We start from the raw sequence: 288,358 nt of genomic DNA, 5'->3' as shown, positions 1-288,358 counted from the left end.
TCCAGGCACTCCCTCGCGTCCCTCGCGGCCATGTCCTGGCTCCGGTCTCCCAGGCGCTGCGGGCGGCAGATGAGGGGGCAGAGGCTGCGGCCGCCGCCTGGCGGTCTGGGGGCCGGCGTTGTCTCCGGCACAGCCCAGAAGGCTGCGGAGCCCTGTCCCCGCCGCCTGGGCCCTCCACGGCCTCCGCGGCTGCCCTCGCCGCCTCTGACCCCGTCTGCCACCCTGCGGCCATCGGCGGGGACAGCAGGGTGGCCGCGCCCTGGCCCGGATCATCCTGCGCTGCTGCCCTATAGGCATGGACTTCTTAGGGGACAGCTCTGACTCTGGGGGTCGAGACCCTCCGAGGCCTTCGAGAAGGTTCGGACAACTCCTAGCAGTCCTCCATCCTCCACCGCCCGTCTAAGGCAGTTTACCCGGCACAGCCAGGGCGGCCAAGACCCTTTCAGGGCGGGCATCACCTCGTGCGCACAACCGCCTGGTTGTCCTGGAGGCAGCCAGGGTGCTCGGTGCTGAGTCTGGGGCCGGGGGGCCGTTGCGGGCTGGGGCTGAAGGCCCCAGGACTAACCAGCGGGTCAGCCACCTTTGCAGAACCCGACGTCGCCTGCATTTGAGGTTCCCCTTTCGCCGGCGCTACCCTGCCCAAAAGGGATTGCGAAGACTGCCACATCCCATCGGGTCGCCGGTGCGTGGCCTCCCCGAACCGAGCCAGCCGGCAAGAGTTCTGCGGCCAGAAAATGTATTTCCCATCCAACCAGCCTTGCTCACAGGAGCACAAAACAGAATGCGTCCAAAACTGGCGAGCGCCGTGCCTGGCCTCGGTCTCCGCCGCTGGCCGTCCGCCTAGGGATAAGGCTGGTGCACCAGGGCTAGGGCAGAAGGCTGTGCACATTCAGATTGCTGGTTCAGGGGTCTCATGGCAGGTGACAGATGACTCAGGGGGCCCTGAACAGTGTAGGTGAGTTTTCCTCCTCCTCCCTAGAAATTCCAGCTGGGTCTAAATCACTCTCTGGTTGCTGCACGGGGGCCTGTGTTTTATGGGAATTCTCCGGTGGACTTTGAAGTATTTGCTTACCAAGTCTGTTTCTCAGCTTCCAGCTCCTGAACAGATTCCCCCCTCCCCTCTGTGAGTGCGTGCTGGCGATGTTTTCTGGGCTATAGCTAGGAGTGAGAACCTGGGGAATTCCTGGTGGCCGTGCTGGCACACCCCTTTGCTGTGTGATCCACGGAGATTGTCAACGCCTCAAGGAATCAGCAGGCCCTCGGGACCTGGGGACCTTGACGCTGGTTGTAGGTGTGACCTTCCGTCCCTGGGTGGCTTCAGCTGTGGCACTGTTTGCCTTATCAGGAGAGTGGTCAGTGGGACACACATTCAGAGAATGCTAGGGGTTGGCGCTGTGGCACAGCACGTTAATCTGCCATCTGCAGCACCAGCATCCCCCATGGGCATTAGTTCAAGTCCCGGGCTGTTCCATTTCCAATCCAGCGCTCTGCTAATGTAATGTGCCTGGGAAAGCAGCAGAAGATGGCCCAAGTGCTTGGGCCCCTGCACCCACATGGGAGACCTGGAAGAAGCTCCTGGCTCCTGGCTCCTGCCTGGCCCAGCCTTGGCCATTGCAGTCATTTGGGGAGTGAACCAGCAGATGCAAAATCGTTCTCTCCCCGTCTCTCCCTCCCTCTCTCTCTGTAACTCTGACTTTCCAATAAATAAATAAATGATTCGTGTGTTGAGAACAGCTTGGAGCTTTTTTGAGACTTACTGCTTGCCAGGGGTTGGCAGCTCTGGAGCCTGAGGACTTGTAGTTATTCTGTTCTTGTTAGAGGGCTGGAGAGGGCATAGGGGGCTGGGCCACAGAGGGCCATGGCTGAACCAGGAGGCCTGTGGCAGCGCCCACCAAACCCCGCAACAGTGCCGGTCCCCGGGCCTTGTGTTTGTCCGAAAGGATGCTTCCCTGTCGGTCCCCAGTCCCCAAAATGCCACTGGAAGCGCCATCTCCCTCCTTCCTGCAAGGCGTTGAAGAGGGAGAGTGGAGAGCGGCCACTCTGGGCCCCGATTTGTCACACCCCGGAGATGCTTCCGCCCCACCGGGACCCCTTGCTCCTGGGGCTGGGCCTCGCAGGCAAGGACGAGGACCCCGCTACCCTCCCCTTACTTACAGTTTTACTGAAATAACAACACTCACAACAACAAACTGTAAAACAAACACATAATTAAAATATACAAAAGCGCAGACAGCTGGCGGGTTTACAAAGCGCATATTTCTTACCCTGAAGTCATTAAGCCTGTCCCACTCTCGGCTGATCCCGCCTCGGGCTGGACTCATGGCTTCAGATTCCCGGTCGCCCTGGTCATTGCTGCTTCTGTGGAGAAGTCCTCGTTCTGATCGTCATCTTCTGGGGTCTTCCGGCGGCGTGGCTGGCTCCCTCCCCATGTCCTGTGGGCCTGAGCAAGGGGGCCCCCCAGGAAGCAAAGCATTTCCCTGGCAGCTCCAGGCCCTGGGCAGCCCAGGCACACTCAGGGAGGATCGGATCCCTCACCTGCCACTCAGCTCCCAGGCGGCAGGCCCAGGCTTCGGGGACACCACCCTCCCGGAGCTGTCCCCTCCCCACCGCTCCCAGCCAGCACCGCTGAAAGCCGCCTGTTTTGTGTTGTGAAAGCCTGCAAGTGCCCCCATCCCCCAGGCTCACAGACCTCCCACTGAGTTCCAGTTTCCTGTCCAAACTCCAGACTTGAGTTCTTGACTCATTCCAAGAACATAAAAAAAGTCACAGACGTTGAACATGCTGCACATTCGTGTCTTTTTCTTCCTGGCTCTAGCTGCTAGCCAGTCCCTGTCTGGGGGAGAGGGGTGATCTTCTAAAGCTCTAGCCTGGCTGCACCCCCACCTCCACCCCTTCACCCCCATGGGGGGGGGGAAGTCCTTGGTCAGAGACCGGAGTTCTGCACCTGCAATGCCAAAGTCATCCCTATAGGGCGCCACAGAGCCCATTACTCCCCCTCAGACGTGCTAGGAACAATTTCACGAGCCAAAACTGTGACCCTGTTATGTCATGTACTATAAAATCACAGCCCTAACCAAACAGGCTCTCACACACATAACACCCACGAAGAAAACTACTGAATTCCCTGATTGGCAGTTACTCAATGTTGTGGCGGCGCTAATTTGTCCAATATTTTTTTTTCAGCCTTCTGCCAGCATATACCGCCAGGCAATCGCGAGCAAGTGTCAAAGGTTGCAGAGGTCCACCTGCACAATAAGAAGTTAGGAATGGGGGCCCACACTGCAGCGCTGGCATCCCATATGGACGCCGGTTCGAGTCCCAGCTGCTCCTCTTCCAATCCAGCTTACTGCTATGGCCTGGGAAAGCAGTGGAAGATGGCCTAAGTCCTTGGGCCCCTGCACCCTCATGGGAGACCAGGAAGAAGCTCCTGGCTCCTGGCTTCTGATTGGCACAGCTCCGACTGTTGCGGTCATTTGGAGAGTGAACCCGTGGATGGAAGACCTTTCTCTCTGTCTCTCTCTCTCACTGTCTGTAACTCTACCTCTCAAATAAATAAATAATCTTTAAAAAAAAAAAAAGAAGTTAGGAATGGGCAGAGCTCTCCCACAGGCCCGCCTCCCAGTCCACGCAATTCGTGAATGCCCTACTCGATGTGGCGAGGAGGGCCTTGCAGATGCCACTGAGGGAAGATCTTGACAGGGTGAGGTTATCCGGGTCCATCTGGGTCTGCCCAGTGCAATCACAGGGGTCTGAGTGGGAGACAGGGGAAGCAAAGAGTTAGGGGAAGATTGGAAGATTGGGGGCCGGCTCTGTGGCATAGAAGGTTAAGCTTCCTCCTGCAGTGCCGGCATCCTATAAGGGAGCCAGTTCAAGACCCAGCTGCTCTACTTCCCATCCAGCTCCCTGCTAGTGCACCTGGGAGGCAATGGAGGATGGCCCAAGTGCTTGGGCCTCTGCACCCATGTGGGAGACCCAGAAGAAGCTCCTGGCTCCTGGCTTCAGCCTGGCCCGGTCCTGGTAGTTGCTGCCATTTGGGGGAGTGAACCAATGGATGGAAGATTCCTCTCACTGTCTCTCATTCTCTCTGTATCTCTGCCTTTCAAATGAATAAATACATATATCTCACAGAAGATGGAGAAAGAGGAGGAAGGGGAGGAGAAGAAGGAGGAAGAGGAGGAAGGGGAGGAGGAGGAGGAGGAGAATGGAAGACGAGACACTGCCGGCTCAGCGGGTGAAGACGGGAAGCTCTGGAAGCTGGAAAGGTCGTGGGGAAAGATGCGTCCCTAGACCTCCAGGAGCACGACCCCTGCCAGATCTTGCTCTCAGTCCAGTAAAGACCATGTCAGGCTCCGGGCTCCACAGGTGCCAGGCAGTGAGGGTGGGGGCCGTGCTAAGCCTCAGGGGTGTGGGGAGTTCCTGTGGCAGCAGCAATGGCCACGGGCACCTCTCACCAACTCACTGCTTCTCTGCCTTGCCCGAGGAATGCTGCTTTGGGGTTTAATGGGAGCACTGGTGGGGCAGGCAGAGAAAAACAGCGTCCCCAAGCACGTGGTCTTAGCAGCTGTCGCTTGTCCTGTCACTACCCCCACTGGGCAGACACTTGCGCTCATCTCCCTGGGAGCCTTCCATCAAGACCATCTCGAGGCTCCGCGTTAGGGGGGAAACCGAGGCTCAGAATAGTTAAGAGACTTCCTCACCACTACAGCTTTGTGCCGACAGGTGGAGATAGTGCCACTTCCACCGACCTTCCCGCCGTGTCGTGTCGGGGCAGCATGGAGAAGCAGAGTCGCAGTCAGAGGGGCTCCCCCCCCCGCCCCCGTGCCAGGGCCAGCCACAGTCCAAGCAGCTGTAGGAAAGTGCCTTGTGGCTGCAGGCTTCCCAGTCAGTGGCATAATCGGAAATTCAGTTTGCAAACTGGACTTGGGTTCCGTGAAGGCACAGGTCCTCGTGTTGGTTTATGGGTAAAAGTGTGCATGTTGAAGCCCAGGGTGGGGAGACTCAGGGCACCTCTGACCTGGCAGGGCTGCCACCCCGTGCCTGCCACCCTGCAGCCCTGTTTGCTGTCCTGTGGGTTAGGAAGGCACAGGGAGGCACGTGGTTGAGCTCCCGCTCCCTGGATCCGGTGACTGCAGCCTTGGCTGCCCAGGTGCCAGCTGTCAGGGCCAGGCGCCACAGCAGCCAGTTAAGCCACACCCTAGGCAGGTGAGGCTTGTCAGCATGGGCCAGCAGGGCCCTTTCCAGAAATCGTGGGAGAGCCTCAGTCGCAGGGAAGGGCTGCCACTGGGGGAGGGACTGTCTCCAAGATGGGGGCTCATGTGCCAAAACCAGGAAAGAACCAGGCATCTGACAAACACCAGCAGCTCTGAGACCCCCAGGATACACCCAACTGGCTGGGGCAGCACTCGGACATTGGAGGAGGGGTGTGTGTGAGAGAGAGAGAGTGTGGGAGTGTGTGCAAGTTGCACAAATGTGTGTGTGTGCCTGACAGTATGAGAGCGAGTGTGCAGTGTTGCATAAATGTGTCAGAGTTGAGCGCTGGTGCGTGGCAATGTGTATGCGCACCTGTGGAAGCGGTATGGGAGGCATTATGGCACAGCAGCTACATCACCACCTGGGATGCCTGCATCCCAGATTGCAGTGCTGCTTTGTTGCCCTACTCCTCGGCTTCTGGTCCAGCTTCTTGAGCTAATGCACCTGGGAAGCAGCAGGTGAAGTTCAAGTAGTTGAATCCCTTCCGTCCACATGGGAGACCTGGATGGAGTTCTGGCTCCTGGCTTCAGCCTGGCCCAGCTCTGGCTGTAGCAGGCATTTGGGGAGTGAACTTGTGGGTGGAAGATCTCTCTCTGTGTGCCGTTGTGTTTGTCTCTCTTTTGAGTAAAGATGAACATAACTGGTTTTATAGTGAATAAGACAGTATGGGAGAGCGTGTGAGTTTCTAAGACTGTTGTGTAAATGACTAGGAGAGCTGTTCATGTGTGGGAGTGTGCACAGGTATGAGAGTGGTGGGTGTGTATAGGAGTGTAAGAGAGTATGCGAGCATTTATGTGTGAGTTTGTAAGATTGGAGCATTTGTGTGTGTGAGAGTGAGCATGTGTGTGAGTGCAGGTGAGTGTGTGAGTGGTGGGTGCCTGTGAGTGTGAGTGTGTGAGAGTGAGCGTGTACGTGAGTGGCTGGTGAGTGTGTGGGGGTGGATGAGTGTGAGTGTGGTGGATAAGTGTAAGTGGATGAGTGTGAGTGTATGTGAGTGGCAGGTATGTGTGAGAGTGGTGGATAAGTGTGAGTGTGTGTGTATGTGAGTGGCAGGTGAGTGTGTGTGAATGTGAGCATGTGGGTGAGAGTGGTTGTGTGTGTGAGTGTAAGTGCATGTGAGTATGTGTGTGAGTGGCAGGTGAGTGTGTGTGAGTGATGGATAAGTGTGAGTATGTGTGAGTGTGGAAGGTGTTGAGTGGGTGAGTGTGTATGAGTGGGTGAGTGTGAGTGTGTGTGTGGCAGGTGAGTGTGAGTGGGTGTGAGTCAGTGAGTGAGAGTGGTGGGTCTATGAGTCTGGTGGGTATGTGAGTGTGAGTGGGCGAGTGTGTGAGAGTGTGTGGGGTGGGTGTGTGAGTATATGAGTGGCAGGTGTGTGAGAGTGGTGAATAAGTGTATGTGTGAGAGTGTGGTAAGTGAGTGGGTGTGTGTGTGAGTAGTGGATGAGTGACTGTGTGAGTGGGTGTCTATGAATGTGTGTGAGTGGTGGTGTGTGTGAGTGTGTGTGAGAGACTGCAGGCATTCTGGGGGCAGCAGGCCGAACCCCACTTCAGTGGCCTCCCAGCCAGCCCAGGCACCTGCTAGAGAGCAGCCCCGGGGGACAGGGGGGTCACTGGAGAGGCTCCCTGAGCGTGGGGGCGGGAATCGCGCATTTGTTTTGCTCTGTGACGGTGTAATTAGCTTTCCCTCTTGTGAGGAATGAAAGGGCAGTGTGCTCCTGACAGCTGTGGGAGCTGCCTTTCCTGCCCGGAGAACCGGGGCTCCACCGATACGGCCACACCTGTTTAAACAAGGGACAGAACAGGCATTTATTTGAAGTTCAAGGGCCACGTGAGCTGCGACCTACACATAGGCCTGGATATAATTATAAAGATACTTCGTTCTCTGTTCTGGAAGCTCTCGCAGCTCAAAGGCCAGGGCAGCTTCCTTCCACTGCGCACCTCCCAGAAGGAGTGCAAGCAAGGATGAGAAGGCTCTTAGAGTGCAGAGAACCAGCAGGGGGAGTCCCGGAGCCCCCCACCCCCACCTTGGCCCAAGACCTGGCTGCTCAGTGGGCAGAGCCCTGACAGAGATACAGCGCCGGGACCTCCCCCAGTGTCAGAGCTTCGCTCTTGGAACAGAGCCCAGGAATCTGGCTCCAAAAGCTCCCCAGGTGATGCCAATGGTTATTCAGGTTTGGGACCTTCTTAGCCAGCTACGGTTGGGGCAGGGGAGAGCAGTTCCTGCCCGGGATTTCCGGGGCCCTGTGTCACAGTTCCTGCTTTGCCCGGGGGGGGGGGGTAGCTGAGTGCCCCCCTTTACTCCTCCGCCACATGCAGAGCAGGAGTTTGTGGTTTTGAGGTCACAGGCCTCAAATGCAAACGAGAAACCCCACCACCACAGACCAGCGTAGGCAGGGGAGATTTTATCCAAGTTCAAAGGATTCATGGAGGTCCCTGAAGCCTGTCCAAGGACCTCCAATTAACAGTGACCATGCTGGGGCCAGCACTGTAGCAGAGTGAGTTAAGACACCACCTGCGGTGCTGGCATCCCATATGGGCATGGGTTCAAGTCCTGGCTGCTCCACTTCCAATCCAGCTCTCTGCTATGACCTGGGAAAGCAGTAAATGATGGCCCTAGTCCTTGGGCCCCTGCACCTGCGTGGGAGATCTGGAAGAAGCTCCTGGCTCCTGGTTTCAGATCAAACCAACTCGGGCCATTGTGGCCATTTTGGGAGTGAACCAGCAGATGGAAGACTTCTCTCTCTCTCTGCCTCTGCCTCTGCCTCTCTATAACTCTGCTTTTCAAATAAATAGATAAATCTTTTTTAAAAAAAATGATCATGCTGGGGCGTATCAAGTTAAGCCAACCGCATGCAGTGCCAGCATCCCATATGGGTTTGAATCCTGGCTGCTCCCCTTCTGATCCAGGTCCCTGCTAATGCAGCTGGGAAAGCAGCAGAAGATGGCCCAAGTGCTTGGGCCACTGCCACCCATGTGGGAGATCCAGATAAAGTTCCTGGCTCCTGGCTTCAGGCAGCAGCTTTACCCAATATGCCACAGCACCAGCCCCAATAAATAAATCTTAAAAAAAAAAAGAATGATGATGCTGGGGGTGGGCGTTGGTCTCACAGTTAAGAAGCCCTGTGAGACACCTGCTTCCCATATCAAGTGCCTGCATTGAATGTCCCCCTCTTACTCCTGACTCGAGTGTCCTGCAAGCGGGCACCCTGGGAGGCAGCAGGTGATGGCTCAAGGGCCTGGGTCCTTGCCACACACACGGGAGACTTGGAATGGGGTCCTGGCTTCGACTTGGCCCTGCCTTGGCAATGAGAGATCTATTCCTTCCTCACCCCCTTCCTTACCCCTCCCCTCTCCTCTCTTCTCTCTCTCAAAAAGAAGAACAAAGAATGGCCGCCCTGAAGGACATTGCCCCAGGGGGTCCACAAACCAGGCAGCTTGCTCTTCAGCAGGTTTGTTGAACACCCGCGATGTACAGAACATCGCAAGGGGTGGGATGGATACAGCAAGTGAGGATGAGAGGTGATGAGCTGGACCGAGCCAACCGAGCAGAGCAGAGATAATGCGAAGTCCCCAGGTCTCAGCCAGCAGGGGCTGACAGCACCAGGAAGCCCTGCAGCCCGCTGTGCTGAGGGCCCAGGGCTTGGCTGGGAGGGTGAAGCCTTGGGGGAGCCCCTCCTGAGCTCCCTGGGAAGCAGGGGATTCTGGGCGGGAGGAAACTGGCCAACATCTCAGAGCCGGGAGCCAGCCAAGCGCAGGACAGAGATGGGAAACAAGCCTGGTCACTTTTTCAGTGAAATATTCTTTCTACTAAGAAATAAAGAAAAAAAACTTGAAGGAAGACAAGGACACGAAAAATAACACCGCAGTGCCGCGGCAGGGTGATGAGCTTTGCAGATCTTTACAAGTATTTTCACCCTGAACAATTACATTACTTTAACACAAAACACAGCGCTGTGCAATGGCGATGTTCACAAAAAACAAACAACCGGCAGACTTTGTGGGAAATGCGAGTTTCTGGTTCCCCACCATCAGTGTGCTTCAAGGCGCAGGGCTGAAGGTCACGCTGCCAGGGGGCCTGGGCAGGTTCAACGGCACCGGCATGCTGATGACGTCAGCTTTCTAGAATTGGAGCTCTTCGTGAAGACCCAGCCCTCCATCTCCTGCTCGGACCCGGAATTAGCGCGCTGTGGCCTGGAATCCATCCCTCGTTTCCGCCCATGCCCTGTAGGGGGCGCTGCTGCAGCTCCGCGAGAAATCCCTCTGGCCCCAGCGGCTGGGAGACTGTCAGAGAAAGGCTGGTGCACGTCCAGTTCGAGGAGAGTGTGGACCAGGTCCGGGGACGCGCAGACGCCGACGGAGGAGGATTATCCAGCCCTCGGGGTCCCTGGTTTAGCCGGACGGAGCGTCTCAGCCGTGCGTGCCGCGGGGAGGGCGTCCCGGAGCCGTCTTGGTGGCGCAGGCCCGGGGCTGCGGTGAAGGGCGTGCCCGCAAGGCCGAGGTAACTCGGCAGGGCGGGGCGGTGCCTGTGCCCTGTGCAGCACAGGTGCACCGCCGTGTGGGCCTCGGGGTCTGGAAACGGGCAAGGGAACTCCTGGGCAGGACGCCCTGCAGACACGTGCAGACGGCTCCCATAACCCCAGCACGCGCTAAACTTAGTAATAATAATAATAATATAATAAGGTAGGCCAGGAGTGCATCCGCGATGTTAGCGGCGGGCAGGAGTCGGGAAAGTATGCTGCTGGGATGCCCTTCTCCTGGGGAGTAGCAGAAGTGAGCACAGGAAGACCCGCGGGGACGTGGGCAGGCGGGGACCTCAGTGGTGGCCCGGCTCGGCGAGTGTCTGAGCGCCAGGCCACTGCCTGGGACTGGGAGGCGACTTCCTAGGTAGTTGCTGCTTCCACATGGAATGTCTCTGCATAACAAAGAGCTTCCTAACCAGACCCTGAAATTATTACAAGAGCCTGTAACCCAATTTTAAAAGCAACCGAAAACACAAGTCTGATTTTTCATGTTTAGACAAAACTGCATATGATCACATTTAAGGAACATTTGCAGCACAGAGATACGTCCAACTGCATTCTCGTTTAGAGGGTCACTGTTATTTTAATAAAGAAAACTTCACTGCTGGATTTCATTCTCTGTTTTGCATGGAGCTCCCTTAATCCACAGAAGATGGCATTTAGTGGCATGCTTTTCCGTTCACTGGTGAGAAGGCCCCAGCTCCATCCTGTCTGCTTTAGACCAGCGCACAAAAATAATGTGGTCGCCTGCACTTCTCTGTTGGAAGTTTTGCTCAGAAATAGGACATGTGCTGGATTCTGCTGCCATTTTGCGACAGTGACACTGAGCGGTTCTTAAAAAAAAAATTTATTTAGTTGAAAGGCAGAGTGTCAGAGAGAGAGAGCAAAACACAGACACCGAGAGATCTTCCATCTGCTGGTTCACCCCTCAAATGCTCACAACAGTCAGGTCTGGGTCAAGGCAGGAGCCAACAACTCTATCCAGGTCTCCACAGGGGTGGCAGGAGCCAAAGTGCTCAGGCCATCTTCCGCCGCTTTCCCAGGCTCATAGCAGGGAACTGAATCGTAGGCCGATTAGCCAGGATTCAAACCAGTGCTCTGATACGGGGTACAGTGTTGGAGCAGTGGCTGAGCCCACTACACCACAGCGCTGGCCCCCAACACAGCATTTCTGACAAGTCTACTGGGCTCTGCCCTACACCCTGCATTAACTCACTGAATCCTCCGAAGCTAGCTCTGAGTGGATGTGTGGTACTCAGAGAGGAAGCTGAGGCAGGAGGACACTGCCTAACGTCATACATACGTGCACACACACACGCACACACACACACCATGGCTTGTACTTCTTTTTTTTTTTTTTTTTGACAGGCAGAGTGGACAGTGAGAGAGAGACAGAGAGAAAGGTCTTCCCTTTGCCGTTGGTTCACCCTCCAATGGCCGCCGCAGTAGGCGCGCTGCGGCCGGCGCACCGCGCTGATCCGAAGGCAGGAGCCAGGTGCTTCTCCTGGTCTCCCATGGGGTGCAGGGCCCGAGCACTTGGGCCATCCTCCACTGCACTCCCTGGCCACAGCAGAGAGCTGGCCTGGAAGAGGGGCAACCGGGACAGGATTGGTGCCCCGACCAGGACTAGAACCTGGTGTGCCAGCGCCGCAAGGCGGAGGATTAGCTGGCTTGCACTTCTAATCTGGGTAAGCAACCTGGACTTGATCGTTGACCTAGAATTGAGTGTTGAGATTTGCCACAGTGATATATATGAATAGACTTCACTTTGAGAAGGCCGTCAAAGAGCATAGCACATTTTACCATCCATGTGCCTCTAGCTGGGCGTGGGGATTGCTTCCGGTGTCTGCTGTCAGGTTCAATGCCAGTCTGATGTTCTTTCACATACCTCCTGAGCCCGTGCACCAGAGCTTCCCTGGGAACCTGAGAGGTGGAATCCCTGGGCCCCACAAGTATGGATTTGCAGGTTTACTTAAGTCTGCCAACTGATTCCTGAAGAGGCCAGATCCATTTATATTGAGAGCAGCAGCGAGTATTTCTTTTATTTTTATCATTTTTTAAAGATTTATTTATTTGAAAGGCAGAGTTATAGAGAGGCAGACACAGAAGGAGAGAGAGAGAGAGTGAGAGAGAGAGAGAGAGAGAGAGAGAGGTTTTCCATCTGCTGGTTCACTCCACAGATGGCCACAATGGCCAGAGTTACACCCATCCGAAGTCAGGAGCCAGGAGCTTGTTCCGGTTCTCCCACATGGATGCAGGGACTCAAGGACTTGGGCCATCTTCCACTGCTTTCCCAGGCCATAGAAGAGAGCTGGATCAGAGGTGGAGCAGCTGGAACTTGAACCAGTGCCCATACGGGATGCCAGCATTGCAAGCAACAGCTTTACCCGCTACACCACAGCGCTGGCCCCAACAACAAGTTTTTTGTTTTTGTTTTTGTTTTTTTTTTGACAGGCAGAGTGGACAGTGAGAGACAGAGAGACAAAGAGAAAGGTCTTCCTTTGCCATTGGTTCACCCTCCAATGGCCACTATGGCCGGCACATCTCGCTGATCCGAAGCCAGGAGCCAGGTGCTTTTCCTGGTCTCCCATGCGGGTGCAGGACCCAAGGACTTGGGCCATCCTCCACTGCACTCCCGGGCCACAGCAGAGAGCTGAACTGGAAGAGGGGCAACCGGGACAGAATCCGGTGCCCCACCGGGACTAGAACCTGGTGTGCCGGCACCTCAAGGCGGAGGATTAGCCTGTTGAGCCACAGCGCCGGCAACAAGTATTTCTAGAGCTTGCATCACACACTCACATTTTTGCCTTGTGACCCATCACAGATAGAATTACATAGTTCACCATTTCAACTGGCCATTCATCCTAGAAAATTGCATTTTCCAACATTTTAAATATTTACATTTTACTAGGTGAGTTATAGTCTAAAAACACCTCTGTACTTGGTGTTAATTGGGAAAACTATTAAAAATTATTAAGCCATGCAAAAAAAGGGGGCCATATTCATTGTAAAGAAAAAAAAGCCTAAAACAATTCACAAAGGTGCCAAGAACAAGGCACCTGAAATCTAGTCATTTTGGAAAAACCACTGTTAACATTTTGGCAAGTACCCCTCCAAATATCCAGATATTCCGGTTGGACACGGGAGTGTGGGCAGCATCAGCCCAGTCAGCTGTGCGAGGCTTTGGCCAGCCCCTTGACCCAGCAGTATTTTCCAGAACTGCGAGCCACTCTCTTGGATCTCTTTTGGCTTGGAGCTGATGCCAGGTGAGAAGAAGAGAGGAGGGGAGGGAGGGAGCGAGCGGTGCTGATGGCTCAAACCTGACCTCCTCATCCCGGCTGTCCTGGAGACTGGCAAGGACGGCCATAGGGACTGAGGCCGCTGGGCTGCACTGAGCAAGGGCTCCGGCTGACTGGGCAGCGGGTACCTCCCCGCCACTGCCCGCCTCCGCTGGGCTCCCCACAACCTTGGTGCAGCCCATAGCGGCAGCACAAATCCTGCCCTCCCATCTCCCATCTCAGCTCAAAGAGCCCAGGGGCCTTTCTGAAGGACATCTGAGCTGGTAACAAGGAGACCTGGTAGGAGGGAGGGGAATGGACCGACCCAAGTGGTGGGAGCTGCCGCATCCACAGGAAGATGCCAGACCTGCAGTCAACTGGGGAGCAGAGCCAGGAGGGCCTCTCTGAGCCCCTCCCAAATAAAACACCGGGCAGGGGCTGGGGCCACCTGCAGCTCCCTCCCGCAGAGAAGCCCTGGTGAAGAGAGCTGTGGCCAGGCCAGATGCACCTCCCTGCCCGCCTCCCTCAGCCCAGGATTCTTAGCGCTTCCCCAGTGGGGAGAGAGCACCCTACATTTGTGGAGGCCAGATTTTGTTTTGGAGCAATGGAGATATGTGACATTTCTTGAATTTGATGTCATGCTTAAAATGCAGGATTGACAGTGCAGTGATGGGAGCCATGCCGGCACCCAGGACACTGTGCTTGGAAGAGTCCTCCTCCCCCGCCCCCGCCATGTGGTTTCGTGCTCACTGTTGCCATGGGGAAAAGTCTGCGTTGTTTTTGAGCCCCGGGAGCCCCACATTGTCCTTCAGCACTGATGTGCAAATTATGTGGCCAGTCCCACCAAAATGCATGCTTCCTGCATCCTAGCACATCAGAAGTCTCCAGAGCCCTGGATCTTTAGGGGAAATCCTCCCTGAGAACCCTTGAGCATCAGTGAGCCTGCTGGCCACTAGCCATGCTCACTACGCCAATGTGTGCACCCAACAACCCAGTGTTTGCTCCTGCTCTTGTATTTCTTTTTTTTTTTTTTTTAAGATTTATTTATTTATTTGAAAGGCAGAGTTACAGAGAGGCAGACACACACACACACACACACACTAGTCCACTCCCTAGATGGCCACAACTGCTGGAGCTGGGCTGATCCAAAACCAGGAGCTTCTTCCAAGTCTCCCATGTGGGTGCAGGGGCCCAAGCACTTGGGCCATCTTCTACTGCTTTCCCAGGCCATAGCAGAGAGCTGGATCAGAAGTGGAACAGCCAGGTCTTGAACCGGGGCGCACTTATGGGATGCTGGCACTGCAGGCAATGGCTTTACCCACTATGCCACAGCACCGGCCCCTGCTGTTGTGTTTCTAGAGTGCTGGTTACGAATGTGTTCCAGGAAAGCCGAGCCCAGTAGGCCTGTAATAAGTACTAACCTGAATTGAGGGAGGGGCACCGAACTGGCTCATAGAAAGCGAAAGCAGAGCTGTTGGGGGATTGGAGACGGGTGAGTTTCAGCAGAGAGGGCTTGGGTATGTGTCCCAGTATCCCCGGCCTCCCTGCCTGGCACCGGCAGCGTGGAGAGCTGCTCTCTGTAGAGCAATTATCAAGTCTGGGCTCTGTGTTTGTCTGTCACTGAACAGTTTGCTTCTGAAGCTGTCAGACTCTGGTGTTTACGATGTCTCTGCAGGACGTGCCCAGGTTCTTGGGGCTTAAAAATGCTCCTTTGTGGAGGGTGGACCATTTCTGCCAAGGTTTTTTTTTTTATATATAAGATTTATTTATTGATTTATTCGAAAGGCAGAGTTACAGAAAAAGAGAGAGACACACACACACATAGAGAGAGAGAGACAGAGACAGAGAGAGATCTTCTGTCTGCTGGTTCACTCCCTGAATGGTCACAATAGCCAAGGCTGGGCCAGTCTAAGCCAGCAGCTTCTTCCAGGTCTCCCACATGGGTGCAGGGGCCCAAGCACTTGGGCCATCTTCGGCTGCTTTCCCAGGTGCATTAGCAGGGAGCCAGCTCAGAAGCGGAGCAGCTGGGACTTGAACCGGTGCTCCCATAGGGTGGATGTGTGGCAGGCAGTGGCTTAACCTGCACCAGCCCCATTCTGCAAGGCTCTGAAGCTCACCCTGTGAGTGTCTGATTGCAGACCTGTTCCAACACAGCATGTGCATCCAGGGACAACGGGTTGTCCCCGTACAGGAGTGAGTTGGGGCACAGCCTCCCTCATCCACATCCCACCCCCCGCCCACCTGCAGTCTCCATTCTTTGTTTTTATTTTATTTATTTATTTTTTGACAGGCAGAGTGGACAGTGAGAGAGAGAGAGAGAGAGAGAGACAGAGAGAAAGGTCTTCCTTTGCCGTTGGTTCACCCTCCAATGGCTGCCGCGCCCGGCGCACCGTGCTGATCCGATGGCAGGAGCCAGGTGCTTCTCCTGGTCTCCCATGGGGTGCAGGGCCCAAGCACTTGGGCCATCCTCCACTGCACTCCTGGGCCACAGCAGAGAGCTGGCCTGGAAGAGGGGCAACCGGGACAGAATCCGGCGCCCCGACCGGGACTAGAACCCAGTGTGCCGGCGCCGCAAGGTGGAGGATTAGCCTATTGAGCCGCGGTGCTGGCAGTCTCCATTCTTTGTAATTCAGAGTCCCCTGTCCATTGCTCCCCAAGCACACAGAGCAGAGGCTGCCACTGGCAGCTTCCAGAGCCCCTCCCCCCAGGGCCTCCCCAGCAACAGCAGCTGGGTTTTATGAAGTGCTTTCCGCATACTGGGCTCTGCTCTCCTGGCTGCTCACCGTCATCCCCAGAACAGCCTCAGGACGCAGGCCCTCTTGCTATCTCCTTTCAACTGATGAAAAAGATGAACCACTGAGAAGCTGGACACTGGCTCCAGTCATCCAGTAGTGGAGCCAGAATTCAAAACCAGGCCAAGCCTGGCGTAGTGGGCTAAGGCTCTGCCTGCAATGCCAGCAACCCATATGGCCACCGGTTTGAGACCCAGCCGCTCCTCTTCCAATAAAGCTCTCTGCTCTAGCCTGGGGAAGCAGTGGAAGATGGTCCTAAGTGCTTGGGCCCTGCACCTGGCCTCATCCTGGCCATTGTGGGCATTTGGGGAGTGAACCACAGATGGGGGCGCTGTCTCTCTCTTCCTCTCTCTTTGCTTCTCAAATAAATTTTTAAAAAATTTTAAAAAGGCCGGCACTGCGGCTCAATTGGTTACTCCTCCGCCTGCAACGCTGGCACCCCAGGTTCTAGTCCCGGTTGGGGCACCGGATTCTGTCCTGGCTGCTCCTCTTCCAGCCCAGCTCTCTGCTGTGGCCTGGGAGTGCAGTGGAGGATGGCCCAAATCCTTGGGCCCTGCACCCACATGGGAGACCAGGAGAAGCACCTGGCTCCTGGCTTCAGGACCGGTTTACCGGTCACAGCGCGCTGGCCACAGCGGCCACTAGGGGATGAGCCAACGGAAAAGGAAGACCTTTCTCTCTGTCTCTCTCTCTCTCACTGTCCACTCTGCCTGTCAAAAAAAATTTTTTTTTAAAAAAACCTATAAGCTTCTAAGTTTCTCTTACCTTCATCTTCTCCTGTCTACACTTGTTTTAATTTCCACCAAACCCTGAAGGCTTAACCAAAGGTCTTTCTCCTCCAAGAAGCCTCCCCGATTGCCCAGCCCATGGATGCTGATGTCGCTGGCTGCCTCTGCCTGCGTGTCAGGGTAGCTTCCATTTCCCTGGTATTTCAGCTCAGAACAGGGTCCAAGCAATGTGCACAGCTCCAAGCTCCTGCTTAGGAAAATGCTGCAGCCACAGGAAGTTCTTTCATCTGGATTCAAGGCTACCAGGCATCCCAGGCACTGTGTGTTTCATATGGGCACCAGTTCAAGTCCTGGCTGTTCCACTTCTGATCTGGCTCCCTGTTGATGTGCCTGCGAAAGAAAGCAGCAGAGGATGGCCCAAGTGCTCAGGCCCCTGAGCCCACGTGGGAGACCTAGATGAAGCTCCTGGCTGCTGGCTTTGGCCTGGCCCAGTCCTGCCCATTGCAGCCATTTGGGAAGTTAACCAGCAGATGGAAGATCTCTCTCACTTTCTGTATCTTCCTCTATATATAATTTTTGACTTTCAAATAAAGAAGTTTAAAAAAAAAAAGAAGAAGAATCTACTTGTGTGTAAGACTCTGTGCTGGCTTCTGGGAAGTCAATGCCCTTCTTACAGCACTGAACCCCTGGATATAGTTAGGGACTTGCCGGTGATGCACCAGCATACAAACGCGGGCCCCAAGAGAGAGACCTGTGGACAAGGAGCGGCAGCAGGAGTGCAGGGCCGCATGTAAGGGCTGCAGAGGACCAGAGCCCGAGTGCTCACTGTGACGCGCTGGAGATGAACCTGCGCTCCGGACGCAGGATCGCCTTGGAGAAGGCGTAACTTCCCACGTGGGGCTCACATCCCTCTCTGTGAACACCCGCTCCCCTGGGAGACGCCACGTCCCAGTGCATCGTCAAGCTTTCAGGCTTGCAAGTGTTCCTCATTCCTCCTGAGCAGAGGAGAGCCCAGGGCTGAGATATGGCCTGCTCCAGGGATACAGATGCACAGGCTTGCGGATAGGGACCTGCTCCAGGGATACAGATCCACAGGCTTGCGGATAGGGACCTGCTCCAGGGATACAGATCCACAGGCTTGCGGATAGGGACCTGCTCCAGGGATACAGATCCACAGGCTTGCGGCCGCACGGCGGCGCCATCGCAGCCATTGTTTAAGGAACACGTTCATCTCATTTGGCTGCGTGTTGTGGGGCTTGCAACTCCTCTTTATTTTATTCCATTTGCTGAGTCTTATTCACTATGGAAACGGGGATGTCAGATTGATGTGGGTTGGGCTCTGGCTGTGAATAAGCACACAATTGTTCACCAAAGAGGGTGTGAGCTCTTCCTGGTTTAGGGCTCACCAACCTGTTTAAGTCAGCATCCCCCCACACACCCCAGCCCTGTGTTTGGCGCTGTCTGGCAGGCTGAGGGGTGGCGCACTTGGGAGACAGCACTGGTTCCACACAGCACAAGTGCCTTGGAGATATTGGTCATGCACAGGAGAGGCAATGTGCATGCGGGGACAGTGGGAGAACGCGAGAGAAGGAACTTGGAGTGGTACGCTAAGATCAACAAGCAAATTCTTTTTTTTTTTTTTTTTGACAGGCAGAGTGGACAGTGAGAGAGAGACAGAGAGAAAGGTCTTCCTTTTCCATTGGTTCACCCCCCCAATGGCCGCTGCGCTGATCCGAAGCCAGGAGCCAGGTGCTTCTCCTGGTCTCCCATGCAGGTGCAGGGCCCAAGCACCTGGGCCATCCTCCACTGCCTTCCCGGGCCACAGCAGAGAGCTGAACTGGTAGAGGAGCAACTGGGACAGAATCCGGTGCCCCAATTGGGTCTAGAACCTGGGGTGCTGGCGCCGCAGGCGGAGGATTAGCCTATTGAGCCGCAACACCGGCCAACAAGCAAATTCTTTAGTAATCTCGTGAGTGGCCATCGCCCTAGGAATCGAGCACTCCTTTTGGAGGTGAGGAATTTCGGGCCAGTGGGGTCGCTTTGGAGTGAGAACTCTGGGAAAGTGGGGCTCTCTGGGGGTCCTTGGAGCTGAGTGGAACTGAAGTTGGCCAAGATTGCTGTGGGAAGCCTAGGCTGAGTGAGTGAGTGAGAGAGAGAGAGAGAGAGAGAGTCTTTAGGCACAGGGGGAGGTGTAGACAGGGCAGCCCCGTGTTATTCGCTGGTGCTTGTCGTGTGCTGGAATACATCCTGTGATTCTCCGGAATGGAGACCCTGAAGAGTGGTGTTGACTCCGTCTCACAGACCTGGAAGCTGAGACCTTAAGAAAGACAAGGGGCCGGCGCCGTGGCTCAACAGGCTAATCCTCTGCCTTGCGGCGCCAGCACACCGGGTTCTAGTCCCGGTCGGGGCACCGATCCTGTCCCGGTTGCCCCTCTTCCAGGCCAGCTCTCTGCTGTGGCCAGGGAGTGCAGTGGAGGATGGCCCAAGTCCTTGGGCCCTGCACCCCATGGGAGACCAGGAGAAGCACCTGGCTCCTGCCATTGGATCAGCACGGTGCGCCGGCCACAGCGCGCCTACCGCGGCGGCCATTGGAGGGTGAACCAACGGCAAAAGGAAGACCTTTCTCTCTGTCTCTCTCTCACTGTCCACTCTTCCTGTCAAAAAGAAAGAAAGAAAGAAAGAAAGAAAGAAAGAAAGAAAGAAAGAAAGAAAGAAAGAAAGAAAGAAAGACAACGACCATGTCCAAGGCCACAACGACGTGGTGGAGCGAGAGTCTGAGTCCCTCTGACTCCGCCATTCCATGCCCTTGAAGGAAGAAGGTGGACTGGAAACTTAGACTTCGAATGTCTTTTGCTAAAAGTGTGCGCCGTCATGGTCCCAGCAGAGCAGGGCCAGGGAGCAGGAGAGCAACTGCTGGTTTCCCCTGGGGACAGAAGCTCCTGCTGGGGCTCCAGGCCCCTGGGAGCATTAATTAGAAGGCTGTGGCCTTAGTCCCTCTTAGCAGAGATGGCTGTTTCCAGGGACCTGCTCCAGGTCCCTCAGCCAGCCAGGGGCCTTGTTCTGTGGCCACAAGAGGTCAGCGCCTGGGGCCAGCGCTGTGGCGCAGTGGGTTAACGTCCTGGCCTGAAGCACTGGCATCCCACATGGGCGCCAGTTCGAGTCCCAGCTGCTCCTCTTCCAATCCAGCTCTCTGCAATGGCCTGGGAAAGCAGTAGAAGATAGGCCAAGTCCTTGGGCCCCTGCACCCACATGGGAGACCCAGAAGAAGCTCCTGGCTCCTGACTTCAGATTGGCGCAGCTCCAGCTGTTGCAGCCATCTGGGGAGTGAACCAGTGGATGGAAGACCTCTCTCTCTGTCTCTGCCTCTCTCTGTAACTCTGTCTTTCAAATAAATAAAATAAATCTTTAAGAAATAAAAAGCTCCTAAAGCTCTCTGCTCTGCTGCCTGCCTAAGGGCCACAGGTGCCCGGGACCTCAGCCTGCATTCTGGGTTCCTGCCTGGTGCTGGGGAGACGCCTTTGAGGGCTGCTGTGGGCAAGGCTGAGGCCAGGGAACTCTCCCTAAGCACAGCACATTCTGTTCTGTGTGGCTGTCGTCTCCCGCTCAGCCCCAGAACCTTCCTTCTGCCCGGGGCCTCGCTCCCCTCTGGGTTTATTCCATGAAGGGTCTCCCGCACTTCCAACTCTGGGTCTGGGGCGTGCAGTCCCACTTAGAGGGTCGAGGTTCCCAGGGATGAGGCCCCTTCACAAACACTGATCCCACCTTAAACTCATCCTCCATGTCTTGCCGTAGGAAATAAAAATTCGAAGAAGAAATATTGCAGCCGACCCCGTGGATGGAAACCTTCTCTGCAGGAACTCGAGGGAAGCCAGGCCTGAGGCCTGGCAAACCTGGATCTGCCAGAGAAGGGGCATTGCCCTTCCCGGAGGGGGAGAGCATTTACCATTGTGCAACTGATGAGCAGAAAAGTGCTTTTCACACTCTGCAGTGTGGCTGCTACCTTAACTCCACAAGGTGCATTTTACAAAACATCAGTAAGTGAAGCAAAATTTTGTAAAATATTTACTTATTTGAGAGGTAGCGTTACAGACAGAGGGGGAGACAGAGAGAGAGAGAAAGGTCTTCTGGCCTCTGGTTCACTCCCCAACTAGCTGCAATGGCCAGAGCTGGGCTGATCAGAAGCCAGGAGCCAGGAGCTTCTTCCAGGTCTCCCACGTGAGTGCAGGGGCCCAAGCACTTGGGCCATCTTCCACTGCTTTCCCAGGCCATAGCAGAGAGCTGGATTGGAAGAGGAGCAGCTGGGACTCAAACTGGCGCCCATATGGGATGCCGGCACTGCAGGCAGAGACTTAGCCTTCTACGCCACAGCACCAGACCAGAAGAGAGGAATTTGGGATCATGCGAACCTTTCAGGAGCCTCAAGTCATCCAGCACCTTTATTCTTCTCTCTAGCATCAGGCAACCCTAGTCATGGGAGCCTGGCTCAAAGTCCAATTTCTAGATTCTTTTTGAACTCATTTTCTTTCTAGAAGGCACACCAGTCCCCCTATTGTCTGTCCTCTACCATCTCGGCTCCTCCATTCAGCACTGTGACGATCTGTGTGTGCAGGTTGTACCCAGCACGACTCCAGGGGGAGCCATTCACATCAAACACCAGAGTATCAGACCACAGGTTCTTGTATGCAGTTGGAGACAACCTGTGGGAGGTGGGCATGGACTTGAAACACCACTCTTGTCCTGGGCCTTCTATCTGACCATCTGATGTCATTGCTCTGAGTTGTGGTCTGGTTTGGAATTTGGCTAAGCTGCCCAGGTGACGCTAATGTGAGGCCATGTTGGGAACCACTGAATCAGACTTTCCTGTGGCTCACGCCCATGGGTGGTGGGTGTGGGCTTGCAGCTGGCCCTGCCCTCCGCAGTTGTCCTTACACAGGTCCAGAGACCTGAACTGGCCAGCAGGGGAGATCACAGACTGAGCCCACACTTCTCTGCCTTTTGTGTCATGTTTTCGTGGTGACTGAGCCCAGATCCTTTGCAGGGACTCCTTTGCCTCCCCCGTCTTTCGGGGGCAAGAGGGAAGGCAAGGATCTAATCCTGCTGAAAACTGGGAGCTTTTCCAACACCAGTTTGGGAGGCTGCCCAGCTCTGGTGCTCTGCCCGGGGTGAGCCTGCTGTTTCGGTCGCCTGCCCGAGAGAGTGATTTAGGCTCTCGGCAGAATCTCGCTCAGCTCTCCTGGTACCCAGGTCATCCCCTGGCTGTAACTCAGTCACCTGTAGCAGCTGCATTGGACTCTCTGGGGATACAAGGGAACTGTGTGTTTTTTACTGAATTAGCAACTTCATTGCACCAAATACAGCTCTATCGCCCCAAAGAAATACGGCAGCCCCCTGAGTTGCCTGGCTTCCCACTCCCCCCTCCCCTTACCCTCCCAGACTCAGGGAGCAAGTTACATTCTGGAAAATTCCAGCTTTTATTAAATCATAGCCTCTGGAATGAACTTACTTTATTCCGCTCATGCCAATACTATCAAATCCTGTCATAAGAATTTAACATCACTGTTTCCATAACAACTAACGTCCCTGAAATGGGAAGATGGGGGAGACCAAAATCCCACAAAAATCCAGGAAAGTGGGACAAATATGTGACATAAACAAGTTCTCCATGTCATGGTTTAGTCAGAAATTCTCCTATTTTACAACTTAGATGCTTTGAACCTCATCGATGCCCTCCTGTCGTTCTGAAATTACAAATCAAACTGCTCTGACCAAGCCCTAGCCTCTGGCATGTATATTTAATGTGTGTTTATACTTGGCATTTCCAAGTTAATATTTTTGGTTCAGCAAAGGGATTCAAAACAAACATTTTTTTAAGTTTCAAACTGTTGAGCAGATATTTGAGTCCAGACAAGAGTTGAGAGAGAGAGAGAGAGAGAATCAGTAAGGAAGAAGCTAATAGTTGGATGCCCATTGCCTATTCTACCCTTTGTAAGAGCAGTAACAAAAGACTACATTCCCCAGACACCTTTGCAGCTTCCTGTGGCCACGTGACCAGCTTCTGGTCAATGAGTTGGAAGCAGAAGCACAGTTCTCCCTCAGTATCCAAGAGTGAGTTGGTTCCAGGACCCCTGCAGTTGTCAAAATCCAAGGCTGCTCAAGTCCCATGTAGAAAACAGTGTCATATTCTCCTACAACTTATGCAAAATAACTTTGCATATAGCTTATTCGCATATAACCTCCCATATACGTTAAGCCATCTCTAGGTGACTTACAATACCCGAAGCAAGGTAAGTGTTGTGTAAACATTTGTATTGATTGGACGAGAATGACAAGGACAGATCTGCACAAGTTCAGGACAGATGCGTTTTTTTTTTTCTAGTGTCTTTGATCTTGCTTGGTTGGATCCGTGGGTGTGGATCCCCCAGCAGAGAGGGCCGTCTCTGCAACCTAGGGCTCCCAGCAAGGCTTGCTTGGTGTGGACTTAGCTGTTTCTCCTTCCTCTTGTTTAGAATGTGAGGTGCTGTGGCTCGGTGGGTTAAAGCCCCGACCTGCAGCGCCAGCATCCCATATGGGCACCAGTTCGAGTCCTGGCTGCTCCACTTCCAATTCAGCTCTCTGCTGTAGCCTGGGAAGGCAGTGGAGGATGGCCCAGATCCTTGGGCCCCTGCACCTGAGCTGCGTGGGAGACCTGGAAGAAGCTCTTGGCTCCTGGCTTCAAATCAGCTCAGCTCTGGCCGTTTCGGTCATTTGGGGAGTAAACCAGCAGATAGAGAACCTTTCTCTCTCTCTCTCTCTCTCTCTCTCTCTCTCTGGCTCTACCTCTCTGTGTAACTCTGTCTTTTAAACACATAAAATAACTCTTTAAAAAAAAAAAGAATGTGGGTATCAGCAGCTGTCTTGGACCAGGAATGACCTTGAAGAGAAAGGCCAGGAGCTGCATGGGAGCGGCAAACAGAAACAAGAGCTGGGCTCCCCGGGACCAAAGGGACAGCCCGGTGACACCTACCTCTGGGCTTCTTACAAGTGACAGAGAGTTAAACTCAGCTGATTCAAGTTGAAGTTATTTGGGTTTTAGTTTGTATGAAAAAGAATCTAATCCTAAATTATGTATTATGTTGAGCTAAAGCAGATTTTTAAAACTTTGTCAGCACGTTTTGCCCACCATAGCTCACCTGTTACTGTGAAAGAATGACTTGAAGAGTACACATGGTTACTTTTAAAAACATTAAGATGGATTTGTTTTCACTTTATTTGAAGGGCAGAGACAGAGAGGCCTCCCCTCTGCTGGTTCCCTCCCCAAACAGCAGCTGGGCCAGGCTGTACCAAAGCCGGGGACCCAGATCTCAATCTGCATGTGGCATGGGGTGGCGTAAGTGCTGGAGCCATCAGCTGCTGTCTCCCAGGGTGCATATCAGCAGGAAGCCGAGCTGGGACTCCAACCCAAGCACTCACTCCATTGTGGAATGAAGACATCCCAAATGGCATTTTAACGGCTGTGCCAAACACCCTTTCTAGTGCTCAGAAAGGTTGGGCAACTTGTGTAAAGTCACCCAGCTGGCTCATGGCAAAGCCAATACTGTAATTGGCCTGTACTGCCATGTGGATCTTCTCCCACTGTCAGGAGAGTGTGCATTGATAACTACAGCCCGGCAGAGTTTGCAGAGTTTTTGATCAACACATGTTTTCATGTGCCATCCTCTGAGCCTATGTAACGGTCAGATCTGGCGACAGGTCTGCTTACTCCAAGATGTTGCCACTTCTAGAATCTTCTGGACTTGTGTGAGTGAGGCTCTTGCCTTAGGACAGCCCCAGGAAGCTGTACTAGATTCTGATGTTCCACAGACAGTTGCATTTTCTTGGTGTGTTGACTTTCTACAACAGTACTTTCTCTTAAAAAATAAAGATTTTATTTATTTATTTGAAAGACAGAGAGGGAAAGACCAAAAGAGAGATCTTCCATCTGCTTCTTCACTCCCCACATGGCTACCACAGCCAGGAGCCTGGAAATCCATCCAGGTCTCCTATGTAAGTGGCAGGGGCCCAAGTAATTGGCCCATTGTCCAATGCCTTGCCATGCACATTAGTGGAAAGCTGAAAGAGAAGTGGAACAACCAGGACTCCAATTGGCACTGTGTTATGGACTGCCACTGTCACAAGTGGCGGCTTACCCCATCGTACCACAGTGCCAGCCCCCAAACACTTTCCAGTTCAGCTGGCTGCCCCTGATGACGGCAGCATAAGAAAGCATGCAACAAGCGACATGACTGATCCGGGAGATTAGGTGTGCCAACCCTTCAACATTCAGAAGAGAGAAGCCTCCTGGTTTACTTGGGCCATTCTGGTCAAGGAATTTGGGTGGCAATGAGATTTACTCAGATATTTAAGAAATACCAATGAAGTGACTCTCTGCTTCTCTCTGCATGCTGGGACCAGTCTGTCTTTCCAGAAGGTAGCAGAGCAGGTCTGTGAGGATGATGCCAGGCTCTGGAGCAAGGTGAGTCCTTCCATGGACCTCAGGGCTCCAGGGCGCATGTGCTCAAGCCTGGCCCCTGCCTGCCTATGGCATGGCACCTGCAATGCCTTTGTTCAAGCAGCCGAAGGCATTTCCGGGAACCTCCAATGGTGATCATGGAGAACATGCCTTTCTCAGCATCACGCATGATGACAGTGGTTGGTGCGGGAATAACATACGATCCTAGAAACATGCAAGAGTTACTTACAGCATCTGTGTAAAGCTAAGTCCTGTGTGGTTGGATTTTGCACAGTGCTACATTTAAAGCAAACAGTAGAATTATGTTCGGCTACATGGAAGAGAAAAATCAAGTTAATAATGTCATAAACACCATCTATAACTTCTCTCTGATTTAAAAGATTCCTGGAGTAGACAATCAGGTGCCAGCACAGTCAGTGGGTATCTAGCCTTGTCCCTTTCTTTTCTGAATCTTTGTGATCCATCGTGGTCACAGGTATCCTCCACCCCCAAGGCTACCTCATGGTTCAAGGTGGCTGCAGAGGCTTCTGCAATCACATACAAGTTGCTCCCCCACGCCAAGAATGTGGAGAATCAGGAAGTTTAAGAAAGGATTCCCCAGCTATTGGTTCTCTAGGTAGGATTTCAGGAGGCCCCTTTCCAAAACTTTTCTTACATCTACGAAGCCAGGTTTAATTCCTAAACCTGAAAAAGATGCAGCAGAGAAAGAGAATTACAGACCAATATCCCCGATGAACATAGATGCAAAAATCCTCAGTAAAATTCTGGCCAATAGAATGCAACAACACGTCAGAAAGATCATCCATCCAGACCAAGTGGGATTTATCCCTGGTATGCAGGGATGGTTCGACATTAGCAAATCAATCAATGTGATACATCACATTAACCCACTGCAGAAGAAAAACCATATGATTATCTCAATAGATGCAGAGAAAGCATTTGATAAAATACAACACCCTTTCATGAAGAAAACTCTAAGCAAATTGGATATAGAAGGAACATTCCTCAACACAATCAAGGCAATTTATGATAAACTTACAGCCAGCATCCTATTGAATGGGGAAAAGTTGGAAGCATTTCCACTGAGATCTGGTACCAGACAGGGATGTCCACTCTCACCACTGCTATTCAATATAGTTCTAGAAGTTTTAGCCAGAGCCATTAGGCAAGAAAAAGAAATTAAAGGGATACAAATTGGGAAGGAAGAAGTCAAACTATCCCTCTTTGCAGACGATATGATTCTTTATTTAGGGGATCCAAAGAACTCTACTAAGAGACTACTGGAACTCATCGAAGAGTTTGGCAAAGTAGCAGGATATAAAATCAATGCACAAAAATCAGCAGCCTTTGTATACACAGGCAATGCCACGGCTGAGGAAGAACTTCTAAGATCAATCCCATTCACAATAGCTACAAAAAAAAAAATCAAATACCTTGGAATAAACTTAACCAAGGACGTTAAAGATCTCTACGAAGAAAACTACAAAACCTTAAAGAAAGAAATAGAAGAGGATACCAAAAAATGGAAAAATCTTCCATGTTCATGGATTGGAAGTATCAATATCATCAAAATGTCCATTCTTTCAAAAGTAACTTAGATATTCAATGTGATACCAATCAAAATACCAAAGACATTCTTCTCAGATCTGGAAAAAATGATGCTGAAATTCATATGGAGGCACAGGGGACCTGGAATAGCTAAAGCAATCTTGTACAACGAAAACAAAGCCGGAGGAATCACAATACCAGATTTCAGGACATACTACAGGGCAGTTGTAATCAAAACAGCATGGTACTGGTACAGAAACAGATGGATAGACCAATGGAACAGAATAGAAACACCAGAGATCAATCCAAACATCTACAACCAACTTATATTTGATTAAGGAGCTAAAACCAATTCCTGGAGCAAGGACAGTCTATTCAACAAATGGTCCTGGGAAAACTGGATTTCCACATGCAGAAGTATGAAGCAAGACCCCTACCTTACACCTTACACAAAAATCCACTCAGCATGGATTAAAGATCTAAATCTATGACCCGACACCATCAAATTATTAGAGAACATTGGAGAAACCTTGAAAGATATAGGCACAGGCAAAGACTTCTTGGAAACGACCCCAGAGGCACAGGCAGTCAAAGCCAAAATTAACCAAATTGAGAAGTTTCTGTACTGCAAAAAAATACAGTCAGGAAAGCGAAGAGACAACCGACAGAATGGGAGAAAATATTTGCAAATTATGCAACTGATAAAGGATTAATAACCAGAATCTGCAAAGAGATCAAGAAACTCCAACCCACTTAAGAGATGGGCCAAGGACTGGAACAGACATTTTTTTTTTTTTTTTTTTTTGGACAGGCAGAGTGGACAGTGAGAGAGAGAGACAGAGAGAAAGGTCTTCCTTTTGCCGTTGGTTCACCCTCCAATGGCAGCTGCGGTTGGCGCGCTGCGGCCAGCGCACAGCGCTGATCCGATGGCAGGAGCCAGGTGCTTCTCCTGGTCTCCCATGGGGTGCAGGGCCCAAGGACTTGGGCCATCCTCCACTGCACTCCCTGGCCACAGCAGAGAGCTGGCCTGGAAGAGGGGCAACTGGGACAGAATCCGGAGCCCCGACCGGGACTAGAACCCGGTGTGCCAGCGCCGCAAGGCGGAGGATTAGCCTACTGAGCCGCGGCGCCGGCCTGGAACAGACATTTTTCAAAAGAGGAAATCCAAACGGCCAACAGACACATGAAAAAGTGTTCAGGATCACTAGCCATCAGGGAAATGCAAATCAAAACCACAATGCAGTTTCACCTGTGGGTCAAGCCGCCTGCGGCGCCAGCATTCCATATAGGCACTGGTTTGAGTCCTAGCTGCTCCACTTCCAATCCAGCTCTCTGCTATGGCCTTGGAAAGCCGTAGAAGATGGCCCAAGTGCTTGGGCCCCTGCACCCATGTGGGAGACCTGGAAGAAGTTCCTGGTTCCTGACTTTGGATTGGCTCAGCTCCGGCCATGGCAGCCATTTGGGGTGTGAACCAACAAATGGAAGACCTCTCTCTCTCTCTCTCTCTCTACCTCTCTCTGTAACTCTTTCAAATAAAAAAATCAATCTTTAAAATAAAAAAGACCTAGCCTATATATTAACACAAATGAATATATGCATGGACATGCCTAGTATCTATCTATAGCCCCTTAAAATGTATTCCTCTAAATTGGAGGTGGGGAACATTTAGCCTGCAGCCACTAAGGCTCCTGAGACCATCTGGTCTGACTCCTGCAGAGTCAACCACAGACGCTGAACGTGAAGTTAATGAAATTGCGGCGGGATAATTTTTAAGGTGATAATTTTGGGTGACCCGCAAGCAATGTCATAAAAGTCCAAATAGCCCTTGGCGTGAACAGGGGCGTCTGTCTCTACCTTCTCACCTGGATGGCCTCAGCCTCCAGAAACACACACGGGTTGGTTCGGCTCTGTGATTTATATGCGGGTAGGTTTTGTGACAGAGGGCAAATTCTTTGTGATGGGAAAACTTCTGCAACCTAGAAAAGTGATTTCCTTACCAGTTCATCTGGTAATTCATCTTCTTAAAAGCTCCAGGCAGACAAAATTCCCTACGTGGGACCTGTGAGATTCCCCTGGGGTGGGTGAGAATCGTTGCTGTGGAGTTATCTTTCGTCTTTGCTTTCTGACTTCTCATCAATTCTTTGGAGCAGTGCAGCCACGGTTGATTTAGTGCAGCTCTCTGTTGATTTTATAACCAAGTGCTGACTGCTTGGGACCTAAAACTCTTGATGATTTACAGGTAGTGAGTGACAAGAAATCTGTAAATCATCTTCCAGAGTATGAGCGAGGAGGTGGGCACACACACCCGCTCACCACATCCACCTGCAAGGCACAATCCCAGGCCTGCCAGAAAGTACATTCTGTTTTTATGTCAAGAAGAATTGAGAAGCCATTGGTAATGGGCCCACAATCAATAACCTTGGGGAGTGCAGCTGAACCAAGTAATATTTTAATGGAGAATACGAGGCTTTGCTCCTTTACTGCTTAATGAAGACTCCGATTCCTGCTTTTGAATGGTCAAAGGATTTTTTTAAGTTCCTTGAAGGTAAAACACACACACAAATGTTTTATTTTATTTTATTTTTTAAAAAGGCCTTTATTGCCCCAGCCCAAAATGCTGAAGTTTGTCGAGCGCTTCTGATACTCATGAAGCTATTCTGCAACAGAAAATTCTCAACTAAGCATTCAAAGATCTCTCTTTTTGTATGTTATTTTTTTCCTAGATCTGTATTTAGAAAAATCTCCAATAACATGCTGAGAGTAGAAAAGTAGTGTAAGAATTCTAGGGGAGTCCTAGAGTTTCAGGGAGCTGACAGAAAAGGGGCTGTGAGGTAAAAAAAAATCTTGAAAAACACTTATTTTTGGAAGTTGAAACTTAGTATGAAGCTCTTACCATAAATAGTTTGCCAAATGCCGCCCCAGTTGTAGAGTAAGACAGCTAGAAACTTAGGACGTATTTAGCAAAAAGCTAATCTTCTTGGGGTCTTAAAAAAAGATTTACTTAATTATTTGAAAGGCAGAACTACAGAAAGGCAGAGGTAGAGAGAGGGAGAGGCCTTCCATCTGCTGGTTCACTCCCCAGATGGCCACAACAGCCGGAGCTGAGCCGATCTGAAGTCAGCAGCCAGGAGTTTCATCCAGGTCTCCCATGAGGGTTCAGGGGTCCAAGGACTGTGGCACAGCTGGTTAAAGCCTGTAGCATCGGCATCTCATATGGGCGCTGGTTCGAGTTCCAGCTGCTCCACTTCCGATCCAGCTCCCTGCCTAGTGAGCCTGGGAAAGGGACCCCTAAACTCATGGGAGACCTAGAAGAATCTCCTCGCTCCTGGCTTTGGATCAGCTCAGCTCCAGACATTGCAGCCATTTGGGGAGACCACTCGCTCCCCCCACCGTCTCTACCTCTCTCTGTAACTCTGTCTTTCAAATAAATAAAATACATCTTAAAGAGAGAGAGAGAGAGAGAGAGAGAGAGAGAGAGAGAGAGAGAGAAATAAAACTGGGAAAGTTGAATGCTGAATGTTTGATGACATTAGGGAATTATTGAAAATTTTTAGATGTAATAATGATATATTTTGAGGATTTATCTCTTAAAGATGTAAATAAAATTTTTTAAGATGAACTAATTTCATGATTTGGACGTGCTTTTTTAAAAATCCAGTTGGCCAGCGCTGTGAAGCATCGGGTTAAGTGCAGTGCCAGCACCCCTTATGGTTGCCGGTTCAGGTCCTGGCTGCTCCTTTTCTGATCCAGCTCTCTACTATAGCCTAGGAAAGCAGTTCCAGAGGATGGCCCAAGCCCTTGGGCCCCTGCACCCACATGGGAGACCTCGAAGAAGCTCCTGGCTCCTGGCCTCAGATCAGCATAGCCCCAGCCGTTGTGACCATTTGGGGAGTGAACCAATGGATGGAAGACATCTCCCTCTCTCTCTCTGCCTCTCCTCCTCTCTCTATGTAACTCTGACTTTCAAATAAATAAAATAAATCCTTAAAAAAATAAATCCTGTTAGTGGTTTATGGGTGGGGACAGCAATGAAGCAGGATTGGCCATTGATGGTTGACACTGGATCATTGTTGAAGTTGAGTGACAGCCATCTAGGTGGTCATACACTCCCTCTGCTCTTGCATTGGGCTGACACATTTGCTTCTCAACAGCCTTGTGCCTCCACAGGGGCTTGGCAGGGCTCAGAGTGAGGCCCTCACAGTGAGCATCATGTGCAGAAGATGTGTGGGTTGTGACAGCAGGGATGCTACTAACAACCAGACCACTCCAGCCTCGGATGCGTGTACGACCCCCTCTCCTCTCGGTGGATCAGAGGGTGTGCACTCCCTGGGAGTGTGGGGAATTTCTGTTGGTGGGGGGAAGAGGCCACTGAGCCCCGAGCATCCTCCTCTGCTGAACTCACAGTGAACAAGGTCCCCGGGGGCCCTCCAGCCCCTCACACACAAGAGGCCTCCTTCTTACACTCTCCCAACAAAACCAGCAGGCGAGCACCGGGAGGGCTGGTTTTGTGGCTGAGAAGCCTCCTGGTGGATTTGAACCTCGCCCCTAGGTCCCAGAGGGCAGTAAAATGCAGATCCCCACTGCACAGATTTCCCTCTCTGCTCTCCCCAGGGGCGAAAGGCCAGAGCTCTGTGGAAGTTGCTTGCCCCTGGCGGCTGGGCCTTATTTCTCAAACTCAGAGCATCGCTCTCCTGGCTCATCCTCATCCTTAGCTGTTATCAGTCTCTCCGACCAGAAAGCCCAGCCCAAACAGGCTCCCGGGAGCCCTTCAGGAAACTATCCCTCAGATGCCTGGCTGAGGGCCGTGGCTCCCGGGGAGGAAGCATGGCGACAAGGGCAGGCGGGCATCACAGACAGCCGCCGACTGGCACGCGACACCTCCTGGGGCCCTGTACACCTGCTGCTGCCTCCTCCCCCTCCCCCTCCTCACCCACTTCACAATTTTATACGAGCGGGTTCAGTGACGACGAACATTCAAGAGGGAAAGAGGTGACAGGCAAGGGCCCTCAGTGTGGCAGCTGGGAGGGCTGTGCAGACAATTCGTCCTGGCGATGCCAAGGGATACCCAGGGAAGCGGCCTCGGGCAGATTGATTTAGCATAGAAGCTAAGGAAAAGTAGGAAACATGCTACCATAGCGATCACGTGGGCTTCCAACATCGGGGGGCCAGGGTGTGAGTGTGGCCTGCCGACCTGGTCCCCCGTTCATGTGTCTCTGTGTCGGGGCTGGGGCAGTCACCCAGGAACCTGACTCTGAAAGTCAGATCTCCAGAGAGCAGCCGTGGCTCCGCCCCCGCGGGGCCCACAGGGCTCACCTGTATTAGCCACCTGCCAGTAACCCCAGGGAGGACTGTTCACGGGGCGCTGCGAAGACAGTGCTGGGACCCGGAGGAATAGTAGCCAGCCCCAGACAGAGAGGCGGGAGCACCTCGGAAAGCTGCGGACGGAGGCAGTGTTAGCATCTTGCGGGCTCGCTCAAATCTAAGCCTGATTTCTCTGCCGCTGTAGCGTCAGAGCTGCCTTCCACACACTCACACCTGCCACCTCCCTGCTGTGGGACGATCCCACAGTGTTCCCTTTATTTCTTCACTGGGGAGCTGCAGAGGCCGACGTGACAGGAGGCCCCTGAGCGGCTCGGGGACTGAGACCCCCAGGTCTCTCTGACGGGCCAGGACACGTTCCTGGCCGTTTCTGGCTTGTCCTCCATATGGTCGCCTTATACCCTTGTTCTCTCGGATTCTTATCAGCAGCAAAGCACAGGGGACTGGGACCTGGGATCCTGCACTGGAGCAGGCTCCTGGGCTGCCCGCAGGGAGAGGAGCCCTGGGTCTGGGCAGGTGTCTGGAGGGGTCCAGTGTCTGGGCTGGAACCCACAGGGCCTTGTCAGCCTGGTCAGTCTTGTCGAGTATTTTAGGCACTGTCTGAGGGCAGTTGGGAAGCCATGGGATCATTTGGATGAGCAGGGAGCTCGAATCAGATTCTGGACGCTTCCTGGATAGTGCACCACCCAGAAGGCAGGTAAGGACACAACATTGACCTTGCCAGCGAGCTCAGGGCTAAATGATCAGAACACTGAGGGCCATCCGGCCCTCCCCGCCAGCCTCAGCCCCCAGGGCACCACATGGGTGTGCTTGTTAACCAAATGAAACAGTTTCCTGGGCCTGTGAACTGAATCGTGTTTTTCCACCAGCTTCTATCACCGATCACGGGAATGAATACAAAAAGGACTTGTCCCTCCAATATGGTAGAAATCACACAATATAGCAAGTCCATTTTACCCCGACCCTTGCAAAACAGATACGATAAAAGTACAAATCATCGTGCCCACAAACATGGTACCAAAACCTTGAAGAATTGCTAAATCCTGGGTCTTCTTTTGGAATGATTCACCCCTACCTGGAGTCCCTTACTTCCGTAGCCTAAGAAAACACTATCTTTTAAAACCTATGGTTTTAAATTGTCTCTTTTTAAAAATTTATTTCTGAGACAAAGAGAGTGACCAATATAGAGATCTCCTATGCGCTGGTTCACTCCCCAGAGCCTAGGGCTGGGAACTCAGTCTGGGTCTCCCACGAGGGGGGCAGGGACCCAAGTACATGAGCCATCACCTGCTGCCTCCCAGGACGCCCACTGGCAGGGAAGCTGGAATCAAGAGCAGAGCTGGGATGGTAATCCGGGCACTTTACTATGGGATGCAAGCCTCCCCAAGGGCATCTTCGCCCGCTGGGTCAAACGCCTGCCCCTACTTCCTCTGGATATTTAGTACATAATTCATAGTCAAGGAGCTGAAGAACATCTAAGTATTTTTTTTATTAAGAAAGTAAGCTTGACCTTAGCACAAAGGCTGCTTCCGCAATTCATGATTTTCCAGCGGTTGAGATCTCCGAGTGCCTAGACAGGTGCGTGTGTTCTGTGCTGCCCTGGGCATGGTGAGCTCATGCCCAGCCCCGCCCCTGGCCTGGGTGGGCTAAGAGCCCCTCATGCACATCACACTTCAAGGTTAGAGAACAGCAGCAGCCAGGAGTCACTGGGAGCAGTGACACCTCCAGGATTTATTCACCTCATATCCTAGTATTATTCCTTTCATATGGGTTAGCCAGCCATCCAATACTCTTCTTCCAGAAGACGGTATTTTATTTTATTCCATTGTATTTACTTATTTTGCAGCCTTTAACATGCCCAGAGTCTCCAGGAGAGACCAGATGGCAGCAGTGTCATTTGGGCCACCAAGTCTGCCTTGGGACCAGTGAAGGGCACCAGAAACCTGAGCTGTCCTCCTGTCACCCCCTCCCCCATCCCAGCCCATGCTCGCCGCTGTGGAAATTCCCCAGATCTCAGAGGTAGCGATTTCTCCCGTGGCCGCCGAAGCTTACATGGAGACCCAAAGGTCTTCAAATAGGGAAGAGACTGGGTGACAGACAAGCAGGTGGAACAGCTGATCCTGAGCCTTCGGTGGGCGATTCTTTTACCCGAGGGGATCTCCCCAGCCCAGCCTAATTTTTACTGCTCTGTGACCTCTGTTGGGCCGCTCTGCCATCTGACTTCTGAAGGCTGCATAGAACACTTCAGCTGCCAGGTAGCAAGGACCCACGTGTGGCCCCGGTCCCCATGCACAGCGTCTCTAGCGTGGGAGGGAGTATATCTCCTCATAGGGCGGGGGAGAGAAGCAGGCACAGTCCCCCTCGGGCAGCTGGGACTCCTCTGGCCGCGGAGCGTCACGGCTGGACCTAAAACAGGAACAGGAAGCACGATGCATCGCAGCCCGAAGCCTATGCCCAAAACAAAGCCACCCTCCTGGGCAGCAGGCTGCAGGGTCAACCACAAGCCCTCCCGATCCGAGAGCAACGCAGCCAGAGGCCACCACCGTGCCAGCTGCAAAGGGGAACGTCCCCGGCCCACACGCCGTACCTGTCACCGCTACCATCCACGCCACACGGCCAGTCTTCCTCACCCACAAACGCGGCGTTGCCTTGCGGGTAGATGCTATAGTACTGGGGAGGACTCGGCGCCGCGGCCACTACCCCAGCAGTGGATAGGAGACCGCAGGGGCTCACCCCGGGCTGCAGGTACGGGGCGGTCATCCCCAGGGGCTCCTGAGGTGCATAAGGAGGAGGGATGTACTGCACCACGGTGGCCCCGTGGAAGGTGATGGGTTGGTTGATGCCAGTGAAGACAAACGATTGTCCTCCTGGAGTCGGTTCCGAGTCCAGGGCCCTTTCTTCGTTTTCTTTGCACAGCTGGCAGGAGAGCATCTTGAACTTGCACACAGCGATCAGGATGAACGTGACCCCGACTGACAGCAGGATGGGCCCCAGGAGCTGGGTCCATTCAAAGTGCGAGACGCCTTGGTATTTGATCCAACCCATGACGGTGAACGTGATGCCCACCAGTCCCAGGAAGATGCCCGAGAAGAGCAAGGTGGCCCCCGCCTTGTCGTCGTCGGACACCTGGATGTCGGCAGTACTGGGGGTGTAAGGGGTGACGGCAAACACGTTGAGAGGGAAGTCCTCCAGGCGGCCGCCGCCCGGCTCCATGACTCCGGTCTCAAGGGCCGCTCCTTAGGGGGACGGGGCCGTGAGAGCCCGCGAGTCCCAGGTCCAGAATGAGGCTGGAAGAACTTTGGGCTGCTGTGGTTAACAGAGTATGACACGTCCAGGGCTGGACTTCGTTTGGAAGGATAAAGGTCTGGGAAGCGGAGCCTGAAGTCTTCTCATAAATCGCCCACAAGCAGAGGTCTGTGATGGGAGGTCAGGGACAAGCCATGTCTCCGATTCACTTCATTCGCTCACTCATGTTAAAAAATGCATGGTCAGGTGCCCTGCCAACAACCTTGCAAACACTGCTCCCGCTGGCTCCGTACTACCGGAACCAGGCCTGTGGGAGTGCCTGAGCTAACTCGGCCACGTTCTGTTTGTCCTGCTGGCCAGCCCAGGAGTCGGGGCGGACAGCCGTGTGGGCTCGGACCGCGTATGAGTTCCTAAGGCAGCTAGGACGATGGTGACGATGGCGCTTGTCTTCGTCTGTTTCCAGTGCTGGAACAGAAGACCGCTAACTGTATGATTTCTAGGGCAGATAAATTCATTGTTCACCGATCTGGAGGCTGGGAACTCCAGTACCCCGCAGCAGAGAGCATGCCCCGGGGAGACAGGCTGAGTGGGCCAGCTCAGGTCTCTTCCTCTTCTTGGATGGCCGCTAAGGTCATCAGGGCCCAGCCTCTTGACCTCATCTGACCCTAATGACCTCCAACATACGACTCTGGGGATACAGTGTTCAGTACTTGACCTTTAGGGGAGCACACTCAAACCGCAGCAATACTTCAACGTTAGCAACTATTCTCACACAGCTCTGGGGTCCTGCTCCTTCTTCACCTGCCTTTTGTTTTCTGAACTTGGGGAGTCATTTCAGCCCTGGGAAAGGAAGGATGCTGTTGGAAACCTGTCCGTGCTGCACATCCCTGGCAGAGACTGAGTCGCCAGCAGCAGGAGGGACGTGACATGGCAGGGACAGGCGCTGCAGACGCTCCCCTCGGGGTGGCCGCGTAGTTCCCGGCATCTGTAGCAAATCCAACAGCTATGACTTTGAGCCTGCTGTGTTTTGCAACCAAACCCAAGCTGATTTAGAGAAGTAGCTTGATCCATGACTATGCCTAATGTTGAACGCCAAAAGTTCCAAAGAGCCTGCGTTTCCTCCTCTCCCTGGTGGTGACTGTAGCCCCCTCCCTTTCCTCATCTGTCCACACAGACATCTCTCTTCCGGGATTAAACAGCAGCTTCTTTCAGCAGAGTTGAGAAAGCTGCCCTCTTGCCCCAAGGCAGGGCTTCTTAAGTGTCCCTTGACAATAAATATCACCTGGGCCACTTTTTCCCCCCAAAATCAAAGTTTTCTACTATATTTAATAATTTTATTTTTCTTTGAAAGGCAGATAAACAGAGAAAGCTCTTCTATCCGCCAGTTTACTCCTCAATGCCTGCAATAGCCAGGTCTGGGCTATGCCAAATCAGACAGCCCAGTACTCCATCTGGGTCTCCCATGTGGGTGGCAGGGTACAAGTACTCGGGCCATCATCTGCTGCCATCCAGCATGCACATCAGCAAGACGTTGGGTGGAAAGCAGGGGAGCCAGGACTCAAACCAGGCACCCCACAATGGAACACTGACACCCCAAGTAGAGGCTTAACCCACTGTACCCCACAGTTGCTGTTTTTTTAGAGGCAAAATCCAAGTTCCCAATTCAGGCCAATAGAACCAAAATATACAAGGAACATCAGCAGGCAACCTTGGGAATCCCTACCCACGGTTAATCCCAAGTGCTCCAGATCAGATGTTTTTCCCCAGCAAAATGTCACTCCTTGCTTAAGGACAAACCTTGAAGTCTCCAACTTCACTGCCAAACAGAAGGAAAAGCAAGCAAGGGGCCCGTCAGGTGTCTTCCTGTTGGACCCTCGAGTATCCTGGCTTGAGCGAACTGCCCCTATCCCCTCTATGCTAGATCAGAGATCAAGGAGAACCAGCTTTTCTCTTCAACCATAAGATTCTCATCAGCTGCCCAGACATTCTTCCGAGGCCCAAATAGCCCCTGACGTTGAGATAAAAGCTAGACTCTCGGAATTGTTCCTCTAAACCATGTAGCTTGTGCTTCCATTTGTCTTTAGCTGCCTCCACTCACAATGAAGAGAATAACTAGGAACACGGAGAGAGTGGGAGAGAGAGCTCAGCTGCCTGTACACAGCCCATGGATGCGAACTGGGAAGACTTTCCGAACAAGAAGGCCATGGCATTCCCTGGTTCTTTCAAGATCATCTTGGGCGGCGCTGCGGCTCACTTGGCTAATCCTCCTGCCTGCGGCGCTGGCATCCCATATGGGCACTGGGTTCTGGTCCCGGTTGCTCCTCTTCTAGTCCAGCTCTCTGGTGTGGCCCAGGAAGGCAGTGGAGGATGGCCCAAGTGCTTGGGCCCTGCACCCACATGGGAGACCAGGAGGAAGCACCTGGCTCCTGGCTTCGGATCGGAGCAACACACCGGATATGGCGGCCATTTTGGGGGTGAACCAATGGAAGGAAGACCTTTCTCTCTGTCTCTCTCTCTCACTGTCTAACTCTGCCTGTCAAAAAATAAAAAGAAAAAAATAAAAAAAAAAACATGGCATGTAGTGTCACCTGTGGCCAGTGACCATGAAAGTGACCAGTGGGGCAAGGACACAGTGTCTCTTGGGACAGCAGCCAAATAACTGTCGACTTCTCAATTACACTGGATTTCTTCCATCCAGGAGGGGCAACACTTGGTCCTTGCTGGAAGAAACACGTAGTTTGCTTTCCCTGCCGTTAATGCTTTGGTCAACAGCATCCTCCCTGAACCTAACAGATGCCTTATATACTGTGATGGTGTTCATACGTTCCTTTTGATCAGTGATTTGACTTCACAGCGAAGGAAGTGTAGCCATGGTCCCACGTTCGTAACATTCACAGATCTAGCGGTGCACCTGTCATCCAGCCTGCTAGAACGCTGAGATGGCTGCTTTGAAGACTCGGCTGCAGCACCAGTAGAGAGGAACCATCCTGAATGGATAATGTCCTGGTTCCTTAGAAATCTCCGAGTAGGCGTATTGAGCGCGGGATGCTCTGGGCACTGCTGCAAAAGGCAGTCAGAGCAGCAGAAGGGGGAAAAGGGAGAAGGAACTCACGAGGCAGTGAGGAGAGGCCTCGGGTCATTGACTGCTCAGCGTGTTCTTGAGTCTTGCTGCTGCTCCAAAGTTCTTCCAAATGAGGCTTTGCCAACCCCTATTTTATTCTCATTCCTTGAGATCAACATTTTCAGTGTCCACAGATAAGTGAGAGTGTATGGTATCTGTCCTTCTGTGCCTGATTTATTGCACCTAACGTAAGATCCTCAGCTTCTATCCACGCAACTTCAAATGACAGAATGTCACTTTTTTTTTTTTTTTGGGCGGGGGAAGGATAATAGTCCATTGTGCAATACCACACATTCTTCATTCAATCATCCATCAGTGTACACAGAAGTTGTGTCCCTGTCTTGGCTATCAAGGATAATGCTGCATTAAACATGGTGTGCAGGTATCTCTTTGGTGTACTAACTTCAATTTCTTTGGGAATATACACATCAGAGGTACACCTGAGTCACAAGGTATTTATAGCCTTTGAGGACATGTGCTACCATTCGCCATAATGGTTGTACTAATTCACATTCCCACCAACAGTGCTAAGATCTTTGGTAGCATTGGATGTTTTTGTCTTTTTTAAAAATATTTATTTGTTTATTTGAAAATCAGAGTTGGAGAGAGAGAGAGAGATAGAGAGAAAGAGAGAGAGAGAGACCTTCCATCTACTGGTTCACTCTCCTCAAATGGCCACAATGGCTGGGGCTGGGCCAGGCCAAAGCCAGAAGTCAGGAGCCTCCTCCTGGTCTCCTACTTAGATAGCGGGGATCAAGCACTTGGGCCATCTTCCATTGCTTTTCCCAGGCCATTAGCAGGGAGCTGGATCAGAAGTGGAGCAGCAGGTTTTGAACCGGTGCCCTATGGTACGGCTGCACTGCAGGCGGAGGCTTAACCCATTACACGGTAAGGGCAGCATCCTTTCCCCTGTTTGTTTGTTTGTTTGTTTGTTTGTTTGTTTTTACTTTATAGAGATTTATTTCAGATCACAGGAATATGCTACTTGACACATACTGACTCCATTGACAGCTACCTACTGTTGAAAATACATTTGACTACATTAAGTTATGAGTTGTTTGGGGGAAGGCATCCAGTATTTATCTGAACACATTAGAAAAAAAAAACAGTACAAGGGATACATTATTAATCCACAAGTGGTTTAGAAATATGCAGTTAGGGTTTGTTTTGGATAGAAGACAATAGTCACACACACATTTTTATTTAATTATTTCGTGGGGATATAGTACAGAAAAATCTCTCAGCATAGTACAGGAAAGTTGGTATGGAAAGGCACCTGCAAGCGAGGATACGTGGAAGTGCATTTTCCACCAGGACAGATACAGCTGGAGTGACTTCTAATACTGCAAGGATGGGAAGCTGGGCAGAAGCGAAGGCATGTCTGTCAGGGAAGCCGGAGGGAGACTCTGGAAAGCCTCCATGGAAGACCACCGTAAGCAGAGATTGAAGGGAGAGGTGTGGTTTTCTAGGTGTTTCTGGAGGGAGTTCACTTTGCTGCTTACGACTATGTATTATCACGTTGTCAGTCGAGTTTTGCACTGTGTTTTTGCTATTGTTTTTATTTTCCTTTTCCTAACCTATGCTGATAGTTGTAGAGCATAACGTGTAAAATATCCCCGTGGATGAAAACTCTAAAATTGTCAGGAGTAATGATTACTCAAGCTAGATCTTAAGTTGGATTAGCACTGGGAAGTTTGGGTTGATGGAATACAACTTGTGAACAGTGGCTGTAGTTTTTAAAAGTATTTTAATGTTTATTTCATTTTCTTTTCATCTACTTGAAAAGCAAAGTGAAAGTGTGTGTTTGTGTGTGTGCGAGAGAGAGTGAGACAGAGAGCGAGCTCTTCTGTCTGCTGCTACAGTCCCTAAATGCCCACAACAGCGAGGGCTTGGCCAGGCCGAAGTCAGAAAGGAGCCCTGAACTCTGGCTAGGTCTCTCACGTAGGTGGCAGAGGGCCAAGCAGTTGGGCCATCATTCATTGCCTTCCAGGATATGTTATCAGGGAGCTGGATCTGAAGCGGAGCAGCCAGGACGCAAATGGGCACTCCAAGATGAGAAGCAGGCATCCTACGCAGTGGCTTGGAATTTGATAGACGGGGCAATTGTAGTGATGAGATAAAAATAATCACTGAGGGAGGTTAGCTGTGCTCAGTTCCTCATGATTCTATGGAGGAAGTTCGATTTGAAGAAGGAAAAGATGAAATAATGAGAACACGGATGTGCTATTTCAACACTGTGTTTCTAAACCAGCTAAGCAAAAGACCAATCTCAGAAGCTATAGTTTGTCAGCATCACCAATTATTAGGGAAACGCAAATCAAAACTGCAGTGAGATATCATTTCACTCCAGGTAGAATAGCTGTTATCAAAAAGACAAAAGCATCTTTAAAAAAAAAATTTTTAAGGGGCTGGCATTGCCATGTAAGGGCAAAAACAAATTAAATTAAATTTGGGCAAAAATAGGATAAGAAAGAGATAATCCTTTTATTAATGTCTTGTTCATTTTGCTATATGGCATTCATAGGTCACATAATTTATCTATGGTGACGCTGAACATTTTTTTCATACACTGGTTTGCAGTTTGAGTATCCTCTTTTGAGAAATGTCTATTCAATTCCTTTGCCAGTTTTCAGTTGGATTTGTTTTTCTGTTGCATTGTCGGAGTTATTGCAGTATTCTGGATGCAACATTCATCCCTTGTTGGATGAATAGTTCACAAAAATCTCTACACTCCATTGATTGTTCACTTTGCTGTTCAGAGATTTTAAATTTGATGTAATCTCATTTGCCTTTTTTTATTTTGCTGCTTGTACTTTGGGGATGACACTTAGAAATCTTTATCCAGATCAATGTCCTCAATCATTTCCCCTGTTTCATTCTAGTAACTTCACTGCTTTAGGTCTTAATTTAAGTCTTTGATCAACTGGATTTTGAGTTGATTTTTGCCTATGGAAAGGAATGGGGTCTAGTTTCTTTTGCATGTTGACATATAGTTTTCCCAACACCATTTATTGAGGAGACCCCTTTTCTCCAACGCATGTTCTTGCTGTCTTTGTTGAAAATCAACTGGATGGAAATTTCATTTCCGGGTTTTCTATTCTGTTTCACTGATCTTTTTTTTTTTAAGATTTATTTTTTGATTTGAAAGTCAAAGAGAGGAGAGGTAGAGAGCTAGGTCCTCCATCTGCTGGTTCACTCCCCAAAATAGCTGCAATGGCCGGAGTTGCACCAATCTGAAGCTAGGAGCCAGGAGCCTCCTCCAGGTCTCCCATGTGGGTACAGGTGCCCAAGGACTTGAACCATCCTCTACTGCTTTCCCAGGCCACAGCAGAGAGCTGGATTGGAAGTGGAGCAGCTGGGACTAGAACCGGCGCCCACATGGGATGCTCATACTCCAGACAGTGGCTTTACCTGCTAAGCCACAGTGCCAGCCCCCTATTGATCTTTGTGTCTGTTTTTATGCCAGAACCATGCCCTTTTGGCTACTCTAACTTTGTAGCATGTGTTTAAGTCAGATGGTGTAATAGCTCTAGCTTTGTTTGGAGTGCTTTGGCTTTTTGGGTCTTTTGTGGTTCCATGCAAATGTTAGGTGTTTACCTCTACTTCTGTGCAGAATGACAGTTGTATCTTGGTGAGAAATGCAATGAATCTGTAGGTGATTTGGGGTAGTGCCATTACTAACTCTTTCAACCCACAAACACTGGTGTCTTTCCGTTTTTCCATATGTCATTCAATTTCTTTCAGCAGTGTCTTGTAATTTTCATTTTACAGGTCATTCACTTCCTCTGGTTATTAAATTTATATATATTTTTGTAGCTATGGTGAATGAGATTACTTTCTTGATTTCTGTCTCAGTAATTTCATTATTGGTATATAAAAAAAGTTACTGATTTTTGCATGAGAACTCGGTATACTGCAACCTTACTGAATTCACTTAGCTTTGTCCAGAGTTTGACCCTTTGTACCAATGAGTATTTCTTCTTCAATCAATAAAAGTAATAATTCAACCCTAAGTTCAAGAAAATCTGGAGGGTAAGTTGTAAAAGTTACGGTCTTTCAGTGTACATTTGGTGAAATGTATGTGTGTACATTCAACACACAACTTGCTCTTTGACAAAACTTACTGCTATGCAATTCCCCTCAACAAGAAAACGCAGAGGCAAACTCTCTGGGGTGATGAGCTTGAAGAAGGCAGTCCCATCTTCTTGAAAAGGCCTGTGTCATTATCCCTGGAGCAAGCACTGGGCGTGACCCGAGAGCGCAGGAAATGGACGCTGCTTCCCTGAGGGCCGCCCTGCTCTGCGCCGCAGTCTACAGCTCCAGCAGATGTGGAACTAACAGAATTGGTGACAAAATGACATTCTTTAAGATGCAGGTACAAGGGCAGATGAAAACAAGTCAACTAAAGCTAACTACTTAAAGAAACAACTAAGGCCAATAAATTGATCACCGAACAAATGAGTCGTTCAGCAGCTCAATCTGGATCGATTTGACACAAATAAAACAAACACCTATGAGATGGTCGCATCACTGACGGCTGCGCCTTTATCAAAATGTTAAAACTCAACCTCAGGGGCCGGTGCTGTGGCACAGCATGTAAAGCCACCACCTGCAGTGCCAGCATCCTATATGGGTGCCCTTTTGAGTCCCAGCTGCTCCATTTTTGATCCAGCTCTCTGCCATGGCCTGGGAAAGCAGTAGAAGACGGCCAAGTCCTTGGGCCCCTGCACCCATATGGGAAGACCTGGAAGTCGCTCCTGGCTCCTGGCTTTGGATGGGTGCAGCTCTGGACATTGCGACCAATTGGGGAGTGAACCAAGGGAAGGAAGACCTCTCTCTCTCTCCCTGCCTCTCCTTCTCTCTCTGTGTAACTCTTTCAAATAAATAAATATTTTTAAAAAATACTCAACCTTAGCCTATTACTAAGTGTTCAATGTGGCTTTGGGGGACATTAAAATATATATTTTAATAAGCAGACACTTTTTGGTTTGGCTGCCTATTTTTTTTAAAGATTTATTTACTTATTTAAAGGCAGAGTTACAGAGAGGCAGGGAAAGAGAGAGAGGGAGAGAGAGAGGGGGGAGAGAGAGCTCTTCCATCTGCTGGTTCACTCCCCAGAGCTGCACAGATCCAAAGTCAGGAGCCAGGTGCTTCTTTCAGGCCTCCCACATGGGTACAAGGGCCCAAGGACTTGGGCCATCTTCTACTGCCTTCCCAGGCCATAGCAGAGAGCTGGATCAGAAGTGGTGCAGCTGGGACTTGAACTGGTACCCATACGGGATGCTGGCACTGCAGGCGGCGGCTTTTCCCACTATGTCACAGCGCCAGCCCCTGGCTGCCCATTTTGACCTAAGTGTTTCTCCAGCCACATCTTGGAGAGCAGGCCCGGCTCCTTCTGAAGCAACCACAATGCTAGACTCCCAGGAATCTGCAGAGAGCGTCCTCTGAGCTGGATTGACTGTGGTTTAAACTCAGAATGGACCTGATTTGTTATTAACACTTTGGATGTCAACCTCTGGATTTTTTTTTTTATTGTGGCAGTTTATACCTTTCATAAAAATGGAATCGCATTGAACTTTATGTCACTTCAACTCTCTTTTTACCTCATGTCATCTTACCCAAATCCATTCAATTTCGTTTTTAGTATTCTACCAAGAACACTCGATGAAGCTGATGCAATTATAGGTCAGAATCCCTCAGCTATCGAGATACCAAAAGCATACCCAGCCTTAAGCCCACTCACTTTCCCTAACGACCAAATCCATAATTTGAATAAGCAGCCAGGGTAGGCAATTTTTTAAACATTGGAAGGCATTGTTTGTCAAGTGTGTGGGAAAACAACTAGTCTTAAATTTCACCGGGGGGAGGATATAACTTTGAGAATATAGCTTCTTTTGGGGCCAGCATGGCAGGTAAAGCTGCTGCCTGCAGCGCTGGCATCCCATATGGGCACCAGTTCGAGTCCCAGCTGCCCCTCTTCCAATTCAGCTCTCTGCTATGGCCTAGGAAAGCAGTAGAAGATGGCCAAGTCCTTGGGTCCCTGCACCAACATAAGAGACCTGGAAGAAGCACCTGGCTCCTGGCTTCAGATTGGCTCAGCTCCAGCTGCTGCGGCCATTTTGGGAGTGAACCAGTGGATGGAAGACCTCTCTCTCTCTCTTCCTCTCTTTCTCTCTCTGCCTCTATCTCTCTGTAACTCTGCCTTCCAAATAAATAAATACATCCTTTATAAAAAAAGAGAGAGAGAGAGAGAATATAACTTATTTTGAGAGACGGGTCAATTTGGCAAAATCTATGAAAATTTAAAGTTCACATACATTTGAATTATAGAAGAATCAAATATCTTCTAGGATGTTTTAGATGTGATATATATATATAAATATATAAATAATATATACATGTACTGTATATAATAAAAATATATAAATAATATAAATATATATCACATCTAAAGCATCCTAGAAGATATTTTATATATAATATATAAAATATATATAATAAAATATATAAATAAATATCACATCTAAAACATCCTAGAAGATATTTATATATATATATATATATATATATATATATAAAATCTTCAAGATGTCATGGTAGGGGCCAGCACTGTGGTGCAGTGGGTTAACGCCCTGACCTGAAGAGCCAGCATCTCATATGGGCGCCGGTTCTAGTCCTGGCTGCTCCACTTCTGATCCAGCTCTCTGCTATGGCCTGGGAAAGCAGTAGAAGATGGCCCAAGCCCTTGGGCCCCTGAACTTCTATGGAAGACCCGGAAGAAGCTCCTGGCTCCTGGCTTCAGATTGGTGCATCTCCAACCATTGCAGTCATCTGGGGAGTGAACCAGCAGATGGAAGACCTTTCTCTCTGTCTCTACCTCTCTCTGTAACTCTGTTTCAAATAAATAAAATAATATTTTTTAAAAAAAGATATCATGGTAGAGCTATGCATGGATTTCAAATTTTTCTACACAAGAATAAAGTATACTAACTTATTATAACATACATGAACATGGTCTAGTTTGTAGCACCAAGGACAAAAAGCCATCAGTTTTGAAAACAGCCTGCATTGGGGCAACACACAATCTACCAAAACTGAAGCAAGAGCAAACATGGAATTTATGGTGAATCTTGGGAGGAAGGATGGGGAAATCACTGATGCTACGAAAAATGTATGAGGATAAAGCCTCACAGAGATCAGGTGTTGACAGACGGATAACTCGTCTTCAGAAGGGATGAACGTGACGTTGAAGATGAAGCTCAGAAGCAGAACAGCCACATCAATTTGCAAGGAAAAATTAATCTTGTTCATGCCAAATTGAAGAGGACCAAAATCAATGATACATTATATATACTTAACACGAGTAACAGCGGGAACATCACACCGTCTGAAATGGTCCAGCTCACACAGTGATGACGGAAAGCTCAGCGGAGCCGGTTTTCTGCTCAGTATGTGTCAAAGCTGCCGCCCCCGGAGCAGCTGCCGACAAGAACAGCGCTTCAAACGGAAATTTTAAATAAGTGGAATCAAGATCCTAAAGCATTTTTTAAAGAATTGGGATAGAACGTGAAACGTGGCTTTACGAGCACGATCCTGCCGACAAGCAGTCAAAGCTGCAGCTACCAAGCGGTGGAAGTGGTCCACTCAAAGCCAGAGCAGACCGGTCAACAGCAAGGTCAAGGGACAGCTTGTAGACATGCTTGAAGCATCTTGCCTGTTGTCTTTCTGGAAGAACAAAGAATGGTCGCCTCCTCTGCTTCTGCGGAGAGTGTTTGGAGGGAGGCAGCCAAAGCCGTAGCAGAAAAGCAGCCAGGAACACCTCCTTCCCCAGCACAGCACGGCTCCCGCTCGTTCCCTGCATCAAGCAAGGGCGACCTTGTCCGAGTCCTGATGGGAAGGCATTAGGCATCCGCCTTCCAGGCCTCACTTGGCCCCTTCTGACTTCTTTTTGTTCCCTAATCTTAAATGTTTTAAAGCACCCATTTTTCTTCAGTTACTAATGCAAAAGAGGCTGCATGGGCATAGTTAAAGTCCCATTGCGGGGCCGGCACTGTGGCATAGCAGGTAAAGCCACCACCTGCAGTGCCAGCATCCCATATTGACGGAGGTTCGAGTCCTGGTTGTTCCACTTCTGACCCAGCTCTCTGCTATGGCCTGGGAAAGCAGTGGAAGATGGCCCAAGTCCTTGGGCCCCTGCACCTGCGTGGGAGATCCAGAGGAAGCTCCTGGCTCCTAGCTTTGGACCAGTGCAGCTCCAGCCCTTGTGGCCAATTAGGGAAGTGAACCAGCTGATGGAAGACCTCTCTTTTCCTCTTTGCCTCTCCTTCTCTCTCTATGTAACTCTAATTTTCAAATAAATAAATAAATCTTAAAAAAAAAAAGTCCCGCTAGGGATGGACCAAATGGCTAGTGTCAAGTCTTAAAAAAGTGACTTGACTTTGATGAAGCTTACGGTAAATTAAGTTTTTAAATCTTTTACTTATTTTAAATTTATTTATTTATTTATTTATTTGAAAGGCAGAGTGACAGAGAGAGACCTTCCAAATGCCCACAACAGCCAGGGCTGAGCTAGGATGAAGCCAGGAGGCAGGAATCTATTCAGGCATCCCATGTGAATGGCAAAGGCTCAAGTACTTGAACCATCATCTTCTGCCTAACAAGTGCATTAGCAGGAAGCCGGATCAAAAGCATGGAGGGAAACAGGCACTGCGATGCAGGATGCCAGAGTCCCAAGCAATGGCTTAGCCCACTGTGTCTCAATGCCCGTTTCTTGTATTTTTATCTTCCAATTCCATTTTCCATGATCTTTGAAGTCCCCTCGTGTGTGTGTGTTTGTGTGTGTGTGTTGTGTAACTCATGCCAGATACTTGCACAGGATTATTTATTTATTTATTTATTTATTTAACAGAGTTAGACAGTGAGAGAGAGAGAGACAGAGAGAAAGATCTTCCTTCCATTGGTTCAACCCCCAAATGGTGGCAACGGCCAGAGCTGCGCCAATCTGAAGCCAGGAGCCAGGTGCTTCCTCCTGGTCTCCCATGTGGGTGCAGGGGCCCAAGCACCTGGGCCATCCTCCACTGCCTTCCCGGGCCACAGCAGAGAGCTGGACTGGAAGAGGAGCAACTGGGACTAGAACCTGGTGCCCAAATGGGATGCTGGCGCCACAGGCAGAGGATTAACCAAGTGAGCCATGGTGCCGGCCCCGTACAAGATAATTTTAGCAGAATAGATAACAAATCACAGTCTGTGGGACCAAAGTATGGGGAGAGGGTGCTGGAAAACTCTGAACTTTGGTCACTAGTGGACTGGTTGAATCAATGATGACAATTAACAATGAGTCCCCTGCCACCTTTACAGAGAAACCCATCTCTATATAAACAGGCATGGACTAATCTGTGAGATGTGTTGTTGGTTGAAAAACAAGCCAAGTGAGATGAGGGCTTAGTACCGTGCCATTTGTCAGGAGGAAAATGATACCTGTTAAATTCTGTGCCTAAGGTATCACTGAGAGAACACACAATATATTAGGAAAGAGAACTAGGAGGGTGTTCCAGGTATCTATTCCCATCGGCCAAACTGCCTAAGATGTCATGGCTCAAACACTGGTTCCACAACTGGGATTGACCGGACAGACAGCCAGGGCTGCAGTTACCTGCACGCTCAATGGAGCTGGCCACGCAAGATGGCTTCATTCATGCGGCTGACGCCTACGGCCGGCAGCTCAGGCCTGGCATCTTCGCAGGTGGCTTCTCCCAGCATGGAGACTGAGTTTCAAGAAGGTGCAACCTTAGAGCAAGTGCTCCAGGAAGCTGCAATATATCTTCTTGGAAAGTCTCAGAATATCACTTTCAGTCCATTCTACCACCCAAGCAAATCACTAACCCAGGCTGGATACAAAGGGGAGGGAATGAGTTCCTCTCTGTGGAGGAAAGGCAAGGTCCTATCGCAGGTGAACATAGGGGCCGGCAGGGGTTAGCACCTCTCTCTTTGGAAATGACAGTTTCCTGCAGAGGGACATGGACTTCTCTCTCTTTATTCCGATAGTGGCTGATTTTCTCCATGTAGACATCCAAGTACATCCCAAGATGCTGGACTGACCATGTTTGTGCAACTCATTCACTTGCGGTTGGCTCGTCACCTCACTCTCCTTTAGTGGCAAGCTCTCTGCGGTCCCAGGGGAGAACACTCCATCACGATCAGCAATGTCAGGTTCTCAGTTTTCCCAAGTTTCTTGCATATTTTCGCTGCTTCTCAGCCTTACACATTAAGCTTCCTGTTTTTAACCACCAATCCGCATTCCTGGTTGCAAACTGTAATTTTGCAATGATTATACTTCAAAGAGACGAATAAGGAATGACAGTAAAACCATAAAAACAGGCTTTCCAGGGGTTATCGGAGAGCTACAGTGAAAAGTGAAACTTAGTATGGTCATGTATTTCTGAGCAAAATATTTGATTGGACACATTGTGGTGTGAAGTAAATTGCTTTGTGGAAGTTGTGTGTGTGTATGCATGTGTGTGTGTGCTTTGAACGCCTTTAAGAAAAGTTTGGTCAAGTGACAAATTCATGTTTCAATCATCTAGCTGCTCAGGCATCATCCTGCCGTGTCATCTGTTTTCTTTAAAAAAAAAAAAAATTTATTTATTTGACAGGCAGAGTTAGAGAAGAGGTGGAGCGAGAGTGGGAGAGAGAAAGGTCTTCCAGCCACTGGTTCACTTCCCAAATGGCTGCATCAGCTAGAACTGAGCCGATCCAAAGCGAGGAGCCAGGAGCTTCCTCCAGGCCTCCCACGTGGGTGCAGGGGCCTTGGGCCATCTTCCACTGCTTTCCCAGGAGCATTAGCAGGGAACAGGATAGGAAGTGGAGCAGCTGGAATTCGAACCAGCGCCCCTACGGGATGACGGCACTGCAGAGGCAGCTTGACCCTCTACGCCACAGCGCCAGCCCCTGCCCGCCAGCGACCATTGTTTTATCTGCTGGGCGTCACGGATCCTTCTGCTGGGTCCTCGGGCCCAGGAACACCCAGGTCCTTGGCAGGAGACCCTGATGGTGGCCCTGCCAGAGTGTGGGGGCAGCCTGCTCCCGGGTCTGAAGGCAGAGGTGACCCGCTCTGATTCTTGGGGTCAGAGACTTTTCAGAAAACTGCGTGCGTGCTCCAGCGCACTGGCCTCCCCCGGAGCACTCCCCACACTGTACAAGCTGAAATCGCCAGGCCTGTGCACCTGAGTCAGCCGCGAGGTCAGGAGGGCGCCTCTGCTGGGACCGTGCCCTTGCTTGAGGGTTTCTTCGCGGGGCATAGCCACAGCGTCCGGGGAACCGGTGCCACGTCGCGGCGAGGCGTTGTGCTTGGAGGAACCGCAAGCCCCGCACCCCCGTGCCATTCCCCAGGCTTTGCAGGGGAGCTGCTGAGGGCTTCCCGGGGCTCGCTGGACAGCGCGGGAGAGCTCCCGACTGCGGGGCCTCCAGCCCTGGAGGGGAGGCGCAGGCCACCCAGCGCGGCGCGGCTGCGGGACCGGAATCCTCCTCCCGGCGTCGGTTGTCAGCAGGCGGTGACACCAGGGGCTGCTCCCACAGCTGCGCCCCACCCGCGTGCGGTCCCAGGCCCCACACGGTTCCTGCAGCCTCAATGCCACCAAGGGAGCCGCTCAGCAGAGACCCTGCTCCGCGAACCACCGCAGGAGCTCTCTGGGCGGGCCGGCCCGGGGGCTCCCGGGCCTTGCCAGAGCCGCACGTCCCTCCCTCCCCAACCCCCCCGCCAGGAGGAGAAGGCTGGTGCCGTGCGCACGCACGCACCGTCCCAGGCCACCTCCGGCCGGGGCCCCAGAGGATGACTGAGCCCGAGCCTGGGCGCCCTCGCTTGAGAACGCTATCCCGGGAAGAGCGCCCGCAGGTGCACACACCGCCCGCCCTGCTGTCCCACCCTCAGGGAAGGCCCCTCTGATGCCCTCTCTGGGGTGATCTGGGGGAACCAGAAGACACACAGCTTCGGGGCAATCCCTTCTCGTCCCCTCGGTAACTCTAGCAAACTCGGGGATAATTTGATTAAAACAGGCAGGAACTGAGTTACAGAGCACTCTGCAATCGTAAACAAGGTTCACAAAGGGTCCTGGGGAAGCAGCCTTGGAGGCCACAGCCAGCAGCCTGGAGATGTTTGCAAATAAAATGCTGGGAACCCAGCAAGGGCTGTAGCGTAATATAATGTATGTAAATGTAAAACACACACACACAATAAATCTTATAAAACTGCAGATATGCTCAAGGATAAATATCTTCCACATTGATGTCAGAGAGACAGGGGTGTGTGCTGGGAGTGAGGAGGGGGCGGGGAGGGTGAGGAGAAGGGGAAGAGGGAGGGGGAAGAGAGAGGGGGGAGAGAAGGGAGGGGAGGAACCAATTCACTCTACTAATGACGACAGCAGATTACGACTTGAAGAACATGATGGCTCCCTGGACCCAAAGTTCCAGAACAAAATTAGAACAGGGAAACAAACCCTGGTGTAGTCCTCCCATTTCGCAGATGGAGAACCTGAGGCTCAAGAGGAGCTGTTTGCCACAGCTTGAAGTGGAGGGGTGGATCCCTGCCCGCCCAACTCCTCCCCTCCTCAGAGCAGCTCCCTACCCCTGCTGGAGAACCGTGGCCTTGCCGGAGGCCAGCTGACCGGCTCACCCTCCCTCTCCCAGCTGCCTGGCTCCTGGCAAGGCGTGGGGTGGCCACGCATCCTGGCTTTCTTGGGACCAAGGGGGTTCCTTGGAGGTAAGACTTGCAGCGCTGAAACTGGACCAGTCTCGAGCCAGCTGGGATGAATAAAAGCTTTTATCCTGTGTGGTCAGGTTCAAAATTGCTAAAATTGCTGCAGAGGGAGACGCACCTTGAGGCTTTTGGCTGGCATAGGAGGGCCGTGATGAGAGGAAGACAGGAGCGTGAAGGGGCTGCACAAAACCCAGAGCAGAAACTGCGGAAGTGGAAGACTGGTGCCAGAGGAAGGAAAACGCAGTTCTGTCCCCAAGAGAATGGCACGCGGCTGACAGGATAAACCGCTCAGTCTCCCTGAGCTGTCACTGTCGCCTCCCTCAATGGCTGCACACACAGTAACCTACACCCCACCCCAGCCCCCTCTTCCCTGGAACGACCCTCGCTGGCTTTCCGTTCCTTGTGACCCGAAATGAGTCTGACCGGCATGATCGTATTTTAGGAAAACCAGCTCTCGGTAGCTTCCTCCTTACAAACCACCGTGGCCGATTTCAGAGCCTGCGGAGACCGCTTCCAGATGCCTCGCCGTGCCGCCGCTGCTGCCGTGCTTTCACTTCCAAGGAGAAGGTCACAGCCCAAGACTTCTCCTCTCCCATGATGAGGCCAGTTCTCTCCAGACCGCGGCCTCTTCATTTCCAAATTTAAGAGGTGAGCAGGGGCCCGCACTGTGGTGTAGCGGGTTAAGCCCCCGCCTGCGGTGCCGGCATCCCATATGGGCACCAGTTCGTGACCCGGCTGCTCCACTTCCAATCCAGCTCTCTGCTGTGACCTGGGAAAGCAGTTGAAGATGGCCCGAGTGCTTGGGCCCCTGTACCCACGTAGGAGACCTGGAGGAAGCTCCTGGCTCCTGGCTTTGGATCAGCCCAGCTCTGGCCATTTGGGGAGGGAGCCAGCAGATGGAAGACCTCTCTCTCTGTTTCTCCCTCTCTCTCTCTGTAACTTTGCCTCTCTCAAATAAATAAATCTTAAAAAGAGAGAGAGAGAGAGAGAGGCTGGCTCCATGGTTCAATAGGCTAATCCTCCACCTGTGGCGCTGGCACACCGGATTCTGTCCCGGTTGCCCCTCTTCCAGGCCAGCTCTCTGCTGTGGCCCAGGAAGGCAGTGGAGGATGGCCCAAGTGCTTGAGCCCTGCACCCCATGGGAGACTAGGAGAAGCACCTGGCTCCTGCCTTCGGATCAGTGCAGTGCGCCAGCCGCAGCGGCCATTGGAGGGTGAACCAATGGCAAAGGAAGACCTTTCTGTCTCTCTCTCACTGTCCATTCTGCCTGTCAAAAAGAGAGAGAGAGAGAGAGAGAGAGAGAGAGAGAGAGATGAGCAAGAGCTAGCACGCTTAGAAACTTTAAGTTACTGTATGGGTTCCCCCTCATGTTTTCTGGAGCTTATGAGGCTCCCCCTAGGTCAAAGCTGGTGTAGACGACCTGTCCCCAAGACAGCTGTGACAGAGCACTGTCCGGTCCACAGCCTCTGCTGGCATTGTTGCCTTGACACAGCTCTTACAAGGAGGTGGGGAGGCGGGAGTGAGTTCCCTGCCCTTGAACCTGGTGGGCTTTTGTGACTGCCTCTTAGAGCAGCCTGGAAACCCCAGGCGAGCCTACGTCACACAGCACAGCTTGCACACTGTTCTGGGTCACTCATTCTGGAGGCCTTTGGTTGCCAGGTGAGCCAGCTGCCTGCCCCGCTGTGAGGAAGCCCAAAGTAGCCTACATGGGGAGGCCACACGGCGAGGGCCAAGGGCCACACAGAGGAGCGCGTGGCTGGACCCTGCTCTAGCTCCAGCCAGCACGGAATCACAAGGGCATTTCAGAGCCTTCCCTGCAGGGGACCAGCCAAGGCCTCTCTTCATCCCTGACCCACAGAGCCATCATTTATGAGAGATAATAGAATAATTAGGTTGCTGCAAGCTGCTGACTTTGGAGGTGATTTCTATATTATATATAGTAATAGAATCAGGAAGAGCCAGCCTGGGAGACGCGATCAGAACTCTGGCCTGGCCCCTCCTTAGAACTGTGGCTTCAGCAGTAAGAGCAGAGATACCTGGTTAAATGTCCCTGACAGCCAGCCCCATGCCAAGCTGAGAGTGTGAGTCCATGATCGCGTGACAGACAGATTGAGGAGTGGCCAATGTCTTGAAAATAATTATTTCACCAAAATATTCATTAAAATATTCCTTTATATATGCAGGTGTTTCTAATGAGGTAAAGAAAATTATTTTTTGTTTAAAGAAATTGACCCATACTCCATCTTCCCAGAAGATGGGCTAAGATCATGTGCTAAGATCTCACACTGACCCATGCTCAGCAATTTATTTGTTTTTTGTTTCTTAAAGATTTATTTGAAAGAGTGACAGAGAGGGAGATATATATGTAGACAGAGAGATCTTCCATCTGCTGGTTCACTCCCTAAATGGCCCCAACAGCCAGGGTTGGACCAAGCTGAAGGCAGGAGCCAGGAACTCCATCCAGGTCTCCCACGCTGGTGGCAGGGGATCAAGCCCTTGGGCCTTCCTGGGGAGTTGGATTAGAAGTGGAGCAGCTAGAGCTGGAACCAGCACTCACCTATGGGATGCCAGTGTTGCAGGCGGCAGCTGAACCACAGTGCAGTCCCACATCCTTGGCAATTTAAAGGGCTGTGTGCTGTGTGTCTTCCAGGCACCTGGAACAGCTGGCAGGTGCAGAAAGGGCACAGTGACAAGAGAACAAATGAAATGCTGTGCAAATGGGCAACAGAGCAGAGCTGCTTCTGGACGGAGTGAGGAGAGGGGTGTTGGGGACGCCTTTTTTTTTCCTTGACGAGGGAAGAAGCTTCACATTTTAGCTGGGTATGTAATTGAGTAGAGAGTGCATTTTTCTTAATTGTTTTTATTTGAGGAGCAGAGAGAGACCCAGAGAAAGACAGTGTCTATCCCTGGTTCACTCCCTAAATGCCCATACAGCTGGAGGGCTGAACCCAGGAGCCAGGAACTCATCCACGTAGGCGCCAGGGACACAATTACTAGAGCCATCACTGTGGCCTCTCAGGGTCTGCCTTAAGCAGGGAGCTGGAGTCGAGCAAGGCTGCAGGTGGGCATTGAACCCAGGCACTCCAGTGTAGGCTATGGCCTTTCTAACTAGTAGCTGAGCTACCAGGCTAAATGCCTCCCATAAGAGAACAGATTTCATCTCCATATCCCTTCCAGCTAGATGTGGCCAAGTGACTAATCCCTGGTTAGTGGGGTATGAGTGGCAGTGACCTGAGTAAAGTTCTGGCCATGGCTGGTGGTGGTGGCAGCACAGCCTTGTGGGTGTCCTTGATGGCACTGAGCTGCCCACTAAAAACAATTACAATGGTGAATTCGGGGTTATGTGAGTGTTCCAAGTAGATAATGAAATGAGAAGAGGGACTCTTGCCCATCTCTTGGACGGTTCTCCTGTGTTCTCTGTGTCTTTCTCTGCCTTGTGACTTTTGCTACATCTCTCCATCACTCCGTGGCTCGGCTCTTACGTCTTCCCTTCCCTCCCTCTGGTTCTCTCCCAAAATGAACTGTAACTAGAAGTCGGCCTAGACTCACACCCATGCGTAAATTGAGGCTTGTGTTTTGGGTTCTCATCTCCCGGGGTGTATGTGCAGAAAGTCCATTGGAGAAGCCTTCCGTGTGGCCCTGGAGTCCTCCCTGGGGGTCTCAAAACACCTCCGTGTGGTCGACGCTCAGGAGTCTCTTCTTGGGTTATGAGCTCACCCCTCTGCCTCGATCTCCTCACTGCCCCCCTGCCGCCACGTCTCCGCTCCACCTCAAGCACATTCGTGTCTCCAGACACTGCGATGCCTGCCGAGCGTCTCCTCCAATCCCCGTACCTGGAAGCTTCCTGCAGCCGGCACAGCACAGCACCGCCCCAGCCTTCTCCACAGCACTCCGGACCTCTGCCTCCACCACCTCCACTCCCCGACCCGCCCACCCCTACCCCCGCCCAGGAGGCTGCTCTGGCCCCAAGCCCCAAGGCCCACGAAGCAGCCAGAACTGGAGAACTTCTTCCTGCCCTTAGTGTCCAGGACATCTCTGTAACAGCTACACCATCTGCCTCGCGTTCTGCTTGGGCTCAGCTCCCTCCCCTATCCAGGTGCAGACCAGTCTGCTTCTCCTCTCCTCCCCCTGCCAGATTCTAGCTCCCGCCCCTTTACAGCTCCACCTCCCTACTTGCTAGAGGTGCACCTGCCTAAGGCAACCCTGCCAGGTTTCTTACCTTTCTTTCATCATCTCCAAGACCTCACCAGCCCGAGGCTCTGGGCCATGTGTCTCTGGCGGCAAGGAGTATGAACACACCCCTGCATATGTGTACATACTTAGGAGCCCGTGTGGACTTGGTTTTCATGTTTAGCAATCCGGGTCACTTGGGCCTTCTGTCCCATGACTCGGCTATGAGACTTTCAGCCTGACTTACAGAACTCAGCTGGGGAGTGCTCTGTGCAGGTGCAGTGATGGGCTGAAGAATGCCAGGGGTGGGTGACTGGTTAACCATTCACCTCCCTCCCACAAAGGACAGGGGAAAAGTGGAGCCAGCCACTGCCCACAGGCCTGTGGTCCTGACTCAACCTATGGAGACTTTGCCTGCCCTAGAGAGAAGCCCAGGAAGCTGGGAGGTCAGCCGTGCTCCAGCAAGGGTGTCCCACAGCAGCCCGCCTTTCCACCAAACTTTTTTTTTTTATGTTATAGTTTATTTAACTCCCTCTGATATATACAAAATGTTATCATTAAAAAAGTAATCAATATCAAAAATGCCATTGAGATATTTCACTTTCTGTCTATGAGGCTTTGAAATTCAATGTGATTGTATGCTTACATTTCTCCACTCAGCCACCACATCACCACAGACAGTGAGGGACCACATTGTAGTACAGAGGAGATCTATACCATCTTGCCTATCCTCCTCATTTTAAGAAAAAGTCAGAGACTCATAGAAGTTTTATGCATTGCTGGCGCCACAGCTCACTTGGCTAATCCTCCGCCTTGCGGCGCCGGCACTCCAGGTTCTAGACCCGGTCGGGGCACCGGATTCTGTCCCGGTTGCCCCTCTTCCAGTCCAGCTCTCTACTGTGGCCCGGGAAGGCAGTGGAGGATGGCCCAAGTCCTTGGGCCCTGCACCCCATGGGAGACCAGGAGAAGCACCTGGCTCCTGGCTTCGGAACGGTGCAGCGCACTGGCCGTAGCGGCCATTTGGAGGGTAAACCAACAGAAGGAAGACCTTTCTCTCTGTCTCTCTCTCTCTTACTTTCTAACTCTGCCTGTCAAAAGAAAAAAAAGAAGAAGAAGAAGAAGAAGAGGAAGAAGTTTATGTGTTGCCCTTCCTAAGTCACACAGTCAGACAATGGTAAAATCAAGACCAGCCTCTAAGGCCTCCTGAGATTTTGCTTAGACTTGAAACCAACCCTGCCCCTTACTCTAACGCAGGGAAAGTTTCCATATCTCTCTGACTTTTCTCTTTTTCTATAAAACAGAAATAATAATATTTCCCGGCCGGTGCCACGGCTCATTTGGCTAATCCTCTGCCTGCGACGCCAGCACCCCAGGTTCTAGTCCTGGTTGGGGCACCGGATTCTGTCCCGGTTACTCCTCTTCCAGTCTAGCTCTCTGCTGTGGCCTGGGAGGGCAGTGGAGGATGGCCCAAGTGCTTGGGCCCTGCACCTGCATGGGAGACCAGGAGGAAATGCCTGGCTCCTGGCTTCGGATCGGCGCAGCATGCCAGCCGCGGAGGCCATTGAGGGGTGAACCAACGGAAAAGGAAGACCTTTCTCTCTCTCTCTCTCTATCACTGTCTAACTCTGCCTATCAAAAAAAAAATTTTATGTAATAATATTTCCCCAAGAGTTGTGTCAAGGATTAGGTACAGCGATAAGGTAAGTGCCTAGCCCACAGCAAGCCTGGCAAAGTAGAGTCAATAGATGACCAGAGCTGGCCAACCACAGTGCTGTTCGGCAGAGAAGGGCCAGCCTCCCACTGCACACACGTGGCTTCCCACCAAACTTCTATAATGTGTTTGCTCCTGGGATTCTGTTCAAAAACAAGCACAGAGCAGAACCTAGAGGACATATGGCCCTAGCCACGACTTCCTAAGTGTCATCCTCTAAGGAAGAATGTGCAGACTTCTGGGCAACCCCTAACACCCCAGCATGAGCTACTTCCCCCGATTATTACTATTCTTTTCTGGAACGTGGTCTTGAAATGTTGAGAAGTCAGAAAAGTTGAAAGTACAATGAAAATCTCCATCACCCCCATCTTCCTCAACAATCTTAACATTTGCCAGGTTTGCTTCAGCAGTAGGGATGAAAACACTTCAGCATGGATGGCCTAAGCTTTAGAAGTGAGATGCTTCTGTCTAGCCACATCATGCCTAAGAGTAGAAGCCACACACCATCCACTAGGCAAGCCTTGTTCAACATTTCCCAGTCATACTAAAAATATCTTTTATGGTTTTGTTTTTGCCAAATCAGCATACATTTGGGAATCACACGTTACATTTGGTTATTATTTCCCTGTGGTCTATTTTTTTTAAAAAAAAATCTTTGCTGAAGTAAAATTTAATTAACATTTAATGCAATGCATGTATTGTAAGTATACAGTCTGATGAGTTTTCAAAAAAATTTATAACCCTTATAACCAGCATCTCAATCAAAACACAGAAAAAGCTTGCTCACTCCCCATTCGCAACATATTACTCTGGGAGTCATCCCCAACCCCACCCCAGACTACTGCTGACCTGATTTCCATTACTATAGAGAGTTTTGTCTGGCCAAAAGCTTTCTAATTCAAGCTGGTTCCCTTTAGTATGTTTTCGCAATTCATCCATGTTGCTGCACATGTGAGCATCTGATCCTTTTTATGGCTGAGCAGTGTTCTATTATGTGACTAGACCACAGCTTGCGTATCCATCCATCCATTGATGAACATTTGGATCATTTCCAGTTTTAGGCTATTATGATTAAAACATCAATGAAATTCTTGCACAATTCTTTCTTGCAGCCATATGCTTTCATTTCTCTTGTGTAAAAATCTGGAACACGTACGTGTGCATTTAACTTTATCAGAAGCTGCCAAGTTGTCTCCACAGTGTTGATAACATTTTGAACTCCCAACAGCAATGCAGAGTTTCCGTTTCCCCACATCCTCACCGATGCTTGCCGTCCTCCATCCTTTACTTTTCGCCATTTTTGTGGGTGAATAGTGGTATATGTATGAAGTTTTAATCTGCCTTTCCCAGACACCTAGAGATGGTTCATGTGCTTATCATCTGCTCATTCTTTCAGTAGGCTGTCTTCTCAAGTGTTCTGCCTTTTCAAAAAGTAGGTTGAGTTTTTATCATTAGCACATACATATGAGTCCTTTGCCAGGTTTGCATATTACCAATATTTTCTTGAAGTCAGCACCTTGAGTTTTCATTTTCTTTTTTAAGATTTATTTATTTCTTTGAAAGGCAGAGAGGCAGAGAGAAAGAGAGAGAGATCTTCCATCCGCTGGTTCACTCTCCTCAGATGGCCTCAATGGCTGGAGCTGGGCTAATCTGAAGCCAGAAACCAGGAGCTTCTGCCCAGTCTTCCACACAGGTGCAGGGGCCCAAGCACTTGGGTCATCTTCCACTGTTATCCCAGGTGCATTAGCAGGGAGCTGGATCGGAACTGGAGCAGCCAGGACTCGAACCAGCGCCCACAAGTGATTCTGACACTGCAGGTGGTAGTTTTATGCGCTATGCCACAGTGCAGGCCCGACATGCTGCATAGGTAAGGCAGATAGTTCTGGGGATCTGGTCAACCGGCAGAAAGCAAGCACTTCCAGTCCTCACCACCGATCTTTCACTTATCTCCTATCGCTGTGTGTTGTTTACGTCTTCTTGTTGGGTGACTAATCCGGGTGATGGCAGAGGTGGCTGCAGGCATTTCCTCAGTGGCGCCCTGCTCAGGGATTTTCAGCAGGTGGATCGGCTGCGGCTGGCCTGGGGTCTCACCTCCTTGGTTGTCCTCGCCCTGTACTGGGGAGGAGGACCTCTGGGGGAGCGAGGCCTATACCCCCAGGAAACACTCTGTATCACAGATCTGCAGTGTTCCCCTGCACCCCGTCGGCGGCAGCCCTCTGCACCCTGCACTGGCGGGCTGGATGCTGAGGTCCACGCCCATGGGGTCTCTCCTTGCGACAAGGCGGGAGGCTGGGCTTGGTCTTCTTTCCCCCATTCTCGATCTTTGAGGCAGTCTGCTGTACAAATACCTCTTCCCTGGAGTCCTTCCTGTTGAAGAAGCCACAGCTGTTTCTTACATTGCGCCATTTTACTATTCCCAACACCTTCGATGCCCTGACCTTGTCCCCCCACACTGCAGCGAGGACACCTGGCCACTGCTGCCTGGTGCTGCGCTGGTTGCAGGGGCTCTGGGGCGACCCTGGGCTTGAGAGTACCCAGGCCAGCAGGGCGGTGGCTGCTCAGAGACCTCTCTGCACTGGCACCTACCAATGGAACCCCCAACAAACTTCTAAAAATATCCTTAAGTGTTGTGTGTATCTATTTTATCCTAAAACATTCATCCTTGACATTGTAAGTAGTTCCGTTTTGATTTCATTTTCTAATTGTACTGATTGTGTATTTTGACAGGTGTTCTGTGTCCTTGCTAGGGTCGCTTTTTGGGTTTGGTTTTAGTAGCTCTTTTTACAGAATCCTTGAGATTTTCCATTGTCAAGGTGCTGTTTTACTTCTTCCTCTCCAGTACGTGCCCTTTTTTTCTTTTCTTTTCCTTGACTTTTTGCCCTGGCTAAGACCACAGACATGCGCTGAATAGAAGCAGTGGTACAAGGCTCCTTTTCCCTGTCCCCGATCCCTGGGGAAAACATTTAGTCTTTCACCAAAAAGTGTGGTGCTTGATAAAGGTTAGTAGATCCAGAAGAAGCAACTGATAAAATGAAAAATCCACGTGGGATCAGATGTTGGAGGCATCTACGTTTCCTTTAAAGACAGCTGAGTTTGGCTTTGGCAGGCAGCTAATGGATCTGTGGGTTGACTTTTTTCCTGTTTGGCAGATCTATAGTAGCTTTTATTTCAGACTAGTTGAGTCCTAAAACTGAGGCGTGAGCTTCCGGGTCCTTAACTGTAACACATGGTGTTCACTGAGGCCTTTGCGTGGTGGCTGGTGGGAAAAATCGTGTCCCTCCCAGCTCTGCGTGAGCTCCAGGAGCCAGGTAGCGGCCAGCTCCCTTCCAGCCTAACTTTGCTTGGTGGTTACATTGTGAACCACATACGGTTTCTCCCTTGCTCGTGCAGGGGGTGGCATTTAGCCAAGACTCTCCAGGGGAACTCTGCAGCCTGGAACTCTTTATGTGACAGCCCTCGTGTCTCTACCCCCCAGCTCCAGCATCTGTGCTTCTGCTGTTCGGGGAGACCTCTGCATGTTGCTTGGGTTCCCCTTCCCTGGGGTAGGGATCCAGCAAATGGCTCTGCCAGAAGAGCCTGGATGATTTGTCTCCTTTCTCCCTTGTAGTACAGCCCTGTGCTGTCAGTTTTCTCGTGTCCAAAACCAGTTATTTCCTTTATTTATTTTTTTCAGTTGGGTACAGCGGGATGGCTTGCCAGCGCTAGCTACCCTATCATGGCTGGAAGCAGAAGAGTTAGTCATCTCTTTCCATCTAGATCGGGGTCAACAAGCTTCCTGTTAGGGGACAGAGAGCAAATGTTTTTGGTTTGCAGAAGAAAACTTGTTTCCATTGCACTCACTCAAATGTGTCATAATAGCACAACAGCTGTCCCAGGCAACACCCAAGCTAATAAGCATGACTATGTTCAAACAAACTCTATTTACAAAAGCAGGCAACTGACCTGAAGACCCCAGGTCACCAGTCCTTTGACATTGACTTTGTCGGGACTCCAGCCCAGTCACTGATTGCCCCACATTCTGGAATCATCTAAGTGTTTTCTTAGGTCTCTTAACATGTTACTTTATCATCTATATTTTCAATTTTTTTTAAAAAAAATTTATTTTATTTATTTAAAAGACACAGTTACAGAGAGAGGGGGAGAGAGAGAGGTCTTCCATCCTCTGGTTCACTCCCCAAACAGCCACAACAGCCAGAGCTGAGCCGATCCGGAGCCAGGAGCCAGGAGCTTCCTCTGGGTCTCCCATGTGGGAGCAGGGGCCCAAGGACTCTGGCTGTTTTCCACTGGTTTCCCAGGTGCATTAGCAGGAAGCTGGATGGCAAGTGGAGCCCATATGGGATGCCGGCACTGCAGGTGGAGGTTTAACCTACTACACCACAGCACTGGCCCCTCCATGGACCTTTGGGAAGTACCCTTGTATGTGTCTATTGTCAGCGTAAATCCTTCATTCGGGGGTCGTTTGTTGTGCCCCAGTCAGTGAGTAATACAGGGACTTCACACGTGGTTTTAGGGCTGCTCTTGGGATCGATTGGCGAGCCTCAGCTCCCTCGCCCCCGCCACACACACACACTGAGGGCAGCCAGCTTGAGGGCAATGCAGTGCGGAGCGCCGCAGGCTCCAGCTCGGCCTGTGAGTCTCCTCGCCGGCTGCTGACCTCCCAATGAAATTGCAGGCTCCAAAGAGCCCAGAGCAGGGGCATCCGCCCTGGGTGAACTGCCTTTGTGGATGACGCATTGCCTGTCCGTCCCCACGTGTGTCTCGGTGTGAGGCAGCTGGGCAGCCCCCACTGCTGCCTGGGGGACAGCTTTCTCAGTGCAGAGCCGGCGGCACATATGGGTATCAACACTGCAACCTCTGTTTCATAAACACCGCGTTCTGACAAAATCGGCGGACTGGCCGAGAGTTTGAAAAAAAAAAAAGGATGAATTGATGGACTGGTGCCAAAATGTTCCGGTAGGCTCCAGAGGGCCTTGGAAGGAAGCTTAGAATGCAAAGGGTCAGGGGACCTCCCTTCTACCAGGGGTCACTGGGATATTTATAGCGTCTTCTGTGGGCCGTACACAAGCGCCGACTTAAAAATTAGCTTGCTGTAGATTGACTGGATCTCAAGCTCCACCTGCAGTTCCCCAACAGGGCCACCCAGACGCAGACCCTGTGGGCCAGATGCCCTTCAGCCCTGGTCACAAGGCAAGTTGAGAGGTAAGGGAGCCATCACGGTGTCGCCATGTGTCCTTGTTGGTTTGATCTTTTATTTTACATCTCTCTGATAGATGCAAGTAAAAAGCGATTGCTTGTATCAAGAAAGAGTTGCATTACATTTAAAAAAAAAAAAAAACTAGACTAGAATCTGGTAAATCATGGGCAAAGAACAGAAGAGATGATTCAAAAGGGCTTTAAAAGGTGCTGTGTCTTATTCACAGTCAGAGCTGTGGGTTAAGACCACCCTGACATTTCAGGTATGGAAAGCCAAGACACTGTGGCAAAAAAGGATCTACACGAAGGATCTCTGTGAGTGAAACCCCAATGGAAAGGAGGGGCCATCAGAGAAGGAGGTACCTTTCTCTGAAGGGAGGAGAGAACTTCCACTTTGATTATGGCCCTGTCTAAATGCTGACAGAGTTTGTGTACTCAGGAGGCTTCCATAGCCTTGGCAGCTCATGATAAGAGCCTGGGGTGATCACTGATGTCATGCATAAGAGTGTCAGCTCTTAAATCAACAACAGGAGTCACTGTGCACTTGTTCTTCATGTAGGACCTTTGTCCTTAATGAGTTGTACTAAGAGAATTAATAGTAAAACTAATCTTCAAACAGTACTTTATACTTTGTGTGTCTGTGTGGGTGCAAAATGTGGAAATCTTTACTTAGTATAGAGTTGGTCTTCTGTATATAAAGTTAATTAAAATGAATCTTAATGAAGAATGGGATGGGAGAGGGGGTAGGAAGTGGGACAGGAATGAGGGTGGGTTGGTTGAACTCTGTAATTAACACACAATTATTCTTAGGCATTTAAAATTAACTGAAAAGTGATCTTTGTTAAATATAAGAGTGGGAATAAGAGAGGGAGGAGATGTACAGTTTGGCACATGCTCACTTGGACTTATCTCCAATGGTAATTCAATCTCATCAAGGAGGCATGTACCAATGCCATCTCACTTGTTAAAGTGATCAGTTTAAGTTCATAATTGATCAAAAAGATAGATTAAGTGTCTAAGAGATTTCACAAATAAGACCAGTGTCTGGAAATGATGAAGGATAGAATTAAAAGGGAGAGAATCATCCTGCAGGGGAAGCAGGATACACAGCAGACTCATAGAATGGCAAATGCCCTAAACAGCACTCCGGCCTCAGAATCAACCCTTGGGGCATTCGGATCTGGCCCATGAGAGTCTCGCAGGCACGGAAAGCCAAGACACGGTGGCAAAAACGACCTTAATGAAAGATCTTGGTGAATGAGATCCCAGCAGAAAGAACGGGCCATCAAAGAAGGAGGCACCTTTCTCTGAAGGGAGGAAGGAATCTCCACTGTGATATGGCGATATGGCCTTGACTAAATAAGTTCAGGCTTCCATAGCCTTGGCAGCTCATGGCAAGAGCCTCAGGTGATTACTGACTTCATAAATAAGAGTGTCAATTGTTAAATCAACAACGAGAGTCACTGTGCACCTGCTCCCCACATAGGATATCTGTCCTTAATGTGTTTTACTATGAGAATTAACAGTAAAACTACTAGTCAGACAGTACTCTATATCTTGTGCGGTTGTGTGGGTGCAGTCTGTTGAAATCTTTGCTTAGTATATACTAAGTTGATCTTCTGTATATAAAGATAATTGAAAATGAATCTTGATGAAGAGTGGGATGGGAGAGGGAGTGGGAGATGGGATGGCTTCGGGTGGGAGGGAGGTTGGGGGGGAAGCCACAACAATGCAAAAGTTGTACTTTGTAAATTTACAAATTTTATTAAATAAAAAAAAAAGGAATGGGGGTGGGGCAGCTGGTATGGGGGGAAGAACTGCTATATTCCTAAAGCTGTACCTATGAAATCTGTATTCATTAAATAAAAGCTTTCTTTAAAAAGAAAAAAAAAAAAAGACTGCCCTGAAATCCAACCTCTCACCTATCAGATTGGCAATGGTCCAGACGCTGCATTTGGATGCCACACTCTCTTGGTGGAGCTGTAAAGAAAGGAGCCCTTTGATATGTTGCTTATGGGAGGCAAAGTGGCACTTAGAGAGGAGAACTGGCAATACCTAAGAAATCACCAGAGCGCGTGCCTTTTACAGCAGCAATGACACATCCTGGAACCTGCGCTGCAGCCACACCCTCACGAATCAAACGCAATGTAAAGCTATTCATTCTGACATCACCTGTAGCATTCAAAGGTTAGCAAGAGCCTCAGTGCTCCTTGAGGTACTGGTTGAATGAACTACGGTCCATTCACACGGTAGGGTACTACCCAGCTACACAAAGCAATGGGGTGATTCCTAGGAGGTATCATTAGAGCAGATCACATGGTGTGTGTGTGTGTGTGTGTGTGTGTGAGGTGGGGGGGCATGAAAGTCTCGTCTGCCCTTGCTAGAAGATTTTCACACAGCCCCTGCTCCTGTGCTGTGGACTGAATTATGCCCTGCCTCGGAAGACTGTAGGTAGAAGTCCTAACCCCCTGTGGCTGTGTTTGGAGACAGGGCCTTTTCCAAATTTGTTTGTTTGTTTGGAAGGCAGAGAGAGCAACAGAAAGAGGGAGAGGGAGAGAGAGAAAAAAATAATCTTCCATCCCCTGGTTTGTTCCCTAAATGGCCACAACAACCAGGGCCCCAGCCAGGCTGAAGCCAGGAGCCAAGAGCTCGAATGGGTGCTGGTGTCCCAAGCAGGGGCTCAAGCCACTGGGCCACAGCGCCGGCCCTGGAGACAGCGCCTTTAGGAAGGCAATGAGATGAGGTGGCAGGAGTGAGGCCCTCGTGCAGCAAAGCTGGCACCCTTCCTAAATGGAAAGAGACAGCAGGATTGTGCACAGAGAGGCGAGGCCTTGCAGGCACCCAGTGAGAGCACAGCTGGCTGCAAGCCCAAGACCTGCTTCCCCAGAAATTGGCCCTGCCAGCACCTTGACCTTGCACTTCCTGCCTCCAGCATGGTGAGACACGCATTTCTGCAGTGTCCACCCAGTGTCTGGTGGTCAGTCATGGCAGCCTTTGTACACCAATGCACCCAGGAAACCCATAACAAAAGGGAAAAAACACAGTCCCCTGTTCTGCTTTTCTCGGAGCAGCTGTAGCGCAGCCCTGGGTGATGAGAGAAAGCTTGTTCGTCTCTACAGAAGGATGTCGTGGAATCAGGAAAGTGGGGATCATCAGTGGATGCCAGAGCCAGGAGGAAAAGCTCTGCTGAGGAACAGAGAGAGATTCCCACTGAGCCACACTTTGCTCCATGACATGGTGGCTACCACGCTGGGGTGCGAGCCGAGCATCCCTAAATACAGCCTCCCAACGAGACAGCAGATCAAGCGGGCTTTGCACACACCCTGCTCCCTCCACTATGGTGTCAGCGTGTCCCCCAAGGTCCACGTGTGGAAACTCAGCCCCAAAGTTGCGTGGTGACCATGTTTGGAGGTGGAGCCTCTGGGCTGCACTGGGATGACATGAGGTCACAGGGATGGGGCCCCAAGCTGGTGTTAGTGGTAGAGAGACTGGGGCTTGTCTGCTTGCCCTGTCTCACCCGCTGAGCAGACGCTGGCTCCGTGCTTATGGGCTTCCCAAGCTCCAGAACCAGGAGCTCCACCAGCCTCTACTTCTTATAAATTACCAAGCCCTGGGCGCCGGCACTATGGGGTAGCGACTAAAGCTGCAGCCTGCAGTGCCAGCATCCAATATGGGCACCGGTTCCATTCCCAGCTGCTCCACTTCCAATACAGCTCTCTGCTATGGCCTGGAAAAGCAGTAGAAGATGGCCTAAATGCTTGACCCCTGTACCCACGTGGGAGACCCCAAGGGGGTTCCTGGCTGCTGGCTTTTGCCTGGCCTAGCTCCAGCCACTTGGGGAGCGAACCAGCGGATGGAAGACCTCTCTCCCTCTCTCTGCCTTTGCCTCTCCGTAACCCTGTCTTTGTTTTGTTTGTTTGTTTGTTTTTGTTTTTGTTTTTAATTTGACAGATAGAGTTAGACAATGAGACAAATAGAGAGAAAGGTCTTCCTTCCGTTGGTTCACCTCCCAAATGGCTGCTACAGTCAGAACTGCGCTGATCCGAAGCCAGGAGCCAGGTACTTCCTCCTGGTCTCCCACATGGGTGCAGGGGCCCAAGGACTTGTGCCATCCTCCACTGCCTCCCCAGGCCACAGCAGAGAGCTGGACTGGAAGAGGAGCAACATGGACTAGAACCCGGTGCCCATATGGGATGCCAGTGCCGTAGGTAGAGGATTAACCAAGTGAGCCATAGCGCCGGCCCCAGCCCTGTCTTTCCAATAAATAAAATAAATTTTAAATAAATAAATTACCCAGCTTGTGGCATTCAGCTAGAGCAACAGAAAATGGACTAAGACACCACGAAAATGTTCTTGGCCAAAACGTTTATGATCCATGCGAGCTTTGAGTTGTAGCAGTAGTCTTACTAATGAAATGCAACTGGCATTTACAAAAAAGAATGCTTTGAGCATGGACTGCATATGAGATACTATTGTATCAGTGTTAGGTTCCTTGAACTTGGTGATTATACAATTGTACATTGGTTCCTTTTTTTTAAAAGATTTATTTTATTTATTTGAAAGTCAGAGTTACACAGAGAGAGGAGAGGCAGAGAGAGAGAGAGAGAACCATCTGCTGGTTCACTCCCCAGATGACTGCAATAGCCACAGCTGAGCTGATCTGAAGCCAGGAGCAAGGAGCTTTTTCTGGGTCTCCCATGCAGGTGCAGGGGTCCAAAGACTTGGGCCATCTTCTACTGCTATCCCAGGCCATAGCAGAGAGCTGGATCAGAAGTGGAGCAGCTGGGACTCAAACCGGCACCCATATGGGTTGCCAGCGCTGCTGGCTAGGACTTTAATGTACTGTACCACAGCACTGGCCCCTGTATATTGGCTTTTTAGAGAATGTGTTTTATTTCTAAGAGATGAATGCTGCAGTATGCAAAGAATTGTGGTGCCAGCAGTTTATTCTCAAATGGCTCAACATTCAAACAATAAGACTGAGTTAGTCAGTGCTCTGAGAATCAGAACCAAAGGGCAGAACATACACAGGCTGAGTATCCTTCATCCAAAATGGTGGAACCAGAAGTGTTTTGGATTTTTTAAAGATTGACTCGTGTATGCATAATGAGATATCTTAAGGATAGCACTCAACTGTAGCATGAACTTTATTTATGTTTCCTATCTACCTTATCCAAGCCTGAAAGTAATTTTTAAAAAGATTAGGTTTTATTTGAAAGGCAGAATTACAGAGAGAGGGAGAGGGAGAGAGAGAGAGAGAGAAAAGAGAGCAATTTTCCATCTGCTGATTCACTCCTCCAATGGCTGCAATGGCCAGAGCTGAGCCAGACTGAAGCCTAGACCCTGGAACTCCATCCAGGTCTCCCATGTGGGTTGCAGGGGCCCAAGCTCTTGGGCCACCTTCTGCTGCTTTCCCAGGTTCATTAGTAGGGAACTGGATAGGCAATGGAGCAGCTGGGACTTAACACTGGCACTCATAACAACTGACACAGCCATGGTGCTGACTCCAGAGGGTAAGTTTATATAATATTTGTAGTGCACTTGACTACAACCTCCCACATGAAGTCAAGCGTGGAATTTCCTGCCTGTGGTGTCATGTCACTGCTCAAAACGTTCTGGATTTTGCAGCATTTAGAAAATTGGGTTTTGGGCTTACAAAAGCTCTCTGCTTGTAAATATACAGAGACAGACAGAGACAGAGATGTATGTGAGCAGTGACTCGGGCAGTTGCAGAGGCTGTGAAGTCCCGGTATCTGCTGCTGCAGGCTGGAGACCCAGGAGCACTGGTGGCATCACTCACACTGAGTCTGAGCCTGTGAACCCTGGACGGGGGAGGGGCTCCTGGGCGATGCTGGACCCTGAAGGCCCGGTGTGCGGGCATGACCCATACTATATATTATATGTGCACCTGCGTACATACATTCATGAGAAATAGTTGAGAAAATAAAAGCTTTCAGACAAAGGCACAAGCATTAATTTTAGCATTTTCACCCACCTTAAAGCAAAAAATTGGAAACAACCCAAATATCTGATAGTAGAGGGGCTGGTGTGGTGGCTCCATGGGAGAAGCCGCCCCCAGCATCCCATATGGATGCCGGTTCAAGTCTCGGCTGCTCCTCTTCTGAGCCAGCTCCCTGCTAATATGACTGAGAAAGCAGCAGAAGATGGCCAAGTGCTTGGGCCCCTGCCACCAAAAAGGGAGACCCAGATGGAGTTCCAGGCTCCTGGCTTTGGCCCAACCAAGTGCTGATTGCTGCGATAGGCCTTTGGGGACTGAACCAGTGGATGAACGATATCTCTACCCTCCCCTCCTCCCTTTCTCTCTCTCCCTCTCTCTCTCCCTCCCTCCTTTTCTCTTTCCCCTCCTTCCTGCTCCCCAACTCTCCATAATCCTGCCTTTCAAATAAGTAAATAACTGTGTACGGTAGAACCTGGGGTCAGGGACAGGTGCGCTGACTTGGTGCCAGCAGGTGCCTCGTTTCTGGGCAGCCTCCTCTGAGGACGTCCCACCCTGATGGTCACAATGCTGATGTCCTCTGCGTGCTCCTTGTGGATCTTCCTGAATCCTCATGTGAGCTCTGCTGAGCTCTTTGTCTTCATGCTACAACACGTTCTCTAACATGCAACAGCAAGAACAGGTACAAGGTCAAGAGCGAAGGCATAGGCTGGTTGACTTCTGGTAGCCGAAGGACACAGCAGATCAGCTGTGCAGGCAGCTGTGGAAGCTCGCAGCATCTCTCCTCTCCCTTTGCCGACTTAAATGTTCATAAAAGGGAGAGTGGCTAAATAAGTTATTGGTTATTACACATAAGTGTGAGTTTTTAAATTTGAGCGTCATTTTGAGAAGCAATATTCTTAGTTGAATGACATTTCCACAGAGTACTGATTCTGGGGGCAGTCACTCCCACAAAGCCCAGCACTGACCAGCAGGGGAAGAGGGTGCTCCTGGCCAGGACTCCACCCTGCCCACCCAGCCCCTCCCCTGCTATTGCCAGGCTTGGTGTGCAGCCCTGCCTAGGCCCTTCACGTGGTCTCTGCTCCCCTGTGCATCTGACCACAGGGGCGTCTGGTAGCATCACTCCGCAGGGGGGTCTTCCTCATCGGCAACGCCCCTCCAGCCCCAGGCCATCGCGCCCAGGCCACCTGCCCCACAGAGAAGAGCCCATGTCGCAGCCACTGATGGCCTCGGCTCTCCCTCTCTGCTCTCCCCAGCAGCCGGTGCTAAGCTTCTCCCAGCTCAGGAACCTAACACTGCTTGCTTCATCCCAGGGCTTTGGATTGAACTTGAAGTCTCCCTTAGATACCTTGACCTTCCCTCCTGGCAGGATTCCAGAGCCAGCAGCTGACTGTGATTAAGGGTAGGGGACACTCTTACAGGAGCTGAGCCACAATCTTAGTGCCTTTCCAAGGCCAAAGGGCACACCCCAGAAGTGGGCCAGGACCGGGAAAGAGCAGGTGCCTGCCTGCAGTGTCATATACCCGCGTGAGCGCCGAGGTCCCTTCCAGTGCTCAGATGTGAAGACCACAGGCCTTGTAGCCAGGCAGACCTGGGCAGTCTGGCTCTGCTAGGCCTATCATAAGTTCTCACCCTTCCCAGAGCAGCACAGGGGCATCCACAAGATGCCACCAGGAAGCTGCCCGTGGGGTGGGAGGGCTGGCGCCGGGGAGAGCTGAGCTTCGGCCCCCAGCCTGCAGCTGGACAGAGAAGGTAGGGGTGGCGGCAGGGAGGGGCCCTAGCCCCTGCATTACCCTGCATGCCCAGAGCACCCTGGGAGGGGGTGGAGGAGGCTATGCAGGCAGGGGAATGGCTGCTTCGTGGATGGGGTCTGGGCGCGAGGAAGACCCTAAGCCACTGCAGGGGCTGGCCCAAGTCTCCCCAAGCCTCTCCACCCTGCTGGCTCCCAGCCTTCAGTGGTTTTCCCAGGAAAAGAGCTAGACCCTCCAGTACAACAACCCTAATAACTAAGCCATTGGACCCACCTGTCGCAGCAGGTGGCTTCACTCGCAGGTTCAAAGGTCACCAAGGAGTTGCCCTGCCCACGGCCTGCTCTCCAGCCCCCAGCAGCGGGCGGGGCGCAGCAGTATTACAAACTCCCGGGCGGGCCAGCGCCCCGCCCTGGGCGAGGTCACTGCGCTGGGACCCACAGCATTTTTCAGCAGTCACATGCTCCACCCGGCCTGCAGGAATCTCTCCCACAAAGCACGTCGCCCAGGGAGAAGCTGCAGCGGCACAGAGTCCTCCCCTGGTCCCTCCAGGGGTGCCTGGGCCGGTGGCAGCCTGCACAGTACTCGGGAATCCCAGGTATGCAGGAGCCCGGGAGGGCCGAGCAGCCAGGCGTGGCTCCCTCGCCTGAGAGGCGTCGGTCCCCTAGGGCCCACGGCCTCCTCGCGGTGCCTCCTGGTCTCTCTCCCCTTTGGAGAAACGTCTACACCAGAGGCCACGGAGGAGGACTTCCTGGGTGCAGGGTGCAGCGCGGTGGCCGGGGAAGGTCACTGTGTCCTGACTCCCCGGGCCTGGCAGGCGCCCTGGCGGGGGCCACTTCCAGAACATTCTCCACTTGTACAATCTCAGGCATGTCCATTCCAAGCCAGGCAGCCCGCGAGATCCGGCATCCATGCCCTTGTACACCGCCAACCGCCCATCGGGCAGTCGTGGCCTCTGGCGATGTGAAGACAGCCAGAAGCCCGCCTTCCTGAAGGAGGATGTCCGGATACCCCCAGCCTGACACAGAGGGGACCGCCCACCTGGGAGAATGACCCCTACCCCTGGCTCCCAGCTCCCCAGGGCCCTCTTATCTGTCATTGACAGAGCTGCCCGGGGTCTGGCAGGCCATCTTCTGAGCATGAGCCCACAGCTGTCTCTCCCGACCCCCAGCACAGGTTGGGACCTCAGGATGGTACTGTGCAGCAGGCCGTGGCCACAGGGAGTGGGGTGCCCGGGCACCCTGCCCTGCACTACTGCCCTGTTCCCCTCCCCCAGTGCCATCCCAGGGGCACTGGCATCCCTGGATGCCAGGATAAGGAACATCGCCACCTCGGAGAGCTGAACACCATCACCAACTCTCCCACACAGTCCTGACCCTCTGGGAAGTGTAGGGGCCACCTCCACCTGACAAAGGCCTCAGCGGAGCATGGAGGGCAGTGAGCACCCAAGGGCAGAGCCTGGCACCTGCAGCCAAATGCCAGTTTCCTCCTCCACCAGGCAGGGACCATGGTCTGATGCCCTGCTCCTGCCCCTGGACCCAACTGCTTTCCTGCTGCTGCCCTTGAGGAGAGACCCAGCACCAATGTCACCTCAGTCCTCCAGCACCCACAGCGCCTTGGTTCTCCAGAACCCACAGTGCTTTGGTCCTCCAGTACCCACTGGACCTCAGTTCTCCAGTACCCACTGGATCTCAGTCCTCCAGTGCCCACAGCACCTCAGTCCTCCAGCACCCATAGGACCTCAGTCCTCCAGCACCCATAGCGTCTCAGTCCTCCAGCACCCACAGGACCTCAGTCTGCCAGTACCCACTGGATCTCAGTCCTCCAGCACCCACTGGACCTCAGTCCTCCAGCACCTACAGTGCCTTGGTCCTCCAGCACCCACAGGGCCTCAGTCCTCCAGCACCCACAGGGCCTCAGTCACACCCACTCCGTGGCTCCTCCCGCCTCTTAGGTAGAAATCGGCACCCATACACTTGCCTTCGCCCCAGCGCCCATCCTCTGAACACCTGCGTTTCCCCCCGCTTCCCTGCGATGAGGAAATCCCAGTGACCCGTACTGCTCAGGAACTGCTTTCTGCAGCAGAGGTGGTTAGTTGGGTTCTCCCACTTAACGGATTCCAGGGAGGACAAAAAGAATTCCCAAGGAGGATTTTTAAAAATTATTTTATTAACTTATTTGAAAGGCAGAGCTACAGAGAGAGAGGGAGAGAGAGAGCTCTTCCATCTGCTGGTTCACTCCCCAGATGGCCATAATGGCCAGGGCTGGGCCAGGCCAAAGCCAGGAGCCAGGAGCTTCCTCCGGGTCTCCCAAGAGGATACAGCAGCCCAAGGACTTGGGCCATCTTCCACTGCTTCCCCAGGCGCGGTAGCGGAGAGCGGGATAGAAGAGGAGCAGCAGGGATTCGAAACAGCACCCATATGGTATGCTGGCGCTGCAGGTGGTGGCTTAACCCACTATACCACAGCACGAGCCCTTCACAAGAATGGTTTTCACCTTGTCCAGAGACACTCTGGGTAGACCTCATTGCGTTCTGTGTAAGGTGGGAGCCATAGGGAAAGACTGATGTAAGATCTGTAGGACTGTGTGTGCTGATGCTAGTGTTCGGTGCTCAGTAACAGGTAACACACTCACCTGTGGAAGACACTCACCACCATTAGTTCTTAGGGAAAGGTGAACCAAACCCACAGAAAAATGCTACTTTATACCAACTGGGATAGCTATAGTCAATTCTTCATAATCTAGAAACTAAAAACCAGAGCTCACAGGACACGCTGGTAGGAACGGGAAACGGTGCTCCACCACAGACGGTTCCTCAGCAGCTTCCATATAAGGCTGGCGTAGAATCCAGCCGTCTTATCACCGAGGGGGGAAGGCATCTTCCAAAAGGTCATAGAAAACGCGTGCCATGAAGAAATTTCACTTGGCTGTCAAAACTTTCGTACCAAAAGAAACATTCTCATTGCATTTTCCCATGCACTTTTTGAAGTGTCTTCGTATTCCCCAAATAGATAAAAACAAATAGGATAACAAATCCCCAAAGGTGGACACAACTCAGAGGTCCTCCAGTGGATGAATGCAAACACAAGCCGTGGCCTGTGCGTGCCATGGAGAACCGCTTGGCCATCCAAAGGGATCTGGGCTACAACATACAGTTTGAAAGAAGCCAGACACTGAGGGTCACAGGTTGTATGATGTCACTTAGGTGGAAGACCCAGAACAGGTGAACCCACAGAGACAGAAGGCACACTGGTGACTGCAGGGGCGGTGAGATGAGTGAGGAGTACTGCTCATGAGGTTTTACTTTGGAAAGAAGGAAAACTTTGCAGTCACCTCAATTAAAATAAAAGCTTAACCCATTTAAGAAAAGCACGAGTCGTGTCCAGCCGGTGGGTTCAGGACGTCGCCCCAACTGGGGTGCCGGCGATTTCAGCACCACAGGGCCCCTGGCTTCTGCCCCCAGTTTGCTGACTCCCACAAAGGGCTGTGGAGGTGGAAGAGACTTCCCCCGCCAGGAGGTCAGAGTCAGCCGGAAGTACTTGTAACTGCGTGGTGACATTTATCAACGTGGGCAGATGGGATTCCCAGCGACTAACCCCAGCTTCCACTCATGAGAACCAGTGTTTAAACGACTTCCAGGGTCCGGCACTGTAGCACAGCAGGTCGAACAGCCACTTGGAACAACAGCATCCCATATTGGAGCTCCAGTTTGAGTCCTGGCTGCTCCGCTTCCGATCCAGCTCCCTGCTAACACGCCTGGAAAGTAGCAACGATGGCCCAAGTACTTGGGCCCCTGCCACCCATGTGGGAGACCCAGCTGAAACTCATGGCTTCAGCCTGCCCCAGCCGTGTGGCAGAGTGAACAAGCACATGGAAGATTCTCTTTCTGTCCCTCCCTCTCTGCCACTTTGCCTTTCAAATACATAAAATAAATCTAAAAAAAAAAAAAAATCCTACCTAGAAGTTCCAGCTTAGTCACTTTAAATAAGTAACAGGAGAAGGAAGTGGTGAAACCTACCCTTTGCTCTGATTTTCAAATGTGAATAATCAACCTTCCTGGGGGAGAAAAGCAGAAGTCTCAGAGCAGCACAGTCCAGTGAGTGTCCAATTTAGAAGTAGATCAGTGCGGCCCGCCTGCCCTGATTCACCGCGGTGGCCACTCGGGGAAGCCGCCGTAGCAGCTGACCTGGCACAGCAGGCGTGCCCTTTGCTTCTGCTTCCAGGCCCGTCAATATTGGGCAATGCTGATGGTTACGGGGAGTATGGCTTGTGCAACAGTCATCAAAAAGTTCCCATCTTGGCTACATCCAATTTTGTTACCAAAACAAAGGGGGGGACTGACTCTGTGGAGTAGCAGGTAAAGCTGCCACCTGTAGTGTCAGCATCCCATATGGGCGCCAGTTCGAGTCCCAGCTGTTCCACTTCTGATTCAGCTCTCTGCTATGGCCTGGGAAAGTAGTAGAAGATGATCCAAGTCCTTGGGCCCCTGCACACACATGGGAGACTGAGAAGAAGCTCCTGGCTCCTGGCTTTGGATCAGAGCAGTTCTGGCCATTGTGGCTAGGTGGGGAGTGAACCAGTGGATAGAAGACCTGTGTGTGTGTGTGTGTGTGTAACTCTGATTTTCAAATGAATAAATAAATCTTAAAAAAAAAAGAGAGAGACATGACTTCACGTTTCATATTCTAAAACTCAGTTCCTGAGTGGCACAGAGGCTTAAACCTGCATTCCATATCAGAGCACCCGGGAAGGAGGCCTGCCCCTGCTTCTGATCCGGCTCCCTGCTAATGCGCACCTGGGAGGCAGCAGGTGAGGGCTCAAGTGCGTGAGTCCCTGCCACCTACGAGGGAGACCCGGAGGGAGTTCCTGGATCCTGGCTGTTGCGGATATTTGGGGGAATGCAACAGCAGATGGAAGATCTCTCTCTCTCTCTCTCTCTCACTCTTGAGTTTTGCCAAAAGAAAGCAAGCAAACTTTAAAATAAAAAATCATAAAAATTCCTAGAGAATATTAATAGCTACTATCGCTTAGGGTTTATATCTGGAATTAAATAAACACGTTACTGTACCCAGCTATATAAACTTTCACTTAGCAGTGTTGTTCACATGACTAAAAGCCAATGACTCAGACCATGCTCACCAGCATATTACTGCACAGAGAGTCAAGTCTCTCCTGGCCCTCGGGAGGGCTCTGCTGGCCCAAGAACCCCAAGAAGCTTCCACTCGAAGGAGACTCTGTGGTATCCACAGGGATGAAGGAAAAGGAGGAATGGGAAGAGGAGGAAGGAGGGAGGAAGGCGGGGGGAAGGAGGGAGGGAAGAGAGGAGAAATCCTAAAGAAGTTAGGGAAGTAATCTCATTTCTCGGTTCCATAAGCAACTTACAGTAGGGGCAGAGAGAACCACGCTGAGCACCAAGGGGCACTTCTGGCTGCGCTGACCCCACAGGGTGCAGATAGGGGGCGCTGCTTTGAGAAGCCAGCCACATAGGTTCAAAACCCAACCTCAGGCCGGCGCCGCGGCTCAACAGGCTAATCCTCCGCCTTGCGGCGCCAGCACACCGGGTTCTAGTCCCGGTCGGGGCACCGATTCTGTCCCAGTTGCCCCTCTTCCAGGCCAGCTCTCTGCTATGGCCAGGGAGTGCAGTGGAGGATGGTCCAAGTGCTTGGGCCCTGCACCCCATGGGAGACCAGGAGAAGCACCTGGCTCCTGCCATCGGATCAGCGCGGTGTGCCGGCCGCAGCACGCCAGCCGCGGCGGCCACTGGAGGGTGAACCAACGGCAAAGGAAGACCTTTCTCTCTGTCTCTCTCTCTCACTGTCCACTGTCAAAAAAAAAAAAAAAAAGCCTCTCTCAGCCTTTGTTTAGCCACCAATAAACATAATCCCTCCTACGTCCCAGGGTTGCAGGTATCATTGAGGAACTTTGTTGCGTGCCTGGCCATGTGCACTGTGCCTTTCCCATGGGCTGAAGCACTAGCAGCCGGCAGCTAAGAGGGAAGATTTGCTTATTCTTGATGCTGTACCATAAAAATCAGAACATAATGCTATTGCACTTTTTATTAAAAAAAAAATTAAATAAAATAGTGGTGCAGTATATATAAAACGGAACTGGGGTCCACAGCTCATGGTGGGGTAGACTCAGAGGCAGGGGCACTGCTCTCTTTTTCTTCATATCTAGGAGGTAATTCATATGGAAGGTACGGAGTGTGTGAGACCTCCGGGGATGAGTCAGTCCCAGAAATAGTATATACGAATCCACAGTCTCTGTCCGAGGGCTCACCCTGGCTCTCAGGTGCTGGGGTCCTGCAAAAAGAGAGAAAAGGTAGAACGCTTAATGCATGCATCTCAGGAGTAAGGTCTTCCACATCCTACCTTCATACACCTGTTTGGATGCCTTTCCTCTTACTTTTCTTAGAGCAGATTGGAACAGTGACAACGTCACTTTCATTGTCATTCCCTTGTCATTGAAGACATCGGATACTTCTGCACAGAAGCCACACACACAGAGTTACAGTCTCTGGGATTTCTCCTTCTGAGGCAGCTACCATGAGGTAGACAAACCTATGCGAATAGAAACTGAAAGCCCGAGGGCTGGATGTTGTGACGGAGTGGGCTGAACCGCTGCTGGGACCCTGGTACCCCCGGTTGGTCCACCACAGGTTTGAGTCCCAGCTACTCCGCTTCAAATGCAGCTTCCTGCTAAACACCCTGGAGGCAGCAGATGCTGGTTCCAGTATTTGGAGCCTGAGACGCGGATCGAGTTCCTGGCTCCTGGCTTTGGACTGGCCCAGTCCCAGCCATTGCGGCCACTTGGGGAGTGAACCAGGGGATGGAAGACCTCCCTTTCTTTCTCTTCCTCTCTCTCTCTGTCACTCTGCCTTTACAATAATACTCCTCTTTTTTGAAAAAAAAAAAAAAAGAAAGAAAGAAAATTAAAACACTAACCCCCAACATGGAAGGGAAGGGGGGAGACGTACTGGTCAGCAGAGTGAGCTCCAACCACGGACCGACATCTGCACTCCACGCTGCTATTTTTCCGCTGGGGGATCTTGGGCAAGTTATTTATCCTGTCTGTGCCTCAGTGGCCTCATCTGTCGAATGGGGCTGCTACCAGTGCCTTCCTCTCTGAGTCAGTCCCACCGAGAGGGTGCCAAGGACTAAGGAGCAACTGGGCTGGTCCGGGTTAGCCTATGTCCCCCAGGCACAGCCACCAGAACCGGGGAATCCTTCCAGATCCTCTAGGGAGCCCCAGGGCCACGCCCACGCTCCCAGTGCAAAGCAGAGGCCGCCCCAGCACCGGGGTACACCTCAGGTTGCGGAGGGCGCCCCGCCCGGATAGGAGTCCACCAAGGTGCCCGGCCTCGCACTTTCATCACCTCACCCGACTCGGGCACTGAGGCCGGCCCTCCTACCGCGGTCTGGAGCCATGCACCGGCCGGAAGCGCAAACGCAGAAGCTTACCCAGGGTTGAAAATACTGCAGTACGGAGGCGGGTTCTCCCCAGGAAGCACAGCACCGGCGCCAGGAGCTGGCGTGTCTGCCGCCTCGGAAGAGCCGGGGAAGTAAGGCGGGGGCGGCGGCGGGAATATTATCACCGAATCACCTGCGGACACAAAGCAGCGCGCTTGGAAACTGATGGGCGACACACGGGCGCAAGTTAAGAGGAGCAAAAGAAACAAGCTCTATGTTTGAGTCAGATGCCTGCTACAAGCCCCAGAATGGAAACGTGGATAACGTGGATAACGTGGATAAACGTGGATAAGCTGCAGCACATCCCATAAGAGCGCCAGTTCGAGTCCCGGCTGCGCCACTTCTAATCCAGCTCTCTGCTGGTGCACCTGGGAGAGCAGCAGAGGATGGCCCAAGTATTTGGGCCCCTGCCACCCACACAGGAGACCCAGATGGAGTTCCTGGCTACTGGTGTTGGCCATTTAGGGAGCAGAAGTGAATGAAAGAGTTCTCTCTCTCTCTCTGCCACTCCCTCTTCGTCTCTCGCTGTCACCTTGCCTTTCAGATAACTAAATCAACTTTCAGAAAAAGTCAGCTGTTGGGGAAAGTCAAATGTCATTTGAGCCATGGAACAGCCTGTTACTGTTAATCTATCAAAAAGCCACACAGCCTGTGGAGATGAAGGTCAGACTCTGAGAAGTTTGTTTTGGGGGTGGGTATTGGGTGCAGGGCCCTTGGGACACTCCACACTGGAGTGTCTCCTTAGAGTCCAGTCTCTGCTTCCAATCCAGCTTCCTGCCAATCCACCCTGGGAAGCACCAGGTGATGGTGCAAGCACTTGGTCCCCCACCACCCATGTGGAAGACCCAGGCTGAGTTCTGGTTTCTGACTTTGGCCTGGCCAGGCTCAGCTGTTGCAGGCATTTGGGGAGTGAACCACAGTCTCTCTCTCTCTGCCTTTCAAATGAAACGAAAATATATTACAGTATTAAAAAAAGACACATTAGTAAAAAAAAGAGCTTGATTTTGTACTTCTCTGGCTACTGTTCACTGCAGAACACAGCCCCATGCTTTGAGGAAGAGAAACTAAGTGAGCAGATACAAGCACCAATTTGCGCCCTGGTTGTAACCCACGAGAATTCCCATGCATTGCACCACACAGGTTTCCTGGAACATTCTGGAAAACCACTGCACCACTACTGTGGGTCTCAGCAAGCCCTGTGTTAAAGTGGCAACACCAAATGACAGTCCAGGAAAGACACAGGAGGGCACAGGACTTCGCTTCCCTGAAGGAAGGAGACATTCGTTGGGACACCAGAACTGATGCTTGCCTAGGCTGGCACAGGCTTCTTTATAGCTACAGGGCTTCCATTGGCCAATCACCAACCCGGCATGGCCCTGGACAAGTTCTCTGGCTACCCTCTTGATCTCAGAGGGCAGATAGGAGGGCTGGACAGGTGACCCGTGCCCAACAGTTCCAGCATCACAGAGTCCAGAGCAAACCCCCAGCGGGCACACACCAGCGAAGGTGTTCCCCGCACACCGTACCAGCCCGGGGCACAAAGGTGCACGATGGAGAAACACTCCCAGCTGGCAGGCTGGCCAGGGGGTCCTCTCTGCCCCTGACACCTCAGTCACTTCCTCTTCTAGAACAGACCTTCACTCCATCTCTCTCTCTCTCTCCCCACAAGAAGGCAGCTAGGGCTTAACATGTATCTCGCAAATCTCAACTTGGCCAAAATTCTCACTGAATTTTTTTAGAAGGTCTGGGTAGGCTGGAGGAATTGAGGTTGAGTGCGGCCTTAATTACACATGGAGTAAAGGAGTTGTGAAGCAAGCCCGCAGGGCAGGCCGTCACCTGTCAAAAGCAAACACGGAAATGCTCAGAGTGACCCTGTTATCTCCAAGGGCGTCCACCCCTCTGCCCAATCTGCTGGGCCTCCCACGCCTGGCCACCTGCTCCCTGCTCCCCCCTCCCCCCTGCTGCTCCCCCCAGGGACTGCCTCCAGCACCTGCAGTCCTCTGTGAGCTGACAGGTACCTTTCTGGAGGCAGGGAGGGCTGCCTCTTGCACCTGCTCGAACCCGGGACCCAACACTGTGCCTATACCCACTCCTAGCCTCTAAAAACAGACCAAGGGTCAAAAGAGAGGAACTCAAAGAGTTTAGATGCTAGCGTTTCCCAGGTTACGGGGCCTGGAGAGTGAAGTGGAAGACTTTGTCAACTGTGCAGTGCCCGGAGCAGCAGCGCTGGGCTCCCTGCCTCCACCCTGTTTCCAGAACTCCCCGGCTGATAAACCCAAAGAGCACACCTGCAGATGCTCGCAACCAGGTGGAAGGTCGGGAGCAGCCAATGCATGCATTTGCGTGGACCCGCTGTGTGCGCCAAGAGGGTTGAGAGCACCTGTAAGCTTCGGGAGCCCTTCGCTGGCCCAGCAGCGCTCCGCCCGGGATGACATGCAATGACGCCACGCGCCCTGGGGAGGCGCTACGCAAGGGCCGGCCTCCGAGTAGTCCCACCCACCAGGATTCGGGCCCTGCTCTGCCGCTTGCCCGTTTGTCACCGAGGTCACGTCCCTGGGTATTTCTGTGCCTCGGTCTCTTCATATGTGACATGGGGACAGTGAGAGTATCTGTCTTCCTGAGTGAACGTCTCACGTGGGCCCCTTAAGAGCGCGTGTGGAAACACCTGCGTAGCCGCCACCTAAGCGTTAGCTATTACTCATAATTCACACAGAAATACGAGTGCCTCCACACCTAACCCGGGAGCATCAACGCCAGCTCAGCACACAGCGGGTGACCCGCGAGGCCTGCAGCCCGGGACACGAGAACCCAGCAGTGTCCCACTCCTCTGCTCCCCTCTGCACGCTCTCTGCCCTGACTTACCAACCAGCAGCCAGTGGGGCTTTCCCTTGGGAAAAGCTGGCACTGGGGCTCTGCGGGGGTGACCCTGGGAAATGGTAACCTTGCTCTCCTGTAGAGAGAGTCACCCTGGGAGAACGGGGTGACAGGCAGTGTCACATTTCATCTCAGTCTGCGCCACTGTTCCCAAACCTTACCCAGCCCTGCAGCCAAGGAGGAAGTTACACAAAATGAAGAACAGGGCAGAAAACACTGCCCAGATCCCCTCCCCCACAAACAATGTCTGCAGCCCAAGAGGTTTGGGATAGAGAATTCTAGAACATGCAGGCTGGAGGGACTCTTAGAAATGCAATACTCCGGAGCTGGCACTGTGGCATAGCGGGTAAAGCCACCGCCTGCAGTGTCAGCATCCCATATGGACACCGGTTCAAGTCCCGGCTGCTCCACTTCTGATCCAGCTCTCTGCTATGGCCTGAGAAAGCAGTGGAAGATGGCCCAAGTCCTTGGCCCCTGCACCTGTGTGGGAGACCTGAAGAAGCTCCTGGCTCCTGGCTTCAGATAGGCTCAGCTCTGACCATTGCATCCATTTGAGGAGTGAACCAGCAGATGGAAGATACCTCTCTCTCTCTCTCTCTCTCCTGCCTCTGCCTCTCTGTAATTCTGCCTTTCAAATAAAAGAAATATATCTTTAAGGAAAAAAAAAAAAGAAATAAATGCAATGGTCCTTTTAGAAAAAGAGAAACTAAGGCAAGAGAAGTTAAGGACTGACCAAGGACAGCCAGGCTGTGCCGGCTGGGAAGCATAGCCCTCGTGGCCCACAGCTGAAAGTGCTGAGTGGCTTGCCTGGGAGTGTAATGGGGGCACAGGGTCCCCAGGGTGACAGAAGGCTCCGGGGCTGGGGCTGGCATCATGGTGCAGAGGGTTACATCCCAGTGTCTCCCATGGGAGCACTGATTCATGATCTGCGGCTCCACTTCCAGCCCAGCTCCCTGCTAATGCGCCCGGGAAAAGTAGCGGAGGATGGCCCACGTGCTTGGGTCCCTGCACCCACATGGGAAACTCAGACTGCCTTCCTGGCTCCTGCCTTCACCCTGGCCGAGACCCCGCTGGTGTGGCCATTTGGGGAGTGAAACAGCTAATGGAAGATCTCTGTATGCGTGTGTTTCTCCCTTTCTGCTGCTCTGCCTTTCAAATAAATAAATACATCTAAAAATCAAAAAGAAGACCCCAAGGCTGTCCTCACGGCTCTGCTCCCTTACCTCTTAGTTCGCTTCCTGACCTCAGCCAAAGTCACACTTAATATTCCTATGCTTCTGCTAAATAGTGCAGTCACTAGGAGCAAATGGCATGCGTGGGAATTCTTTGTGGGGCCCGCTACAACAGCGGCAAGGCGCACAGGTGCACGGGCACGCATGCGCATGTGTGCGAGAGGGAAGCGGCAGCGACCAGGTGATATGAGCAGGGCCGCGAACGACAGCCACTCACCTACTGTGACCGGGATGGGCTCCATGCTCTGGGTCTGTCCCTCTTCACCTTCAGGGGCCTCCTGGCTCACATTCAGGTTGTTCCTCTTCTTAACGTGGGCGATGACAAAGAAACACAGTCCCACGAGCACAATCAAGGGCCCCATGATCTGCAGGGAAAGAAATCCGCAGATCGGGGGCTCGGCGCCCGCTGAGTCTGTCTCATTCAGCGAGTCCTGCACCCAGTTCATGCCGCACCCAGGCACCCAAATGCCCAGCACACTGATGAGCATGCCGCCCGTCAAGAAGAGAAACCCGAAGATGAGGCACTGGGCAAACTGGCGGCTCTCTCCGCAGATGAACGCTTGGTCCGGATCGGCCTGGCTGCCTCGCCTCCGCCCCTCCAGCAGCTGAAGTCGGGCTCGGGAGCGGGCCAGGATCACAGCTCCAAGGCCCATGACGGCGCACGAGGGGCCGGCGATCTTCAGTACCAAGCTGCAGTCTGAGACGGTCCCGTACTGGCAGGCTTGGAACCCGAAGATGGAGAGCAGGACTCCCACGCACAGGAGGACGGCGCCGAAGACAAAGAAGAAGAAGATGATCCTGCTGACACGCCTGCTCCGCTGCTCCCCATCCTGCTCGGTGGCGGCCTCTGGAGACATGGCCAGGAGAGGCCCCTGCGTGGGGCGCGCCCAGCTTCCTTCTCTGGGCCAGATCAGCAGCTCTGCGAACACGAGCAGACACCGAATTAGAGTGGGCACAGGTGCGCCGGCCCCGGGCTGCTCTTTTGCCGCCCGTCGGACACCACGCCAGGAGGAAATCATACGTGGTAGCGTTTTGTGCAGCCGATGCCCTACAGAAAAACGAACGGGGCTGCGACTCAGAAGCAGTGGCTTTCAGGAACTCCTGAATGTGTCATTTTATGCAGAGATTCAGAAAAGAGGAAATTCAATGGCCATGCATCTTTAAAAAACAATAAAATAACTGGGTGTGGCGCTTCCTGTTCTGGGTCTTACCTTCACTCCCCCAGGTGAAGACCCAAACCAAGGGCAAGGGCAAGCCAAGGCAGGACCGAGGGCTCCCCTGGATCTCCAGCGGCCTCCCACTTCCCCAGCTGCTGCCTCCCACTTCATCCCAGCTGCACTGAACACTCCCAAGTCTGTTTATTTCTGCTCAGTAACTAACTTTCTATTTCCTGTGTTAAGCTTGGGCAGCTCTGCATTTCATGCACTTTTTTAAGGATGCCATGGCACAGAAGTTCAAGTTCAACAGTTTCAGCAGGATGGGAAAGTGGTTCAGGGACCGGTCAGATGGGTGTGGACTTCAGATGAGCCCTGAGAGTCTGAGAGACCAGGTCAGGGGCAACCCTGTCTTCGGGTGGGCAGCACACAGAGGCAGGGAGGCTTGGCACCGCCTGCCTCTGGGGCCCCATTCACTTCTACAATGAGGTTTAGACTCAGGGGAAAAGAAGCAGCCAATCAAATGGCCAGTTACAAAGCACTCAGTGCTGAGAGAGCTTGACTTTGAAAGAAGGCAGTGCCTAGAATTGAGGTGGAGAGCACCTTCCAGAAAATCATTGAGGCCCTACACTTCCAGGGTACTATCTATCTACTCCAGTGAGCAATTGCTGGAGAGCCGTCCCGGGCGTGCAGGGCTGGCCTTATCACCCTGATCGGGCTCACCCCAGTGCGGGAGCTCTTTCACCAGGAAGACCTTGGCAAAGTCAAGCCAACTATTTTCACCTGCTTCGGGAAAGAAAACGCTGTATGTTCCGTTCTGGTCACATGAAGACCCTAAGCCAAAGACCACCCTGACCAACCCAAATCAAGGTGAAGGAGGGTCAGTTTTGGTAGAGAAAGCAAAATGCTGATCCACTAGGAAGTCCTTTTCCAGGAAAAAAAAAATGGAACAGTATAAGAAGGAAATGAGAGAGAGGAGGAAATACAGGAGAGAAAGAAGCTTTCGCGCCACGCTTAGAAAAACCAAGCTTGACCAAGATGCAATTCAGCGGCGAGGAAACCTTAAGGAAGGCATTGTACTAACTTAAAAGCAATTCTGTTTCTGGATCATCTCATCGCTGCTGCTCATTGTGAGATAAGGGTGACTCCTGGCGACAAAGAACCACGAGGAATTCCTTGTATTCCTGGTATCGTCAGTTTTGCGGTGAGTCACAAGTCGCCAATTGTCTTAAGGAAAATTCCAAAGCAGCATCAAAACTACACAGAAGCAGCCCCAAACTGGATGTGCAACTTCTTGATCCCCCTCCCCCTACCCAGCACCCGATCCAAAGTACTGTTGGATAGTCTCAGACTCCTGCCCCCATAGGGCGCCCACAAACCGACACACAGACAACCCCACTCACAGAAAATCACACCGGCTCCAAACAGCAACCTAAACTTCCTCCAAGCCACAGTCGCCGTCCTAATGCCAAATTCCCATGCCCAACACTCCCCCTGGTTTTCCGAAAGACTTCCCAAACCAGCAACCTCTGTCCAGTCCCAAGCCCTGGTGAGTCTGGGGAGCGGAGCGAGGCAAAGAAAGGCACGGGTCTTTCATGGGAAACGGGCTCGGGGAGCCCGAGCGCACGCGGCAGCCCAGGGCGCACACACCGCGGGCGCACACCGCGGCGCGCGGTGCCCAGGCGCGCAGCTTTAGCGCTCGGTCCCGCGCGTCTCTGGGCTGCCTCAGTTCCTCGCACCCAGCCCGGCCGCCACAGCGCAGCGCCCCGTGCGCTGCCTTCGAGCGAAGGCGCCGCGGGCCGGGAACCGCTTACCTGAGGCTGGGTCCTGGCTGCGCTCAGCACGGGCAACGCCGCTCTGCGCACCGGCCCCCGATGCGCCTGCCGCCCGCACAGCACTGCGCGGCCGGGCGCCGAGGGCGGGCCGCCGCTGTGTTTAGAAAAGGAGGCGGTGCCGAGCGGGCGCCGCGGCCCAGGCAGGGCCGGGCCGGACCGGGCAGACCGGCGGGAGCTGGCCGCCACCGGGTGCTGCCCCGCGTGGGAGCGGCGCAGAGGCTGCGGGCTGGCGCACCTGGCCGCTTCGGCGTCCGTGACCCGGTACGCGGGAAGTCCGAGGACAAGGGCACCCTCAGGGTCTCTCTGGCCCGCAGGCCGGTTAGCGGGGACTGGCGAGCTGAGATTCTCCGCTGGCTGCTCCACGTGCGCGCGCGCAGCGGGAAGGGGAGTCACTCCCCTTAGAATCCTAGGGTCCAGCACTCCGGGGAGGCGGGAGAGAGCGGCGAGAGGGGGCAGTCGGTGCACGCGTGGCCGGCAGAGTCCCTGCGTCTCTGCCCCCGGGTCATGGGCACCGCGTGATCTGGAGTGGACACACACACAGTGGCCTTGTGCCTCCCCCAAAGTCCTTGCTGCTCCGGAGACCTCGCTGGGGCGCCTGGAGCAAGTGCCTAATGGCGCGGTCCAGGATGAGCGAGACCAGGAGCGAACCACGGCTCCCTTACAAAGAGAGGCGCGAGAGTCCCTGTGGGGTCCCCACTGTCCCTCGGGCACTCACACGTAGGCACACGACCCTCCTTTGCCATGGATTCCTGCTTCCTGGAGCTGGTCCCCTGATGATCTGCTGGAAGTCCCGTGGCAACTTTCTCTGCTGCCCTTGAACCGCGAGTTTCTGGACGGCTTTGCCAATCCCCTGAGTGATTTGTAACCTGCCCCAGGACATGTGACACGGAGCCAGCTGTGCTAGTTTCCATTTCAGGGGTCAGGACAGTCGTCCTGGGAGCCCTTGGGACTTCCCCACCTGCACGGCCTTCGCTCACTTCCTGTCCGCCTGACCCAAGCAAGGCCTATGGAATCCACGTGGTGAGCATGCTGTTCGCGACCCACCTGACAGAGTGAGTCACTGCCAATGCCTCCCCGGGGTGACGAGGCTCATAGGAGGGGAGGGCCGTTACCTGGACCTCGGACTGGAGGGGTTGGGTGGGAGACCTGGGATGCACCAGGATGCGCACTGAGGACACATTCTGGACTTTGGGGTTTGATGAGAGCACTTGCCTGGGGCAGAGGCAGGGGCCAAATGCGGGCTCTGCAGGAACCAAGGTGCCCTGGCCCCCAGGATGCCCAGCCCTAGCTAAATGACCACAGGTGGCTGTTCTTGACACACAAACATGGTGCGAATGTTTGTGCCCCCTTGCTCTGCCCCAGGTTTTGCACTTTACCCACAAACCCCTAGGGTTCTTTGTGTCTCCAGCAACTCAGAAAAGGCTGGCGCCACAGGGACCAGGAAACCTAGAAACCCTGACCCCTAGCAGGAAGTGGAGACCCACAAAGGTCCCATGACATGGGGTTAGGGCCATAGCCACCATCCCAACTGTTCCGTGTTCCTCCCGGAAGACACCTGGCACCATGGGAATGCGCAATGCCATGAACTTGGAAACATCTGTTTATTGCACGGCCTCGTGATGCCACACAAGGCATGGGGATAGAGCATTATGACAGTATCGACTGTGTTCCCAGAGAGCTGTGACTGGGGTGGAGACAGCGTGGTCAGAGTGTCAAGTGACCACACTGCCTGGAAGGGCACCACACTATGCCCGGTGGCTGGGCAGGTGCCAAGAGCTGCGACACCGTGTGACAGCAGGCACCTGCCTGCCTAAGGACCCAGGCCCCCCTACTGGACAGGTCCCTCCTGGCCCCAGCCTGCTAACAGCTCCTGGCTGCACATGAGGGCTTCCATTCGCTTGCCCTATCCTCGCTTTCTGTCCCCTTTATTTGAAACTCAGTCTCTGGCCACATCGTGTGCAGACCTGCAAGAGGCCTGTTGATACAGCTGCCCCCTGGTGCCACATGACTGCGGGCTCACCACCCGTGACAGATTTGAATGTCCTGGCCCCAAGGACAATCAGATTAGCCTCCACTTGGGATAGCTGTTGCTTGCATTGTTTGTGTCTTTCCGAGCCCATTTGAGTCAATTAAACTCCTTGGACTCGATCACCAGTCAAGTATGAAAGACACCCAGCAGCCTGCAGTGCGCCAGGCTTGCAAGCACGTGATGGGGGTGGGGAGCTGGATGGCCTGGCCGCTGTCTGAAACCAAGCGCTTTTACCCAGCCCGTGTGGTAGTGCAAAATGGTAAGCCCAGACCGAATCCTTGCACACCAACCCCAGAACAAGCTTTAGTACTGATTGACCCTTGGATTGGGTGAGTGGCTACCAAGGTCTAAATCAGAGGTATGTGCCCGTTTATTCACTCAGCAAACATGCGATGGGTGCCACACGGGAAAACAGGAAAATCCTTCACCCCTGTGGATTGCAGTGTTTCGAAAGGATGAAGACAATAAAAGGGGTACATTGGAGGGAGCATTAGCAGGGGCCAAGTGCTATGGGAACAGCTGGCGACAGGGAAGGCTGGGATGGGAACATTGCAACAAAATAGGGTGGTAAACAAGGCTTCTCTGGGCGCAAAATAAGGGAATGAGGAAGTGAGTGGATCGTCTCTGTTGCATAACAAATTACCCCAAACTCAGAGGCTTGCAATAAAGGTTTATTACTTCTCAGTTGCTGAGGGCCAGGGATCTGGGAGGGGCTTGGCTGGGTGGCTCTGGCTTGGGCAGCTCATGAGGCAGCAACCCAGTGGCTGTTGGCAGGGGCTCAATTGTCTGAAGGCATGGCCGCGGCTGGAGGAGCCACTCCGGAGGCCGCTCATCCCGGCGCTGCTGGCAGGAGGCCCCAGCTTCTCTCCAGGTGGAGCGCTCCACAGAGCTGCCTGAATGTCCTGGGGATGTGGTGGTCCGTGACGAACTCTTGGAAATGCTGGAACCTGACACCCCCACACCTCTGCTTTATTCCATTCCTTAGTACTGAGTCTCTAAGCCAGGGAGAGGTGCATTAGGGCCCACTCATGCAGCAAGGAGTACCAAAGAATTTATGGACATATTTCTAGACACTTTGGAGAAGAAGGGAATAGTACTTCAGGCAGTGGTAATGGCATGTGCAAAGGTCCTGAGGCAGGAGCCTGTGTATTTGCATACTCAAAGAGGAGCAAGAGGCCAGGTGGTTATGGCAGGTGAGCAAGGGGTGGAGGAGCAGGAGAGGGGGTTACAGCAGAGAGCCTGTGTGTGGCCAAGTGCATCAGGTTGGGCACTTGTCAGTACTTTCAGTAGATGGGATGCTTTTGGATAGCTTTTTTGGAGCTGAATGTCATGTGATCTGATTCTTTAAAAAGATTTATTTTATTTATTGGAAAGTCAGAGTTACAGAGAAAGAGGGAGAAAGAAAGAGAGAGATCTCCCATCTACTGGTTCACTCTCCAAATGGTCGCAATTGCCAGGGCTGGGCCAGGCTGAAGCCAGGAGCCAGGAGCTTCTTCTGGATTACCCATGAGGGTGCAGGGGCCCAAGGACTTGGACCATCTTCCACTGCTTCCCCAGGTGCATTAGCGGAGACCTGGATCGAAGTGGAGCAGCCAGGACTCGAACCAGCGCCCATATGGGATGCTGGTGTCTCAGGTGGTGGCTTTACCAATTCTGTCACAATGCAGTTGGTGGTGGCTGTGACAAGAGCCCCTGGGGAGGAAGGGCAGAGGGGAGCAGACCTGCGAGGAAGCTGACAGCAGGAGGCAGGTGTCTGGGAGCTGCAGGTGATGAAAGGATTCTGGGTGTAGCTGGAAGACAGAGTCGCAGCATGCTCTGTGGGCCAGCTGTGGGCCTTGATGCCAAGGTCAGCGTCCTGAGCAAGTGGCAGGAGGGTCTTGGCACTGAGCCTCAGGGGAAAGACCGGGGGCAGGTCACGTAGGAGATGCAGCGCTCTGGAGGGCGCACGCAAGCTTGGTCCTTGATCAAGCTGAGTGGAGACATCGAGTAGGCCATGGACTATGCTGGTCTGGAGCTCCCGAATTCCTCCTTCCCCGTGCTCACTCAGCGATGTGGATTACAAAACCCAGAAGCCAGAACCATGATCTGGAAGAGTTGGGGTGTGTGTGTGTGTGTGTGTGTGTGCGCACGCGCACATGCGCACGCAGCTAAAGCTGCCTGGGAAGCTCAGTCCCGCTGAGGGGCAGAGTGGGGCCAAGCACTGTGCAGATTGAATGAGCCTCCCCCAGGGCAGGGACGTCAGCCACCCCGTTCCCAGAGTGATGCCCCAAGCTACCCATAGTCTTCACTCGCACAAGGCAGGCTGCATGTCTCTCCCCAGGGCACGGCCAGCCCCGAGGAGAAAGTCAGTGCAGGCAGTGTGGATTGCCTGGCAGAGTTCAGTGCCACTGTTTATTTAGAATTCACAAGATTGCAGAAAAACAATCGATGAAGGCTGCCACCCTCTAGTTCTCTTCTAAAAACTCTCTCTCTCTTGCTCTCTCTCTCTCCCTCCCTCCCTCCCTCCCTCCCTCCCTTTTTCTCTCTCCTGCCTTGCCCTGTCCAGAATTGACCTCAGCACCCAGAGCATGCAGCGTGCATTCTCCCCTTTGGATTCCTGAGAACCCATAGGAATTTGCTCTCCAGGGCTGCCTCTCGGTCTGTGTTTTAGTAGACACTCCCAGGGTTCCCAGCGACTCCTCTGACCCTGCCTGGCTCCTATGAGCTGTGCAGCCCTGCAAAGGGTGCCTCCTGCAAAGGCTCTTGGGCATTTTTGTCTTCTCCAGCCTCTAGGTTGGACTTAGACCCAGGGACAGACAGATACGGCTGGGGTGAGGGTGGGAGCTGACTGCCTTTGCCAAGTTCAAGATGAAGGTTTAGACTGAGCCCCTTAATTAGCCCCTAGTGCAAAGGCTAGTCTTTTGCAGAGTCATTTTATGGCCTGGGATGGTTCAGGCTTGACTTTGCTCAGCTGATAACAGCTCAGCCTGTGTGCTGGTAGCCTGAGCCGGGGGGCAGCATGATGCCAGCCCTTGTTTCAGCGAGGATGAGAATTTGCCTGGGTACCCACAGCACACGGGCGGGGTTGGGGAAGGGGGCTCTTCACTGCCGACGGCGAGGACAGCCACGTATCAATAAATACATTTCTCTCTGACCTCTCTAGCTACTCACCTCATCTTCTCCCCCTACCCCCAGGAAGGCTGACCCCAGGAATCCTTGGAGATAGCCAAGGGACTGCCTGGGGTGGGGTCGCAGGACTCCAGATGGTACCAAGAACAGAAAATCTGCATGGACGTCTGACGCCTGACTTGCAGCCTGCGTTCCCGCCAGCTCAGCTACAGCCCTTGCAGCAACAAACCTTCCTGTTATTTCTAGGAGCTCTCGAAGGTGTGCCCTACCTGAGCTCATAAACCCGCCCGTCTGCATGCCTGCCCCGTGCCACCTGCCCTGTTTTTCTACCTTTGTGCCGCCACTGCCTGCAGCCTCCACAGTTTCTGGAGGCTACCCTGCTGCTGCTGTTACTGCTGCCCCTGGAAGGACCTGCGGTGGCCGGCTAAGGACAATCACCCAGCCAGTGGGCGCTGCGGGTCTGGGTCCGGGGTTCTGCCACATCTCCCGACTCCATCACTAAGCCCTCGGTTCTGGCGTCTCATTTCCTGGTTGAATAACCTTGCCCTGCTCCAAAATTAGAGCTGGGGGAAATGAATATGGAAATCAGTGATCAGGAAGAAGAACGGGTTTACTGGAACAGCTGGTTGGAAATGTACAAACCAGGACCGAGTGCTGGTGATGTTATCCACGACAGCAGCTCACCTCCCTCAGGGAGGTGGAAACTTGTTGGAGGCACTTGGAGATGGCTCACAGCGTGGGCTGACCCAGAGCCCCAAGGCGGTGCTGCCCGAGTGTCCTGGGGTACCTGTACATGGGGTACACATGCTCAACTCGGGGTGCGGCGAGCAGAGTCTCCCAGGTGCAGCTGGGTGGCTCCTCCCAGCCCCACACTGGACCCTTGGCCTTCTCCCCTAGCAACTTCTGACCTAAAAATTAAGCAATCAGAATCTGAACACCTGAGGCCTGGAGTCTGATAACTTCAATGGCAGGTTGGCCAGAAGCCGCGTCCTGAATGCCCCAGGTTTGAACAAAGGGGCCTTTGTGGAAGCCACAGAGTGCAGGTGAAGCTTGGGGCTGTGTTGATTCCAAAAGAAAGAAAAGAAAACTGCTCTGCAGGGCTTTTTTTTTTTTTTTAACCTGTCTCCTAGGGATGCCAAAGGGATTAGGCAGGTACAGAGAGAAAGGCCTGCTGTATCTTTGTGCCCCTCCAGGAGAAACAGTTACTCTTGAATAATTGTAACAGCTAACCCCTGCATAAAGGCCACCTTGCATTTGAAGGGAGTTAAATCGCATTCTCTCCGTGTGCTTCCTAACCTCAGGCCCCCTGGACAGGTGCACAGCCAGGGCAGCGCCTCCTCCTTCCCTTGGGTGGCGCTGGGCTGGGCGTGAAGCCCCTCTCCCAGGTGAGCCTGCGGGCTCTGCCCTGCACCTTCCTTGGTCCCACCTGGGAGCTGGCAAGGCTACCATTCAGTGTCAATTTCCGGTAGCTCAAGGGCAAGTTAACAAACTCTTGTGGTCTTTACATCTCCAGTTAAATGCCATTTCCCCAGGGAGGCCTCCGCTGGCCCCCGCCCCCTTGTCATTTTCAGAGGAGCTTGTGTCTCTCATCCAGGGCACTTCCTGTTGTTTCTTAGCCCTTTTTCATCACTTCCCCCTTACCCTTTGTTCTATAAACCATGTGTCTGTCACCCTCTGCCCTTCCTGTCACTCTCATCATTCAGCTCAATGCAGATCCTACACGCGGCCCGCGGGATCCCAGCCTGCCCATCTCCAGACCCTCGCTCTGCCTCTATGGTCCACCGTGGCTGATCCCTCCCACCTGCTCGCCCTGGGCTGATGATCGCCTGAAACAGCGTCCCCTGCAGGAACACGAAGTGCAGCATCGCCTTCCATCCTGCTCATCCATCCGTGCTGCCACACCTGCCCCTCACTCCCACCTGGACCCTGCACTTGATGCACTCGGCCCGCAGGCCCACCTGGGAGAGGGGCTTCACGCCCAGCGCCTTTCCTCTTTTCTTGGGCACGCTAGACTCTCTAGCCGAGCAATCCAGGTGTACCCTTTCTGATTCCCTATATTTCCAAGCCTGAGTCTTTTTTTTTTTTTTTTTTTTTTGACAGGCAGAGTGGACAGTGAGAGAGAGACAGAGAGAAAGGTCTTCCTTTTGCCGTTGGTTCACCCTCCAATGGCCGCTGCGGTAGGCGCGCTGCGGCCGGCGCACCGCGCTGATCCGATGGCAGGAGCCAGGTGTTTCTCCTGGTCTCCCATGGGGTGCAGGGCCCAAGGACTTGGGCCATCCTCCACTGCACTCCCTGGCCACAGCAGAGAGCTGGCCTGGAAGAGGGGCAACCGGGACAGGATCGGTGCCCCGACCGGGACTAGAACCCGGTGTGCCGGCACCGCAAGGCAGAGGATTAGCCTAGTGAGCCGCGGCGCCGGCTAAGCCTGAGTCTTTTCATCATGCCATCCAGCAGTGCTGTCTTCACCCGTGTTGCTGAGCCTGAGCCGCAGTAGCTGAGTGCTGCTGGGCAAATACCTACCCCGGGGCTCAGCTGCTGCCTGTAGAAATCAGCTTTTGTTAAACTGAAGTTGGCCGCATGCAACAACACCTGGCGACACAAGCCCACCTCCTAAAGTCAGCTTCTGCACCACTCTTTCAGCAGGTGGTTCCAAAGTCCAGTGAGCCCTTCCTCTGCACTGACAGACCAGACCCTTGGATCTACAGGGTGGACAGGAAGCAAGAATGAAATGTGGCAGCGCATGCTCCACCTTAAGGCCCCTGGCTTGGATTCCTGGGTTTACAGCTCTTTGGTTTGCTCTCCTAGTGCTTCTTAGTTCCCAAAGCACAGGGCTTCTAGCCTAAGCCAGGGGCATCACCTCTTAGCCTCCTGCTATGCCAAGCCTGGTTCTCCTTGAATGGTGACTTTGCCCAGCTCGACATTCTAGTCTCTCCTCCCTCGTGATGCATTCTTCTAGAGAGACCTACATATTTCTGCTAGAGGCCTAAGTCAGAACCACCTCCAACCATCAGCAGGCTTAAAACACGGGTGGGGGAACACTGCATGCAATGAGTCACAGTGGACAGTAACTGTGTTAGGCTCTGCAGCACATTTGGGCCGTTTGGTCTCCATCACAACTGCCCAACTCCGCTGTCCTAGCAAGAAAGCCACTGTAGAGATAGACAACACAGCAACACGAGCCAGGAATATGGGCCAACACGATTTTACTGTGGGTCCTCAAATTTGAATTTCATGGAGTTCTCATTTCACAAACTCTTCTTTCAATTTTTTTTTATCCATTTAAAGTGAAAAGTTGTTCTCAGGCCACTTGCCACACACAAACAAGAGGCAGCAAGACTTGGCCCCTGGCCGTTGTTTGCTCACTCTTTCACTAATCTGCTGAAGTTTCAAAGGGAAAGGGGCGGGCCTGGAAAGATGACCAGGTGGGCGGCACCAGGAACCTGTCCTCCCACCTAGCCAGCACTTGCACTGGTGTCTGACGCAACTATTTTGGAACTCTGCGGTCGATCAAAGGTTTACAACTTCCAGTGGAAGCCTTGGGCAGTAGCTTGCAGCCACTTTTGGACAATTTCAGCTCCCAGCATAGTTGTAGCTACTTATCCCCAACTGCTCAAGTCCATGGCAGGGCTGTGCACCTGTTCCTGAAGCAACTTGAACATAGCTTGTGGAAGCCAGGATGGGCAAAAAGGAAAACACAACTCTGTCCTCCAAATACTGAGTGTTGTTCCTGAAGAGCCAGTGCCCTTTGTCCCCTCCTCATTTGTCATATGTTCCTGTGTGGGGACTGAGATATTAATTTTGAACATATATGTGGGCAAAATTAGAAAGTGATTGTACATTCCTAGAGAAAGTCTCAGAAAAGACCTGAGAAGATGCTAAGTTCGAATCTCAGTCTTACCCTTGGCAGAGGGACAAATAATAATAAATTAAGAAAACAGCAGGGGCCAGCGCTGTGGCACAGCAGGTTAATGCCCTGGCCTGAAGCTCTGGAATCCCATATAGGTGCTGGTTGGAGTCCCTGCTGCTCCACTTCCTATCCAGCTCTCTGCTATGGCCTGGGATAGCAGTAGAAGATGGCCTAAGTCCTTTGGCCCCTGCACCCACGTGGGAGGCCTGGAAGAAGCTCCTGGCTCCTGGCTTCGGATCAGCGCAGCTCCAGCCATTGCGGCCAATTGGGGAGTGAACCAGCAGATGGAAAACCTCTTTCTCTCTCTGCCTCTCCTCTCTCTGTGTAACTCTGAATTTCTAATAAATAAAAATAAAAAATCTTTAAAAGAAAAAGAAAATAGCAAATTTTAGGGAATGAGGACAATCTGAGTTATCACATTGTTAGATTCTAATGTATAGTTTCGCACACAAAAAAAATCACAAATCATAAAGAAATAAGAAACTATGGCAATTCAAAGGAAAATAATAAATCAACAAAAACTGCCCCTGAAAATGACCTGTGCAGTGCACACACGAAAAATAGATTTTGTAAAGATGCTCCAAGAATCAAAAGAAGGCATGGAGAGAGTCAAGAAAAAAATGTATGAACAAAACAGAAATACCTGTTGAGAAAGAAAACTTAAAAGGAAACCAGCAAGAAATGGTGGAGCTGAAAAGTACAGTAACTGATAGGAAAAATTAATAGAAGGATTCAAAGCCAGATTTCACCAACCAAAAGAATCTGTGAACCTGAAGATACGACAATGAGAATTAAGTGTAAGAAACAGAAACTGAAAAGGCTGAAGGGAAGTGAACAGGTCCAAGGGATCTGAGGGACAGCATCGAGCAGACCCAGCTACACGCTATAAGAGGCTCAGAGGGGTCAGCGCCACGCCTCAATAGGCTAATCCTCCACCTGCAGTGCCGGCACACCAGGTTCTAGTCCCGGTTGGGATGCCAGATTCTGTCCCAGTTGCCCCTCTTCCAGGCCAGCTCTCTGCTGTGGCCCGGGAAGGCAGTGGAGGATGGCCCAAGTCCTTGGGCCCTGCACCCACATGGGAGACCAGGAGAGGCACCTGGCTCCTGCCTTCGGATCAGCGTGGTGCGACGGCCGCGGCAGCCATTGGAGGATGAACCAACGGCAAAAAGGAAGACCTTTCTCTCTGTCTCTCTTTCTCACTATCCACTCTGCCTGTCAAAAAAAAGAGTCTCAGAGGAAAAGGGGCAAAGACTACACTCTGATTTAAAGGCACAGCAGCTGAAACCGTCCAAATTTGATGACAGGTATGAATATAAACATCCAAGAAGCACATCAAACTTGGCTCACAATGAGACACATTGTAACCAAACTTTCAAAAGACAAAGAGAGAATCTTAAAATCTGCAAAAGCCGGGACTCAGCACATTCTGGGGATGTTCAACAAGATCACCAGGAGGTCTCTGGTCAGGTATTGGGGGGCCACAGAGGGCACTTGCACAATGGTTAAAATGTCACTTGGGAACACCCACATGCCATGGCAGAGAACCTTGGTTTTCTATTCTCCATTTCAGCTTCCTGCCTTGGGAGGCAGCAGGTGATGGCTCAAGTACTTGGGTCCTTAACATCCACGTAGGAGACCTGGATTGAGTTCTCTACTCCTGGTTTCAGCCTGGTCTGGCCCCAGCTGTTGCAGGTATTCAGGATATAAACCAGCAGTTGGGAAATCCCTCTGTGCTTGTCTCACTCTGAGTGTCTTTTAAAAAATACAATTTTAAAAAATTATTAAGAAAAAGAAACTGGAGATCAAAACTCAATGAGTTGATGCATTCAAAGTGCTAAAAAAGTAAAAAATGGCAGTTAAGAATCCTATATCTGCCAATACTGTCCTTCAAACATGAAGGAGAAATTAAGATGTTCCCAGATAAACAAAAACTGAGGGACAATGGACAATGTTACAATGGACTCACCTTGCAAGAAACAAAGGAAGGAATCCTGCAAGGTGAAATGAAAGAATGTTACACAGTAACTCAAAGGCCTATGGACTGGCATTGTGGCCCAGCTGGTTAAGCCACCACTTGTGACACTGGCATCTTGTGTGAGTGCAGGTCTGAGTCTTGGCTGCTCCACTTCTGTCTGATCACCTTCTGCTAATGTGCTTAGAAAAGCAGTGGAAGGTAGTCCAAGTGCTTGAGCCCCTGAACCCACATGGGAGACCTAGATGGAGTTCTAGGCTCCTGGTTTGATCTCCCATGGTAATCACAAAGACAATAGATATAGAATATACACAAAAGGAAATGAGATAGGAATTCAAGTGTTTCATTACCAAAAAAAATCAATTAAACTCAAAAGAAGATAGTTCAGGAAATAAGGGGCAAAAACCCCCATAAGGCATAAAGAAAACAAATAGCAAAATGACAGAAGTGAGTCCCTCCTTATCAGTCATTACTTTAAATGTAAATGGGTTAAATTCTCCAATCAAAAGACAGATGTTGGAAGAATGGGTTTTTTTTAATGATCTGGCATAATCTTTCTAATAATAAGATACTTAGATACTTACTTTAGATCCAAAAAAAGAAATAGATTGAAAGTAAAAGCATAAAAAAATAAATTCCATACAAAAGACAGCATGGTTGGCTATAGTAATAGCAAACAAAATAGACTTTAAATCAAAAAGGTTACACAAGACAAGGACAGATAATATATGTTAATAAAGGTTTCAATACAAAAAGAAGATATAACAATTATAAACATTTATACACCTAACAGATCATCAAAATACAGGAAGCAAAAACTGACACAATCATAAGGAGCAATAAGAAGTTCTACAGTAATAGTTATAAACCTCAATACCTTACCATAAATAATGAGTAAAAATCCAGACCTATAAGATGGCTAAGGAAATCCAGGACTTACCATAAAAAAACAACAATACCCAGCAGACATATACAGAACACTGTCCAGCAACAAAAGAATGTATTTTCTTCTCACCCGCCCCTGGGGCATGTTCCAGAAAGCTCTCATGTTACGCCACAACCTGAGTCTCAGTAGATGTTTATCAGCTATCATTCAAAGTATCTTCTCCAACCACATAGAGGTAAAGTTAAAAATCAGTAACAGAAAAAAAAAACTGAAAATTAATAACATACTATTAAACAACTGATGGATAAAAAAAGGAATCCTAAAGTAAACTAATAGCTATAAATGCTTACATTACAAAACAAGAAAGCTCTTAACTCAACAACCTGCTTTACAAAGTGAGGGAATAGAAGAAGTATGGGCCGTTGCTGTGGCATAGCAGGTTAAGCTACTGCCTGCAACACTGGCATCCCATTGTGAGTCCTGGCTGCTCCACTTCCAATCTAGCTCCCCATTAATGCACCTAGGAAGGCAGCAGATGCCCCTGCCAGCCACGTAGGAGACCCGAGGAAGCTTCTGGCTCCTGGCTTCAGCCTGGTCTAACCCTGGCCATTGTAGCTAGTTGGGGAGTGAACCAAGAGATGGAAGATCTCTTTGGCCCTCTCTCTCTCTTTCTCTCTCTCTCTCTCTCTCTCTGCCAATATCCCTCATGAACATTGAAGCAGAAATTCTTAACAAAATACACCAAAAAAGTTCAGCAGTATATTAACAGAATTATGCACCGTGACAAAGTGAAATTTAGTCCTGGAATGCAAAAATGGTGCAACATACAAAAGTCAATCAACATCATGTTCCACATCATCAGAATGAATGGGGAAAAACATCTCCTGATCATCGCAATTCAACCTTGTTCAACCTTGTTCGGTGAGGAACTCACTCAACAAACCAAGAGTAGAAGGAAATTACCTCAATGATAAAGGCCATATACCAAATCCCACAGCACATACCACGTGCCTTGCTGAGACTCTGAAAATCTTTCCTCCAAATCAGAAACAAGGCAATGATGCTGATGTCATCACCTCCATTCAGCAGAGCCCTGGAAGTTCTAGCCAGAGCATTTAGGCAACAGAAAGAAAGAAAAGGCAAGCAAACTGGAAAGGAAAATTTCTCCCTACATGTGGTATGTAGAAAACAATGGGGCTGGCCCGGCACTGCTGCTCACTTGGCTAATCTTCAGCCTGCGGGGCCGGCACACCGGGTTCTAGTCCCAGTTGGGGTGCCGGATTCTGTCCCAGTTGCTCCTCTTCCAGTCCAGCTCTCTGCTGTGGCCCGGGAGTGCAGTGGAGGATGGCCCAAGTGCTTGGGCCCTGCACCCCATGGGAGACCAGGAGGAAGCACCTAGCTCCTGGATTCGGATTGGCGCAGCGCCGGCTGTAGCAGCCATTTGGGGGGGTGAACCAACGGCAAAAGGAAGACCTTTCTCTCTGTCTCTCTCTCTCTCACTGTCCACTCTGCCTGTCAAAAAAAAAATAAATAAATTGATATCTAGAACACATAAAGAACCCTGAAACTCTGGGAGCAGTGCTGTGGTGCAGCCAGTGACACTGCTGCCTGTGACACCATCATCCCTTATGGGAGCTTGTGCTTGTTTGAGCCCCAGCTGCTCCATTTCTGATCTAGCTTCCTGCTAATGTACCTGGGAAAGCAGCAGAAGACGGCTCAAGTGCATGGGCCACTGCACCCATGTGGGAGAACCAGATGAAATTCCAGGCTCCTGGCCTTGGCCAGGCACAGCTGGCAGCCATTTGGAGAATTGAGCCAGTGAATGGAAGATCTCTTTGCCTCTCCCTGTCTCTCCCTCTCTCCCTCTCTCACTGAAACTATGCTTTTCAAATAAATAAATCCTAAAAAAAAAAAAGTCCTGAAACTCAACAACAAAACAATCCAATTCAAAAATGGGCAAAACGCTTGAACAGACATTTATCTAAAGTGGTCAATAAACACACGAAAAGCTCAATATCACCAATCACTAAAGAAATGCCAATCAAAACTACAATCACTCAGGATGGCGACTCGCACACAAACAACAACAAAGACTCCAAAATCAAAAACAGAAAATAACTAGTAGTGGGGAGACTGTGGAGAAATTGGAACCCTTCATGCACTGTAGGTGGGAATGTAAAATGAACAGAAGAGGCTAAGGAACTATGTATTTCCCACACAATCCAAAAATTCCACTTTAGGTACATACTCCAAAGAACTGAAAACAGGCTCTCAAAGACATGTTTGTACATCTATATACATGGTGGCACATTCCCAGTAGCTAAAATGTGAAAGCTACCCAAAAGTTTGCTGACAGACAGATGAGTAAATAAAATGTGACATATCCATGCAAGGGAATATTACTCAACATTAAAAAGGAAGGAGCTGCTCCCACAGGCTACAGCATGAGTGCATCTTGAGGGCCTTGAGCTAAGTCAAATACTGTAAGATTCTACTTAGAGGAGGTACTTAGAGTAGCCAACCTCATAGAGACAGAGAGTTGAATGGTAACCACTGGCTGCTCTATTTCCGATCCAGCTCTCTGCTATGACCTGGGAAAGCAGTAGAAGATGGCCCAAGTGCTTGGGCCTCTGCACCCGGGTGGGAGACCCAGAAGAAGCTCTTGGCTCCTGGCTTCGGATCAGCCCAGCTCCAGCCATTGTGGCCATTTGGGGAGTGAGCCAGAGGATGGAAGACATCTCTCTCTCTGCTTCTGCCTCTCTGTAACTCTGCTTTCAACTAAGTAAATAAATCTTTAAAAAAAAAATGAAACAGAAAGGGAAAGGAGTGGAGTTGTTGATCCCAGTGTGCTTAACCATCCTGAACAAGATAGAGCCAAGAAGCACCAAAGCAGGAGGCTCACTCTCTGGCTGGCTCTGCACTTGCACCATCTTACCCTAGAAGGGGAGCTGCCGACTCTGCATTCCACAGTCTTTCTGAGGCCACCACAGGACCTTATTTTACAAAGGAACTTCAACAAATTCATGGAAGGGCTGGTGTTGTGGCACAGTGAGTTAAGCTGCTGCCTCCAATGATGGCATCCTATCTGGGCACTGGTTTGAGACCCGGCTGCTCTACTTCCAATCCAGCTCCCTGCTAATGCACCTAGGAAAGCAGCAGAGGGTGGCCCAAGTGCTTGGGCTCCTATATCCACATGGGAGACCTGGATGGAGTTCCAAGCTCTTGGCTTCACCTGGCTCATCCTTGACCATTGCAACCATTGGGGAGTGAACCAGGAGGTGGAAGATTCTCTCTGTCTCTCCCTCTTTCTCTGTAACTCTGCCTTTCGAATAAATAAATAAATATTTAAAAACCAAAAATAGTGGAAAGTTTACCTTGTGAATAAGGTATGCAAGGATTTCATCTCTTTTGTACCAAAATAAACTTAGTTCTTTAGTTGCAGCTTCCCACAAACTTTCTAAGTGCACTTGTGTGCAGCGTGGATTCTCCCCGTGGCCCTGACTCCTCTCCCCGCCAATCTGCAGCACAAGCCCTCGCCCACAACTCAGCCTTGAAGCCAGGAGACTGAGGAGCTCCCTGGGGCCGTGGACACAGGTAGCGTCACAGGATCGATGTCCACCTCCCTTCTGCCCTCTATGAGCTCTTTCCTGAAACAGAGTTGCCTTCAGGTACCACCTGGGGTGCATCTCCTTCTCCCATTGACTCCACTTGGTTCCCCTTTCAGAGGAAAAGATCTCAAAGAAAGGAGCAGCTCTGAGTGGTGTCCTGGAGCTCTGCACCTGCTCCCAGGGCTTGGGCCAGCCAGCCTTCTGAGTGCCAACTGGTCTCCAGTGGCTGCTTCCACCAAAACCCATGAAGGCCACGTGCCCAGTGGACAGGTCACCAGAAATAATTTTTGTGTCAGAAAAATCATTATTTTTGGCAAAAAAAAAAAAAACCCTGGGAATGACCTCACTATTAATGAGACTCCAATTCCATCTAATTGTTTATAAGGACTTCCATTCCTACCTGTGAAGGCCAGGGCTAGAGCTGTGTCCTCTGAGCCATCAGTAACAGTTATCCACTGACAAACTGCATCCACTTCATTTTTTTAAAAAAAAGATTTACTTATTCATTTGAAAGAGTTACAAGAGAGGAGAGACAGAGAGAGAGAGAAAGAGAGAGAGAGAGAGAGGTCTTCCATCTGCTGGTTCACTCCCCAGTTGGCTGCAATGGTCAGAGCTGGGCTGATCCAAAGCCAGGAGCCAGGAGCTTCTTTTGGGTCTCCCACACGGGTGCAGGAGCCCAAGGACTTGGGTCATCTTCTGCTGCTTTCCCAGGCCATAGCAGAGAGCTGGATCGACAGAAGAGCAGCCGGGACTCGAATGGGCGCCCATATGGGATGCCAGCACTGCAGGCGGCGGCTTTACCCGCTACGCCATAGCGCTGGCCCCATCCACTTCATTAATAGGCAGTGTGTAAATAAAAGGTTCCTTTTTGTTTCATGACCTCTTGTCTTCACTTTTACGTTGCATCCATTAGTGCCAATATGGATTGTGCTGACAATTCTGCTCAAAACTGTTTCAATACTTAGAATCTACCATACCAGGGAAGGAAAAAAGTTATACAGGCGTATAGGTAGACCCAGAGGGTGGGAGATCTCTGTCTCTCCCTCTCTCTAAACTGTGCCTTTCAAATAAATAAATAATTCTTAAAAACAAACAAACAAACAAACAAGCTGAGGCAGGTGATTGGTGCAGCTGCTCTTAAGACACTGCCATGGATGCCCCCATCCCATGTGGAAGTGCCTGGGTTCAAGGCCAGGCTCTGCTTCCCATTCCAACTTCCTGTGGATGCACCCCAGACAGGCGGCAGGTGAGGTTTCCAGTGCTAGCCCCATGGCCCGCCATGCGGGACACCCAGATTGAGTTCTGGGCTCCTGCCTTCGGTCTGGCCTAATCCTGGTGGTTGCGGGCATTTGGGGAATGAACCAATGGACAGGAGATCTCTGTTTGTCTCTCTGCCATTCCTGTCACTGTAAGAAAATTCTAAAGAAAAAAGACAAGGAAAGTGCTCTGAACAGAGCAGAGGAAGGTACAGGCTTCTGTTGGGAGGTGACTGATTTGTAAACAATCAATTGTGGCTAACGCTGGCAGTGGAGCGTCCACCAGTGCTTCCTCCCTGACGCCTCAAGCTCAGATGCTTCTTCTCATCTTTCCCCATTTTTTTTTTTTTAAGATTTATTTATTTTATCTGAAAGGCAGAATTACAGAGAAATAGGGAGAGACAGAGAGAGAGAAAGAGAGAGAGAAGGAGAGGTCTTCCTTCTGCTGGTTCATTCCCCAGATGACAACAGTGGCTGGAGCTGGGCCAAGTCAAAGCCAGGATCCAGGAACTTCTGAAGGTCTCCCACATGGGTGCAGGGGCCCAGGCACTTGGGTCACCTTCCACTGCTTGCCCAGGTGCATTAGCAGGGAGCTGGATAGGAAGTGGAGCAGCCGGGACTTGAACTGGTGCCAGCATCCCATACAGAGGCAGCAGCTTAACCCGCTATGCCACAGCAGTGGCCCACTTCCCCATTCTTTTCCTGCGGGTCCCCTTGCCCTGTGTGTTAACAATGAGCCTCATCATATCCTCTTTCACTGCGGGCCTGGTTCCCGCCAGTCCAATGAGAGCTAGGCGCTGCTGGCTTCCTGCAGACCGGCTCCCTCCCCACAACTCGCAACCCCTGGTGACTGCTGACTCCTGCTGGGTCACGGGCGAACACACCCTCTCTAGGCAGGAGTCGAGGCTTTGGCGCTTGGCTTTCTGAGGTGCACAGGCGGACAGACCCGTCTTGGCTGGGTCGCCACCAACTGAGCCGCACCAACTGAATCACCTGCACCCCTCCAGAAATTTTCAGTGAAGACGCCTGGCGGCCCCTGAAACTGGCTCCTCCCGCAGGGGCGCAGATCCTCCTCTGCTGTGCCTCCACGTTCAGCAGGGAGCAGGCGCAAAGCCGTTTGTCCAGCTGCCCTCCGCCGGGAGCTGGCTTACCTAGAGGTCACACGGCGGCGGCATATCCCAGCCTGCGGACACCGCTACAAATCACCAGCACCCGCGCACCAGGGCGCCCAAATCTTCCAGCTGATCCCCGGTGTCCTGAGGCTGGGGGAGCAGGCTTTCCCTGAGACACCCCGTGCTCGCTGGAGTGGGCCTGATAAGCCTGCCAGGCAGTGCATAGCTGCTCTGGGGTGACCAGGTTGCTCCACTTAAACTGAGAAGCAAAGGGAGCTTAAATAGTGGATTTTTTTAAAAAATGAAGTTTTACCTTAACACACAACACAATTTTATGTGTGTTTTAAAAGATTTACAATGGCAGGGCCTTTGGCCTTGCAGATAAATGCTACTTGGGATGCCCTCACCGCATATGGGAGTGCCCGAGCTGGAGTCCTGGCCCTGCTCCTGACCCTGCTTCCTGCCAACGTGCACCCGGGAGGCAGCAGGGGACGCCTACCCTGCTACCCAGACTGGAGACCTGAGCAGCCCCAGCTGTTGTGGGCATTTAGAGCGAACCAGTGGATGGGCGTCCTCTGTCTCCCTCTCTGTGTCTCTGCCTCTCAAATAAATACATTAATAAAATAAAAGAAATGTCAATGTTTTAAGTCTGCTAAAAATAGGTTTGCCTTATTAGGCTGTAAGCAACCAGGAGAGCAGAGGTGCATCTGATTTGTTTATACCCACGATGGGTGGCCTTGGGGTTAGCTTGACCGGCTGCAGAGCTGCTTGGAGAACCGGTCAGCACACCTCTCGCGTCTCTGCGAGGCTGCTCCTGGACGAGGCTGTGTGGGTTGGTGAGTTGAGCGGGGAGGGGCCCCCCACCCCCCTCCATGGGCAGGGCACCCTCCCCACCTCCATGGGCAGCCCCCCCGCCATGGGCAGGGGCCCCAGTGAAACAGGCAGAAGCGAAAACACTCTCCCGTCCCTCCTTCCCGAGCCGGGTACCTTTTTCCTTGGCTGCTGCCATTGAACAGGTGCCTCTGTCCTCGGGCACTTGCCTGAGTGGCCTGCGGAGACTCCTGGGCACCCCCAGCTTTGGTCTGGGGACTTCCTCATTGGCTTCCTGGCTCTGAGGCTCCGGGCTTCCATTCCCAAGTTAGCCCTGCTTGCTTCTCCAGGCATCCGTGTGTCCCCCAGCCATGCACCTCCACCTGCCCTGTGCCTTAGCCAAGGACCGGGCTGATCTAGGCAGGCATTCATGAATATTTGCTGGGTGAGGGATGAGGTGAGATGCCGGCACTGAGATGAGATGAGAGGGGGAAAACTAAACAGAACCAGGAGACCCCAAGTGTCACGGCCAAAAATTTAAGAGAAGCTAGGCCAGTGGTTGACCATCAATAACCTCGATGAAACTGGATACAGACGGATACAGAAGGCATAGCCTAGCCCAGCTGGGGTGAAAGCGGAGGAAGTTAGGGGTGCCCGGAATTCACAAGGCTGAGCCTCAGAGCCCAGACACAGGGGCAGCCTCTCTGATCAGTGATCCCGGGCTCTTGCTGCAGCTGCTCCAGCAGGAACCTGCCACTTCTCTCCCTGTTACAACAGATCCATGGACTCATGCACACAATGCTGTTAGGAAATCGTGAATTCATCTCCTGAGAAAGAGCAAGTTCTGAATGAAGGCCTGCAAATAGCATCGCCTGTTTAGAAATGGGCTTGGCTCTGCTGTGGCCTGGGAAGGCAGTAGAAGGTGGCCCAAGTCCTTGGGCCCCTGCACCCATGTGGGAGACCTGGAAGAAGCTCCTGGCTCCTGGCTTTGGATCGGCACAGCCAAGAGGCAGAGGTGAGAGAGAGAGAGACAGACAGACAGACAGAGAGAGGTCTTCCATCCACTGGTTCACTCCCCAGATGGCCGAAACAGCCAGACCTGCGCTGATCTGAAGCCAGGAGCCAGGAGCTTCTTCCAGGTCTCTCATGCAGGTGCAGGGGCCCAAGGACTTGAGCCATCCTCCACTGCTCTCCCAGGCCATAACAGAGAACTGGATTAGCAGTGGAGCATCCGGGTCTTGAACCGGCGCCCATATGGGATGCCGGCGCTGCAGGCTGGGGCGTCAACCCTCTGCGCCACAGCGTCAACCCCAAGAGGGAAAATCCTTTGAGCATGCGCCCTGGCAAATCATGTGACTTCGCTGCACTTCAAAGTGGGCCGCTGGCACATCGCAGGCGCCACAGTTAACACTGTAAGGCAACTCTGCGGTCACGTTGCGTCCATCTGCGCAGGCGCCAGGTACAAGGTTGGCTGAAGCCAGTTCTGTTTGGCTTTATCAGCCCTTTAGCAAAGACAGCTACCGTGGGATAGCAAGTTCCTGAGCAACAGGCAGGCATGTGCCTATCATGGGCCGCTGGTATGCTGTGCAGCTGCGGGGGAAGCCGGCGGTTAAGCGAGGGGAGGGGACGCCTGCGTGGTCAGGGTTTCCCCGTGGCCCTGCCTGCCCATCTTCTGCTTCGTACTTTGTGTGCTCCCCGCGAGCTCTTGCCCGTTTTCGTTGTGCTCTTGTTTGTAGCGATGTGGCTTCACTAGAATCTCATTTCCTGAGTTTCCATTGGTCCCATTATTCACCTGCTCCTTAGCAGCTCATTTCCGGCCAGGGCACTCCCCGCCGCGCGCGCTGCCTCCGTGTTTCCCAGGCTACTGTCCCTCTGCTTTTGAGCGATTGCCACTGAGGCCTGTAAGACATCCTACGTCCTTCCTCGTCCTGGCAGGATGGGAGCACTTCAAGGGCAAAGTATGAAGAGTGACGTGGGGGCAAGCAAAGGCCCGCTGGCAGGCTGCGCGGTTCTGTGACCCTGGCTTTGCTGTGTAGGCTTCGCCTCTCCACCGAGCTCCCACAAAGGCTGCTTCTGGGCGTGTCCCTCGTGCCCTGGGGCAGGGGTGGCAGAAGCTGCGGCTGCCCGGGCACTCACGGGATTGCTTCTCAGCTGGGGACTTGCCCCAGGTCCCCCAGGCACCTGCCTCCTGTGGGGGGACCTCTCCCGGGAGAGGCTCTCCTGGCACCCATAGCCCTGTACCATGTGCTGAGATTTGAGTCACAAATGGCCTCCAGCCTTGTCAATCTGCATTTCTGTCTCTTATTTTTGTCACTGTTTGGCATTTTTTAAAAAAAGTTTATTTCCCTCTATTTGAAAGGGAGAGAGAGATCCCCATCTGTTGGTTCACTCTCTCAAATGCCTTTAATAACCAGGCTGAAGCCGGGAGGCAGGGACCAGGAGTTCTATTCGGGTCTCCCACATGGATGGCAGGGACCCAAGCACTTGGGCCAACATCTGCTGCCTTCCCAGGTGTATAGCAGGCTGTTGGATTGGAAAGAAAGCATCAGGACTTGAGCCAGCGCTCCAGTGTGGGATCCTGGCAGCCCAAGTGGCAGCGTACCCCTCTGTGCCCCAACATCGGCCTTGTTGGAAACATTTTTAATGGGACACCTATTTTTACTTGGATACATCCCCATGCATAGGCTCTGCATGTTGGTGATGGAGGGGAGGGAGAAAGGTAGAATTCCAGGTGCATCAGGAACCATGATGGACAAAGCCCAGCGCTCTGGAAGAGTGCTTTGGAATCCGTGATCAGACTAGGCTAGCCTAAAGGATTGGAGGCTATGAGAATTTTACCTGGAAAAGTCAAAAGGATGATACCTCAGAAATCCTTCCACGCCAGACGGTGGGGTTTTACTGGATTCCATAGCCAAAGAGATTGTGGACTTTAAAAAAAAAAAAAAGATTTATTTATTTACTTGAAAATAAGAGTTAGAGAGCAAGTGAGAGCTTCCATCTGCTGGTTCAATCCCCAGATGGCCACAACAGCCAGGGCTGGACCAGGCCAAAGCAAGGAGTCAGGAGCTTCTTCCAGGTCTCCCATGTGGGTGCAGGGGCCATCCTCCACTGCTTTCCCAGGCCATTAGCAGGGAGCTGGACTGAAAGTGGAGCAGCTGGGACATGAAGTGGCACCTATATGGTGGTGGCTTTACCCACTACACCACAGTACCGGCCCCAATTGTGGACACTTTGGGGGCAGGGAATTAGCAAGGCCATAGCTTGTAGGATAGGTTGAAGGCGCATCCAGCAGCAGAAAGAGCAGCGAGGAGGTTTTTGCTGACATTCAGAAGAGAGGAGAGGATTTAGTCTTAGCCCACTCCCTCCAATGTGCGCACGCACACCTATGTCTAATTCAAATAGACTTAAGCTGGTTTGCAGAATATATGCACTTCAACTGCGTAAAGCAGAGTAACAAATACTATCCTGCTGTTGCCCCTACGGAATCTTGAGTTCCTTGAAAGAATGGGTGTTGTGTCTTTACCCTCCCCTATCTGAGGAGGACGCCTATGAGGGTGGGAAAGAAGGCGCGAGCCCGGCGGTCAGCTCCCGCTCCTGCACAGCGCACAGGAAGCTGTGTATCCTGTTCCAAGCCATGTAGTGGCTGGGCGCCGGCTGCCACAGGAGTTGAGAGGTTGGTGGGGTGGGACTCCGGGAGACTGCACGTCTCTGCAGCCCAGGGAAACTGAGGGAAATGCCAGGGGCTGCCCCTGAAGGCCCCCAGGCTTGCGCTCCACTGACTTCTCTGCCCACGGAGTCTCTGGTGCTCACAGGCTGCGTTCACAGCTCGCTGTTGCCTCTGGGGTACCCAGCACCTCCGATCAGCTTCTGCTGGCTCAGCTAGGAGGCTTGGCCAGGTAGAAAATAAATGGTTGCAGCTAAGAACACCCTCTGCTGATAGGCTGGGTGCATCTCTCTCAAATGCCGCTATCCCAGTGGTGGAGAAATAGAAAAGTAATACCCGCTCATGGTTCCGATATTTCTGCCGAGCCAGTGGTGCAGTTTGGGAGTCCAACCAGGATTGAAATATGCAGAAAAGAACCTTGGAAATAGCTGCCCAGCTTCCCAGATCCTTAGCAAATCTGAATCCCTGTTCCAAACCCAAGCGCAAATGGTTTCTTTTTATCGCATCGTGGACTCTCAATTAACAGAAAGCTTTATCCCCATTCCCCTACACTCTTTGTAATCACACTCACTCCTGTCAACATGCAAGAACTGAAAAAGGTCACCGAGAAAAAGCTCGAGTCTAAAACACAAACTAAGATGAATTAATCGTAAGACACAGCCAGCCAGAGAGCACGTGTCGGAATCATTCTCCCTAATCTCTCGGTGGGTCCTCTGTCGGGTCACAGTGAGAATCGGTGGCTGGCCGTGCCTCTGCCAACCCGTGAGGCTGCTTCCTTCCCGACCTTAGGATAGGGAGGGTCACAGAGGGGCCTCTGTGTCACTTCAGCACCAAGATCGTATTTCGAATTAAACATACAAGGAAAGCCGCGGTACCCACATGTGCAAACTAGGAACAGTCCTTATGGCGCTGCCACTCTTCCCGGCCACAGCTGGCATGACCGAAGGCCAGTTCTGCCACGTTTCTTCTTCCAGCAGCCACTCTGCACAGTCAGCAACCTCCCATGTACAAGATGCTCTCCAATCACACCCAGTGACAGGGGCTGTGGAGGCCTCTGCTTCCAGACGACTGCCGCCAAGGTCACGTTTTAGAACCACAAGAGCAAGGCCAATAGCAGTGTTCATGTCACCGGAGCTCCTGGGCAAGGAAGTGGCATTTCTTGCAATGGGAAGCAATCACAGTGCATGGTGGGTTTCCAGCTGGAAATTAAGAGAGCATGGTAAAAACGCTACTTCACCATGCAGGCGTGCGGTACAGTTGGGCATATGTATTTCCAGTTAAAAATCTCTACAGGCACTGCTGTGATCCCTTCGCCCACAAAGCCTTGGTGCTTAAGGGGTAGGCGCTTATCTGTGGAAGTCAGTCCTGCCACCTGACCGCAGGCTGGCCCTTCAGCGGGGAGAACGGACATTCTCAAGGGCGTACTTTGGGAAGCTGACCTTGGGGGCTTGTAGATACAGCATATATACAGGTATATACAGCCAGTGTCTATGTATTTTCCCTTGACTGCTCTAAGCAATTCTAGTGACACAGAGGTTTTATGATTTTTCACATAAACCAACAGAAATTGACATTTCCAGGACTTCTACAGCAAAGTAGATAATACTTAGAAAACTTCTTAAAGCCATATAAAATACGTATGCTTTGGAATGTTTGATAGGCTACAGTATTCCTTATGGTTAATTACTGAACTTGAAAATATTTAAATATTCCCACACATTTCTTGCCCAAGATTTCAGGAAGTGATGTCTTATTTCCCTTTCTCAGTTTGCCCACAGCTCCTGGTTTGTAGTGGGGATGAGCCATCCTCTACATTTTGTGGTGTTTTTTTTGTTTTGTTTTGTTTTTTATTTTTTGACAGGCAGAGTTAGACAGTGAGAGAGAGAGAAACAGAAAGGTCTTCCTCCCGTTGGTTCACCCCCCAAAAGGCCACTATGGCCGGCACTGCACCAATCTGAAGCCAGGAGCCAGGTGCTTCCTACTGGTCTCCCATGCGGGTGCAGGGCCCAAGCACTTGGGCCATCCTCCACTGCCTTCCCGGGCCACAGCAGAGAGCTGGACTGGAAGAGGAGCAACTGGGACAGAATCCGGTGCCACGACCAGGACTAGAACCTGCTGTGCCGGCACCACAGGTGGAGGATTTGCTAAGTGAGCCATGGCGCCAGCCCATTTTGTGTTTTTCATACAATGACTTTTCTTTCTGGGGAAAAAAAAATCTGCACAAGCCCAGGAGTCAGGCTGTAATTGAGTTTAAGAGATCAAGCTGGGCTTCCATGTTTGGCTTCCAATTTCTGAAAAGACAGGGCTGGGAAAAGGTCACTTCCGGGCTCTTATTTTGCATGCGTGTGCAGTTGTGAGTTTTGAAATCTTCACCAACTTCCGCCTTAAGGAGTTGGCACTTGGAGGGAATTCTGCCTACCCCACCCTGGGGAACTGTGTGACGTCAAAGACTCCGGGCCACTAACTGTTGTGAGTGCCAAGGATGGAGAGCCAGCAGGATTCTGATTCTGAGAATGGTCAATCACCAAGAGGCTTAAACCCACCTAACCTCAGCAGCAGCCAGCTTGGGCACTCTGGCCCAGTGTCAATGGAAAACTCGCTTCCATAAGCCATGCAGCTTAGTATGAAGATGCTTTCAAAATATGCCTTTCAGGGCCGTCACCTGCAGTGCCGGTGTACCATATGGGTGCTGGTTCGAGACCCAGCTGCTCCACTCCCAACCCAGCTCTCTGCTGTGGCCTGGGAAAGCAGTAGAAGATGGCCCAAGTCCTTGGGCCACTGCACCAGTGTGGAGACCGGGAAGAAGCTCCTGGCTTTGGATCAGTGCAGCTCCAGCCGTTGTGGCCAACTGGGGAGTGAACCAGCAGATGGAAGACCTCTCTGCCTGTGCCTCTCTGTAACTCTGCCTTTTAAATAAATTCTATCTTTATATGTATATACATACATATGTATGTATGTATCCCTCTGTAACTAGAAAAATTAAAAAAAAACATAAAAAATACACCTTTCACACTCATGAGAAATCTGAAATTCACTCAATAAATGTTCTAACCAGTACCAAATAACCTCTTCTTAATTATGGGCTTGGGGCACTCCCTCTGAGTCTTCATGGTACAAGTTAGTCACTGTTCACTGAGGTGCAGTTTCAAGCTTCCTAACTTTAGAAGGCTTTTAGTTCTGCCCAAAGCTGCCCCCTGTCCCTACTCTCATACTTAAGTGAATAATCTGGGCAAAATGTAGTCCCAGAAAAGAAGAATTCTCATGTATTCATTTAGGCAAAATAAATCATGGAATTCCACTTACACACACACACTCACACAGGCAAACAGGCATCTATTTCTATGCATTGACAAATGAAACAGCAGTTCTACTGGTAGGACCAAATGAAAGGCTAAGACAATGATCCAAGTAGGGAAGCTCTGACGTGATGACGTCTTTGTACACTGTGTGTCAACACGCATTGTTTTTTTTACTGTAAATGAATCATGTACCCATTATTTTAAAAATGAAATTTAGACACCACCATTTTGGAGAAAATTAAAGTCCCACCACTCAGAACAGTTTGCTGTGTAGTTTTGCCCTTCTACTATACACCTTAAAAAACATTCTCTTTGACCGTGTGACAGTGGCAATACCTGAGACTGTGGACCTTCACGCTCACTTCTAATAGCTACGCAGTACTTCAGCAGACGGAGCTATCAGCCCTTCTCAACTTGGCCACACCCACAACGGTACATGAGACAGCTCTGTACATGGCTCTTCCCTCACTTACCTCACTGTCTTAGTACAACATCCCCCAAGTTATCTACTGTTAGCTTACATGACACATAAACTAAAACTAAATAAATAAGACTGTAACTCGGATTGTTCTCTGGAAAGGTGGTTTATTATTCCTAATGATGCTACCTTCAAGTTCATCCTACTCATCGCTGTTTGTGCTGTTAAAAGACAGACTAAAAAGTTGGCTGGGCTGGGTGCAATGGCTGGGTTGGCATCATGCCTGCACCAGACTCTGGGGTAGCTGATGGCTGGCTCACCCTCAGCCATTCCTAGCCCCTTCTCCTTTACTCAGCTTCCTTTTTTTATTTTTTTATTTTTTATTTTTGACAGGCAGAGTGGACAGTGAGAGAGAGAGAGACAGAGAGAAAGGTCTTCCTTTGCCATTGGTTCACCCTCCAATGGCCGCCGCGCTGCGGCCGGCGCACTGCGCTGATCCGAAGGCAGGAGCCAGGTGCTTCTCCTGGTCTCCCATGGGGTGCAGGACCCAAGCACTTGGGCCATCCTCCACTGCACTCCCGGGCCACAGCAGAGAGCTGGCCTGGAAGAGGGGCAACCGGACAGAATCCAGCGCCCTGACTGGGACTAGAACCCAGTGTGCTGGTGCCGCAAGGCGGAGGATTAGCCTAGTGAGCCGCGGCACCGGCCTCAGCTTCCTTCTAAAGGTCACTTGTTTTCTTGGCCCTCCTCTTACCTAATTCTGGCCAACAGGACATAAGCAGAAATATGCTGGAAGGTTCTGGAAAAGCTTTTGCTCTCCAGACAAAAAAGCCAGACACAGTGGAACCACCCCTTCTCGCAGTGGCACAAGCCTGGAGCTCGGCACCTATAATGGAAAGACCAAGGCCTCCTTGTTTTGGCCAGTGCTGGCCACGGAGAACTGCGGACCTGAGACATGAAAAGATCTGCCTCTGTTGGCTTAAAGCATTCTTAGTTTTCTGTTATTCAAAATGAAAACATTTCTGACCGACTAAACCACTATATACCAAAGATAAGCAATGGCTTTTGAGTTATTACAAGCAATCATTAGAGGAGTAGGAAAAAAAAAAAAACAGATACATTTTTAAATAGGGACATAATACCTACATACAGAACACAGGGGAAAAAAACCTGCACACAGGAAGAAGGTATAGGCTGAAATAACAGCATGACAAGGCGGCACAGTATGTGACAGAGGCCACTGTGTCTAAAATCTTGTTTCCTTTTCCTCCTGGGCACACAAACTCCATTTCCCATCTTTGCTTGCAGTTGGGTGGAGTTGCAAGGTTAAGTCCTGGCTCATGGAAGTTGGCAAAAGTGATGATGCAAATTCTGGCCTTGGCCCACAAACACTCCCATGTAATCTGCTCTTTCCCCATCTGCTGGTAACTGGAGATTCTGAGCAGCAGCACAAGGCGGAAGGGGCCTGTGTCCCCTGAGGTACTGCATGGAGATTTCCTCCTCAAGCCCACTTCGGACTGTGAAGTGAGCAACACAGCATTGTGTGAAGGCAGCCAGCACCATTTAGTGCAACAGAGGGGAGGTGGGGGAAGAGAGACCGTGTTGAAGGAGAAAACCCAGTGGGCAACTGGTGCGTGGTACTGTCGAGGCTAGCCAGACACCTGGTCCCAACCACACAACAAAACGCTTCATTTCATGTGTGTGTGTGAGAGACACAGATTTGGCAAAATTTTTAATACTCACAATGAATGCTTCTTTTTCTCATTTCTTCATTTGCTCCTTTCTAAATCTACAGTTTTTTGTGAGGCTTTATGTTCCCGATTACCTGCTTGGAACATTTTATATATATTAAAGTTTTTGTCACCGATGGTTTTTTGTTCTGTTTTATTTATTTGAAAGGCAGAGTGACAGAGAGAGGCAGAGAAAAAAAGATCTTCCATCTGTTGGCTCACTCCCCAAATAGCTATAAAAGTCAGGGCTGGATCAGGCCAAAGCCAGGAGCCAGGAACTCCACTGGGGTCCTCTATGTGGGCGCAGGGGCCCAAGCACTTGGGCCATCTTCCACTGCTTTCCCAGGCGCATTAGCAGGGAACTGCATCAGAAGTGGAGCAGCTGGGACTTGAACTGGTGCTCTGACAATGGGAGCCAGCGTTGCAGGTGGTGGGTTAACCCCATGTGCCACAACACCAGCCCAGCCAACAGCTTTTTAAATTTACTTTTTCTTTGAAAGACAGAGGGAGCATGAGGCTGAAAGACAGAAGGAGAGAGTGAGAGGCATGTTCCATCTGTTGGTTTATTCCATAAATGCCAGGGTTGGGCCAGGCTGAAGCTGGAAGCCCAGACCTCTATTTAGGTTTCCCACGTGGGTGTCAGGGACCCAGATATTCAAGCCGTCATCTGCTCTTCCCACAGTGCACAATAGTGGGAAGCTGGAATAAGAAGTGGAGGAGGTGGGACTTAAACCTGGCACTCAAATATGGGATGCCGGCATCCCAAGCAGCAACATAAGCATTGCAGAAATGCGTGCCCTAGGAACATGACTTTTAAACTGGGGAAGACTGTGTTCCTGAGCATCTCATCAGGAGGAAAGTCTTTACTAAAACTTAACATCATTGTAGATATATTTAGAAATATATTAGAACTAAAACTTAATTAAATAATTTTTATATTTTTAGTAACCCTCTACATGAAGTTTTTTAAAGATTTTATTTCAGAAGTTTTAAATTTACCAAAAAGAAAAAAAAAAGACAAGACAATTGTGAGGGAAATAACACAAAGCGTTCCATACAGTCAATGAAAACTAAACGCTGACTCACTGCTCTGACAGTGGTACACAGTTCAAAACCAGCTCCTGGCCAGTCTGCACTGTGCTAACACCCAGGACCTAACAACAGGAGGACAAACACAGCGACGGATAAATTATATATTACATGTTTATTAAGGGTACACTTTTATGTAAAATTTACATTTATGAAAAAAATCAAAAATATTTACAAAATTTTGGAAGATATGTGCATTGTTCTAATTACAACCCAAAGTAGTAAATAACAATTCTTAAAAACTCACATTGTTAGAGTTCTGTTTACAAAGTCTTGGTTAAAGAGGCAGCTACAAAGTTTATCACTACACAGAAGCAAGAACCAGCTTGCTCTACACATTTCCCACTGAAAATCTCCTGGTCTTTTTTACACTATTAGTGGATTTTTAAGTGGAAAAAAAATCAATATAAATTCATATGGCTTCAAACTTGTACTCAATACAAATCTGTGTGTATGAACACTAGGTATGAAGACTTGTGGCAACTGACAAAGTGCAGAAGTTTAACCATTTCACTAATTTGTGCATTTTTAGGTAATACTTGATTTAAAATAAACATGGTAAATAGTGTCTGAACTCCAATAATAAAACAGTAACTGCCCAACAAAAGCAGTTTGATTGCAAAGTAGATTTACAGTTAAAATTCCAGTAAGGGACTGTAATTGGCAATTAAAAGAACAAATATTAAGAGTTAGAAAATCTAATTCTGCTCACTATTTAGTAAACATTAACATTTTAGCAAATTGTCTTATGTGTTGCTTTAGTCAAATCTAAATTTAGCATTGGGCTAGCATTGAATATATAAAAAAGCACACACCGTGTTATATATTGCTAACAAGTATAGTTCCTGCTGTATTTAGTATAGCAAGACGTTACATAAATGTCTAGTAACAGAGGTCTTCTGTAAGGCTTAACAGAATAATTAGTGGTTTTATATAAATTATCATAACACAATTTGTTATGTAAAATAAAAGACACTGGTATTTATCATTATAAATAAAATTCCCATTTGTAAATCATGGAATTTTGTCTAAAATATTTCCTTTCTTCAACTAATCAGGATTTGCTATAAAGCTAGATTTCTTACTAGTATTAGTTGTTTAACAAATGCTTAACCCAATCCATTACTCATTACCCTATTTTCACCAGGCGAGAATTAAATAATAAAAACATGTGATTGGTAATTTTTTCAATAGTTGGAATGAAAACAAATGGCAGTACTTCCACCTCTGCTGCCAAAATTAACCTTTTAAAAACATATTCTCCACAAAATGCTACAAAATTCATGTTCACAATACAATCAGTAAATAAGAGGAATTTTCAGTGATAAACAAAGTCAAGGGATTGCTGGACTGAGAGTTAAAATACCAGTTACCAATTCACCATTACAGTTTTCCGCACTTCCTCTCTTTTGAAAAACACATACTTCTGATGAGGTTAATGCCGAATGCTGAAGAGCGGAAGGTACTCTGTCTCCTGTAAACACACTCCATCAGGCTGACTTCTCTCTCCAGTGACCAGAGTGTCACTACAAAGAGAGCCAGGGCTCTTAAAGTATAAGGTGTCCTTTAGTTACTCTGAATTCCCTTCCCACCTGCAGGCCAAAGGTATTGACCAAAATTGCAAAGATCTTATAAAAATGCTTGACCACGCTAAGATTCTGAATAGAAGATCCAGACTTGTGAGGGAAACTGAGGCACATTAATCAACACAAACTGGATAGGCACGTTCCTGGCTGCTGTTGTTTTAAAAGGCACACATTATGCAATCCATATAAAAATAAATTAAATCTACAACATTAATTCATCAAAACAATCACAACTTCTATAAAGTTAATTAACTGCAGAAGTAAATTTCTCTGCTGTCTTTTGCAAGCTTATTTTAAAACACATTGCACTTAAGAAGTTTTAAAAATCATATAAAACACCATTTACAACACTTTATTAATATGTTTATGAGAATCAAATTATAGTTTTTTTGCATACAACTCTTCTGGTCTGATTACCTTATGGCACATAACTCAATTTGATTGAGTGTTCTGGGTTAACATTACCTAAAACTTAGAATTTTTATTCTGTTCATAGCTATTCAATACCAAACTTGGAAAAACTTCAAGCTCTCTGACTCTAAAAATTTTATGGAAAGCTAAGTTATTTTGTGCTTGCTCTCCTGAAATTTTTGGCCTGACACTACACTATAACTCCCCTTTTCAATAGAGACTCTGAAGATAATTTACAACTTCAGCCTATGAAAACTTCGTTTTTACTGAAACTCTGAATGCAGGTGCTTCCTGAATATTGCAGCTGAACAGTTATAAGCGTAGAAAATCACTTCAGTGCTATTTCTTTCAATGACTCACTTTGAAAGTGCGATTTAATGTCTGTAATCAGCTCTCAAATGTGTCCACGTTTGAAAGACATCATACAAGTTAGAATAGTGTTTAGAAAGAACAGATAATGCAGAATGGCAGGTGTGTGCTGCTCCCGTGAGTCCACGATTTTCCCAGGTCCATCAACAATCGGCCAGATACCGTCCTGAAAAACATCAAGCACCCTTTGTAATGACAATTTCAAATGCATCAAAGGAGGACTTTTCTCATTGTCATTACAGATACAGAACCCTAGTTCCCATCTGCTGTTTATAATACATTAGAATCAGATCACAGGTGTTCGGCTAAACTAATCATGGGTTCTCTCTCGGGTGTGTCTCGACCTGGCACCTTGTATCAAGGATCAAAGGAAAAATATCCATGCCTTTAAGTTGTAAACTTTTTGATAATTTGCTAATGATTGCAAGAATATATGTGTTTTCCATGAACATGAAAGTTTGAAATCTCCCAACTTACCAGTGGCAAACCGCTTCTTAACTAAGGAAAGCCTATAGCCAGTGCCTACAAGTTCAATATCTACTCCAGAGAGGGTACTTCCTTCACTGAGAAATTGTACTGCAAGTGTTGTGGGTTTACTGGGACCATCTGAAAGATCAAATTTTGCTCTGAGCGACCCAGAACCTACAAAGGAAAGAATATAGAACTTACACAGGGTACAAAATGTTTCACACCAAATAAAATCAAATGAGCACATGAGCTGAACTCTAGTGGTCTTGTGATACATTCATGAGATGCACAAATTACTGTCCTACTTCCAAATCGGACTGTACTCAATGAATCTGAATTTTCCTTAAGTAAATCATCTTCATCCATGGTTCTCTTTGACTTAATATTAACCTTCAGAGAGGCTCACTAGTGAGACTCCTAATACACATATTGAAGTGGATCCAAAGAGAAGGTGGTGATAACTTGGGGAAGCCGGAGGGAAACTCTAGGAGGAACAAGGCAGTATCAGGTAAAGAAGAAAGGACCACCCAGTACCAGATCATGGGGGTGGGAGAGGCGGCTAGGGCCGAGAAGAGTTACATCAAAATTACTATTTCCACTCACTTTTCTTTTAACATCTTGCCAAACAGATTATTTCTGAGGTACTTTCTTTCTGATAGAATAAATTATTCAACACACCTCAATCTACCAGCCCAGCAGACATAGTAAAGTGATCATCACAACGAACAAATGCCGCAAAAGAGCTCTCAGGAGCTACAGACACATAGGCATGTGTCTCTGCTTGAAGTTATAAATGATGGGGATGATAATGATGGAAGAAATAACCACAGGCTCAGAGCCAGGAGACCTTAGGGAGTGGGATGCATTTAAAGGAAATGCATTTACACCAGAAGAGTTGGAAAACTGGATGCAAGTGGAAGACTGGAGTGATAGCAAGGACCCAGCCACAGTAAGAAATGTATGACATAATCATGGGGAGTCACCAAAGATAAAGAAGGCAAGAATATTTCAGATTAGTGTCTTACAAGGAGAAGGAGGTGCAAGATGCGAAGTAGAGAAGCCAATTGCAAGTGAATAAAAACAGTTTAGGACTCCAGGTGAGAGGAAAGGGGGATCTGCACTTGGGCTAATGAAAATAAGTGAATGCATTTGAAAGATAATTAGGAGCTAGACATGAGGAGAGGGGAGGTGGGGTCCCAGGTTATAGTTAGGGCAAGTGGACAGAACTTGCTAGTGGCTTCGGACCAAGATGTCAAACACTGGCCCACTCTAAACGACTGTGCCTCCTGCAGCAGGTCAGTAACGGAGATGCACTGTTGCCTGGTTTTTAACTACTGTCCAAGCCCTCCCTAAACTTTTACATCCTTTAAAAATTACTTTTATTCATTTGAGAGACAAAGTGACAGAGAATGACAGAAAGAAAGAGAAAGACACACAGCGATATCTTCTATCCACTGGTCACTCCCCAAATGCCTGCAAGAGTCAAGGCTGGGCTGAAGCCAGAAGCCCAGGACCCCACCCAGGTTTCCCACATGGGCGGCAGGGACCCAAGTACTTGAGGCATCACCTACTGCCTCACAGGGTGCTCATTAGCAAGGGGCTGGACTGGAAGCAGAACAGCCAGGACTCGAATCAAGCTCTGATAGGGGCTGGGGCATCCTGAGCAGAGGCTTACCCGCTGCACCACAGCAATTCTGTTCTGTGAATGTTCCACCAGGCCAAGAGAGGCCACCTTAGAAATCCTTAAACTTCACTTCCTGTCCCTCTTCTGGGTATAAAACCAGCAACAGAGAACAGATTTCTGTTTTACGGCATTTTGAATATTTTTTTAAAGCTTTGACTAACAACATTAGTACCACATTTATAAGATTTTCTACTTCCTCACAGGGACACTCTGATACCTGAATAGCAAAAGGAAGCTATTAAAATAATCTGCTTGGGTCTTTTTTTTAAGAGAACAAATTCCTTTCCTGGTAAGTATTTGTTAGCTGGGGGAAAATACATCCTTTCTTCCTTGCTAACTGGTTATAAAGTCCTCAATGCAAGTAGAATTTCTGCCTTACTTCCAGTTTATTACTTCCAAGAATTTCAGTTTGACTCTCCCAAAGCCATACAGCTAGGGCAGCCATTGAAAACAGAAAACCTTGGAGAGAACGCATACTCAATCTACAGGGGAAAAACTGTTCTGAATCTCAGCTGGCCCATCCTTATTTAAGGCATTAACTTCCATCTAGTGGTCAGTTCTGGAACTGAAAGACATGAAATTCCAGGAGGAAACTACATAACCCCAGCCTTTAAAAAAAAAAATTCATTTTCAGTGACATCCTACTACAGATAAAAAAGCATGCTTACTTACCTCCATTTTCTGATTTTTCTGAAATGCCTGACAATTTCCATAAGGCCTTCATTTGCTCAGCATTCCTGTAAAAGAAGAAGTATCTCCAGCTCAAGTATCTAGGCACAGTGCTTTATACACAAATAGGCACTCAGTAAATAAATGCATTTTAAATATTTTTCAGTACAACAATGATAATGCTGTTTTCTCATTTCTACTGGTCAGGGAAACGAAAAGGGTTGACTACCTTCAAGGAAAACACATTTGGGACTGGCGCTGTGGCGAAGCTACCACCTGCGGTGCCGGCATCCCATGTGGGCACCCGTTCGAGTCCCAGCTGCTCTACTTCCGATCCAGCTTTCTGGTATGGCCTGGGAAAGCAGTGGAAGATGGCCCAAATCCTTGGGTCCCTGCACCTTCTTGGGAGACCCGAAAGAAGCTCCACATCCCTGGCTTCGGATCAGCCCAGCTCTGGCCATTATGGCCATTTGGGGAGTGAACCAGTGGATGGAAGACTGACTCATTCACTCACTCTCTCTCTCTCTCTCTGCCTCTGCATCTCTGTAACTCTGCCTTTCAAATAAAATAAATAAATCTTTTTTAAAAAAACATTTATTGAACAGTGAAGCAAATGTAAGGATTGGTTAGAGTCTTTATTAATATTAACAGAGGAGACAAGAGAGGTAATTAAGAGAATAACTTATTATTTAAAACAAAATTTTATTTATTAGAGACAGAGAGAATCTTTCTCAAATGGCCATAACAGCCAGGGCTGGGCCAGGCCAAAAGCCTGGAGCCAGAAACTCAAGCTGGGTCTCCCATGTGGGTACCAGGGACCCTAGAACTGAGGCCATCACCTCACTGCCTCCCAGGACATGAACTGGCAGGAGGCTAGATTCAGATGTGGAGCCAGGACTCAAACCCAGGCACGCCGATATTAACTGCAGGTATCCTAAGCAGTTTCTTCACAACTACACCACTCATGAGCCCTTAGCCTTGGTAAATAATTATTACCCTCATTTTTAAAGCAAATAAAAATGAAGTTTAGAAAAGTTAGCAATTTGTCTAAAGTTAGCATGGAACCATTCAAATAGTACTCACAGAAAAACTATTTTGTTTACTTTGGACTGAGGCTACTGTGGCTTGACTTAATAAAATGAAAGTCATGGCATGGTTTGTATTGGAAAATGCACTACAGCTTTTAAACTTTCCAAGACCAACTTTGGTTCTCAAGAATACAACAGCAAATCAGCAAGAATTCAAAAATACAATTAATTTACCATACTGCTGGGGGAAGGGACTGCATATTTGTGACTCCTCCATCTACTGGAACCACCACCTGTATGCTGGACAGCACACTGGGTGCAGCCATAGCCTCAGGATTGTACTTATAGTCCACTCTGAGATCCGTGGTGCTAGCACTACATTTCCAGTAGGTCGCAAGATTCAAAGGAGTAGATTGAATGCCATTTGATGACACCTTTAAAAAGAGGAAAACAAATAAACAACTGGTCTGAAAAGTAAACAAGTTATGTTAATAACACGGATATGTGAATGTAAGAATTTAGAGAGTCAAAGCTATCTAAGGAGACTACTATCTGTTGCTAAGCAGAGTAAAGAGATTCCACCTTAAATGTTTACCTTTAATCATGTGACCCACAGTAAATGGTACAATTCCTTCCAATTCTTCAAGTTCTTGCTCAAATGGCTCCTTTTCAAGAACACTCCCCCCATAACCCTGCTTAAATTTACACTGAGAACTGCATTTTCCATCTTCACTCTTTTTTTAAAAAAAATTATTTTTTTGAAAGGCAGAGTTACAGAGAGGCACAGGCAAAGGCAGAGAAAGTTCTCCCATCTGCTGGTTCACTCCCCAATTGGCTGCAACAGCTGGAGCTGTGCCAATCCGAAGCCAAGAGTCTGGAGCTTCTTCTGGGTCTCCCATGTAGGTGCAGGGGCCCAAGGACTTGGACCATCTTCCACTGCTTTCCCAGGCCACAGCAGAGAGCTGGATAGGAAGTGGAGCTGCTGGGACTCAAACCGGTGCCCATATGAGATGCTGGCACCACAGGCAGTGGCTTTACCTGCTACAACACACCACCAGCCCCATGTTCAATCTTTCAATCTTCCTTCCCTGACCCTATACTTTTTCTTTTCTCCATACCACTTATTTTCTAACACACACACTATTATGTTTACTGTCTCACTATTCTCTTCCCAGCACTACCAAGTTTCTTGAATGAAGGAATAACTGAATAGTTGTAATTAACTTTAAGTCAACTGCAGTGGCAGCACCTTTTTACTCTTTAAGTATTTTCTAGAAATAGGAGTGATTTTAATACAACTGCCCTATTAAAAAAAATCCAAACACTGGGGCCAGCGCTGTGGAATGTAGGTTAAGCCTCCGCCTGCGGCGTTGGCATTCCATATGGACGCTGGTTTGAGTCCCGGCTGTGTCTCTTCTGATCCAGCTCCCTGCTACGGCCTGGGAAAGCAGTGGAAAATGGCCCAAGTGCTTGGGCCCTTGCACCCACGTTGGAGACCAGGAAGAAGCTCCTGGCTCCTGGCTTCGGATCAGCTCACTTCCAGCCATTGTGGCCATTTGGGGGTAAACCAATGGATGGAAGACCTTTCTTTCTGTCATTCCCTCTGTCTGAAACTCTACCTCTCAAATAAATAAATCTTAAGAAAAAAAATTCAAATACCACAAAAGACTACAAAATAAGAAATTCATCTCTTGGCATTCTTACTCCCTACTGTTACCTTCCGTACTGGCTCTTTAGGCAAACGTAAACATGAGTCCATCTCATGGTTATAATAACCCATTTAATCAATCTTCCTCTGCTCACATGTGCTTAAGGTTCCAAAAACTGCTACAAGGAATATCCTCTGTGCCTTATCTTTGTACATTCCTCTAACTTCTAAATAATTTATGAAAGTAGAATTACTGAACTGAAAGGTACATCTATTCAAAAACCTTAACACAACTGCCATCCCAGAGGTTCCATTAATTTGCGCTCCTGTTAACAAGTGGTCACACTCCTCCTAATACTGGACAGAGCAGTCTTTCTTTCTTTTATGGGGATCAGATGGGGTCACACTGACATCTCATTGTCTTACCATTATACCGACATGGAGCATCTCTCACCAAGTTACCTATTGAGTTGCTCATGGAACCTTTGATCTATCTTAAGTGCTGCAAATATTTTTTCCTTAGATTAAAAATACTGACAAAATTAACCAAATCTTTTATACATACATATTTATTTTTGGATCAAATATATTTCTCCTTACATCTTCTGAGTTTTGTATTAAATCTAGAAAGATCTTCTATACTTCAAAATTAACATCTGATAAATATATGGCAAGTATATACAGAGAGATCATATATATCCACTTATGACTTATTTTAGTCCCTTTATAGTTTCATTTATTATTAATATTTTGATGCATGTGGATTTTATTTTGGTTAAAGTATAAGTTAGAGATTCAGCTTATTGTCCCCCAAAGGTCTAGCTTGCTACTCCAATACCATTTATTAAAAAATTCATTACTTCTGTATTTCCTTAAAATGCTACCTTGTCATATAAACAATTTTTTATTTATTCTTATATCTATTTTTGGATACTCTAATTTGTTCTATTTATTTGGTCATCTATTGCTGTGTCAGTTCCAAACTATTTTAAATACTGTGGTCTTAGGTTTTCCCATTACAGCTAAAACATTACTCCACTTCAGTATTTAAAAGTTTTTTCCTCCCTAAGATTCATTTATTTATTTGAAAGGCAGAGTTTCAAAGAAAGAGGAAGACAGAACGAGAGCGAGATCGAGCGCTTCTATCTGCTGGTTCACCCTCCAAATGGCCCCAGTGGCCAGGCTGGATCAGGCCAAAGCCAAGAGCTTCATTCAGGTTTCCCACATTGGTAGCAGGGGCACAAGCACTTAGGCTATCTTCTGCTGCATTTCCAGGCACATTAGCAGAGAGCCAGATTGGAAGTGGAGCAGCTGGGACATGACTGGCACCAATAAAGGATGTCAGTGTCACTGGCAGTGGTTTTCCCCGGTTTGCCACAGCGCTGGCCCCTAAAACATTTCTTGAGCCATCCCCCAACACAGCTAGAGTTGGAGGCGCTGCCCCTCCGTCTGTAGTCATCCTGCTGGTGCCTGACCCACACCCTATGATTTGTTCCAAGCTGGCAGTCTTACATCCTGGATAAACCCTATCAGTATTAAAAGGGGGGAGGGGGCGGGGGCAAGGCTACTGAGGGAAATGATCTGTCCTTGCAGTCAGCATCTGCCTGGCTCTGACACTGTGCTGTATTCAGCATGATGGAGATCCAAGTGAAGATCACACAGGCTCTATTCTTTTTTTTTTTTAAAGATTTGTTTATTTGAGGGCAGGATTGGTAGAGAGAGGGAGACAGCATCCATCTGCTGGTTTACTCCCCAGATGGCTGCAACAGCAGGAGGTGGGCTAATCTATGAAGCCAGGAGCCAGAAGCTTCTTCCGGGTCTCCCATGTGGGTGCAAAGACCCAAGTACTTGGGCAGTCTTCCACTGTCATGAGCGGGGAGCCTGATCAGAAGTGGAGCAGCTGGGATTTGAACTGGCGTCCGTATGGGATGCCAGAGCTGCCGGCAGCACCAACCCAATTCTTTTTTAAAATTGTATGTCAATCTACATTATGTCAGAACGAAAACAGTTAAGACTTAGTAATCGGCCAGCGCCATGGCTCACTAGGCTAATCCTCTGCCTGCGGCGCTGGCTCCCCAAGTTCTAGTCCCAGTTGGGGCACCAGTTCTGTCCCGGTTGCTCCTCTTCCTGTCCAGCTCTCTGCTGTGGCCCAGGAAGGCAGTGGAGGATGGCCCAAGTGCTTGGGCCCTGTACCCGCATGGGAGACCAGGAAGAGGCACCTGGCTCCTGGCTTCGGATCAGTGCAGCATGGGTTGTAGCGGCCATTTGGGGGGTGAACCAACAGAAGGAAGACCTTTCTCTCTCTTTCTCACTAACTCTGCCTGTTTAAAAAAAAAAAAAAAAAAAAAGACTTAGTAACTTAGTAAAAAAAAAAAAAACACCCCAAAACCAAAAAATATCTCCTTAATTTTCCAAGCTTAATTCTCCCAGAGAACTTGGAAATGACTGTCAACTCTCCAAACACAGAGACGTACTTCTGCTGTGTTTCTGATCAGGATTACATTAAATTTATACATTAATTTGGAAACAGATGAACTTTTTACAACACGAATCTTTCTTGAAATGAGTAAAATTTACGTAACTGTATTAAACAGAGACTTATGTTTCTTCCTGCTTTTTCATCTTGAATCTTTTTTTTCACTATTATTTGTGCTTGTTTTGAAAGTTAATTTTTAAACTGACCACCGTAGTGAATCAGTTTTTCAACTGAATCTGTTAATTTTCCAGGAATATATTACCAGTAACTAATAATAATTTTGGTTCCTCTTTTCCAGAGGAAAAGTTTATTTTCTTCTCTAACTGCTGGCTAAAATATCTAGAAAAACACTGTCTGTCAATAGGAATGATGGGTGTCTTTGCCACTTCTGGCCTTACCTGCTTCGAGTGTTTCAACATTAAGACTGCTGCTGCTGGTCTTTCCAACTTCAGGACAAACTCAAGTGTCTGTGTTTACTCAGTTATCACAGCCATCAATAAATGGGGAACTTTAAGCAAGGAAAATCTCCACTGGTTGACTAACAGATTAACACTGCCACATCTTTGCATTCCTGGAATGAATCTCATTTGACTGTAACATACGCAGTGAGTGGTATGTTGGCTTCCATCTGTTAATGTTTCCTTTGAGGACTGTTACAATGACGTGACACTCACCTGATACTTCAACACATCCACATTGTAATAAGCAGCAGCTGGATTTTGCTCCGACAGCTTCTTGAGGTAGAGAGTAACAGCCTGCATGTTCATCCAAAAATCTTTTGCATTGGAATCACATTGTGACGGATCACTACACATATAAGAAACATTGTGTTATTTTTTCCATGCATCTTTATTCTTTGCCTCTATGTGATAATTTTGTGACCTAGGAAAGATGTGCAGAAATGAACTAAAATGTGGGATGAGGGAAAAATGACGATTAGGAGATAAAGAACGGAACACAGAAGAAGCTTGCCTCAAAGATGAGAACATGGAGAGATAGAAAAGGTTAAAAAAAAAACCCAACCACCGTCAGACCACCAAACACAAAATGAAAGGCCAGCAAAAGCTACTTAATAGTAATAAATAATTTTGGTATTTTCTTCAAATGGAATATTACTGTTCCAAACAAGAAGGAAACATTTCTTAAAAAGAAACATCAGGGCCGGCACTGTGGCACAGCGGGAAAAGCCACTGCCTGCAGTGCCGGCATCCCATATGGGCACCAGTTCAAGTCCTGGCTACTCCACTTCCGATGCAGTTCTCTGATATGGTCTGGGAAAGCAGTAGAAGATGGCGCAAGTTCTTAGGCCCCTGCACCCAAGTGGGAGACCCAAAGGAAGTTCCTGACACAGCTCTAGCTGTTGCGGCCCTCTGTAGAATGAACCAGTAGATGGAAGACACCTCCTTTCCTCCCTCCCTCCCTCCCTCTCTCTCTCCCTCTGCCTCTCTGTAACTCTGCCTTTCAAATAAAAATAAATAAATCTTAAAAAAACATCAAAATCTTCAAAACAAAAATATACAGACCTGAACACAAGCTGTGCATTTGGAAGAATTTGCTCAAGTCTGCTGATGTTTTTTACCCTGAAGCACAGCACAGCTGGAGATGGATTACCAGTGAAGACTTTAATGATGCCACTTGGAAATGATACTGTCACATCACCAGTGATCTTCACAATACACCTGAAATTCGGGATTTGAGAAAGTGCTCAAGTAAGATGCTTTAGTCTCCATTTTCTGGCTTATAATGGGGTGTATGTGTATGTCCTTTTTCATAATTATGGATGAGTTATTTCTTCAGTTTAATTATAAACAATGATTCTACATGAAAGGGCACACTCATCCAACATCGTCTGTTCTGGGAACTAACCTCCAAACACAGATGTAAGCACATGAATACTGTTCCTCTACTTTCTGTGGTTAACTCTCCTCTAGCTAACTTCCCTGGTAACACTATTCAACTACAAATAGCTGTAGCTATTTTCCCTCTCAAAGCCCACAAAGCCCAGGGCTGATGGTGGTGGTAGATACCCCTTGGCTCCTCCCTCCCTCCCTTCCTTCCTCCTCTGAAATTCACGCATCAGATGACATTATTCACTACTCACACTCCTTTTCACTTCCTGAAAGTCGTAGCTCACTGACAGTATGTGTCTGTGCCACTACCCCCGTCACAATTTTTGGTGATTTCAACATCCCTGGAGATGGCCACTTAGTTCCTCAGCCCATTACAGCCACTGAGCTCGTCTTTCAGCCCACCTCAGCCACCACAGCTCCTCTAGTCTCCCCGCTCATCAGCTCACACATCCTATTGTTTTCACTCATTCTGTTGCATCTCCCACAGTTCTCCAAACCCATCAACATCTCTATAATCCACATGACTACCATTTTTTCATAATCGTCACTCACTCCTTCACATCCTCACTTCCACCTATCACTGACTCCCTGGTCCATCAATTCATCCTTCATGAACCCTCCCTTGGGCTTCTTTTACCGTTTGCTTGGCCATACAGAATCTGGGCTACATCCAGCTCCCTACTCCCATCTAAACAGCTGAGTTTGACTAGAGAGAAACAGAAGCACAGCCACAACTCTCCAATGGCCCCCCGAGGTAACCTGGTAATCCTATCACACACTAGTCTACTCATTCTTCTGTCCTTTTCATATCCTTTCTTTTCTCCCCTAACTTGCAGTAGTCTCTCTGCCTACTCTCTGCTGATGGTTTTACTTTTAATTTTACTGAACAAGTAAAATCAGAAAAGAACAGTCTCACTACTCAACTCCAAATCAACCTAATATCCATATCTTCTGCATTCCCTCCTATGTGAATACATGGCTAGTTTGCACCGAAGGCCAATCTCACCAATTCAGCCCTGGAGCTCATTCCCTTTTATATTCTGAAGGGCAATCACTCATGCAACTGTATACAATTTTCCACCATGCTTAATTTTTCCCACAAATACTTCATCTTCCCATCAGCACATAGACATGCTAAAATATGTATCTTTTAAAAAACACAAACATATGGGCCGGCACTGTGGCATAGTGAGCTAAGCCTCCGTCTGTGGCACTGGAATCCCATATGAGTGCTGGCTTGAGTCCTAGCTGCCCCTCTTCTGATCCAGATCTCTGCTACAGCCTGAGAAAGCTGTGGAGGATGGCCCAATTCCTTGGGCCCCTGCACCCATGCGGGAGACCCGGAAGAAGCTCCTGGCTCCTGGTTTTGGATCGGCCCAGATCCAGCTATTTCGGCCACATGGAGAATCAACCAGTGAATAGAAGACCTTTGTCTCTCCTTCTCTCTCTCAAATAAATAAATAAAATCTTTAAAAAAAAAGAAAGAAAGAAAAAATCCTCTTGATTCTACCATCTCACTCCTGTTACCATTCCATTTCTCTGCTTCCACTTAGAACAAAACATCCAGAAAGAGCTGTTTACATGTGCTCTTTCCAAACATAGCTGTCCAGCTTTGCATTACCTGCTGTTCCTGAATTTCCTCCAAGTAGCCTTTCACCCTTCCCATGCTGCTAAAATTGTCCTTGTGAAGGTCACCAATGACCTCCAGATTGCCAATGGCCACCTTTTCTTGAGCCGATGTCAGTATCAGATAAGCTTCGGTGCTTCCTTCATAAAATGATTTATTCACCTACCTAGTTTCTGGACACTACTCTATTTGCTCTCTCTTCACCTCTTGGCTATTTTCTGTCTCAAACTCCTTACTGGATCATTCTTCTCTTCCTGTTTTCTGCACACTAGGGGGACCAGGACTTATTCTCAGCTGTCTTTTCAATCTATTCGTTAAGGTCCCTGGCTTAAAAGTATCATATAGAATGACTACCATATATTTTATCTCTAACCTACATTGAGCCCCTGAACTCCAGAATCATGTACCCAATTATCAATGCAACACCTCTACAAACTCAGAATTCTACTCACTTGGCAAATCTTGGCAACTTTTCTAAAGAGTAATACACTGCATAAGGATATTTAGGCCACCAAAGTACTACATATACAGTGGTGGTCCTGTAAGATGACATTGCGTAAAGATGTTGTAGCTGTCCTAGTTTGTGTAAGTACAATCTATGATGTGCACACAAAGACAAAGTCAGCTAACAATGGATCTCCCGGAATATATCGGCATCATTAAGCAATGCATGGCTGTATACTTAGCATCTCATGACTACTCACCACTCCTTCTGCTTTACCCTTACACGAGCCATGCTCATCTCTCAGCTGGACTTCTGTAGTTAAACCCTCTAACTCTCTCCATCCACTCTGGTTCCCTCTGGTTTATTCCCTCTAGAACAGCTGGAGTACTCCTTTAAACCCTAAGTAACCTCATCACTCCTCTCTCAAAGCCTCTACTAACTCCCCACCACACTCAAGAGAAATGCAATATCTCATCAGGGCGTACAATGCACAGACTCATTTCTGACTACTCTTGCCCTTGTTTATTTCAATGCCATTGTTCAGTTTGCTGTCTGAATACACCAAGCGTGCTTTTACCTCAGTCCCTTATACTAGCAGGCTCTCGCTTCCTGGAATATTCTTCCCTAGGATATGGATATGTATGCGGCTTGCTTATCCTTTCAAGTATCTGCTTAAATTAACCTCAACTAGCAGCCTTGTGTTGTCTTTCTCTATCGTCTTACCCTGGCTTATTTTTATATCAATACCCATATTCATAGGTATCTATAGTTTGCTCTCAGTACCATGTCAGCTCAGGAGAGAACTGTTTTATTTACTAAAGTGTCCTCAGCACATAAATGGAGTACTATACATGGTGAGTGCTCAAACAGTTCATGAATGAATGTAAGATGAATGAACAATATGTAGCAGAAGCAGAGGCAGTCATTCACCCAGACATTGTTTCATTAAAGAAAGCAGCCTAAACCGATTCTGCAAGAGTCTTGTATTAAACAGGCACTCTGACTCTTCCTTGGAAATGTCCCACTTTCACCAAAGATAGACTTGAGGCCAAGATGCAGAGTTCCACCCCTATCCAGGTCAGATGCCATCTATTCCACAGAAATATCAAGCAACCCATGTGTCCTAACAGTCATAAAGCTTGGTCAAGAATGCAAATAAAGTGGAGGAAAAGCCGTCACTACTAAACACAGCAATTTTTTATTTTATAGACTATCCTCACATGACTATATTAGATAGCAAAGAGTAATAAGAGAAAATCCTAACCTACACATAATCAAAACATAACTTAAAATTTACCACCAACCCCCCCACCTCCCTCCCTTCCTCCCACACACACACACAAATGTGTGTATTTTAAAAATGTGTGTATTTTAAAAACTTACTTGGTAGGATCTGCTCCTTTAAAGTAGGCATTAACAGATTCTGTAAGGGCGACTGCCACAGGTAAGGTGTCCTGACTTCCGAGGCTGACAGGGCTGGGACCCCGTGACACTCCTAAAATACATACAATTCGTCTGTTAAATCCTTCAGAAGGGTATATGTTAAATACCAAGACAGACTCACAATGTTAGGTTGTCACAAATGACCCCATTACGATTTCAGTAATGTCCAAGTACAAATCTGGAGGTTAAGAAATAAACAAAACAAACAAATTAGAACATAATACAAAGAACAAAAAAGAATTAGGAAGACTTTTCTTTTAAATGGAAAGACACAGAATCGTTAAGAAATATCTGAAGGAAAAAGCCCTTCACTTGAGGATCTAAAATCACTAAAATATGGCTACACATTGCCTTCAAATACCAAATTCTTCAGGTTCTATCAGTCACATGCTTCAGGGTTCTACATAAGATGCTTGTATTTATTTCTACCTAAGTGATGATGCTCCAGACTCTACTCATTATTACTATTCTCTTGAACCCCCTCTTATTCTGACACTTATGTATATTCCCACATTACAGTGCCTCAATAAATACAACTAGTGAGGTTACTTTTTTAAGAAATACCTAATATAAAAATTCACTGAGAGGAGACATATTTAGAGGCAAATCATATGAAGATCAGTGGTTTTATTTAAAGCATAATAAAATATAAATAAATTTAACCTCAGCATGTATTCAGGTTTTTGTTTTTTAGCCTAAACAAAGTATCCCCTCAAAATAGTGCAGGGGTTTTTTCTTCACAAATGCACTTCTCCTGTGTGTGCCTCACCACTTAAAAAAATGTGAAAATGGAATATTTCATTTAATGTACACGATACAAGTTGTGAAAATAAGTTACAAGTTTGTTATAATTATTCATTAAAGACTACCTAAATCAACATTTATCTCTGAAATTTGAATGTATGCTCTTCTCATATAAATGTTACACAATGTTAACAGTGATCAGATATTTTTATTTTGGATGTGATATCCAATAGTGAAAGTCTGAGTTACCTTTGAGATACTGGAGTATGAATTCCAAAACAAATCAGTGCTAGCTTTCTCTGCTTCACAACTAAACCTGAGGCCCTACAAATACGGAGAAAATATATTTTGCTAGGAAGACAGGATGGTGTTCTAAATTTTACAGAAATTTTCAGTTAGAAGGTTCTTCATAGTTAGAAAAATGGGTTGGTGATCAAAACTACATAGAGAAAAGATCTGCTGTTGCTATACACCATTAGGAAAAGTAAAAACCCCAGAATTAGACAACATTTAGATTTCACATGAAAGGAAGAACTCAGTGTTAGTAAAATGGCACAGTCTTATCTATGGTGCCATCTACACCCAGGACACAATCCTAGGCTCTAACCCCATGACGTACCCCCACCCCCTGCCACTGCTGGAAGCCAGGTGACCCCATGGCCCAACCACCGGTGTCAGCTCCATCCCCATCCTAATGGGATTCGCTGCTCCTACTTCCCTGCCCACCACCAAGCAAAGTTTTAAGAGGACCTGAACACATGGCTCTCTCTTTCCATCTCCTGATCTCCCCCCTCCCCACTTTCTCTCCATCTCTCTGTCTCTGTCTCTCTTACACTCTCCTCCCTCTTTGCCTTCTTCACCCCTTCCCTCCAGTCTGTCAGGTTTCCCCCAATAAACCCTTTCCCTTACTCTGGTGTTTGGTGTGTTTTGTGGTGGCCGTACACTCAGTAACATAAAATTTTATGCACAAAATCACAACAGCTACTATTTCCCACTAATATGTGCCAGGCACTTTGCTAAGGAGACATGAAGATCCTGGAACCTTTTTTTTATCATAAGTACTAGTTTTGTAAAGCAATAGCATGCTTCCTGGGTGAGGGATGAACGATGAAAGGACATGCAGATGAGGCTGGGGAAGTGTTCATGACCCAGATTGAGGCACGGAAAATCTTTAATTTCATCCTTTTGGCATGAAACACCACCACCATTATTTAAAAGATTTATTTATTAGTAGTATTTTACTGTTTTATTTGTTTGCTTAGTAAAATCATTCTGAACACAGAGTAAGATCCTGGATACAGTAGAAAAATGACTGCTGGCAAGGACTCAAATGAATCAGGTGAGAGTGATCAGGTCAAAGGGAAAGGTCATATTAGAAGTACTAGCGTTGGAACGCATGTGAGAAAATGTGAAGTGAAAAAATAAGACTCAGTATAAATTCACCGATTGCAACTGTATGTGCACTAGAAATTTCACTATCTAAATTAATTCAAGCCACTCCTCATCTAATGTTTGGTTCTAAACTCCAGGGTCACTGGAAAGCCAGGAAAGCACATTCTCAGAGAAAGGTGAAGGCTATAATAAATAATCTTTTCCCCAATTTTTTATTGTGGCAAAATATACACAACACACACACTACCATCTTAACCTTGTGTCCAGTTCAGAGAAATGAAATACATTTGTATTACTGTGCAACCATCACCCATTCATCCCTATGACTGTTCACATCTTGTAAAATTCTAACTATGCAGACATCAAACAGTAATTCTTCAAAGCCCCCATCCCCCAGTCCTAGCAACCACTCCCACTCTACTTTCTGTTGCTAGGAGTTTGACTACTCTCCATACCTCTACAAGGGGAATTATACAGTATTTGACCTAGTATAATGTCAAGGTTTATCCAAGCTGTAGCATACTCTAGAATTTTATTCAGGGCCAGCGCTGTGGCATATAGTACGTTAAGCCTCCGCCTGCGGCGCTGGCATCCCACATGGGCACTGGCCCGAACGCTGTCTGCTTCATTTCTAATCCAGCTCAATGCTAATAGACTGGGAAAGCAGTAGAAGGCAGCTCAAATGCTTGGGCACCTGCACCACATGGGAGACCCGGAAAAAGCTCCTGGCTCCTGGGTTTGGATTGGCCCAGCTCCTGCTGTTGCGGACATTTGAGGAGTGAGCCAGTGGATGGAAGACATCATTCTCTCTCCCTCTCTCTAATTCCGCCTTTCAAATAAATAAATAATTTTTTTTAAAAAAAGCATTTTCTTCCTTAAGACTCAAAAATATTCTATTGTATGTATATAGTCACTTACAGCTGAATCATGAGAATGGGTTTTGGAAGATGCATCATTAGACAATTTTGTCACTGAGCAAATATCAGAGATGTGTAGTTATATAAACCTAGATGGTACAGCCTACTACACACCTAGGCTATATGGCATATATAGTACATGCAAGAGATGCAGTAAACACGAGGTGCATAAAGCTGAATAGTAAAAAAATATTGAAGCTGCAGTATTCTATTGTCAAGTCTTATTTACTGTACATAATTCTATATGCTATACTTTTATAAAACTGGCAGTATAGTAAGTCTGTTTACATCAGCATTATCACAAACACATGAGTAAGGTGTTTGTGTTAGGATGCCACAATGTTACCAGGCTTCAGGAACTTGTCAGTTCCTCTATAATCTTACAAGACCCCAATCAAATACGTGGTTTGTCACTGATAGAAATGCTGTCACAACTGTACAGCATTTTGCTTGTCTATTCATCCATTAGTGAGCACCAGGCTTGCTTCTACCTTTGGGTACTATGAAAGGTGCTGCTGTGAACATGGATGTACAAACATCTCCTTGAGACACTGCTTTCAATTCTTTGGGTTACATGCCTACAAGTGGAACTGCAGGATATGATAATTTTTATTTTTAAGGAATGGTCACAATATTTTTCATAGCAACTGCACCATTTCTCATTCCCTCCCACAGTGCAGAAAGATTCTAAATTCTCCATATCCTCATTAATGTCTGTTACTATAATAATCATTTCATTGAAGAAAAGTATAACTTCTTAAATAGGAAATTAAGAGTATGATCTATGGCCGGCGCCATGGCTCAACAGGCTAATCCTCTGCCTTGCGGCGCCGGCACACCGGGTTCTAGTCCCGGTTGGGGCGCCGGATTCTATCCTGGTTGCCCCTCTTCCAGGCCAGCTCTCTGCTGTGGCCTGGGAAGGCAGTGGAGGATGGCCCAAGTCCTTGGGCCCTGCACCCGCATGGGAGACCAGGAGAAGCACCTGGCTCCTGGCTTCAGATCAGCGCAGTGCGCTGGCCGCAGTGGCCATTGGAGGGTGACCCAATGGCAAAAAGGAAGACCTCTATCTCTCTCTCTCTCTCTCACTTTCCACTCTGCCTGTCAAAAAAAAAAGAGAGAGTGTGATCTATACAAATGGATATTCATACACAGCCAAGGATAACAATATCCACTACTGTTTTAATACTAAAAGTAACAATTACAAACATTTTAAGCATTAGGTATTCTTCTTAATGATCAGATCTGGGCTTCTAACGTGAGACTCCTTGAAACAGTTTCCCTGTAAACTGCCCCTGCACATGCTGATTGCTGCAGTGAAGTGTGGAAGCCTGAGCAAAATCACAACCTACTCACAGCGCACTCCCTTCTGGGTTTCTCTTCCTGTTCTCCTTTCAAGAACGTACTGAATAAGTATACCTCAAAAAAAAAAGTCTTTAAACAAAAAATATGTACTTACATTCCAAAAAAAGTCTAAATTTATAATGTATTATTCCAGATAAATCTGACATAAAAACTTTCTGTTCATAATTAGGACAGACTTTTGGTTTCCAATTTAAATTGTTGTACACTTAAGACTTTTGAAAATGGAGAAAGCTTATCAAGGTGAGGAACATAATGGGTACAGGGTACCTTCCTGTCACAAACAATGGATATTTAGGTAGAATTTCTTTCAGCAAAGGAATAAAATGCAGAGGCTTAATCACATCCACCTACTTCAGCCACATGCTCCTAACTTCACCTCACCATCTGGTATTCCTGTGACAACCTTTGCTTTTTACTCTGGTCCTGACAGCTTTAGAGTGAGATTGATTAATACTTCTTAATGTTGAGGCAAGAAGAGCAAGGAGATGGAAGAAAAAGCAAAAATATATGGTTTTATAATTGGAGATTTTTGTCATTGGATCTGGTACAGTAATGGCATAATTAGCACAGAATTGAGATAGTTAATGTTATTCTTGATTTCTGAGACACCATACGTTGCTGGAAAAGGAAAAGTTAGGAAACAAAGTATTTTATAAACATTTTAGGATCATTAGTCAACACATACATTTGCTTCTGATACAATACCTGGCGACGTCTCACAGTGTTTTTCAATTTCAGAGAGTGTCCCAATCAAATTATCATCTTCTATCATATTTAAATACAACAAAATATTGCAGAAAAAGAAAATATTTTCAAGAAACAAGAATCAAAAATTTAAATATAAATAGCGAGCTGAATAAACATCAAGATAAACAAAGGTAAATTTTTAGGTAGATTTAAGGAATCTTTGTTGTGCAAAATCTACATTAACTGCCTTGTCTGAATTAACAGCCATCTTTTTGAGATCTCCTAATGCCAGCAACAGCTCAAACCATAAACAAATATGTACCAAATCAATCAAAATTAATTTAGGGAGCAGGCATCTGACTTAGCAGCAGGACATCCTGGGGACTTGGGCTCAAATTTCACCCCAGTCCAGTCCAAACCCCAGCTTCCTGCTAATGAACACGTTGCAGGAGAATGGTGATGGCCTAAGTAACTGGGCTCCTGCCGTCACGTGGGAGACCTGTATTCTGTTTCTGGCTCCCACATGTAGCCCAGCGTAGCCCAGCGTAGCCCAGCCTCTGCCTTTGCAAACAATTGCAGAGTGAACCGGCACTAAGAATTTGTTCTCTCTGTGTCTCTTTCTGTCTCTCAAATAAAGTTTTAAATCTTTATGACATAAATTCTTGTGGAAGAGATTAAGAGTATAATTCATTGGAAACACAAAATGCTTTCTTTTTAAAAAAAAAAAAAAAGATTGTTTTTAAAACATAAACTTCCTTACAAATGCAACTACCACTTCTCAGGACTACTTTTTATATGGACCAGTAGCTTATAAATAGGACTTTTTTTTTCTTTAAAGATTTATTTTAATTATTTGAAAGATAGAGTTACAGAAAGAAAGAGATCTTCCATCCGCTGGTTGACTCTCCGATGACCGCAACAGCCAGGGCTGGGCCAGACCAAAGCCAGGAGCCAGGAGCTTCTTCCGGTTTCCCATGTGGGTGCAGGGGCCCAGCACTTGGGCCATCTTCCACAGCTTTCCCAGAAATATTAGCAGGGAGCTGGATGGTAAGTAGAGCAGCCAGGACTTGAACCGGTGCCTATATACGATGCTGGCATCACAGGTGGCAGCTTTACCTGCTATACCACAATGCTGGCCCCTGGATTCATTCTTGACAGTGCTAATCATGGTTAAAATTCTCCTATTCAGATAATACATACCATAAAATAGAGAAGAAAAATGTGGGCAGTCTGATAATGGTAGATTTCAACATTACAACAAAATTTGTAACGTTGAAACTTCACTAGCCTATTTAAATAAACAAATTATATATATATAGTACACACACACACACACACGTCTGATCATACTGATCATACTCTGTATGCTACATGTCTAATGGACAGTAATCACCTACCTACTGTTGGAGTATTGGCGGCACTCAGTGAAGCAGACGATGAGATAGAAGATGAGCTTTCTGCCCGGGCTAAGGGGGCAGCAGGAGGTGGGCTGGTGTTGGAAGTTACAGGTGGGCTGAATGGCCTGGGCTTAAGAACAAAAAGTTACTTATCAAAATGCTAAAACAATTCCTCACCCTTTTCACAGATTTTATTATAAACCAAACTGTGTGAGTTTCTTACAACTTAAAATTAGATATCACAAATCAGTTTTCAAAAATATATTAAAAGCTAAAAAACTTTTAAAATAATGCTGTCAAGAGGATCTTTGTGCATAAAATATTTTTGGTTTTTTTTTAAATTTAGATTTATTGGCCGGCGCCGTGGCTCACTAGGCTAATCCTCCGCCTTGCGGCGCCGGCACACTGGGTTCTAGTCCCGGTCGGGGCACCGATCCTGTCCCGGTTGCCCCTCTTCCAGGCCAGCTCTCTGCTGTGGCCAGGGAGTGCAGTGGAGGATGGCCCAAGTGCTTGGGCCCTGCACCCCATGGGAGACCAGGAGAAGCACCTGGCTCCTGCCATTGGATCAGCGCAGTGCGCCGGCCGCAGCGCGCTACCGTGGCGGCCATTGGAGGGTGAACCAACGGCAAAGGAAGACCTTTCTCTCTGTCTCTCTCTCACTGTCCACTCTGCCTGTCAAAAAAAAAAAAAAAAAAATTTAGATTTATTTATTCAAGAGGCAGAGTCACAGAAAGAGAGAGAGACAGCTGCAACCGCTAAAGCTGGACAGATCCAAAGCCAGGAGCCAGGAGAGCTTCTTTTGGGTCTGCCACGTGGGTGCAGGGGCCCAAATACTTGAGTCATCTTCTTCTGCTTTCCCAGGCCATAGCAGAGAGCTGAATTGGAAGAGGAGCAGACGGGACTAGAACCGGCACCCATATGGGATGCCTCACTGCAGGCAGACGTTTAGCCTATGACACTACAGTAGCAGCCCAATTTTCTGTATTTCAAGAATGTTTAAGGCTTTGGCGCTGTGGTCTAGCAGGTAAAGCTGCCGCCTGCAGTGTCCATGTACCCTTGTAGAAGACCCAGAGGAAGCTCCTGGCTTCTAATTTCAGCCTGGCCCAGCTCTGTGGACTGCAGCCAACTGAGGTGTGAACCAGTGGATGAAAGAGATCTGTCTGTCTCCCCCTCCCTCCTTCCCTTCCTCCCTCTCTGTAACTCTGCCTTCCAAACAAATAAATCGAGGAAGAGGAGGAGGAAGAAGGGGAAGGAGAAGGAGAAGAAGAAGAAGAGTGCTTAAGACAGACTCTCAGGGGCAGGTGCAGTGTTGCAGCAGGTTAAGATGCCCCTTAGGACTCAGACTCCAGCATCCCACACTGGAGTGTCAGGGATTCGGTCCCACCTCTACATCTGATCCAGCTTTCTGCTAAAGTGCTTGGGAGGCAGCAGATGATGGTCCACAACCACTTGTGTTCCTGCCGCCCATGCAGGAAACCTGGATGGAGTTCCTGGATTCTGGCTCTGGCTTAGCTCAGCCCTGGCTGTTGGGGCCATTTGGTGAGTGAAACAGCAGATAGATAATCTCTGCCTCTCCCTCTATGTCATTCTGCCTTTCAAATAAATAAATAAAACAAACTTGAAAAGATAGCCTCTCAAAAATTAAAGCATTAGTTTACCCTACTATCTATAAATATGAGAATATTTCTCAGCACTCTTGCCAGCAATGAATGAATCAGAGGAAGAAAAATAAAAATGTTTAAAATTTATGTAGCTAATTTGATAGATAAAAACAAATCTGCATTTTTACTTTCATCAACAATGTGCTGTGGTTTACGGAGGTCCAAATCTTTTGCTAACTTTTGTGTCATTTGCTACAAATACTTTCCTCCCTCAATACTGGCGGGATCACCCTTTACTTTTGCTGTTCATAAACTTGTCCACATGTTCCCTTATGACTCCCTGTACTGTGTCCTCACTGAGAAACTGCATTTCATACAGAAATGTGGAAAATCTTACTTCTGTTGTTCTCCCACCTCCCTAGTCAAATATAAGAACAAATATGAAAAATATAACTCTGTTCATTTATCTTAGTTTGGTAAACAGATTTTTTTTCTTGTGAATTCCTAATTGTTCCTTTAATATACTGGCAACACTTCCTGAGGTATTCCACTTCTTTAAAAATAAGGCATATTTAACCATTAAAAATAACCTTTTCCTGCTTATTCAGTTACTTGAGGTACATGAACAACAAAAGGCAAAAAGCAAAACTCTGTAAGTATTCAGACACTAAATTAGTAAACTCTTGTATGAATATACAGTTACAGATAAATATTTCTATAAAAATTAGATTTCACTGCACAAAGTAAAATTTAACTACTTTGCAACTATTTTTTCCAGAGTATAGCATTTTGATGATTCAATATTATGGACAACAGGATGGAAAAATTACAGGCAGGTGGTAGAAATGCAGCTGTGTATACATACAAATAGAGCTGAAGACGGTGGAGGACATGGGCTGAACAGATATTGAATTTAATAGCTGAGCTGAAACTTTTGAGCTTGGAAAATGTCTTGAAATCAACTACTGTCAGTGATGTTTCTCCTATGTGACTGCAGTTTTTTAGGAAAAGGCAAAAACAACTGTTTCCTCAAATGGCTTTCTCTTATTTTAGAATTCTACTAACCAGGACAGTAGCCACTAACACCTGAAATGTGGCTCGTCCAAATTGAGATATGCTCTAAGTGTAAAATGCTGAGCAGACTTTTAAAGTAAACTTCACTGCTTCTACTTTTTGTTTTTAAGATTTACTTACTTATTTAATTATTTGAAAGGCAGAGTAAGAGAGAGGACGAAACAGAGAAATCTTCCATCTACTGGTTCACTTCCCAAATGGCCACAACAGCCAAGGCTGGGCCAGGCCAGAGCCAAGAGCACAGAACTCGTGGGCCCAAGTACTTGGGCCATCTTCCACTGCTTTCCTAGGCACATTTACCAGGGAGCTGCATTGGAAGCAGAACAGCCAGGACTCAAACTGGCATTCTGATACAGGATGCATCACATGCTGTAGCTTAACCTGCTGTGCTATAATACCAGTTCCTATTTCTACTTTTTTAATATAATTATTTAAAAAAATCTAAATTACATGTTACTTATACTGTATTTCTTGTGGACAGCACTGCTTTAAAACTGGTTTTCAAAAGTTAGCGTGTATCAAAATCATTTAGAGGGCTTATTAATAAAGAGGTGCCAGGCATCTCTCCTGAATTTCCGATTTGTTTGGGATGGAGTCAGAAAGACTGTAGTACCACCATGTTCCCAGGTGATGTTAATGCTTGCTGGTCTGGAACCTCACTCTGAGCACTACTGTTCTAGAACCATGAAGGGTTCTCTCAGTGTGTGGGGACCATTTTGAGCATACTTAGGAAACTTTGAACCCTCTCTCCAGGGAAATGTAAGGAAAAAGGCACTTTGATGTATAGCTGGAGACAACTCAAGTCAGCCTAACCTTAACCTCTCTGGTGGGCAACCGAGCAGTAATCAACAACAGTTTCTACCATGTGCACACTGGTTCATGAATCTCACCTTTAAACATTTTTTACAAAAGAAATAATGAACTTTTGCAAGGAAGCAAACATAAAGATATTTCATTATTATATTGTTTCTAACAATGAAAACCTGGAAATAAAGGAAACGTGAAATACATTTCTAAAAATTTCTGTATATTTGATTCTGACAACAGTGTAGAACACAAGAGCACTTTAGCACTGAAATATTCTGCAGGATCACATGTGCTACCAGAAACTCTCAGAGGTTGATTTCCAGAAGGCTCTCAAGGCTACAGAAGTGAAGGGGAGAAGGGAGGGTGATAGGCATCATTCAACTATGAGTCCCATTTTTATTTATTTTAATATGCTGACAATTTAAAATTCTTTGGCAAAACATTATACCACTTTAAAAAAACATGGGAAACTACTGAAGAATTCATGATATAGAAAGATATTCCCACAATATTTTCAGGTAAAAAACACATTATAAATACATAAAGTATCAATTTTTAATTTAAAAATCCACATATACCATTCAAGGTAATTTCATTCAGGCAATCACTTGCATTCAACAACATTGTTAGTGTTGAGACTCCTTTAAGTCTAAAAACAACATAGAACCATTATGCCAATTTTACCCATGAGAAAATTGAAATTCTAAAGAAACAAGTTGCCTAAGCTAACACATGGCTAATAAACTAGTACTTTTTAACAACCGTACTTTAATGCCTCCATAAAACAAATACACATTCAAAAACATTGAAAGGATTTATATATAAAAATGTTAGCCGTAGTTATGTGGGCTTCCTATATTTTCCAAATTTCACAACATGATCATGCATTGCTTTTGTAATCAGCAAAAAACAAAGCACAAATTATTCTTTTCATTTCCACTGACTCTGTCCATTGCAACAGGGGGGTAAAAGAAAATGTCACCATTTAAAAACATGGTGCTCAAGCTTTTTCATTTTTCCATTAACTATTTCCTGACTATGTAACATGTGACAAGCATTATGCAAAGTTTTGAGGAAATGAAATTTGCCAAAGCATAGTCTAGTGAACACACCAAAGAAAGTACATACAGGTAGAGGATTCCTAATTCAAAACTTCAAAATGCTCCAGAATCCGAAATGTTCTCCATACCAACACATCACAAGTGGAAAATTCCACACCTGACCTCCTGACAGGTCATAGTCAAAATGAGCACATTAAAAATAATGTATAAAATTACCTTCAGGCTACATGTATATGAAACATAAACATATTTTGTGTTTAGAATTGGGTCCCATTCCCGAGACACTTCTAGTCCCATGCACTTGGGATAAGGGATACTCAACCTGGACAAAGGAGTATGTGCAAGCAATTTGAGCAGAGCCATGGATTAAATCCACTGGAGAAGGAGTGATGGAATGATCAGAAGGCTTTACCCAGGTGGTGAACTTAGCCGGGTCTTAAAGAAATCAGTGTGCTCCTTAGAAAACTGAGGGGCATGACAAGCAAAGGGAGCAGGGTAAAGACATGGATGGCAAGAGTACAATGAGTCTGGGAAACACTCAACACTGGAAAGCACCCAGTGGCTAGAATCCAGGCTGGGAAAGGAGAAAGGTGAGCGGCTGGTCTGGTGATGCAGATTGGTAAGGCAACTTTATGAAGTCTTGTACCTTCCTTCAGCTAAAACACCTAGCCAGGTCGATTATGGGGATCAACTGGAGAAAAGGAAAAAAAGATTACACTTGACTTCAGAATCTAATTCCTGCAATTAAACTAGTAATCAGCATAGAAGAAGCAAAGCAGAACAGAGTAGAGGCAGAAGACTGGTCTGACAGCCTCACTCTGCACAGAGCCACAAACTTCTCTCTCATTATCTGATGACTTCTTAAGACCAACACTTCTCCTACCCCTCAATGTACCTTTATAAACCACTGAGCTGATGTGGACTCTCACTTCTCTATGCACAAATAAAGAAAGCTGACCTGGATACCTTCCAGGGCCCTGCAGGCAACACACTGCTAAGGCTTATTAGAAAGAGGCCACCATTTCTTTCTTAATATTTGACCTCACCCAGAATTACAGAAAAACTGCTTCTTTACTTTGAGAAAATGGGTACCAAGTGGTATTTCTATAATGTGTCAACATTCTCAGAAACGTCCTTTCCCCTGGACAACATCTTGCTCCACAGGTGTGATCACTGAGATAATAAGCAAACATGAAGGAAGCACTCAGTGGAAAATTTCTCTATACTTTTGAGAATCTGAGCAGAAAAGTTCAACCATTTAACCATAAAGGGGGAATACAGAAAAATATCACTTGCATCTTAAATCCAAATAATTATAGTTAAAAAGAACAACAACATATGAGTACATACTATTTCATTAATTCCACTGAGTTTGCCTGAGGTGAGCTTTGGTCTGGAAGCAGGCCTTGGAGGTGGGACAATGGTGCCTACAGAAAGGGGAGTTGTGGGCCTGGCTGGTGGAGAAAAACAGAATTTGAAGAAACTCATTAGTATGTAACAAATTACATGAAGACATTCATGATAAGGGAACTGCTAGGATTCAACACTCATTGCTCAGGAGCACTTTTAAAATGTAATTATGGGTATTTGTTGAAATAGTGGTATTTCAATTACATATGGTATAATCAATTACACTTTTTTCAAAACTACCAATAACATTTCCATAAAAAACATTAGCTTTCCATTAAAGCTAACATAATTATATAAAATTTATTCTTGTTCCACTTATTTATACATACAAAAAGTCTAAGCTAATAAATTATTGATGAAAATAAAATAATTTAAGGCCAAGTATGTTGAGTTTATCACTAACACATCTATATTATAGACAGTCATGCAGGATCAAGCCTCTTTGATGCTGTGCCTTTAGAACAGTCAATCATGTGAACCCCAAATAAAACACTTAAATTAAACTTTCTAATTTGAACTTTAACTTCTACCACATTCTGACACTTTCTGACATAATTAAAAGTGTTAAAAATATCCTAGTAGTTTTCTAAGGAAATTCCCCTAAATCACTACAGCTAAATGTTCAAAATAATCTTAACTTGTCATCAATCTATATAAATTTAGCATTCACTGAGTTTTTTTTTTTTTTTTTTTTTTTTAAGATTTATCTATTTATTTGAAAGGCAGAGTTGGGAGAGAGAAGGAGAGGGAGAGACACAGAGAGACCTTCCATCTGCTGGTTCACTCCCCAAATGGCTGCAACAGCCAGGGCTGGGGTAGACTGAAGTCAGGAGCCTGGAACTTCATCTAGGTCTCCCACGTGGGTATAGGGGCCCAACACTGGGGCCATCTTCCACTGCATTCCCAGGTACACAAGCAGGGAACTGGATAGTAAGTGGAGCGGCCCAACTCAAACTAGGGCCCACATGGGATGCTGGCATCACAGGCAGTGGTTTTACCTGCTACACCACAACACCAGCCCCACCTTCACTTTTTTTCAATGTCATTTGCAAACACTGCAAATCATAGTTATCAGTGTTCCTAATTAAAAATACATTTGATCATGATAGAAATTATTGAATGAAATTCAAGTGAACATCCTCAAAAGTACAAATGCATTAGCATAATCAAAGCAGAAGTGAAAAATGAAAGCAAATATGTTTATATCATCTTTAAATAAATTAAGATTAGTTTCAAAACTCTTTGATCCACTTCAAAATATGGGCTATAATTCAGAGATGCAAAAATATAATGGATGGGGAAAAATATAGTCAGCAAGCCGTTTAAGTTTATGGATGTGCAAAATTAAAAACAAATAGGCTGGGGCCAGCGCCGCGGCTCAATAGGCTAATCCTCCGCCTTGCGGCGCCGGCACACCGGGTTCTAGTCCCAGTCGGGGCACTGGATTCTGTCCCGGTTGCCCCTCTTCCAGGCCAGCTCTCTGCTGTGGCCTGGGAGTGCAGTGGAGGATGGCCCAAGTGCTTGGGCCCTGCACCCCATGGGAGACCAGGATGAGCACCTGGCTCCTGCCTGCGGATCAGCACAGTGTGACGGCCGCAGCGGCCATTGGAGGGTGAACCAACGGCAAGAAAAGGAAGACCTTTCTCTCTGTTTTTCTCTCTCACTATCCACTCTGCCTGTCCAAAAAAAAAAAAAAAAATAGGCTGGGGCCGGTGCTGTGGCGCAAAGGGTTAAAGCCCTGGCCTGAAATGCCAGCACCCCACATGGGTGCCAGATCTAATCCTGGCTGCTCCTCTTCCGATCCAGCTCTCTGCTATGGTCTAGGAAAGCAGTGGAGGATGGCCCAAGTCCTTGGGCCCCTGCACCCACGTGGGAGACCCGGAGGAAGCTGTTGGCTCCTGGCTTCGGATCAGCACAGCTCTGGACGTTGCAGCCATCTGGTGAGTGAACCAGCAGATGGAAGACCTCTCTCTGTGTCTCTGCCTCTCTGTTACTCTTTCAAATAAATAAAATAAATCTTTAAAAAACACCAAATAGGCCTAAGCATATACATGGAAAACAAATGGTGTAGCTGAAGCCATGGGCATCAATGGAGGAATGAAGGCATGAAATGAAGGGGTAAGCAGGTGATGAAAAGAGCCCTAAAGTAAAGGATACTCAGAGGCAGCGCTGTAGTGTGGGGGTTAAGCCTCTGCCTGTGGCGCTGGCACCCCTTATGGGCAACGGTTTGTGTCCCGGCTGTTCCCCTTTCAATCCAGCATATCTGCTGATGGCCTGGGAAAGCAATGGAAGATGGCCCAAGTGCTTGAGCCCTTGTGCCCATGTAGGAGATCCAGAAGCTTTTGGCTCCTGGTTTCAAATCAGCCCAGCTCCAGCCATGGTGGTCATTTGGGGACTGACCCAGCAGATGAAAGACCTCTCTCTCTGGCTCTCCCTCACTCTAACTCTGCCTCTCAAATAAATAAATCTCTAAAAAAAAAAAGGGGGAGGGGGGGACAACAAAAAGGACATTGCACAGCTGTCAGGGAAGTGAAATTAAATACAGTGTGTATAGCTCCTGGCAGTGAACTCTACAGACTTGGGTTCTTTCCCCAGGGTTCCACATTCCCTAAACCCCAAATATGGCATGGCAATCCTGAAGCCTTAGACAAAAGGGGAAAAGATCAACTTCAAGTGATTTTATTTCCCTGTTTGAATAAGCAATTTTATTAAACATGCATTTTTATATTCATTTTCTCATTTCTGGCTGATAAGAAATGTTCTGTGTTGAAGAGAAGAGAAATCTGACATATTCTTGACAAAACAACTAAAGAGCATTCATCAGGTTCTTTCACAAATTGCCCTGGAAGTATTAAAGCCCCTTTGGAAAGCAGTGCGGTAGGTAGGTAAGTATCAACGGGCATATCTTGTGACCTACAAACTTCTACTGATTTATTATTATCATGATACTGCGCAAAAAATGATTTCCAAAATACTAGGAAATTAGATGCAACTGGAATGTCTATAAAGAATGGACTGGACACATTAATTCATATCTATGTATCTGAATTGTAAGAATTACCATTTGGGTAATAATGGAATGAAACCTAGAAGTAAATATATTGATTTTTTAAAGCCATTGGTATTTATTGTTTAAATGTTCAGGTCTTTAAGCTAACAAAAAAAGTACAAAAATCACCTTTGTCTGGAAATATGATCAGAGGAAAAGTTAAACATTTTATTGATCATTAAATTCAATACACAAGTGGTGAATAAATCAACTTTTAAAAGTAACTGCCACGTTCTGGTAGTCCTCAGTTAAAACATACACAGACACACACAGACTTACCTGCTGCTGCTGAGGGTAGCGAGACTGAAGACGATGAGTCAAGAGATGGTCCAAACAGGGGGTCCCAAGCAAGCAAATCATTGGTCCCTTTCCTACCATGACATTCAAAAAGTAAGGATTTTAACAAAAGAGTGTTTTATCAGTATAAAATCTAGCCACTTCTTTTTATTTCACATAAAGAATTCTAAGAGCTCAATGCACATAACTGAAAAGTTGGGTGCTCTGCCAATGCTATATGTGAAGAAATCTAATTGACAGAATTAATAAACCAACAGTTATTAACTGCTACAAGCAGAATCCTCAGTAACGTTAGTGTGGAGTTGGTAAGGAGAGAGGGGAAGGCTAATTCTCATTGACTGTACCTTGTTAGACTCTAACCACCTTGGGGGCTGCCAGAATTGGAATGAGTTCAGCTTTACAAATGAAAAGAAGCAGCACAAAGAATCTAAATGAGCTGTCCAAAGACACACAGGTAAGTAGAACAGTCTTAAGTCTGTTTAGTCACTAGCATCCAGTCTTGGACAGTCCATAGTTATTTTCAAAGATGAAAAAGATCTTCTTTTAAGCTCTTTTTAAGTATAGAAAGGTAGTTTAAATATATGTATCAAACTGCCATTATTTAAGCATTATAATACTTAAATATATATAAGTATTATATGTATACTTAATATTATATTATATATATATTATATATACACTATAATATATAGTAGTATATATTATATATATACTTAAATATATAAGTATTATAATACTTAGAGTATTAAAAAAATACTCTAAGAACCACAGAAAACAAGCCCCCTCTAATGAAAATGTTGCACTTATCTAAAAGTACATGTGCAGTATCTCAGCATGCACCTAGGGAAGCACACTTCGCCCTGTGCAATAAAGCACAGCATTGTAACCACATCAGTGATTCCTAGAAACAAAGTTTAAAATGCTACACATCTCTTTTAAAATAACTCCAATATATACTACTACCACTGTGCTCAACTAACACCTCAAAAAGTATTAAATTTCTAATCTATCTAGCTAATTAAGCCCACTTTTACTCATATAAAAACATCTCCTGAAAGTATTCTTATTGATACAGAATTGAAAATGGGCCCATGCAGCATGGCCTTAACATTTTTTATTCTTTTTAGGAAGAACCGGCAATATGCCTTCCAGCTCTCTCCCTTTTCAACTTAATAGAAGCACTTCATTTTGAAGCTCAAGATGTACAGTCTATTTCACAAGATCACAGTCAAAACTGAAGGAAGAAATGAGAAAATTCTCATGAGAACAGCTAGCTGAAATATAGACATTTATGAACTGAGGATATCAGCATTTATTTAGAAGCAGTGGGGATAGCAAGTACAAAATTACAATTGAATAATTTTTTTAATTGCTGTAAGAGGAACTATTATCATGTGAGAAATAATTTAAAGCATCTATAAATTCCAACACGGACATTTCAATTTAGAACTAAACACTATCATTAACAATATTTTACTGAATTTGAGCAGGCAGAAGTAATAACACTCTCTAGAAAAAAATACAATTGAAATGTAAATGTGGTGGGAGGAAGGAATGAACAGGTGGGGAGGCAGGGCACAACTCTCAGGGCACTGCAGGGTAGTACTCGGGGCGGGGCTGTGGCATTAAGCACGGTCAGACCCACGGAACACACTCCGCCAAGACAGAACCCGAATGGAAACTGCAGACTTCGGGTGACTACGCTGTTGGTTCACCAATAACAAAGGTACTACTGTAATGAGGGATTCTGACAGTGAGAGATGATGGGCATATTACAGGCAGGAAATATTTCGGAAATTTCTGTACTTTCCACTAATTTTTGCCATAAATCTACAACTGCTTTTAAAAAAATGCCCATTAAAAAAAAATAAACGTGGAACTTACTCATTGGGTGGAGCAGATGACTTTGATTTTGTTAATTCCTCACCTAATTAAAAAATTCAAATATTATGAAAAAATTTATAATCTGAGAAATATTTCAGTGAAGACAAACTCTACATACATATCCCAACTGCTGTGAATAGTTTTTAAATTTTAGAACTGATGTTAACATAAACAATTATGAAGAAAAGATAAGTAATTTTTTACACATTTTCTATCATGCATATTAATATAACACTGACATTCTGCTAAGTCTTGATTTCTACATCTTTGGTAAGAAATTAGTTCAGTTAATGAAACCATGGTTTTCATTACGATAAAATCGCTGTTTAGGAGAGGAAAAAACTGGGCTGGAACTTCTTAAATAAGAAATATTTTAATTTAATTATTTTTTGAAGATTTATTTATTTATTTGAAAGGAAGATACAGAGAGAGAGGAGGAGAGAGGGGTCTTTCACCCATCAGTTCACTCCCCAAATGGCTGAAATGGCCAAGGCTGAGCCAGGCCAAAGCCAGGAGCTTCTTCCGGGTCTCCCAAGGACTTGGGTCATCCTCTGCTGTCCTCCCAGGTGCACTAGCTAAGAGCTGGATCAGAAGTGGAGCAGCCAGGATTCAAAGTGGCACCCATATGGGAGGGCTGGCGCTGCAAGCAGCAGCTTAAACTTCTAAGGCACAGTGCCAGCCCCCAAAATAATAAATATCTGATTTTTTCTCTAGCTACAGGGAAGGATGTTGGTGTTGAGGACAGTAACTGCCATGGGGCCCAGTGTACTTGAGCAAAACCTCAGAAGTGAGGCCTTCTGGCCAACTGTCTGTGGGTTCATCCTGTTGGAGCCTTTGCCATCTCCTGGAGTGCTGCAGCTCACGTAAGCCTCCTGTGGCTGAACCATGAAAGACGGCATGTACAGATTTCTACACAACTATGATTCCATGGGAGACTCTGAGGTGATGAAGAACAGTGGCATCTTCCAGAGTGCAAAGTGATCTGGGATGTAAAAGATGTATTTGGATTGAATTCTATAGAAGTTTGTCACGGACCTGTGTTCCTGAACTATGAAATATGTAGTATGCAGGCTAAGGAATAGTTTATAAATAAATAAATAATCTGAATAGTAAAAAATACATAGACATATTTAAACATAAATTTTAGTCAAGGATTTTAACTGATCAATCATGAAAGAATTTTAACTTATCCACCATGAAAGAAGTTTTCAAGTTCTAAAAATATTATTAGTGATTATATCGGCAAAAAGTAGTCATTAGCTCTTCAAGATCTACTTTGAAAAATTTTTTAAATTTGAAATTTATTTATTTATTTGAAAGACAGAACAAAGAGAGAACGAGATAGAAAAACATAGAGAGGAATCTTCCATTTGCTGGTTCACTCCCCAAATGATTGCAACAGCTAGGGCTGGGCCAAGCATAAGCTAAGAGCCAGGAACTCCATCTGGGTCTCCCACATGGGTGTCAGTGACCCAAGTTCTTGATCCATCATCACTGCCTTCCCAGGAGCATTAGCAGGAAGCTGGATCAGAACTAGAGAAACCAGGACCAGCATTCTGATATAGAATGCCAAGAGTCACAAGCACTGGCTTAATTCACTATGCCACAATGCCAGCCCCCAAATATTAAAATTTTTATACAAACCAGAAGCAACAGTCTCTTTATAAAGAAATCTGATTTGCTATGTTCTGCATTTACAACATGTCTCAACTCAGAAGTAACTGGTAAATGGAAATGGCGTAAGTAATGCAGAGTAGGGGTCAGCACTGTGGCACAGTGGGTAAAGCGCTGCCTGCAGTGCTGCATCCCATATGGGTGCCGGTTCAAGTCCCGGCTGCTCCACTTCCTATCCAGCTCTCTGCTATGGCCTGGGAAAGCAGTGGAGGATGGCCCTGCACCCATGTGGGAGACCTGGAAGAAGCTCCTGATTCCTGGCTTTGGAATGGCGCAGCTCCAGGCGTTGCAGTCAATTGGGGAGTAAACCAGCGGATGGAAGACCTCTCTCTCTCTGCCTCTCCTTCTCTCTAACTCTTTCAAATAAATAAATAAATCTTTTTTTTAAAAAAAAAAAAAAAAGGTAATGCAGAGTAAGTTGATGCATGAACAATTTTCCCTACACTGTAATGTTTTGCAACTGCACTGCAAAGTACATCAATAGGGGCAACTGCTGCAAACTATGAAGAGCCGCAGTTTACTCCTCCACAGGTTGAACACGAAGCCCAACCTTCCACTTGGCTCAGTTCAGCTGTGTGTTCTGCCTCAAAGTGCTTACTGTGTGTTCTCCACCTTCCTGCATTTATTTTGTCCTCACGTCTGCAATTCGGCAGCCTCCATGTATCCTCATTTTCCTCACAGCCTCTATCATCAAGCTACCATCATTTTTTGTTTTAAAAATTTTAAATATTTATTTATTTTTATTTATTTGAATGGCAGAGTGACAGATAATCAATCTTCCATCTACTGGTTCATTCCCCAAATACCCTCAATTGCCAAAGCAAGCTAGGGAGTACTGGGCCAGATTGAAGCAAGGAGCCAGGAACTCCATCTGGGTCTCCCACAGAAGTGGCAGGAACTCAAACACTTGAAGCATCATTTGCTTGTCTCAGGCACATTAGCAGGAAGCTGGAATGGAGGCAGGACTGGTTCCCAGGCATCTCATAGAAGATGCAGGTGTCACAAGTTGCAGTTTAACCCACTGTGCCACAACATTCTGTTTTTAAAGATAAAAATTCTGGGGCAAGCATTTTGGTGTAGCTGGTAAAGCCACCAGCTGGGATGCCAGCATCCCATATGGGCACCAGTTCGTGTCCTGGCTACTCCACTTCCAAACCAGCTCCCTGCCAATGGCCTGGGAAAAGCAGCACAAGATGGCCCAAATGTTTGGGCCCCTGTTACCCACATGGGAGACCCAGATGATGCTCTGGCTACTGGCTTCAGCCTGGCAAAATGCTGGCCATTGTGGCCATCTGGGGAGAGAACAAGTAGATATACAAAAGCGATCTCTCTCTCTTTCAAGTAAATAAATAGATCTTTTTTAAAAAGTAAAAATCCTTACATTTATTTTGGTACTTATTATGAATAGATATTTTTAACTAAGCTAAAAGTTTATTAGGATTGATGCTTTCTTTCAAGTGGGCTATCTCAACTCTGTTTTTCCAAAACCTTTGTAATTTTCAAAATATAATTCTGCAATAGATGCTAACACCCTCAGAAAATTTTTAGTATAATTAACGTAATCTACTCAAAAACAGTCACTGACAATGACACAGTCACTGTATGGCTTAAAAATAGGTCAAGTTATGTCTCTCATCTAACAATGCCTTCTGAGTCACTGGCACACCAGTGACACAATCTAATAGTCTGAGTCACAAGCTGCTGTCTGGCTTTGCGGATTTCTGAAAACTGTTGTAGCCACGAACTGAAATTAACAAAAAATATCGATACTTACTAGATGAATTCCGATTCATTTGTACCTAAGATAGAAATATAAAAACTAAGTACCATTAAATAATTTAATTCAGTAATGAATTATTCAGTAAAATGTAAATATTAGGAAACTAATTTTAAGTTGTTTTTAGTGTATCTGCTCAACTGTAAATTGTATGAGTACTTACATAAAAGACACACAGAAAAAAAACTTTCAGTAGTTTTTGTTTTATAGCAAAAAATAACAAGGCATATATTTTTAACATCCAATAAAATGTTTTTAAATAACAAAATGTTAATATCTATAGTAAGAAACTGTGACTTGGTAATCTAAAAAATTTAACAAATATTCTGAAAACCAACATTCAAACGTTATGATGATATTTTAAGCTGATAGGCAAATATCCAAAACCTTACACTTACCGGACTGTGTCTCTGGTAGTACATGTAAGGAAAAAAAAAGACATAGTGTTCATATTAGAATTTTAAATACAGTATGAGTATTTTCCTATTCTAATAACCTGCAGTTCTCTTCTGAATAATACCTAAAATTCATCTTAAAGCACATGTACTGTCAGAGGGAAAATACATATTTGTTAAATAACAAACTGAGCAACAAAATCTACAAAAAGATGTCTTTTCAAATTGAATATTAACCATTAAGATTTCTTATTTTCCTAAATATGAAATTAATACATGTTCATTGTTTTTAAAATAGTGAAAAGCACAAAAGAGAAAATTTAAAACCATCCATGAGTTCCCTCCCCAAAGACAAATGTTTAATATTTGTGTGTATACACACACATATTTTTAAGAAATGTTTGGGGGCCGGCGCCGTGGCTTAACAGGCTAACCCTCCGCCTTGCGACGCCGGCACACCGGGTTCTAGTCCCGGTTGGGGCGCCGGATTCTATCCCGGTTGCCCCTCTTCCAGGCCAGCTCTCTGCTATGGCCCGGGAAGGCAGTGGAGGATGGCCCAAGTCCTTGGGCCCTGCACCCGCATGGGAGACCAGGAAAAGCACCTGGCTCCTGGCTTCGGATCAGCGAGATGCGCCGGCCGCAGCGGGCATTGGAGGGTGAACCAATGGCAAAAAGGAAGACCTTTCTCTCTGTCTCTCTCTCTCACTATCCACTCTGCCTGTCAAAAAATAAATTAATTAATTAATTAAAAAAAAAAATGAAATGTTTGGGGCTGGCGCTGTGGCTCAGTGGGTTAACGCCCTGGCCTGAAGTGCCTGCATCCCATATGGGCTCTGGCTCTAGTCCCGGCTGCTCCTCTTCCAGTCCAGCTCTCTGCTACGGCCTGGGAAAGTAGAAGATGGCTCAAGTCCTTGGGCTCCTGCACCCACGTGGGAGACTGGGAGGAAGCTCCTGGCTCCTGGCTTCGGATCAGTGCAGCTCCGGCCATTGCGGCCACCTGGGGAGCGAACCATTGGATGGAAGACCTCGCTCTCTGTCTCTACCTCTCTCTAGAACTCTGTCTTTCAAATAAATAAAAATAAATCTTAAAAAAAAAAAAGTTTAAAGTTTATTTGAGAGGCAGAGACAGAAAGACAGGAAGAGAGAGGGAAAGACAGATAGAAAAGCTTCATGTACTGGTTCACGGCCCAAGTGCCCACAACAAGGGCCAGGCCTGGGCCAGTGCTAGGAGCCAGATAGACAACCCAAATCTCCCATATGGGTGGAGGGTCCCAGTTACTTCAGCTATCATCTGCTACCTTTCAAGGTCTGCGCGGGTGGGGCCTGCAGTTAGGAGCCAATGCTGGGAACTGAACCCCGGCACTCTGATGCGGGATGTGGTGTCTCAACCACTAAAGGATAAAGGTCTACTAATATACAGATATGTTAAATCAGTTACATTCTTATCTAATAAAAATTCTGAATAGCTCATAATATCCAATCTCATATATGCACATATTTTAAGCAACTCTCTTTATAATTCAACATTAATCTTGATGTTAAATAGTAAAAATACAATAAGACTTCACTTAAAAAATCTTTTTTGGTGGAAAAAGTAGCCTTAAAAGGAAATACTGACATGCATAACTGGGGGAAAACTTTTGTTTTGCCAATATACAGACTATTTTAAATATATAGATAACAGTCTGAAATGCTATTTTTATTCTTCATTATCAAGAACATATTTATTTTTCCCCACAGTGCAATATTTCTGAATTTAGAATATGAAAACAGCAATCGGATTTATTATGGCAGTGCTTTATTTATCCCTCAAAAGCAAATATTCAGTGAAAGACAAAAAAAGTAAAGATAAAACTTAATCCTTAATTTTTACAGAATCTCCTTTAAGATCCACAAAACATGGAAAAGAAATTTTAAAGTTACAAAAGAGAAAGATTAACATTCTTCCTGAGATACACAGCACTGCTTATAAAATATAGCAACTAACAGATAGAAAAATATCTACATTTTCAGTTTCTTACAAACCACTTTCAATAGCAAGCAAAACTACACCAAACTGACAAGCTTATTTGCCTGTACAGAAAGTATAAACTAAATACTTTCTCATCCAACATGCTGAACTATTTCTTAGTAATGGTTTATTTTTTATTATTCCTAAAACAAGCCAGACACAGGCAGATAAGAAAAATCAAAGCTGCTATATACAAAAAATAAACTTGCTTGTGTTCTTACTTACAGAAACTGCTGGAGAGAGTGTTATATTCCCAATAGATACTTTCAATTCATCCAAAGAAGCCATTGTGTGATGGGAGTTACTTGGATGCATAGGCTTAATCTCTATCCGATACTTCTTTGGTTCTTCATCTTCAGAGTCAGAATCACTAGATGAGTAGAAATGGTTCTCTTTGGTATGTGAGTTTCAGTTAAAGAATTAAGCTTTTAAATTACCTTAAGGCATAACCAGCTTTCCATACATTTATAAAAAGGAGTCATATTATAATTACAATTCAAAGAAGCTTTAAGTCATACATTATTTTGGTACATGCTGATACAAAACGTAAGAATACCCAGAAGATGAAAGGATATCATTTTGATTTGCTTCTGGTTTAATACTATAGCCTTCTTCATCTACATCAGGAATGTTCTACGGGAAAAGAAAAAAAAAGAAATATTATAATAACACCTCCAATGTACAAAACCCTTAAAGATAAGTAAGACTGTCTTAACTATTACTGAGGAACTAAACCATTTATCAAATTTCAATGACATTAACAAAATTAACAGCACTGGGGAAATTACATATTTTTAGTTAATTTAGTTAATTAGATCCACTGCCTCAGGAATATGAAAGGAGAAAAATACTGCAAAGTCAAATGACCCATAATTTCAAGGCAAGAAATCACCAAGATGAAGATCAATTCAGATTGTTTAAAATCTATAGTTTCTATTATAACTCAGGTGGAACAAGTGATATTTAAGAAGTACTATCAAGGTTAAATTATCTCAATTTTATTAAAAATCCTACAGAAATATAAGCCCCAGTGGGCATTTAAGCAGCTTAAAATAGAAATGAGCTAATGAAACTATGATGGAGCTAATGACAAGGATATGTTGGAGAAATACACTGTCATGCAAACAACAGAGTGTACTTGCACAACCTTGACATTACAGCCTACTACACACCCAGGCTCTATTGTATTTTTGGTACAGACTACTACTCTTAGCCCATGATAACCAAAACACCAGGAGATTAAATCAAGCCCAGCCAAAAATGGTGCAAGACACATGTCCAGCATGAAGCTCAAGGCTGCTGCCACCATGACATGGCATTCTGCTTTACAGCAGACTTTTGGCTATCAAAAGTTTTTAAGGCTAATAGATACATGAGACCATGGTACTATTATATGTTTTTTTGTATCTGTTTAAAGTTAATCATAGTAAGAAGTTAAAAATATTCTAGTTGAGGGGCCAGCGCTGCGGCATAGAGGGTAAAGCCATTGCCTGCAGTGCCAGCATTCCATAAGGGCGCCAGTTTGAGTACTGGTTGTGCCACTTCCGATCTAGCTCTCTGCCATGCCCTGGGAAAGCAACAGAAGGATGCTCCAAGTCCTTGGGCCCTGCACCCACGTGGAAGACCTCAAGGAAGCTCCTGGCTCCTGGTTTCCAATTGGCCCAGCTCTGGCTGTTGAGGCCATTTGGGAAGTGAACCAGTGAACCTTCTGGGTGGGAAACCCAGAAGGAGCTCCTGGCCCCTGGCTTCGGATCAGTGTAGCTCTGGCAGTTGCAGCCAATTGGGGAGTGAACCAGCAGATAGAAAACCTTTCTCAGGCCGGCGCCGCGGCTCACTAGGCTAATCCTCTGCCTTGTGGTGCCGGCACACTGGGTTCTAGTCCCGGTCGGGGCGCCAGATTCTGTCCCTGGTTGCCCCTCTTCCAGGCCAGCTCTCTGCTATGGCCCGGGAGTGCAGTGGAGGATGGCCCAAGTCCTTGGGCCCTGCACCTGAATGGGAGACCAGGAGAAGCACCTGGCTCCTGGCTTTGGATCAGCGCGGTGCGCCGGCCACAGCGCGCCGGCCGCGGCGGCCATTGGAAAGTGAACCAACGGCAAAAGGAAGACCTCTCTCTTTCTCTCTCACTGTCCACTCTGCCTGTCAAAAAATAAATAAAATAAAAAGAAAAAAAGAAAACCTCTCTCTCTGCCTCGCCTTCTCTCTGTGACTCTTTCAAATAAATAAATAAATATTTTTAAGAAACTTCTAGTTGAGAGTATAAAATCCCACAGAGGCCGGCGCCGTGGCTTAACAGGCTAATCCTCCGCCTTGCGGTGCCGGCACACCGGGTTCTAGTCCAGGTTGGGGCGCCGGATTCTATCCTGGTTGCTCCTCTTCCAGGCCAGCTCTCTGCTATGGCCCGGGAGTGCAGTGGAGGATGGCTCAAGTCCTTGGGCCCTGCACCCGCACGGGAGACCAGCAGAAGCACCTGGCTCCTGGCTTCGGATCAGCGCGATGAGCCGGCCGCAGCGGCCATTGGAGGGTGAACCAATGGCAAAAAGGAAGACCTTTCTCTATCTACTCTGCCTGTCCAAAAAAAAAAAAACCACAAAAGGTGGTAAATAATATTGTTCAGGTGGAAATTAGTTTCAAAGTATTTCAACAAGGGCTGGCCTTGTGATGTAGTGGGTAAAGCTGCCACCTGCAACACCAGCATTCCATATGGGCATCAGTTTGAGACCTGGATGTTCCACTTCCAATCTAGCCCCTTGCTAATGCACCTGGGAAAGCAGCAGAAAATGGCTCGAGTCCTTGGATCCCTGCACCCATGTGGGAGGCCTCAAGGAAGCTCCTGGCTCCTGGTTTCCAATTGGCCCAGCTTTGGCTGTTGAGGCCATTTGGGAAGTGAACCAGTGAATAGAAGATGTCTCTCTTCTCTCTCTGTAAACTCCATCTTTCAAGTAAATAAATATTTTAAAACAGCTTTAAAAAAGCAATTTCTGTTCACATTACAAAATCTCATAGGTGAAAAGATGATGAAAGGGTACTAAAAATAAGGAAGAGAAATATCATAAAGACAGAACGGTCAACATTCAGTTTGGATGTTCAGGAAAAGTTTTTTTCAAGTTAAAGGAAATTGATCACACCAGAAAGCAGAATAGGAACCATCAAACACCATGGATATTGCAGAAACAAATGGAAAGGAAAAGAAACAAGGTCCTTTAAGGGTCAACAAGATGGGGCTAGAGCTGTGGCATAGCAGGTAAAGCTGCCACCTGCTGTGCCAGAATCCCATATGGGCACCGGTTTGAGTCTTGGCTCCACTTCTGATCCAGCTCTCTGTTGTGGCCTGGGAAAGCAGTGGAAGATGGCCCAAGTCCTTGGGCCCCTGCACCTGCATGGGAAACCTGGAAGAAGCTCCTGGCTCCTAGCTTCAGATCGGCTCAGCTCCAGTTTTTGTAGCCATCTGGGGAGTGAACCAGTGGATGGAAGACCTCTCTCTCTCTCTCTGCCTCTGCCTCTCTGTAAGTCTTTCAATTAAATAAATAATTTTTTTTTTAAAAAAAAAAAGGTGTGTGGGCTTTCTCCCGCTGGCACCGGTGCCGCTCCCTGCTCCTCCTGCCCGGCCATGGCGTTCACGTTCGCGGCCTTCTGCTACATGCTGGCGCTGCTGCTCACCGCGGCGCTCATCTTCTTCGCCATCTGGCACATTATTGCATTTGATGAGCTGAAGACTGATTACAAGAACCCTATAGACCAGTGTAATACCCTGAATCCTCTTGTACTTCCAGAGTACCTCATCCATGCTTTCTTCTGTGTCATGTTTCTTTGTGCAGCAGAATGGCTTACACTGGGTCTCAATATGCCCCTCTTGGCATACCATATTTGGAGGTACATGAGTAGACCAGTGATGAGTGGCCCGGGACTCTATGACCCCACAACCATCATGAATGCAGATATCCTAGCATATTGTCAGAAAGAAGGATGGTGCAAATTAGCTTTTTATCTTCTAGCATTTTTTTACTACCTATACGGCATGATCTATGTTTTGGTGAGCTCTTAGAACCACACACAGAAGACTTGGTCCAGTTCAGTGCATGCAAAAAGCCACCACATGAAGGGATTCCTTCCAGCAAGATCCTGTTTCCAAGAGTAGCCTACGGAAGCTGATCAGTTACTTTAAAAATGACTCCTTATTTTTTAAATATTTCCACATTTTTGGCTTGTGGAAAGACTGTTTTCATATGTTACATTCAGATAAAGAATTTAAATGGAATTACATATAAATTAATATAAAATGATTACCTCTGGTGTTGACAAGTTTGAACTTGCACTCTTTAAGGAACAGCCATAATCCTCTGAATGATTGCATCAATTGCTGACTGTCCTTAGTCCATTGGAAGCAGTTCTTTATAGGAACTTCTAGGGCTTATTTTGGTTTTATTGAAATGCCATCTAATTATAAATTAGCTGTAGATATCAGGTGCTTCTGATGAACTGAAAATGTATATCTGACTTGTGGGAAACTTCATGGGTTTCCTATTCTATCATGTAGATGATTATGGATACACTTAGACAAATAAGAAGAGTGGGATTTTTTTCCCTTCGACTTGAATATTATCCCTGTATATTGCATGAATGAGAGATTTCCCATAGTTCCATCAGAGTAATATACTTGCTTCGATTCTTAAGCATAAGTGAACATGATATAAAAATTTATGCTGAATTATTTGTGAAGAATGCATTTAAAGCTATTTTAAATGTGTTTTTATTTGTAAAACATAAGTAAGAAATTGGTTATGCTTACTGTTCTAATCTGGTGGTAGTGGTATTCTTAAGAATTTGCAAGTACATTAGATGTTCAGAATGGAATGAGAGAGAAAACTGTATCACCATCCTGCTGTTCCTTTAGTGCAAAACAATAAAACTCTGAAATTAAAAAAAAAAAAAAAGGTGGGGGGGGTCTACAAGAAATAAGATAAAACAATGAGGTCTTAGTTCCTCAGGGAGAAGGAAAAAAATGAAAGAAAAGGAACAAGCGTTTGGGTCGAAACGCCACAGAAATCTTCAAAGTGAAGAAATAAACAGGTAAGACCGCTGGGTGTTAGGGGGTGAGAGGAGGCAGGGTACGGTAAGGTAAGAGGACTGATAGTCAAGCAAATGGAAATACAGACCACAAGCCAATAAACAGAGGTAAAAAACAACCAAGAAAAGTAAAATTACACAAAAACTACAAATTCCAAAGCTTGAAAATGCACTGTGGTGGTGAAGTAGTGGGGAAACACACTAACGCATACACTGCTGGTATAAATGTAGAATGGTGCAGCCCCTACAGACAGAAAACCACACACACATTTACCCTTCCCCTCAAAGCTCACTTCTAGGCTAAGAATCACTTCAAAGACATACCTCAAACAATTTACAAGTACATATACACAGTTATTCATCAAACATTATTTATAAACTCAGAATTATTATAAACTACTTACAAAATCTGAATTACTACAAATTACCTAAAGGGTCAAACATTTTTGAATAAATTACAGCACATAGACAAAATGGAATACTATGTATCTATAAAAAAAAAAAATGACAACAATTTCTATGACCTAACATGGAGTGATTTCCAGGGAAACAATGCTAACTGAAAAAAGTATAAAAGAAAATATCTATATCTATGCATCTTTTACGTATGAAGGGGAAATAATACATACATACATATACATATGTATGTATTATCTCCTAATCTTTATGTAAATAGAAACATCAGAAGAAAAATCAGAATACAATAAAATTGTAAAAATTCTGTAAAATTATTTTCAGTAAGCGCAATGAGGTAGAAGGGACACAGGAGAGGAGGGCAATTCTCTGCTTATGTTTTGTAGTTCAAGTAAGAGAAAATTTCTATTTTATGGAAATACATAATTAAGTAGTTTGGGATAAAGGGCCACAATATACTTAATTTATGCATAAATAGATCATGAACACATGCACATAATACAAAGTACAATGTTTTTAAAGCAAATCTTAAGGGCCAGCCCTGTGGCATAATAGGTTAAGCCTCTGCCTGTGGCGCTAGCATCCCATATGGGTGCTGGTTCATGACCTGACTGCTCTACTTCCAATCCAGCTTCCTGCTGATGGCCTGGGAAAGCAATGGAAGATGGCCCAAGTGCTTGGTCCTCTGCATCCATGTAGGAGACCTGGAAGAAGCTCCTGGCTCCTGATTGGCCCACTCCAGTCACTGCGGCATTTGAGGAGTGGACCAGCTGATGAAAGACCTTTCTCTGTGTCTCCCTCTGTCTGTCTGTAACTCTACCTCTCAAATAAATAAATCTTAAAAAAAAAAAAAAAAAAAAAAAAGAGTAAAAAAAGACAAGCAAGTATTATTTTATTATTTGTACACTAGGAATTATTTCCAAATAAAGTTTTAAAAATAAAAATGAAATGTACCAAACAAATTAAAAAAGACTGCCAAGGAATGCCAGTGTATTGCAGCAAACCTGCTTTTATGGTTAGGCATGCCATTCTCCTCCAAACACCCCCTAAAGCTCAGCAAGCAGGCACAACACAGGGTCGTGGAGAACTGAGAGCAGCAACTACGTGATCATAGTTTCACACAGTTTAATGTGGCCAGCACTGAGTTAACCTATGGAAATAAAGACTAAAAGGAGGCCGGCGCCGCGGCTCACTAGGCTAATCCTCTGCCTTGCGGCGCCGGCACACCGGGTTCTAGTCCCGGTTGGGGCACCGATCCTGTCCCGGTTGCCCCTCTTCCAGGCCAGCTCTCTGCTGTGGCCAGGGAGTGCAGTGGAGGATGGCCCAAGTCCTTGGGCCCTGCACCCGCATGGGAGACCAGGAGAAGCACCTAGCTCCTGCCATCGGAACAGCGCGGTGCGCTGGCCGCAGCGCGCTACCGCGGCGGCCATTGGAGGGTGAACCAACGGCAAAAGGAAGACCTTTCTCTCTGTCTCTCTCTCACTGTCCACTCTGCCTGTCAAAAAAAAAAAAAAAAGACTAAAAGGACAAATCTAATGACAAGGTTCATAATCATGACATCAGAAGTAGAGCACTTTCCTTGAACTGTACATTCTATTTCTTACTATGCTAATATTACCTTAAGATACTTTAAAAATACAGAAAATTTGCCTACTGTGAATTTCTTTTTTTTTTTCTTGGCAGGCAGAGTGGATAGTGAGAGAGAGAGCAACAGAGAGAAAGGTCTTCCTTTACCGTTGGTTCTCCCTCCAATGGCCGCTGCGCTGATCCGAAGCCAGGAGCCAGGTGCTTCTCCTGGTCTCCCATGTGGGTGCAGGGCCCAAGGACTTGGGCCATCCTCCTCTGCACTCCTGGGCCACAGCAGAGAGCTGGCCTGAAAGAGGGGCAACCGGGACAGAATCCGGCTCCCCAACCGGGACTAGAACCCGGTGTGCCGGCGTCGCAAGGCGGAGGATTAGCCTACTGAGCTGCGGCGCCAGCCAACCTACTGTGAATTCATTAGGAATCAGAATAAAAAGCTTTTTCAAAATACTTAATCCACATTCCAAGTAATCTTGAATATACAAAGTATTTAGTTTCCTGGAAGTTCTAAGATTGTTAACTGTTAGTACTTTCAATTTGTTTGCAACATATTACTCATATACTACTATGATGTAGTAATTTAAAATAATGCTGAGATATTTTCTATAAGGCTGATTTAGCTGCACTGGATCACCTTTCTGTGCAGATGGTCAAAATGCTACAGACTGACTGACAGCAAGCAATAAGAAAACTATAAACTGATTCATCCAAAAGATCAATAAATAAGTAAAAATGGAATTCTAAAAAAGATTCAAATAATCTATAGAAAGAACAAGGAAAACAAATGAAAGCAAAAAAACAGAGGAATAAACAAAAACTAAACTAAAACAAAAATTAAGCAGGCAGACTTGAATCCTGATATCATCAAATGCACATGGTTCAAATATATCAATTAGGAGATACAGTTTGGAAGAATGGATTTTAAAAAACATGATCCAACCATATAATGACTATAAGCTACTCCAAATACACTGGAGTATTACAGTGTAATTACAGTGTAAGTATTACTTACAACTGGTAGGTTGAAAGAAAAAGGATGGAAAAATTATGCCATCCTATCATTAATAATTTTAAAAAGGCAAGGTGGCTGACTTAAAATTAAATAAAGCAGATTTCAAAAAAAATGTTTCCAGGGCTGGCGCTGTGGTGTAGTGGGTCAAGCTGACACCTACAGTGCCGACATCCCATGTGGGCACCGGTTCGAGTCCTGGTTGCTCCACTCCTATCCAGCTCTCTGCTATGGCCTGGGAAAGCAATGGAAGATGGCCCAAGCCCTTGGGCCCTAGAAGAAACTCCTGGCTTCAGATTGGTGTGCAGCTCCGGCCATTGCGGCCAGTTGGGGAGTGAGCCAGTGGATGGAAGACCTCTCTCTCTCTGCCTCTCCTTCTCTCTCTGTGTAACTCTTTCAAGTAAAATAATAAATAAATTTAAAAAAAAAAAGAGAGATGTTTTCAGGACCAGAGAAGAGCATAACATCTATACAAAAAGCATGTAACAATGATGCATAGCAGCTTTATTTCAATAGCCAAAAGTTGGTTAAACAAATTTTAGTACCCCAGTAACACAGAATACTACTCAGCAATACAGAAGAAAAAACTGTTCATACCACAAAAAACTTGATGAACTTATAGAGAACTATGCTGAATGAAACAAATCAATTTCAAAGGGGTATCTACTGTATGATTCCATTCAGGTAACATTCTTCGAGGAGGCAAGTTACAGAAATGGAACAGATATTAGTGGTTTACAGAGGTTACGGCAGGGGCAGGGAGGAGGAAGGAAGAGAAGTGGCTACAAAAGGGCAAACATGAGGGATCTTTGCAGTAATGAAAATATGTCTTTACTGAATTAGGATCAATATCCTAGTTGCACAGCTTTACTATAATTTTGCAAGATATTAACAGAAGAAAGGAGTGAAAGGTACACAGTACCATCCTGGACTATCTTTGCACTATCTTGTAAACGTACAATTATTTTAAAATGAAACATTTTTTCCTAAAGTAGTGATTCTAAGTATATTCACTTTTCAATGCTAGAACTATTCACAGAAACTATTAATAACAAAAACTTACACATCACTTGTACATATCATTAACCATTCAACCCATGGTTTCCACATTGGGGCCCACATTGCTAAAACAAAGCATTAGGTCAAAAACAATATGAAGAGCAAAGCAGGCAACTCTACTCACTAATTTTATAGGGGGATGTTTAGAAAAATATACCAGGTGTGTGTGGGAGTGTGTGTGTGAGGCAGCACTGTAGTGTAGCAGGTTAAGCCATGGCATCTGATGCCAGCATCCCATATTTGAGTGTTGGAACTCCACTTCCAATCCAGCTTCTCACCTATGTGAGAGTTCCAGATGGAGTTCCAGACTCCTGGTTTGGGCCTGGCCCAGACCTGGCTGTTGCAGTCATTTGGTGAGTGAATGAAAAGATTGATGAGCTCTCTCACTCTCCCTCATCTCTCTCACTGTCCCTCTCTCTGTGTCCTGCTACACTGCAAATAAATAAATCAATACACAAATCTTTAAAAAAAAAAAAAAAAAAAGAACAGTATATTGGGATAGAGTTCAAAAGTCTCTCTCTGGTCTGGATACTCTTGCCATAAATAAAATAAAAAAAAGGGACAATTCATATTTTATTGGTCAACTCTTAAAAGATTCAAGCCTTCAAATTAATTCTTAAAAATTACATATACCTTTCAAAAGACGAACAAGAAACCAACAATACTCCTAAAAAACAGCCTATTGATGTTTTTAAAAGTAATTAGTAAGACAAGGCCATGAATAGGCCATAAATAAATAATTAGGCCATCAATAAAAGCAAACAACAAAAAAAAATGAAAGCCTCCTTCCCCTGCTAATCACTATATTCCCTCTCCTCAAAGGCAACTACAGACATGACTTGTAACTCATTCTTTAAAAAATATATATACTTATATTTTTTAAATGGTAAGCATTTAAAAGATCATATATGGCTTTTATTTAGTAAGTTCTTTCCATATCAGCGGACACAGATCAACCTAATTCTTTATAACATCTAACCATTACCCCATCGAGTGAACGTTTAATAATTTAACTAGTTCCATTTTGACAGATGCTTTAGAGTTTCCAGTTTTCCGCTAATATAAACAAGGTTAAAATAAATATCTATGTCTCCCTTACCTTCTATACATGCATAAATCTTGATCATGTGCATGTGTATATACATACAAGTACACATCAAGTATTATGCATACACCCTTAACAGGAGAATAATGGCAGGAAGAGTGCAGGGTCAACATGCAAAAGCTTTTCTTATTTGGGGTGATACAGCCAAATTATCACAAGACAGATGTTACCAATTTAAATTCTTACCAATTATATAAGTATCTTAAAACCTTCGCCAACAGGACTGGAACTAATAATTTCATTCAGCAGTTTTGAGTAACATTTACTATGTTTATTCACTACTTTCATTTCTTTGGATGAAGACTGCCCTTTTCCTACTGGGCTCACTTACCTTTTGTACTGATTTATATGAAAACTTTATAAATCAAAGTAATTAATCCTTTGTCCCATGTCTTAAAAATATGTTCTGCCAGCTTATCTTGGGTGATTCAAGTTGTTTTATGGTATATTTTTTCTAAGTCTGTTAAGTCTTTTATTTCTTCAAATTTATGAATAACTTCTTATATGGCATTAGAATTTTGTGTTCTCTTTTAAAATTCCTTTCCTAACTCTACATAAGCACTAGCTAACATTCAAAACTGGATAGTACTAATCATATAGAATGGTATCAAATTAGCTATTAAGAAAATTAAAAGTTTATTCACTGTTATCATCAAGTAAATGCTGTAAATAATTAATTCAGAAATGAAATGCATGATGAGTACTACAGCAAATAACAAACACATCAGGTGATTTTTTTCATTAACTGCTTAACCAAGGTTATCAAACAGGCAACTAAGGTAACTGTTCTAACTCCAAAAACACTGTGATGATTTTAACCCCAGAGCTCATTAGAATTTGTTCTTAATTTTTAATAAATTCATTAACAAATTATAATTTTCTCACTTTAAAGCTGAAATACGAAATAAAAAATACTAGTTTTGGGGCTGGCACTGTGGCACAGCAGGTTAAAGCCCTGGCCTGAAGAGTCAGCATCCCATTTGGGCGCCGGTTCTAATTCTGGCTGCTCCTCCTCCAATCCAGCTCTCTGCTGTGACTTGGGATAGCAGTGGAAGATGGCCCACGTCCTTGGATCCCTGCACCCATGTGGGAGACCCAGAGGAAGCTCCTGGCCCCTGGTTTTGGATCAGCACAGCTCTGGCCATTGCAGCCATCTAGGGAGTGAACCAGCAGATAGAAGACCTCTCTCTCTGTCTCTACCTCTCTATGTAACTCTGACTTTCAAATAAATAAAATAAATCTTAAACAAAATTTTTTAAATACTAGTTTTATCTTAGTTAAGTAACATAAAACACAGTATGTCACAGATTCTTTTTATGCATTTATTTTGGTATATTATGCCATTAAAGATCAAAATGCTTTGGGGCAAAGGAAACAACAGTTAGCAGAGTAGGAACAATAAGCAAGGGAGACAGATTACAACTCCCACACTTATCAACATGATCAGTGGCTAATTAATGAAGTCCTTCAAGACATTACTTACAGTTTTTGGTAAATCTATTCGCCCACTGTAAACATAAAGAGCTCCATTTGATGTTTTCTTTAATTACATATAAAGAAATACTTTTAACCAAGACATATGTGCAGGAACACAGAAAAGTACTGGCTATGGTTGCTTGTGTTATTTCTAAAATGATAATCTTGAAACTCAAATGCATGCATGAACAAACAAGGTTGTATTTTAATAGAGACCTAAGAATAAATTAGTAGGAGCAATACATTTAAAAATTAAGTATGCAGATTTTATATCTGGCAAGAAAATGTAATATGACATAAGACAATCCCAATTTTAAAAGTAAAATATCCACTCTTCGAAAGTAGTTAGAAATAATTTGTACTTAATAGGAAATCATCTAGCAATACAAAGCCAAAAGTATATTTGTAAAATAATTTCAACAGAGAATTTATAATAACATAGTTAGCATTTTTCTTTGCAAGAAGGGTAAACAATTCAACTCAAATATGTTAAGATTTTCCTAATGAAAATAAGCTCACTTAAAATGTTTATATAACAAAGTTAAATCTACTTACAAGTGAATCTGCATCAGGACATTCCCTATTAAAACAAAATATGAGAAATATTCAACTGTTAAAAATGGTATAATTAGCAATTATTTCTAACATGTCTGCCTTGCTGTATACACATTTCTCTTATTTAAACTCTACATAAACATTTAGAGAAATCAAATCATGAAGATCAAAACACATCATTATTTTAAATTCAATATAAGCCATCCCTATATCTGAAACACTTGACAAGATACAATATAGTTTAAAGTATTCTAAAAACTATTTTCAAAAGTATTTCTTGGCTGGCGCCGCGGCTCAATTGGCTAATCCTCTGCCTGTGGCACCGGCATTCCGGGTTCTAGTCCCGGTTGGGGCGCTGGATTCTGTCCCGGTTGCTCCTCTTCCAGTCCAGCTCTCTATTGTGGCCCGGGAAGGCAGTGGAGGATGGTCCAAGTGCTTGGGCTCTGCACCCGCATGGGAGACCAGGAAGAAGCACCTGGCTCCTGGCTTCGGATCAGCGCAGTGTACCAGCCGCAGCGGCCATTTGAGGGGTGAACAATGAAAGAAAGACCTTTCTCTCTCTGTCTCTCGCTCTCTCACTGTCTAACCCTGCCTGTCAAAAAAAAAAAAAAAAAAAAAGTATTTCTTTTCTGTGAATATACTCAATATCTCATATCAAGAAATTGTCAGTATTATAAGGCTTTCTTGTGGCTTTTCACTAGGGTAGAGAAAGATTTTGTTTTTTCTTTTTAAATACCCTTTTTTTAAAAAAAAAAAGCTAGGCTTTAAAAAAAAAGTCTACATTAAGTGGAAAGTAGTCTAAAATTTAACAATGGTGGTTACATATTTACTGGTAAATGACATTTTTAAAATAAAAATTTTTAATGTTCCGGTTTTATTTTTTTAAAATATTTTTTATTTGAAAGACAGAAAAACAGAGAGACAGAGATAGATCTTCTATCTGCTGGTTTACTCCCCAAAAGGCCATAATAGCTGGGGGTAGGCCAGGCTGAAGCCAGGAGCCTGAAGCTCCATCTAGGTCTCCCATATGGGTGGCAGGGGTCCAGGTACTTGGACCATCCTCCACTGCCTCCCCAGGTATATTAGCAGGGAGCTAGATAGCAGCACTCCAACATGGGACACTGATGTCCCAAGCAGCAGTTTAATTTGCTGTACCACAACACTGGCCCCAACACTACAGTTTCATTAAACACTTTATGTAACTTCATAGACACAGAAGACCATATTTCTCCAAATATGTTAAATGAGTAGACTTTCAGTTGGAGTAACCTTCTAAGTCTAATGTAATATGTAGTTGGGAAGTAGTATTCTATCATTTAAGTGATGAACAAAAATGCATTTGTATATAAAGTGAAAACTAGGGGCCAGTACTCTGGTGTAGCAGTTTAAGCTGCTACCTGCAGTGCTGGCATCCCATATGGGTGCTGGGTTCAAGTCCTGGCTACTCCACTTCCAATCCAGCTCCCTGCTAATGTGCCTGGGAATGCAGCAGAAGATGACCCAAGTTCCTGGGCCTCTGTCATCCACGTAGGAGACCTGGATTAAGCTCCTGGCTTTGGGTTGGCCCAGTCCTGGCCACTGCAGCTATTTGGGGAGTGAACTAGCTCTGCTTTTCAAATAAGTTAATAAATCTTTAAAATAATAATATAAAGTGAAAACTATTATTTTAAGCCTAAAAGTAAAATAGATATAAATATATAAAATTAAGAACACTAAGGTCATGGTGTTGTAGACAAGGGTATATTTTAATCTCTATTCCAGATCCTTGTCTCACACAATAAGATTTATAGTTGAGACATGTATAAAGTGCACGGAGATGATTTGAAAGGTGTGAAAATGAACACACATTCATATGTGAGTTGTGTTAGTGTGGGTTGTTCCACACAGGAAAATACCTGCTTTGAGTGGGCCAGAGGATTGTCGGAAGACAGCAGAGAAGACCTGGGTAACAAATCCAACAGTGGTTCATGGCAAAAAGAGGACTCTCCCCCATCTCTGGCCTCTTTTATGAGGGTGGAGTTGGTGCCTCTCTTCCAGGAGAAGAAGAGGAGGAACACAAGAACCTCTTACAGTGCACAGTGGACTTTAACACTGTTCCTGACAAGAAGTTTGAAAAGCAGCGGTATTCTTTTCTAGTGTTCTCATGGGTAAAGACAAAACAAAACAAGAATAAACCAAGCGGCTTAATGATCACTGGAAAATTATTGATCAAGAAAAACTGGTTCAAAAGAATGGCATGCAGGCCACTACCTGTGATGCCTCCCATATTAGAGTCCAGGTTCAAATCCTGCTGTTTTACTTCCAATCCAGCTTTGCACATTAGCATCTGGGAAGGCAATGGATGATGGCCCAAGAAGCTGGACCCCTGTCCATCCATGAGGGAGACCAGGATACAATTCCTGGCTCCTGGCTTCCACCTAGTCTGGACTTGCTTGATGTGGTCATTTGAAGAGTGAACCAGTGGGTGAAAGAACTCTCTGTCTCTGTCATCTTATCTTTCAAATAAGTAAATAAATACCATAAGCTCCTAAATGAACAGTAATAGAAACCATACATTCTAACAAATCATTGTTTACTAATAAATGAACTACATACATTTTGAAAAATTACTTATAAATCAGTCGTTTAGACATCAGTATATATTTCCAATATTGTTGGTTCCATCCCTTTAGCAAAATATCCCCTTCATAGAACTTGGAAGGCTTCCATAGCCTTGGCAACTCATGACGACAACCTAGGGTGGTTACTGGTGCCATAAACTAGAGTGTCAATTTGTTGGGTCAACAACAGGAGCCACTGTGCGCTTGCTCCTGATGTGGGATCTCTGTCCTTGATGTACTGTACATTTTGATTTAATGCTATAACTAGTACTCAAACAGTATGTTTCACTTTGTGTTTCTATGTGGGTGCAAACTGTTGTAGTATTTATACTAAATTGATCTTCTGTATATAAATAGAATTGAAAATGAATCTTGATGTGAATGGAAGGGGAGAGGGAGTGGGAGAGGGGAGGGTTGCGGGTGGGAGGGAAGTTATGGGAAGGGGAAGCCATTGTAATCCATAAGCTGTATACTGGAAATTTATATTCATTAAATAAAAGTTAAAAAAAAATATCCCCTTCATAAATGCTCAAAAAAGACATCTGCGGAAAAGATGGTAACTACAGAAATAAATCACTTTGCAACTGGTCTTAGTTATTAACCAAATAGCACTTGGGAGAAAGGGGAGAGACAGACCTTTAGAATGAGGAGAAACTGAGAAATTAGATAACTGAAATGTAACCAGAAGGCAAATATACTCAAAGTACAAATTCCCTTTGTTGAAAATATGAGTGCCCATCACAGTGTTAAGTCTTCTCAGAGTTCCACTGATTATACTAAGAAGTAGGGATTTTCAACTAATTTTTGCCCAATGTTACTGAGTCACCAAACCATGTAAGATTTCTGATTAGTATCTCTCCAGTCTCAACAGACAGTATAATTATGGAAAGATCCTTTTAATTCTATTTTGTCCTAGTTAATTATCGCTCAATGATTCTCAATCCCAGGTATATATTAGGAGTCACATGACTACAAAATACATTAGAACAAAAATTATCCTGGGGCCTCTCACCCAGAGAATATAGTTTAATCAGTCTGAGGTATGGCTGGCATATGTATATTTATCTTAATCCATCAAGTGATTCTAATGTGTAGCCAAGGTAGAAAATTTTATTTAGCTAACCACACTAATTTCTTTTATTTTTTTAAGATTTTTTAAGATTTATTGATTTATTTGAAAGTCAGATTTACAGAATGAGAGAGCGAGAGATCTTCCATCTGCTGCTTCACTCCACTAGGTGGCTACAACAGCCAGCATTGGGCGAGGCTGAAGTCAGTAGGCAGGAGCTTCATCCAGGTCTCCCTCAGGGGTGGCAGGGGCACAAACACTTGAGCCAATCTCTAGTGCTTTTCCCAGGCCATCGGCAAGGAGCTGGATTGGAAGTGGAGCAGCCAGACACAGTGGCTTTACCAGCTACATCACAACACCAGGCACACTCAATTTCTTAAGTGCTAATTATATATTCTACATTGTATGTGAATTTGTTATATCAGATTTGTAACTGAACCAAATATTCCATCTAAAACTGAGATTCATGTATAAATGGTAAAACATGTTAGGGTATTTTCTCCCTATTTAACATTCTCCATTTAGGTATACATATATCGTTTATGGTAGATGGCTTTTCATCAAATAGTTGATCAAAGGTTTTCTCTTAAGCATTAAGATTGACAAATTTTTAGGTTTTCTCTGCTCTGTTTCTTTTTAAAAAATACTCATGTATCATTTTACAAAAATAAAAGCATTTTTAAAAGTTTCAATTTCAATACAACAAAGCTTCCATCTACGTCTTAAAATTATAATAAGTTAATACTTTAAATTTAATACTAGAAAAAGTGGAAAATGTATATATTTTTAGAAAAGTTTGTATTTTTTTACACCTTAGACATATACTTCAGGTTATTTCCCAAGACTTTTTTCTTCACAAATTCAAAACAGTCACATTCTTAACCATTTACAAAAATGAAGAGGATGTGACATTTAATGTACTTACACGGATTCTGCATCCTTTTCCTTTTTAATTATTCCTGGCAAAGCAAAAGTCTTTCTTTTCCTTGGTTTTACACCTTTAAGATAAATGAGTATTGTTATAGAAACACAACTATTCCTGATAAATACATTAAAGTTACATATGCATCTTGTATCGACACATAATATCTTCATAACTGTTCAAGGTAAATTTAAATTAAGAAAATAAAAATATCATTAAACCTGTGTATTTAAATCAGAGTCTGTTCAGAGTTTTCTTATGTTAATACAGCCTATTACTCACGAAAAGATTATAGAACATTCATACGCTCAGTGAAATTCTCTTTTCTCCTCCTGAGTCTCCCCAAAGTCACCTCAGGCAAAATAAGCTTACGGAGATATCTTAACACTTCAAAGAGAGTAAATTATTTGTCATATGAATTTTTGTTGTAACTGTAGGTCAAATCTAGACGTGGAAATCTCGAGGGTAACAAAATACAACTGTGTTGTAAAGAAAAAGGTGACACTGCATACCTATTAGAAGGAAACATGGAAAGTCTAACATGATGTTCTTGTATCCATGTTATCTCTACTATAATCAACATTACAAGTGGACTCTACCATAACTGAGGAGGAAAAATCATCTTTGTTTTTTCCTTATATAACAGTTCTCAATCTTCTTCTTATGTGACAAATTATTTTAAGGGTCAATCATTACATTAATTGTTGCTAGAATTCAGCACTGAAAGCTTAGCAGCTGGAAGCAGCATTTGACCTAGTAGTTAAGACGCCCGCACCTCACATCACAGTGCCCACGCATCACTCCCAACTCCAGCTCCTAATTCCAGCTTCCACTCAACACAGACAGACCCTGAGAGGTAGCACTGATGGCTCAAATGACTGAGTTTCTGCCACCCATGTAGGAGACATGGATTGTATCTCCGCTTCGAGCTACAGTCCCAGTCAACCATGGATTGCAGGTGTTTGGGGAGAGAAGCAGGGGATGAGAGCTTTCTATCTCTACTTGGGGGGGGGGGGGCGCAGAAGCAAAGGAAGAAAGCTTAGCTGCTTACTCTTAGAGAAGAGAGCAATAAGAGACCACAGGATGAGGAAAATAAGGATTTCTCAGGGAGACAGAGCTCTTCCATCTGTTAGTTCACTCCCCAAATGCTTGCAACAGCAGGGCTGGACCAGGCCAAAGCCAAGAGCCTGGACCTCCATCTCAGTCTCCCATATGGGTGGCAGGGATCCAAGTACTTGGGTCATCACCTGCTGCCTGCCAGGGTGTGCATCGCAGGAAGTTAGTAGATTAGAAGCAGAATAAGAACTGGAACCCAGGCACTCCAATAGGGGATGCAGGCATCTTCATCCCTGAACCACACCTGCCCCCTTGTTTTTCCTTTTTTTAGCTCACCTAGAACAAAGTCATAATGTACTTGCTATTATGCAAAGTTTAACTCCCTAAACTACACATTCCCACAGCATGTTATGATATTTCAAAATCAATTACATTTTTATTCTCACAATGTAGGTGTTACCTATTATCTTCACTTTGTAATAAAGCTAAAGTTCAGAAAAATTAAATAATTATTACTCTCAAACAGCTAGCTAGGGAGTCTGAGTCCCAGGACTACCAACTACTCTGATAATGCACTTACATACTACAGCAAACACCTTCTCCAGATTATTACATAGGGATTGCAAAAAATTGAAGAATGCTTTTAAATTATCTCTGAAAGTTACCACAATGAGATGCATAAAACATAAACAAAAATAGCAGGCATCTCTTAGGTTTCATTCTATAAAAAGCACCTGTTTAAAGAGGAATCAGGACTGGCTGTGAACTCCTCCTCTAAGTCAACTCTTCACTCATTTTGAATAATGGCTAATGTTAACATTAATGTTTAACCCTATCAACAAACAGGGTAGAACTGCACTATGTGTCATGAGTAGTGATGAGTTTCATATTCATGGCATTGTAAGGGTTAAAGATGGATGTCAATGGAGAAACAATCTCAATGCATATCTGAAAGCAAGTAAGAGAGGCTATATCCAATCTTTTAAAATATATATTCCAACATGCTAATAATATTCCTTTAGTGGGGGAAAGCATTGTGGTGCAGCAGCTAAAGCCACTGCTTACCACACCAGCATCCCATATGGGCACTGCTTTGTGTCCCAGCCACTCCTCTTCTGATCCAACTCCCTGAAAATGGCCTGGGAAAGGCAGCGGAGGATGATCCAAGTATGTGGGCCCCTGTTACCCATGTGGGAGATCTGGATGAAGCTCCTGGCTCTTGGTTTTGGCCTGGCCCAGCCCCGCCACTGCGACTATCCAGGGAGTAAATCAACAGATGGAGGATGATCTCGCTCTGTCTCTCTCTTTCTCTCTAACTCTTCCAAATAAATAAATAAATAAATCTTTTAAAAACATATTCTTTTAGGCAAATACACTGTTTATTTACTATTAGCATCTGCAAGCCTTCAAACCATCCCATCACTCCACAGGTACTGTGCCACCATGGCAAGCAGCCGCCCTTCTCTTTTCAATGAACACAGGATATGAGCTAGTTGTCATATGGGTTAACATATTAACAACCAGGCAACTCACCTTCAACTGCACTAGCAGGGTCACATTCTTCAAATTCAATAAGACCTGAAAAAAAAAAAAAATGACTTCTAATAGAAAACAAACAGGATGAAAAATAATTATCAAATAAATCCCATTATAATGTTATGTTTTAATATTTTTATCTTCAACTGGGAAGTACAACTTGATTTTCTAAAATGTGTTCCAGTGTGATCTAGTCTATTGAAACACCAGTAATAATTTTAAAACATAACAGTTAAAAAAAATGAAACTAGGCCGGCGCCGCAGCTCAATAGGCTAATCCTCCGCCTTGCGGCACCGGCACACCGGGTTCTAGTCCCAGTCGGGGCACCGATCCTGTCCCGGTTGCCCCTCTTCCAGGCCAGCTCTCTGCTATGGCCCAAGTGCTTGGGCCCTGCACCCCATGGGAGACCAGGAGAAGCACCTGGCTCCTGCCATAGGATCAGCAAGATGAGCCGGCGGCCACTGGAGAGTGAACCAACGGCAAAAAGGAAGACCTTTCTCTCTCTCTCTCTCTCTCTCTCACTGTCCACTCTGCCTGTCAAAAATAAAAAATAAAAAATAAATGAAACTAGCCTATTAATGACAACAGGTTCCTGAAAACTCTTCATTTTTGACACCACAGAACTGGAGGCACTAGGAACTAGTGTTTCTAGTCTAGTTCTGGAACTATTAGTTTTTGTGTTCAAGAATCTGCAGTACACTTGATGAGACAAAATAAACATAAGAAAGTAAGCTGCTGAAACTTAGGCTGTGCTCATTAGAAAAACAGATAAAATAAAAATTATATTCTAATATACTATTAGAATATAAGCTGGAGAACTCATCTGTTCTATTCAACACCATGTCCTCAAAACCTAGAATAATGCCTGACAAGTAAATGAATTACTAACACTTAGGTAAGTGATGGCCTTGGGATGAAAACTCAGATCTGTCAGGTCGAGAGATGTAAACTGTAATTTGTTGGCTGTGGGAAGAGTTTTCATGTGAGAACATCATAGACACACACACACACACGCACATACACACACATGTGCAAAGAGGTCTTACAGAAGTTAATTCAGCACCAGTATGAGGGTAGACTGTAGAGAGCAGAGTAGACGACAGAGTGGGCATCAGCGAAACCATTTAAATAGCCCTGAAATGACAGAACTGTTGAGACCAGCCTAAATGCCATGAAATATAGTTTATTTTGTATGTGTAAAATACAAAATTATTTAAGTAGTACAGAAGGTATAAATACCCCAAAAGGTAAGAATCAGACTAGAGAATTATCACCCACTAAACTCTTTTAACTTTTTATAATACATAAATTTATGAGATTCTAGAACTTTTGTGAAATTTTTCTTATCAATGTTACAATTAGTAGAATCTACATTATCAAGAAATTTAAAAATAGAAATTCAAGTGAAGAGTGGATGACAGAGGATTCATTACTGATTCTTCTGAGATATTAAGCTTAAGCATGTGCAAATCTGTGTTCAGAGTTCTTACTGATCATTCCATCATAAAAGAAAATCACCAATTAACAAGAAAGATTACTCTACACGTAGGAGGACCTAGAAGTTCTGGCTAAATCTCCCTATCCTTACCGATAAGTCTGAGGTTTACTACTTTTTTTTTTAAGATTTTTTAAAATTTATTTATTTGGAAGAGTTACAGAGAGAGAGAGAGACAGACAGAGAGGTCTCCTATCCACTGGTTCACTCCCTAAATGACTGCAACAGCCAGAGCTGAGCTGATCTGAAGTCAGGAGCCAGGAGTTTCTTCTGGGTCTTCCATTTTGGTGCAGGGGCCCAAGGACTTGGGCCATCTTCTACTGCCTTCCCAGGCCATAACAGAGAGCTGGATCGGAAGTAGAGCAGCTGGGACTCAACCGGTGCCCATACAGGATGCCGGCATGGCAGGCAGCAGCTTTACCCACTACACCACAGCACCGGCCCCAAGATTTATTTCTATGCTGTCCTGGTTTCCATTCAGATAAATAGATTAACATTTAAGAGGTAAGCAGAATCATTAAAACAGTCACAAAAGTGAGTTAATGAACAAGGTTCTAATCAATTAACTTCCTTATAAGAGCATTCTTCTGTATGTATGTATGTATGTGTGTATATATATATATATATATATATAACTAAGAAAAAAATACATTTATTGTTTCCACCCCAAAAAAGCCATAAAGAGTCAAAAAATGGCCAAATTAAAGCAAAGGAGGTGGGTGTCTGGCCTAGCAGTAGAAGCTACTTAAGATGCTCACATCCCACATCAAACTATCTCAGTTCTATTCCTGGCTCTGGTTCCCAATTCCAGCTTCCTGCTAAAGCTGACCCTGGGAGGCAGCAGGTGATAGCTCATGTAAGTGACTGACACTCATGTGGGAGACCTGGCTTTGGGTCACTGGTCCTTGCACGTATTTGGGGAGTTAACCAGTGAATGAAGCTCTGTTTCTGTTTTTTTGTTTTGTTTTGTTTTTGTTTTTTTTGTTTTTTTGTTTTTTAAGTTAAGGACTTTATTCAAGCCCACTGTTATCTGGAAGCTGAGAAAGTATTTAATAAAAGGGGACTCAGAGCCGCAGGCGGAGGTCTAACCTACTATGCCAAAGCAGCCAGCCCCAACTTTTTAAAAATTTTAAGCATGTGGGGCTAATGCTATGTAGTGGGTAAAGCTGCCACCTTCAGCACCGGCATCCCACATGGGCACCAGGTTCAAGACTCAGCTGCTCCATTTCTGATCCGGTTCTCTGCTGATGTGCCTGGGAAAGCAGTAGCAGAAGGCCCAAGTCCTTGGGCCCCTGCGCCCATGTGGGAGGCCCAGATTGAAACTTTTGGCTCCTGGTTTCAGTCTGGCCCAGCTTTGATCATTATGGCTATTTGGGGAGTGAAGCAGCAAATGGAAGATCGATCTCTCTCTCTCTCTCTCTCTCTCTCTCTCTCCCTCTCCCTCTCCCTTTCAAAAATCTTTTAAAAAGAAAATTTAAGCACTTGCATCACTTGCATCTCATAATTAGCAACTTCTCATATGGTATAAAAATTATGAAGAATGACAAATGTCTACCTAAACCACCAGCAGTTTATTATATAGTACTGCCTTTTTCTAAGAACTAAAAAAAAGCTTGAGAAAATATAATCATCTATTAAATAAATCTAACACACATACACACACACAGGCACTAAGAAATGTGATTTCTCAAAAATTCTCTGATAGCTACACAGCACAGTCTGTATCTATGGCCATGTACAGTCAGGGAATGGCTTACTCTACAGAGAAGGCAAAAAGAAAACAAAATACAAATGCCAAAGAAATTACTAAAAATTAGTTTAGAATGAGCTGTATGGGCCAGCACTGTGCTGGTGCAGTGAGTTAGGGGCTGCCCACAACACATCACCCCATATGAGTGCTGATTCAAGTCCCAGCTGCTCCACTTCTAACCAATCTACGTGCTGATGTGCCTGAAAACATAGCAGAAGGTGGCCCAAGTCCTTGCACTCTTGCACCCACATGGGAGACACAGATGGAGCTCCCGGCTCCTGCCTGAAACCTGGCCCAGCATTGAGTTGTTGTGGCCATCTGGGAAGTGAACCAGCAGATAGAATATCCCTCTCTGTCTCTCCCTCTCTCTAACTCTACCTTTCAAATAAAATATCAGTTTTTTTTAAATGAGTCTTTACAACAACTTCTTAGCAAATAATGTAATTAGAAAAACATTTGTACCAGCTTTGGGTCACTTCATATATGCAAAAACAGTAAAGGTACCTCTGCTGCATAAACTCAGTCCCTTCGAAGAAAATCTTACTTCTTTTTCCTCACAAAACCTTTTTTCATGCTACTCATATCTTGAATGCTTTTCCTCTTTATCTTTTCTAAACATTGTCTTAAAAACCACTCAAAATAGGAAAATGTTCAATGAAATATTCAAAATAAAAAACATTTTTGAAATATAAAATGCCAAATCCTTTCCAATAATACTTAAAGTTTTCATTCAAGTACCATCCACAAAAACTTTTCAAGGCAGAAATTTCAACCAAATATACCCTTAAAAATTAAATCATGCATGAACAAAATCATCTTTTTCAAATGGCACATGCTCCACATGCTGCTTCCCAAGGCAAGGCTTGCGTGCCTGGCTCGGGGCCAGCTGCCAGCTCAGCAGGGTGCTGATGCCCATGCTGACCCCCTGGCAGCATGTCACTTCTCAACTGTGCACAAGTGGAGAGTTTATTCAGCACCTCCCTCAAACGCAGCCCACTGCCCATCATTCTGCTATGTAATCATAAGACCAAGTTATTTTTTTGACAGTACTAAAGCCAGATTGAGAATCTTAATGAACAGTTTGCTACAACCAGAATTTCAACTGTTTCAGACTCACGTAACTGTTGTCGAAATAAATAACTGCACTTAGCACTAAGATTTTATGCTGGGTCACAAGGGCAATTTAGTTTTTATAAAAGCAAAATTATTTTGGCTCTGTCTCCTGATGCTCTTTTATACATTACCTAAAAATGCCACTACAAGTTCAAATAATGGATAAACAGAGGAACAACTCCAAGAGGTCAATGATTCAAAGCAAAACAATTCGTAAATATGCATATGATGCCTTAATCATACAATAGGAGTAAATTACTGCTATCAAAAAAACCAGCTACCAAAGTATTCACCCACACCTAATTTGGAGCAAAACTTTTATGAAATGCTACAGAAAGAAAAGCAACCTACTTAACATTAATATTTAATCACCACTAACTTTTTTTTGAAACAAGGTTAAGCATAAAATATGTGAAATATTTATTCAATAGTCCCTCATGCTTTGGAATCAATTCCAAATCTCAAGCCACCAAAAGGACAAATTTGCACTTTGTCTAGCTAAAAACTGTCCTCAAAACTCAAATAAGTGTGGGCTATGCAAATCAAATATATTTCTGCATAATCCAAAGAACACTCAATTCCTCTTGAGCCCAGGTAAGACATACCAACACGCTCAGACATATATCCAAAATCCATAAAAGGAATGACAATAAAGGTGCACATGGCTGTAGAGAAGGGTGTGACCTGTAACAATGGACAACAATGACAACATTTCCGAGCTTGCTCCTGAGCTTGTGGAATGCAATACAGTCATGTTCCCAGAAGCCTGGGATGATGAACCTGGCCAGCTAACAACGAAAAAAGAGCTTCAAACTCAAAGAGCAGGAGGCTCAAGTTCTAGTTTTGTCACTTCCTGGCTGGCTGATTACATGGACTAGTTACACTCTTTTTGAACCGAGGATGCATCATTTATAGAAGGGGGGTTACAGTAGTGACTTACTACATTTGCTTTCTCTCTCTCTCTCATATGTATATATGTATATATATAGCCATTATACAATTTTTTCTTTTCTGTTTTATTAACCAGTTGCAAAGTGTGCTTAAGTTGCAGACATCAGTGACACTTTACTTCAGAAATATCCAGTGTACTAAAGGGCTTGTAGAAACAATTTGTAGTCATCAGAAATGTCTAGCACACTTCTCAAACTCTATCATGGGGGCTGGCTGCCATTGTGGAGCAGTAGGTCCAACGGCCACTTGTATCTAAGTGTTGGCTGGAGCTCCGACTCCTCCAGTTCAGATCCAATTTCCTGCTCATGGACCTGGAAAGACAGCAGATGAGGACCCACCATGTGGGAGACCAGGCTGGAGCTCCTGGCTTCAGACCAGCTCACCTCTTGGCTGTTGAAGCCATTCAAAAAGTCAACCAGCCAATGGAAAATCTCTCTCCCTCTGCCACTGTGCTTTCCAAATAAATAAATAAATCTAAAAATAGTAATAGTAAACAAAAAACAACCTGGAGGACCTGTGAAACCAGACCACTGGGCCCCACCCCAGGGCTTCCTATTCAGGTGCTCAGAAATTTGTACTTTAGCAAATTTCCAGGTGATGCTGACGGTCCTGAAACCAGAATTTGATAACAACAGTCATGGGGACACACTCAGTAAGTTTACCAGTGCTTCTCCAATTATATGTGCCTACAAGTCACCTGGGGCTCTTCTTGAAATATGTAGCCTGCTCCAGTAGGTATGGGATAGAGTTTGAGATTCTGCAACTATAACCAGCTCCCAGGTGATGTAATTCTATAGGCTCTCCATAATAGCTACAAATTAAATCACTTCCAGAATTTTAAAATACAGTGATACCCACCCTGGACTGATGGAATCAGAATTTCTAGAGTAGCAGGAAGTCTGTACATTTCAAAAAGGAGAAGAAGAAAAGGGAAGGAGAAATGAAAAAGGAAAGAGGAAAAAATCTCCACAAATGCTTCTTATGTGCACCAAAGACTGGAAAACCAGGGACCAATTTGTGGCGCAGTGGGTTAAAGCCCCAGCCTGCTGTGCCAGCATCCCACATGAGTGCCGGTTTGAGTCCTAGCTACTCCACTTCCAATCCAGCTCTCTGCTATGGCTTGGGAAAGCAGCAGAAGATGGCCCAAGTCCTTGGACCCCTGCACCTGCGCGGGAGACCTGGAAGAAGCTCCTGGCTCCTGGCTTTGGATCAGCTCAGCTCTAACTGTTGTGGTCATTTAGGGAGTGAACCAGTGGATGGAAGATCTTTTTCTCTCTCTGGCTCTACCTTTCTCTGTAACTCTTTCAAATAAATAAAAATAAAGCCTAAAAAAAAAAAAAATGGGGAGTGGGGGGACCAGCACCGTGGCGTAACGGATAAAGCACCCACGTGGGAGACATGGAAGAAGCTCCTGGCCCCTGGCTTCAGATGGGCAAAGCTCATCTCTGGAGTGAACCAGCAGATAGAAGACCTCTCTCTGCCTCTCCTGCTCTGCAACCCTGCCTTTCAAATATATAAATAATCTTTAAAAAGAAAAAGAAAGACTGGAAAATCAGTGATGAGGCAAATTTTAAAATTATAGTCTTAAATATAAAGAATATGTTTTTAATCATGGATTTTAGTCACTGCAAAACCTTCCCAATTTTCATCTAGTTCTTCAAACACAGGGTCTTAGACATATGATCTCCTCCTACATCCAAACTGTGACACTACTCCCACACTCCCAAACTGAGTCCTGTTTTCATCTTCTGTGGTCTTAACAAAAAGCCTGTTTCTTTTATTTATAGCACTTTCATCTATCTGTCAGCCTTCCCCATCTCAGCTAATGGCACCTCACCCTTTCTGTTAATCAAGCCCAAACTCTTCAAGTGATTCTCCCATTCCCCTTTCATACAGCTTTGCTGAGGTAAAACACAAAATCAACTACACATATTTCAGTTATACAATTTGGTGAATTTTGCCATGTGGTCTCCACAATGAAGGTAACGCACACTGCGATCACCTCATGCCCCACCCATCACAAGGCAACCACTGATCTGCCTCTCTCATTATAATTTACATGTTCTACAGTGTTACATAAATAGAACTTTACAGTATGTATTTTCATCTGACTTCCTTCACTCAGCATAATCATTCTGAGATTGAACGATTTGGTTGCACTATCAATTAGTTCATTCATATTTACTGCTGCGTAGTTACAGACACACCACTATTTGCTTAGCCATTCATCTGTTAGTGGACATTTCAGCTGTTTTCAGTTTGGGGCTCTTACAAATAAAACTGCTATGAACAATCATGTACTAGTCTTTGCGAAACATACAATCCCTCTCTCCTGGGTAAATACCCAGAAGTGGAATGGCTAGATCCTATGTTAGGTGCATATTCAGATTTCTAAGAAAACTGTCAAGCTGTTTTCCAGAGTGGGTGCACTATTTTCTATTTCCACAAGCAGCATATGGGAACCCCAGTACCTCCATATCCTCATCAGCACCCAGGAGGGTCGGTCTTTTCAATCTTAATCATAATTTTAATCATTCTAACGAACGTGCATTGTGGTTTTTAACTTGCATTTCACTACTAGCAGATAAAGTCAAGCATATTTCCATGTGCCTATCTGCCATTCATTTATTTCCTCTGGCGAAGTGCCCAAAATCTTCTGGTCTTTTTTTCATTAAACTTATGCATTTTTAAATTTTTAAATAAATTTTAAGTTCTTTCTTTTTAAAATGTTGTCTATTTGAAAGGTAGAGAAGCAGACAGACATCCATTTCCCATCTACTGGTTCATTCTCCAAGTGCCCACAACAGCCACAGTTGGGCCAGGCTGAAGCCAGGAACCCAGGTCCTCCTATTAGCAGGGTAGAATCCAAAGAGCCGCAACTTGAACTCAGGCACTCTGGGATGTGCACATACCAAGTGGTGTTTCAACTGCCACACCAAATGCCTACCCTCTTAATTTCTTAACCCAGTCATTTATTTCTATCTGTATACATGCATAAATACTTATTTTATTCTTTGTGTTGTAATCCAATATATCTATTACTTATTACTTGCTCAAGCTTGGCAACTGGGGGTTCTTTTCAGGTTGTCACTATGTCATCCTGAAACTTTAAAGCTTCTATAAAAAGCACAGAAAATTAGAAAAAAATCTTTTTTTACCTTGGGTTAGGCAAAGATTTCTTAAATGTGACACCAAAAACTTAATATACAAAACACAGAAATTGGGTAAGCTGGATTTCATCAAAACCTAAAATGCCTTTAAAAGATAACAAGCTACAACCACGAAGAAATGTTCACAAAACAAGTATTTGGGGGCTGGTGTTCTGTTGCTGCAGATTAAGCCACTGCCTACAACATTCCCATAGAATCCTGGGCTCAAATCCTGATAGATCCACTTCGATCCAGTTCCCTATTAAAGAGCCTGGGAAGGCAGCAAAATATATACCAAGTGCTTGGGTCCCTGTCACCCACATGGAGACCCAGATGGAGTACCAGGCTCCCAGCTTCAGCCTGGATCAGCCCCAGCCATTATTGTCATTTTAAGAGTGACCAGCAGATGGAAGATCTGTGTGTGTGTGTGTGTGTGTCTCCCCTCTCTCTCTGTAACTCTGCCTTTCAAATAAATCTTAAAAACATTCAACATCATTCATTACTAGTGAAATGTAGATGAAAACTCACAATGAAGAGAGGGGGATTTTGGCTTAGCGGTTGGGACACTGGCATCCCATATCACAGTGCCTGGGTGTAGGTCCTGGGCTTTGCTCTCAATACCAGCTTCCTGTGATACACATCACAGGAAGTAGCAGATGATGGCTCAAATGCCTGGGTCCCTGAAACGCAAGTGGGAAACCTGAAACAAGTCCCTAGCTCCTGTCCTCTATCTGTCCCTGCTGCCTTGGCTGCTGAGGGTTTTTGTGTGGTGAGCCAGTGGATGAGAGCTCATTCTGTCTCTGGTTCTCCGCCTCACACACACACACACACACACACAGAAATATCATTATCGCACTAGAATGCCTACATTCAAGAAGATACATAATATCAAGTACTGTTCAAAGACAAGAAGAAAGTGGAGTATGCATGCATTGCCGTTGGAAACGAAAATGCTGCAGCCACTCTGAAAAACATTCTGACAATATGTTAAAAAGTCAAACACAGAATGGGCATTTGGCTTAGTGGTTAGGACACCACATTTCACATCAGAGTACCTGGGTTCAATCCCCAGGTCTGGCTCCTGACTGCAGCTTCAGGCTAATGCAGACCCTGGAAGGCAGCAGTGATAGCTGAAGTAACTAGATTCTGTCATCTATGTGGAAGACCTGGATTGCATTTCTGGCTCCTGCTTCAGACTCAGCTCAGCCCTGTAATGATGAGCATTTGGGGAGTGAACTAGAAGATAGGTATTCTCTGTCTCTCGGGAAAGAAAGACAGAAAGACAGAAAGAAAGAGAGAGAGAGAGAGAGAGAGAGAGAGAGAGAGAGAGAGGGAGGGAGGGAGGGAGGGAGGGAGGGAGGGAGGGAGGGAGGGAAGGAAGGAAGGAAGGAAGGAAGGAAGGAAGGAAGGAAGGAAGGAAGGAAGGAAGGAAGGAAGGGAAGGAAGGAAAGGAAAGGAAGGAAGGAAGGAAAGAAAAACAACCAAACAAAACAAAACAAAAACATGTATCTATGATAAAACTCAACTCAAAAGAATTAAACACGTCACATTAAAACTTGTGTTTTGTGGGGCCAGCACTGTGGCACAGCGGGTAAAGCTGCCACTTGCAGTGCTGGCATCCCCTATGGGCACTGGTTCGAATCCTGGCTGCTCCACTTCTGATCCAGCTCTCTGCTATGACCTGGGAAAGCAGTAGAAGATGGCCCAAGTCCTTGGGCCCCTGCACCCACGTGGGAGACCTGAAAGAAACTCTTGGCTCCTCACTTTGGATCGGCCCAGCTCCACCATTGCAGCCATTTTAGGAGTGAACCAGCAGATGGAAGATCTCTCTGCCTCTGCCTCTCTGTAACTCTTACTTTCAAATAAAATAAATAAATCTTAAAAAACAAAACAAAACATGGTTTGTAAAGTTCATAAGCAGAATTATTCATAACAGCCAAAAACTAGAAAGAGCATAACTGTCCAGCAACAGGTATATGGCTAAACAAACTGTGGTTCATCCACATAATACAATACTACTTAGCAGTGACCTTCTGATACATGCAATAATGTAGATAAACCCCAACAACATTATGCCAAGTGAAAAGAAACCAGTCACAAAAGGCTACATATTTTATGATGCTACTTTTAGAAGATTTCTAGAAAAGTAAAAAATATTGGGGACCGGTGCTGTGGCGCAGCAGGATAACGCCCTGGTCTGAAGCGCCGGCATCCCCTGCGGGCACCGGTTTGAGTCCCGGCTGCTTCTCTTCCAATCCAGCTCTCTATTATAGCCTGGGAAAGCAGTAGAAACTATGGCCCAAGTCCTTGGGCCCCTGCACCCACTTGGGAAATCCAGAAGGAGTTCCTGGCTCCTTGCTTTGGATCGGTGCAGTTCCGGCTGTTGCAGCCATCTGGGGAGTGAACCAGAGGATGGAAGACCTCTCTGTCTCTACCTCTCTCTGTAACTCTGTCTTTCAAATAAATAAAATAAATCTTTAAAAAAAAAAACTAAAAACTTTTGAGATATAAAGCAAGTCAACTGTTTCTCACTGGGGATCAGAGCCCCAAATGGGAACTTTTGGGAAGATGGATAATGTTCTAAAACTAGATTGTGCCAGTAGAAGCACAGTTGTATAAACTTAGTAAAATTCATCAAACACTTTCAACAGGCATACTTCATTTACTGTGAAGTATACCTCAGTAATGGTAGGCAAAATAAGGCATCCCCTTCAGCCAAAGAGGTCTACATCCTGAACCCCAAAACACATGAATGTGTTAGGTTACACGACAAAGAAGAGTTAAAGTGGAAGGTAGAATTAAAGTTGCCAATTAATTGACCTTAACAGAGAGAGATTATCCTGAATTATTTGCATGGTCCTAAGGGAATAACAGATGTACTCAAAAGTGAGGAGGGGGCACAGAACAGGCCAGTGTGACGCAACCTGAGTAGAGCTTGACTAGCCTGGCTGGCTTTGAAGATGAGGAGAGAGGCCACAATCCAAGGAACGTGGTTGCTTCTAGACTGGGGTAGGGCACATCTGGCCTGAGAAATCATTTGGTCTGGTGCTGCCATGGCAACCGCAGGTGGGACTCAAAAGGTTAATTTTTTAAACTGCTAGTTTTGTATGGCCTGTGAAAACACATGAATATCTAAATGGAACTTGGCAGAGAAAAAGATTCCCATCTGTGTTCTAGACAGAAACAGGTTCTCCTCTACAATCTCCATTCAGCCCTGCTGACACCTCGATTTTAATCAGGGAAACCCATGCCAAACTTCTAACCAACAGAATTGTAAGATAAAAAATGTGTGTTTTGGTAAGCCACAAAGTTTGTAGAAATTTGTTACAGCAGCAAGAGGTAACTACTGAACTTGGTAAAGCTGTTTCAAAACAAGACTCAAATAGCTAAAACTTCCTGATAACAGGAAATACATGAGAGGGCCCACACCGCCCAAATTTGAAACTAACTAGGAAAGAAGAGTTTATCATATGGCTGACGGGAAAAGGATACAGCTGAGATCCCCAAAACACACACATACACCTCCGATTTTCAACAAGGATGCCACACAAAAAATCTATTGGAAAATTATAATCTCTTCAACAAATGGTGCTAGGACAACTGAATATACATATGCAAAAGAATGGAACTGAATCCTTGCCTCATCCATTACATAAAAATTAACTCAAATTTGATCAAAGACCTAAGTGAAAAAGCTTCTTAGATAAAACCACAGAGGTCAGTTCTACGACCTTCAATTAGTCAATGGTTTCTTAGGCATGACAGCAAGAGCACAACAAAGGAAAAAATAGATAAACTGACCTATATTAAAATCAAAAACTTCAGTGCATCAAAGGACACTATCAAGAAAGTGAAAAGACAACTCATACAATGGTAAAACCACATTTGCAAATCACACATCAGACAGGCTCTAGAATCAAAATAAAAGCTCTTAGAATAAAAAGACAAACTACTCAATTTAAAAATAGGCAAAGAACTTAACATAGACATTTCTCCAAAGATACAGAAATGGCCAACACGTGAAAACATGCTCAGTCTCATTAGGGAAATTAAAATCAAAACCACAATAATATACTACTTCACACACATTAGGATGGTCATAGTTAAGTGGAAAAAAAAAAGAGTGAGAACTCGGGGGCCAGCACTGTGGCAAAGTAGGTTAAATCTCTGCCTGCGGCGCTGGATCCCATATGTACACCAGTTCATGTCCCAGCTGCTCCTCTTCTGATCCAGCTCTCTGATGATGGCGTGGGAAAGCAGTGGGAGATGACCCCAAGTGCCTGGGCCCCTGCACCCACGTAGGAGAGCCAGAAGAATCTCCTGGCTCTTGGCTTTGGATCCACGCAGCTCCAGCTGTTGGAGTCATTTGAGGAGTGACCCATCAGATGGAAGACCTTTCTTTCTGTCCCCCCCTCTCTCTGTTTGTAACTCTGCCTCTCAAATAAATAAATACATTAATCTTAGAAAAAAGGGAGGGGAAGCGGAAGGGAGGGGGAGGGGAGAAGGGGAAGGGGGAGGGGAGGGAAGGGAAGGGAAGGGGAGGGAAGAGAAGGGAAGGGAAGGGAAGGAGGAAGGAAGGATTAGGAAGAAAGAAACTAAAATCTAAAATGCTGGCAAGGATGAGGGGAAACTGGAACTCACAACATTGCTGATAAAAATGTACGGTAAGGACAGCACTATGGAATAGTGTAAAACCACCGCCTGTGATGCTGGCATCCCACACAGGTGCCAGTTCGAGTCCCAGCTGCTCTATTTCCAATCCAGCTCCCCACTAATGCGCCTGGGAAAGCAGTACAACATGGTCCAAGTCCTTGGGCCCTTTTATTGATGTAAGAGACCTGAAAGAAACTCCTGGGTCCTGGTTTCAGCCTGGCCCAGCCTTGGCCATTGCAGCCATTTGGGGAATGAATCAGCAGATAGAAGACCTCTCTGTCTCTCCTCTTTCTCTCTGTAACTCTGCCTTTCAAATACATAAATCTTAAAACAAGCAAACATAAAAGTAAAGTGGCACAGTTGCCATGGAAAACAGCTTGGGAGTGCCTCAAAAACTCAACACAGGGGTGGGGATTTGGCCTGGTGCTCAAGATGCCAGTGAGATGCCCACATCCCATCCCAGAGTGTCTGGGTTGTTTCTGGTCTGGATCCTGACTCCAGCTTCCCATTTATGAAGACCCTGGGAGGCAGAGGTGATGGTTCAAGTACCTGGGTTCCTGCTACCACTCTCTCAAATTAACTTTTTATTAAAAAAAAAAAAAAAAAAGCTCAAATATAGAATTACCATTAAAACACAACTAATTCCACTCCTAGGTATATACCCAAAAGAACAGAAACAGTCCAACAAAAATTTGCACACAGTAGTTGATAGTAGCACTATTCATAATAGCCAAAAGGTGGAAATGCCCAAAATGTCCATCAATAGAGAACAAACAATATGTGGCATATCCATTCAGAGGAGTATTATTTAGGTATAAAAAAAAAAAAAAAACAAAGTACTAATATACACTACAGCATGGATAAACCAGGAAAACACTACTTTAAATGAAAGCAGTCAGGCACAAAAGGTAACATTGTACAATTCCATTTATATGAAGTATCTAGAACAGGAGAAGTCAAACAAACTACATTACTTTTTGCCAGGCTGGGGCCGGAGGCAAAAGGGAGTGACTCCTTAATAGGTATGAGGTTTCTTTTGGGGGATGATTAGAATGTTCTAGAACACTGGGCCTGCAGTATGACACAGCAGCTTAAGCTGCCACCTGCATACAACATGGGCTTCAGTTTTATTCCCATCTGTTCTACTTTTAATCCAGCTCCCTGCTAATGCACCTGGGAAAGCAGAAGACAGATCAAGTACTTGGCCCCTGCTATCCACATGGGAAAGCTACATGGAGTTCCAGACTCCTGGCTTCAGCCTAGCCCAGCTCCAACTCTTACAGCCATTTGGGAAGTAAACGAGTAGATAGAAATCTCTATGTCTTTCCCTCTCTCTAACTCTGTCTTTCAAATAATAATAATAAAAAGTTTTAGAATTAGATAGTGGTTATAGTTACACAACACTGTGAACAAACTAAAGGCCATTGATCTAAATACTTTGAAATGGAGAATTTTGCTATAATTTATGACAAAAAAATGGATAAACATGCTGAAATATCTGGAGGCCATGTACTGAATTCTGCATCTTGCTATAAAATATATTCTTTTAAAAAGACTGGTGGACAAATAAAGGATAGGTTGATAGATGTGCTAACACAAGTATGGTAGAATCTAGGGGGTTAGGTATATGGTTTTTCATACAAAATACTTTTTAAAAAAGATTTATCTTTATTTATTTGAGAGACAGTTACAGAGAGAGGTAGAGACAGAGAGGTCTTCCATCTGCTGGTTCACTCCCCAAATGGCCAAAACAGCCAGAGCTGGGCTAATCAGATTTTAAGAGTCAAGAGCCTCCTCCAGGTCTCCCACGTGAGTGCAGGAGCCAAAGGACTTCGGTCATCTTCCACCGCTTTCCCAGGCACATTAGCAGGGAGCTGGATCAGAAGTGGAGAGCCAGGACTTGAACTGTGCCCATATGGGATATTGGCACTGCAGGCAGAGGCTTAACCTACTACACCAAAGCGCCAGCCCCACAAAATGCTTTCTTGTTCTATATATTTGAAACCTTTCATAACAAGATTTTGGAGTAAAAAGTTATATTGGATATGCATTTTCACACTATATCCCTGTTCTGCACTAAAGCCTACCTCAAGAAATTTTAATATATATCCTAGTCAAGTTGACTTCAAGTTACTGGGGGGGATTACTCTGAGCTGTTATCTCTTTTCTCTGAGAAACGTCACCTCAGCAAGTGGCAGGTGCAGAAGCCATGATCATACTGCATGACTTAGCCCAATGGACTGTATTAAGATTGCCTGATCCAAGTCAGATCAATGAAAATCTTTCTCCCAGAAACTTAGGGGACCAGAGTTGTACCACAGTGAGTAAAGCCACTGGTAGCCTGTGACACTAGCATGCCATAAGGATGCCAGTTCATATCCCAGCTGCTCCACTTCTGATCCAGCTCCCTGCTAATGGCCTGGGAAAAGCAATGGAAGATGGTCCACGTCTTTGGGCCTCTGCCACCCACATGGGAAACCCATATGAAGCTCCTGGCTTCAGCCTGGCCCATCCTTTGCCATTACAGCCATCTGGGAACTAAACCAGTGGAGAGAATATAACTCTTTCATAATAAATAAATCTTTAAAAAAGAAAGGGGACAGAGGGAGAAACATGGAAAGGTACAAAAACTTGGATTAATTCTGAGCTGAAATTAAAGAATAGGTTAAAAAATCTGGAATTTAGCAGGGGACCACCTTATACAATGTGCATGCAGAAGCAAAAAAGGCCATTTTGCAGATAACAAAGCGGCAGAAGGAGAGAATGAAGGAAAGGTATTTTGCCTTCCTACTGGTTTTAGTTTCCTTCAGATATCTGACTCTATTCCTGATTTCTGTTGCTTGGGATACCTTCTCCCCCCACCATCCCCAATAAATTTCTTTTTAAGTTCAAATTGGCTTAGGTTAGCATCTCTCAAGTACTGCAAAAAGAACTAATATGCCGGGGCCAGCACTATGGCACAGTAGGTTAAGTCACCACCCACAATGCTTGCATGCCATACGAGTGCTAATTTGAGTCCCAGCTGCTCTACTTCCAATCCAGCTCTCCTCTAACGCACATGGCCAAGTGTAGAAGACAGCCCACGTACGTAGGCCCCTGCCACCCACATGGGAAACCCAGATGGAATTCCTGGCTTAAGCCTGACCCAGACCTCTCCATTATGGCCATCTGGGGAGTTAATCAGCAGACATAGATCTCTCTCCAGCCCCTATCCTAAACTTCAAATAAATAAATAAATCTTGGGGCTGGCACTGTGGCACAGCAGGATAAAGCCCTGGCCTGAAGTGCGGCATCCCATGTAGGTGCCGGTTCTAGTCCCGGCTGCTCCACTTCTGATCCAGCTCTCTGCTATGGCCTGGGAAAGCAGGAGAAGATGGCCCATGTTCTTGGGCCTCTGCACCCACAGGGAGACCCAGAAGAAGCTCCTGCTCCTGGCTTAGGATAGGCGCAGATCCAGCCGTTGCGGCCACCTGGGGAATGAACCAGCGGATGGAAGACCTCTCTCTCTGTCTCTTCCTCTCTCTGTAACTCTTTCAAATAAATAAAATAAATTTAAAAAAAAAAAAGTGTTTTAAAGACCTAAAACCCAGGGCCGGTGCTGTGGCACAAAGGGTTAAAGCCCAGCCTGCAGTGCTGGTATCCCACATGGGTACCAGTTCAAGTCCCAGCTGCCTGCTATGGCCCAGGTCTTTGGGCCCCTGCACCCGCATGGGAGACCCAGAAGGAGTTCCTGGCTTCTGGCTTTGGATCAACACAACTCCAGCTGTTGCAGCCAATTTGGGAGTGAACCAGCAGATGGAAGACCTCTCTCTCTCTCTTGCTCTCCGCTCTCTGTCTCTCAGGTTAACTGACTTTCAAATAAATAAATACAGCTTTAAAAATAAATAAATTAATATATTTTAAAAAATAAAAAAGAGGGGGCTGCGTGGTGGCGCAGTAGGTTAATCCTCCACCTGCGGCATCGGCATCCCATATGGGCGCTGGTTCTAGTCCTTGATGCTCCTCTTCCAATCTAGCTCTTTGCTGTGGTCTGGGAAAGCAGTAGAAGATAGCCCAAGTCCTCGGGCCCCTGCATCCACATGTGAGACCCAGAAGAAGCTCCTGGTTTCAGATCAGTGCAGCTCTGGCCGTTGCGTCCAATTGGAGAGTGACCCAATGGACGAAAGACCTTTCTCTCTGTCTTTCCATCTCACTGTCTGTAACTCTACCTCTCAAATAAATAAATAAAATCTTTTAAAAAATAAAAATAAAAATAAAACCCTGTCCTTGTTACTAGCACAGTATTTCATTATTTTACATTGTTGACAGAATGTTTATACATTAACATTTTTAATGGCTCCCCCTGAACAGACCTGCTCATTAATACTTTAATCTTTATTTCACAATTTAGGGTTATCATGAGGCTCAGCTACTTGCTATGATATAACATCCTATTTCTGGGAACAGAGTTGTGGTACGGTGCATTAAGCTGCTGTTTGTGATGCCAGCACCCTACAATAGGCCCAGCTGCTCTGCTTCTGATCCAGTTCCTATTAATGTGCCTGGGAAGGCCACAGAGGATAAGCCAAGTCCTCGGGCCTCTGCCACTCACATGGGAGACCTGGATGAAGTTCCAGTCTCCTGGCTTCAACCTGGACAAGCTCTAGCTGTTGCAGCCTCTGGCTGTTGCAGCCATCTGGGAAGTACACCAGAGAATAGAAGTTCTGTCTCTTTTTCTCTCTCTCTCTTTCAAATAAAATAAATCTTAAAAATAGAAAAAGGAAAAAAAGGATGCTTGAACCCAAGAATAGCAGAATCTACTTTTCTAAAAAGCTTATGTATTGTCATGAGCTATATAATTCCAGGTGGCAGGACTGCACAAGAAATGGACGCACACCACAGGGGCGGACGCGTATTTCTTATCAAGGGATGGATAACAAATATTTCAGATTTTGTGGTCATATCATCTGGTACAACTACTCAACGTCCCTGTTTTAGTACAAGAGCAGCCACAGACAATACATAAGCAAGTAAGTGGGATTATGTTCAAATAAAATTTTATCTATGGACACTAAAATCTGAATTTCATATTATTTCCCTGTGTCATCAAATACTGCTCTTAATTTTCCCAAAAACACTAAAATATGCAGGGCAATATTGTGGCTTAGCATTGCCATCTGCAACACCAGTATCCCATATGGGCACCGGTTCATGTCCTGGCTGCTCCACTTCTGACCCAGGTCTCTGTTAATGGCCTGGGAAAGGCAGCAGAGGATGGTCCCTGTCACTCCATGGGAGACCTGCATGGAGTTTCTGACCTGGTTTTGACATGGCTCAGGCCTGGCTGTTATGGCCACTTGGGGAGTAAAGCCGTGGATGGAAGCTCTCTCTCTGTCTCTCCCTCTGTCACTGCAACTAACTTTCAAATAAATAAATTATCAAAAAAATTTTAAAATGTAAAATCCATGCTTTGCTTGCAGGTCTCACAAAAATAGGCAGTTAAATCTGGCTCCACAGCTACAGTTTGCCAACTTCTGTTCAGAAAGAAAGAAAAGACAATCAGGTCTCAGGTGGCATGCCAGACAACTATGTGTAAGTGGCAAATACACGCCACAGGGAGAGTCCCACACTCGGCCTCAGGTAGCTGAAACATAGGTGCGGTGGTCTCCTTCGAGGTGAAGATTTTACACGCTCTTTTCCTTGTGAGTTCTCTTCTTTTACTCTCCCACTTTTAGGAATCTCTACTATCCTCTTGCCAAATCACTATCCACTCTTCTTTCCCTTTCTCTGGGCATTCCCCCCTGGCCATCTAATAGCAAAACCTAATGACAGCATATTTGAAATAGTTAGTAGGTCTCTGCCTCTTCTTAGCTGCTTTTTTTTTTTTTTTAAAGAGATTTATTTAGACACAGAGAGAGGCAGAGGCAGAGACCTTCCATCTGCTGGTTCACTCACAAGATGGCCACAGTGGCAGCGGCTGCACCATCCGAAGTCAGGAGCTTCTTCCAGGTCTCCCATGCAGCTACAGGGGCCCAAGGACTTGGGCCATCTTCCACTGCTTTTTTAAAGATTTATTTATTTGAATTTATTTGAAGGGTAGAGTTACAAGAGTTGGGGGAGGGGAGCCAGTGCCTTGGCTCACTTGGTTAATCCTCCGCCTGCGGTGCCGGCATCCCATATGGGTGTCGGGTACTCTCTCTCTCACTGTCTATGACTCTACCTGACCAAAAAAAAAAAAAAAATTAAAAAAAGAGTGGGGGGAGATAGTTGTTGGGGGTGGAGGAGGCTTTCATCTACTGGCTCACTCCCTAAAAGGCCACAATGGCCAGGGCTGGACCAGGACAAGCCAGGAGCCAGAAACTTGAGCAGCACCCGTGCACATGGGTCCGGGGACCCAAGGACTTGGACCATCTTCCGCTGCTTTCCCAGGCCATAAGCAGGGAGCTGGATCAGAACTGAAGAAGCCACGATTCGAACCAGTGCCCATATGAGATGCTGGCATTGCAGGAAGCAGCTTAATTCATTATGCCACAGTGCCAGCCCCTATTTATTTATTTTGAAAGTCAAAATTGGAGAGAGAGAGAGAGAGGGAGGGAGAGATCTATCTGCTGGTTCACTCCCCAGATGGCCACAATGGCCAGTGCTATGCCAAGCTGAAGCCAAGAGCCAGGAGCTTCATCTGTGTCTCTCATATGGGGAGCAGAGGACCAAACACTCGGGCCATCTTCTGCGGCTTTCCCCAGGCCGTTAGCACAGATCTGGTTCAGAGTGGAGCAACCAGGAAATGGCGCCCCAGGCAATGGATTTACCTATTATGCCACAATGCTGACTCCCCTTCTTAGCTATTTTTAATTTTGCTTTTCTGGGCTTCGTAGGTGGATTTAGAATTCCTCCTTCTATTTTTCTGGAACAATTTAAGAAAACTTGGATTAATTCTTTTTTAAATGTTTGTGGAATTCAGTGGTTAAGACATTTAGTTCTGGGCTTTTCTTTGTTGATAATTGCTGATTAAATTTTACTAGTCATTAATTTTGCTTTTCTACACAAGAGTTTTGCTTTACTAATTTCAAAAACATTAAAAAAAAAACTGAATAGGGCTAGGATGCTTCGTTTATAGATTTTATATTAGCCCAAATCTTTAAAGGGGTCTTGAATGATAATCACTAGATTATATATATTTTAATTACTTGCTTAGCCTTACAATATGTAATAATATACTTAATATATGTTATTGTCATATATATTATTATATGTAATGTGTAATAAAATGTAGATGTTCAACTATTCCAAACTAACATATTAAGCTCATATATGCAGTCTGATCACAAACACTGCACCCGGCTTCACACTGTTTTCCTGGAGCTGACTGTTGGTGGTATTGTTTTTTAATGTCTAGCTTTCTTAAGCTGTCTCCTATTTGTATCTTTAATTACAACAATTGGTACTTAAAGTTCCTGGAACTCACCAAATGGAACCTATTACCATATAATGAAGATATAGATGTTTGTCAACAGAACTCTTTATTTAAAGATATTACATAATGGTCTATCAACTTTCCATTTTCTTTAAGTTATGTACCCTTCTGTTTCTTATAAATGGAAACTTCCTAAACTTCTATGAATTATAAATAGCATACAGTGAAGTCAGCAGGATTGCAACACAGGAAACATCAAAACTATGGATTATGCATAAGAATGGTTAGGACTAACAGGATAATGTCACTAGAATATAAAAAGACATCCAAAATTAGAAAACACCTGTTTACTCATAGCTCTCTCAGACCACAGGTGCTTTGGTATTCAAAGCATCCACTTACAGTGACTCAGATTCCAGAGGAAGCAGGGCAGTACCAAACTTACAAAGGACAATAAAATTCCCTACATATAAGTACTAAAATACCAAAAGGGGAAAGTGTTTTAATGTTCTTTGTAAGTGTTTGGCTTACAAAGGAGAACTGGAAAGACAGAGTGACAGGTTGTATCTTTCAATGAATGACTGACTAAAGATCAAAGCTGTCATTTTTCAGCACCAAAGAAGTAGGTAAACTGCTAGGTATACAAATTTAAAAAGAACTGAGACTTTTGTTTTCTTTTTAAAATCTGTATCCCATCAAACTAAAATTAGTTTAGGCAGGAACTCGCCACCAGAGGGAGGGCTTATAAAATAGGAGAAATAAAATGTTAACAGAAATCAAGAGCATAAAACAACTGAAAGATTACATTTTATAAAACAAAATTCCTTAAGTTCATAATTCCATATAATCACATGCAAAATTGTATGCATGCTATTTTCCTAAGGAACATAAAATTGTTATCATTGCAATGGGCCCCTGGACTCACTTGATCAGATATCCTAAAACTGACTATAGATGAAAGAGCTTTTACTGGACACCTTTTGCAACTCAGAGTAGAATTTAGCACTTCCAATCCACACCACACATACCTTTTTAAAAAAAAGGTTCTAGAACTTCTTTTTGAAAGCCAGTCATCCATAGTACAGTATCAACAGTCATCTAACTATATCTAGTCATTCTAGGAAAATCCATGTCATCACCACTCTTAGCCTCCCTCTTACCTCCTACCATATAGGAACAGGTATCTTTTAATAGCTTAGTATATCTTGAGGCCATTAAAATTAAGTTTATAAATAAATAATATCTATTAGTAGCAACTTCTTAATCAGGACTCTATTAATTTTTAAAAATACTTATTAATATGCTATTATCTCATCACACCTCACAAATGCCACAAGGCAGGCACTGTTATTGTCCCCACTCTACAGATGAGGGGACTGAGGGCTTACAGGACTCACTGCCAGTTAACAGCAAACACAAATGACAGCTTCGTATCACAAGAAAATAAACACCACCGAAATGTGCAGAGTTTAAAAGAAACCAGGCTCCATGCCTCAAGGGAATTTCTGATCCAATTATTCTAAATACCTGAACAAGGGAAAGGATTTTATAAAAGAACTGTGTGTACGTGTAGGTTCGCTATAGAAAATGCATGAATACACAGGTAGGAAATGATGAAGATAAGGGTTCAGCAATCCCTATTATGTTGAATTAGAAAATTTCCAAGAATTAACAAAACTTTAATTCACTTTTAAGTCTATATTAAATTAAATTAGTGGAATGTATCTGTGTTAAACGGGATGAGTTTGGACTAATTATTTATAAGGTCCTGTTAAGAAATAAAATTCTATGATTGCAAGATAAACTGAATTATGTAACTCCCCCACCCCATTCCATCTATTTGTAACACAAATCTTTGTCTCTTAAACTGATATTTCTGATTAAATATTAATAACATGATTAAACCTTTACTACATGAAACACATACACAAACTACTCCTGTTCTAAACAGCCATATTTTTGGGTTTGGTATCTTTGTACACTGATTCTTACAATGTCCTATAGTAGTTATTTCTGCCTGCTCAGAAAACATTTCCTCTGTGGTCTGGGCATATGACCTATGTTGATCAAGTATTAATCTCACTACCCTAAACACAGTGACTATTCAAAGACAAGCACGTGACAAAAGCAGAAGCTTCCCTGAAATTAATATGCTGACACCAGGAAAGTTTTTTTCTACTAGGATCCTAAACAGAACTGAGCTGGGCGTGGGACTGCGCATGCCTTCCTTTCCAACAACGAGGACAAGGTCTACAGTAACAGTGTAAGAAACTGAAGTCACGTGGAGGGAAGCAAAACTGAGAGAAAAGAGTGAACAAAGCCCTAATGACATCAATTTGGTCCTTGAATTTATTCCAATCCTTTCAGGTTAAAAAAGCCAAGGCATGGAATTTTTGCTTAAGCTTGTTTAATTTGGCTTTCTGACATTTGCAAACAAAGAGTCTCTATTGAACTAAGCCACAGATGACAGGCTTCAAAATGACTGCCAAGTCTCAACACTGGCAGTGACTGCCTACAGCACTGTGATGAGAGGGATCCAGAGAGCTTCTCTGGAGGCAGAGCGCACCGTGTGCAAAGGCAGCCCATAGGCCACACACTTCTCAGCCCATAGCAGAGTGGTCTTAGGAAATGACACCGGCAGGTAAGTCAAGCAGTAAAGGAGCTTGGGGAGTCAAAGCAGGATGGGAAATGTTACTCAGGGAAGAGAGAATTTAAAATGTCAACTAAAATTTGATTCAGAGCACATTTTAATGTACCAACTATTTTCTGGTTTAATTATTTCAGAAAAATACTGATGCTCTTCAAGCTGATTCTCTTTCTCCTAAAATGTACCCTGAATCATGTGTTACTCGTCAGGGGGAGGTTTACATTTCAGCTCAAGTCCCCTCGTTTTGAGGCATTTTTCTAAGTAAAATTTTTGAGAAAACTGTAGGTTCAGATAGAGTTGAAAAGGGAGATCCCTTGTACAGCTTCCCACAATAATAATCGTGCAAAACTACCATATAATAGTACAGCCAAATATTAACACTAATACAATATACCAGTCTTATTCCTATTTCCATCTAAAGCATTTTAGCCAGTCACAATGTCTTTGCTTTCATTCTACCAACTGTTCTAAATATTCTAAGATTCTATTTGTTTCCAATTATTTCTTTTACCTCTTTTAACTGGTCTTCACTTACATTTAATCGCATTAAGGAGTTTTAGGGTTCATACTATCCTACTCTTAGATTTCTCAACATCCTCATTCTCACTGTATATTTGTACTCAAATTCTATTCTAATTTTTCCAAAGAATGGACCCTGGAATTGAATCCCAGCTCTGCCCACACTAGCTCGAGCAAATCATTTATCCTTTCAATATTTCCCTTACCTGTAAAATGAGAAAAATAGGGGCCAGTGTTGTGGTGCTGGCACCCCATATGGGGACTGGTTCTACTCCCCCGGCTACTCCACTTCTAATCCAGCTCTCTGCTATGGCCTGGGAAAGCAGAAGATGGTCCAAGTCCTTGGGCCCCTGCTCTCATGTAGGAGACCCAGAAGACACTGCAGGCTCCTGGCTTCGGATTGCCCAGCTACAGCCTTTGCAGCCTTTTGGAGAGTGAATCAGCAGATGTAAGATCTCTCTCTCACTCTCTCTGCCTCTGCCTTGCTGTAACTGCCTTTCAAATAAATAAGTGAATCTTTAAAAAATGAGAGTACTAATACTTCACAGAGTTGCTCAAGATCAAAGGGCCAACAAAGTGGCAGACACAGTACAAGACAGAGAGTAAGTACTCACTAAAATTAACCATGACAATTCAGTGTTCACTCAATGAAGACTTACCTATTTATTGAAAGAGAGAGACAGAGAGAGCTCTCATCCACTGGCTCATTCCCCAAAATGTCCTGTCCAATCCTGGGAGGCAGGAAACTCAATCCACATCCACCACATGGGCAGCAGGGACCCCTGATCTGAGCTATCACCTGTTCCTCCAAGGGTGTCCATTAGCAGGAAGGTGGAATTGAGAGCGCAGCCAGGACTTGAACCCATGCACTTTAATATGGGATACAAGTGTCCCAAATTGCATCTTAATACACTGTGCCAAATGCCTACAATCCAATGAAGACTTTTTTTAACACCCAAGTTCAATCTTTCCAACCTCCTTAACACCTTTGCCTTATCACTATATGTACATTTGCTCATTGATTGAACAAAAATTATTCTTTACAAGTAGAGAAAATAAACAGTTGAACCAAATATAAACTTTCACACTTCAAGATTGACAGCAACAATGCAAAAAAAAGTATATTTAAAGTTCTATGGTACTTTTAAAATGTTTTAAATTTCTTTTCTTTGGCCAGCGCCGCAGCTCACTAGGCTAATCCTCCGCCTGTGGTGCTGGCACCTCGGGTTCTAATCCCGGTTGGGGCGCCGGATTCTGTCCCGGTTGCTCCTCTTTCAGTCCAGCTCTCTGCTGTGGCCCGGGAGTGCAGTGGAGGATGGCCCTGGTCTCCTGGGAGACCAGGAGGAAGCACCTGGCTCCTGGCTTCAGATCGGCCAGCGTGCCGGTCGTAACACGCCAGCCGTAGCAGCCACTTGGGGAGTGAACCAATGGAAAAAGGAAGACCTTTCTCTCTGTCTCTCTCTCTCTCTCACTGTCTAACTCTGCCTGTCAAAAAAATAAATTTCTTTTTTATGTATTTGAAAGGCAGAGAGACAGAGAAAGATCTCTCATCACCGGTTCACTCCCCAAATGTCTAGAACAGCTGGGGCTGGGCCAGGCCAGTCAAAGCTCAGAAACTAAATTCATGTCTCCCACCTGGGTGGCAGAGACCCAACATACTTGAGCCATCACCTGCTGCCTCCCTGGGTGTACATCAGCAGGAAGCTGGAATTGAAACTGGTGCTGGGACTCAAACCCAGGCACACTAATATGGGATGAGGGCAGCCCACAGGGCATTTTAAACTGCTGTGCCAAATGCCTGTCCCAAGTTCTCAGGCACTTTTAATGGAGGAAGCAGTGCATATACTAGCTCTTTAAGAATTCTTTCATTCGATACGTAAATGAGAAGATCCGGGATAGAAAAGGAGTGGGATACAGCATTTCATAGGGCAAGGACATAAGGAAGGTACTGAAGGGGGAAAGGGGTGATGTACAGGACACAGTAAGCAGTTCAGATAAGTCACATTAAAGTGCTAGAATGAGGATAATGAAAAAGTAAACTAAAGAAAGCCCCTTGGGAGTCAGCACTGCAGTGCAGCAGGTTAAAGCTGCCGTCAACAGTTCTGGCATCCCATATGGGTGCCAGTTCGTGTCCTGGATGACCCACTTCCAATCTGGCTCCCTGATAATGCACCTGGGAAAGCAGTAGAAGATGGCCCAAGTTCTTGGGCCATGTGGGAGACCATGAAGAAGCTCCTGGCTCCTGGTTTTGGCCTGGCCCAGCCCTGGCCATTGCGGCCATTTGGGGAATGAACCAATGGATGGAAGATCTCTCTCTCTGTAACTCTGCCTTTCAATAAATAAATACATCTTTAAAACAAAAAGAATGTCAGCCGCAGATCCTTGAAGGCAAACCCAGAGCCTGACTTTGAATTTGTCTACAACGAAACTTCACAGATTTTTAAGTAGCGCAACTGAAAGTTCCTAATTGTCTGGGTAAAGGCTGAATGTTGGAATGGGCACTGTGGCACAGCAGGTTAAGCCACTGTCTGGAACCAGGACCAGGATCAAGTCCTACTCTTCTTCCGATCCAGCTTCCTGTTAATGCACCCAGGATGCAGATGATGGACTAAGCACCCGGGTTCTGGTCACCCAAGTCGGAGACCCAGATAGAGTTCCTGGTTGCCTAGCTTCAGTCTGGCCCAGTCCCAGCTGTTGCAGGCATTCAGGGACTCAACCAGTGGAAGAAGATATCTTTCTTCTCAGCCACTCTGCCTTTCAAAAATAAACAAACAAATCCTCAAAAAAACCAAACCTGAATGTGCTGTAATGTGCAAAATGAACTAGAGATGTCTCTATATTTAAGTATAAGAAACCTGCAAATTAATCAGATGGGTAGAAAAAGCATTGAAAGAGGGCTGGCGCCGTGGCTCACTTGGTTAATCCTCCGCCTGCGGCACCGGCATCCCATATGAGCACCGGGTTCTAGTCCCAGTTGCTCCTCTTCCAGTCCAGCTCTCTGCTGTGGCCCAGGAGGGCAGTGGAGGATGGCCCAAGTGCTTGGGCCCCTGCACCCACGTGGGAGACCAAGAGGAAGCACCTGGCTCCTAGGCTTCGGATCGGCACAGTGCACCGGCCGCCATCGGCCATTTGGGCGTGAACCGACGGAAGAAAGACCTTTCTCTCTGTCTCTCTCTCTCTCGCTGTCTAACTCTGCCTGTCTCAAAAAAAAAAAAAAAAAAAAAAAAAGCATTGGAAGAGAGTTTGAAGAGAGAAATACTAACACAACCAAATCAATAAGATTTGAAAATTAATGAAATTTGGGAAGATGATGAAGAAACTGAAGGTCATTTAGGTTTCAAGCTTTAGTCTGCGAATTACACTTAAGAAAAGTAGCTCCCAGGCTTAATAAAAAAAATACGTCCATTTTCCTATATGCCATTATCATTTTTTAACTTCTTAATTAAACTGAACTTTTTGCCCATGGAATAAAACAAATTACCTTGTAAAAACATGGTATGGTCACTAATAAAAAGATTCAAGTAATTTGGAAGATGATAGGTATGCTAAGCAGGAGAGGGGAAGGAACTACTTCTTATATTCAACATTTCATAACTTGCTTATTAAAAGAATTTGGAGGGCCAGCACTGTAGTGTGGTGGGCTAAGCTTCTGTCTACAGTGCCGGCATCCCATATGGTCTACGGTTCATGTCCCAGATGCTCCTCCTCCAAACCAGCTCTCTGTTTACGGTCTGAGAAAGCAGTGGAAGAGGGCCTAAGTGCTTGGACCCCTGCACTCGCGTGGGAGACCTGGAAGAAGCTCCTGACTCTTGGCTTCAGATTAGCTCAGCTCTAGTCATTGATTGCAGCCATTTGGAGAGTGATCCAGCTGCTGGAAGACCTTTCTCTCTGTCTCTCCCTCTCTCTTTCTCTATAACTCTGCCTCTCAAATAAATAAATCTTCAAAAAAAAAAAAAAAAAAAGCAGACTCTAAGATTCCCAATTCCTATCATTTGTTCACAAAAATAAGAACACCAAGATTCTTGTATCCATTTGTTCACTGGTATACCCTCAATTCCTAGAATTAGCACTCAATAAATATATTTGTTGAATATATACTTTGAATGAGAAAAGATGTTTTTAAATTTTAAGAAAAGTTCTATGGTAGCCTCAATGCTCTGAGAATTCAATGTTTTCTGTCAATCCTTCCTTTATTAAAATGGCCGTCCAGGGGTAGGGATTTGGCCTACTCGCTAATAAGACACCTGTGCCCTCTATCAGAGTGCTTGGTTTCGATGCCCAGCTCCAGCTCCTCACTCCAGGATCCCAATGCAGACCCTGGGAGGCAGCAATGACAGTTCAAGTGTTTGGTTCCTACCATCCTGGGAGACCAGGACTGACTTCCTGGCTCCAGGCTTTGGACCAAGGTCACTGGTACCATTTGGGGAATAAACCAGCAAACAGGGGCCGCTCTCTCGATTCCTTTCTCTCTGCATGTGTCATTCTGCCTCTCAAATAAATAACTAAAGAAATATTTTTAAAATGATCTGTAGCTAACTACTTTCAAAAATCTAAACAAACTACAATAGATTCAGTGAAGGTTATAATAACCACTTTAAATACTAAAATATTAACCACTAAAAGCCAAACAAACAAACAAACAAAAAATCTCAATTTCACATTATCATGAGACACAAAGAAAAAAAATTTCTGAAATTTTACAGATTTTTAGGTATACTCTATTTTTAGATTTGGTTCTACCTTAAGTTTGGAAATGTTAGTTCAGATGTGACATAGGCAAGCAAATGTATTTGTAACCGGAGGAAAATCGGAAAGTGTTTCCTTGCAGAGTTTACCATCTTACCAGGTCTTTCCTTCCCAGTGCCTTTTGACTCGGCAAATTTTTGTATCAAACTTTCAACTGTAGTGTTAGCCATGTTATTTATAAATTCTTCATGGACCTATTAAAATAAGATAGAGATGATTTTTTTCTTTTCCCATAAACATTCTTACTTTCACGTAAAACTTCCAAAAAGCAATTAAAATCATCATACCAAAATACATACTGTTGACCAAGGGTCTTTGAGAGCTTTCCTTTACCCAACCTGCTCTGTTACAAAACTTGGTGTTAGGGGACAGTGCTGTGGCACAGTGGGTTAAAGCCCTGGCCTATAGCACCAGCATCCCATATAGGCAAGAGTTTGTGTCCCTGCTGCTCCACTTCTGATCCAGCTTCCTACTAATGTGTCTGGGAAAGAAGCCGAGGATCTCCTGGGCCTGCACCCACATGGGAGACCCAGAAGAAGTTCCTGGCTCCTGGCTTCAGATTGGCTCAGCTCTGGCCATTATGGCCATTTGGGGACTGAACCAGTGCGTGGATAACCTCTCTTTCTGTCTCTACCTCTATCTATAACTGTCTTTCAAATAAATAAAATAAATCTTTAAAAAACAAAAACTTGGGGCTGGCGCCATGGAGCAGTAGGTTAGTCCTCTGCCTGCAGCACCAGTATCCCATATGGGTCCGGTTCTAGTCCTGGCTGCTCCTCTTCCAATCCAGCTCTCTGCTGTGGCCTGGGAAAGCAGTAGAAGATGGCCCAAGTCCTTGGGCCCCTGCACCCACATGGGAGACCGGGAAGAAGACCTTTCTCTCTGTCTCTCCCTCTCACTGTCTGTAACTCTGATTCTCAAATAAATAAACTTTAAAAAAAAAAAAAAAAAAAAAGCTCGGTGTTAGTAAATCTGTGCAGATCAACCTCTCCTTACACTAACCCCTTAAACATGGCCTTACTGCCTTAAAAATCAAGACAGTTTCCTGTTTCCAATTCTGACAATTTTAGAGACATAATTCTCATGATAAATAAAACTGACATAGGCAATATAAACAGTTTCAGATTTTTTGTATTAAATAACAAATTTCTTTTTTTTTTTTTTTTTTTTTAATTTTTGACAGGCAGAGTGGACAGTGAGAGAGACAGAGAGAAAGGTCTTTCTTTGCCGTTGGTTCACCCTCCAATGGCCGCCGTGGCCGGCGCGCTGTGGCCGGCGCACCGCGCTGTTCCGAAGGCAGGAGCCAGGTGCTTATCCTGGTCTCCCATGGGGTGCAGGGTCCAAGCACTTAGGCCATCCTCCACTGTACTCCCGGGCCATAGCAGAGAGCTTGCCTGGAAGAGGGGCAACCGGGACAGAATCCGGTGCCCCGACCGGGACTAGAATCCGGTGTGCCGGTGCCACTAGGCAGAGGATTAGCCTGTTGAGTCATGGCGCCAGCCTTCATTTTTTGTACTGTTGAATTTCAATGCACTTCAAATTGTCTTCATTAAACTTTTTTATATTTTTGGAACATTTTTGAATACAAGTTTTATAACTTACTGAAGTTGCTGCTCTAAAGAGAAAAACTTTAAAAAAAAAGAATTTAAAGCTTAATAACTTCAGAATTTTAATGTAAAGAGGATCAAGCATAGTCAATTTTAAAAAGTAATTAGAAATATCATCTTTAGGAGCCGGCACTGTGGTAGAGCCAGCAGGTAGAGCCACTGCCTACAGTGCCAGCATCCCATAAGGGTGCCAGTTCTAGTCCCAGCTGCTCCTCTTCTGATCCAGCTCTCTGCAATGGCCTGGGAAAGCAGTAGAGGATGGCCCAAGTGCCTGGGCCCCTGCACCCACATGGGAGACCCGGAAGAAGCTCCTGGCTCCTGGATTCGGTTCGGCACAGCTCCGGCTGTTGCAGCCATCTGGGGAGTGAACCACTGGATGGAAGACCCCTCTCTCCCTCCCTCCCTTGCGCATTCTGTCTCTCTCTGTGTAACTCTGACTTTGAACGAAAGAAAGAGAGAAAGAGAAAGAGAGAGAGAAAGAAAGAGAGAAAGAGAAAGAAAAGGAAGAGAAAGAGAGAAAAGAAAGAGAGAGAAAAGAAAGGAAGAGAGAAAGAAAGAAAGAAAGAAAGAAAGAAGAAATATCTTTCAAAGCCAACCAAAAATCCTATTTTATATTTAATGCACATAAATATGTATCCTTTATCTGAAATAATTTAGCATCAAATACGTTTTGGAAAGAGTAATACAAAGATTTTAGAGTCATATATGAACAATATTTTCATAAATCAGTTCAATATAAAGTAAAAAAAACATACTTGGCCTATCTGCAAATGAACTTCCTTTATAGCATTAGACAAGGATCCTATAATTTCCTTTATGTGAATGAGATGAGTTTCTTCAATATCTTGAAATTTCTAGGTAGAAAATATAAAAAGTTAAATATATACAGTATACAGTATCTTATCTATAAACTATTATATATGACAGCGTGCACGTACATGTGTGTATGTGTGTTCTGGAATCAAAATCAAAAGTGCTTTTAGGAATTATCTCAGTATAGATAACCAAACTAGCAAGTTATCATTATTACATAATGTTTAACAATGTCTCTGTGGACAAATGGGTGTTAGTGAGGCCTGAAATTTAGTATTAAGAAACAGTAACTTTTTCTTATGCCATTTCTTAGGCAAACATACAAGTCAACAGACTCAGGGTCAGAAAGTTCAGAGACCTAGAAGAGAAGAGTGTTACAAAGCCAGTACTAGCTTAGTCCTGACGACTTCATAACCTAATAGCCCACAGACTCTGAGCACGACTTTCCAGTTGTTCAAACGTCAGCACACAGTTTCCAGAAGAGGTCATCTGTGATGAAAGAAGTTCAGGAAAGCCTGAATATTCTACACCAGCAGTTCTCAACCCAAGATGGGGAGGCATCCATCACCAGGGGAACGTTCTGAAACCACAGAACACACACATCTCCACACACTACCTGGGGAATGCAAGTGGAAAGAGGTAAAGATCCCCAAGTGACTCCGCTATCTACCCTCAGAGAGGAAATCACTGCTGGCCTTGGCTTCACGGTGAGCATACTAGACCCCGAGAGACACTGACACAAGGAGATGCATTCCACGTTGTTTACACAGCATTTTCTAAATTTCTCTGACCTCACAACCCTTTTTGTTTTTCTACTTCCTGAACATTAGTATCTAAGAGAAGAGCAATATCCTTCAAATAGGCTGTGGGAAATGCTGAAGCACCCATTTTCAAACAAAATAATTTGTCATATCTATTGTACACATCTGATGATCCATTTTTTCTCCAAATTAAATCACTTGTAAAGAAAGAAGGGAACTAAGTGGTTTGTTATTTTTTCTGCTTAGTTTATCACATTAAGTTCCCTCACTCCATATTTAATAGCCAAATTTCTTCATCACTGAGTTACATGATCAAAATTATTACGCCAAATGGTACCTAAAGTTGTATAAATGTTATGAGCTTTTAAAAAAATCAATTTTTGGCAGTAATATAACATCCAAAAACTTAAACCAATATGATTCATAAGGAATGGCAGAGTTAAAAGAGAGGGCTTATCACTGCTACTCTGAACAAGTCAATGAAATATCAATCCTTGAAGATCCTGAATTACTCTCAAGAATTGAGCAACAGGGGCCGGCGCTGTGGCATAGTAGGTAAGACCGCCACCTGCAGTGCCGGCATCCCACATGGGCACAGGTTTGAGACCCGGCACCGCGTGGGAAACCCAGAGGAGGCTCTTGGCTCCTGGCTTCAGATAAGCACAGCTCCGGTCATTGCGGCCAACTGGGGAGTGAACCAGTGGATGGAACACCTCTCTCTCTCTCTGCCTCTCCTTCTATCTCTGTGTAACTCTGACTTTCAAATAAATGAATAAATCTTAAAGAAAAAAAAAAAAAAAGAATTGAGCAACAGAGCCATTGTTGTGGTGCAGCGGGCTAAGCTGCTGCCTACAATGACAATCCCATCTGAGCACCAGTTAAGTCCTAGCTGGTTGAACTGCTTCTTCATCAAAAGTGGGTGTTAGTTTGGGTTTTTAGAAGTCAGATCCTTCACCACTTTTCTTTTGTTACAGGCTAGTCAGGCTGACCTCATCCCAGTGAAATCAAATTTGGGTGGCAGAACCTTTATTTACTAGTGGAAAAAGAAACTGAGTGCCTTAGGTGACAGTAGTTAGAATTTACTTAGGGCCGGCGCCGCGGCTCAACAGGCTAATCCTCTGCCTGCGGCGCCGGCACACGGGGTTCTAGTCCCGGTTGGGGCATCGGATTCTGTCCCGGTTGCTCCTCTTCCAGTCTAGCTCTCTGCTACAGCCCGGGAAGGCAGTGGAGGATGGCCCAAGTCTTTGGGCCCTGCACCCCATGGGAGATCAGGAGAAGCACCTGGCTCCTGGCTTCGAATCAGCATGATGCGCTGGCCACAGCATGCCGGCTACGGCGGCCATTGGAGGGTGAACCAACAGCAAAGGAAGACCTTTCTCTCTGTCTCTCTCTCTTACTGTCTAACTCTGCCTGTCAAAAAAAAATAAATAAATAAAAGAATTTACTTAGAGTGTTTGTGAGTTAAGTTTTTTCATGTGAATAGACAATCAGAATGATTGAAATTGTGACCTCTCTTTCTGCTTTTCACCACTACTAATTAATGGGACATTTGAAAAACTTTAAAGCAAAACACAGTAATTTTGTTTTCTTTAAAGCAGTGAGATAGCTAGTTTTGGAATCTTTGGGATTTGCTAAGCAACACTTTCAGATTTAGGATTTTCAGGATCTCTGTAGTTTTAATATATCCTTTTATATATCCTGGCTGACAAGACAACTTTTTACAATTTTTTTTTTTTTTTGACAGGCAGAGTAGACAGTGAGAGAGAGAGAGACAGAGAGAAGGGTCTTCCTTTGCCGTTGGTTCACCCTCCAATGGCCACCACAGTAGGCGCGCTGCGGCCGGTGCACCGCGCTGATCCAATGGCAGGAGCCAGGTGCTTCTCCTGGTCTCCCATGCGGGTGCAGGGCCCAAGCACTTGGGCCATCCTCCACTGCACTCCCGGGCCACAGCAGAGAGCTGGCCTGGAAGAGGGGCAACCGGGACAGGATCGGTGCCCCGACCGGGACTAGAACCCGGTGTGCCGGCGCCGCAAGGCGGAGGATTAGCCTAGTGAGCCGCGGCGCCGGCTCAACTTTTTACAATTATTGTAATAATACATGTGAACATAATGAACTTGAAATTGAAAAGGGGAAAAAAAAAAACACAGATTTTTCAAGAGATTTCATTTACTTATACTCAAAACTGTTAAGATGGTACATGGTACTCCTTTCCCATGGCTGAAATCCTCTGAGTTCAATGGTCACTGATTTTAAGGAATAGCAATACCTTTACCCCAAAAAAAAGTTTCCACATTGCATCAGAATCATGCCTTCAGCTTCTGTATGCACTCATGCTTTAATATACCCTTCAGTGCAGCCAATTCAGAAGGGAGCGCAGACACAGTTCCCCTCAAAGGCAGGTGTCCTCCACAGAAGTTAATGACTACGTGGCCAGACTTTCCTGTTTGTATGTACGCTTGTCTGTGAGAAAAATACCTATTTATTGCTAAAATTTCAGCTGAAAGCTATTTCTTTAAAATATGAACTACAGAATCATTCTTCTACTGTATGTTCCTCAACTCTTTTTTTTTTTTTAAAAGAAAAAAAGATTTATTTATTTATTTGAAAGGCAGTTATAGAGAAAGAGGAAAAAGGATCTTCCATCTGCTGGTTCACCCCTCAAATGGTCAGAAGGTGCCAGGCCAAAGCCAGGAGCCAGGAACTCCATCCCAGTCTCCTACCAGGATGGAATGGGGCCCAAGTTTTTGGGCCATCTTCTACTACTTCCCTAGGCACATTAGCAGGGAGCTGGATTGAAAGTAAAAACACAGAGATAGACAGACACAGAGGCAAAGAAAACACATACACATTTGCAAAGTATAGCATCACCTTTAAAAACAGTATGGTCACACATCCACTCAAATAAATTAACATTGCCAATTTGCAAATAGCAGAATAAACAATTAAAATACCATTTTGGAAAAAAAAACAAAGCAGTGGGAAGCAGAAAGCAACAAAGAAACAAAAAGATGAATGCTAAAAAAAAGTTATAAGGTAATATGAACAAACGCTGACTCACAAATTTTAATTCCTGTTTTTTCTCAATTTAAGTAACTGAAAAGTAAACATTTTCATTAGCAGATACTAATCATTTCCTATTTTAAAGCAGCTAATGTCTGCCTCCCTCCTCTTGACTGTGAACCCATCAAGGAGCTGTCTGCTGGCTGCTGCAGACGCTGTGTATACCGGCATCTGCACATGGGAAGTGAAGACAGAAACATATACGCACACAAGATTGCCTATGAGTCATTCACCACTTCAAGTGAAAAAACAAAAAGATCTAAGTCCAAAACATCTGAATTACAAGGTCCTTCTTTCATTCTGAGTACCCAGTATGAGCCAGTAACTACTGTAAATGCTGAGGATATAGCAATAAATAAATCCCTGATCTCAAAGAATTACATCCTAGTGAGGGAAGATAGACAGTAACAATACGGACAGGAGAGCCAGTGAGATTCACTACATTTCTAGCCTCTCGTGCATAATGACTAACAACATCCCAGAAAGAGGTTCCTCTACCGGCCTCCCCTACACCCATGTGAGGACGACATGCACCAGCACTGCAACTATCCACGATGGACGTGCAGCACGAGAGAGGTCAATCCTTGAGATTTCTGGGGTCCTTGTCACCTCAGGATACTCACCCTGCCCTGATTTACAAAGAAAATGAATTGCTGTGTTAGATGATGGTAGGTACTAAGCAGGAAAACAAAACAAAAAGACAAGGGTAAGGGTAGAAGTGTTAGGTAAGACTTGTAAGAGGCACCCATCTTAAACCAGGGCCTTAACTAGGGCACTACACATGCCAAGTCAGGTGTAATTTATCACACACCTATGGAAACTGACAATTTTAATGTCTGTCTGCCTTTAGGAAACTGTGAGTCCTGTAGCAGACAGCGGGTTTGTAAATGGTATCCTCAGCATTGAATCACTTCCGGTTTTCCTCATAAGCAAAAGTAAACTTTAAACTCCACACACAGGGTTAATAATCAACACCATGCTCATCATCTACCTACACCTAGTTTTTCCCCAGGAATCTTTAATCTAGAGCTACCTGAACAACTTCTTCCAACATAGTAATGCATTATTGCATCTCGATCTCAGCCACCCAAACAATATGCCTATTTTTCAAATAGCATTATTACAACACTGAGACTGTGCATTTTAAAATTTCTAACTCTAAAAAATTGTGACAGAAAAATTCATTTAAAAAGTATACACAAATACAAAATATCCTGTTTGTGATTTTAAAGTGTTAAAAATACCAACCTGAGCAGTTTCTGTCATTTTCTGTTCAAAATCAGTTTTTGCTAATGCATATTTTTCCACATACAGTTTATAGGTATCTGTCGCTTTCCTAGATTTAACAGCTGCCTGCAATAAAACAAAAACATCTTTGTGCACTGGCCATTTTTCTTTCCCAATATAAATTAAAACAAAATAACAAAGTAAAATACATTTTAAGAGTTCAATATGACAAATAACTCATTTTAATACCTGTTGTCAAGGCTGTGTTAGTCTTTTGTTGTTGTTATGGTCAGACAGTAAGTCAGGAATTAAACACTGACTCTCCTTTCAGACAGAACACGCTTTGAAAAGTTAAAACACTCTCATTTTATAGCCCAAAGTCATACAGTAGAACCCCATTACATTGTTACTAAGAATATGTTACCACACTGTGGGAAGAAATTTCCTAACAATGTACAATCATGTGACACAATACCACAGGGCATACTAGACACTCCTGTAAGTCCTCCCTCCTCCCCCACAACGCACATATATGACACTTAATGTCTGAGTCTACAAACCTAGTTCAAAAAGTTAACAATGGTTTTCCTTGAAGTTTCTGTTTCCATTACACTCCACCAAACTTGTAAGCTTGTTTTTAATCTGTTTTTATGAGATTTCTACTCTTAAAAAAATGGTTAGTATAATATTATGGTTCTAGTATTGAGGAAGTTACCTAATCAATCAAAACTTACTAATAGCATGGGCAGTGAAGAACATGGAGGTAATTATATAGAGAGCTTTTCCTCCAGGACGTGATAAAGGAAGAACAATCTGCACAAAAACAGAAACTAGACCATTCTCAAAGACTGATCAATTTGCACACAGGAAAGTGGGGGGCAGGGTCAGCATGAAGAGTTTAAAGATCAAAGAAAGACAAGCTGCAGGATTTCGTTATAAAAGATCTCCAATTTCTCAAGGAGTGTGGGTGATCCTGAGCCTGGCTGGGAGACTGCCTGCCTAGCCCACGCAAGAGGTTAAGAGGGCACTTGCACAGCATGCCTCAGGGAAAGACCCTTTCCCCCACCCCCTTCCTGCCGAAGGGCCTCATAATTGGCAATCAGGTAAACAGCTCCCAGGTGTGGCCCATTCCCAATAGGACCACCTGGAAGGCTATGTAGGCTATGTGACCTTCAAGCTGTTTGGAGAAGCACAGCAGCGTCAGTCTCAGCTTTGTCCTATAGAATCAGTGTTGCCCTGAACTAGCTAAACCGCCTCTGCCTGCCCTTTAAAAGCTTATGCTTGATTGTTGTTTGACATGTTCACCAAAACTTGTCTCCAGTGATTCTTGTCGCCACTGCCCCACCATCCCGGCAGTGCAGGACTCACAAAAGGAGCCCGCAAAGGAGGTTAAGAGATGGTTGGTCGGTGCCGTGGCTCACTAGGCTAATCTTCCGCCTGCAGTGCCGGCACACGGGGTTCTAGTCCTGGTTGGGGCACCGGATTCTGTCCCGGTTGCTCCTCTTCCAGTCCAGCTCTCAGCTGTGGCCCGGGAAGGCAGTGGAGGATGGCCCAAGTCCTTGGGCCCTGCACCCGCATGGGAGACCAGGAGAAGCACCTGGCTCCTGGCTCCTGGCTCCAGATCGGTGCAATACCTGGTCATAGCGGCCACTTGGGGAGTGAACCAATGGAAAAGGAAGACCTTTCTCTCTGTCTCTCTCTCACTAACTCTGCCTGTCAAAAAAAAAAAAGAGAGAGAGAGATGGTTTACCATAATTAAGAAAACCAAAGTATTAAGGTAAATGAAAAAAGGTTCAAACTATGGTTGTGGAAAATGCAGAAGGCAATGACTAGATGAGAAAAAAATACTGTTAGGAGCCAGTGAGGGAAAGGAAAGCTGTAAAATAAGTAATTTGCGTACAGCCAATTAGTGTCAATATGTATTTATCTTCAGCGGTGATCAGAATTCTAAAAAAAAGAACTGGAAATAGGAAAACTACATTTATCCTGAGTTTTGGGAGTGGCAAGAGATATTGACCTACCCTTTCAACAGACAATTTCACTCTGTAAAACTAAAGTATATATAACATATAAGCATATATGCCTTCTAAAATAAGGAATATAGGATGTCACTTTATGGTGCAGTGTAAACACAACTGGTTTTGGAGCCAAAAGAAACTGGATTCAAATTCTGTCTCTACCATTTTCTACCTTCTTGACCTTGTGTTTTTAGCTTTAAACAGTTCTCTTTTCTAAAATGTAAACAAAATCACCTAGTTTTCAGAACTGTGGTAGTGATAAAATGTAATTAGAAAAAATTCTTGGGGCAGGATCTGGTATACAGTTACATTTCCAAAATAAATACAGCCTGCTATTACCACATTCTAACAAGGAACACCATCAGGAACACACATTCTATTTCGCTATTATATAAAAATGTATCTGCGTTACTGACTTGTCCTGAACTGTCCATCCCTAGAGAAGGTGACTAAAATCTCTAACAAGTTTCTGGTTTGTGCTTAAGGATTTTTCTTTCTTAACTATTCCCATCATCTGGCCACCTGACATTATTTTAGAGCATTGTATTTCCTCTAAACATTATGGCCCTCTTCGAACATATAAAAATTAGATGAAATGGACATTAGCAGATTATTAAGTACCTCCCCAGTTAATCCAGATAACTAAATATGCTAGAATTTATTTAGACAACAATCATAGTGGGCATGGTTTTCTAGATTTCCTTTTTATTTAGAGATTTTAGTCTCTTCTTCTAACCACCTACAAGTTCAGTCTAAACAAAGACAATTAGCAACCTATGTTTGGAGGCCAGCACGGTGGCACAGTGGGTTAAACCACCGCCTGCAAGTGCCAGCATCCCATATGGGAGCCACTTTGAGTCCTGACTGCTCCACTTTCTATCCAGCTCCCTGCTAATGAACCTGGGAAAGCAGCCCAAGACGGCCCACGTCTTTGGACCCTTGAGCCCACACTGGAGACTGAGAAGAAGCTCCTGGCTTCGGCCTGGCCCAGCCCCAACCATTGCAGCCATTTAGGAAGTGAACCTGAGGTCTGACAATCTGTCTGTCCCTCTCTCCTGTAACTCTGCCTTTCAAATAAATAAATAAATCTTAAAAAAAAAATCTACACTGCACATTGTAAATGTAGTCCCACTTGTAGTCTCTTCTTCATTCTTCATCCCAACACCTACTTTATTCTCTACTAATAATAATCTATTAATAATCTGTGTGTCAGCTATTGATAATGATCACAGATATTTATAATTAGAAAAGAGATTCATAAAAATAGAAATTAAAAAAAAAACAAATGCTAACAACTATACTTTTAAAAGTAATTTATTTCATGGGCTCTTCATACAGGTTTTCTTCTTTGAAGTTCTGTTCAAAATAAGATACATCTTCTTCCCAACTTATAATTCCACCTCTCTATTTTTTATTTTTTTTTAAGATTTATTATTTATTTTTTAAAGATTATTATTGAGAGGCAGAGTTAGAGAGACAGGAGAGACAGATTTTCCACCTCCTTAAACAGTCGCGACAACCAGGGGACGGCCAAAGCCAGGTTTCCTACATGGGAGGTCATCCTAGTTTCCTACATGGGAGCAGGGGCCCAAGGACTCAGGCTATACTCCACTGCCTTCCCAGGCACATTACTAGGGAGCTGGATTGGAAGTGGAGCAGTCAGGACTCAAATCAGCAACCATATGAGATACTGGCGCTGCAGGCCACAGCTTTAACCCACTGACAGCACAGGCCCCCATTCAATCCTCTCTGGAACCTCTCATTCTGCACTATTTACTAGTACGTTTTGACTCTCCAAGAAAAAAGAAGCATTTTGAAGATAGGAGGGGATAACACATGTGGAGCCTTTAATAACCTTAGTGGTAACATAGTGGTAGGATAGGAACTAAAATACTTATTTACTGTTTCATGCAAATTGTCACTTTATAATTCAATAAATCACAAAATACTTGAATAAATCATTAAAAAGATAAGAATATTTTAAGGTCTATAGCTAACATATTAACTGAAAAATTCAAATAATATTTTGCTATACCAATTATTTCCCAAGTACAGACAGTACAATGATGGTTTCTCACTCACAAGGAATTTATAACCTCACAGACACAAAGGATGATGGTCTAGAGGAACAATACTCCTCACAGAAGACCTGTATTTCTAGAATATAAACAAAGCAATTATTTCACAACATCCTACATCACATCACATAGGAATTTAAGAGATGGAAGTAAGCCTCTAAAGCATCATTTCTTCTTTCTGTGTTCCAATCAACTCTAGAATTCTAACTGGTTTTGCTACTCAAATCTTCACTGAGTCAAGAGGAGTAAAAGGGGACAGGGTTGTGGTGTAGTAGGTTAAGCCTCCTACTGTGGCGTCAGCATTCTATATGGCGCCAGTTTGTATCCCAGCTGCTCCTCTTCTGATCCAGCTCTCTGCTATGGCCTGGAAAAGCAGTGGAAGATGGCCCAAGGGCTTGGGCCCCTGCACTCACATGGGAGACCTGAAAGAAACTCCAGGATCTTGGCTTTGGATCTGCCCAGCTCCAGCCATTGTGGCCATTTGGGGAGTGAACCAGCAGATGGAAGACCTTTCTCTCTCTCCCCGTCTGTAACTCTGCCTCTCAAATAAATAATCAAAATCTTAAAAAAAAAACAAAAACAAAAACAAAAAAACCCTAGCATACAGGAAGAAGGAAAATCTTAAACAAAAAGAGGGCTAAAAATAGTAACCGAATATTTTCCTAACTTTTTACTTCTACAACATTCTCATCATAAATTTTGTTCTAGCCACTCAGCTCAGCATACACATTTATTTCTCACTACTTCTAACTTGAACTATCTATCACTTTATCTCAAAGACTAAACTGAATTTAACTCAACACTGTAAACAGGTAAGTTTCTGCAGCATTCTCTGATACCAGGAAACAGTATCATTTCATTTCTCTCATTAGGGAGTAGGAAAGGGAAAAAAAAGGTACCCTTTTAAAATCTAGCTTTAATTTTGTACATCAGTGCTCACTCTTCAAGGTAAAAATAATATACCAGAATCATAAGAAAATGACACAGCAACTGAAAGAAGCACTTGGAAAACCAACAAAAGATGTACTCAATAATAAAATGTTTTAAAAATTAATATTTTCGCCGGCACCGCGGCTCACTAGGCTAATCCTCTGCCTTGCAGCGCCGGCACACCGGGTTCTAGTCCTGGTCGGGGCATCAATCCTGTCCCGGTTGCCCCTCTTCCAGGCCAGCTCTCTGCTACAGCCCGGGAAGGCAGTGGAGGATGGCCCAAGTGCTTGGGCCCTGCACCCCATGGGAGACCAGGAGAAGCACCTGGCTCCTGCCATCGGATCAGCGCGGTGCGCTGGCCGCAGCGCGCCTACTGAGGCGGCCATTGGAGGGTGAACCAACGGCAAAAAGGAAGATCTTTCTCTCTGTCTCTCTCTCACTGTCCACTCTGCCTGTCAAAAAAAAAATTAATAATAATAATAATATTTTCTTGTTTTTTAAAATTTATTTTTATTTTATTTGAAATGAAGAGATGGACAGAGAAAGAGAAAGAGAGACAAAAAACTTCTATCCATTGGCTCACTTCCCAATACTCACCAACAGCCTGTACTAGGCCGTGCAGAAGCCAGCCATTTAGAACTCAATCCAAGGTTCCCAAGTGGATGACAGGGACCCAAGGACTTGAGCTATCACCAACTGCCTTCCAGGATGCACAGTAATAGGAAGCAGGGCCAGAAAGGGTGCCTGGACTAGAACCAAGCACTCCAGTATGAGATGCTGCCATCCCAAGTGGCATTTTGATTGCTGTATCAAATGCCCATCAAAGATTTTTTTGACTTACAAGGTTTTTTTTTTGTTTTTGTTTTTTTTTATTGCTAGAACTTTATTTGGTTGTTACAAAATCAGTAAGGGTGTATATATTAAAAAATGGGGGGGGGGGGATGGAAGGCAGCCAGAAGAATAAGAATTATCTTCACGTTTCCTAAAGTGCCAGGTTAATTTTATATTATATTTGAACTTTTATGAGAGAGTGAAATAGCACAGATGGGCAAGGGCAATGTTAAGGAAAAAAGAAATAAAAAAAGGAGATGCCTAAGCCATAATGAGATAAGACACATCCACAGGAAAAGACTTCCCCTTGCAGAAGCTAAACTTTAATACTTCTAGAAAAAAATGTAAGGTTGGCCAACATCAAGATGAACATGTGTAATGTGGGCATCCCAAGCAGGGGCTTAACTTGCTGTGTCACAGTGTCAGATTTTCTTTAAGTGCCAGTCTTACTATTATAATAAAATCCTGTGAATATATACATATGAAACAAGTAGTATGCCTACTAACTGGTGTTTTATAAAAATAAGGGTTTGTGAATATGTGTAAGAAGTATGTCTATGTCATAATATTCATGGTATTGTTTTCAAGTTCCCCAAGGGAAAATGGTTGAAAAATCTAAGTCTTAAAAACAAAAATAAAAGCAAAAAAACACTGTGGCAGGCATCTGGGCTCACAGTTAAGACAGCTGTGTCTTACACTAAGGTGCCTGGGTTTGATACTCAGCTATTTAGAGCTCCTGATTCCAGTTTCCTGCTAACTCAGACTGTGAGAGACTTTGCTTTTCTTGCTCAACATTATGCTTTTTAGATCTACCCATGTTAATACATGTCATTCCAGCCCCACTCCTTTTCTGTTAATAGAAATTACAGAACACACAAAAGAAGTTTTAATAGATCCTATGAACCCATCACCTAGCTTCAAGATTCTATTTGTTCTTCAACCCCTAGTGGTTTTTTTTTGTTTTTTTTTTTTTTGGTACAGTATTTTAACTGTCAAATCTATTATTTCCCTCTATTTAGTTCATTTATTTGAACTGCAGTATAGTATATTTGAAATATTCCCATATTACTGAACATTGTTTTACATAAGATTTCTTCCAATTTGACAATCTATTATTAGGGGATTCTAATCAATTTATATATATTATGATTACTGGTATATTTGAATTTATTTCCTTCAACTCATTTTGAGGTTTTTCTGCTTCCCATTCATTTTCTTCACGTCTCTATTTCTTCTTTCTCCTCTTCAATTAATATAAAATTTGTCTTATTTTTTATTTAGGAATTGAAATTATATTTGTAATTCTTTCTATAGTTATACTTAATGTACATACTTTACCACTAAATCTGATATGCTATTAATTTTAAGGCATACTATTTTCTTGTGTACTAATAAAACAGAAAATACCATTAGTGGGTGGGCATTTGGTGTATCAGTTAAGATGCAACTTGTAAGAGACCCTGGGTTCAAATCCCAGTTCCACTTCCAATCCAGGTTCCTGCTAATGCATTCCCTGGGAGGCAGCAGATGATGGCAAGTACTTTGGTCCCTGCCAATCACGTGGAAGACCCAGGTTGAGTCCCAGGCGTCATCCTGACCCAGCCTTAGCTGTTCTGGGCATTTGAGGAGTCAATCAGCAATGGAAGATACCCCTTTGCCTCTCTCTAATATATAAAATAAATTTAAAATTTTTAAAGCACTTTTATATTTATTGCTAGAAGTAGATTTTTATCTGAATCATTTTATGTAAAATGCAACAAAAGCAAAATGACCAGAGAGAGTAATCCTAAGTCATACTGATATTAAAATTCTGAACCTTCTCAATTACTTCCTAACTCAGAGGTCAAGGAGGTCTCTTTTGTCTCATAAGATATTATCTCCAACATCATCACATCAAGAACATTATTGACCCAGCATTTCTGCAAAGTGCTCCGCTATTATGTCCAGATTTTCTTTCAAGTACTTGATCTTACCAGAAAGTGTCAACAAAAGCTTTACAGGCAACAATCATAACTATAATTCTTTCAAATGGTCCTTAAGTGGTTGGTTGGTTAACTGAAATATCAAAGCACTGCAGCTGTCCAATCAAGCAACCAAGTTTCCACAGGCAACAAAACTACACTATAAATGCCACCTTACCAACAATGATTATATGTACCATCAATCGAAGATACGTTTTGAATTTTGAAATTTGAGGGGAAAAAAAAATTACCTTCTAGCTTTGAATATTCTCTCTTGCTGTGGTACCTAAATCTTAATTTATCTTTATTTAATCTGCTTAATATCTACAATATACTTTCAACCTGAGGGTTCTTGAATTTCTTCAATTCTGAAAAATTGAGCTGTTATTGCTTCAAATATGACTTATCCGCAATTTCTTTCATTTTTCCCTTTGGAAATTCAAATTAATTAATTTTTTTTATCTGTGCTATATTCTGCATGAGGTCTCTCAGTACAGATAAAGCACTCATAATCTGAAAACCCAAAACACTCCAAAAAACATTTTGGGTACTAATATGATACCACAGGTAGAAAATTCCACACCATGAATCTCTGTTTCATACACAATATTATATAAAACACTGTACAAAAATACTTTCAGTCTTACACAATGTGTATGAGACAAATTAATTTTGTGTTTAGAATGGGGGCCCTTCCTCCAGGATATCTCATTACATATATGCAAATACTCCAAAATCTGAGAAAATCTGAAATCCAAAACACTCTGGTCCCATGTATTTTAGATAAAGAACATTCACTCTACACAATCCTCCAAATCCATCATTTGACTATATCAAACATGAAGTTTCTTTTTTATACCACTTTTTTGTATAAATTAAAGAATGAGGCTTTTATTTCCAAATTTTCTAATGAACTGTTTTTGCCTATTTAGTAGATCTTGTTTTATTATGATTTTAATTGCTTAACCTTCTATAATATAAACTTACAATCACTTATTTCTTCAAACAACCATGACATGTAAGTATTTTTTTCTATCAGTTTTATAAATTTAAATTTCACCTGAAGCAAATTCTCTTTTTTTGTTTTTCATTTATTTATTTGAGAGAGCTCCCATCTGCTGGTTCACTACCCAAATGTCAACAGCCAGGGTTGGGTCTATACTCAATCCTGCAATAAATTCTTATTCCAATTATTACATTTACTTAAGATTTATTTTATTAATTTGAAAGGCAAAGCTACAGAGAAAGAGGAAGAGGCACAGAGAGCGAGGTCTTCCATCTGCTGGTTCACTTCTTAAATGTCTGAAACAACTGGGGCTGGGCCAGAGCAAAGCCAGGATCCTGGAACTTCTTCCAGATATCCTACTTGGGTGCAGCAGCCCATGCACTTGGGCCCTCCAATGCTGCTTTCCCAGGCACATTAACAAGGAGCCGAATTGGAAGTGGAGCAGCCAGGACTCCAACCAGCCCACATACGGAATGCCGGCGCTACAGGCAGCAACTTAACTCACTATGCCACAGCATATTTCTTTCATGTGCTCTAGAATTTTGGTTGTTTGTTCATTCTGGATGGAAGGCTTTTGTTTGTCCCCTCTTCTCTTTCTCTCTCTCCCTCCATCAGATCTGCTCAACAACTCCACACAAAATATAAAATAAATGGCTTTCATAGACTTGGGTTACGCTTTCTCCTTTATGCTCATCCATCCTCATCTAACAGTTTTTAGGTTATCTCTTGCCAGCCTCCAGGGTCCCAACTTAATGTCATCTTATAAAGGTAGTATTTGGGAGCTGGCACTGTGGCACAGTGGGTAAAACCGCCACCTATAGTGCCAGTATCTCATATGTGTCCCGGCTACTCCACTTCCAATTCAGCTCTCTGCTATGGCCTAGAAAGGTAGTAGAAGATGGCCCAAGTCCTTGGGCCCCTGTACCACGTGGGAAACCCAGAAGCTCCTGGCTCCTGGCTTCAGATTGGCTAAGCTCCGCCCATTAGGGCCATTTGGGGAGTGAACCAGCAGATGGAAGACCTTTCTCTCTGTCTCTCCCTATCTGTAACTCTGCCTCTCAAATAAATAATTAAATCTTTTTTAAAGGTTCAATTTGATCTGTTTCTTCTATGAGGTGTTTCAAATATTTTATAAAGTTTTCAAAATCATCACTCCCTGTAGTTCCTTGATAACTTAGATATCATACATCAAACAAATGGATGGTTCAACTTTTTTTTTTTTAAAGATTTATTTATTTATTTGGAAGTCAGAGTTACACAAAGAGAGGAGAGGTAGAGAGAGAGAAAGGTCTTCTATCCACTGGTTCACTCCCCAAATGGTCGCAACGGGCAGAGCTGCACCAATCCAAAGCCAGGAGCCAGGAGCTTCTTCCAGGTCTCCCACACAGGTGCAGAGGCCCAAGGACTTGAGCTATCTTCTACAGTTTTCCCAGGCCAAGCAGAGAGCTGGATCGGAAGTGGAGCAGCCGGGACTCGAACTTGTGCATATATGGGATGCCAGTACTGAGGGCAGCAGCTTTGCCCGTCATGTCACAGCATTAGCCCCACTTAAACTATTTTGAAAAGGATTGTGGTTTACCACAATGCTACTTAAATGTGTTCAAAGACAGCAATAAATCACACACAATATGCATGTAAAAATTCTCTTCAAGTATCTACTGCCTTTCTATACATTCCAAACTCCCACTTCAAAAAAGTTTCGCCTCGTTGTTAAAATGGTTTTTATGTGAAAGGCAGAGACAGAAAGAGCTCTTCCATCAACTGGTTCACTCCCCAATTGACCACAACAGCCAGGGCTGGAACGGCTGAAGCCAGGAGCCAGGAACTCAAATCTGGGTCTCTCACACGGGAGGCAGGAGCCTAGGTACTTAAGCCATTATCTGCTGCTTCTTAGTGTATGTGTCAGCAGAAAGTTGGAATCACGAGTGGAACTGGGACTTGAGCCCAGCCACTCTAATACAGGATACACGTAACCCCCAAGAGGCATCTTAACCACTGCCAAATGTCCGAATGGTATATGATTTAACCCAACAGTATCTCATCAATTATCTTGCTATAAAAATATCCGGCAAGAAAAAAAAAGTGTTTGCTAATATATCTACTACACAAAGAACATCTTACAAATAAATCTACTGCATTACTTAGGCAATCACTAACACAGTAAGGTGCAGTCTTCATCCTTATGATGAGATTTTCTTTAGTGAAGATCTAATGCAGTCTAGTACAATAAAGCGCTTTGAAGCCACAAAGGTATTATTGTATCATGATTACCTTGTCTATTTCTCTTTGTGTAGCTCCTTCCTTTTTCAACCGCTCCTGTTCTACACACTTGGCATTGTAATTCTCCTTGGATTTCTGGAGAGCCTGAGTTATGCTCTGAATGGTTTGGACAGCTTCCAGAGTTCCTGCAACTTCTTCTTTAGTCTGTTTGGTACAAGATGATTCATCAAAAGGACTGAACTCTAAAGCACCCAGTAAATGACCAATCAATTAACAAGAAAAAAAAATGATACCTTCTTATGAGATTTTACTTGTTCTTCTCCATACTTCTGAACTTCCTTTATTAATTCTTGCAATTTTCTAACAAGATCCAAGTGACAATTTGCTAATTTCTCTGTAGATGTTTTGAACACATCCCACACTGGTGCAAATGTTCTAAGGGAAAGGAAAAACATAGGAATAATCTGCTCAAAGAAAAGAAACTTAAGGTTCTAAGTTGGAATCAATGAAAAAATAATATTATATTTAGCAATTTTATTCAGGCAAAAGATTAAAATAAATAATAAATGACATAACTGACAGGTGGACCTTGATTTTTTGATCCTTGGATATTTAAAATATTTTTGGATCTCAGTTACAACACATATCACAGACCTTGTCAGACCCTTCCTATGTAATTATATTGTATTGGTATCTAAGTTAATTTGGTTATTTATGCTTGTAACAGAAGCGTTTCTATCATCATCTAGTGCTAAAAATTATTATCAAACTTCAATCTAAAACTGTTTAATACTCCATTCGAAATGCTGCATCAAAAATAGTTTCTTTGTATTTAATCATACAACAATCAAATTCTTATATATGATAAGCAATATTTATATGGGAATTATCTGAGAGCAATTATCTGAAACTTGTGTTGGTGCATTACAATTTTACCTACCTACGCACTTCAACAATACATTAATAGGCCCTTCCTTCTACTACACGGTACAGGATGCAGGACATTCTTTCCTACCTCTTTTTCTCAATATTAAGGACTTAAAATGTTCAGCAGGCTCAAGGATATTCAAGAATTTCTGTATAATATCCCGTGTGGTACTAAGGATAGCAGCAGTTAGTTTAAACTAATTTGGTCAGTGGAGAATGATCTAAGGATAATTTATGCTTTGCTCAGGCACTTAGAGAGGTCTCTACAACAAAACTTCTCACAGAAAAACAAACAAAAAATAGCATCAATGATTACCAAAGCAAGAGAGCAGGGACAGCAGTTATTTTAAGATGTGCTTTAATTATGACATTTCCTCCCCAGTAGGAAAGTTAACTGGCATCATTAATGTACTAATAAAGAAATTCAAAGAGGATTATTGAAATTCTTAGGTTAAGGCTATTCTGATTAGATCTCATTGTACACTCTAAAATCTAACCACTAAATCTGGTGAGCAGCTAGCTGGAAAGTTTCAAGAGAAAAAGATACCTGAAAAGTATCTACTCTCTAAAGCACCAAAATACCTGTACTTCCCTTCAGGTCAACTTGATACATGATAGACTAGATTTCACAAGGCAGAGAAGATGGAGTGTCCCTTAAGTTTACCAAAGGATTCTCTACACTACAACAGGGTTCAACTTAAGATTTCTTCAACTACAGGTTTCTTTATGGAATTTCAAATACTATTCAGTTTTTGAAGGTTTGATATACACAACCTTTTTCTGCTCAAATAATCACATTGATGTATACTCTAACAAGAAAGCAAAGTGAGAAGTCAAAAATAAATTAATTTAAATGCCACTAAATACAGAAAGAAAAACTCAAATTCTTATTAACCTACACATCAATAAACAAAACATTGATATTTAAATATTTATGATCTTGAGAGATGACATGAACACCAAACAGTGTGCCACTCAATATTTACAAAAAGCACACATTCTAAAGGCAGGAAGGTTGTCGATAATGTTGTTACCATAAAGCGTAGTCAAAACCCATTCCTGTGCCTCTTGCCTCCCATCTGGAAACTGACAATAAGGTAGAATTTCCCACACCAAAACCAAGGTCAACTGGTTTAAAGCTAGCTTTAGTTAATCCAGCCACTTTTGAGCTCTACCGTGGTCAATAAAAAAGAAATTATGTTTTAGAAGAGGTTTATCAACATGAAGCCTTTAGAAAAAGGAGGGTTTCAGAAAAGGGAGAAGGAAGAAGGAAGACGGAAAAAGAAGGGAAGATGAAGTTACATACTTGCTTGTAGTCATTTTAACCATTTTTGAGATCACAGAATCATCTGTGAATGATACTTTGTGTATGATAATTCATAACTTCTTCATTGGAAAAATAAACTAATATCTACACTAAATCTTTCACCAGATGTCAGGAGATCCATAGATTCATCAGAACCCCAGATATATAAAGGAATCGTACTGAGCATCTCCAACATCTTAGCTAAAATATATCCCTTTCCCAAATTTTTAGATAATTAGGTTTTCTTTTCCAGAGTTCTTATGGCTCAGATCATACAGGTATTTCTGACATAGTTACTATAGCTATGAGCATATCTTCTCATTTTAAATACAGTCTTCTCAATAATTTTATTTTATAGGAACATATTTCTTCAATTTTAGAAGGAAGATATAATAATAGGAGACATTTTAACGCCTTTTAATAATTTCAATAAAGTTTATCTTTTTTCATTTTGAATTTGAAAGGCCAAGACAGACATAGATCTTCCATCTGCTGATTCATTCCCCAAGTATCCACAACAGCCAGGCCAAGAGCTGGGAATTCAACCCAGGTGTCCCTTTGGGATGGCAGGGGCCCAAGTACCTGCACCATCATCTGCAGCCAAGGTACACATTAGCAGGCAGCTGGATTTAAAGTGGAGAAACCAGGACTTCAAACCAGGTACTCCAATTTGGGATGCAGATACCCCAAGTACCTAATGGCTACACTAGATGGCCACCCCAATAAAGCAAGTTTTTAAAGATCACAGTTAAATTATGACAGAATTTAAATGAAATTACAGGAAACTCAAATACTTAGCACATGTGTAACACAACATTTATAACCTCAAACTTATACTACTGAATGACTATATAGTTTAATAAACAGGAAAATTAAGTTTCATTTGCTTTGATCCAGCAAGTTCAATTATACTTCCTGTCAAGAATACATTCATTTAAGACAGAAACATTTTTAAAAAGTACATAATGGGCCGCACTCTGGCACAGCGAGTTAAAGCCCCTGGCCTGCAGTGGCAGCATCCCATTTGGGTGCTGATTCGAGCCCTGACTGCTCCACTTCCAATCCACCTTCCTGCTAATATGCCTGGGAAAGCAGCAAAGGAAGGCCCAAGTCCTTGGGCCCTTGCATCCACATGGGAGACCCAGAGGAGGCTCCTGACTCCTGACTTCAGATGGGCTCAGCTCCAGCTGTTGTGATCTCTGGGGAGTGAACCAGCAGATGGAAGACCCTTCTCTCTCTGACTTTACTTCTCTCTGTAACTCAGCATTTCAAATAAATAAAATAAATCTTAAAAAAAAAAAAAAAGTACATGAAACAGTCATAAGTCACACAACCTTTCAGTCAACTATGGACCAAATATACTGCAGTGGTCCTGTGAGATTGTATCACTTCATCAAGTCACGGTGATTTTAGTTTAAGCACTCTATAGTGTTTGTACAATAACGAAATCAACTAATGACAAATTTCTCAGAACTTATTCCCATGATTAAATAACATATAACTATATATCACCATAGTTATGTATTATCATAGCCTCAGTGAGAATTTAATATTCTCAAGAACTTCACCTAAGCTAAAAGTTTTCCATGGGACTCCAAATCCCATTTAGCTGGGTGGCACTAATCCCACCTTATGTGATAAAATGATCATATTAAGCGTGGAATTGATCATACAGATAGGACCAAAAGTCAAAGAGGTCACATAAATAAGACCAAGTGTCTGGTAATAACAATAGATAGAATTGCAAAGGAGAGAAAGTTCCAATATGGGAAGCAGTCCACATAGCAGCCTTATAGAATGACAAATGCCCTAAACAGAACTCTGATCTCAGCATCAGCCCTTAAGGCATTTGGAGCTGACTGAAAATCCCATGAGAGCATTTCAGGCATGGAAAGCCAAAACACAGTGGCAAAAACAGTTCTACATGAAAAATCTCTCTGAGACCCAGTGGAAAGAAGGGGCCATCAAAGAAGAATGTACTTTTCTTTGAAGTGGGAAGAGAACTTCCACTTTGCTTATGGCCCTATCTAAATACTGACAGTTTGTGGACTCAAAAGGCTTCCATAGCCTTGGCAGCTCATATCAAGAGCCTTGGGTGGTCACTGACATCAAAAATAAGAGTGTTAATTGTTAAATTAACAACAAGAGTCACTATGCACTTACTCCCCATGTTGGACCTCTGTCCTTAATGAGGTACACTACAAAAATTAACAGTAAATCTTGTCTTCAAACTGTACTTTATACTTTTTTTTTTTTTTTGACAGGCAGAGTGGACAGTGAGAGATAGACAGAGAGAAAGGTCTTCCTTTTGCCGTTGGTTCACCCTCCAATGGCCGCCGCGGTAGGCGCGCTGCGGCCAGCGCACCACGCTGATCCGATGGCAGGAGCCAGGGGCTTATCCTGGTCTCCCATGGGGTGCAGGGCCCAAGCACTTGGGCTATCCTCCACTGCACTCCATGGCCACAGCAGAGAGCTGGCCTGGAAGAGGGGCAACCGGGACAGGATCGGTGCCCCGACCGGGACTAGAACCCGGTGTGCCGGCGCCGCAAGGCGGAGGATTAGCCTAGTGAGCCGCGGCGCCGGCCTGTACTTTATACTTTTTGTGTTTGTGTGGGTGCAAACAGTTGATATCTCTGCTTAGCACAGAGTTGGTCTTCTGAATATAAAGTCAATTAAAAACAAATCTTAAAGGAAAATGGAATGGGAGAGGGAGTAGGAGGTGGAATGGAGCGGGGGTGGGAGGGCAGGAATGGGGGGGGGGGAGAAATACTATACCCCTAAAAGCTGTACATATGACATTTGTATTCATTAAATAAAAACCTTCAAACATAAAAAAGAGAACTTCACCTAAATGAACACCGGAAAAGAGGAAGACATTAACTCACCCAAGTTGTGAATAATTGCTTGCGGACTTTGCTAGTTTTGTCATTGACCTGGAATATGCTTCTTCTATTGTAGCTCTGTTAAATCAAATTCCATATTATAACATATCTCTTGTTTAGAAAGCAAAAACACAGGAAAGTTATCAAAATACAGTTAAAATGCAGAAATAAAAACACACCCCAGTGTTAAAAATAAGCAGATATGCAGTCACACATTTCTGGCCTCTATTAATGTTCTCTGTGAACATCTACTTCAGAAAACAAGTTGGTATAATTTACATCATAAAAAAATTTTAATGAAGTCATCCTTTTTTTTTGTCTTTAACACTAATAAACAGTAAGTATAACAATGCTGTTTCTTGTATTCTCTCTCTTGTTCTATAAGCTGACTTATCATGATAAATTATTTGTATTTAATACTTCCCTGGTATACAGAACATAGTTTTATTATTCTTCAACACTGTGATGTACATTTATTAGAACATTAAAGACAGTCATTTGCACAAAACTAAATATGATTCATCAGCAAGTCTGAGATCTCTGAACTTGAGGTTTATTATGCAATTAGATCTAAATTTTTTTTTTTTTTTTTTTGACAGGCAGAGTGGATAGTGAGAGAGAGACAGAGAGAAAGGTCTTCCTTTTTGCCGTTGGTTCACTCTCCAATGGCCACCGCGCTGATCCGATGGCAGGAGCCAGGTGCTTATCCTGGTCTCCCATGGGGTGCAGGGCCCAAGGACTTGGGCCATCCTCCACTGCACTCCCTGGCCACAGCAGAGAGCTGGCCTGGAAGAGGGGCAACCGGGACAGGATCGGTGCCCCAACCGGGACTAGAGCCCGGTGTGCCGGCGCCGCAAGGCAGAGGATTAGCCTAGTGAGCCGCGGCGCCGGCCTAGATCTAAAATATTAACAAATAAGTATTTCACACCAGAAAACTATGTTTTACACTACTACTATTTAGCATATAAGATTCTCAGCTCCAGAAACAGTACACCAAAATTTTTAAATAAATAAAATAAAACCACTGAAACCATGAAATATGGGGAAAAACATAACTTATAAATACAAAATATGTGGCTGCTTTGGTCTTAACATTACAAAATTTATAGTCTCACCTTTCTCATAATTACCCTTGTCTTTCTCATTATATGTGCTACCCTTAACAATGGAACATCCTACAACCAACCACCATCGTTTCATTCAATTAACTTTTTGTTTCTAACATCCAAAATCCAGATCTCCTCAATGTTCTTGCATCAAATCATCTGTTCAATATATAAACTGCCCAAAGAAAAAATATATGTAGAGATCTGAATCACCTCTGACTGACAGCATTTTGACTTCTGATCCTTTAAACTTTTCTGTATTTCTCCTAAAGATTTTATTTGAAAGGCAGAGTGTATGGGGCCCAGGGAGAGGGAGAAAGACCCTCCAGTGCTGGTTCACTTTCCAAATGGCTGCAACATCCAGTTCTAAGCTAGATCAAAGCCACAAGCCAGGAACTCCATCTAGGCCTCCCACATAGGAGGCAGGGGCCCAGGCACCTGAGTCAACCCCCACTGCCTTTCCAGGCACATTAGCAGTAGCTATATGGGAAGTAGGGCAGCCAAGACTCAAACTGGCATTCAGATAAGGAATGCCAGTATCACAAATGGTGGGCCCAACCTGTTAAGCCACATCAGCTCTCTTTTCTGTATCTTTAAAACAATACCACACTATAAGAATACTTCTTTGATCATCTAAAGAAAGTTAGTTCAGAAAGAAACATTAATATCAACAGTAAAGTTTAACAGCAAGAAAAAGTGGTTCAGTTTCCAGTAACAGTGAATATGATTATGACATAAAAACCTCCCACTGAGAACACGGGTGGCAGGAAGGCAGGGAGTGGTCTAACTGAAAACCATCAGACTGAGGCCAGCACTGTGCCACAGCAGGTTAAGCTCCCACCTGTGGCATGGGCATCCTATATGGGCACCAGTTCAAGTCCCTGCTGCTCTACTTCTGATCCAGCTCCCTGCAAATGCACCTGGGAAAGCAGTAAGATGGCCCAAGACCTAGGGTTACTGCACCCATGTGGGTGACCAGATGCAGTTTCATGCTCCTGGCTTCAGCCTGATCCAGTTTCAGCCACTGCAGCCGTATTGGGAATGACCCAGCAGATGGAAGCTCTATCTTTATGTGTGGCTCTCCCTCTTTCTCTCTCTGTAACTCTGCCTTTCAAATAAATAAATAAATCTGAGAGAGACAGAGAGAGAGAGAGCAAACATCAAAGACTGAATGAGGCAGTTAAGAATCAGTAGGCCAAGATCCAAGAAAAGGCTATCCAAAGAAGTCAGGTATGTGGGACAGATTTTCCCTTGGGCGCACTGAGAAGAGAAGTCAGGAAGCTGAGAAATGCATCAGAGATTTTAACAACCTTCAGGACAAGGGAGACAAATGTAAGAGCTTTGGTGGGAAGCATGGAAAATTCCATCTCGGTTACAATGAGCTCCAAAAGGTAACATCCCACAGGTAAGGATGAACTGTTAAGCAGGCAAGCAATAGGAACTGCAGACCAAATCTTTCAAACTCTGATATCGGATTTTGTATGAACATTTTAAATGTATTCACAAAACTATCAGGCATATAAAGAAAGAAAGATAACATTAAACAAAAACTAGCAGGAACAAACAAGCAAGATTCCCAATGTTAAGATGATAAAATTAAACTGCTTATTCAGTAAAGAACTAGAAATCATTTAAAAGGAGTAGAGAAAAGCACACCATATCTGGAAAAAATACATAAATTATAGATTTGAAAAATATTATTAAAATTAATATTCCAACAGATATGGATTTAATGACAGATTTCACACACTACAATGAGAATTAGTTAGCTGGAAGACAGACAATAATAATAGATCCCAGATTAAAGCTCTAAGACAAAAGAATGAAATAAAGGAAAAATCAGAAAGGATATAGTTAAAAAGCCCATAATGGGGCTGGCGCTGCCATGTAGCAGGAAGAGCCGCCGCATGCACTGCAAGCATCCCATATGGGCGCCCGTTCAAATCTCAGCTGCTCCTCTTTCAGTTTAGCTTTCTGCCACGGCCTGGGAATGCAGTGGAGGATGGCCCAAGTATTTGGGCATCTTCACCGGATAGGGAGTAAACCAGCGCATAGAAGACCTCTCTCTCTCTCTCTCTGCCTCTGCCTCTAACTCTGCCTTTCAAATAAATAGATAAAACTTTCAAAAGAGAGAGAGCAAAGAGCAAAGAGAGAATGAATGGTCAGAAGAACTATTTGAAGAACTAATGATAAAGAATTTTCCAAAACGTACAAACTATATCAGACTCCAGAACCAAGCAGCCCAACAAACATTAAGCGATATGAGAAGAAATCTATTACCTAGTCACAACACAGTAAAGTTATTGAAAATCAAAGAATATCTTCAAAGGATCCAAATCCTTCTGGCCACCAAATGTTACCTTCAAAGTAGTAACAGCCAGACTGGTTGCAAACATTTCAGTTATAGACAATGGACTAACATTAAAAGAATTTGCTAAGAAAACAATCTACCAATTAGAATTTCTTACCAAGCAAAAATGCAAACAAAAGTAAACTCCTAGTGAAATAAGGAGTTGGTGATGAACATCAATAACCACTAACATCATAAAACAGACATTACTAGAAGTGTAAAGGTCTCCTAGAAGCAGTGTTTTCAAAACAGTGAATGCAATTTGATCAAGTTGGTAGGTATAAATGACAATAGGATATAGAGAGACAAAGAAAAATGTTAAATGAAACTATGGATATGCAATTAGCATTTTCAAAGATGCAGGACACTGTGTAGACCAAATAAATCTGGTTTCCTTTACAACAACAACAACAACAAAAGTAAAGAGGAAGTAACCTATAAATTGAAAGACTTAAAAAAAATATGGCTCTGACATCGTATATGAGTGCCGATTTCTGTCCTGGTTGCTCCACTTCTGATCCAGCTCGCTGCTAATGGCCTGAGAAAGCAGCAGAGGATGGCCCAAGCAGCTGGGCCCATGAACCCAAGCAGCTCCTAGCTCCTGGCTTCTGGCTTTGGACTGGCCTGGCTCCAGCCATTGCAGCCATTTGGGGAGTGATCCAGTGAATGGAAGACTTCTCTGTCTCTCCAGAGAGAGGCAAAGTTACCTCTCTAACTTTACCTCTCAAATAAATAAATAAATCTTCAAAAAATAAAATAAAATCAACTACAGAGAGTGCACGTTGTGTGTTGTGTATGACAACGGAAGACAACTGAGCACGGGCTGCACATTTGGTGATATTAAGAAATTAATGCTACATTTTTTAAAAAACACAGATTTATTTACTTATTTATTTATTTGAAAGACAGAGTGACAGACACAGAGAGAGACAAAGAGAGAGGGATCATCCATCCATTGGTCCCCTTCCCAAATGGCCACACAACAGCCAGGGCTGCACCAGACCGAAACCAGAAGCCGGAACTCCATCCGGGCCTCCCACATGGACAGCAGAGGCCAAGTCACTAGGCCATGGTCCACTGCCTCCCCAAGCATATCAGCTGGATCAGAAGCAGAATAGTCAGAACCCAAACTGACATTCCAGTATGGAATGCTGGTGTCATATGCAGCGATTTAAACAGCTCTGCCAGAGCACTAGACCCTGTAGTTGAATTTTTTTTTTTTTAAGATTTTATTTGTTTACTTGGAAGTCAGAGTTACAGAAAGGCAGAGGCAGAGAGACAGAGGTCTTCCATCCGCTGGTTCACTCCTCAGATGGCCACAACAGCCAGAGCAGTGTCAATTCGAAGCCAGGAACCAGGGGCTTCTTCCAGATCTCCCATGCAGGTGCAGGGGCACAAGGACTTGGGCCATCTTCCACTGCTTTCCCAGGCCATAGCAGAGAGCTGGATTGGAAGTGGAGCAGCCAGGACTTGAACCAGCATCCATACAGGATGCAGCACTGCAGGCGGCAGCTTTACCCACTACACCACAGCGCCGGCCACTGTACTTGTATGTTTTTAAAGTCTTTATCTCCTACAGATATAAACGGACTTAAGGTTTTGTATATGTTTGAAATTGTCCCTAATAAAAAAAGGTTTCCAAATGAAGATAAAGATATGATCAGAATAAAAAAAGATTGAGAAATTATCACCAGAAAATCCACAATATTAAAGATGTTTTTAAAGCAGAAGAAAAAGGATTATAAGAGGGAGAATCAGAGAAAAAGTTAATAAACAAATAATAGCTACATAAAATTAGTAATACAGAAGAATAAAACACAGCTTGAATAAATTAACTGAATTATAAAAATTGATCATCAATTTTCATAGGTGAATAATTTGATTATTTTAGGCCTTAATTACTTCAAAATTCATGTAATAATTCTAGGGACATAAACATTTGGTGCCAGGCATTTGCTTTAAGCAGACTGGTAAAATGCTAGAAACTATTGAAACTGAATTACAGTTGACTACTCAGTGGTTTATACTGTCTTTATTCCTGCACTAAGTTTCATACTTTTCAGAAAAAAAATCTAAATATATATAACAAAAACATCAGGTAAACATGCATTTTCACAATAAAAACTGTCTGAAAAATAGAATACTTTTTATTCCCAGGGTAAAAGTTAAACACACATACATACAAATGGCATACATGTCAGAGGTAGTAGTGTTCCAAGGTTTGTGCATTTTTGAGAAGAGGGTAAAAGTATCAATTATCTTTAGATGTTAATCCAGAAAGTATGCTAAAGTCTCTAACATAATCACCTAGAGAATAACAGAGAAGGGACCGACACTGTGGCACAGTGGGTTAAAGCCCCAGCCTGCAGCGTCAGCATCCCATATGGGCACCGGTTCAAGTCCCAGCTGCTCCACTTCCAATCCAGCTCTCTGCTATGGCCTGGGAAAGCAGCAGAGGATGGTCCATGTGTGTGGGCCCCAAATCCACATGGGAGATCCGGAAGAAGCTCCTGACTCCTGGTTCCTGGCTTCGGATCAGCTCAGCTTGGTCATTGCGGCCATTTGGGGACTGAACCAGCAGACGGAAGACCTCTCTCTGTCTCTACGTCTCTCAATAACTCTTTCATAGAAATAAAATAAATCTAAAAGAAGGGGGTATATCTTTAAAAAAAAAAAAAAGAATAACAGAGGAAAGTCCTACTTACAACTAATAGAGGAAGAAAACAGAACTTTAAAAAAAAGCGTACAGGGATGCTGAGTCCAGTCCAAGCTACTTTCCATTTCCAATCCAGCTTCCTGTTAATGCACCTGGGAGACAGCGGATGTTGGCTCAAGTACTTTGGTTCATTCTATCCGACTGGGAGACTTACATGGAGTTCCTGGCTTGTTGCTTTGGCCTGGCCCATCTCTGGCTGTTGTGGACATTCAGGTATGAACCAGCAGATGGAAGATCTCTGTCTCCCTTTGTTACTCTTCCTTTCAAATAAATAAATTCTTAAAAATAAATGGGCCAAAAGAAAGCATGAAAGAGAAAAAATATAAAATAGGGAAAACAAATACTAAAATAATACAGAAGTTAGCAATTTATAGCTTTCTCGGCCAAATCTGCATGCTCATTTATTTATTTGTTGTTATCTATGGCTGCTTTTGCACTAAAACAGCACAGATGAATAGCTGCAGAGACCAGATGGATCACAAAACTTAAAATACTTTTTCAACCTTTACAGAAAAAGGTCTGACAACTCTGAAGACAGATTTGAACCAAAATATATCAAGAATTATAGTAAATTGGGGCAGTGCTGTGGCATAGTAGGCTAAGCCTCCACCTGCAGCGCCAGCATCCCATATGGGCGCCAGTTCTGTCCCAGCTGCTCCTCTTCCAATCCAGCTCTCTGCTTATGGCCTGGGAAAGCAGTAGAAGATGGCACAAGGGTTTAGGCCGCTGCACTTGCATGAGAGACCCAGAAGAAGCTCCTGGCTCCGAAACAGCCCAGCTCCAAACACTGCAGCCATTTGCGGAGTGAGTTAGCAGATGGAAGACCTCTCTGTGTCTCTCCCTCTGTCTGTCTGTCTGTCTCCCTCAAATAAATAAATAAAATCCTATTTAAAAAAAAAGACTTTCAGCCAATAAAAGTGAAAGTTTAGATAAAATGGGAAAAAATGCAGAAAAATACAATTTATGAAACAGAAACTGAAAAATCTGAATAGTCCTATACCAATAAAAAAATTGAATATGTAATTTAAAATCTACCTACAATTTCAAGTCCAGATAACCATCCCAGTAAACACACAAAGAAAAAAAATAACCTTCCACAAATTTTTCCACAGAATACAAAAATAAGGTATACTCCCCAGCTTTATGAAGCCAACAAACCTTGAAATCAAAACAAGAACATGTAGGAAAAGGACATTTTCAGGCCAATCTCACTCATGCAAACAGATGTAAAAATTCTACATAAGACAGTAGTATAAAGAATAGGATGTCGGTCAAATTTCAAATTTCAATAATTCACATTAGGAGAGTAAGAGAGTGGAGCAGAGAGGGGAAGGAAAACCATATCATCTTAATAGATGCAGGAAAAATATTTAACCAAATTCAAGATCCATTCATGAAATGGAAAACAAAACAAACAAAAACACACACCTTTGCCAAATGGTACACAAAAGGGAAAATTCCATAATTTCCAAAAATAGTAGAAAAAACTACAACAGGGGCAGGCATTTGACACAGTGATGGGAAGATGCTGCTTCCCATCAGAGTGCCTGGTTCGGGTCCTGACTCCTCTACTTCCCATCAGCCTCCTGCTGATTCCCACCCCTAGAGAAGCAGCAGAAGATGACCCAAGTGCTTGGGCCCCTGACACCCAAGTGGGAGGCAGAGACTGAGTTCCTGGCTCCTGGCTTCGGCCTGACCTAGGCCTGGTGTCTGGAGAATGAGCCAGCGGATAGAAAATCTCTGTGTCTATCTCTGTCTATTTTTCTGCCTTTCAAACAAATAAAAATTTTTAAAATAAACATTAAAAATTAGAACACATTATATTTAAGGGTGAAAATATAAGACTAAAACAAGGCAAAGGGGCCCAACATCACCATTTCTAGTCAGCATTACACTGGATGTATTAGCCAGTACAGTAAGTCAAGAAAAAGAAAGAACAGGCCTAAGAACTGGAAAGGAAGAAATAAAACAGTCATTCACATATGACAATACATAGAAAATCCAAAAGAATCTACAGATACAATATCAGAATTATCAAGAATTGCTAAGTGGCTATGACAATCAATACATGTATAAAAATGAATTGTGTGTGTGCATTGAGTATTTGCAACACATAACTACAAAGCGATTTATCAGAATTTATATATCTGAAAGGCAGAGTGACAGAGAGAGACAGAAAGATACTTTCCATCCATAGATTCACTCCCCAGATGCCCACAAGAGCCTGGGCTGGGCTAGGCAGAAGCCAGGAATCAAGAATTCCATCTCCCATTTGGGTGGCAGGAACCCCAGCACTTGGACATTATTCGCTGCCTCCCAGGCACATTAGCAGGAAACTGGATCAGAAGTGAAATGGGGGGCCGGCACCGTGGCACAGTGGGTAAAGCCGCAGCCTGCAGTGCCAGCATCCCATATGGGCACCAGTTCAAGTTCTGGCTGCTCCACTTCCAATCCAGCTCTCTGCTATTGTCTGGGAAAGCAGTAGAAGATGACCCAAGTTCTTGGGCCCCTGCACCCGCATGAGAGATATGGAAGAAGCTCCTGGCCCCTGGCTTCAGACTGGCAAAGCTCTGGCTGCTACAGCCATCTGGGAAGTGAACCAGAGGATAGAAGATCCCTCCTCCTCCCTCCCTCCCTTTCTCCCTCTCTCTCTTTTTCTTTCTCTCTCTTTCTCTGTGTCTCTCTGTGTCTCTCTCTGTCTCTCCTCTCTCTGTGTAACTGACTTCCAAATAAATAAATAAATCTTAAAAAAAAAAAAAGAAGTGCAAAACAGCAGCTTCACCCAGTCTGTGCCCCAAAGCCCACCTCCCATCTATTTTTCTATTTTTTTATTTATTTGAAAGGTAGAGCAATAAATAGAGAGGGAAAGACAGGGAGACCTTCCATTTACTAGTTCACTCTCCAAATGGCTGCAAAAGCCAGGGCTGGACCAAGCCAAACCCAGGAGCCAGGAACTCCATCCTGGTTTTTCACATCAGTATCAAGGGCCCAAATCCTTGGATCATCTTCTGCCACCTCCCCAGGCACATCCTTAGGAAGCTGGATCAAAAGCAGAGCAGTGGGGACTCAAACCAGCATTCTGACAGGGGATGCTGGTGTTGGTGTTCAAGTGGTGGCTTAGCCACTGCGCTACAAAACTGACCCCTCCCTAATCTATTTTTTAAGAAGTTCTTGGACCAGCCTTGTGGCACAGCAGGTTAAACAGTCACCTGTGACACTGGCATCCCATATAGGTGAAGGTTCCGGTCCCAGCTGCTCCAAGCCAGCTCCCTACTAATGTACCTGGGAAAGCAGATGGCCCAAGCACTTGGGCCTTTGAACCTAAATGGCAGACCCAGATGAAGCTCTTGGCTTCTGGCTTCAACCTGGGCCCACCCTTGGCCATTGCAGCCATTTAGGGAGTGAACCAGCAGATGTAAGATTTCTCTTTCTCTCTGTCTCTCCCTCTTTATCTGTAACTCTGCCTTTCAAATAACAAATAAATCTTTAACAAATGATTAAAATAAATAAAAAGGAAAAAAGAAACCAGGAAAACAAGCAACAAACCAACAGGCACTTCATAAAATGCAAATGACAAATACAAGGATGCTTCAGAAAATTTGTGGAACTATGGAATTAAGAATTACATTTATTTTGATGCAAACAAAGCTTGAAATTCATGCATAGCTTTTTTAAAAACAAAATATTTATTTATTTATTTGAAAGGCAGAGCTACAAAGAGAGGAGGAGAGAAGAGATCTTCCACCCACCGGTTCACTCCTTAAATGGCCACAATGGTCAGGGCTGTGCCAGGCGGAAGTCATGAGCCCAGAGCTTCTTCCGGGTCTCCGACATGGGTGCAGGGGCACAAGCAGTTGGGCCATCTTCTACTGCTTTCCCAGGTACATTAGATCCCAGGAGCTGGATCAGAAGTGGAGCAGCCAGGTCTTGAAACAGCACCCATACAGGATGCCAGCATCATAGGCAAAGGCTTAACCTGCTATGCCACAACGCTAGCCCCAATGCATAGTTTTTTATGATATATTCACCATGAACCTTTTGAAAACTAAGGACACTCAACTTCATTATTCATCAGAGAAATGCACATTAAAATCCCAATGAAATACTACTATCAGAATAGAAACTGACAATACTAAGTGTTCATAAGGACATAGAGCAAATGGAACTCTCAAACAAGGATGGTGATAGGTAAATCAGCACAATCACCCTGGAAAATTCATAAGCATCATCCTAGAGTTGAAACTATGATCTTACAATTCTGTTCTAGGGTACACTTCCTTTTTTTTTTTTTTTTTTTTTTTTTTTTTTTTTTTTTTAAGAGTTTACTTATTTATCTGAAAGCCAGAGTTACAGAGAGAGAGGAGAGGCAAAGAGAGAGAGAGAGTGTGTGTGTGTCTTTCATCCGATGGTTCACTCCCCAACTGGACGCAATGGTCAGACTGTAGGAGCCAGGAGCTTCTTCCCGGTCTGCCACACTGGTGCAGGGGCCCAAGGACTTGGGCCATCTTCTTCTGCTTTCCCAGGCCATAGCAGAGAGTTGGATCAGAAGTGGAGCAGCCGGGTCTTGAACCAGCGCCCATATGGGATGCCCGAGCTTCAAGCCAGGGCATTAACCCGCTGCGCCACAGCGTCAGCTCCCAGGGGACACTTCCAATACAAATGGTGTATATATGTGTGCCAAAACACATGTGTAGGAATAGTCAAGGCAATCTTCCTCCTACTACCAAAGAACCAAAAGCAACAGAAGATCCAGAATAACCAACACAATACTAAAAGAGAACAAAGGAGGAGAACTGACGCTTTCTGACTTCAAGACTTAACGATGGGGTGAGGGGAATATTTAATGCAGTGGTTAAGTCACCATTTAGCATGTCCACATCTCATATCAAAGAGCCTGGTTAGAGTCTCAGCTACTCTGCTTCCACCAAGGGCCCAAGTGCTTGAGTTCCTGCCACCCACATGAGAGACACAGACTGATTTCCAGGCTCCTGGTCTCAGTCTGGCAGGAAGTGAACCAGTGAACGGAAGATCTTTCTCTGTCACTCTCCCTCCTTCCCTGTTTTTCTGCTTTTCAGATAAAATAGAATTTTTTAAAAATGTAAATGAGAGGCCTGCATTGTAGCACAGCAGGTTAAGCTGCCTGCACATGAGTCCTGGCTGCTCCACTTCCAATCCAGCCCCCTGCTAATGTACCTGGGAAAAGGAGAAGATGGCCCAAGTGCATGGGTCGCTGACACCCTCATGGAAAACCTGGATGGAGTTCCTGTCTCCTGGATTTGGCCTGGCCTAGCCCCGGCCCCAGCCACTGTGGCTGTTTGAGGAGTGAATCAGTGGATGGAAGCGCTCGCGCTCTCTCTCTCTCTCTCTCTCTCTCTGTAACTCTGCCTTTCAAATAAATAAAATACAGCTTCTAAAAAAAGAAAAAACACACAAAAAAAAAAAGAAGAAGGAAAGAAGAAAGGGGAGAAGAGGAGAAGAAAGTCTGAATTACTGACTTTAATCTTTCAGGGCCCCAATTTTATCATCTATAGAATGGGTCTTAGAGTTTTAAGAGTTAAATGAGATAAACCTTCACCGAGGGCCTACTAAATGCCAAGCACTATCCCAAGTGCAGGGAGACAGGGTAAAAAATAAGCAAAAATGACCAAAAAAAATTTCCTGCCACTGTAAGCTTTGTATTCCAGTGGGAAGAGACTAATAAACAAAATAACACTTATATCAGGTGGATGTGAATGCTACGATGAAAAATAAAGCAAGGAAGGGGGAGTGGAAGTAGGAGGTTATCTCACTGATGACAGAATCAGGAAAAGCTGGATTCTGAGCAAGGTTCAGGAATCCTGGCCTTCTTATAGTGACTGTGAGAAACAGAGCTAAAAGACATACTTGTGAGAGTAGTTAGGTTAAGTGCTGGGGAAGGGAGAAGGCGAGGGGACACAGCAGGAGATGTGGAGCTCAGAGGCCTCCTCTCTACTCCTGACAACAACGCACAGAAGCCATGGGAGGCCTTACCCAGAGAACTCAGAGCTTCTGGACCCCTCCCAACTGCAGTAGGGGGTGACAGACAGAAGAGAATCAGTCTTAGGTGACATCAGCTATTCCCCAATTCCTGTCAGTATGTAAACTCCATGAAGACGACAGCTGTGTCTTTACTACCATATTTCCAAAATCCAAACAAGTGCCTGGCATACAGCAAACAAGGTATGGTACATATTGTTGGAAAAGTACATAAACAAATGCAGGTATTTAAAGGTAAAATATCCCCACATATCAGAACAAAGATTTTTAATGTACACATATAGAAAACTGCCAAGTGGGGCCAACCATAAAATAGCATTAAGATGTAGTAGTATCTTTGAATTCTGTTCTATTTTGAACTATAACTGACTTTTAATAGTTTTAAATATTAAATCTTGGCTGGCATGTGGTATAACTGGTAAAGCCACTGCCCGTGATGCTGGCATCCCATATGGCCACTGGTTCAAGTCCCAGCTGTTCAACTTCTGGTCCAGCTCCCTGTTAACACACCTGGGAAAGCAGTGGAAAATGGCCCAAGTGCTTGGACCCCTACACCCACATGGGAGACCTGAAAGAAGTTCCTGGCTATGACCTAGGCCTGGCCATTGTGGCCATTTGGAGAATGAACCAGTGGATGGAAGATTTTGGATGATCTTTCCCCTCTCTGTGTGTGTGTGTGTATGTGTGTCCCTCTGTGTAACTCTGCCTTTCAAATACATAAATCTTCAGAAAAATAAAAGTAAATAAAAATTAAATTCCAACAGTCTTAAAGATAACATTTTATAAATTTGCAGGATTTTAAAAAATAATGTACAACTTTACAATGAGTTGTCATAATACATAAACTATGAGTTCAGAAAACTTGTCATTTTAAATTATTTTAACATGTTTACTTAGAGAAATAATATCCTACAAAATGACTCTATTTTTATACTGTATCATCTAGCTAACACATCCAGTCAAAAATATTTAGATAATATTTTCAAACAGTAGTTTGTGAACCACAGGTTTAACAATGTCACTTTGGGGCAAGTAGCTTGGCTGCAAGCCACTGCATGCAACATCAGCATCCCATAAGGGTGCCAGTTCATGTCCGGGCTCTACTGCTTCAGTTCCAGCTCCCTACTAATGGCCTGGAAAAAGTGCAAAGGATGGCCCAAGTGTCTGGGCCTCTGCTACCCATGTGGGAGAACTGGATGAAGTTCCTGACTCCTGGCTTCAGCCTGGCTCAGCCCTGGTTGTTGCAGCCAGTTGGAGAGTGAACCAGTGGATGGAAGATTTTTTTTTCTCTCTCTCCCTCTCTCTCTGTAACTCTCTCAAATAATTAAATCTGAAATCAAAAAAAGCCAATTTGGGTCACTATATAGACCTCAGGTTTGCAAATGATAAAACCCACTACTTTAAAAAAATTATATAATTTTTAAAAGTGTGCTTTGATTATTCCAAAAACAACTAAAATGTTCTCAATTATTTATATTCTATAATTTAAATTGAGAATAAATTGCTAAAGAAATTACTTATTAAAAAATACATACCTTTCTCTTACAAAATCTGCTAGTTCTTTTGTTGATATCTGTCCATGTTTCATATTATGGTAGAGGACATCAAAGCCGCTATTTTTTTCCCCCTAAAATTTAAAAAGATTTTAGTTCAACAAAAATAAAGATAAAATGACTTAAGAATACAATAACCATACACTAATCTGTAATTCTTATACCTAGGTGAGGTGTTTTTCTCTAAGACTACTGCTGCTCATTAAATAATTTTAAACTACATCAAAGCAATTCAAAATGCTTTGATAAAGCTTTCAATTTACTACATATACATGTATAAACACATTCAGACACAAATGCATACACTTTAGAAACACTCTTAAGGGGACAAAATGAAATTAACTCTGAAATTTTAGCAAATAATATGCATTGTAACTTAGAAAACAGAAAAATGGGTCTTTTAAACACATTAACAAATCCCACTTTAATTCCTTTAACACACATTAAGGTATTTCTAATTGTTTAATTCAGAATTTGTGCTTTAAAACAACTAAATCTTGACTTTCTGAGTCCAGACAGAATGGCACTAATAATATAAGCCCCGACCATTACAAAACACTACATAACCACTATTCTGTCTTTCAAGAAATTCAACCTGGAAAATAAGAAAAGGATAAAAAAATTTTTCTTTCTTTTTTTTTTTTTTTTTTTTGACAGGCAGAGTGGACAGTGAGAGAGAGAGACAGAGAGAAAGGTCTTCCTTTGCCATTGGTTTACCCTCCAATGGCTGCCGGAGGCTGGGTGCTGCAGCCGGCGCACCGCGCTGATCCAAAGGCAGGAGCCAGGTGCTTCTCCTGGTCTCCCATGGCATGCAGGGCCCAAGTACTTGGGCCATCCTCCACTGCCTTCCCGGGCCACAGCAGAGAGCTGGCCTGGAAGAGGGGCAATTGGGATAGAATCCAGTGCCCCGACCGGGACTAGAACCCAGTGTGCTGGTGCCGCAAGGTGGAGGATTAGCCTATTGAGCCGCAGCGCTGGCTCAAAAGCATAAAATTTTAACAGAAGAAACAGGCTAGTTGCTATTAAACTAATGGGAAATTAATAGGATCAGACTGCCACACAATCCTAGAAAAATGTTTATTTAATCCTGTAAATCCTATATGAGTAAATCATAACAAAGAAAACATTTAAAATGTCAAGTTAATCAGTGAAATTAAAGATTATTGATAAACTAAACAATTATCTTTACAGTTAGCAGTTTTCATTTTTAATCACTGAAAATACTAATTAAGAACTGAATATATTTGTTGGAAATAAAAGCAATACCTTAACCAAATGTAATGCAATCTGAAACCAAATTTTCAATAGTTCACTGAAAACAGGAAACAGAAATTTATAGTTGAAGTGGTCTCTAACAAACTTGTCAGCTTAAATAGCCAGTAATGTGTTTGTCATCAGTACAATTAATATTAGTAGTAATGCAAACATCCTTAGCATCCATTTCCATGTATCGAGATGAATATAAAATAAAACCATGGTCTCTTACTAATCCAAACATTATCTATTTGGCTTCCAAAACTTTTTATATTTAAGACAGATAATAAATAAATGTCTTCTTTAACTTTGGTTTTCTACTTCTGCTGGGTTTTACAAACAAATTTATTCCAGCCAAAATACAGAGGGGTAACCATCATTACTAGTCTATAACAAGGAAATCAGATCATGCAGATATGTAAATAAAAGTATAGATAAAAAGTGAAGGTCCAAGTCCTCTAAAGGATTCCCTTACTTAGACACTACATAAGTGTATCTGATTAGATTATCCACTTACTCCCAGAATGTCATCATAAATAACCAAAGACAAAACCTGAAATCAAAAACCATGAAATCCAAGTATGAAGCTCTCATGTCCAGAGTTCTCATTTGGCATCTACCAGTCCTCAATGTACATGTTTTTTTTGTTGTTGTTGTTGTTTGATTTATTTATTTGTTTAAAAGGCAGAGTTACAGAAAGGCAAGAGACAGAGAGAGAGGTCTTCCAACCACTGGTTCACTCCCCAGTTGGCTGCAACAGTCTGAGCTGTGCCAATCTGAACCCATAAACTTCTTCTAGGTTCCCCACACAGGTGCAGGGCCCCAAGGACTTGGGCCATCTTCCACTGCTTTCCCAGGCCATAGCAGAGAGCTGGCTAAGAAGTGGAGCAGCTGGGACTTGGAACTAGCGCCCATATGGGATGCCGGCACTGCAGGCGGCGGCTTTGCCCTCTACGCCACAGCACCGGCCCCCAGGCAGCAGCTTTACCTCCCACGCCACAGTGCTGGCCCCATTTGTACGTGATTCTAACAAGTCAGGTTACCTGGCCTCCCAATGTGCATTATAAATATTTGAAGGGCAAATCAAAAAAAGGTCAGAAGTATATAGGTATTATAAGCAAGCACACAGAATATTTATAAGGCTGACAGGGAAAATAACAAAAGTATTTTTTAGAGACAATAACTTGGAGGCCACCTAGTAAGTAAGGACACAGGTCCTGAATGTTTTACTTTTACAGAAGTGCAAACATTAAGCTATCAGGAAAAGGTTATATTACATTCAGAAATCTATGTTCTGAATAAGAAGCTGTTGAAGGCACAAGTTACTTATTTGGGAAATTCAGATATCCAAACACCACATTATTTAGTTCATACTTAGTTATGAATAATGGAATGAGTTCATTTGTTTATTATATAGTACAATAATGCTAATACAGTAACAGTAATATGGTATGCTATTGGCTACTATTCCTTAGGTCCTCATTTGGAAAGAAAACCTGCCAGAACGAAGCAGCATACTCCTTAGGATCCCCAACTCCAAAACCAACACAACCAAATGACAAACCTCCAATGAACTGTGCAAGAAGCATAGGTTCACTCTCCAGAGATGAGCCAGAAGGACACCGTGTTCAGGGAGATGGTCACACTTGGAGTAGGGGAGCAGGATGAACTAAAATGAGGCAAAACTCTACTAGTGAAAACACTAAAATTTACTTCTTATTACCACCACCACCCATAAAAAAAAAAAAAAAGAAAACAAAAATTCATCCTAACAGGAATTGTGATACAGAAGACATCAAGCTCAAGAATAATGGCTAAATATAAACACCTTACAAGATTACAAATCCACTTACTACGTCTTCCTATTTGGAAATTCATTAATTTACTTAGGTCAAAATATGCAGGAGTGAGATACCTACATCCTATATCAAGTTTAATATTTGCATACAGCTCCTTATTCCAGTTTCCTGCTAATGTAGATCCTAGGAAGCAGCAATTGGGTGGGTCCCTGCCACTCACAAGGGAGACCTGGATTGAATTCTCAGCTCCTGGCTTTGGCCTGGCCCAGTCCTGGCCATCATGAGCATTTGGAGAGCAACCAGAAGATAGGCGCTCCTTGCCTCTCTATTCTGCCTCTCAATAATCAGACCATTTTTCCAAACAACCTTACAAACCTATAAACACAAGCATTTATTGATCATGAACTAAAAGTATTTTAAATATTACACATGGGGGACCAGCATGTGGCCTAGTGGGTAAAGCAGCTGCCTGTGACACCAGCATCCCATATGGGTGCCAGTCTGAGACCCAGTTGTTCCACTTCTGATCCAGTTCCCTGCTAATGTACCTGGGAAAGCAACAGAGGATGGCCCAAGTGCTTGGGCCCCTGCACCCACATGGGAGATCCAGAAGAAGCTCCAGACCCTGGTTTCAGCATGGCCCAACCTCAGCCATTGTGACCATTTGTGGAGTGAACCAGTGGATGGAAGATATCTCCCCTCCCCTCCATAACTCTGCCTTTCAAATAAATAATAAATATTTTTTTAAAAAAATACTTCACATGGATAGATATATATAGCATACATATATTAACATTCACATATACCTTTCAAAAAAACAAAAACAAAACTTCAGGGGCTGGCACTGTGGCACAGGGGGTTAAGACATTGCCTGCAATGCCTGCATCCCATGTGGGCACCAGCTGGAGTCCCAGCTGCTCCACCTCTGATTCAGCTGCCTGCTGATGCTCCTGGGAAAGCACCTGAAGATGACCCAAGTCCTCAACCTGCTGCCACACACCTAGGAGACCGGGATGCAGTTACAGGCTCCTGGTTTCAGCCTGGCTCAGGCACAAGTGGTGCAGCAATCTGAGGAGTACCAGCAAATGGAAGATCTGTGTGTGTGTGTATGTGTAATACCACCTTTCAAATAAATAAGTAAATCCAAAAAAAAAAAAAAAAAAAAAAAAAACCACTTCAAAGTCAAGGCATCAAACAAAAAAGCCATGCTTACTATCATCATGTCAAAAGCTTACTTTATAGTTTATAGTATACACATACTTCCCAATCAATTTCAGAACATTTTTATCACCCCCTAGAATTAAATCCCACACCCAAGTGCCTGGATCTTAAAGGAGGTGATCAATGATAAGGTGGCTAATGCATTAACTTGATCAACACTTTGACTTGTCTACAAGGAAATTATTTTGATCACCATTTTACATATGTCTACAAAGTGATCTGTGTAATATTGATAGCAGCACTATTTCTAATAGCCTAACATCAGCAATTCAAATATCCATTAACTGATGAGCAGACAGAAATGTGATATACACATAAAATGAATTATTACACTGGGCCAAAACTGCTCATCAACTGATGAGGAATTGAAAAATGTGATATACCCATGCAATGGATTACTACTGGGCCATAAGAAGGAGTGAAGTTCTAATACATTCTGCGTTTATGAACCTTGACAACATTATGCTAAGAGAAAGATGCAAGCCACAAAAGACCATATATTGCACAATTTCATTCCCATTAGAAGTCTAGAATAGGAAATCTAGAGACAAAAAGTAGATTAATGGCTGCCTGGAGGGTGAAGCTATAGTGTGAGGGGTGACTGATAAAGGGCACGGAGGCATCTTTTTGAGGTGATGGAAATGTTCTAGGGACCGGCGCTGTTGTGCAGTAGATTAAGCCTTTGCTTGCAGTGCCAGCATCCCATATGGGCACCAGTTTATGTCCCAGCTGCTCCACTTCTGACCCAGCTCTCTGCTAGTGGCCTGGGAAGGCAGTGGAAGATGGCCCAAGTGCTTGGGCCCCTAAATTCATGTGGGAGACCCAGATGAAGCTACTGGCTCCTGGCTTCAGCTCCTGGCCCAGCTCTGGTTGTTGCAGCCCTGTGGGGAGTGAACCAGTAGATGAAAGATCTCTCTCTGTCTCTCCCTCTCTCTGTAACTCTGCCTCTCAAATAAATAAATAAATATTTTTAAAAAAAAAAAAAGAAAGAAAGAAATGTTATACAGTTGTCTGTGATGATGGCTGCACATACTTATGACTATTACCAAGAACCACTGATCTGTACACTTTAAATGAGTGAACTGAGGCCAGCACCGTGGCTTAACATGCTAATCCTCCGCCTTGCGGTGCCGGCACACCGGGTTCTAGTCCCGGTTGGGGCGCCGGATTCTATCCTGATTGCCCCTCTTCCAGGCCAGCTCTCTGCTATGGCCCGGGAAGGCAGTGGAGGATGGCCCAAGTCCTTGGGCCCTGCACCCGCATGGGAGACCAGGGGGAAGCACCTGGCTCCTGGCTTCAGATCAGCGAGATGCGCCAGCCGCAGCAGCCATTGGAAGGTGAACCAATGGCAAAAAGGAAGACCTTTCTCTCTATCTCTCTCACTATCCACTCTGCCTGCCAAAAAAAAAAGAGAGTGAACTGAATGACATATAAAATATATCTCACCAGAGTTGTTTTCAAAAATCAACTATTTTTATGTATTTTTTTAAAGATTTATTTTATTTATTTGAAAGACAGAATTAAGGAGACAGGTAGAGACAGAGACAGAGACCGAGAGAGAGGTCTTCTATCTGCTGGTATACCCCCCCAGAGGGCTGCAACAACCAGAGCTAAGCTGATCCAAAGCTATGCTTGGGCCATCCTCCACTGCTTTCCCAGGCACGTTAACAGGGAGCTGCATAGGAAGTGGAGCAGCAGGGACTCAATCTGGTGCCCACGTGGTATGCCGGCGCCACAGGCTGAGGCTTTATTCCACTGCAGCAACACAGCATCGCACCTCACTATGAATTTTCTTTCCTGGATGCCTGTGGTTAAGTATATGACAAACTTCTGCATGGGTACAGGTATAGTTTAGTTTAACCAATAAATTCTTGCAGAGGGGGCTGGTGCCGTGGGGTAGTGAGTACAGCCGCCACCTGCAATGCTGGCATCCCACATGGGCACTGTTTGTGGAGTCCCAGTTGCTTCACTTCCAATCCAGCTCTCTGCTATGGCCTGGGAAAGCAGTAGAAGATGGTCCAAGTCCTTGGACCCCTGCATCCACGTGGGAGACCCAGAAGAAACTCCGGGATCCTAGCTTTGGATCGGCCCAACTCCAGCTGTTGTGGCCATCTCGGAGTGAACCAGTGGATGGAAGACCTGTCTTTGCTTCTGCCTCTGCTTCTCTGTAACTCTTTCAAATAAATAAATAAATAATTCTTTTTAAAGAAAAAAGAAATTCTTGCAGAGAAACTTGTATTACCAACTGACAAAAACAGCTATGAACAACCACTGCTGTCAAGGACAAGCACAAGGTGTGTAGATCTTTCATCTGCTGATCCCAAAGCATTTATTTTGAAAGTCAAAGTTACAGGGAGAGAGAGAGGAAGAGGGAGAGGGAGAAAGAGGGGGAGAGAGAGCGAGAACTCTCCCATCCATTTGTTCACTCCCTAGATGGCCACAACAGTCAGGGCTGGGCCAGCTGAAGCCAAGAGCTTCATTTGGGTCTTCTACGTGGGTGCAGTGGGCCATCTGCCACTGCTTTTCTCAGGTCATTAGCAGAGAGCTGGATCGGAAGTGGAATAGCCAGGAAATGAACCCATGCCCATAAGGGATGCTGGTGTCACAGGCACCAGCTTTACCTGCCATACTGCAACACCAGCCCCTAATCTCAAAGTATTTTTACAAATAGGTAGCACTTTCATTTAATGTCCACTGACTGAAGCAAATAAAATCCAATCCAAGGGTGGGTGTGGGGATATAGCAGGTTGACCCCCTGCTTAGGACACCTACATATATCAGAGATCCGGTACGACCCCTGGTTCCTCTGCTTCCAATCCAGCTTCCTGTTAATGCATTCTAAAAGAGGCAGCAGATGATGGCTCAAGTGCTTGGACACCTGAAAGACCCAGATGGAGTTCCAGATTCCTACTTCAGCCCGACCCAGCCTTGGCTGCTGGAGGCCTTTGAGGAGTAGAAGATCTCAATCTCTCAATCTCTCTCTCTCTCTCTCTGTGTGTGTGTGTGTGTGTGAGAGAGAGAGAGAGATTGATTCTGCCTGAAAATGAAAAATATTGTGTAAAATCCAATACAAGTAAAGATTATCTTTGCAAATAATTCTGATACAAAATAGAAAATAAAAGTTCTATCATCCCTGGAAGATGGAAGTCCAAAATCATATAGGATCTTCAAAGGAACACAAAGTGATGCAGGCACTGTAGCACAGCAAGGTAAGCTGTCACTTGGGACATCCATATCCCACATTAAAATTCCAATTTGAGTCCTGGATACTCCACTTCCAATCTAGCTTTCTGCAAATGTCCTGGGAAGCAAGAGATGACGGCTCAAGTAGTTAAGTTCCTGCCACCCATGTGGGAAACCTGGATGGAGTTCCCGGCTCCTGGCTTCAGGCTGGCCAAGCCAGGCCCAGCCCAGGCTAGTGCAGCCATTTGGAGAGTTATCCAGCAGAGGAAGATCTCTGCCTCTCTGTCACTCTGCCTTTTAAGTGAATGAATGAATGAATGAATGAATCTTTTAAAAAGGAACAGAAGGAGGGCCGGTGTTGTGGCACAGTGGGTAAAAAACCACCGCCTGCAGTGCCAGCATCCCATCCGGGTGCCAGTTTGAATCCTGGCTGTTCCACTTCTGATTCAGCTCTCTGCTATGGCCTGGGAAAGCAATGGAAGATGGCCCAAGTGTTTGGGCCCCTGCACCTGTGTGGGAGACCTGGAAGAAGCTCCTGGCTCCTGGCTTCAGATCGGCGCATCACCAGCTTTTGCAGCCATCTGGGGAGTGAAACAGCGGATGGAAGACTCCCCCCTCCCCTTTCTCTCTGCCTCTGTAACTCTGCCTTTCAACTAAATAAATAAATCATTAACAAAAAAAGAACACAAGGGAATGGGCATTTAGCCTAGTGGTTGACTCCCATATCCTACATAAGAGCACCTGGGGGCCGGCACCGGAGCTCACTAGGTTAATCCTCCGCCTTGCGGCGCCGGCACACCAGGTTCTAGTCCCGGTCCGGGGGCCGGATTCTGTCCCAGTTGCCCCTCTTCCAGGCCAGCTCTCTGCTGTGGCCCGGGAGTGCAGTGGAGGATGGCCCAAGTCCTTGGGCCCTGCACCCGCATGGGAGATCAGGAGAAGCTCCTGGCTTCGGATCAGTGCGGTGCACCGGCCGCGGCGGCCACTGGGGGGTGAACCAACGGTAAAAGGAAGACCTTTCTCTGTCTCTCGCTCTCACTGTCCACTCTGCCTGTCAAAAATAAAAAAATAACATTAAAAAAAGAGCATTGGGTTCAATTCCCAACTCAGTCTCCTGACTGAAAACGCACTCCTTGGTTTCAAGGCATGATTACACTTCTTCCACAATTTTTACTCCTGCAAAACCACCGGGGAACAAAAACATCTCCACTTCATCACATGTGGTGGAATGAGGTGAAAAGGTCATATCAAGATGACCGCTGAGGTGCAAAGGTCATGCCAAGATGGCCGCTGACAACAGAAACTGCCTGGCAACAGGCCATGATTGGATGGATTCGGAAACCACATGACAACAGAGCCTGACTGACGGCAGGCCGTGATTGGATGGTTTCAGAAACTGCCAGGCAACAAGAGGCTGACTGGCAACAGGCTGTGATTGGTTGGGGCACAGACCACCCCTTGACCGGATTGGCTGGTCTTGGCTATATAAGCTGTTGTACTAACTCAGCAGTCTGCAGACTGCTCACCTCAGGCCTGCTTTCACCTGACTCCCAGGGTCTGTGTGGTGACCCTGCACCTCTTGCCCCCACACACGCTCTTCCTCTCAGAACCGAATCCACTGCAACACTGTTGAGAAATCAACTGCAACAATCACACAGTTCACTGCTTCCCACTTTTACCCTCTCTGACTGGAGATTCCAGCAACACCCTCCCGCACCTTTACCAACTGATGTGATCATGGATCTCAGCTGCTGTTGTGCTGTAGCTTTAGTTTCTCTGCACACCTGACCAACTATGCTTAGGTCTGTGGACCAGATTCTTCCAACACTAGCACCCTTTAGTGTTCCTTCACAAAGAAAACTGAAAGTCAAGCCCTTATTCCTTTCCTTTGTAAGTCCCCATGGTACCACATTTCCATTTGGGTTTCTTAGGGTGGTTCTACCAACCATTCTAGAATTATGTGTAAGATAATCTCAGGAGATAACCTTATGACTGAATAACCACTTCCAAATGGTTTCTATTAATCAGATGTGCAGGATAAGTCAAAACATAACTGTTCTCCCATCCTTTACCTACATAATTTAAGCAGCTGTGACCATGCCGATGTTCGTCGTGAACACCAACATGCCCCGTGCCTCCGTGCCGGACGGGCTCCTCTCGGAGCTCACCCAGCAGCTGGCGCAGGCCACGGGCAAGCCGGCCCAGTACATCGCGGTGCACGTGGTCCTGGACCTGATCATGGCGTTCGGCGGCTCGAGTGAGCCGTGCGCGCTCTGCAGCTTGCACAGCATCGGCAAGATCGGCGGCGCGCAGAACCGCACCTCCAGCAAGCTGCTGTGCGGCCTGCTGTCCGAGCGCCTGCGCGTCAGCCCCCACAGGATCTACATCAACTACTAGGACATGAATGCGGCCAACGTGGGCTGGACCGGCTCCACCTTCGCCAGAGCGCCGCGCGGGCCCCCGCCTGCCGCGCCACCCCTGCCCGCGTCCCCCTCTGCCCCTCTGCGCCCTCGCTCTCCCGCGCACAAGAAATAAACGGTTGAGACGCCACGGCAAAAAAAAAAAAAAAAAAAAAAGCAGCTGTGAAAGGATTAGGCCATTTAGGATTCAGTGTGTAAGAGCTGGAAAAGAACCCAGACATCAAATTATTATCCTTTCCAATGTCAATGTTCTAAAATCCTTCCCCTGAATTCCACTTATGCAGACTAAATCAGTATCCATTTTCACTTCCACATTTCTTCTAAGATTACAGCAAAATATACAACACACTCCTTCAAATTTTGAGGGCCTCACAATAAAATTAGTCCAATCTAAAAGCCTATAAAATTTTTATAAAGTCTTCTTGTCAAATCTTCTTAACCACATTACATAAATCTGCAGTTTGCATTTTCATAGCTTGCTGCAGTGAAAATACTTTGGACATGGCCAGCTAGGTAACAGTTACACAATAATACATTTAAAGGGCAGTCACTGGATAGGGGTTAAGAAGTCATTTGGGGTGCCTGCATTTAATATCACAGTGCCTGGTTCGGAGTCTCGGGCTCTGCTCTCCACTCCAGCTCCCTGCTAATGTGCACTCTGGTCTGGGAGGCAGCAGCTGATGGCTCAGGCACTTGGGTCCCTGCCACACAAGTGGGAGACCCAAACTGAGTCCAGACTCCTGGTTTTCACCCAGTCCATTCTTGCCGATGCAGGAATTTGGGAAATGAATCAGCAGACAGAAGATCCCTGTCTCTGTCTGTGTTTCAAATAAATAAACAATATTACATTTCAACAGTTTATGCTATTTGCTCTTGTATATATATAAATTATCTCTGGCAAGCTAATAAGAAATTAGTAGCAGGACCGGCATTGTGGCATGGAGGGTTAAGCTGCTGCCTGCAGCACCAGCATCCCATATGGGCACCAGTTCCAAGTCCTGGCTGCTCCATTTCCTATCCAGCTCCCTGATAATGTGCCTGGGAAAGCAGCAGAGGGCAGACCCAGAAGAAGCTCTTGGCTCCTAGCTTTGCCCTGGCCTAGCACTGGCCATTGTGGCCATGTGGAGAGTAGATGAGCAGATGGAAGATCTGTCTTTCCCTCTCTCTGTACCTCTGGCTTTCAAATAAATAAATCTTTCAAAAAAAAAGAGAGAGAAGATATTGTTACAGTGACTATCTTGAAGATCCTATTGCCTGGAGAAAAGGAGGGAGATTTTATACTGTACATATTCTCTTTGTACATTAATAATATTAAATCATGTAAAACAAATTATAAACATACACGCACACAGTTTTAGCATATCATCTGAAGAGATCATATCTGAAGCAGGTATCCCAAATTCCAATATAAGAAAATTTCAAGTAATAAAAAAACAGCATATAATCTGTATTTCTATGGTCACCTGAACTAATTTTCTAAATATATATATTATTTTTAAAATTTCATATAAATAAATAATCGCTAAAAATGTGTATGTGTGTCTCTCATCTAGAATACTAAATTCAGATTAATCAAGCAAAAATATAACAATGCTATACTTCCAAAATCCTACTAACAGGAAATTTCAGATTTTAAATAGCATTTAATCCTCCAGCTTATCCATGTAATGTTAGATCAAAAAAAAAGTATGATAATACCAGTGAAATCAACAAGCAGATGAAAGGAGACTTCTGTTCAGGTTAAATAGTTATCAGAAATGAGGAAAACCTTCAGGATAAAAATACCTAAGATGTTTGTTGTTTGTTAATTTTTGATGTGTTGACTGTAGATAACCTCTGGGAAAAGTAACCTAACTAAAAAAAGTCAGTTCATTACTACGTGATACATACCATCTGAGTAAATGTTTCATTATTGAGGTAGACTTGACTTAATACATACAATGAGGTTTACAAGGTATTCAACTCAAGTATGTTGTTACTTCTTTATTTTCCTTAAATAATTATTACCTATGAAATTTACTCCTTTAATATTTTTACTGCTGAATTAAGTAATCTGGGTATATATAAAAATATAGACAACTTAATTACTGTTGCACGATGCTGATACAGAAACTCTCAAGAATATCAAAAACTTGTATTCACCTCAACCTTTAAGGAAGAAGCAGTGTACAGAGACAATTCCTCACTGTAATATATCAACATTACATAACCTTTTAAAGCACTAAAAATTGTTTTACATATTAAAGGCAATCCTGTGCATTTATACTATCAAAATTACTTTTCCTCCATGTTTTAATAGAAAAGAAAAACGCTTTCAGCTGGATAATCAAAGGCACTGTACTTTGTGGCAAAAAAATGACTTATCAGCAATAAAACACCTGTTGTGTAAGAAGTTTTAAATACATTTTTCCTTCAGACTATGGCATTAAGTAGAGGAATTTTTAATTTAGTATAGAGTTTTAGTTAAAAACTATAAAGAAAAAGGAAGGCTGTATTACTTTCGAAAGAGTTTAAAGAGAATTTCAATGATTCAAACTTTCCTCTAACAAAATGCCATAACAAAAAAGGTTTGTCTTTTATATATATATGAGGGGCAAGGAGAAGACAATTAACAGGTTGTTTGGTTAGAAACCTAAAACCTCAAAGGTTCCTATCACCTAACTTTGGCAATATTTTTTTTAAAATGTTTCATTGAAAAAAACTGAACATATTGATCATATACAACTTGATGTTTTGAACTTTGCCAAGTTTAATTATCTTTGATAGTGCCACTTTAAACATTAGGAGGAAAAGTGAAATCAACATTGTAAGTTCTTTGTTTTAAGGAATTACTTTATGAATGATAACAAAAAATGTAAATTTTAAATTGTTTTAAACAACCAACAACCTCTCAGGAGCTGGTTATTCAGTCGGCTCCTAGACTGCAGCTGGTAGCTCACTTAGTCTCCTCTGGAGCTTTCAAAGTTCCAACTGAAAGCATTCAACCCCAATTCCTGGCTGGGAAATAAAGCAAAATGCAATCCATTTTACTATCTTGTTCTCAATAGTGGAGGTGAAGGTAAAGATTAAAACATAAATTAAAATTGAGGCTCTCCCTAGATTTCAGATATCCAAGGTTATTCTCATTCCTCTATTAACAGGGAAAATACGGGCCACATAACAATGTCAAGAATACTCACAGAAGACTATTCACAATAGCCAAACACATCAAAAAAAGGCTATACTCAAAGCTCAACTAAAAGAAACAAAACTGTAAAACGTTCTGCATATTTTACAATAAATTTGCTGACTTGATTCCAAAATGCATCTCCATATTGATAAGAACAACAACTTTAAAGAATTTTTATAAAAGTTTCTCTAAATTGTCATTGTAAAAGCATCTAAAATTGACAGGCTAATTCTAAAATTCATATGGAAATGCAAAAGACATGAAATAGCCAAAATAATCTTGAAAAAGAAAAAAGCTGAAGGACTCACATCTCTTGATTCCATACTTTCTATGTAAAGCTACAGTATGCAAAACAGCATGGCAGCGGCTGGCATTAATAGAAAAGAATTGAAAATTCAGAAATAAAACATACGTCTCACAGATGTATATGGAAAATATGTGTTATGAAAAAACCATGCATGGCTTTCAAAATGTTTTCACACCAACATAAACTTATCTTTCAATTCCATTTTCCACAAACTTTTTGAAGTTCCCACATCTGGCCAACTGTTCTACAAGGATGTCACAACTATCAGTGGGGAAGGAGGAGCCTTTTCTGGGCTGGTTCTGCGGTGTAGTGAGTAAGCCACCACTGGCATCCTTAAACGGCACCAGTTCCTGTCCCACCTGCTCCACTTCCAATCCAGCTACCTGCTAATGGTCTGGGAAAAGCAGCAGAAGATGGCCCAAGTATTTGGGCCCCCACCACCCATGTGGGAGACCCGGAAGTTCCTGGCTCCTAGCTTTTGCCTGGCCCAGCCCTGGCTTTGTGGCCATCTGAGGAGTGAACCAGTAGATGAACGACTGATCTCTGTCTCTCCCTCTCTCTAACTCTGACTTTCAAATAAATAAATCTTAAAACAAGAAGAGGAGCCTTTTCAATAATGGTGCTGAAACAGCTGAATACCCACCTGTGAAAGGATGCGGTCAGGTTAGGCTGCTGTATGCAGCGCCAGCATCCCATAGGTGCACCAGTTTGAGTCCTAGCCGCTCCACTTCTGATCCAGCTCTCTGCTAATGTGCCTAGGAAAGCAGCAGAAAATGGCCCAAGTGCTTGGGGCCCTGTACCTACATGGGAGACCTGGATGAAGCTCCTGGCTCCTGGTTTCAGCCTGGCCCAGCTCTGGCCACTGCAGCCATTTGGGAAGTGAACCAGCAGATGGAAGACCTCTCTCTCCCCCTCCTTCCCTAATTCTGACTTTCAAATAAATATATCTTTAAAAAAGAGAAAGGAAGGAAGGAAATGAGATCCAATCTCTTCCTTGCACCAAACACAAAAATTAACTTCAAATGGATCACAAACCTAAACAGAAGAGCTAAAACTATAAAGTCCTTACAAGGATTGTGGCATTGCAGGTTAAGCCACTACTGCAAATGGTCATCACATACAGGAGCCAGTTCCAGTCCTGGCTGCTCTACTTTTCCATCCAGCTCCCTGCTAATGCACCCGGGAAGGCAGCAGCAGATGGCTCAAGAGAGAGACAGGGATGAAGCTCTTAGCTCCTGGCTTCCACCTGGCTGAGCCATGGCTGTTGTGGCCATTTGGGGAGTGAACCAGTGAATGAAAGACTGTTTTCTCTCTCTCTCCTTCCACCCCTCCCCTGTAATCCTGCCTTTCAAATAAATGAATAAATCTTTTTTTAAAAAAGAAATAAATTTTGGATTAAGTTTTAGCTGCTTAAAGATTTATTTATTATTAATTTGAAAGGCAAAGAATGGGGAGGGGAGGGAAAGGGAGAGAGCTTCCAACCAGTGGTTTATTTACCAAATCCCAGCAACACACAGGGCTGAGCCAAACCAAACCCAGGAGTCAGGAACTCCATCCAGGTCTCCACAGAGGGGGCAGAGACTCACTTTCCAGGCACATTATCAGGAAGCAGAGTAGCTGAGCCACAAAGATGAGACGCAGGCATCCCAAGCTGGTTCTTAACCACTGTGCCACAGTACCTGATCCAAACAATCTTAGAAACAATAACAAAACTGTATCAAAATTAAAAACTGCAACACAGGATGTCATCAACAAATTGAAGGTAGCCTACAGAATGGGAGAAAATACCTGTAAATCATACTTCCTATAAGAAATGTGTATCATAAATACAAAAAGAAAAACAAACTTTTACAACTCAATACTAAAAACATTAATGACTCAATTTTTAGAACAGGCAATAGCTCTAAACAATCTCCCCAAAATACATAAAAACGGGGGCCAGTGTTGTGCCTGCAATGCCAGCATCCCATCTGGGCAGTGATTCGAGTCCCAGGTGATCCACTTCCGATCCAGCTCCCTGCAAATGTGCCTGGAAAAGGAGGAGGATGGCCCAAGTGCTTGGGCCCCTGAACCACACTTGGGGAGACCCAGATGAAGGTCCTGCCTCCTGGCTCCTGGCTTCTGCCTGGCACAGCCCCAGCTGTTGTGGATACTTGGGGAGTGAACCAGCAGATGGAAGATCTCTCTCTTTCTCTGTCTCTCCCTTTCTCTCTGTAATTCTACCTTTAAAATAAATAAAAATAAATCTTAGAAAAAAGTATGTATGTAAACATGGTCAACAAGCACAGGAAAAGATGCCCAACATCATTAGCCATCAAAGAAATGCAAATCAAAACTACAATGATACCACTTCACATCCGTTCATCTGAGCATTATTAAAAAGATAGTAACAGGCCTGCCGTGGCTCCTTTGGCTAATCCTCCACCTGCGGCACCGGCACCCCAGGTTCTAGTCCCGGTTGCTCCTCTTCCAGTCCAGCTCTGTGCTGTGGCCCGGGAAGGCAGTGGAGGATAGCCCAAGTGCTTGGGTCCCTGCACTGCATGGGAGACTGGGAGGCGGTACCCGGCTCCTGGCTTCGGATCGGCGCAGCGCCGGCCTTAGCGGCCATTAGGGGAGTGAACCAACGGAAGGAAGACCTTTCTCTCTGTCTCTCTCTCTCACTGTCTATAACTCTCTGTCTCTCTCTGTCTCTCTCTCTCTCTCACTAACTCTGCCTGGCGCAAAAGAGAAAAAAAAAAAAAAAAGGATGGTAAGAACAAGCGTCGATAAGCATGTGCAGAAACCAGAACCCTGAGACACTGCTGGTGGGGCTGTAAAAATGCTGCCGCCACTATGGAAAATAGCTCAGCAGTTCCTCGAGATGCTAACCACAGTTACTATATGACCCAGCCATTCCAATACCCCGCAAAATTGCAAACATACGTTCACACAAAAACCTGAACAAAAATCTTTATGGACGTGTTATTCACAGTAAGTAAAATGTGGGGGTGAGAGGGGGACAAGTGGCCAGCACTGAGGAACGGATAAATAAAACGTGGGTCGTACAAGGAATCAAGTCCTCACACACACTGCACCACGGATGACCCCTGAAACACGCTGACTGACAGAAGCCAGCCACAAGGGCTCCGCTTTCATACAGGCAAAACAGACTGAGCTACACAGGTGAGGGGCAGATTCTTTACACAGGGCCAGCACGGGGTGGGGGCAACGATCCGGGGATTCTCTCTGAAGTGATGAAACTCTAAAATCGATCCGCGGGGATGTTTGCACACATGAAAAACCTTGCAATGTACCCTTTAGACGGGTTTGATGTACAGGATGGGAACTGTACCACAATAAAGCTGTTCACACACACACACATCTCATGCCTAGCATGTATGTTGGTCGTGGAAGGAAATCTGCGGACAACTTAGCACGAAGTGATCTGACTCCTAAGCTCGCCCGCGCTGGAGACCCGGAGAATTAGGACTTGAAGATGCGCTCCCTCCCAACTCAAAGGGCCCTCCCTGAAATAGCCCTAAACCGTCCCTAACCCGGGACCCGGACGTCAAGGCGAGATTCGGCTCAGACAGCAGAGGCAACATGTTGCTTTCGCGTACTTCCATGACACCAAACAATAACTGCAGGAAAACGCTCCCCAGGGAGGCTAAGCCGCGCTCCGGCAGGAACCTACCGCCAAGTCAGGAGGAGGGCCGTGCAAGAATGAGGAAGGGGAAGGAGCCGCGGAGCCGAGGGGGAAGCCTCGGCGCGCCCAAGGCCAGCGAGCGCAGCTCCACGAAAGCCAACTTCCATTCGCTTTGTGAACAGGCCCAGAGGCAAAGTCCCGGGCGCAGACCCACGCGCCGCGCGGCCCGGAGAGCGAGCTCCTCCAGCCCGACCCCGCACGGGCTCCGGGGGCCAACGGCGGGGGCCCTGCGCCGGCGGCCGCGGCTCAGCCCCCTCGGCCGGCGCCCCCGGCTCGGCGCGCAGCGGGAGGCGCCGCGGGCCCGGGCTCGGCGCGCAGCGCGCTCGGCGCCGGGAGCCTCCGCGGGGGCCCGGGCGCCGTCTCCCGCCCCATCCGGCGCTTTGTCCCAGCCCCGGCAGCGGGCGGCCCCTCGGCGTCCGCGCCGCGCTGACAGGCCCGCCCCCGGGAGCGCTGCGAGCCCAGGGGGTCCCTATCGGCCGGCGACCCATCTCCCGCCGGACTGCGGCCAGGCGGGACCCGGCCGGCCGCGGTCCGGGGACGCTCGCCCTGCCCCGAGGAGCCGCCGCCGCCGCCGCCCGACGCGCACGCAGGCCGAGGTCAGGCGCCGAAAGCCTCGGACTCCGAAAGCCACACCATTTCCAGCACCCTTACACTTACCCAGAAATTCTCCACGAAATGCGCCATGACCATCATGCCGCCGCCACCGCCGCGCCGGGTTCCGTGTCCGCGCCCGCCCGCCGCTGTGTAAACACGGACCCGGCCCCCACGGCGCCCCCGCCTTTCGCCGCCTTCTTCCCAGAGACCGGCCCGCACCCTCCAGGGCGCATGCGCCACCTAGCGGCTGCCGCCGCGGGGCCAACACTCAGCGGCCGCGGCCTCGGTGCGCGCATGCGCCCCGGGCCGCGTTCCCGGTTTGGTCGCCCTGGCTGCTTGCAGCCTGGGCGCGGCGAGGTTGAGTCTTCTCTTGGGAATGGTGGAGAACCGGGTCCCGGAGGAGTCACCTGGGAGGCTGCCCGCGCCTGTGTGCGCCGCGTAGGGCACTGAGCCAGGGACCGAGGCCGGAACGAAGAGAGGGGGCGCTGCCCCTCGGCCCCCGCCTCAACGAGACTGGCCTCCCCGGGCCTTCGAGCGGACCAAAGTCCGGGCAAGCTGGGGTGGAGGAAACTTGGCGGCGAGCCACTCGGGGCGCCGCGCAAAACCTTCGGTCCACAGGGTGCCTTTCCCTGACTGGGAACCGAGAACCAAAACAAAACTTTCCGAGGCCGGAAAGGGAGGAAACGCCCAGTGTCGCCGGAGGGCCCTGGAGCCGCGGCCCGCCCGCCGGGCGGAGACCCAGGAAGGCCCCCGCGGCAGCTTAAAGAAGTCTCTTCAAGGACTTGCTCGTGAAGACCATGGTTCTCTTAGCAACATGTACATTTTGGAAAAAGAAACAAGTTTGAACACGCCGCGGCCTAATAGAGAAACTAAATCCCCTTCCCACGCCTTGCTTTCCAAAGGTTAAAAAAAGAAACACAAGTTCACTGTCGCCAGATCAGCCAGATCAAAATCTGCATTTCTTGAGGCCAAGCCCCGCAGACAGGTGTGATGCAGTCTTAGCTATGCGTACACATCGTATGTCCCCTAGACCTTGGGATTTCAAGCGTCAGGAACGCCGTGAACGCACAGTGTGTCTTCATGGGGAACTTCATCTCGGAAGGGAGAACCACGTGGTGCCTTCCACCGGGGTGAACCTGTCGGGTGTTTGTAGACTAGGGGATCTCTGCATAGTGGTGTTGTGGCGACTGCTTCTTAAGTGCACCGTTTAGAAACCCTTATTTCACGGTAAGATATCTAGGTGCTCAAGAACAATTCATGGAGGGAGGATGAGTAGGGGAGTAGTTGATACCCAGAGCTGGTGACGGTAAAGCGGTAGTGGATGATGTCACCCTATTTTTGCGTATGTTAGCATGTGTAAAAAGTCTTCGTAACATTCATTTACACCTACTTTTTGAGAAAAGCAAATATAGAAATGATGCCACAGGACTCCAAGCCATCAGGCTAGCTCGAACAATGTTGATGCAGAGAATTGTTTTAAAAACTCAACCACTTTGGTCACCCTGCAAATGAGCTACTCAGTGGGGGGCTGGTATCGCTAAGCAGCACTTCCCCAATGAGACCTGAGTGCGAGAGGCCCCTATGTCAGAATCCGCGCTTAGGAGGCTCTTAAATATCACACCCACGTTATTACGAAGCACGTGAGGGCCCTGTGTCATTCACGATCTACTGAACACGGACCCATAACCACTAATTACCTCTCCCATGACCAGCATTTTTCAGGCCCCCAGGGAAAATCTGGTTTGTGTCTCTTGCCCCATGTTATCCAAACAAAAGGTAGACTTTAAATGCTGTGAGCATGTGTGAGAATTACAGCTGCTTTTGAGTTCAGGAGAATTCAAGTAGCAGAAGTACCTAGGTCAGAGAGAAGAAAATTAGCTTGTCAAACCCTTCCTCTAGGGCGGAAAGTAATAGATTTCTTGTATAACAAAGCATTGTTTCCTGGTTGTGTGGAACATAGTTTTTCCTTCTAGTTTTCCAACACGTGATTACAACGCTGTCCGTTTAGCATGGTATGCAAAAGAGCTGTATGTGGTACACTCACCTCTGTTTCTGCTCTTGCCCTCTGGCCCCCAGATAATAGGGATAGGTTTGCCATGAAGATAATCTTCTGTGCATTTTAGCTGTTCACAAGGTTCGTTAGGGCCCAGACACCATGTGTTATAATTGCCTGGTGTTTAAGTTGTGGAATTTTGTAGTAAGCCATGATTACGGTTACTAAATTTCAGACAAGAGGGTGTAGTATAGAAAGAATGTGGGTGGTATCAGCCACCTCTGCGCTCTCAAGTGAGGTTTCCGCCGATGCACATACACTCTGGCAGAGCACAGATAAGGCCCGGAGTGGGGCGCTTGCTCATTCACTTTTGAAGTATTTGTGCCTCACACATTTAGCCCTTCCTTATCTAGATACATTTTGAAATTGTTAAAAACTGACATAGGTGACAACAGTACCTAGCTCACTGCTTATAAAGCCTGCCATCTAATCGTCACTCAGTAAACAAGGAATGAGCACGCCCAACAGCAATGTCCGGGTGGATGACACCTGGGAGGCCCAAGAAGTTCATTGCTTTTGCTCAGCTCTTTCATTGCTGCTAGGTCCTAGAGCTTATAGAAAATGCCGTGGTGGTGTAGTGGATGAAGCTGCTGCCTGTGATGCCAGCATCCTGTATGGATGTCAGTTCAAGTCCCAGCTGCTCCAGTTCCTATCCAGGTCCCTGTTAATGTACCTGGGAACATAATGGAGAATGGCCCAAGTGCTTGGGTCCCTGCAGCCACATGGGAGACCTGGAAGAAGCTCCTGGCTCCTGGCTTTAGTCTGGTCCATCCCTGGCCATTGTAGCCATGTAGTAAGTGAACCAGCAAATGGAAGATCTTTTTTTTTTTTTTTTTTTTTACAGGCAGAGTGGACAGTGAGAGAGAGAGAGACAGAGAGAAAGGTCTTCCTTTTGCCGTTGGTTCACCCTCCAATGGCCGCTACGGCCGGCACATCTCGCTGATCCGAAGGCAGGAGCCAGGTACTTCTCCTGGTCTCCCATGCGGGTGCAGGACCCAAGCACTTGGGCCATCCTCCACTGCCTTCCCGGGCCATAGCAGAGAGCTGGCCTGGAAGAGGGGCAACCGGGATAGAATCCGGCACCCCAACCGGGACTAGAACCTGGTGTGCCGGCGCCGCAAGGCGGAGGATTAGCCTGTTAAGCCACGGCGCCGGCCAAATGGAAGCTCTTACTCCCCCTTTCTCTCTAACTTTGCCTTTCAGAAAGAAGGAAAGGAAGGAAGGAAGGAAGGAAGGAAGGAAGGAAGGAAGGAAGGAAGGAAGGAAGAAAGGAAGGCAGGCAAAGAAAGTAAAAATATCATTAATTTGTACTGTATGATTTTCTCATATTTGTTTTCGAAATAATTTCTTGAGATTGAGCATGCTTTTTTTCTTTTTTTTCTAAAGATTTATTTTATTTATTTGAAATGCAGAGTTATGGGAAGGGGGAGAGAGAGAGAGAAACAGAGAGAGACAGTGAGAGAGAGAAGGAGCTTCTATCCAGTGGTTCATTTGCCAAATGGCCACAATGACCAGAGCTGGGCAAGGTGGAAGCCAGGAGCCAGGAACTTCTAGGTCTCCCATGTGGAAGCAGGCAGCAGGAGCCCAAGGACTTGGGCCATCCTCTGCTCCTTTATCAGACACTGTAGCTGGGAACTGGATCAGAAGTGGAGCATTTGGGACTCAAACTGGCGCTAGAGGTGGCTTAACCTGCTATGTCACAATGCCAGCCCTGAGCATACTTCTTTTTTTTTTTTTTTTTTTTTTTTGATAGGCAGAGTGGACAGTGAGAGAGAGAGAGAGACAGAGAGAAAGGTCTTCCTTTACCGTTGGTTCACCCTCCAATGGCCGCTGCAGCCGGTGCACCGCGCTGACGGAAGCCAGGAGCCAGGTGCTTCTCCTGGTCTCCCATGCGGGTGCAGGGCCCAAGCACCTGGGCCATCCTCCACTGCACTCCCGGGCCATAGCAGAGAGCTGGCCTGGAAGAGGGGCAACCGGGACAGAATCCGGCACCCTGACCAGTACTAGAACCTGGCGTGCCGGCACCGCAAGGCGGAGGATTAGCCTATTGAGCCGTGGCGCCGGCCTGAGCATACTTCTTAAAAGATAGAATATTTTTTGTAATAAAAAAGTAATATTCAAGATGTGTTTAGCAGGGGACCTCCTGTTGGCAAGGGGCTAATAAACAATTTGACCTTTCATTTGTGGATATCCCTACCACTAGATTCATCTTCCTTAGGAGCTTTCTCAGATTACACCAGTCCTCAACATGTTGCTTTTCAGGGGATGCTGTTGCTCCCACTCAAACTCTGGCCCAAAGCTATAGTGATAGCCCAAATTCCTGGATTGTTAAAACATAATTTGATAAATGGTAGCAAATAAGAGAGGGGAACTTTGGAGCCAGCATTGTGGCACAGGCAAGTTAAGCTGCTACCTGCAACACTGGCATCCCATGTGAGCATCAGTTCGAGTCCCAGCTTCTCTGCTTCCGATCTAACTCCTTGCTAATGCACTTGGGAAGGCAGAGGAAGATGGCCCAAGTGCTTAGGACCCTTCTACACACATGGGAGACCTGGAATGGAGAACCAGACTCCTAGCTTCAGCCTGGCCCAGCCCTGGCCATTGCAGCCATTTGGGGAAAGAACCAATGGATAGATTCTCTCTCTCTCCCCCTCTCTCTCTCTCTCCCTTTCTTTAACTCTGCCTTTGAGATAAATAAATAAACCTTTTAAAAAATGGGGCAAGGGGTGGAATTTGCACAAAATAACCTAAGTCTATATTCTATTCTCTGGTCTACAAAACCTGGCTTGTCTCCAGGAGTTGACGGCCAGCCTCAGGCAAGGAACTCAGAGCACTTCCTCCTCCCATTCCTTGGTTCTCTTCTCCTTCCAATCGCGGTCCTGGGTTCACAGCTCACAACACATTAATCACCACTTAATCTCAGACGCATTTCCTCAAAACTGCGTTCACAACAAGTTTCCAGTTCAGAAGAATGCTCTGTAAAGCACAACGTGTTTCCTTATTTGTTTCCACTGTAATTTTGCAAATCTTCCTCTTGTTTGCAGGATGAGAGTGGTGGAGGAGCAGCCCCCAAAGACTCCTCCTCTCTAATTTCTTCACAGCATCCTGTGTCCGGTGCAGGAGGCCTTCTGTGTACTCATACTTGACAAGTGGCAAAAGAGCTATACTCATTAAAGCAGAAAAGAAGCACGCAGGTCCCTGAATCCAGTATTCACTTGTTTTCCTTACTCAGTAGAAGGGTAGAGGGTGTTGAAAGCAAAAGCTTTTGCAAAACAGCAAGAAAAGCAAAAGCTTAGCAGAAGGTAGGCAGGCAGATTGCTATGCGGGGGCCAAGAGGCAGAACCACATTAATAGAGCTGCAGAATAGAGCTGAACACGTTCTGCACAGCACATCCTCGGCCTAGCACGTGTCAGGCACACCTTTCTTCTGTCCTGAGTGCCCACATGGACAGCCCATTTCCTGATGGGGCACCCTCTCTGCTCCAGGAGGACGTGTACTCTCCCAAGGGCTCCCATGTCTTGCTATTTGTGGGAGAAGAGCAACATCTGACAGGTTGTTCAGGGGTCACACTGCTGGTCACCACAGGGAACCCAATAGGGGTTTCAAAAGTAAGAAAAGAGAAATTACTGAAAAGTCAAAAAAATAATGTAAAAACATGCAAAGAAGTTTGTCACTGGGGCTGGCATTGTGGTGAAGAAGGTTAAGCCACTGCCTGCAACACAGGCATTCCATGTGGGTGCCGGTTCCTGACCTAGCTGCTCCACTTCTGACCCAGCTCCCTGCTAATGTGCCTGGGAAAGCGGTGGAAAATGGCCCAGGTGCTTGGGCCCCTGCATCCCCATGAGAGACCCGGAAGAAGCTCCCAGTTCCTGGCTTTAGCCTAGCCCAGCCCTGGACATTGCAGCCATTTGGGGAGTGAACCAATAGATGGAATATTTTTCTCTGTCTCTTCCTCTGTCTCTTTCTAACTGTGCCTTTCAAATAAATAAATCTTTTTTTAAAAAAAGAAGTTTGTCATTAATGTAAAGTGGAAAGGCAGAAGATGACATGGAAAATATATTAAAATTGCAAATATGTAAAAAATATAAAGTAATAAGACAAAAAAATGGAAAAATGAAAAAAAGTGTATGAATGGTGAGACCACACTTACCAAACATTTAAAACTTATTATAATATAATAACATTCTAAAATTTAGAGAGCAACCCCTGTCCTTTGTTTTCATTTAAATATAAATGCAACTGGGCCTGAACTTCATCCTTTTTCGATAACTCTCTTCCATTGATTAAGGCCGTAGACATTCACTCAGCACTTGTTGAGTGAAAAAACTGTGTCTGCTGTTAAGAAACTCACAGTCTCACCCAGATTCATGATGAAGAGGATGAAAGTTACAATAATAATGTGAGCACGGGAGTGCTTGGTACTTAGCTGCCAAATAACAAACACTTGTTAAATGACTAAATTAGGGAATCACTGGTCCAGCCTGATACCTTGGAGAAATTTAGTTTGTGTTCTTTATATTCTTTATTCTTTTTCTTCTTTCCTTCCTTCTTTCTTTCTTTCAAGCAAAATGACAGGAACACAGCCCTAGGATCACCAAAGGTATACTCCATTAGCACAGCGATTTGGAGTCCAATGGATAGTGGAATCCAGGGCAACTTCTGGGGCTCCCTGGCTCCCTGGAGATGACTGCTTATGTGAACTGAAAGAACGGAACACTAGGAATTGTAACATAGGACCCCTTGCAAGAAACATCCTTGGCTGAGCTAAGACCGAAGCAAGAAGATTGGTCACCCTTGAAGACGCGTTGAAGCCTGGATAGGACTAGGAGTCACTTGCTCCTTTGGGGTGGATATGGCTTTCCCCTCAAAGATCACATGCTGGAGGTTTGGCCTCCAGTGTGGTGATGTGGAGATGAGCCCCAGTGGAAGATAATTAGGTCATAGGAACTGTGCTCTTGGAAGGGATTAATACTGAAATCTGGGGGCAGGGTTAGTTCCTGTGAGTATGGATTGATGTAAGGGAGCCAGCACCTCTCCAGAAAGCCCCCTTCTGCACGAGCCAGTCAACACTCTCACACACATTCCCACCATTGTGATGCCATTGCCATTAGGCCCTCACCAGAGCCAAGCAGGTGCTTCTGCCATGCTACTGAGCCTCTGTAACTGTGAGTTAAATAAGCTGCTTTTCTTTACAAAGCACCTAGCCTAGAATATATTATAATAGCAATAGAAAATGGACCAAGACACCCCTGGACTAGCACCTTCTGCCCACGTTATAGCACCACATTTCAACAGTAACTCAGTGTGGCCAGTGTTAGGCACATGTGACTTTGTCTTTAACAAACATTTATGGAGCATCTCTATCGAGCTAGGCCATTTTGTAGGTCCTGGTGAACAAGACAAATGATTTTGCTGTTTTTGTGGCACTTCCTTAGTGTGGGAAGATAGACCACAAGAATAGGAATAAATGAGACTGTTTTGGATAGCGATACATGCTATGGAATATAATTGAGGTACATTATGGTAGGGAGAGAAGCTTCTTTACTTAGAATGGCCAAAAAGCCTTCCCTAAGGAAGTGACATTTGAGAAGAGAGCTGAATAAGCTAAAGGGAACAGACATGCAGAAATCTGCAAAGAAGTCCACGTGGAAGATTGACAGCTCCGGAGGCAGCGGTGAGATTGATTTGATTAAGTACCTGGGTAGGCGGCCAGTGTAGCTGGAGTGCAGCGGAGGAAGAAAAAGAGAGGTCAGAGGGGGAGGCAGACTCCAGTCAAAGATGGGGAGGCCGCTTTGTGCTCTAAGAGGAAGCTGGGGAGCGGTTGGTTTGAAAGAGCAGAGCCATGTGATCTGATTTATGTTTTAAAAACTCACATCGACTGCTCTGTGAAAAGGAACTGTGGTCCGGCAACAGTTGGGAGGCCACTGAAAAGAAGGATATAGTAGTCCTAGTAAAGGAAAATGCTAACAGTGGCTGGGTGACAGCGGTAGAAGTGGTAAGAGGGGATCAGGCTCAAGATCTCTTTTGAAGGTGAAGTTGACAGAGGTTGATATTGCATTAGATATGAAGTATGAAGGGAAGAAAGAAATCGAGGGTGATTCTAGGAGTTGAGCCTTAGGTAGGTGTCTGCAGACACCGAAGAGGTGGAAAAGATAAGGAGATACTCTTGTCTAGCGAGACTCCAGGGCTCTGTTTTGGATTTGTTAAGTTCGATGCTCCTGTTGGAAATCTCAGCAAAAATGTCCACCAGGCAATCGGATTCAGGCGCTCAGGACAGAGGGTGGGTTCAAGCTGGGGGATCATCAGCCTCTTTAGATGAGCTTTATGAGCTCACATGGAAAAGAGGAAAACAGAGACAGACAGGGAGGTGGAAGGGAGGAAGAGGAGCAGAGGCCCAGGCTAGGGAGCACACTCACATTTAGAGGTCAGAAGTGGATAAGCCAGCAATGGAGAGTAATATAAAGTAGAAAAGAAAAGAAAAAAAAAAAAAACCACCAAGAAAAAGAGAGAACATGAAAGCCAACAGCAGAAAATGTTTTTAAGAAATGGTCATTGCCGCACAGGTGTAAGCTGCCCCTGTGACACCAGCATCCCATGTGGGCCCTGGTTCAAGTACCAGTTGCTTCACCTTCCATCCAGCTCCCAGTTAATACACCTGAGAAAGCAGCAGAAGATGGCCCAAGTGCTTGGGCCCCCGCCACCCAGGTGGAAAACCGGGAGGAGTTCCAGTCTCCTGGCTTCAGCCTGGCCCAGAGCTGGCCATGGTGGCCACTGGAGAGTGAACCAATGGATGGAAGATCTCCCTGGCTCTCCCTGTCTCTGTGTCACAGGTAATGAACCCTAAGAAATGACAATTTGATTTAGGCAGAATGGAAGAGGCCTTGGCATGTGCTGGTTCTTTGAAGTGGGACAGAAATCGGATTCAAGTGGAGTCAAGAGAGTGGGATAACAAGTAGAGACAAGTAGTTCAAGAAGTTTCACTATGAAAGGGAGCAGTGAAACCAGAAAGTGCTGAGGTGGACAGGGGGTGACCGGGAGGAGCATTAAGATGAGACTGAAGGAGGGGAGCTTGGGTGCCAGCGGGCAGGAGCCAAAGCAGAAGAAAAAGAGGGATGACTGCTGAAATGAAGCCCTCGTAGAGGAAAGGACACAGGGCCTGGCTGATAAGGCTGATAGGATCTCAGTTACTCAGAAAAAACCAAGAACTCTCGCCATGTGTCAGTTTAGTTCTGCATATCAGAAACCTCCTTGACACTATTATCCCTTTCCTACAGATGAGAAAAATACCCTCCAGGGAAATGAAAGGGTTGCCCAAGGTCATAGAACAAGTAGAAGCCACTGCTGCTTCATCAGTACAAGAGAGGGGAGGGAACAAAGTGCTGGGAGGGAAGTGAGGTTCAAGCAACAACACCTGGCAAAAGGAGAGCAATCCTCAGAGTGACAGTTCTTCTCACCCACAGGGCTTTAGCTATGGGTTGTTTCTTGTTAGCCAATGTGTCAGTGTTCGCCGGGTTACTCACTTTTCCTTCCTTGGTTACTTTCTTCCTATTCCAGGTGTTCTACGTGGATGAGAGGACTAACTTATAAAGATCCCTAACAACTTCAAGGAATTTCTCTCTTGCTGTTTAAAAAGTCTTTTCTCTCCTGACAGTCTTACAACATGCAAAAAATATAATTGTTCAAAAACTCAGATTCTAATCAAAATCTAAGGTGAACCCACCCTAAACAGGACATCTGGTCATTGTATGAAAAACAAGTCCCTTTTTATAAGGAGAAGGAAACAAAACCAGATCTCCCAGACATGGCTGTAATGCTGTCTACCCAAACCCGTAAGAAAGACCACAAATTCTGATCAACGACTTGCAGGGAGGTAGCTGCTCTGGGTCCAGCTGGCTAGGTCCAAAGGTAGTGAAATGAGATGTTGCTTCGAGCCTCTAAATTCCAGTGGATAACAGATGCCTCCATGTACTTTTCTTTACAGTGCTTTAAGAACAAACTGTCATTGACTAGTTATATTTTTTTCCATCCAGGTCCAAAAATGTATGTTATTTTTTCTTCCCACCTCCCACATGCCAGCTAAAAATCACTTCTTTCTTGTATTCCAATCTGTCTTCAAATAGCTCCTCCAAAAAAAAGTTGCCAAACCATAACTCTCTATAAATCTCATGTATATTTCTTTCTTCTGCCATATTCCCTGATTTATCATTTAGAACAAGTGGTTTATACCTTGTCACAGGAAGCAATACACTGTGCTTTGTAGCATCTTCCTCATTTGCCTTTTTTTTTTGCAGGTAAGTACGTGTGATTATGTTGGTGGTGGTGGTTGGGAAGGGTTCATCTTTCATTATTCACCCTCGAAAATACATTGTCTCTTGCTTTTCGGTTTCCACGTGGGCTTCCACTTGGGAAGAAAAACAGTGTAGATAGCTCTGCAGGTATAGCTGCCCATTCATTCATTCAACGAACAAACATTTACTGTGTTTTGATGCTGTGTTAGGTGTATGGTAAGCAGCAGTGAAAAAAATGATGGCTCAAGTACTTGAGTCCCTGTCACCTAACAGGGGTGGAGTTCCTTGTTCTTGACTTTGGCCTAGCCTAGCCCGGGATGTTGTGGACATTTGGAGAATAAATCAGTGGATGAGATCTCAATATCTATCTCTCTCCACCCCCTCAACCTCTCTACTACCCTGCATTTCAAATAATAACAGTATCAACTTAAAGCATTGCTGTAAGAAGTAAATAAGTTAAAATCATAAATCATTGAGAGCAGTGCCTGAAATATAACAGATACAATAGCCATACGCTATTGATATTATTAAGAAGGGGGACTGATGGGAGGTGTAATTTCAGAGAAAAAATTCAATTCAGGGTTCTCTAGGGAGGCGAATGAAATGAAGGAATACAATCCATGTATACTGTCTGTTCTTTAAATATTTATTTATTTGAAATGATAAGCTACAAAAAGAGAGAGACAGAGAGACAGAGAGAGAGACAGAGAGATCTTCCATCTGCTTGTTCTCTCCCTGGATGACCACAGCAGCCAGAGCTGGGCCAGGTAGAAGCTAGAAGTCTGGAACTCCATCTGGGTCTCCCACGTGAGGGGCAGGGGCCAAATGCGTGAGCCATCTTCCACTGCTTTCTCAGGTGCCTAGTCAGGGAGCTAGATCAGAAGTGGAACAGCTGGGACTCAAACTAGTTCTCCCATGTGAGACGCTGGTGGCACAGGGCCACAAGGCTGGCCCCATATGTTGTATTTTCTTTTTCTTTTTTTTTTTTTTAAGTATTTTTTAAAGATTTATTTTATTTATTTGAAAGAGAAGTTACAGAGAGAGGCAGAGATAGAGAGAGGTCTTCCATCTGCTGATTCACTCCCCAGATGGCCGCAACAGCTGGAGCTGTGCTGATCCGAAGCCAGGAGCCAGGATCTTCTTCCGGGTCTCCCATGTGGATGCAGGGGCCCCAGGACTTGGGCCATCTTCTACTGCTTTCCTAGGCCATAGTAGAGAGCTGGATCAGAAGTGGAGCAGCCAGGACTAGAAATGGTGCCCATATGGGATGCCAGCACTTCAGGTCAGGGCTTTAATTCACTGCGCCACAGCGCCAGCCCCTATTGTATTTTCTTGAGTCTACATATTCCATGTCTGCAAAGAGTCTACATAAGAAACTGGCAGCAATGATCCTTTGAACTTGGGGACAACAGTATAAAGGCAACTCACTTTTTGCACCTTTGCTATTTTCTTCTGACTACTGCCTATTTAAAAATAGATAAATAGGGGCTGGCATTGTGGCAGAGCAGCTGACAACCACTGCCTGTCAGCATCCCAAATGGGCACTAGTGCATGTCCTGGCTGCTCCACTTCCAATCCAGTTTCCTGCTAATGGCCTAGGAAAAGCAGTGGAAGATGGCCCAATGGCTTGGGCCCCTTCCACCCATATGGGAGACCTGGATGAAACTCCTGGCTCCTGGCTCCTGGCTTCAGCCTGGCCCAGCCCTGGCTGTTTCGGTTATCTGGAGTATGAACCATAGGATAAAAGATCTCTCTCTTTCTTTTACTCCCTCTTGCTCTCTCTTTCAAATAAATAATAAATATTGAAAAATTAAAAATATATAAACTTAAATATTAAAAGGAAAGAAGCTGGGCATTTGGTATAGCAGTCCAGATGCCACTTGGGATGCCCACAGCTCAAATTGGAATGACTGGGTTCCACTTCTGGCTCCAGTCCTGATTCCAGCTTCCTGCTGATGCGCACCCTGGGAGGCAGCCGGTGGCGGCTCCCTTAGCTGGGTCCCTGCTACCCAGATGGGAGACCTAGACCTAGCACTTGTTTTTCCTTTTTAACTTCATTTTCCCAACCCTTCTGTCCAAAAAGCCAACTACCTTTTTTGAAATCAAATCAATTTACTATATCTTTTAAAGATTATTTCTATTTATTTATTTCCACTTTTTATTCAAAAGACAGAGACACAGACCATCAAGCATTGTCTTAACCACTACATCAATGCTCTCCATCCCCAGAAATGATCTTTAAGGTGGAATTCAAAAGAATATTTGAGGGATCAGCATTGTGGTGAGGCCACCACCTGCGGTGCTGGCATCCCATGTAGGCACCAGTTCGAGTCTCAGCTGCTCCTTTTCTCATCTAGCTCTCTGCTACTATGCCTGGAAAAGCAGCAGAAGATGGCCAAGTACTTGAGGACCTGCCACCCGTGTGGAAAACCCAGAAGGAGTTCCAGGCTCCTAGCTTCTGCCTGGCCCAGTCCTGACGATTGAGGCCATTTGGGGAATGGACCAGCAGATGGAATCTCTCTCTCTCTCTCTCTCTCTCTCTGTAACTCTGCTTTTCAAATAAACAAATAAATCTTTAAAAATTAGTAAATAGAGGCTGGTGCCATGGTGTAGTGGGTAAAGCTGCCGCCTATGGTACAGGCATCCCATAAGGACACCAGATCCCTGTTAATGGCCTGGAAAAGCAGAGGAAGATGGCTCAGGTGCTTGGGCCCCTGCACCCACGTGGGAGACCTTGATGAAGCTTCTGGCTCCTGGCTTCGGATCGGCCCAGCTCTGGTCGTTGTGGCCATTTGGAGAGTGAACCAGCCAATGGAAGATGTCTCTGTGTCTGTAACTCTGCCTCTCAAATAAATGAATAAATATCTAGAATAAATAAATACATAAATCCTGTCCTCTGTATACCTCATTGTATTTTTTTTTTTTTTTAATTTGGAAGGCAGAGTGACAGAAAAGAGAGATCAATCTGCCATCCCATGGTTCATTCCCCAAACAGCCAGGGCTGAGCCAGGTCAAAGCCAGGAGCCTGGAACTCCACTGGGGCCTCCCATGCGGATGCAGGGGCCCAAGCCCTTGGGTCACCTTTTGCTGTTTTTCTATGTGCATTAACAAGGAGCTGGATCAGAAGTGGAGCAGCTGGGACTCGAACTGGCGCCCATGTGGAACACTGGTGATGTTGCACAGGTTGCAGCTTAACCTGCTGCTCTACAGCCCCAGGCCCTGGTCTCAGTTTTTATCCGCTGCATGGTAAGAATGCTTTATCGGCCATTTACTTTGCCAGGGTGTTTTTTTCTCTGCCTACGTTTCCCCCATTTTTCATTCTCCCTATGCTAGCTTTTTTATTTTTGTTTTGAAAATTAACGTTAAATAATGTGAGTCCTTATCTCTTGACTGGAGTATCATGTGTGAGGCCAGGACTGCTTGTTCATGGCCACTGGGTATGTGTGTGAATCAGCTGCTTTAGGCTTGCTTCTCTGAAACCTGTTTGAGGTCAGCGGCAAGGCGATGTCACAATGTAGTCTTTCTCCTCCTCCGTTGTCAACAGCAGGCTGCTTCCTGAAAAATATGATGAGCACTGATAGCTCTTGCTTAAGTTCACTTCCTCAACCCTGTCTTCGCACCACACTGTCCAGAAAAGTGCCCACGAGCAGCACCTCCTTCCGGTGCTGCCACAAAGGGCTCCACACTGGACTTCGGAGTCACGGGCCCTGCTGGCCTTTTCTCGGGGCTGCCTCCCTGCGTGGACCTCTGTTGCCTCGGGGAGTCTTTCTTCCTACTGCCGAGGTTCTGCCAACAGAGTTCGCAGCACCGTGTCTCATCCCGCTGGGTACTTTTGGGTGGTTTCTAAAAGGAGGCAGAAAAGACCTGATATTGCTTGGTCATATTAATAGTTACATACCTTCCGATAATCATTTTGCAAATTGATTCTGCCTGGCAGTTACTAGACCCTTTTAATCCAAGTCTTTCTTTAGTTCTGGGCGATGTTCTTTCTTTGATAATGTCCTTCCTTTTATTCTCATAGTCCTATACCTGTACCGTTTTAGTTATATCTATTCTCCATGTTTCTTTTTTTTTTTTTTTTTTTTTTTTTTGACAGGCAGAGTTAGACAGTGAGAGAGAGAGAGAGAGAAAGGTCTTCCTTCCGTTGGTTCATTCCCCAAATGGCCGCTACGGCCAGTGCACTGCACCGATCCAAAGCCAGGAGCCAGGTGCTTCTCCTGGTCTCCCAGGTGGGTGCAGGGCCCAAGGATTTGGGCCATCCTCCACTGCACTCCTGGGCCACAGCAGAGAGGTGGACTGGAAGAGGAGCAATCGGGACAGAATCCGGCACCCCAACTGGGACTAGAACCTGGGGTACCGGCGCCGCAGGCGGAGGATTAGCCAAGTGAGCTGTGGCGCCAGCCCTCCATGTTTCTTAACATTATTCTTTTATCCTGTTTCCTTCCTTTCCCTGCATTCCATTTTGAAAGCATCTCTGAGCTCCATTTTCCAACCCATTAATTAATTGCTCATTCAGTCCAACTATTGGATTTAGCAATCCTGTTTTTAAGTGTCCATAAATTCTGGCAGTGTTTTAGAATTGTTTTGTTTGAATATGACATGCTTACAACTAACTCTGAAGATATAGACTGTGTTTAATTTAAAGCTTTTAATCTTTAATCTTTTCACCTTTTTCATGTTCTGTTAACATTTTTTAGAGTGGGCTAGTTCGATTCGCCGAATTTGGTGCTCTTTTTCATGCTCTGGTTTGGCCAAAATGTTTGTTGACTCTTGGTCTTCTGTTCCTATTTGTAGGTGCAATTCTAAACCGAAACTCAGAGCTGGAATGAACTTCCTCCCTCGAAGCGAGAACTCCTGTTTGTCCGGCAGTGCATACGAGTTTTTATTCCCAGAAGCTGCCTCTCGGGATTGGGTAGGGACAGGTGGGCTGAGCAGGTGAGTTTTCTGAGCACGATCTCCCTGCCCCTGCGGGCATCGACCTTTTCCTGTCACCTTCGCTGACTCTGACATGCGGCAAGAGTGGTGAATGTTTAACACCTGGCTCTGGGCTGGAGGGGGAGTCCTAACATGCAGCATTTCCTGATCTTTACGCAATGTGAATTTCTTGCCCTAGCCACTTTGGAGCTAGCACCGTGACATCACTGACCAGGCAGCTAGGAAGAGATATGCACAACAGACTCCTAAGGGCCTGGCTCCCCTCTGCAGATGGCAGTTCCAGGTCAGCTGGGACAGCTGCTTCAGAAAACTTGAACTTACCTCCCATCTGAGCCCAAGCAGTGGAGCTCGCTGCTCCAGGAACAATTCCAGGATCTGTCAGGATCTTTTATTATTATTATTATTTTATTTTCCAAGACCTACTTATTTTTATTTCAAAGGAAGAGTTACAGAGAGAGTGGGGGGGGAGAGAGAGAGAGAGAGAGAGAGAGGAGGAAGAGAGTATCTTCCATCTGCTGGTTTATTCCCCAAATGGCCGTAATGGCCAAGGCTGGGCCAGGAGGAACTCTCTCCGGGTGTCCCACGGGTGGAAACTACCTTGTGTTGCTTTCCCAGGTGCATTAGCAGGGAGCTGGATAGGAAGTGGAGCAGCTGGAACTCAAACCAGCACTGTTGGGGCTGGCGCTGTGGCATTGCAGGTAAATCTATCACCTGCAGTGCCAGCATCCCATATGGGCACCGGTTAGGGTCCCAGCTGCTCCACTTCCGATCCAGCTCACTGCTAATGGCCTGGGAAAGCCGTACTCTGTGCCTCTCCTCTCTCTGTGTAACTCAAACTTTCAAATAAATAAATCTTAAAAAAAAAAAAAAAAAAAGCAACCAGCACTCTTATGGGATGCTGGGTTCGCAGGAGCAGCTGAACCTGCTGCATCACCACACCAGTCCCAAGAGTCTTTTTTAATTTCTTAATTTTTATTATGTACCAGAGAGATGGCAAGAGATATATAATTGGAGTAAGACCAAGCTCCTGTCCACTGCTTCACTTCCTAAACATCCTGGGCTAAAGCTGGGAGCTGGGAACTCAATCCTGGTCTTATGTATTGGGTGGCAGGAACCCAATGACTTGAGCCATCACCACTGTCTCTCAGGGTCAGCATTAGCAGGAAGCTGGAGCTGGGAGCTGAAGCCAGCAAATGAACCCAGATACTTCGATGTAGGGAGTGGGTGTCTTTTTTTTTTAATATTTTATTTATTTATTTGAAAGAGTTACACAGAGAGAGGAGAGGCAGAGAGAGAGAGAGAGAGAGATAGAGAGGTCTTCCATCCGATGGTTCACTCTGCAGATGGCCGCAATGGCCAGAGCTGTGGCGATCTGAAACCAGGAGCCAGGAGCTTCTTCCAGGGTCTCCCACACAGTGAAGGGGCCCAAGGACTTGGGCCATCTTCTACTGCTTTCCCGGGCCATAGCAGAGAGCTGGACAGGAAGTGGAGCAGCCGGGTCTCGAACTGGCACCCATATGGGATGCCAGCGCTTCAGGCCAGGGCGTTAACCCACTGGGCCACAGCACCTGCCCTGAGAGTGGGTGTCTTAACCAGAGACTGAACCACTAGGCTGAACGCCTGCCCCTGTAGCATCTGAAGAGTGCGGTTCAGTTATTTATCTCTACTTAATGCAGAGAGAGAATGCCCTCTTCCTTTTAATGATGTTAGGGTCTTCCACCCTGCTAGATTTTTCTGTCAATCATTACCTTGTATTTCATTCTTTTAAAAGATTTTTTGTTCTGATGTTTGCTTGCTGGAAGCACCCTTTCTGGTTTTCCTGTGCTGCTTTGGAGTACTAGTTCTACTTCTTTATACTTTCAGTGGAATTCGCAAGAGAAGAAAAGCAGGTGTCCTTCTCCCATCTTGTGCGTTAACTTGTCCTGGCCCGGAGCCGAGGTTTTGCTGTAGACTCATTAGCCTGAAGGATAGCCGGGCTAATACAGGCCCCTGGCTGCAGGGGAGCCTGACTCCCGTGCCTGCCGCTCCAGTGGGGCTGTGTCTGTGGAGCACAGAGAGGAGCAGCCTGCGGAGGCCGGGCTGGAGAGCAGCGGGTGGAACGGAGTGGCAGGTGTCTTCCTCCAGGCCATCAGTAGCAGAAGAACCAGGCGAGCGTTTCCCAGTCTCACGGGTCAGATGAAAGGACTTCCCAGATGTATTCAGAAGGTAGCTGAAGGTGGCCAGCCCCAGAGCCCCTCCACATGACTCTTTGGTCGATGCTCCTTGGATCTCAACACTTGGAAGGCTCCTGCTGGCCAGGATCAACCTGTACTTAACCCTGGGAACACGACAGGGTGGGCACAGGTCAGAAGTGTGTTGTGGGGTAGACTCTGTTCCAGGCTACCTTTGTGGCTGGTACTGTTCAAAGTCTTCTTCTTCTTTTTATTTTTTTTTTAAGACTTATTTATTTACTTGAGAAGCAGAGTTACAGACAGAGAGAGGGAGAGACAGAGAGAGAGAGAGGTCTTCCTTCCTTGGTTCATTCCCCAAATGGCCACAATGGCTGGAGCTGGGCCAATCCGAAGCCAGGAGCCAGGAGCTTCTTCTGGGTCTCCCACTGTGGATGCAGGGGCCCGAGGACCTGGGCTATCCTCTACTGCTTTCCTAGGCCATAGTAGAGAGCTGGATTGGAAGTGGAGTGGCTGGAACTCGAACTGACGCCCATATGGGATGCTAGTGCTGCAGGTGGAGGCGGAGACTACTATGCCACAGTGCTGGCCCTTGTTCAAAGTCTTGACATGAGCGATTACATTTAATTTCGGGACGCTCCTTGAGAATAGGTCCTATTGTCATCCTCAGTTTGCAGACACAAGAAGATCACTCAGCCAGTAAGGGGTTGGGGGAGGGTTGAAATCCAAGAAGCCTTGGGACAGTTGTGGTGAGTGGCTTCTAGGTAGGCATACGGGCAGACAGGCAATGGCTTCTTAATGAAACCTCCCAGACCACTGGGAAACAGTCCGGTAGCTGCAATTTCCCAGGTTCTTGCCAGGTGTCTGGGCACCTGTCAGCTCCGCCCACTCTGCCCCAGGTCACATGGAGGGGGCAGAGTCACAGCAAGCCTATCTCCTGTGACAAGATGCATTTTCCCAAATGGGCAAGACCACTTTTCCCACCCCACACACTCTTTTATTTTTTTGTTAGGCTTAGGGTTAGGGTTCATCCCACACACTCTTCTTTCAGCACGGCTTTCATACTATTCCCATTTAGAGGTGGGGTTTGCATTTTCTCTCCTTGACAGTGGACAGGATTACAATTACGGTGGAAACAATGCTAGGTGATTTATAAATTTATTTTTTATTTATTTACTTGAGAGGCAAGAAACAGAGAGAGAGAGAGAGGGAGAGCGCTCATATCTGATGGCTCACTCCTCAATGCCCACCGCAGCCAGGAGCTGAAGCCTCCTTAAGCCATCACCTGCTGTCTCCCAGATCTGCATTGACAGGGAGCTGGGATTGAGAGCAGTCAGATATTAAACTCCGGCACTCGGATACAGGGTGAGGATGTGGTAATCAGCATCTGCTGGGCCGAGTGCTTGCAATGCACCAACCAGTTAGTTCTTTTGGGAAACCTGACCTTGAAATCCAGCCGCCCCATTGTGAGGAACGCTGCAGTCCAGGAGAAACGCACACTGCCTGGAACTGAGGCTCAAAGCCCTTATCTCCGGCCCAGCACTGCAGCCTGCAGCCAGCCCCAAGTTGCCAGTCACTTGAACGAGACATCTTGAAGGTGGACCGTCCAGGCCCCAGGCAAGCAGCTGGGATCCAGGGAGCAGGGAGCAGAGATGCGCTCCCTTTCTAGCCTTGCCAAATGGCAGATTCATGAGCAAATGAAGGACTGTTGTCAGGTATTACCTGCTTGTCTCCAGAAGACCCAAGGCTTCAGTCTCATAGGTGGGACTTTCCCTGAGGGCTCCCGGAATCACCAAATGTCCCCCACAACTTTCACTATATTGTTGTGTTGCTCCAGGAGAGGAACAATACAAAGAGAATATTTTTAATCTTCCTCTGGTTGAATTTTTCACCTTTATGTATTTTTTAAAGATTTTATTTATTTTGAGAGGTAGAGTTACAGAGAGTGAGAGGGAGAAGCAGAGAGAGATTTTCCTTCCATTGGTTCACTCCTCAGTTGGCTGCAACGGTCAGAGCTGAGCCGATCCGAAGCCAGGAGCCAGGATCTTCTTCCGGGTCTCCCATGTGGGTTCAGGGGCCATCCTCCACTGCTCCCCAGGCCATAGTGCCCATTTGGGATGCCAGCGCTGCAGGTGGAGGTTTAACCTACTGCGCCTCGGTGCCGGCCCCTACCTTTACATTTTTAGGATATATTTTATATTAAAGCATGATATAGGAATCTTATCTTCCTTTTTTTCTAGTTATTATACAATGGTTTCCTAAGTCTTCCATTTAAAAATAATTGATTTAAAACATCACCATTATCATAAGTTGGGACTCTAATGGCAATGTTATCCAGATAAAGGTAAGCATGAAATAAAGCTACAATGCAGAACAGGACCTCAAAAACAAAACAAAACAAAACAAAAACGCATCTTGACTATACTGGATGGAAGAGGGAAAATCTCTGTTGAAAATTCATAAAAATGCATAACCACAAACTAGCACTTATATGCATTTTAGCTTGATTTCATGCTACCTAAACACAGACCACGCACACATACACACACACACAGAGTGAAATAATCCCTCAAGCAGAAAATGTATTCCAGAGAGGCCCTGGGTTATTTGTATGCCAGATACAAATGCAGAGGCAAACACAAATCCTCTCTGGATAACAGTTACCAGTCCATGCCCCAAGGACGTCTACAAATAACGTTTCCAGGAACATGAGACAATCTGTCAGAAATCACAGAGAAACCAGGTGCCACAGGTAAAAGATAACAGGATCAGACATAAAAAAGAATTCAGATATCGAAATGATCAGAGTATAAACAACTATGCTGAATATGTTTAAAGAAAAAAAGAGAGATTGAAAATAATGGGCAGGCTGGCACTGTGGGGTAGCGGGTGAAGCCTCTGCCTGTAGTGCTGGCATCCTGTATGGGCACCAGTTTGTGTATTGGCTGCTCTACTTCCAATCCAGCTCTCTGCTATAGCCTGGGAAAGCAGTGGAAGTGGCCCAAGGCAGCCTGTGCACCTACGTGAGAGACCTGGAAGAAGCTCCTGGCTCCTGCCTTTGGATCGGCACAGCTCCAGCCATTGCGGCCATTTCGGGAGTGAACCAGCAGATGGAAGACCTCTCTCTCTCTCTCTCTCTCTCTGCCTCTCCTCTTTCTGTGTAACTCTGACTTTCAAGTAAATAAACAAATCCTTAAAAAACAAAACCTAGGGGGCAGTATGGTAGCATAGTGGGTAAAGCCACAGCCTGTGATACCAGCATCCCATATGGGTGCTGATTCAAGTCTTGCCTGTTCTACTTCTGATCCAGCTCCCAGGGAAATTTGTGGAGGATGCCGTAGTGCTTGGGCCTTTGCAGCCACGTGGGAGACCCGGATGAAGCTCCTGTCTCTTGGCTTCACCTGGCCCAGTCCCGCCATTGCAGCCATCTGCAGAGTGAACCAGTGGATGTAAGATCTCTCTTCCTAACTCTTTCAAATAAATTAATTAAAATCTTAAAATAAAAAAAAAAAAAGCCTTAAGGGGCCGGTGCTGTGGTGTAGTAGGTTAAGCCACCACCTACAGTGCCAGCATCCTGTATGGGAGCCGGTTCAAGTCCTGGCTGCTCTACTTCTATCCAGCTCCCTGCTAATGCGCCTGGGAAAGCAGTGGAGAATGGCCCAAGTACTTGGGCCCCTGTTATCCACGTGAGAGGCCTGGAGGAGGCTCCTGGCTCCTGGTTTTGGCCTGGCCCAGCTCTGGCTGCTGTGGCCACTTGGGGAGTAAACCAGCAAATGGAAATCTCTTTCTCTGTAACTCTACCTTTCCAAGCATGAACACATCTTTATTGGCCCAAGTGCTTGGGCCCTGCACCCCATGGGAGACCAGGATAAGTCCCTGGCTCCTGCCATCGGATCAGCGCGGTGCGCCGGCCACAATGTGCCAACCGCGGCAGCCATTGGAGGGTGAACCAACGGCAAGGGAAGACCTTTCTCTCTGTCGCTCTCTCTCACTGTCCACTCTGCCTGTCAAAAAAAAAAAAAGAAAAGAAAAGAAAAGAAAAGAAAAGAAAGAAATGTTAAGGAGGCAGGGAAAAGGAGCAGTACAGGGCGGATGGGAAGCTGGATAGGGCACAAGTGGCAGTCATCGTAACACATGCGAGCGGATTAGAACTCCCCAGTGCAAAGCACAAACCGTCAGATGGGATTTAAAAAGCAAATCCAGGTATGGTTTTTGATTGGTGACACATACAAGAGAGAAAAAGAATGGAAATATGGATGTCAGGCAATACAAACCAAAAGGAAGCTGGTATAATTAATAAACATTTGTATAAGTTATCATCTCCTTATTAGTTTATATTTATGAATTTCTCATTATGGCAAATTCAATTCCCTGGGAATTAGACAATTTCTATATACCTAAGACTCTATCTTTCATGTGTATAATTCAAACATTGACAGAACTCCAAAAGGAAATAGGAAAGTCAACCAATTTGAATTTTCCTCTCTCAGTAATGGGTGGATCAGGCACAGGCCCAGGGGTCCAGGAGCCCACTCGAGGTTATCTTCCGAGTGTCTGAGTGGGTGTGATTCTGCTCAGGAGTCCAGGGATCTAAGAGGCTTCAGCGCGTTGGCTGAAGGTCACACACACTCCTCCCCGCCTCCAGTGTCACGCAGCAGCCCACCTTCAGGGACAGTCCCGGCTGCTCCTCTTCCATCCAGCTCTCTGCTGTGGCCTGGGAAAGCAGTGGAGGATGGCCCAAGTGCTTGGGCCCTGCACCCGCATGGGAAACCCAGAAGCTCCTGGCTTTGGATCAGCCTAGCTCTCGCCATTGCAGCCACTTGGGGAGTGAGCCAATGGGTGGAAAACTTCTCTCTACATATAACTCTGTTTTTAAAATAAACAAAATAAATCTTAAAAAAAATAAAAAAAGCTTCCAGCTCCTGGTTTCAGTTCTGCCTAGCCCCAGCTGGTGCAGGTACTTGGGAAGTAAGCCAGCAGATGGTAGCTCTATCTGCCTGTCTGTCTGTCTCTCTGCCTCTCAAATATGTAATTTTTAAAGTTACCAAGTGTTAACCCAACACACATTTAAAGACAAAATTCTTTAAAATGCATGTATTCTTACTGATATAAATCAATAAGTAGTAGCAAAGGAAAGACTTTCCTTTTAATAGGGTGCCAACTAAAACATGTAGGAAAACACAATTTGGTAATGCACTTGGCAATATTTGGCTCAGGCAAGAATAATCAATAAATGCTAGAACTCAAACTGTATTGAAAAACAAGATATTTGCATAATTTCACAGTATCAGCCTACAAGTTACTGATTAGTTATGGAGGGGAAGGCAGTGCCTTCACCCTTTTCCTGATAAAATAGTATTTCTGCCAAAAATGTACATGAAGCTACTTCAAAAAGCTCATAGAGTGCTTTATGAAAAAAAACTAGGCATGCATTTCAGAATTCTTTTGCACCAAAATAAACTTCTCATTTATCTGAGAGGGAGACAGAGAGAGATAGAGAGACAGAGTACACCCATCTATTGATTCTCTTCCCCAGTGCCTGCAACAGCCAGGACTGGGGCTGGGCTGAAGTTGGGAGCTTTGCGGCAGGAAGTCAATCGCGGCCCCCCAGGAACTGCATTAGCAGGAAGCTGGAGTCAGGAGCCAGAGCCAGGGATTGAACTCAGTTACACAGTTTGGAACATGGGCATCTTAACTGCTAGGCTAACTGCCTCCCCCAAACTAACATTTTAATGCTCTTCTCTATGGACTTTTGGAAGTTCTCTTGTGTTTGTGGATTCAGCAGCAAGCAAACAGATGGACTGACATTGTGAGACATTCTGCAAGATGATCTCTGTCTGGAAATGTCAATGTCATGAAAGATGGTGACAGCAGGATCTCTGTCCAGTTGAAAAGAAATAGGTGAAGGGGCTGGCACCCTGATATAGCAGGTAAAGTCGCCGCCTGTAGTGCCAACATCCCATATGGGCACCGGTTGGAGTCCTGGCTGCTCCTCTTCTGATCCAGCTCTCTGCTAAGGCCTGGGAAAGCAGTAGAAGATGACCCAAGTCCTTGGGCCCCTGCACCCACATGGAAGACCCAGAAGAAGCATCTGGCTCCTGGCTTCGGATTGGCACAGCTCCAGCCATTGCGGTCATTTGGGGAGTGAACCAGTGGACGGAAGACATCTCTCTCTCTCTCCTTCTCACTGTCTGTTAACTCTACTTCTCAAATAAATAAATATCTTTAAAAAAAAAAAAAAGAAATAGGTGAAGCCACCTGAATGCAATGAGTGACCTGAGAATCTTCTCATGTTACAAGTGACAGCAGGGCAATTAGGAAACTTTGAAAAGGTTGCAAATTAGATCTTCATTTCCATCATCGTCCTGTGGTTATGTAAGAGGATAATTTAGGACATGCACTTTGAGGAATTCATAGATTAAAGGGCTTCCACAACTTGCTCTAAAACATCCCATGCAGGGAAGAGGGAAGAGCATTAGTTGCTTATTGCTTCAAAGCTGAGAGCCCTAAAACATCAATATGCTCCCAGATGAGCATCGTGTGTCCACACAAACACCTCTACTGAGGGTTTACAGTAGCTTTATCTGTAATTTGCACAAGCTAGAAATGATGTTCTTTACCAGTGCAAGGACAGGCTGTAGGATAGCCATATAGTGAATGCAGCAATAAAGGGAGCATATGTGTGTGTGTGGGGGGATCTTTTTTTTTAAGATTTTATTTATTTGAAAGTCAGAGAGTTACAGAGAGAGAAGGAGAGGCAGAGAGAGACAGAGAGAGAGAGAGAGACACAGAGAGAGAGAGGTCTTCCATCTGTTGGTTCACTCTCCAATTGGCCACAATGGCCAGAGCTGAGCCAATCCGAAGTCAGGAGCCAGGAGCCTCTTCTGGGTCTCCCACGTGGGTGCAGGAGGCCAAGCACGTGGACCATCTTGTATTGCTTTCCCAGGCCATGGCAGAGATCTGGATTGGACATGGAGCAGCTGGGACTTGAATGGGTGCCCATATGGGATGCCAGTGCTGCAGGCAGAGGATTAACCTACTGTGCCTTGGCGCTGGCTCTCTAGGGGGGATCATAAATACATTTTGCTAAGTGAAAGAGGCCAAACTCAAAAGCTACGTGCTGGGGCTGGCACTGTGGCTTAATGGATAAAGCCACTGCCTGCAGTGCCATCATCCCATATGTGTGGCAGTTGGAGTTACGGCTGCTCCACTTCTGATCCAGCTCTCTGTTCTGACCTGGGAAAGCAGTAGAAGATGGCCCAAGTCCTGGGGCCCCTGCACCTGCGTGGGAGACCCGGAAGAAGCTCCTGGCTTCGGATCAGCTCAGCTCCAGCGGTTGCAGTCAATCAGGGAGTAAACCAGCAGATGGAAGGCCTCCCCTCCCCACTCTGCCTCTCCTCTCTGTGTAACTCTGACTTTCAAATAAATGAATCTTAAAAAAAAAAAAAAGAAAGAAAATAGTTAAAACAAGGCAAAGCTGTGTGCCTGGGGGAGCTAGCATGGATTAGAGTTGAATACGTTAGTCTGAAACAATTTATTTTTGCACAGATATAGAGAAATAGAGACGTGGGTTCACACAGATGCCATTTCCTTGTGGCATGCACAATAGTGGCAACAGCAGTCAACACACATGAAACACAGATATTGGCTTCTAAATCCTGTTCTCCAATAAGAAGAAACAGGACTTCTCGTTGATTCTAGGACTGGGGCATCATGTTGTGTCAGAAAGGAAAGAAGCACTAAAAAATAAAAAAGCAACAGGGCATGTCAAAAAGCACGCTGGACCCAACTGGGAAGTGTTCCCAATGGCCCATGTTGGAACAATTTAACAACAAAATAGTAGCTTGAGATTAGAGCCCAAAGAATAATAGTAATGATGAAATCTGTGAGTCCATACTGATACAAATGATTAGATTAGACACAATAGAGAAGGGACATGTCTTCTTGGGAGAGGAATTACAAATCAGCTACATAGGCAATCCCCCGGGTTCCAGGAGGTCAGGTTTGATTCTGGTCCTCTCCAGTGTGGGCTGGACTTCACGGCTCATCTCCAAAGAATGGAGCAAGGAAAGCAAAAAGGAGACACTCAAGCACAGAGAGAGCAGGCAGCCGTCACTGTCAGCAAGCGATCAGAGAACCTCTTCAGGAACATGTCATGCTGACGTCACACATTCCCTCTGCAGCACTCAACCTCCTTAACTCCAGTTTAATCCTGAGAAAACTGCAGGCACTCCCAAACGGAGAAAAATTCTACAAAATACCAATATCCTTTGAAACTGCGAAGGCCACGACAGCAGCGTCTGAGCAACTGTCAGATATTGCAGTAGGCTACAGAGACGTGACAAGGAACTGTGTTAACCGGAAAACTGAAACTGGGAGTGGTGTCGGCAGCCTACTCGTAGGTTAGTTGGCCTGGGGAGGAAAGGCCCTATGGACAGGCGATATTCCACCTAAAATGTGAATGACCAGGAGCCAGCCATGTTAGGCAGAGGGCAGGGCAGCTCTCATCTGGGACAGGGCTGGCACAAAGACCTTAGGGCTTCACGCACTGTGTGTTGGGGGAACAGAGATGAGCCAGGACCAGGAAGAGGCCAGATGACACTGAACATCTGAAATTTGATTTGGCCCAAAAGGACCCTCGGAAGGAAACCATTTTAATATGCTAAGGGTTTCTGCAGAGTGTGTGAAGAGCTGTGGGAGAAGTATGTCCACTCTACATTGGGATCACAAGAAACAAAGACATTTAAAAGGCGAAGGAAAGGTCTTAAGTAAATCTGAGCTTAAAGTGGCTTTTCTATTCCCTAAGATGGAAGCTTTCGGGAACACCCGTGGGTTTCCCTGAACTACACCGTAAATACGTTTCTACTGAGATACACACTCACTCAAATATGAAGCTACAGTTTAACTTCCAACCACAAATATAGTCTTTGCTGTAGGTAGGATATGGATTACCCCCACAGTAAGTGAGTTTTATTAATGCAACCCACCCTTCCATTATTTGAGTTATATATTGACTTCTGGTGGATAAAAAATTTTCAAATAGCCATCTCCTCTTTGTCAGCATTGCAGATGAGATTAAATTGGTGACTTCAGAAGACTAGCAAAAGTAGCAGCATAAGGTGAGATTCCTTGTGACGATGATAGAGCTGGGATAGCACTTTCCAATAGCAAGTCAGGGGAGTGAACGTGGCCCCAGTCTAAGACCCGTGAAATGGCTCCAAATGGCTCACGGACAAGGAACATGGGAGGAGGGCTGATTTGGGATCATGACAATTTATGAAACTGCAAGGCTTAACTAGGCAATGGGGTGAGGACTGGGGCGACTTGTCAACAGAGTGGACCTTATATAATTGTCTTGTTTCTGTCTCTTGTCCAAAGAGAGGAGATGCTCTCCACGTGGTCGGCATGAGCTCTTGGCTACCATCACTGGAATTCCATGCGGTGGGACAGCAAGCCCCATAACTCGACAGGAACAAGGGGCCACAAACAGGCATGAGGCCTTCACCTGCACCAGTCCGAGGCTGGAGCTCTTCGTTGGTGACTATCTGCAGAGGTTACCTGAAGTCCCTGTTGGGGGCAGCACAGCATTTTTGTTAAACCACAGGCCTCAAAGCCACACTGATAAGTTCAACTGCTTGGTTCAAATCCTGGTCCCGCTGCACAGTAAACCTGCTTGCTTTTCTGGGAAACAGGAATAACAGCGTATCTTAGGAGCTGTCCAGACTAAAGGAGCTAATATACATACAGTGCTCAGACATTCTGCACTCAACACTTGTTTATTTACTGATCATCTACTTTGTTTCACCAGTTTTTCAGGGCACTGCAGACACTTGGGCAAACAAGACAAAGCCCCTGGCTTTCTGTGAAGCCTACACATTATCCTTTTACCATCACTGTCATAAACTTCAGGCCCTTGGGAACTCGTGAGGTCCAGAGACAGCAAGGCATCACGCGAAAGCCTGTTAGCAATGCTCAATTTCAGGCCCAATCAACCACAACTCCCAGGTGACACCTTTGTAGACTGAAGTTTGAAGTGTCCCGAACAAATCAAGAACCTTGTATTTGGACTTCAGGAAACATCTTGAAAATTTCCTGCAGGCCACCGGAACACTGTTGTTTAAAAGCTGCTCTGGATAAATGCACCTTCAAGGTTATTTTCATACAAAAGTATCACACTGAGGTGAGTGACCTAAGGAGTGGACATCTGCTCACTACACACATCCGCCTGATTCCTACAAAACACGACAGCCCAGGGTTTACCTAGGGACCTGGCTCCCTCTAGTGGAAATAATTCAGCATAAGTCCTTAGCTCTCAAGGAAATTGAAGTTCATTTTAAGTATCTTAACAAAAATATGCATGCCAACAACTGAAAAGACAAAGATGATATTTAAAAAAAAAAAAAAAAACCTCTGAAATACTTGAAGATTGGGTAAGTGCTAAATTGCTTCAAGTCTAAGCTGTGATGAGGAAGTCAATGTTCAGAAGACAGCAACTTAGAAATTCTTTTCAATTTGGGAAAATGAGCCTTCTAAGTGAACACGCGAAAGTGGTGACTTAATTTATCAGTAAAGGTGCCAGAAAGGTGAATTCACAAGTGTATTACCTGGCCTTGTAGGAAATACTGATTACTTAATAGCAAAAGCTTTCATGCTCTTTAGTTTCCAAGTATGCTGAATGGAAATGGCTTTGTGTTAATACATCATACATAACACTTGTTATATAAATTGGCCTGCTCTCCCCCACCCCAAGGACCGGTTTTCTTATACAGGGTAAACTTGCTTATGGATCAGTGTGTCAATACCTGGTTACCAAATAGCCCTGCTCTTGGGCTGCCTATATTCACGTACCACTTAGAGCATACCACTAAAAAGAACATCCAGGTGCCCACCACCCAGGCCCCTCCTTGTGGGAATGCCTTCGGCTCTTCCGGATACTACCCTAACACATTCATCACCGGTCTTTGGGTTTGAATTAGAGACGTGATTTCTCTGTGGCATTCTACTCACATTGGCTTTTTTGGATCAGCACGATTTTTAAAAATTTAAGTCATTTTTATTTGAAAGGCAGGGAACGAGAATCTCCCAACCACTGATTCATTCCCCAAACGCCCACAACAGCCAAGGCTGGGCCGAGTTCAGAACTCTGTCCAGGTCTCCCACCTGCATGGCAGGGACCCAGCTACTTGAGCCATCATCTGTTGTTCCCCGCCTGGAAGTGGAATCAGGATGCTGGGTTCCCAAGTGGGGACTTAACCACTGTGCCAAATGCCCGACCCTGTGCAGTTTCTGAAATTCAGTTCTTCTGTTGGGTATTTAGATTGTTCCTTTTCATTTTCTATTTTAGTGCTGATGTAAGGAGTCTTGCTTCCTGGCTTACTAGTGATTATTCTAAGGGATAAATACATATGCGGTGCACGCGCGTGCACACACATACCCTCTGAAGGGCGGAACTGTCATCAGCAGATGCAAGGGTCCAACTTCATAGGCTAATGGCAAGCTGGGCTCCAAGGCAGTTGTGCTCAATCAGCATTCTCAGTTCCCGCTCTGCCCCCATGCCACCTTCTCAACAATTGGGATCACTACAATTTTTAATTTTTGCCAAATTAATGAACATTTCAGCATTTTTCAATGTTTATGGGCTGTTATGTGGGTTAAGTAATGATTTACAGGTCAAATCTATAACAGCTATGTATTACATAATACTCAGTCGACAACAGACTGCATATACATCCAGCACTGGCCCCATAGACTGCAAAAGGGGTATTAGTTGGATTTCAATGAAGTACGTCTGAAACTCAAAACTTGTCTTCTGTGAAATAACTGTATCCTTTGCTCATTTTCTACTGGGTAGTCTGACTTGTGTGTGTGTTTAAAGTATTTATTTGAAAGGCAGTTTGAGAGAGGCAGAAGCAAATGAGTGTCTTCCATCTACTCATTCACTCCCCAAAAGGCTGCAGGCCCAGAGCTGCACCAATCCAAAGCCAGGAGCTTCTTCTGGGTCTCCCACGTGGATGCAGGAGCCCAAGGACTTGGGCCATCTTCTGCTTTCCCAGGCCATAGCAGAGAGCTGGACAGGAAGAGCAGCCAAGACTCAAACTGGCACCCATATGAGATGCCAGCACTGCAGGTGGGGGCTTTACCTGCTACGCCACAGTGTCAGCCCCTTGTAGTGTTTCTCACACACTCACACACACCCTCAGAACACCAACAATTTTCTGTGAAAGGACCTGCCAATTTTCCCTCAAGGTTTTAAGTATTTATTTGAAAGGTAGGGTTAGAGGTCAATTTATCTTCTATCCACCTGTTCACTTCCCAAAAGGCGGAAACAGCCGGGGCTGTGCTAGGCCAAAGTCAGGAGCTTCATCCAGGTGGCAGGCACCCAGGGAATTGGGCCACCATCCACTACCTTCACAAACACATTGGCAAGGAGTTGGATGAGAACTGAAGCAGCCGGGACTCAAACTGGTGCCCATATGAGATGCCAATGTCACAGGCAGTGTTTTAGCCACTTCGTATTTTAAAAAATCAGGGCTAGCACCATGTGCAGTGGGTTCAGCTGCTGGCTTGCAATGTTAGCTTCCCCACACAGGAGTGCTGGTTCAGAGCCCTGGCTGCTATGCTTCCAATCCACCCTCCTTAATGTGCCTGGGAAGGCAACAGGAGATGGTTCAATTTGAGCCCCCGTCACCATGTGAGAAGACCCAAATGGCAGTTTTAGGCTCCTGCCTTCAGCCTGGTCCAGTCCCAGCCTCTAAGTAAACCAGTGATGGAAGGCTTGCCTGCCCTGTCACTGTCACTTTGCCTTTCAAATAAAAAAACGTGGATCTTAAAGACAAAAAAAACCTATTTCAAGACTTCTGGGTTTTGTGTCTCTTCTCTAGTCCTCAGATGACTCTTCAGTTGCACGGGTAGAAACGCCGTTCATAAACACGTTTCATTTTCCTTCTTCAGCCAGCTCAACCCCTCTGAACTCCAGCTGACTGCTCCATTTCTCACGCATGTCTTAAACCTACTGGCTGCTTTTTTCTATGCCAGCAAATACCAATGCCATTCTTCCAGAAGCTCACATCAGACCCAAAGTCCAAAGGGCCATCTCCCCTCACAACCCATATACGGCGTTGGCAAGCCTTGCACTTGTCTTTGAAACATCTCCATTTTTAGTGGTCTCCTTGCCTCCACCCTGCCAATCAAGTCTACTCTTTCATGTTGTGGATCGAACTTGTCTCACCTGCTCTGGGCACTCAAGCCACACCTGTTATTCCAGTGACAGACAAAAACACCTGTCTCAGGTTATCTGACCTTGTTTCCTTTAACTGAAATGCTTGATTTTTGCTCTAACGACACCCTGTCAAATCTTTCTCTAGCTTCTGTATGAAACAGCAAGGCTCCCTAACTGTTACCACCTTCTCATCACACTTGCTACCCACTACAATAAAACCCAAGTTCTGAGTCCAGGGAACAGCACTTGCATGTAATACGGAAACAGATGGGGGCCAGCATCGTGGCTCACTTGGTTAATCCTCCACCTGTGGCGCTGGCATCCCATATGGGCGCCGGGTTCTAGTCCCAGTTGCTCCTCTTCCAGTCCAGCTCTCTGCTGTGGCCTGGGAAGGCAGTGGAGGATGGCCCAAGTGCTTGGGCCCTGCACCGGCATGGGAGACCAGGAGGAAACACCTGGCTCCTGGCTTCAGATTGGAGCAGCTCCGGCTGTAGCAGCCATTTGGGGGGTGAACCAACAGAAGGAAGACCTTTCTCTCTATAACTCTGTCAAAAAAAAATGCTTAAAAAAAATTTAAGTTTCCTAAATGTAATATTACATAATCAAATCATAAAATACATCACAACCTGCTCCTTTATTGAAAGGTAATTTGACTGTATCCACCTGATTTTGACTCAACAATTCCACTATGAAGTCGCTGCACACATATGTGAGCATATAGGTTCAGGCACCTTCATTACCATCTTCTTTCTCAAGAGCGAAAAATCAGAAATAACTTCTCAAAAGTCCCATAGTTAAGATGGTTGTGTAAACTGTTTACAGATCATGTAGCTATAATGTGACCAGATTTGGATATAACATACCAACTAAAAACAATGTCCAAATTCACTGTACAGTCAATGTGTGCCTGAATTTAACAGCAGTTACATCTCATTAGATGGTAGAGACCTCATCACTTCAGCAAGCGTCTGCTGCCTTCCGGGAACTGCACCAGCAGGAAGCTGTGATCTGGAGTGGGGCTGGAACTTGAACCCACGTGACGGGGCTGTGGGCATCTTAACTGCTAGGCCAAATGCCTGCTCCTCACTTCTCTTTACTTGTTAGTGGAGTTTTCCAAAATGTAACATTCACATTGAAGAGGAACATTTGAAACTTAAATGGTCAGGGTAAGATTGCTGGTAACACACTTAGAAATGAGTGGCACAAAACCTTACAAAGGTTCTTGGTACAGTAATTCTTCACATCGTTATTGCTAATGACCTAGAACTTGTTATGAACCTCCCCACTGCAATTTGCAAATTGTCTAATGGAACACCGGAGAATTTTAGATAGGGTTTTAAACTTTTATAAATTCCCAGAAGACTCAGATTCACAACTACAAAACGAGTCAAAGCTCCAAATAATTTCTTTATTCAACTACACAGTACAGAGAAGATCCAAACTCTAGCCTGTACAATTCCAATTGCCATCTTTCCAATCATTCCTGAAGAATCACAAGTAGTGAGCTGTTGGAATCAGATTAATACATTATAAACATGCCTGTCAGAGTAAAAACCTGTAAGCCCTTTTTTATTCATTTATTAAGATGGCTCAATCATTCAAATGAAGATTGTTTGCATAAAGCCAACAGGACTTTAGTTCCACTAAAATGTTAATGACCACTCACAGAAAAGAATCTCAGCTTCAAGCAGTTTCTTTATGATTGCAGCAGCAAATTAAAATCGTGAACTACTGATTTAGACTGATCTTAGTTATCTTCAACAGCCCAAGTTCTAATTCTAGAATCTTAAATTCTTTCTTGAAGATCCATTTTAGAACATGATACCCAAGTTGCAATTTTTTTTTTAACCCCTCCTCAAAACAACAGAAGCATCTCAAACATTTCTATGTGCAGGTAACAAAGGGAAAGAAACCCAACCCTCACTTATTTTACACAGGCTCTGGGGTATACTGATCGGTCCTCACACCTTTTCCTGTTCCAAATCTCAAGTAAATCACACAGATAGCTATGTGTACATATCCCCTGAAGTCTATTAATACATTTAACTTTAATTAGTAACATGCAACTATATTAATAGATTACAACCTGAAGAAATACTACTTCTACAAATGTTAATTTCCAAAGTTCCAAGTCTCAAAGCCTGTGAAGGGGGACAGAAGACTGGACAGGACAACACCCACACACCCACACACCCAACCTTCCGCCAGAGCTGTATGTTGACAACTCCACCTTTATCTTAATTCCCCTTCTGCACAGCAGTATCTTCCCCATCCTCAAACAGCTGAACCCAAGATCGACTGCTTAGAAATTTCAATAGGAGT

At 45.7% G+C, this 288,358-nt stretch overlaps 5 protein-coding genes across 7 annotated transcripts; 2 read left to right on the top strand and 3 right to left on the bottom strand.

The window, feature by feature from the left end:
- Positions 1–34,222: 34,222 nt before the first annotated feature.
- TMEM174 (transmembrane protein 174) lies at positions 34,223–35,135 on the bottom strand. Its single transcript, XM_062211683.1, has 2 exons — positions 34,510–35,135; positions 34,223–34,328 (listed from the first exon to the last, which is right to left on the bottom strand). Exons 1-2 carry the CDS (start codon positions 35,133–35,135, stop codon positions 34,223–34,225), a joined length of 732 nt encoding a protein of 243 aa, XP_062067667.1.
- A 40,801-nt stretch (positions 35,136–75,936) lies between these two features.
- On the bottom strand, positions 75,937–85,179 carry TMEM171 (transmembrane protein 171). Of its 2 annotated transcripts, none has more exons than XM_062212098.1 (4): positions 85,098–85,179; positions 81,611–82,312; positions 77,279–77,420; positions 75,937–76,120 (listed from the first exon to the last, which is right to left on the bottom strand). In XM_062212098.1, the coding sequence occupies exons 2-4, from the start codon at positions 82,248–82,250 to the stop codon at positions 75,940–75,942; spliced, it is 963 nt and encodes a 320-aa protein (XP_062068082.1). In that variant the 5' UTR covers positions 82,251–82,312; positions 85,098–85,179; the 3' UTR covers positions 75,937–75,939. The 2 variants fall into 2 exon arrangements, with proteins under 2 accessions (XP_062068082.1, XP_062068083.1); XM_062212099.1 differs by lacking the exon at positions 85,098–85,179 and adding an exon at positions 84,362–84,422.
- Positions 85,180–113,366: 28,187 nt separating this feature from the next.
- On the bottom strand, positions 113,367–255,544 carry FCHO2 (FCH and mu domain containing endocytic adaptor 2). 2 transcript variants are annotated; one of them, XM_062212237.1, is made up of 26 exons: positions 255,436–255,544; positions 237,726–237,817; positions 224,007–224,081; positions 219,182–219,323; positions 218,940–219,092; positions 207,866–207,970; positions 202,739–202,837; positions 200,474–200,570; positions 171,957–172,001; positions 169,371–169,443; positions 164,777–164,801; positions 153,070–153,146; positions 152,739–152,883; positions 150,506–150,517; positions 150,105–150,129; positions 146,657–146,699; positions 144,755–144,846; positions 141,367–141,470; positions 135,474–135,603; positions 128,915–129,026; positions 125,133–125,288; positions 124,284–124,416; positions 119,720–119,919; positions 118,461–118,525; positions 116,114–116,278; positions 113,367–115,802 (listed from the first exon to the last, which is right to left on the bottom strand). In XM_062212237.1, the coding sequence occupies exons 1-26, from the start codon at positions 255,469–255,471 to the stop codon at positions 115,780–115,782; spliced, it is 2,424 nt and encodes an 807-aa protein (XP_062068221.1). In that variant the 5' UTR covers positions 255,472–255,544; the 3' UTR covers positions 113,367–115,779. The 2 variants fall into 2 exon arrangements, with proteins under 2 accessions (XP_062068221.1, XP_062068220.1); XM_062212236.1 differs by having other exon boundaries at positions 152,739–152,914; positions 153,089–153,146.
- On the top strand, positions 156,079–156,707 carry LOC133774500 (protein cornichon homolog 1). The gene has a single exon (XM_062212238.1). It carries the CDS (start codon positions 156,121–156,123, stop codon positions 156,553–156,555), a length of 435 nt encoding a protein of 144 aa, XP_062068222.1. The 5' UTR covers positions 156,079–156,120; the 3' UTR covers positions 156,556–156,707.
- LOC133774449 (macrophage migration inhibitory factor-like) lies at positions 247,295–247,624 on the top strand. The gene has a single exon (XM_062212148.1). It carries the CDS (start codon positions 247,295–247,297, stop codon positions 247,592–247,594), a length of 300 nt encoding a protein of 99 aa, XP_062068132.1. The 3' UTR covers positions 247,595–247,624.
- Positions 255,545–288,358: the final 32,814 nt, after the last annotated feature.

This window comes from Lepus europaeus, chromosome 15 (assembly GCF_033115175.1).
Source record: "Lepus europaeus isolate LE1 chromosome 15, mLepTim1.pri, whole genome shotgun sequence".
Lineage (NCBI taxonomy): Eukaryota > Metazoa > Chordata > Mammalia > Lagomorpha > Leporidae > Lepus > Lepus europaeus.
Note: the sequence above shows the minus strand (reverse complement) of the source record. Positions and strands in the feature narration are given on the sequence as shown.

Bases quoted from the DNA above. Each gene is read 5' to 3' on its own strand.
- FCHO2 (XM_062212236.1), bottom strand. From the start codon at position 255,471: ATGATGGTCATGGCGCATTTCGTGGAGAATTTCTGG. The intron at 200,571-202,738 runs GTATGTTTTTTT...TTATTTTAATAG, and splicing joins TTCATTTGCAGATAGGCCAA to GTCCATGAAGAATTTATAAA. The intron at 125,289-128,914 runs GTAAGTTTTTAA...CCCGAATTTCAG, and splicing joins AAAGGAGCAGATCCTACCAA to GTGTATTGTGAAGATCACTG.
- LOC133774449 (XM_062212148.1), top strand. From the start codon at position 247,295: ATGCCGATGTTCGTCGTGAACACCAACATGCCCCGTGCCTCCGTGCCG.
- TMEM171 (XM_062212098.1), bottom strand. From the start codon at position 82,250: ATGTCTCCAGAGGCCGCCACCGAGCAGGATGGGGAGCAGCGGAGCAGG. The intron at 77,421-81,610 runs GTGAGTGGCTGT...TTGTGTCCGCAG, and splicing joins GCCCATCCCGGTCACAGTAG to GTGATTCGGTGATAATATTC. The intron at 76,121-77,278 runs GTAAGCTTCTGC...CTCTTTTTGCAG, and splicing joins TGCAGTATTTTCAACCCTGG to GACCCCAGCACCTGAGAGCC.
- LOC133774500 (XM_062212238.1), top strand. From the start codon at position 156,121: ATGGCGTTCACGTTCGCGGCCTTCTGCTACATGCTGGCGCTGCTGCTC.
- TMEM174 (XM_062211683.1), bottom strand. From the start codon at position 35,135: ATGGAGCCGGGCGGCGGCCGCCTGGAGGACTTCCCTCTCAACGTGTTT. The intron at 34,329-34,509 runs GTACGGCGTGTG...TTCCTGTTTTAG, and splicing joins GTGGATGGTAGCGGTGACAG to GTCCAGCCGTGACGCTCCGC.